Source organism: Zootermopsis nevadensis, unplaced genomic scaffold (assembly GCF_977971745.1).
Source record: "Zootermopsis nevadensis isolate Lab colony 2312 unplaced genomic scaffold, Znev_1.0 Znev_ptg000029l, whole genome shotgun sequence".
Classification (NCBI taxonomy): Eukaryota; Metazoa; Arthropoda; class Insecta; order Blattodea; family Termopsidae; genus Zootermopsis; species Zootermopsis nevadensis.
Genome location: NW_028259161.1, coordinates 10,512,381 through 10,728,734, shown reverse-complemented (window position 1 = coordinate 10,728,734; position 216,354 = coordinate 10,512,381). Strand labels below are relative to the sequence as shown.

General features: G+C 38.0%; 4 protein-coding genes across 13 annotated transcripts; 2 read left to right on the top strand and 2 right to left on the bottom strand.

Moving 5' to 3' along the window:
* The first annotated feature begins 2,834 nt into the window (after nucleotides 1-2,834).
* chn (zinc finger transcriptional factor charlatan) lies at nucleotides 2,835-54,947 on the top strand. 6 transcript variants are annotated; one of them, XM_022069797.2, is made up of 5 exons: nucleotides 2,835-2,968; nucleotides 45,831-47,652; nucleotides 47,953-48,045; nucleotides 49,126-49,861; nucleotides 49,958-54,947. In XM_022069797.2, exons 2-5 carry the CDS (start codon nucleotides 45,944-45,946, stop codon nucleotides 50,657-50,659), a joined length of 3,240 nt encoding a protein of 1,079 aa, XP_021925489.2. In that variant the 5' UTR covers nucleotides 2,835-2,968; nucleotides 45,831-45,943; the 3' UTR covers nucleotides 50,660-54,947. The 6 variants fall into 6 exon arrangements, with proteins under 6 accessions (XP_021925489.2, XP_087214209.1, XP_021925488.2 ...); XM_087358083.1 differs by having other exon boundaries at nucleotides 49,126-54,947; XM_087358085.1 differs by lacking the exon at nucleotides 2,835-2,968 and adding an exon at nucleotides 9,086-9,285 and having other exon boundaries at nucleotides 49,126-54,947.
* Nucleotides 54,948-57,617: 2,670 nt separating this feature from the next.
* On the top strand, nucleotides 57,618-64,807 carry PIG-U (phosphatidylinositol glycan anchor biosynthesis class U). 2 transcript variants are annotated; one of them, XM_022069801.2, is made up of 7 exons: nucleotides 57,618-58,034; nucleotides 58,887-59,086; nucleotides 59,245-59,449; nucleotides 60,951-61,188; nucleotides 61,984-62,255; nucleotides 62,345-62,487; nucleotides 63,077-64,807. In XM_022069801.2, exons 1-7 carry the CDS (start codon nucleotides 57,905-57,907, stop codon nucleotides 63,185-63,187), a joined length of 1,299 nt encoding a protein of 432 aa, XP_021925493.1. In that variant the 5' UTR covers nucleotides 57,618-57,904; the 3' UTR covers nucleotides 63,188-64,807. The 2 variants fall into 2 exon arrangements, with proteins under 2 accessions (XP_021925493.1, XP_021925495.1); XM_022069803.2 differs by having other exon boundaries at nucleotides 57,893-58,034; nucleotides 58,792-59,086.
* On the bottom strand, nucleotides 61,344-76,416 carry LOC110832637 (ribosome biogenesis protein BOP1 homolog). Of its 3 annotated transcripts, XM_022069799.2 has the most exons (14): nucleotides 76,274-76,416; nucleotides 75,107-75,589; nucleotides 74,829-74,980; nucleotides 73,936-74,053; nucleotides 72,000-72,320; nucleotides 71,654-71,821; nucleotides 70,729-70,903; nucleotides 69,818-70,027; nucleotides 68,652-68,755; nucleotides 68,365-68,538; nucleotides 67,290-67,389; nucleotides 66,457-66,652; nucleotides 65,557-65,736; nucleotides 61,344-62,434 (listed from the first exon to the last, which is right to left on the bottom strand). In XM_022069799.2, the coding sequence occupies exons 1-13, from the start codon at nucleotides 76,370-76,372 to the stop codon at nucleotides 65,583-65,585; spliced, it is 2,454 nt and encodes an 817-aa protein (XP_021925491.1). In that variant the 5' UTR covers nucleotides 76,373-76,416; the 3' UTR covers nucleotides 61,344-62,434; nucleotides 65,557-65,582. The 3 variants fall into 3 exon arrangements, with proteins under 3 accessions (XP_021925491.1, XP_021925490.1, XP_021925492.1); XM_022069798.2 differs by lacking the exon at nucleotides 61,344-62,434 and having other exon boundaries at nucleotides 65,456-65,736; XM_022069800.2 differs by lacking the exons at nucleotides 61,344-62,434; nucleotides 76,274-76,416 and adding an exon at nucleotides 75,926-76,185 and having other exon boundaries at nucleotides 65,456-65,736.
* A 3,582-nt stretch (nucleotides 76,417-79,998) lies between these two features.
* LOC110832641 (C-Maf-inducing protein) lies at nucleotides 79,999-216,049 on the bottom strand. 2 transcript variants are annotated; one of them, XM_022069808.2, is made up of 14 exons: nucleotides 213,755-216,049; nucleotides 147,915-148,043; nucleotides 112,516-112,566; nucleotides 106,181-106,252; nucleotides 93,078-93,167; nucleotides 92,204-92,392; nucleotides 90,631-90,734; nucleotides 89,401-89,613; nucleotides 87,981-88,073; nucleotides 87,116-87,272; nucleotides 85,748-86,005; nucleotides 84,018-84,212; nucleotides 83,497-83,602; nucleotides 79,999-82,201 (listed from the first exon to the last, which is right to left on the bottom strand). In XM_022069808.2, exons 1-14 carry the CDS (start codon nucleotides 214,700-214,702, stop codon nucleotides 82,077-82,079), a joined length of 2,730 nt encoding a protein of 909 aa, XP_021925500.1. In that variant the 5' UTR covers nucleotides 214,703-216,049; the 3' UTR covers nucleotides 79,999-82,076. The 2 variants fall into 2 exon arrangements, with proteins under 2 accessions (XP_021925500.1, XP_021925501.1); XM_022069809.2 differs by lacking the exon at nucleotides 147,915-148,043.
* Between the last annotated feature and the right edge of the window lie 305 nt (nucleotides 216,050-216,354).

Sequence of the window (216,354 nt, the reverse complement as noted above, 5' to 3'; positions counted from 1 at the left end):
ATTAAATATGCACACTCGAGCTACGTCCATTTACTGCATATCGGGGTTATAAGCAAAATAACAGAAAATTAAATATCGGTAGAAAATAATTTTAAGCGCGTTCACATCCCTGCGGACTGTTTATTAAAACAGCTCCGGACGTCTGTCAGTTTTTCCGTACATACGAAGAAACACGAGAAGTGATAAACCGATGTTATGTTGATTAAACCTATATCTTACATTGGAGATATTTATGAAATGTTGTAGAGCCATTGGAATGTTAATTTAGATCGGACAATTTTAACGACCACACTGCAGAACAGCAAAAATTATTTTACCTTAATTCATTATAAAAAGAATTATATTCGTCAGCACTACAGCTTATTATATTACCCTCGGTATCCTAGCAGCAAAGTGTTGTAACGTAATGAATTCTAATATTTTTGCCTTTTCCCCTGAATTATACTACGTCGTTCCGATATTGATGCAGTCAATAAAAATAATCAAATTTGCTCTCCTTTGCACCCGACGATTCAAGTCCCACCTCCGTACAACTTTCGTAACACTATTAAATCTGTGAAAAAAATATCCGAAACCCTCTACTTTCATCTGAGGGAAAAATCAGAATAGAAGCAGTTGGCATGGTCGCAGGTACTATGGTGCAAACTGACATTTGCAAAAGTCATAGGTCAAATTCTGGCGAAAGCTATGCGTACATTTCCCAGCTTCTAACGAATTAACTTCATGCTAATGTAGACTACATGAATGTTCTGTCTTTCATTCTGATTATTTCTTGGTTTGTTTAAGGATGTTTTATAAATTGCATGCGTTTTTTGTGTCGAAAAGCAGGATGTACATTACAGTTGGTTTGCGAATAACTTGAAGCGAGTCGTGGCACAGTTTAAGGTCTTATAAAAACATTTCGTGGAGAGACCGAGTAAAAGAATAGAACTGAAGACAGCCGACATCGAGACCGAAATTTGAAATTCGGACACTTCCGAATATGATCCAGGAGTACCAACTGTTAGAAACACGATGTTCTGAGAGTTCGTATAAGACTACTCTTTATCTGATTCCTTGTAATTGCAAAATATTAGAAGTAAAAGTTGTGCACATTAATTACCTCCTATGGTGTGTATTAGTGTGCAAACATGGCCTATTTTTTCGATAAGCACTTTTAAAAAAATTGCAGGCCTATATATCTTTTATTCAACCTATACAACACAAAAGACTGCAAGCAAGCAACAAATTGCTTTTTGCTAAATAAGCCTGAGTTCACAAGAGACTTAGTCACATTACACGGACCTGTTTCATGTCTTGAGACCCCTTCATCAACCATGTGCCTTGCTGGTCACCAGATTACAAAACCCAAAGCGAAACCAGACTTCATATTTTCATGGAAACAATCCAAACGGCAGACCGAATATAAATTCTTCTGACATTTGCATGTCGTATTCCGGTTGAGGGCACTTATAAGTGCGAGCGAGACTCCGAGAGGTAGAGCAACAAGATTAACGAAATTCTACAAAGTCTGTCGTTTCTAAAAGAGTGGATGTTAAAACCCGCGCTACAAAAGGGTTGATACAGAAAAAGAACACAGATCTGTGAAATAAAGACTACCAATAAGGTTGTGCATTTCGTCTGATTTGGCGTCTGAATGCTTTGTTTTGACAGAATTTATGATATGTCAGTGACAAGATGGACCAAATAAAGTCTCTCCCACCTTAATCCAACTTCCACAAGGGAGAGTGTGACGATCGAATCATGTCAGCGTCATCATTAATCCTGCCATTGAGATACTACTACCAGAATATGAAGTTATGTAACTCCAAGGAGCAGGGCCCGTCTTCAGAAACTGACAGTCGCTAACCTGGTAAAAACCTTGCCTATAAATGAACAAAAACGTCCATTATATATTATATAACTCCAATTCCCACACAAAAAAAAATCTGCAAAATCAGGTACGGAAACAGTTCACATCACCGTGACCTAACCTGAACTGGCCTGACTGACCTTACCTAAACTAAACTGACCTTAATAAGCTACCCAAACGTAAACCACTCCCACCCTAACCCAACCCAAACTAACCGAAAGTAATTTAGCCTAACCTACACTAATCTAACCAAACCAAACCTAGCCTAACCTACCATCACCTAATCAGACGTAACCCGACCTCATCTGACCTCGACTGACCTAACCTAACCAAAAATTACCGAATAATGACTAATCAGTCAACCTGATCACACCTCACCTTACCTAACCTTCCCCAACCTAACCTAACTAAACCTAACCTAGCTTCTAATAACCTTACATTATCCAACCACACCTGACGCAGCCTAACCTAATCAAACCAAATCTAACCAACCTAATCGAATCTAAGTGTGTTATTTGCGTTATCAGCCATGCGTGAGTGTTGCAACAGGAAAATCCCTGTTGGGGTTCCCGCATAAAAATGGTCACAAACGAAGCCAATTGGAGATCGTCAGTATTTGTGGAAAGCAGGAAGTTTCCCATACCTGGAATTCCCCATCTGCCACTTCCGTGCACAGGTACACATGTCGGTCTTCAAAAATGTGCCGGTTTCAATCGCCCGATTTGCTGCAATCGATGATATGAAGATTTTCATCAGTCCGTGAGAAGTGTCCTAGCTCTATATCCACTCCAGAAACGTATTCAAAAGAAATAGACGCCATATTTAGTCAAATGTAAAACCCGATAAAATACTCAAGCGACTATGGATTCCAGTGCTTCCATCTAGCAGTAGACGTCGTACCACAAGCGCGAACTCAAAAAACAAACTGGTGCTACTCTCTGGGGACTAATTTAGTAATTACCTGGCCATTCTCATGCGTCTGTCGCGTCAGGTTGGACAATAAGGCGGGATCGCACGGAGAAGGTGCGCATTCACCTAGTATTTATTGTGCTAATAATGAAGACGTGGACACAGGATGGTAGAAAACAGTGAAGTGCAACGAATGAAGATTGTAAGGTATGTTGTTTTCTTTCTTCAAGCAAAGGAATTATATCAAGTTATTGTACTGCGATTTTGACGCTCAGCAATGTCTGACGTAAGGATCAAACCTCCCCCTTCTTATCCACATCACAGCATGCACTCTATGACGTCAAATCGCTCTTCTACAAGACTATACCACACGCTCTTGTGAGAAGCAGTGCCAGTGCATGTGCATCACAATTTGGCTGCACAAATGAAGAGATTCGTATATAGTAATAGTTTGCCTACTTGTATCGCTCTACACAATGGTTTTCTTCAGCTTACTGTATGAGTGTTACAAGCAGAGTGACAGCAAATATTACCTTGTTACAATTACTACACACAAAATAGCATATATGACTTCAGCATTAAGCAACATATGCATTATGAAATGTTGTAAGCAATTAAATATGGTTTCAGTTCATGTATGTTTAAATTTGTGAGTGCTGTAGACAAATGTAAAACTGTAGGACTAACTAACTAGATGGATTACCGAACCCGAAGGTTCATCACCGAATTAACCAAAGCCCTCCACCGGACCCTGTCCTGGGCCAACAAAATCCAGTCTCCTTCAACTCTTATCTCCCATAGATCCCGCCTGACATTATCCTCCCATCTACCTCTAGGTCTCCCCAGCGGTCTCTTCCCCTCAGGCTGTAGGACTATTACAGAAATATAAATGTAAAGTTATTACTGCAACAAATTTATTGAACATACTGCAAGTGTATTTAGAGGGTTTTGATTTACCTGAATAATTTAAATAACTAAAATACCGTTTCAGCCGCTTAATACGCGACAGCAAACAGACTGTGAATTTCGAGTGGGCTGTTCCTCCAGACAAATCTAAAAATGGTTTCTACTAATAATCATTCCTCTTTGTAATAATTCTTAATCAGTTAGCTGGCTCCTAGCTCTACTCTGAGAGAAAGTTTCCTTAAGTATCCAACAAGTTTGCAATATTATTATGACTTATTTGGCTGCGAATGCCTTCGAACAGAATGTAACAGTGGTTTCTGTTGTTTCTGGTTCCATGGCATCAGAATTAAGTTATAACAATTTTAGGCTCTTTCACGGTCCAAATTTATATTTTATAAGAATTTACATTTTTAAAATTTTCGATCACTTCGCATTTTCTATTTTAGAGTAAGAGTAATACAAGAGTATGACATGCCGCTGTTGGTGATCAAATCATTATGTTTGTAATGTGAGCATTTCAATAGTCCCGGAATTTAATTTAGTAGTCATCTAAAAATCACGCAACCCATTCCTGACATATTCTATTTATAAAAATAAATTACATTGAAATCAGAAAAAAGAAAGATATATTTAGCGCAGTAAATGCCCATCGCGTTCAGCGATGCATTCTCTTTTCCTCATGTTTGACACAACTCGATGAAGAGCTTCTGCAGTGACGTTTTAAACACACAGCAGAATCGGAAAATTATCCATGAACTCATTCTGGAAAGTTCAATACGAACGAGTTGCCAGGTAGTGCAAGACAATGAACACTCGTTGCACTTGCGAAAAGACATCCCTGCACGTCAACTGTTGAAATGCAACTGGCGGACTGGCGCGAGCAGGTTACAACACGACGTGACCTGCGTGGGCTCTTGTATATTCACAGCGATATGTGTGACTGTTAATTCAATCGAACTGCACTGAACTGCAGCCATCAATAAATATTTCAATACGGGCTGCGTGACTTATCTATCCTGAATTATTGTACGGCTGGTGGGGAGTGATCGGAGAGTAGTAGTACAGAACATGCCTGCCAGATACAGCTTTTCTGCAGTTCTTAAAATACGCATATCTTACGTGATTAACTTGTTCGCTTGCATCTAAAGATGCATATGTGTGACATTCACTTACATTGTTAGAAGCTGCGATGTCATGCCAGCAGGCAGTGAACTGAATGAAAACCTCTTCTCGCGAGGCACATCTGATGAGCTGCAACAAGAAACTATATTTGTATGTATGTATGTGCGTGCGTGCTTGTAGTTTTGTAGCAGTTTACATACGTTTCAGAAGCCCTCTCTGCCCTAACATCATCAGGGAGATTCTGAAACGTCGGTAAACTGCTACCAGACTACACGGCGCAACAACCCAGAAGACAGACATCTTCAGACTCACCGCCGTGAAAACAAATCATACAACACACAGTATATTTATATATGAATGTCTCAGTAAATTAAATATGTAAGGTGTCCTAAAACATGTATACACAAACTGAATTAATGGAACAAAGACAATTCAAGAAGCTAAACCATTCCATACGTCAGCATTGGTACTTTGTAATTGTTCAAAATGACCACCGTTAGTTTCGTGGCACAGTTGACGGGGGGGGGGGGGGGGGGGGGGATTCCGTATGTGTGTTGACGGAATCTCTGCTTCCCTATACTTGCTAATAACGACAAAAGGATGCATGAAATTTGTATTATGTCACTGGTAAAGAATTTCGTGTATCCAGTGTACGTAACGCATCTGGCCTTGCTATTTTCTCTCCTTGACCCCCACCTCATGGTGCTTAGACGCAGCCACAGCTGGTGATAACAGAGATACAATGCAGAAAATTGTTACATAAATGAGGAAATGGGGAACTCCAAGGATAAGTCACCGCCCTGATGACGGAGACAGTAAACACCTCTAAAACGAGGGTGAACATCTACCAGACTACACGGCGCAATAACGCAGAAGTCATCTGCAACTTTATAATCCATGCTGGCGGTTTAAAGTCGAAAATCGGCATCATATTTATCTTTGCTTACATTACAACATTAGTGCCTCAAGTCAAGTATTTGTAAGCGCGGAGACGAAATGCATCCATGACAATTCCATCATCATTCTTATCACGTGGGTTGTCGAAAGCGTTCTTCGAAAGTCTTGAGGGCGGTATGCAATATAAATTAATCCTACGTTCACATAATTTGTAATGCACTGCGTCTTATGTAGACAGCTGGTCGGCCTAATTCCTACTAGGTACCACCAGCAAAGTTAAATTTAGCCGTACTTGTTAATTTCATAGATAGAAGAACGTAATTTTAATGTTATCAATAGGCCCATTGGATTTGTTGATAATTCTTTCACGAAAATAGCCCGCAGGGACAGATTGTACCTCTCTGTTATAGCTGGAACGATAACAGAATACTTTAATCATACAACGGGAAAATAGCGTATGTTTTGAATTTAATCCAGCTTTTCAGAGAAGATCCATAAAACCAACCTTTGTTATAAAGGTGATTTAGTTCGGAAGTTTCATAACACCGCACACAGTTTTAAGACTGGGAATGAATTTAATGTCGGAAAGGGTGAACTAAATTAATGTAATAAAGTTAAATTTAAATAGGCCTACTAAGATTTGCAACGTACCGATACAGAGTTCATTACCTCGTAACAAAATATTTATTTTCTAAATAAATTCAGCACTTCCAAATACTACCACTGCGCAGAAATGGGCCGACGTTGCAGTCAACTGCTACTTGTTCTGACGCAAGGCAAGCAAACGAAGGCCAGAAACGTAACGCTGTGTCGGAGATCCAATAAATCAAGACACACGATAATAAAGTTGAAAGCATCTCATTCGCGGATTAGATACAGTCCGCCCTCACAAACGTGGAATTTGTGTGGGTGAGGAGAAGGCAAATAAAAACATATCTTCTTCACTTAGACTTTCACACAGCAACATAAACATGTGGACGTATCTAAGATTGTACCTTACCAAGGTTATTTATTCCCGGTCTTTCTTATTTGTCTCATTCTACTATTATTTATTCGTTCTTATTATTATGTAAATATTAAAAAGACCAATGTCGTATTAACGTATACACTCATACATTTGTCATTTGAGACTGAGGAAGTCAGGGGCCACTTAAATGCTAGGTACAATAAATAGTTGACAAACTGCAGGCCAAAAGCTCCCTAGGGGAGGGTAAACAGTTTTCATGATTGGTATTGAGCCTATCCATTTTATGTCAGATTAAATATATTCACTAAGAGAACCCAGACTATGGATTTTTATGACAAAGTGTTCAGGAAGAAAGTTCGACCTACGGGAAATGAACAAAGGAATGGAGAATGTTGCACGATAAAGCGCTTCGTTATTTGACCAGAACGAAGACTCACTGCACTACACTGCACATTCTTCTTGTCTCATCGACATCAATGTCATTACTACAAAGCGCCCGGCATGTTACGTGGGGACACACGCGAGTACAACGCAAGTTTCCCTACAACGGGTGGGTTTGCATTTGTTTCTAAAATGTAACATCTTGGTTCGTGACTACCACTACATCCGTACACACATTTTTTATTACCAATTGCACAAAATTTTGGGTGTCTACAACGGTTCATGAGTATCCTCAATCTAGTCGAAAATGTTTGCCCGATGGTATTAATACTTCCAAATTTAAACATTCCTAAAAATTGGAGTACAATCAATAAAATTTTATTGAGTCCCAAAAATTGCTTGTTTTTAAAAGTTCTGTTACTCCAACCCAAAATATGGTGCTAGAGTACTCAAAATTTCCTACTATGATCACATACAATCATTGAAACTCGCGGTAAAACCCTAAGAAGCACGGATAACAACGAAATATTTAATAATTCAGTTCCTACCTCAAAGAACACAAACAACGTCGCCATCACAAACATGAATGATCGCTGTTTATTCTGAGAAACATATGAAACCCACAAATACACCCTGCGGACAAAACAGTTACTGAATATTAAAGCAGGTGGTGTTTTAGGAGGTTTAGGAGATTAAAGCATGGCGTCTGGATCATTCCTAATGACATTCGGTCCGCCGTGTCCACCTTTCGGTCTGTCTGTCCTGCTATAATAACATCACAGCAGATAGAAGGCTTTTGCTAATTTGGTACTGGGAAACCTTACAATTATCGACAAAATTTAGTTTTCTTACAGAATGGACAGAACTGGTATGATTTAATGTACCTTCAATAACGTAAGTCCTTGATTAAATCCAATCAGCGAGTCCTGTCACGTATTGGAAACTACGGAATACGATCGAGTCACTGATCAATCTTATTTTCTTGGTAAGATTTCAGGTTCTCACGGCATGCTGGGATGCTGCACTGAGTAGGGAGATGATTGAGCCAGTAAGCACTTCTGAAACGTCGGTTAGTTTCTACCATACTACACTGACAGTCTTCTTCAAGTGTATCATGTTTAGCTAAAAGCAGGTGATTAAAGTGTTGACTTCTGAAAGTAAGTGCTATCTAACGACGCTGTTAGCTGCATGTGTTGTATAGCACTGAATGGCATGCTGATAATGAATATTGAACTAGGAAGAATGTTGAAGGAAGCGGCTGTATCTTATTTTACGATACATCTCTGATTATTCGCAGAAGGGCTGAGGAAATCCGCTGAAGTACGGTCAGGCCATGATCTGAATCCGGGATAGCCCGCATGTAAAGAAAGTGTTCTAACCACTGTACGTCAACGGTGCGTTTATTTAAAGGGGCGCAGGTCCGTCTATAAAGTTTTATTCAATTCGATCAATTCTGCCAGCTTAAGAATGATGTTAGGATCGCTTTACTGTTCTTCGCAGAATATGTCCAACGCATTGCCTGGTTTCATGTCTTACGCACTGCCTTTTCCGCAATATCTGGTCTCCCATCAACTTCACCTTAGGGTCTGAAGACCAAAATAGGAAGAGAAGGACAGTATTTCATATTTAAAGAACGTCTACGAAAGTGAGAACGGTATACGTAAACGCATTTTTACTTTCTGCTGGATTACCTGCTGGTAACTTCGAACTTTGCTTCCAAGCGCTCTCTTCTTCTTGAAGATGTCCCGACACGAATGATGATGGTGGGGTTGCTGGAGTTGAGGATTTAGGAGGGTGGTTTTACAAGGAAAGGGTCCAGAAATTGGGGAGTTGGGTTGAGGGGGTGGCTGCGTGAGAAGATGGTATATATATGAGAGCAAGTCGAATGGGAGGTAGTGCAAGGGAAGAGATAATTCCAGGGAATGATTGAAGAGGGTCTGTGGAGGATATAGAAAGCGGGCGTAAGACTGGGGTTGGGGTTTCTCCTTCCAAAGGAGGTGGAGTCGCAGTGCAAGGAAGGCTAGACCGGGGGGGGGGGTGACTGGGTGGTGGATGTGAGAGAGGGTGAACTTACTGCATGCAGCAGGGTTTACGAAGGAAGAACAAATGAGGGGGAGATTCCGAGGAGTAAGCAAGGAAGAAAGAGTCCAGGACAGCGTAGTGGAAGTGGTAGACTGCAGCTGTAGTGTAGTCGAAGATTTAAAAAAATTCATACTGGAGGATAACATCCAACATTGTAACCAACGCGAGGGTAAGTGGAAATCCTCTTGAAGGACAAACGACTGAATAGTAGCGAGGCTGCTGTGCTTAACACTACAGTGTTATGTGTATGTTGTATGCATGGTATCTTGCAGATCGCGAGTGATATCACGTAATTCCTAGATTGACTGTGATGAATTTACATTGGATCAACTTGTGGTACTTGTCATTGGGGTCAATTCCTTATGGTTTTCGACCAGATCTTGGTGGACAAAGGTCCTAGTCACGTCCAAGAATCGACTCCAACTGCAGCACATACCCAAAGCACCCGGTTTCCGTCATTGGGTTGTCAGTTATTTGGAAAAGTAAGTTTTAAGGTGTCCATCCTAGAATTCGCGCAGACCAAAATGAGTGTAGTCTTAGGCCGAACGAACGCTAAGATCATGGGCTCGAATCCTGCTCAGAACTATCGTTTACGCACATTTCACATCATCGTAAATCATAATTCCTCCCATTTCAGGGTCTTGGAAAATGATTCATAGGAGTAGAATGCCCGCATATCTGAATACCTGCTTGATTTGACATTCTGTTAAGACATTCACCGTACTGTGCACAATGGCCGTCAAGCTCGTTTTGGTACTGTACCTGAAAGAAGGTTAACGGACCCCTGTCCACACTATGAAAACGTACAGAGGAAGAGTAAATGCGTACAGTTCACGGCTGTAATCTTGAGACTTGAGGGGTGAGGAAATGGGGTAAAGGAGGAAGGAAGAAATACAGCGTCTGCCTTTAACGCTACGGACTTTCTGTATTCCTTGCAAGTCTCAAGATTACAGTTGTGGACTGTACACATTGTACCTCAGAACTGGATGGAAATGAGTGGGCATTCTCATTCTTCGATCGTTTCCCCACCCCGGAATCCACAGGATAGGAGGATGGGTTGGCCCCAGACCTGCCACGCCACCTAAATAACAGGCATACACAGGAATGTGTATTTTAAAATTGTTTCCACGTGCTGGAACACACCGCGTGCGTCTCAGTTACAAAGATCAATCGATGAGAATTTAAGAGAACAATTGTAATTTGTTCTGAGAACTAAACGAAATCCAAAAATAGACTAAGTTTAATGCCAAGTTACTGACTACTGAAGCATGTTGTATACATTATCAATGTGCCTGAAGGATGTAAAAAACACAATTTAATGAAGAGATAAAACTCTGTATATCCTCAAACCTTTGAAGCCCATCGGTAACAATATGTACCACCTACTTTAAGAATCTATAATCTGAACTTTGTCCACAGAGTGTACCAATGGGTTTCACATGATTCTCTTTGGAGACAGCAATTATTGCCTTAAGCAGTATTAATCAGTTTATCTTTGTAATGGAGTCGGGGTTTTTTCTTTGAGGTACGAACCAGATTATTAAATATTTTACACGAGTCTCGGCTTCAAAGGGTTAACCTCAGCGCCAAATGGAATGCGTTATTACTTCACGCTTAGCTGCCTTCACCCGTGGGAAAAGTCACAGAGCCTGTTCGATGGAAAACTGAATTGGCCCCATTGCTTTTATAGATTTGTTGACGACGAGAAAAATTCCTGACGCCCCTGCAGGGATTAGAACGCGGCAATCCAGTTCGTAGTCAGTGACTTTATTATTCATCACGGCTAGTTCTTAGTCCGATAGCATCTCATAATAGGTGCAGATCCGTATTCTAGATATAAGGAACAGAAAAAGATACAACAGTCAGCATGGTCCTGATAACAAGGAACTACAGTCGGACCTACTGACAAACTAATGGCTAAGAACAAACAATCTGACATCCGCGAATTTGGTTTCAACCCACAATGGTTATGAGCGAACGTAATCAAATCACATGAGTGAAAGGCCTCATAGCCTATATTACCAGCCGGGGAAGTTCCCAAACGCGCGACTCATGTGATGGCCGTTTCTTACATGGGAGAAAGGCATGATCAAGGCTGGTCAAGAAATCGGTAAATTAATACGTTTTGTATGTTTTAATGTCACAGAGACAGTAATTAGTGGGTATTTCCGACTAGTAGCGTCCATAATTTTGTAATATATGTATTACTATGTCGGTTCACTGTGAATACGTTTCCCATCCTTAGCATTCGACGCCATAAACTCCGTGAATCACTCTGAAAAGAATAACCCAAGCGTCCTTGCCGCAGCATTCTTTGAAGATATTTTGTTAAACGAGTGGCTTCCCAGCGGAAGCAAGAAAAAAAACATGTCCCAAATGCTGGTGCCACAGGTAGCAATGAATCCTTCCCCGCTGAATGAGATGGGCAAGGTGCAGACTTGTAGTCCATTTATATCAATGAGTCAATAACTCCCGTTATTCTGTAGGGAAGTGAATGCCAGAGCTTCGTATTTGTATCCACGTTTCAAGTCCACACGGCGTTAAATTCCACAAGACCACAACCGACATCTTCACCGCCGTGAGAACCTCAAATCTCATATAATATAGAATCTTGTTTATAGAACCTTTTGGTTCCAAACATCGAAAGGGGTTAGTCAAAGCTGTAAATTAATGTTCCATTAAGGAAAGGACTGAAATCTGACAGAGTTGGCACTCGTCTGCAAATCATTCATCGGTATATGTTACCCAGCAGGGTACCTAGATGCTGATTTATAAGTTTTTTCTGTCGGTCAGTACCTCTTGTAAAAACAACAAATGTATTCGCACTATAGTGAATTCAGTCACTCATTTAATTCGACAATACAATTAATATGATGTTCTTAAAAAGTCAGGATCCCCAGCATCTTTCACATGAACATTTTACGCCACAGCGATAAATCTAACACGACTGATAAAACGAACTGGAGACATATTTGTGAACTGACACCGTAAAAAGGTAAGATAGAAATGGCATAATACTGGTAATTCCGATGCTGAGGAGCTTTGCGTCTCAACAGTGCATTTTGCAAGGCTTAACCTAACCCAATGCAAGAGTACGGCGTACTTGCACATGCTTTATAAAACCTAAGTGGGCTTATCCTATGTAAAATAGTAAAAACCTGGAACAAAAATAAGGGACTACGACGGAAGTTGAAACCCTCATCCTTAGCAGCCTTCTATAATCATGATACCGAGTGGACGTACAGGCGGATACAAACGTTTCGGAGGGACATACAGCCTCTATCTTCAGGTCATGAAGGAACAACTCGTTTAAACTTGCATTATTTTCCGTTTGTCTCATATGAGAACCAGTTTCTTTCTTTACTTACAAATGCACCACCGCATTTTTAAAAATGCGTGTACTTGGAGTACACACACCTCTCTTTCTTTATTTTGGGCACGTCCTCGGTGGCTTTTATTATTTGGGGTCGCACATGATCAGACTGGAAATTCAGCAGTCACACGTAGCTATCGTTGAGTTACATAACCCACAGCAGTGTGATTTTGAAGGATAACATCCTAGTTTTTTGGCTGAGTTCACAGCAAAGTTACCGGATGACCTCGTTATTTTAACACACTGGCCATGATTTGTCGCGCCAAGAAGCAACTTCTACGTCTGTTTTTTGAAAGAAGGTCCAGAAGCATCTGTAGTATAGTCCTCAACGGATAAGTTCTAGTTGCCGCCGTGAAACGTGCGACGCTATAACAGCCGGTCACTGGACTCTAATTCTAAGGTATCTCAGTCTAATCCACTTCATAATACTCAATCTTTAATATTAGTTTGAACATCCTCCAAAATCGTGTCTCGGTCTGCAAGTATGTTTGCATATAAAAATTGTTTTTGTTTCCTGTTCTTTGCACGTTTAACCTACTGTAGCTTACTTGAGTCAAATGCGCTAAAAGTATCAGAAACAGCATAAATCACCGCTTTTGTGCGGGATCGCGCAGCCTGTATTGCGACCAACATACGACCGCTGGTTGCTTGTACTATTTATTACTTTGGTTAAGGGATCGACGACCGAGTTCGATCTCCATTCACCTTCATTCCCTCAATACACCATAATGGCAAAGGGGCATCTTCATCTGTTGCTATATTATTATTCTCATACCATGTTACAGATAATTTGTCAGTGAGCCAGGTTAGTAGTGGTGGTGGTGGTGGTGGTGGTGGTGGTGGTGGTGGTAGTAGTAGTAGTAATAGTAGCACCACCACCATTTGACATAGCAAGTACTTCCAGCCAGGGGCGTATCTTTCACTCTTTAGTGCATAAATAGCTTTCTGTGACTCATACTTAAAATGAAATGTCGCTTATTCTTTTGAAAATTATTGTTCTTACTACTGCTGCACAGCCGGAGTTCGATTTCCGGCAAGGTACATGCAGTTAAAACCATTCAGGTGACAAACACAGGTAGCTAGCTGACTGCCAGGGGTGACCTTGGTAAAACGACGATCAAGATTAGTAGGCATAATAACAGGATCATCGTCAGCAAATAGCATTAACGCATTGGCCTCTTCTGAGCCTGTTTCGGCTCCAACATTGTTCATAACAATATTTCCTATCCCTTATTTTCAAGCATATCCCTTTAATGTGATCTTCTCATGTCTTAACAAGAGCTTACGTTTATTAATTTTAGTTTTAATTACAATAACCTTACATCTACAAACACACCTACTAAACACACAAGTGTAAATAATTCTGCAGTTTTAATTACTGTGTTGGTCATACAGAAGACGAGAAATACCAATGCACCAAGAAATAATATGTAAATATAAAGATCTTCCAGTGCAGCAACGTATCTGCTACTGCAATGACAATTTTTTAAAAATCTTTCGATATAGTCTTTCCTTAAGTGTCGTCCCTACAATATACGTTTGCTTCAACAGATCCATTCCTCTGTCACGTAAAAATACCAAATGACTCTTCTGTAATATATACCTTTGTTCGTAAAGGAAGATGCCAAAAGGGAACGAGATATAAACACATTATCCCAGGGATTGATGGTCTTAAGTACCTCCTCTTCATCTTCGTCGTTCAAACCCAATTGGATCAGGCGCGACTTCCCGCAATTACCAAACTTCTATCAAGTTAGCACAATGGTGAGCGTGCATTCTTCCCCACTTCAGAACACACCAAAGACCAATTCCTTTCAAACACGGTTAAACAACACCTCGTTTTATAGTACAGAAAAACATAAGACAAATATTAAAGTAAACGAAATCATGTCTTGTTAGGCTATATGCTATAATCACATAACTGAATATGCGATTCAGTTACATAGGCCTATCTTAATACTTGACTATAACTGGAAATCAATGTAAAAGTTATTTAACCACAGAATAATTTATTTAACCCAAGAATACTTTTCTTAATACCAGCCCAAAGGCAAAAGAGAGTCGGTACATCCATAGAAGACATGGAGAGATCGATTTAATACACGCTTATAGTTACCGTCACATATTTACGATGACACGCTGTTTTAACACCTGTTATAATTGTGCTACCTTAAAAATTCTTAAAATTTCATCTTAAAAATTACATTTGGAATCGAACAGGCTATAAAGACTAATCCGTGAAGACGATATTGAGACGTTTCTCATATTCGTACTGAACAATAAGCCTGATAAATTGTGAAACAAAAATTGAAACTATTGCATTACGTTTCGTTCTTCATAAAGGGTGAGTAACTTATATCCCACACTAAAATTTTAAACATAATTGACAGAACAAGTCGAGTTGTCTGTACTGTGAGAAATGGGGGGTTCTCGCAGTGATTTCCAGTAGCAGGTTATACGCCTGACCGATTGTTCTTTTAAAAGATGCACGCGCATGTAGCGCTACTTTATTGGAATAATTAATCGACGTCAGCATCAAATAGATCCTGACAATTACATTCTGCACGCAGATTAACCGCACGATATCGGTGAATTCATAAAATGTAATGAGATTCCTACTGATAAATATAGTTTATTACCACTACTTCTTCGTTACTGGTGGTTTTATTAATGAATGCAAGTTGCCCACTCTCTTACTATAAATATTTAGAAATTAATTAAAACACAAGAACCTTCGTTGTATTGTATGTTTAAAAATGTGCATGCTTCCTAGGAGATGTGTATTATCGCTAAATCATTTTAACTTCAAAGTAGTTGTTCTTTGGCAGCTACAGATGTTTGATGATGCTGTAGGAATTCTTTTGGATATCCCCGAAAAAGATGGAAGAATCAGACCGATATACTTTATTTTCCGTGAGATACTTTTTGTTTATGACGTGAGTAGATCTACATTACTGTGCTGTACTTGTACATGTGGGCCTAATACACATTTTGTATCTCATTGGCCATTACGTTCCCAATCCCATGTAGCTATAGTTAGGAAATGCCGTGTAGAACACTAAAAAGACCTCATTGTGTGATATGATAACGGAAGTTCGTAATTCAATCAATGACCGCTAAAAGACTAAATTCTGGCGAACGCCAAAATTGTTACGCCGTGCATGCATTTTTTAACCCGTTTTTTACTTTCTTCCGGTATTTAATTAATGCAGTGGACAGATTCCGTTGACGGTAGGGCTAAACTGTATTATATGTACAGAGAAAGATGCATAGTCAGACACTTCTCCGTTTATCAGAAGCAATTTTAAGTTGGATTTCATTATTTTTCTCAGGACCGAAGAAATTTGTCAGAAAAGCGGCTTTTCATAACTGACGACGTGAAGTGTGCACCAGACTCTGTGGAGAACGAACAAATATTTTCCTTCCTTTCCATCCGAATACAGAAAAGGCTGTCATGGATTTTACGTCCCATGCAGTTTTAAAATATTCATGTGTAATAACAGCGACAATGATTACGAATTATAGAAACTGTTAACCAGCAAACTCGTTTCGCAATTTGACTCCTCCATCTTTGGAATGCGACTCAGTCACGCTATTCATCCCTTCTAACAGGCACAGGAGAAATTGTACCACAGCTAATTAGTTCGCAAGGAATACAAATATGTATGGTAAATCAACAAGTAGACCTGCTCATAAATCCCACCAAGAAACGGAATCTAGTTATCTATGGTCAGTTCGCTCCTACTCGTTTCATAAGAAAAATTTATAGTACGGCTATCTTTATAAGAAGATTCCAAAGTCTACAACGACATTCGTTGGACCGTTATCACTCGGTCCACGTAGCCATTCAAAAGGAAAAATATTTCTTTTATGGTTTAATCGAGAGCCAAAATATGTCGCTCCATTTAACGTTTAGGATATTGTTACAACTGTGTGTTTAATTAATAACTCAGTGTATCGTGTGCGACGGAAATATTACATATTATCCCGAAATTCCACAACTGGATGCTAGAATATAAAAGTCAAATTGAGGAAGTTCAGAGTCTGGTCCAAGAAAGAAGGAAAAAAAGAGAGACAGTTGCATAATGAAAATCTTCGTAATTTGTTCTCCACCTATCATCTTTGATGTGATTAGATCAAGAAAGATGTGGAAATGAGAAATAAATACAAAATATTAGCCGATAAACCTGAAACAATACTTGTGAAATCTATGAACAGATAGAAGACTATCATAGCTTAAATCTACACCCCCTCCCTCAAAAGCTGACAAGAAAGGCGACAGGTTATGTTAGGATCAAAAGTGAAATTGTAATGTGTCTTTAAGACACGCTCACTACAAACAGCATTCATTTCTGGTCTATTATTAAATTAAAAAGTAAGCAACCGTTCGCGCGTTTGTTCGTCTGTCAAGTAAGAAGAGTATACCTTCTTGCTGTGTTGCCAGGATTTGATTCCGGTCATTGGTAGGGTTTTCTTTTTAACCACATATAGATCGCTCCTGGCCCAGACAGACGTCTACCAAATGGAAATCGCAGTCCATTTCTCTGGGATAAAAACGCCCGCATCGCGAAGCAAACCATTCACTTACACCTATATTGCCTAAACTCACGGAGAGTGTCTTTGTACCCTGTTCGCCTTCATGTCTTTGTGCCGATGTCCAGAGTCGACTTCGGCAAGGTAATTACTGCAGCCAAAGACGTGGCTGTAACTGCAAGTGGTCAGTACCATGTGCGTGTCTCTTTCAAAGGCCCGTTCCAGCCGATTACACATGAACCGGCATTGGAAGCCTAATTACTCGTATGTTGGGACCACCTCGTGGCATCAGCCAGATGACGAGACCTTTGAACCAGCGTAAATCTGTATTACTGACATCACATGTGATCGTGACACAGATGTACCTGTCACATTATCGAAATCAATTTTCCGGCCAATCACGTCATTGTAACAACTTACACCCCGTTTAAGCCATTACTCAAAGTGCGAATTGTTCCTGGAGTAGAACAAACGCGTTTAAATAGTGAATATTCAAACATTCCCGGGCCACCGGCAAAGCGGTTGACAATTATTTTATTCTATGAAAGTTTAACCGGGAATAGCGCAGTTATTAAAGCTACTGGCCCTGCTTACAGAGATTTAATTCTTCGCCACTGGGCTCGCTCTGGGGCATATTCATTATCCTATTCGATAGGCACCTGGACGTTTTTCCAGCGGGTAAAGAGGCCAGAGCGTGAAGAACACATCTATCGAGAGCTGATGTTTAGGTGCTTTACCTCCACGTCGCCTACACGTCTTTACTGCATGGTAATTAGGAAAGGGGAAATTTATCTTTACCATTATGTTGAATGGAGAGCTTCACTGATAAAACAATATATCACAGTAGGAACATCTGATATACTCGACGTTTCGGAGGTTGGCCATACTCCCGTCTAGAGGTGACTGGTTGTCATGAGATTGACATTTTTATTATATAAATTATAGGCCTATATCCTGTAATTATGGAAACTTTACCGTATTTCCCGCCTCTGCAATCATTTTATAAATGGAGAGTGACTGGTTATTCTTATATATATGACTATTAATCACCTATTGTGACTATATAGTGTCAAATGAGATGTGGTAGGATGACCATCGGCTATGGAAGACTCCATATGAATTTGTGAAGGCGAAGGAAGATGAAACACGAGGAACCTAATTATTCATGGTCGGTTGGTCGATCACAGGCAGAACTGGGTATCAATTCGGTGCACCGCTGTCAACCGACTTGGTAAAATGCAACGTGTGTTACGGCTTAGGCCTTGAGGTACTGCCATTCTGCGTCAGCCCAACTAGATGAGTGTGGGCGTTAGAACACGTTTCATTACAGCACCCAGTAGGCGGGATTTCCATTTCGCTGTTGATGATAGAATGATAATGAAGATGGTGACAGACGGAAAAGGAACCTACAGCTTAACATGGAATCCAAACCACGGTTAAGGCCTTGTATTTTTCACTCGGACAGTTTTGACTGTCGGTGGCAAAAGGGAAATATTAGCTGGTCTCAACCCAACATGTTCTCCATGGAAATTATTTGTGTTTTATTTAACGGCGCTAACAGTAGCTCAGACAAAAAATAGTAGAATGATAGGATAAATAAATAATTAACTGGGAAGGAAGAGGTCGGGGGGCTAACGTGCAGTACTACCCCCCCCCCACCCACAAATAAGTTTTATACTTTTATCCTGTGTTACTTGACCGCTGTCGACAGCTATTTTTAATAAAGGGTCAGAAATATAATCAAATTTAATGTTTTATTAAGAATAATGCGATCAGGCAATTTCATTGATCGTGAATTGCATATACAGAAAACTTCCTCTGAAATCCGCGAATTTAAACACGACTTCTCAGGCAAGCTGTGTTACTTACTCACTCAGAACACTTTGGATATTTCAACCCTTCGCTGCGATGACGAACAGACGGGATCAGACCTGAGATGTGGCAACATTCAGGTTGGAATGAGAAGGGGCACATGACTGCAACGAGGGGGCATTCCGTAGGAGTAGAAGGCCACATTTTTTCTAAGTCGGTGGGGGGGTGCATGGGTGGGTGGGTTAGTTGGTTGGTTGGGACGCAAGAAAAAGAAAGAGAGTTGGTTGATTGTCTTGGAAGGTCTGTTCCACTATCCCTGTCTTTTCTTTCTTTTGTCTCATTGTAATCCTCCTTTTACTCCCGAAAGATGAACTTGGTATTGTAGTGTGAAACAAGGAGCAAGTAAATAATTTTCGCAGGTTCGCAAATATGTAGAGTTCATAATATGCATGAAACCTGGCGGATATTGTTTTCAACCAGAATTTTGAAACTTACAAACTACAATATTTTACCGAAATATGTGCCTCAAGAGACTTTCAGATTAAAACGTGCGCTACAATATCTCAACTGGCAGAAGATATCTGTGGAGAGCAACTTAAGAGGAAATGTAGTTAACTGCAGAAGTTTGCATTCAAATGCACTGAAAATAACTGAACAAGCTTAGATGGCTGGACCTCTGCTGTCTGTAATAGAAGGTGGCAGGAAGATTTCCAGAAGTAATTTTGAATCGAAATAGGTCATAGATCTCATTCATACAACCACATATTCGAGAACTCCGTTGAGTATTGCATACGACAGTTATTTCTAATAACCAGTCTACATCGACTTTGTGTAACATAATTAGGCTATTAAGGCAATATGTTTCGGTGTTTTATATAACCATCTTCAGGCCTTAAACTAACTTAACTTATTCTTAAGGCCTGAACACGGTTATACAAACACTGAAATGTGCTTTCTTCATAAAACTAATTTGTTGTACAAAGTTGATGAAAGTGGACTATTAAAAATACAATTGAAGAAGCTTAGTTACAAGGAGCACTGAATATTCAATCTGCCCAACAAATAAGAGGTCTTTATGGCAATCAGTTTCAACCCGTTGATTCTAAATTCATGTCCGATGTCCCTAAGGCAACGTCCTGCGACACTTTTAAAACCAGATGGGGTTCTCGTGTGTTGGCCGTAGAACCTAGTGGTTAGCTGACTCGAACTTGGCCTATCGGCTGATTCTGGTATTTTCGTGTTTCTCTCAGCCGCTTCCTTCATACAGATTTTGGGACGTCTTAAAATACTGATGGAACGTACCAAACGCTAGACTCGAACCCAAACCGAAGCAGCAACTGGATATAGAGTCCCGTTTTTAAATTAAAGACTACCAAAAGGTCTGTAACACAACAAGGGAAGTTCTATCACCACCCGACAATGATTTTGAAGAAATGGTAGAAAAATGTTTGTAGTAACACGACATCTATAGCGTCGATTTTTAAAAGAGAACTCCGAGATGACAGATATAATACATCTGATTAGATGACTGATGAAGAATTGGAACTCTAACAGAAGACTTCATTTTTTCTGGTGATTAAACCAAGAAATATACATGAACGGGAACTGTTGTGCCAAAACAGTCAACACACTTTGTTAAACCTCAAGGGAAGAGGCTACGGGCGACATGAACAACAGGAAGGAGAGTATGGAAACCACGGTACCCGGCTACAAATATGTGAAAATTATATGAACTGGATGAGGATTGATTCAGTACAGGGTTTTCATGAACACAGTGCTGAACCTCGAAGTTAAATACCAAGAATTCTCTGGACGATGTCCAGGGGTGGAGTTCACTCACTCTCCCTTAAGTTTATTTCCTTCATTGTCTTTTTATATCTTAAAAAAATTTAACCTTTACAGCCTAGTGGTAAATTGTACCACCTGCTTTAAAATCTTTAAAAATAATATTGCTTCGTATGGTTCTCTGTGTAAGCAATGATTACTTCCTTAAACAGCGTTAACAAATTGATCTGTGTAGCGGTGAAGTGTTTTCGTTGTGGTAAGGACTGAATTGTTAGCTATTATTAATGCGAGCTTTGGTATTAAATAGTTAAAGTGACATGCGAACATACGAGCAAGAATTTTTGCTCATAACCATCTTCACTGTGGTTCCACTGACAGTCGGACGTTAAAATAAGGTTTGATAGCCACAAGAATAAACTTCATGCGTTTGGGATTGCGTGGCGTAAGACGGAAAGCAAATCTGTGACGAGGCTGGGACAGTGCTCAGGTAAAACCCCTGAGTGTTAGTTTACACCTCCACTGCTCCACTTCCCGGTACAGAGAGCTGAGTAAAAACATCTTCACATTCCGAGTTATTGCTCACAAGAAGATTTTCATGGGGAGGAGCGGAGCTGCGAGTAGAAAATAACGAGATATGGAAACTTCAAGTGCAGGGCCGAGGGACATAGGGATGAAACAATAAGAAGGGGTGGAATAATAACATAAAAAGCTAGACGAGTATAAAAAGCTTGAGATGGTTTTTGAGGAGAACTGGAGTAGGGAGTTCACAAATGCTAGAAGTGCGTCACGAGGTAGGATGAATGCTGGTTGGGAAATACAAACTTCGTAGGAAGAAAATGTTATCATAAGCACTTCTATCCTCGTGCACTTCAGAATTACACGCGTATAGAGCTGTTCCTAGCACAAGAATATGAGGACTTTAACAGAGAAGTGACTGGATCAGTAAGAAGAGTGAGAAGGTTTCGGCCATCTGCACAGTTAGACAATTCGTCGTGATGCTCCTAGCAAACGAAGTTAATACTGGATATTATTTTCTATTGGCTGAGTACATTTCGAATGACGGTAGTCAGAATAACACCGGCGTCTTTTCCTTCTGACTCGAATAGAAATAGTATCGACACATTAATTAGAAACATCGCAGTATGCTGTGAATGCTGCAATTATAATACCACAGCAACCAAAGCTTTAGAATAGGAAATATTGCTTCCATCGACTTAGGTATCCAAATAATATTGTTTCTCGAGTTCTTAAGATTCAGTCGCATAACCAAAATCCATAGTGTTTGACGTAATTTAGTTTGTAAGAAAATTAAATATCTTATTGTCCGAATGTTTATTTAACGTTTATTACGTTTTATGAAATTCAAAGGCATATACAATTTAAAAGACTGTTATTTTCAATAAAAATACTGGCGTCTATATTCTAACGAACCCAGAAATGTAATTTTAAATAAGTTTCTATGCTGCTGAAAGACATCAAACCAGAAGTGAAGACAGACTTTGTTAAAATAGCTGTCTTTCAGTTTTACCAAATAAATGCATTTTTAAGCTCCTGTTCCGCTTGTCTAAGAAAGATGTAATATGAGCAGCGTATGGTTCGTAGCGTAGAAAGCGCTACGGTTAAGATTAGCATTATGTCATTTCATTTTGCAAGATTGTTATTAATTATCAAATTCATATGTATGGCTGTTTATAAAACGGGTAAGCCCTACCTACCTGTGTGCAGATACCGAAATCTTGACTAACACACTGAAATGATAAATATTAAACTGAGCATGCAGTATATATATTGTTGGTGTTAAAAAATATATGCAAATTTTTATGAGTTTTTTTTTTTCGTAACAGAAGAACTACATCCGTCGAGAACGTACCGCTGAACAGTGAGTCCACCCTTTGTGGTTACTTCTGAAGAACACGATTCGCCACTGCATTAACGCACGCCTGATATGAAATGTTTTGTTAGAAACCGACCAGCTGTAGGACATGTACGGCAGACCTGGCCCTCCTGTACGCCAGCATTGATTTCTTTTTGTGCACCCACATATCCACCCCTTTCGCCATTACCCTCACCTACCCTTTGGAAAGGATTCTTCTCTAGAAGGATCAATCCATCTCCCTCCTTTCAGGCGTACAGTTGGGCGATGAAAGGGGAAGGATGAAAATTGAAGAACCAGGAAAAGAACAAAGCTTAAACAACGTCTCTCATATTTTCCTCGTTTTTTTGTGTATAGCATAATAGGATTATGTATGTCGACAAGAAAAAGCTTCGGGTGTAGACTATGCAGTATTGACACACCAAATACAAACTTGCATTTAACAACTTCCTTGTAGGCTACAGCAATGTTTTACTAGAAATTATGCACTCTGACACTCTATTAAAGAATGTACGGAGTTGAAAGGCAAGTGCAATTTCTTTATGTAACTTTGTATAGAACAATTTTACCCTGAGATATGAAAACGCGGATGGTTATCAGAACGACTGGTGATTCGAGAAGGATTGGTTAGGAACATTTCAAGGCTTGAAAGTTTGCGGACGAACCTTGAGGGCTAGCAATAGGATTTCATACAGGAGAATTTGTAACGCATACAAGATGTGCAATTTGTATTTAAAACGGTCGTGATATTTTGCAAAGTGTCTTTGGTTCACTTAACCCAATTTTTCGTATAAATTCTAAACTTCGCGCAACTGAGTTTTGCCTTTCGCGGGGCTACTCAAGAACGCAGCCCAGCGAACAGAGAGGGGATGCCGTACTTCTGTCAGATATGCCTTCTAATACTCATTAAGTAAGCAAAACAATCACGATCTTGGACACAGTAAAAGGCAGAGCGCTTGGTAAGGTCAATTATTTACATAAAACAGAAGCAAAATTCATCTGACACCGTGCAAGTAGCAACCGATACAGCCTGCAATTACTTCGTAATATTGTAGAACGTGTATCCGGTAGGTGCAAGCTACAGTACTATCAAAGAGTATCTACATATTAAAACTCAGTATGTGGGCAGAGTAATTTATTTGTATGTATTAATCTGAGGAAGAAAACGATGGAGCTAATTCCACGTTATTTATTATTTTTCACGTCCGAATACAATAATTTATAACTTGATCGACTTCCACAACGCGTGTTGCACGAAGTGCTGTTAAACGCATGCCTATGTGATCCTTATCTAAATGATAATTTTAAATTAATTTTGTCAGAATTTAAATACTTTGATATCAATAATAAGTAACAGGCCTTAACATGTTGGTCCCAAATTTATAGACATCTTAGAAAATGGAACGGGTTCAAGTCCAGTCGTTCCTACACACAGATAAAACACAAATGTCTGTATAAACGTCAATCTGGTTTCTTCGACCCCGCATATATTTTTTGTAATACTGTATCACACTGTATACTTAAATCATAGTTACCGCTTAAATTACATATTTAGTTTTAAGTGAATAATTAATACAAATAAGACATCAACAGATCTGTGACGACACCTATTGAGTACGTCAAGTTGATAGCAATTTTAATAAACTGCCGTGAAGTATGAATACACTTTTCGTTATTTATAACCCGGACGCCCGCGAGTCGATAACAAAGGATAAATGTGGCACCTGGTCTCGAATAGTTGAGAGCTCCTGTCATAAGGCGAGATATCAGATGGTTAAGTGTCAAAGTTCATACAATAAACACGCCCACAGAGCTCAGTACGTCAGGTTGTCTCAGGCCATCGTTCGGACTGAAGACAATTTCCACTCAAAAATAACATATTGTAGAGTTTATTGTTCGCTCTTTGGAGTGGGACAATTTCTACTCAGAAATAATGTACTCATGTATATTTTATGGATCGTAAATGAACAGAGTTATTCACTTTAAGTTGTGCGTCAGATAACTGTATGGATGATAATTAATGAAAGAGGTACGAGAGGAAATTTTGGACACAAACAGGTACGGCAAAAGTTGCTCTCAATTTCGAGCAATGATCGTTAGTTATGTTACAAAACTTTATATTCAGTGCAATATTAATGACTCGAAATTACACATTCAAATTCGTATCAATCCACTTTTACACGTGCTTCAAATTGACGGAATACAAAATATGTTACAAATGGAATTCGTGCATTTATGAAGTTAGATCCGTACCGTTTCATGTTTACGTTTATCCTCGCATTAGTCACTCTTCGCAAGTTTTTATTTTACAGTGTGCGTACAGAGCCCTGTATGTTATCCGGTCTCGCTGTCATGTTTTGCGCACCCGACAAACATTAATGACAATTCGTTAGAAGAAGAAAATAAAGAAAAACGTTTTACATGTGAGAACAGATTCGCTGTTTTGCAAAGAACAATATGGCTTATAAGTGGCGGAATCAGAATAGGATTCACAAAGAGGTAATAATACATGTAATTGTTAAGTGTAGACAGAAGTAGCTCGAATGTCCATAAGAATAGCAAAGGAGACGAATGAAAACATTTGCATCATTATTATTTTCGGACCAAGAAATCCGATGCCAATCCAAGAACCTGAATTTTATTTCGGAGGGTAATATTGGACGTACTTTTTTACCCGGAAGAATACCATCACCCACACGCCTGTATTGATCGTGTCTATATCACGTGACAGGGCTGTTGCAGTAGCGGTGGTGGATTAATGTAAGCAGTGTCCTGCAGTCTTGGTCACGAGACAGTCAGAGGAGGAGGCTGTACCACGAATCAAAACTGTCAAAAATTAGATTCCAAACTGTACGAGTATGTGCAATAATGTATGGTAACGGAATGGTTAACACGGTCATGACATTCGATTCTTCAGTTATTTTCTAGTGTACTACGATACGACTAATCGATAACATCTCACCACACATCAACGCATGATTATAAATGTGCTCTTCTGCAGGACTGTTACAAATGAGTAAATTCACACTAGGAAATCCAACGACGCAACGCAAATGTAACAGCGCTGTCACGATTAATCAACCGACCGACCCCACCAATCTTAAAATAATAATATTAATAAATCTGTCAGCAGAATGACAACCAATTACCTAATGACGGTAGCGGAGCCAACTTCCGAAACGTGGATGCCTCAAACAATAGACAATACCCAACACAGTTATTGTAATGGATCAGCCACTGTCACAAACCTTTAGAGAATCATATTATTATCTCTTATTCTGCGATATATAACTTCTGCTGTAGAAACAGCGTCGACCTTTAGCATCACAGCCCCAATCCATTATTCATCTCCACTGGATGGAATACAAGCACTTCGAGCACTGTACTACACGTAGGGTGTAGGGTGCAGCTAAGATCTCTTTCTACTTGAGTCATGTTTCATTAATAGGCATGTAGCCGGCAGCCCAAAGGCATCGAGAACTTTCATCCGTCTCCTCGATGTTTTTTGCTCCGTCTTAGTCCTGCGGATTTATTTTTCTTTCGTGTGCCAAGTGCCCAAGCCATCCGAGTTTACGTAAACATTCAAATAATTTAAGGTCATCGGTACTAGAATGCATTTCTCTAAATGAGCTATTCCGTGTATGTGATCTTGAATCTTTGGAAGGGAAAAGAAATTATTTCTGTAGAACAGCATGCCAATCTTTATACGTTTTAACTATGTCACAAAAACGAACTACTGCGCTAAATGTGGCTTCTAGTGTTACAGGCAGTGATACATTGTAGTCCTGTAGGTGGTTACCATTGTTTCGGAACGTATAAGCCACTGAATGTGGAGGCGATACGTTCTCAGAAAGTGTTCTTGCATCATTTATTTTAAAGGAAAATGGAAAATAACAAGCAACGGCGTGAAATATGATTCACTTTAAATCCACACGAAGGTCCATAATAATGCTTTCAAAGGCTCAACATTGGACTCTATCCTGAACCAGTTTAATCTAGTTCACATTTGTACATCCTATTTTTTACATATTTTTAACAGAATCCCCAACCACGTGGGTTTTCAAATAATATTTTATATTCGTTTCCTGCCCTCCACACTCTATAAAACATCTGCAAATGCAGTGCGCCACATATTTTGCCTTCGTTTGCCACAATTCTCGGACAAGTAAATATAAAAATCCTTAAAAAGAGACCAGGGTTCAAGTACCGTCACACTTACACTGTCGATTAAGGAAATAATCTGTTACAACTGTTTATGAAACCTATAAACAAAGAATGTAGTTCCCGATTGTTAAGCAGGTATATTTCCCACAGGGTTTTAAAGGGTTGATAACATTCAGCATGAAAGCATGTCTAATATGGTTGCTAAACGTGAACAAATTAGTAAATTACAATGCTGTTGCTACATTAATATTTGATGAACATAAGAAATTCTGTCATCCGGTAGCCTATGTACTTTAGCGCCGTTATAGTCCAATGAGAAAATATTTTAGAAACCGATGGAACACAACTCCGCCACACAAAATTCCTCCCATTCTTCATACCCAGGGAGAAAACATCCAATCCCCAGGAGACAAGCTTGTGTATATGCCAAATTGCTTCTTCCAATAAGTCATTGTGCCCAACAGCGTCTCGTAATTGGGAAGCTAGGGATTTGTAAACCTTCATTCGTCTTTTGTATTGCTTCTTATGATAGATGCTACTGATAGGTCTACGTAGTCTATGATTGAACGATGGAGATTTGTTTCCTAACAACTAAAATTATTTAAGACTTAATTAGAAATGTGAAAATGAAGACGTTGACAAGTTAATTTAATCTTCTTTTAAAACATTCCCGGTATGCCCATGTAACTGGAAAATATCAGTCTACGTTTCCGTTAAATTTCGCAATGCAAGCTTTGATCCTGCCATCATGGCAGTGGCCTTTAAACAATGTTGCTTGCTGTTTCGGATAATACGGCTACGGATTCGAATCCCGCCCGGAGCGTGGCAGTTATGTACATTACTATATTGCCTTATTAATAACAGCGTCTCAACTAGACAATACATAGAGACATCAACGGCACGATAATTTTTAAGTTTTAATATTATAACAGTGTGGTCATCGATAATATGAAGCACATTTTGTAAGTACATGAATATGTGAAAATTGTATATTTTAAGGTAAAGTTCTAGTTTTGAAATTCAAAAATGGTTGCGTAATATATGTTTTAAACGATTAGTTTTAAGGAAATGTTGTAAGGCATGTCTTGACTTATTAGATGGATAAAGCATTCATTCAATTAATTGTGACAGCCAAGCAGGCAAGTTGGGCATCTTATACTTTCTTTGGTACGCTTAAATAATTTGAGGGCATGACGACGGACTAAAGGAGTTATATACGGACATACATATTTTCTGGATCCTTACAGTACAACTTAAAACAGGTCTTGTAACGTGCTAGTGACGAGTGTATTTTCCCTCTTAAATTCCAAAGTGTAGTTAAATAATATAAAAAATAATGTACAGAATAAATCAATGTAAATTCGAGAGCCGAATTAACGGGCCACCTCAAATTTTTCACATCCTGTCTGACGTATGTTAATAACAAACAAAAGTATTCAAACTTTCTGCGTAATGCACAATTGTGTGGACATTTATGAAGTCACTTTTTTGTCCATGCACGTTTAACAGTGTGACTGTGTGTAAAGACATCAATTGGCGCATTTCTACTCAAGTCGCTGGTTACTTGTTCACAAGGAATTTTTGTAGTCATACGACTGCCACGTATTTCTAGTTTTAAAGTTCTCTCAACCATGGTCAGACTTCAATTAATTATACACGCTTCTCCTACTTTACGAGGGCGGATAGCTGATGTGAAAACGAAAATCGATAACGAAAACCTACTTTAACTGTGCATCGGCATTAGAAATTCCATATTTACTATGCCCATAAGACTTCTAGCGGATTTATTGATTCATAAGGTTGTCTCAGCACCTAAGGTCACGCTATGAAGACACACAGAGGACGTCGAAGCGAAGTTCCTCCACGTATTCTTAACCTGGAAATGCGTAATAGGCCTAATGGGCCCCAGTAAAAGTCTGGACGTCGTGGCAAAGAAAAATACCCCTACTCTGGTTCGGTCTTCCATACTTTATCTTACTGAAGTGTCCAGATACACTTTGTTAATTTGTAGTTTAATTATTATATTGACAATAAATGGGCAGTCATAAAGGCAATATTTCTAGTCAATCGTAAAGCATAGGATTCACAATATAAAGCCTCTCCTACCGTGATGTCAGTTGTTCTTCACACACCGCATTATCACATACAAAGAAGCTCTGTCGACTGAGACATGGCAATGTAACCACTAGACCTATATCTGATGAACATGTAGGTGCTTCTTAATGCAAGAAATTTGACCATGACGGTATACTCGATGCATTTTTGATGTGGATGAAGTAATCACTAAAATACAAGACCCACGCCTGCCAACTTCACAAATTTGTATCTATTATGATCTACCGTATGTGATGAGCATCGTCAAATCCGGCCTTCGGCGTTTTTGGTCACTGCTCTGCGTACACGGGTAAGTGGACATTCGTAACCTATTGGGCCGGTAATATCTCCCCTGCTTTGTGTTATTTCGTTTAATAACTCTAAGACAGCAGCGCAATGTAGCGCCATTGCTGCTGGTAGTGTCGAATGCTCCGATCTGGCTAGTAGTTACTAAAGCACTTCAGCACTGCGGTGTGATTCTTGCGGGGATTTAGTAACACTGCATTTCCGTACGACTAGGATTCGCCAGTTAATAATGGATTATTTGATCCTGTTTAGTCCAACCAAGATCACGCGATGAAGGAAGATGTGTCATACAGAATGTTAAAGAAAGTTTCAGATGACGATTTTTTCATATTGAACCTGTGACACCTCGTACATCTGTTTTGTTTCCCGAATCTGCACGAGAGGGTTCGCGAGTAGTTATCAACTCTCATCGTTTACGGTCAATTGATGTGGGTGTACTTCCACATTCTAAGCCCGACACAGTTGGCTGCATATTTGACAGTATTCATCTAACTGTTCTAACACATAATCTCTTTGCTAATGGATACTGAAGGCTCAATATTGCTAATACGACTCTGTAGGACACGATCTTGAGTAATTTAAATCTCTCGTAGATATTTTATTTTTTGTCTTTAGCGTACTCACTTCACAAAACTTGTCTTTAAAGACGAATCAATTTGCTACACATGTAAAATTTCGATTACATTTCAAAGCATGGGTATTTCGAGTGCCAATGATAACTGCAGCACTGTTTATTGTAGATCCTTCTGTAGAATACAAATATGGTACCGGCCAAATATATAGTTCTTCGGTAAGGGTCTACATCAGGGATTGTCATCCTTTTTGGATAACGGGCAATTAGTAAATGGCTATTATCTACAGTGGGCACCGTATGAATCTACCAAACAAAAATACGCGAATTGAAATAATTATATGACTGTGTTCTTGCAACGTTGACATTTAAAACTGTGAATATTCTAAAATCCTCGTGGGTAACCCCAGTACCCTTTCAAGGGCACATTGCCTACGGGCATAAGGTTGACGATCCCTGGTCTAAGTAATCGCAAAACACAGAAATGATCTAGCTCGCTCTTCATAAATGTGACACCCCGCTATTTGAAACGAACGACAATCCGAAAATAGCATTTAAATAACGATCTTATTTCTGAATTCTGCGTAATCCTCTTTGAAAACAGCAGTTGTCATTCTTCTTGGTTCTACTTCCGTCTTCAGGAGAAAGAAGAGGTCCCCTGGTAGAGCTAGGTCAGGTATGAGACTAGCTCGGTCAGGGGGCTCAACAAATTAGCCTTTTGCCCTCCTTTCACCTGAAGGAGGAGGTATATCCAACTTCCGGAACGCTGTGGTTTGAAAACTCCCAGACGATGCATAAGTCCAAAAAACAACAAAATGTGTTGCACTAACGTCAGAAACCTTCAAACTTCAAGCACTCAAATAAAGATTGCCTTTGGATATGCGTCTCCAGCACTGGGAAACTGTCGGTACAAAGGTAATGAACGGTTTCTTGGAAGCAAGAAAGGCAAATGTGCATGATCGGTCATTGTTTTGCCTAGAGTACTGGGTTCAATAGAAAAACTTGTTCTTCATTCTGTGAAATCTCTATCGAATAATCTGGAATCATTTGAATCTTTTAAATGCGTTATCATTTCACGCCGGATAATTCTGATCGGTCTGACGAAAACACTAAGAGACACGTTCCCCATCTACTTCAAAGAAAGGCTAGCATGCGTGCGTGTGTGGAGGCAGTAAACTCTTTTGAAACTACGGTCAGTAATGTGCCAATATCCGCTGATAATGGAGGCAATACGCTCCTTCAAATGTCGGTCAGTATCCACCAGACTACATGGTACTACAACCAGTAAGACAGCCATCATCTTGCTCTTTGCCGTGAGTAACTCAGGTCTTCTACTATGAGCAGTATTCGAACCTACAACATCAGAAACGAATGTCGACAAAATCGGCTGCTGGAGATCCTGGCACGAACTCTGCATATTCATCAAGACTTCGGAACCGAATATTGCGACTCCTGTGCCGTGAACTTCCCGGACTGCGACCATATCCTGGAAGTGCGGGCAGTCGTCGTTCCCGTCTTCTTCATACATTTGTAAAAGGAAAGGGCTGAGAACCAAGGCTGGGGCTTCACCACCCCCGAGTACGACGACGAGGTTAGATGAGTTGCAACTAGGTGGCAGCAGCGGGGGAAGGGGCACCCAAATGGACAGACTGTGGGGGTGGATGAGGGTGAAGCGAGTTGAGCAGGAAGAGGGTAGTTGAAACAGGAAAGGGGAAAGATGAGTGGGTGGGTGTGGGTGGTATAGGGTGGGCTCAGGGGGGTTGTAGAGGGTATAGTAGGGGTGGATGAACATTTTCTACAGTATTATTGATCTGTGGTGTTGAGGATGAGGGTGGGAGGCAGTTGTAGGACGAGGTGGAAAGGGGGATGAAGGGAGAACGTGAAGAGGGTGGGTAAAACGTCGAATCAATACAAGGGTAAGGCGGGTGGGTGCACCGAGTGGTTTGGGGGGAGGGATTGTGATGATGCCTACTGATGGAAGGGGAAAATCTTCATACACATACTGTACCGGTATGAGTACTGTTACTGCTGACGTCACGCTGAATTTCGATTGGTCGATGACAGGTGCCAGGGGTGGTACTAACAGCACTTATGGCATGTGTTACGTGATCCTAACTGAAGGGCTGTCTTACCCTTTGTTGTTGCCGAATTGCATTCTGAATACACCAGTGTCAAATTTTTACACAGTACTGGATCTAGACTTAGTTGAATCTACCCATTATTTACATGATTAATTTCCGTCATCCGGATAAATTAAACTTCCCACACTCGCTTCACCTCAATTTGAAATCATTCAAACAAACAGTGCAATGGTAAGGCATGTGTCGCACGCATGGGGGAGATAAGAAACGTAGAAATGCAGAATTATAGTCGGAAACCATTGGAGACATATGAAGTTAATATAAACTAAGAAAATCGCGCAGTTAAGTATCGGATTTTTAGTAGGGGAAGAACAAATTAATCGAAATTGGTGGCAGCATCCTGAGAAAACAGCAGTGTGAAACGAAATAAGCGGAGATGAAGTGTGGGCAGAATCAGAGTGGGTGGTTGTGATGTTATAATCAAGTTTCCCCTGAACGGAAAGATCTCTCTGAGAACAGATTCACATACAAATTGAACGAGTGCTGCCGTGACACATGGCACCTTAAAGAAACATGCCGAAGACATGACAGTTTCTCAACACCTGAGTTATAAGACACTGGCACACCCATGAGTTATCTAGTTTGTTTCTGAAATTAATTGCGTTAGTATGTTTATTTACCTATACTTCCCAAAACATTTTTTTACAAAAGCTGAGGCTTTGTGGCAGGACAAAGACAGTAAATTTTGTAATCGTTAAATTTTTCAAAACATGTAAGGCAAATTATAAGGCACAGGCTTAAGAAATTAAGACGAAGGGGTTGTTTCTCAAGCATACAGACTTCTTGTTTTAAAATATATGTCAAATCTAACGGTGACTAACTGATTTTGGAATTAACAAGACATGAGTGTATGCCTGAAGAAGCGTGTCTACACTGCACGACATACACTACTGTCAGAGAAGTTGCCAGTCTGGATGATGAATTTGCAAATAGGTCTACGCCAATTCCGTTCTGTTTGCACAGATTCTGTCATGAATATTTCAAAAGGAACTCGTATTAGTCTTGTGTTTAATTTACACTAACTCTCTGGTAGTTTAACCCGAAGTTCAACGCCGTTAATACCAAATCCAATACGACAGATACTCTGTTAGTTCCTCCAAATCTCAACTTATTTCCTAATGACCCATCTCAATGTTACAGTCCCACTTCCTTCCTGGTATTCAAAGTTACAGCTTTCAAACAGGTTCCCCCAACAAAGTTTTGTATGTACTTCTTGTTTCAGCCTTCCGAGCTACGTGTTCATCTTGTAGCAACATCATTTCTCTACCCTATCAATACTAGACGACTTGTATAAATCATAACTTTCTTAACGTTGTAATACCCTAAATCCTCCAATTACATAATCCTTCATATGTTGAAATATTTTCGGAACACTTGTTCTCTCCGCGAAGTAAGGAATAAAATAACTGCTGTATCATATACATCCTCGGCGGTAAAAGGCATTTTGCTGATTGTGACGCCCCACAATCCAAAACAGTTCTGGGCTCATCCACTTCATATATCAAGTTTTAATTCTGTTTTTTCTTAGCCAAAATGACAGGCTTTGGTGCGAGGCTGGCTTTAGGAAAAAGAGCAACCCTAACTGCGAGGCATCTCGCATTCCGGCATTTCGAATCTCAGCTGATTACCGATTATGTAACTGCAGTTTCCGTGATTTTTCCGTCTTTTATAGCGAATCCGGGGGGGGGGGTCCCCCTTAAAATTTGAACCGCTTTTCTCCCATCTCAGAATCATTCTTACATATTCGACGCTAAATGACTTCTTTAGCTAAAAATCGTTGCTAAACAATCCAATAATAAATCTATAAATGAATATTAGAAGTGGTGTATTGATCGGAAACTGCGCTGTATTGTTACCTGTCAGCGAACAATCAGAATTTGGTGTGCTGAACGTACATGTTCGAGAACAAGTGACAACTGTGGAGGGATCAGAAGAACCCACTGACCATCACAGGAAATGTGCAATATGCATCCACCACGCGATGCCAGGTCATGTTACTGTCCCCACACCTCCGCTTGTTCAAGCAGGTCAAGTTGTAGGCTTATCAATCGAGGGGTTGAATAATTGAACTTACAGCTGCTGTCTGTGAGCCTACTGAAGGCATTGTATCATCTGATTGCCAAGTAATTAATTGACCAAATACAATACAGTACGAGAATGCTTTCCACAGTTTCAGACTGGTGACATGTAATGCACGAGTGATCAAATCCCCTACACCAAATGAAGATAGTACGTTTAAATCGACTGCAATATATCAGAATAGCAACTGTAAAATCTGTGGGACAAATTGATCTAACACCGAAAGATTCGACTACATTAAGGAACTACAGCGAAAATAACCATAATTATTGATATCAACGAAATCTAAATTAAGTATGGACCATTTACCTGCTTCATTCAGAAATTACTACCGTTCGCCAGAAATGGCTCGCATTTTGAATATCCTCAGATCGAAAGTGGGGGGGTTAGCGTTGTCCCTGTTGCTTAACTAAGCACCACGCCATGCAAGCGTAAGGGTGGAAGTACAGCTCCACGCATTCTTAATCTAGGCACTAGACGGAGGTGAGTCCGATGTGCAATGATATTCACGGAAAGATCGTTTCCACAAAATTCGCAGAACAAGTACGAAAAGCTTACTGAATATTGATAATAATTTAAAACCTCTTACTGTTTTCATTCTTCTGTGTGTATTACATAGGTATCTTAAGATTAATACGGCCCGTTTTGTTCATTAATATTAAACAGCATGTTGACACTTCCTACTTACACCACAGACTTCAGTTAGCAGGAATTTCCTAATAAGAATTCATCATCCAAAGAAAATATATTTCGTGGTGCATTCTTAACTCATATATTCATTAATTCTGTAGCCCTAATATTCGATAATTAGAAAAATCTGTTGTGAAATACGATCTGAAGCTTCCACGGCGACTAAGTACAATGATTGCTTCCTTGGATGTAAGCCGTGTAAGGTGGTTTAGTGAAGTGTAAACCACCTTACACGGCTTGCAGCCCAAGAAAAAATCATTATAATCTGCTGTGAAGTTCGGGCTACAAATCGAGTGCCAACTGAATGGGTGTTTTTCAAAAATTGAAGTAAAATTATTGCTCGAGATTTCGTAGTGAGGACGGAGGGAGGGGCGAGAGAGTTCGGGTGTGTTCGGTGCACGATCGATCCTAATGAAAATTTCCAATCGGATTAAATTTCTTTGTCTTTCAGGCTCTCCCATGTAAGATGAAGGAGTGTGATCGCAAATATGGCTAACAGATTTGTTTCTATGACGTAAAGTAAATAGCTTATAACCTACTGCATATTACAGCATCATTTTAAGCATAGCTGCTCGTTTCTCTCTGAAAAATAAGATTCATAAAACTGTAATTTATACCGTCTTGTCTTGTTACTTGAGACTTAGAAGTTCATCTGTGCTGGAAATGTTAAATTATTTTGTATATTTATCAAAGAAATATATGAAATTTTTACTGGAAATATTAATTGCAAAGGAAATTCTGAAGACGGTCAAATAGTAGACCTTGTGCATTCTGAAGATAACCAGTTCGAATTTTGGCCACGTTTCCTGCTGTCCTTAGTTCATTCCGGATTTGTAGAGGACAGGCCTTAGTGTGACAGTTTATGTTCATTCCTACATTTGGTCGTGTGGGTCCAGCCTGAACAACATTAGGAATTAAAACTAACTTGCCGTTGTAAGAAACAAATGTAATGGCAAGGAAAACCTTAATTCACAATATTTTTCTTTAAGACTTAATAACCGTTTCAGAAACATTTACCAGTGGGTAAGATACAAGAAAACAGCCGAAACAAAGAACGAACTACACCCTGTAGAAACAAGGTCTGGAACAGTTATGTGCACGGATCACATACGTCGTTATGTCGAAGATAAACCTGCCAGTGGGTGGATGTCTGAAAGATATTGTTGCTTAGGTCCATAATTGGAGGTCGCTGGTTCAGACCAGCCTCCGCTGAGGAGAAGTGGTAGTGGGTGGATGTGTGGGGTAAAAGTGTGTTACAGTGAACGGGTGAGTAGGTGGCGTCATTTGACTGTTTATGAGTTTTCAAACGAAAGAATCAAAAAATGTGGAAGTGGTGGTATGAAGTTTTGGTGGGGCCAAGGTAATCCAGTGGTAATACTGTAGGCTACTATGAGATCAGCAATCTAGTTGTAGCAGCAGGTGCTGAAGTTTAATTTCTCAACCTATAGTCCTCGATAAAGAGATTCCTGATTTATGAGTGGAGCGCAATGTGTTCAATGTTCGAGCACCTGTCTGTCTTCTCTATATGTTAAATGATAAGAAAACTCGAGTTTGCTGTTTCGATACAAGGGACCCATAAGTCAGGAATCTCTTCATCTAGGACCATAAGTTGAGAAACTCAACTTTAGCGGCTGCTGCTACAACCAGACTACTAATCCCATAGTAGCCTACAGTATTACCACCGGATTACGTTGATTCTTTCGTATAATGCTACTTACAAATACTGTAATATGACATCCCAATAGTTAAGAAAGTAAAAAGTGACCATCTCAACATTATTTTTAAATCACTGATTCTCAATTACGGCCATACTTCGGATATTGCAGAATGTCGTAATTCTGGCATTTCTTTCTGTAGGCCCTGAATAAATTCAGTATATGCATGCTTCCCTAACCAATCAACGACTGAAGCTTATGTTTCCGAACATCCACATCAAAATCTTACTTCAAACTGAATGCGGTCAAGTAGACTTCTTTTACACAAACGCGGTTGCAGAAAAATTTAGTCTGAGAATCGCTGCTGACGTAACTCATGGATAACACGTAGTCCATATATTCACAACGTCTATCATCTCGTCCCCATCAGTGTCACCTTCCTAAGAACCTCCGTTGTTAAGAAACAAGTTCATCTTGCAAGTGGAATATCCAGATCTACACGGTAATTCAAAAGCCCCTGTGCAAGTGACTTGTGACACGCATAAGGGCGAGTGTGTGTGTGTCTTCTGGGCTGTGGCATCGTGTAGTCTGGTAGAAGTTTGCCAACATTTCTATCATGATGATGGAGGCAGCAGGCTATCTGAACAGTTGGTAAACTGCTACCAGACTACAAGGCGCCACAACCCAGAAGACAGACATCTTCGAAGTGTGCTTTGTTCATTTATGCTTTCCAGACAATATTTAATGTTGACTGAGATGTGGAACAAGGAATGGAAGAGGATGCGATCTTGGCTCACTCCACTAAAGCGGGTAACTCACCCTGTAAGTCCATTTGCACATGTGTGCAGCATTAAGTACTAGTTGCGAACGGTGGTTAGTAGCCTATGAGACATTCCGCATTCTCTAATGAACTGGCTATGCGAACATTTACAAAATCTTATTACGGAATCGACAAAGATGTTTTGCAACGACATTAAGAAAATAAAGCTCAATTGCTTGTGGGGAAATTAATCTTAACGGTAGCTTCTGCCGGACATTACTTCACACTATAAATATAATGACTAGCCAAGCGTATTGACACAATTGTGTCATATTTCTATAATACACAACCTAACTTCTTGGGGTAAATTACCTGACTTGTGCAATTTTTCTGTGAAATTTTGAATAATCCTCTTAACAGAATCCTTTCAGCGAAAAGCATACAGAGTTTTCGAAATAAATTGAGAATGATCGCGTCTGCGTATCATACTGTAGAGACCTGTAGGTATTCTGATGCGTATCTCACATCACTAATAGATTACTCATTCGACCTTCCATATTATTAATGAGGTAGTCCGAAAGAAAGAGGAGATAGGGGTGCACAACCCTTCAACACGACAAACAGCTGAAACTGCGTCCAGCACAGGACAGATTTCGAACTGATACGGATTCTGGATCAATCCTAACGTCATCTACAAGGTCCGTCGGAAGGTACAGAAACTAGATTCCTTTGTAGTGGACAGTTTTCTGAGTTTATGTCAAGGATAAAAACCAAAATAGTAAGTTATAAATAATCTGTATTCATCCCCTAGAATGTTTCATTGTTAAGGGCGTTCCTAGAAATAATAAACAAGAATCCTAACAGCCTCCTTGGAGACACCTGCATTGAGCCCCCCCCCCACACACACACACACACACACACACACATACACTCTGTTGCTGTTAACTCCACCTTCATTTCAAGGAGACTCACTCACTGCATCCAAACCTTGATCCGTCCGCCAATTACGACATTAAGTCCTCGATAAATTATTAGGCGAACTGCAGCAGAAGTAATCCTAATTTTAGGGAAAGAAAATTAAGTATGCCCTAACAGTGTCAGTTAGCTATGGAAGTGGAATACGGATACTGCAGAACAGAAACTACAATTTCTTCCTTAGTAAGGGACACTTTATAGGACCACAAAGACATTGGAGAAGTAGGTATTTTCACGCTAATAAACATTAAAACTATTCAACTTAAATATTTCAAGTACAGACCTATATTAAACCAATAAGTACCTAAGGATACTAACTACTTTTAAGTTAAGTTCCTTGTAAAATGTTTTGAATTTATCGAGGTTCTAGTTTTATAAGAAGATAATTAAAACTCCACGGAGGAGAGTTCTTGGTAAGTTAATATTCGCACAGCCAGTCATGAAATTCCCCGCCTTTTATGAAATCCAAACATTAATTATTTGCTCACAACAGCCTGTCACTATTACATGTTCTCAGCTGCATAAATTCAGTTAATAACCTCATTTCTTACTTATATCTAACAAACTAAAGATAAACAAAAATATACAAGATTCAAGCTTACGAAACACTAAAACTGAGGACAGTCAGGAAAAAATGTTTCACCTCTACGAGCTCGTAAATGAGAGGACGAAAGAACTTGCAACAACCTCGGTTTTCAACGCTGTCAGAAACAAGTTATGAACAAAATTATCAGCTCTAAATGTTGTGTAAATGCCATAAGACTATGTAACAAGATGAGAGTTTTCATGTTTCATTTAGCCATCACATAATAAAACGTATTAAACGGAATATAATTTTTAAAGATACTTTCTTCTTGTCCAAAAGATAAATGCCAAGCTGAAGTCCCTACTAATGACTTTTGTAATTAGGTTTTAGAATATACCTCTACCTATGACATGGATTCAGATAATACGGTAACTGTGCCACCAAATAAGTCAGATTTTTTTACAAACTTGAAGTGGTTATCCGAATATTATGGCATTCTTTTGTACACTATTTTAAGAACTGTTTGAACAGTTCGTCTCTTGCGTTATTATTTCGTTCATATCACGTGAGGGCTGTTCGTAGAACGTAATGTCCTGTTTACTTCTCACTTCTCTCCCTTGTATTCGACTTACGAAATCCGCCTAAAATACTGTGAAATCAACACCCAACTCTGGTACTGGTACATATCTGTCAAGGTTTATAACGCGGTCTGCGTCGTATTCACAAAAGTAAAATGTTCAAAACTGCCTTGTATTGTTTTTTGTTGAATCTGTGTTTGAATATGCAAAACATCGAAACCTAGCATCGTAGTTTAGCGGTCACTCCTACTTCGCATTCCAAAGTAACATGTTCGAATCTTGACTGGGGAAATGGTTATCCTGTAGATATTTCATAGTTTCATAACTCTCTATACATCGCAAAATATCCCATCCGGCGAAATATAACGTCAATAGTAGATACAACGTCGTAAAATAAATCATAATTAATAACCAAAATGTGTCTACGAAGGTGGTCAAGTTTATAATATCACCCCAACACATAATTAAAAGCGTTTTACAAACGCCGAACTGAAAACAGCTATTAAACTGCAGTACATCTGAATGCACGAAACAAATAATGGCTACTGTGAAGTTTGAATGACAACCAAGTAGGGGAGAAGGGGGCTAGTTCTTGCAATTTTAAATTACGATTGTTTGTACATTTATTCTTAAAATGTACAAAATTAGCATTTTTGGCTTCAGGTACTACTACTATTCGGCTATATTAATAACACTTTTTCAAAGGCCTATTCATTTTTGTTTCATAACAAAATTTGTTAATTTAAGAGAAGGCGGTTTGTAACAATGTGCCCTGTTATGGTGTTAGTTGTTACAGTGAAGGGGAAAATTGTTGCAACACATTGTATTAGTAAACAGAAGGAACAATTCAGACCTTCATTAAGTAATTAATTCAAACCAATATACCAATTAACAATTAATTACAGAAATTAACTTCAAACATATGAAACATTTTCATCATATATTAGCAGTTTGACTTAACGAGATTCTTCCAGAAGAGACTTCATCAGCTGCTAACTTAAACGTTTCCAAACTTGAATTATCTCTATTAGTCTTCCTTTTGTATGTTCGTACCCTGATGACGGAGGCAGTATGACCTCTGAAACGTTGGTTAACATCGACCAGACTACACAGCGCAACAACCCAGAAGACAGAAATCTTCATACTCATCGCCCTGATGACGGAGACAGTATGACCTCTGAAACGTTGGTTAACATCGACCAGACTACACAGCACAACAACCCAGAAGACAGAAATCTTCATACTAAGAATCGCCCTGATGACGGAGGCAGTATGACCTCCGAAACGTTGGTAAACATCTACCAGACTACACAGCGCAACAACCCAGAAGACAGAAAGCTTCATACTTATCGCCCTGATGACGGAGGCAGTATGACCTCTGAAACGTTGGTTAACATCGACCACACTTCACAGCGCAACAACCCAGAAGACAGAAATCTTCATCGCCCTGATGACGGAGGCAGTATGACCTCTGAAACGTTGGTAAACATCCACCAGACTACACAGCGTAACAACCCAGAAGACAGAAATCTTCATACTCACCGCTGTGAGAACCTCAAATCTTACATAAAATGTAGTCATTTGCCAACACAAGTTATTGCAAAAGATATGGGTCACGCTGATACACTGTAACAAGGTGCCCCTTGTCCAGTGTAACGACTGGCCCCACAGTACGTAATTTTAATTTAACGATCAAATCAGTGTCAATATTCGACTGAAGTGAAGAACGAAGTACATGCATTGCTCTTAATATAAAGAGCTTTATGTAAGAAAATTTTAAGGAACTTGCCTTTATCACACGATCGTGGAAGTGAGTTCAAAGTCAAAAGAAAATTTTAAAAAAAAAACACTTAAATCAACCTAGCTCACGTAATACACAAGCTACAAGTACCATACAACTTGCCCGTGTAACAACTAGCACCCTTCTCCCCTACAGACAATACAGTCGTTCAGTATAATACAGACTTCACTGAAAATGCAAAACTATTCATATTTTCAGAGACATCGGAAGTGTTTCAAACCTGGGAAACAGGGCGAATGCACTCTCTGGCCCCAATCCACCTCCAACTTCATTGGACATTTTGTAAACATCTCTACTTAACTTGAGAAAATCCGAAGGAAGGGCAGATATCATTATCAGTTTGTCTTCCACTTGAGAGTTGTAAAGTTGGATGTTTATGGTCCCTCCGGACATGACTGAAGTTTATTAAAAATTATTATTTTAAAAATTACCGAGAAAACATATACATATATAAACGTCATAGAAGATAATGCCTGAGTTTGTTCACCCCTAGGAGGTGGTGGGTAGACAGATGCGGGTGCTCTGCTTCCATCTTGCTGACGTTAGTTCTTCACACCCACTGTCTACCCACTCCTTTTCTGAATGACACAAAGCTAGTAGTCACATTTTGGCTATGAAACTTTAATACCGTATCGTATTCTTTGAGAGTTTAATTTCTTGGTAAGTTCCGTGTTCACAAGAGCCCGCCACCGGACCGAGTCCTAAGCCACATGAATGCAATCAACGTCCTTCATTTCTGTGTCCCTAAGATCCATTTTAATATTTTCCTCCCTACGGCTGTGTCTTCCAAGTGTCTCTTCCCTTCAGGTTTCTCAACCAAAATTTCATGTACATTTCTCGTCTCTCCCTGCGCGCTATATGCCCCGCTCATCTCATTCACCTTTCCATGATCACCCTAATATTTGGTGAGAGCAGTGCACATTATGGAGCTCTTCATGATGCATCATGATCCATCCTTCTCGTAAAATAATGACAATTAAAAGTTACCCTTCTAAAATTTAGTACATAAAGGTTAAATAATCTGTTTCTCTGAGAATCATATATAACCCGTAAATACAAAATGCAGTCACTGATTCTTAAAGCAGGTGGTACATATAGCTGCAATCAGATTAAACCTAACGGAAAAGAACTGTGATATCTTTCATCGTCGGTCAATTAATTTTGAAGAAATGAGCCACAAAACTTGCAGGTCCACTTGTTATAGGGACAAACGGGGAGAACGAGGATTCGATCCTGTCTTTTGAGCAGTACCCATAGCCACAGTGCACGATTCTCTCTCACTGACAGAACACGAACCCATCAGAATCACTGAACTACAGGCACACAAGTAACCACTGCCACCCACTTTAGGATCATATTTTTTGGGACCCACCCTGTTGTGGGCTCTTCCAACCCAACCTGGCGGTAGCCTAGCAACCGTGAGGGGCAAATCCTCCCCGTTCCCCATCCTCCTACTCAAACCCATCCCACACAAACCTCCAGCTTTTTTACCTCCCATTCTCCTGATGCACGTATATATATGTGTGTGTGTGTGAAGGGGGCGAAGAGAAAGAGGTGGACTGAAGAGAAACGGGAAGCGAGATAGAGGAAGGCGAAGGGTGGAGGGGGGGAAGTGGGGGCGGGGGGGAAGCCGGACTCGGTGGGTCGAACATTCATCCACCAACTTCATAGCAGGTGACATTAGCGTGAGCCGATAACGTTTTCCTAGTGTTGCGGAATTTTCACAAGTTTCATTTTTGGAAAAGAAGAAAAAAGACGGGGTTAGTTTTCAAATATATTGAGTAAAAATAAAACATTCGTAATTATGTTTATCAACGAAGGAAGACGGCCGCAACCATTCAAAATATTTTCACAGGTAAATGAAGCTACATAATTTTAAAATGCATGCTGTCATGACTTTATCTGTTACACTGAATATACTTAAAGTTTAAACCACCCGCGCTGGCTGTATAAAAAACCTAGATACGCATGAGAAGAAATATACGCATGCGCAAAAGCTTCTAAATCGACACTGTACGGAGTACTGCAAAATAACGCGTGGCGTCATATTAACCGAATTCACTCTACATTTTCAAATATTGAAGTAATTTTGTTTATATTTCCAGGTATTCAATCATATCGGGTATTGTTTACAAGAATTTTAGAGCAAATATTACTAAAGCTTAACAGTTCCAGTACAATATTAGGAAGACGTAGAAGATATTTTAAACGGTACATTTAGCCTCAGTTCAGTGATGATGAAAATTAACTGAATTTAAATTATAAGGTGTGTGCTAAATACTATTGTCATGTTATCATGCAGCAAACGCCATCATGAACTGCATGATTTGTGAAATAGGAGCACAGAATTGTATACTACCACTATGATACACGTGCTTAGTCCCACATACATACAATAGCCTACGTCCTTATGGAATTAACACTCAAAGCACAACCGCAATTGAAGTACAAATGCAAACATAAATTCCATTACCAATTACAAGTCTCCGTTAAATTTGATTAGGACGGATAATCCATCTGTTATTTATTAATAACAATCGAGTATAGCCGACGTAACAGATTAACGCAGTCATGTCGGAAACTCTGCCTACCACACACGGCGAACCTTTACAATAATAAGTGCTCAAGTAGTTACGAAACTCATGAGAATGTGTAATAACCGAGTTCCTGCAATCGGACTATGTAGAACGGAGTGGTGGAACTGGCGACCCGCGGGCCACATCCGACCCGATACCATATGAAACCACGCCCGAGAAATTATGTTAATTTGTTCCCAATTGCTACCAGCTCATTTGTTCTCTTTGCGCCGAAGAATTTGAAGAAAAACATCCGTGATTCTTGTCTCGTCTGCTGCTTTACGTAAAAATGGCACACATGCTACTATTTATATTTAAGCATATATTATAGTAATTTTTCATTTCGAAATAAGTGTTGTTAAAGAACTAAGATTGACTTTTAATTTTAAAAATATAGTGTCAGGATGGGCTTTCTAGCCCTTGGGCCCAACAGGAAAACGTCTTGGCTTGAGGGAAGAAAAAATCTGGACTACCCCGGTGTATAAAAACACTTAATTTACAGATTTACTTCAGATACATGCCAATTACCAGATCGGGAATACCACCGATCTATTTCCATTTTCTGACATCTTGAGACCAAGAATCAAAATACATGAAACCGCAAGTATTTTCCAAGACATCTGTGTTTAATGTGGCAATAGCTTTTACTGTCAATTCCATATTCCAATATACAATATAACAATTAAAACACAAACTACCACAGCCACGTTTAAACTCTGAACGCAGCAACCAAGAGCGCGTTGGCTTATCCAACTGGTGTTAGCTACTGGACTTTCTTTTAAAACGGAAGGCAGTTAGTGCTACACTGTTCAAGAATAGTTAAATCAATGTAATTCGTCTAGACGTGGCATCGGTGTGTTAACTTCGAACAGCCAGCCTGTCTCCATCCCACTGCGTTCCATAATTCATCCTGTAAACTAAAAGCACTATTGGCAGTTCCTGAGAGAACTAGTTCTAGAACATGGACTCCCACCTCTTCTTCCATCTCAAACCTGTTTCAGTACTCCCTCGAGGGACAGCTTCGCCGTGCTTTTTCCCTCTCTTCTAAATAATGCCTAACATACAGTCAACCACATCTATTGTGTAATGCCCACCAATAATTCGGTCTTTGGCTGGGTTCCATCACGTCAAAACAGATGGGACACAGCAGAGACGTTTTCTATCAGCTTAAGTTCCGTGTACATACGATATTACAACAGACAGTAATGACGTCTTACAACAAAAGACCTAGGATTAATACTGTATGATATCCGCAGTACCTTATATCGATTTGTTCTGAATATGGTTGAATATTTCTTTCCGAGACCTATACTACCTAACAGATTACTAATAAAATCTTATAAACAAACAATTTGTGCAATGTCACAGAAATTTTTTCGAACAAAATTATTCATTCTGTGAGGTAAAATGTAATGACTGGCAGCGCGACGACGTAAGAAGTGCACGATCTCTGGCCGCTTAAACAAGAGAATCGCGGATTCGAAACCCGCTCGAAGCATGGAATTTTTTAATGTGAAAAAAACCTTACGACTGTTTCATTCCCAAACTAGGAGCTGTACACCTGTAGACCTAGGACCCATATCGGGCTGTAGACTAATAACAATAATTTATTACGAAACAAGTAAACTTTCAGCTAATCGGAAAAAATACATGGGGTGCGCTATGCTGTCACTGACGTCTTATGAGCTGGGCTACTGGGGTTCGATTCCCAGTAAGAAGACAAAATAATAAATAGATACTGGGTGTTATTTTCCCAGAACGTGAAACTATCATCTCCATCAAGGTTAAAAGAACGCGTGGAGCTTTACCTCTATTCCCCACACATATCTTCATGGAGTAGTGCTTAGGCACTGTGGCAACTTTACTCGATGTTTCTTTCACAGGTAATCACGTAGATGAGATAAGTGAAATCTTTCAAATGCCATATCAACAATGTTTAAATCCATCGCAGTCTAAAGTTTTTCAAGTCATCCTACATGCCTGATAAAGTCGCCGTAAATATTTCCAAGATGTGCAGAATATTTTTACGCATTCAGCAGTAACAATTTGTATTTGCTCCCTATAATTTGGTGTTTTCGAGTTGTTTTCAATCATCAGTGGTGTTTTTTCGGAGGAAATGAATAGTTCGGAACATACGCTGCAAACTGAACTCAGTGGGCAATGTAATAATACGATTGGCCTAAACTGTGCAAGGTTTTTGCACAGCCTACTTACTCATTATCACAGAAGAACATGGGCGATATGGGCTAAATGATACTTCATTAGGATATCGATAGTCGCTCGCCTTACAAGTACGTGAATTGCATGTGCACGTCCCGAAAGTCAAACACGGATGTCGTATCACAACATTTCAGGGTTAGGGTTCCCACAGCAGACCGGTTCCTTCCTCAGGTCTTTCCGTATTCTATTTTCTTTCTTACAGGCTCTGACTCAACAGTGACAGACAGCCATTTCGATGCCAGAAGCACGTCGGAGCAGTGGTGAGCGGTACGACAGCCCATCGTATCCAGTTCCTCCGACTGGATACGGTGACCAATGATGGAGGTGGCATTACCCATGGCGGCGGCAGCCAATATGGATTGTTACGAAGACATGTTTAAGGAAATCACGAGGAAACTATACGGAGAAGAAGGGTTGCCGGACACGAACGGGGAAGGGTGTACGGGGGGAGGAAGTAGTAATAGTGGAGGTGGGAGTGAGGGCGGAATAGCGACAAGCATGCGCGCAGCGGCCGCGGCCGCCGCCGTTGCAGCAGCAGGCGTAGGTGTGATGCCAGACTATGAAGGGGAGGGTAATGGTGGTGGGTTCAAACCCGACGATGGGCATCATTCACATGGTGGTGCTTTAACGGCTTTCGGACTGGCGGCATTAATGCAGAACGGTTTCCCCCCGCCTCCGGGGATGTTGAGTGCACATCATTTTCAAGAGGCAAAGTACAGAGGCGGGTCTGCGGGAGTTGGCGGGGGTGGACATCACCATCAACATAACACCACCACCGCTGGCAACAGTAATACGGTGGCCACGGCAGAGGACAAGTGGGTTCCCAGCGAAGAAGTGCTTCAGTGGACCAGCTCCAAGATTGCTAGCTACAACCCGGCCCAGAAACTGTTTCGCTGCTCCGAATGTGAATGTGTGGGTTTCCTATCCCGCGTGGCTGAGCACTGGCTTGGAACCCACGCCAACCTGCGGGTGTTTCAGTGTCCTCAGTGCCCGTATTCGAGTGCCTGGGCGCGCTGCGTGAGAATGCACCTCACTCGCCAGCACAACGTCACGGAGGCACCCGGGGACGGCGTGGCTACCTTGTATAAAGAAAACCCCGTCCTAGAAGAAGTTACAAAATATTTACAGAGGCTGAAGACAAAAGTGGAGACGGCACCTCTGCCAGCCAATAGCAGTAGTGGGGGAAACAACCAGAAACATCAGCAAGATTTCCATCATCAGCCTCCGAGTGGTGGTAGGACCAACACCTCGACCGACAATCAGAGTACAAAGCGTTACTGCTGCACGTACTGCCCGTACGCCACCGATCGGCGTGACCTCTTCACGCGCCACGAGAACATCCACCGCGAGGAGAAACCTTTCCAGTGTTATGTGTGCCAGAAACAGTTCAACCGCGCAGACCACGTCAAGAAACACTTCCTACGCATGCACCGAGATTACCCATACGATCTCAACCGCATACGACGCCAACCACCTAAGAACGCCAGCGGCATGTCTTACTATCACAAATATAATAACAACTCGACTACACCCGGGACCAACAACACGCATCGTCAGCAAGACAACCAAAACAACCACCAAGCAATAATGACACCGCCGATCCACCAAGTTCACCACCACCATAATCTCAACATCCCCGGAGGATTCTCCTCGATTGGCCTGAGAACTGGTACGAATCCTCCACCGATCAGTAAACTCAAAACACAGCCACCTCCCCCACAGCCACAGCAGCACAATCACAACGGCTGCAACGCCAAGTCTCACGGAAGCAAGACGAAGAAGAAGGGTGAAAAGCGTTATTCGTGCTGTTATTGTGCGTGGTCTGGTGTTGATAACTGGTGCCTGAAGCGTCACCTCAATACGCATCTGAAACCATTCGTATGTGTTCTGTGCGACTACAAGGCGGCTCGCTCTGAACGACTCGCAACCCACGTACTCAAAGTGCACAACAAAAGGGCATGTGGCCGGTGTTCCTTCCTAGCAGATGACCAAGCTCAGCTCAGCGTTCATCTCCAAGAGCACCAGTAAGTACCATCTTGCTGGCTGTGCTGACAGTGATCAAAACTTAACCAAACTAACCAACCCTTAAAAAACTGCTGTTAACTGCAAGCCCGTCCGATAACGCACTACACAACACCAACTGTGATTCAGACCTCTGTTTCTGGCTCGCTCGCACTACCGCACTTTGCTGTTATAATGATGCTATTGTTCACTCTTCATCTTCACTCTGCTACCACCTAATGTGTGTGAATTATACATGAAAAACATGACCTGTGTTTCTAACAATCACCCTAACCACAACCCTCCTTTCTCACTGTTCGCAGTCCGTTGGAACATAGAAACAATCGTTCTTCCAACAACGTCCTTCGAAATGTTGGCTTCACAAGCCATCCACCACCAATGCCTGGCTCCTTTGGGTAAGAAAAAGATTACTTCCATTTTCCATAGCTTTTGTCTCAGAAATATTTATGTAATTCCTATTATCCATTAATGTCACTAATGATGGAAATAGCATTAACGTTTTATAGAACGTGTGTCCTAACTTTATACAATTCTCATTTACGTTAGGAAATAAACAACCAAGTTACAGTAATTGAGACAACGGTACGAGTGTTGTGGCCACATTTCTTAGACTTGAATATCTCATTATCTAATGTATTACATGCAAAATGAAATTTCTGGCAACTTCGTCATCATTACAGCCCATATTCTGTTGATAATTACAACTGTGACAAAATGACATTTATTTAATGTTTATTCTAGATGTTGTAGATAAAACTGGGGAAATTATTGGAATCATTGCCCAAAAATTGTTTAATTTAACTGTAGATTCTCAAATTTGATGCTGTGAGAAGAAATAATCTTTACCTACAAGAAACTGAAGAACAGCTATTGGTGAAACACTTTGCCAGCTTTGAATAAGTAATTTTATTCACATTGTTCTCATAATTCTCAAGCTCTAATTGCAATAGCTCAGGCAAACCACAAATGTCCTAGTTCAGTCTTAGAGCAGTCCATGTGGAATTTTCAATTAACAAAGTGGCACTGGGACAGATTTTTCTTCAAGTACTTCTGTTTCCCCCCTGTGAATCATAACTCTACCAAAGTTCCTTACTCACTATATTCACCCTCATCATCTGGGGCTTGTACCATGGGCCCGTTTTAGGCCACAATACCAAAAGACTCAGTCTCACTCTACAGCTATCATAACTTGTGCAAGAGACCAGAATTATTTACTTCTGGACAGACTTTGGGGGAGGAGACTATGTCATTCCAGTATTTTGGTGTTTCTATCACACAGTGAAAACACTTTATGTTATCATTTCTACCTAGTTTAAAGAATTATACGAACCCATGGCTTTAAATAAGATGCCTCAGTACCGTTGCTCCATTACTATAAGATAAGAAGAGGTGAATACAACAGGGATCTAGATGCAGCACTTCCATATGGGCAGAAGTTGTATTAATTGGTTGATGTAGACCCCTGCCTGTTGCAGGAACCAGAATGTTGGCTCCACCAACAATGGCCACAGCCTGGTAAAACGCGAGCATTTCGAGCTGGAGGCAGTCACAGCTAGTGCTGTGCTGCAACAACATGGTCGTCTGGTGCCTCCTCCTATTCTACATGGCCACCAGATCTCTGGAGATGAGCAGTACATGCGGGCAGCGAAGCAACACTATGGTGCTGCACGGCTCTTCCACTACATGGAGGCCTCGGACACATCTGATCCTGAGGAGAATGGGACCGACTACCCAGAGGAGGAAGAAGAGGAGCCACCTCCATTCATCTGCCGTGAGTGTGGCTGTGAATTTGTGGACGATACCTCGCTCGAGACACACAACTACACACATCACCATACCAAACGCCTATTACCTGCGGTGGAGACTACCAGCAGTAGCAATAAGCCCCTGCCGTACCAGTGTAGTGTCTGCGGGTGCAGCTTGGCATCGCAAATGGCCATAATGGAACATATGCGTACCCACACGGGACTTCTGGTCCACTGCCGTGCAGAAAGCTGTGACTTCTCAACGCCTCTAGGCGCTGATGCCCTGCGACAACACGTCGCGACGCTGCACCGGGACGAAGGTGGCTGCTGTATAGCTCGATGTCCCCACTGTGGGTTGGCGTTCGGTAAGGGAGATGCGGTCGAACGCCACCAAGGGCAGCATCATGATGCACTGGATAAGTGTACCTTGTGCGACGCAATCTTCAGGAAACATTTTGCCAGAACGGTAAAAGACAGTGTGAAAAACAATGTATGCAATAACAGGAGATGCAGTAATAGTGGATTGATTGATTCAAATATGAACCATTCTACCTTGCTTCAGAGGGCAGAAGACCACAGCAGTCGTGATGGAACTGCGGGATCGAAACGTTCCAGAAAACAGAGCCAACCAAGGAGAGTTGTTCCAGATGTTCTTGATTCGGAGGCGGAGATCCAAGTCTTGCGCCACCCGGGGTTCCTCAGGAGCCGATTACCAAAGAGAAAATGTTGGACCAGTACTGCAGAAATGTCACAACTCAGGGACAAATATGTCGAACTGCTTCTGGCACGGAAAGGTCTGAGGTGCAATTGGTGTCGGCAGGAAATGTCCACATTTCCTTACCACACTGCAGCCAGTTTGGCATCCCACCAGCTATGGCGACACACCAGGACTAAGTTTCAGTGCGAACATTGTGAGCAATCTTATCGACATCGCTACCAGGTGGTGCTCCATGCTAGCCGGGAACACATCACCATTAAACCATCTTCATCCACGAGGTCATCACCACAGCCACAATCGGCATCATCCGAACCAGTAACAGTGCCTGAACCTTCTTCAAAGGAATCAATACTTTCACCTGTACCTGTACCAACAGAATCTTCATTTTCAAGCATCAATGTACCTGATTTATTAGAAAACCCTAACACACCTGTACATACATCCCCCATCAGACAACCTGAACCCTCTCGTTTGGATGACTCATCCATGCTGAACACACCTCTGGCTGAACCAGTGCCTCTCAAATCCTCCTCCTCACCATCATGAAACATATTCACACCATAGTAGCATTTACAGTCTTCAAACACATTCTTTCTATTGATATGTAATCTGTGTGTATAATAATGCTTTCTTGAGCATTGTAATGTGTGTCATTCATAATAGATAAGTAGATTTTCCAATATTAAATATATTTGCAACAATCCAGAGAATTTGCGCCCATATTCTATTAGTTGACACTTTATCAGTACTTAATGTGTATTTTAAAAAGAACAGCTGCAGAGATAAGTGCACGGTGGATTCACTTATGTGAAACAAAAAACAGAGCCTAAGTTATGCAAGCAATAACTGCCTGTGGGTAAGACTTCTTTCATTTTTATCATTCAACATTCTAATATGAATACGGGTTGATAAATTATCATGCCTGTGACCACTTAAAGGGTAAGAATATCAAGGTAGCATCAGCAACTGTGAACAAGGAATCTTGTGGTATTATCAGCTGATGTGATGGCATAGTCCAGATTTCATCCACAGCAAAAAAAATTGTTCAATACAAGACAGAAATATAGCAAAAGCGTAATTTAAAATAATTTTATAATATTATGGTTACTGAACTTTCTCCATCTAGTATTCTGAACAGAAAAACTGGATGTTCCCATCCTCCATTAAACAGAGGTAATATCAAACAATTGACTGGACTATTGAACTGAGAATGGTAAGACATCCAGTTTCCAAAACACTGTGTTCTGTTCAGAATGCTGGACAAAGCCCAGAAATCCAGTAATATTAATTGTAATATACAATCATCAGAATCCTTCAGAACTAATCTGAATACAAGTTACAAAGCCATTAAGACGCACCCAAGGAGAGGATTGCAGACAAAATTATAAAATGTGGAGTGTAATCTTTGAGGTTGTGAACACATGTAATCTTGCAGATGATTACCAATATCACAAAGAAAGATATCACCTCCATCTTCAGAGTAGAAGATGATTACTGAAAATGGAAATGATATGCCATTCAAAAATGTTGGTTACCTTCTACAAGACTACTTGGTATCAGAACTCAGGTCAAAATCTACATTCTTACAACACTAGAAATTTCAGGAACAATCAGTGCAGAAAACAATGTTAAATTTTCCTTGCACCATTCTAAATCTGAAGCACATTCAAAAAGAAATATTCAATGCCTATATTAAAATTTAAAAAAGTCGAGCTAATGACTACATCACATGCAATCAATTCTTGTTAAAATTTTAGATTCACTTTAATTCCCAATTCAAGTGCATGGTATGTAACTACAACCGCTAATAATGGAATTGCCTAGCAGTAATGTTGAAAGGAACTACATTCTGTATTCCCATTTGAAGTCTGTAAACAATTAATACTGTGACAGTTCTATTCCAGTTTACTGAGAGTCTACCTCTTGAAAAACACATACAGCACATAACCAGTGGTCTCTTTCTGGCTCCTGCATTGCATTAACTGTCGGACCGAAGAACTTATCAAGATCTCTCATTCAGATTATGCATTGCTCTTATTTAATCTTGAAACTACATTGTTTACTATTGAAATCTTTGAGAAGGAGCAAGGTAGAGTCTAATTTCACAGCAGAATTGTCTGTGTCCCAAGAAAGGTGAGTTTCCATACTTAGAGTCCCAGGCATTCAGATTCTGTGTTAACACAGTGACAGTTCAATAGGTTTCAATTTTACTATAATCAATGTAAATGCCTTTCTACTATAAGATCACTTTGTACAACAAGGGATATTGAAAGGGATGGTAAATCCACTTTTTTAATGGAGAATTCTGTAACTGAACAGGTTTTTGTTAACTTTAAAATGCACTTTATATTGAAACATATTGATGAGACAAAATTTGGTTTGTACTGGATATTTTTACTATGGTTTTCCTAGAAACTCTGTTACTTAAAATCATGTATATTCAATAGTCTTGTAAGATACAGGGACTTCAGTGATAATATAATGGTATTTACATCATATTAACCTCTTGAACTGAAGCTCATCTGAGTAATATTTAAGAACTCAGTCCATACCTCAAAGAAAGCACAACATTTCACACTAACAAATATTAACTGGTCAATACTGTTTAAGGGAATTGCAGCTGTATACACCAAGAACCACACAAAACTCATAAATAATAAAATATAGCATTACTGATTTGTAAAGCAGATGGTACACATAGTCACCATGAGACTTTAAAGGGTTAAAGGCATAATACCTTCAAGTGACATGGATGAGTGTGTACAGTCGTTTTTTATCATCTCTTAATGTAAATCTGAAATACATCTGTGTCATATTGTTTTAGACTGTTCTTCCATCATGATGGCAGTCACCATTACTTGGTAGTAGAATGTGAGATGACAAATGCCCCATACCTATTTTACTTATGTATCTGTTCACAATAAACAGACAACACAAACAGTGGCAGAAAAAGTTTAAAAAATTTCCATTTAACATTTAATGACAAAGGGTATTGTATATCATACCAACTTTTTAGAATCTGATTGACTTAAGTTCCAAACTCTGCATATAAATTATTACTTAATGGATTCCACTTTCGTTACACATATTAATATTCATCATTAATTTCTGTGCAAAGAGTGAGTCTGTAATTTGGTGAGATATAGGAATGGGGTCAGTATTATGTAAATATAACTTAAGTTTCAAAATTTCACATGTAATCTTACACAATGATACATTTGTTTTAAAAGAGTGAAAAACTGCTGACCTGACAGTATGTAACTTAAATCTTCTGCAAACTAAAAAGCTTCTCTACCAGCTAAGGTACAAATGATCTGTTATGGTAAATAATTTAGTTGGTATATTACTGATGCAGTAGACAGAAGATGTGGGTTCAAAGTTCACCAAGGTGGCAGTCTTTTCACCCAGTTTAAAATTATAATAGGGTGTATAATTGTTATCTTACCAGACCAGTGTTCCCGAAGTCTCAGAAGAATGCCATTGAATTTTGTTGATGGAAAGAAATGTGTACTGAAAGAAAAAAAGATGTTCAACATTATGTATAGTATTATTAATTAATTGTAACAAATTATTTCTAAAATTGCTTTGTTTTTATTTCCACTTAAGAATGATATGGGAATAAACTCTACTGACAAAAGATACAAGTGTGCACAGCATGTGGCAGACCTGCTACTCTGGGGTCATTACATTTTGTAAACAAAAGTTTAGGACATTGAATATGTACAAAAAAAGTGTTGTTTCATATTCATTCAGTATAAAGTAAAAACAAATCATGCGGATTGGTACTGTTATTGACTGACATGTCTGCTAAATTAATTGTAAACACTGTTACTGTGTTACACCATCAATAAAATGTTTGAAGGGTTTTTTGAGAAAGTCTAAATAAAGGTTAAAAATTTATCATACAGCATTTTCATATTACTTATGGGAAGATGTTTTACTTGCACTGCATTTAAAGTCATCACAGTTTCTAAAACAATGTGAATTAACATTTATCAGATTTTGAGATCTGACACTGTTGAAAACCTTTTTGGACACCTGGTCACTGTAGTTTAGCACAGAAACCCATTATCCCAAACAAAAATTTTACACTTTGTTCAATTCTTAAGTAATTAAGTTTGTGTTCTGGTTGTTCATAAATGCACAAAATAAGATGAGTGAAAATAACTAAACATTTTAAGTTTGGTTGTGCTTTCCACAACATTAAAGTATGATGTTGCATGACTGCCAGCTAACTATATATTCCAAATGACTGTATGTTACCACAGTACACTGCTGAACCATTAAACCCCACAAGTCCAACCATCTTCAGTGCAAACAAGAATGATTTGCTAGCATATTAATACTAAGGATCGAATAACATTGTTCTCTGATCTGGACATATAGGCTATAAATTAAGGCTTGGGCAACAAAAAGAATTTTTGCATGCTTTATCAGTGTCAAATTATTATAACCATATATTCAAATGTCCATCATATATGGAACTGGGTATATTTCCCTGAACTTTTTTTTCTCATAAGAATTTGGTAAATAGGAAGGAGTAATAATAAACTTTGCTCATTCAACCACTGCCAAATTTATGGGCAATCAGTATAATTTCAAATGTAGAGTATAGTAACATGGAAATTTAGAGAAATAAAGAGGTATTCCAATAATATTTGATATTATAAACAGGTCATAAATTATTTAATTTGATTATATTCTACTCAAATTCTGAAATGATCTTCATATGGTACAGCATAATATCTTTACAATACTGACAATGACAAGTGATCTGATGTAAACTGTGCTGTTAAATACTTAAGACAAATTAATAAATTCAAATTAAACCTCATTAATTTTACAAGAACTATGTAATATATTCTGTTCCTACCAGGTTACTCATCATGTATACCTCATTTGTAAGAAAAAATAATATAATGAAGCTGAACATCATTAAATAACCTACAAATCAAGTGACACGGAATATGATTTGTCTGGTCTCTGAATATTTCCAACTATGTATGAGAAGTACATGAGCTGATTATTTGAAAAGCATCAGAGAATTAATGTATGTATATGATTGACTGTATCTGTTTTCAACAATTATTTTTCATAATTCATATTTAAGATTACAACAGAGCTGGACATCCTTATCATATAAATTTCCTGTTTTCCTTTCTTCACATCTTTTAAACTATAAGAATTTTAATTTTACTTAGCACTGGAGATGAAATAAAAAAATGGTGCTGGAGCTTAAAGTTAAAATTCCAGTTCTGACTGCAAAAATTGATTGAACATGACATCACAAATCAACATTAGATTCTACTGCTAGATTCTATTGTTAAAAGCACCTCCTTGATATTTACTACTTGCTTTGTACCATTCTCATGAGACCAATTTACTTGTAACAATTTGACTGATGACATATTTTCATACATTTTTTTATACAGATTCATAAAAAAGTATCAAATGTAATACTGTATTAGTATGATAAGAAGCATTATAAGGCATTTATCAAGACTTTTTAATGTTTCAACAATTGCTACCAAGATTATTATCTAAAATAACTTATAAATGTAATATCATTCTTATATAACTTGGAAATGATGTAAAATGTGCACCTTCCCATAAAATTCCAGTTTTCAATACTTTATTAACATTTGTTGGATAATTTCATTATAGTATATACAAACCTCAATCTAGTTTCCGCTGTTCTTGATGGTATATATTACTGTACTGAAAGTTAAAATGAAACAGAGTTTCCTTGCATTAAGCTACAATTTTGCCTATATGTGTTTTAAGAATATATACCTACAATAATCATGTTATCGAGATGTTTCCATTTTCTTATGGATACTCAACTTTTAAACTGTGTATCCTTAAAAGATTTTTAACTATGAACATTCTATGAGTAGAGCAATATACAGCTGGATTATTTTATATGCATGTTTTATATATAGTATGTTTAATTCATTAATGTTTTTTTGTTGAAAATATTACTTTAACTTGCATTAAATGTGTTTTTTTATAAATACAATAAAGGTATGTTAATTTGAGTACAATGAATGCACTAATTTAGTTATCATCATCATTGGCGCTACAACCCAGGGTGGGTCTTGGCCTGTTCGAGCTTTCATAACAAATGATTTTTACTGGTTGGGTGTGTTTAATTTAGTTAATAACATTGTTAACTTTTTAAAATTTTGCTTGCTTCTCTTGTGTGACTGAATTTCAGTTTGAAATACTTCAATCAAACATTAGTCTTTTTCCACTTCAATTTCTCTTCTAGGGACTTGTTTTTATGTTACTTCACATGAAGGGTGCGTGAATTATTCAAAACTAATCAAATTTACAGAGTTAAACATTAACCTACTACTAATCCCTGGTAGCAGAACCTGCAGGTACAACACCAAAGCCCAATACCAGACTCGATCCTGAGTTGACTATCCATTTACCATCCTTACAGCCCACCTCCTTAAGATCTATCTTGATATATTCCCATCTCCTTCTTGATCTGCCAGTGGTCATTTTCCAGAAGTACTCCCTGCCAAAACTCTTCCCCCACACCTAGATTTCGCTATTTTCACTATGCTAGGTGACCTGTACAATTCATACAGCTCCTTGTTATGTAATATTCTAAATTCCACACTTATTTCACATTAACCAACTACGTCTGTAAAAAAGGCATACATAACGGACAATACCGTAAAGCTGACACTACAGATCTTGTACTTTGCACACAAAACTTAATTTCTTGCAGAATTCAATCTTATAAGTTAAAGTCAACCTGCGTTCGTAATTTCAAAACAATTGTATTGGAACGCGAATTCTTTGAGTAGCAGTTAAGAACGTGATAGAATTATAGAAAATCTATTTACCTTTGAGTCATAATCGGTTATCAGGAAAACTAGATCCGGGAACTACGCCCAAAAATATTTGTCACAATTATCCAACTCTACAATATTTCACTTTTTTAACACACTTCACTGTCTTCAAAATGTTGGTAGTAACTGCAAAAAGTCTGCATAATATACTTTCAAGAGCCAAAGCGAGGGAAAAAAATTGGGGAAACAATTTTAATTTGAACTTCCATGCCCTAATTCCCGCCATAGGAAGAAGTAAAGCACAGATAACCAAGACAGATAATTATGAAGCTATTGTTCACAGAAGATGCATGCCGGACGTTCGAGCTTGTCCACGGGGATAATCTGTACGTGTTAGTAGAAGTACAATGGATGCAGTTATGCAATTGTAGAATGTCGTGGACACAGATTATCACTAAGACAATATTTCGATCATTTGCATTACTGTTGGGCACAAAAAGAATTTTCATCCCGTAAACTTTAACGAGTCATCTATTATGATTGTATGAAACTAATATAAATGCTAGGTACTTTTGTTACAAATTACTATTCTTATATACGTTTAAGAAAATAAAGGTAGTGTGTTGCGTAAAGAACACCTGTGGAACTTTTGTGTAATCCATATAGAAATCCTTTCAATTCTTAAGTTAAATCTGTACTACAAATTAATTATGTTCGGATCAAGTTTGCGTATTTTTTGGTTTTCAAAAGTTGATTTATGAGGATTTTACACACACTCCGTTACCAGCACTGACTCTGCGCTTCCTACAGTGTTTTGTTTGGGTATAGAAATGTAGGAGGGTGTGTGTAATAACAAGAGGATATGATTAGTATATTTTATAACTATATGAAAACTAACCCATTGTAGTAATTACGGCCTTCGAGTGCATTTCTGTCTATTCTTACCCTTACCCTAAGATTTCGTTAACGTATACCGAGACAGCATATGGATAATTTGATGTGTTTGGGATACGCCGTTGCTGGCTACATACGGTATTGGTTACTTAATTCGGATTATAAACAGACCATTGGAGATCGTGTTGAGATTTCATCACCATTAAATTCATGGAGGAAGGGTAATATATATGAATAGAATAAAATTTATTACATTCCATAGAACCTTTGTAGGCCTAATCTATAAATGTAGAACATGGCATAGCACAAATACTTTAACACACATCAGTTACATAGTTATGACAGTAACAGTCAACTACAGTATTATATCAAAAATAATTGTACAAGAAAGCAGAACCACTATTCCTTACATGTATCATGTGTGCAGGATGTTTTGATGCCTGTAGTAGTACACTCATTATTTTCAGATATCCTTTTCACTGTTCTGGTGGGGAAACATGCTTCAAAGATGTTTAAGATGTTTAGGAATGTGTTGAATTTTTAACCTGTATTAAGGCTGTTTAATACTGACTCCCAGTTTTCATTACTTAGATGTGTTATTTAACAGTGACTTCATTTATAAATCTTTGTTTCTTGCAATTATGATAATTGAAGACTGATTCTGTACTGGAAGTTGTGCATCATATTATACCATAAAATTATCTTGATTTCATTCTGAATTTAGAACTGGCTTATTTGCTTTAATGTGAGCATCTTTCAGGTATCTTACCAGTACCTGATTTGCACCTAATCTCTCAGGCAATGAGTTGCACAAGCTTCTCCGTACCCCCTTTGAATTAAGGTGCAGTGCATGTCTGGTAATTGTTTACATATGCATTTGGATAATCTGCATAGGATGTACTTAGTAATTTGAGTAAAATTACATTAATATTGGTTACTATCACCTGGCATCTGTCAATTTGTTTGCTTTTCTTGCAGCATTCAGTAGAAAGCACAACTTAAACTTGATGCATCAATGTGATTACAATTCCTACAGGACAGACTTTACCTTGAAACATATTTTCTTTTCCCAGTAACTGAAGGTGCTTACTTGTACAGTGAAGGAATAAATCCATATCTGGGTGAAAATTTCCACGAAACACCTTTGGGACTTTTTGTATTTCACAAGATGATAAGTAATATACCACAGTTGACAGGTTTCATCTTCATTGTTTGTGATCTAATTACTGCACATGTGTTGTACCATACAGCACAACTTTTCATGAGTGAACTGGTATGTTGATAAAGTTGAATTTAATTTAAAGTTAATTTATAGACGAGTCATACATTATCTTGAAATTGAGAAGTAAAGTGAACTGCATGAATATTTAAATATTTATAATGTGTTAGATTAACATTACATCTTATAATGTTGACCACTTTTGTTTTCAGTTTTCAAGACAAATGAGAGAGAAAGAAAAGTATGCCAAAGATGCAGAAACACTTCTTCTAAAACAATCAGACCTTGTGTTGCCACCAGTTTATGTGGCATCTGCATACTTATTCAACCCATATATCATATTCAGCTGCATTAGTCAGACAACAACAGTATTTGCTAATCTCTGTCTTGCATTTACATTTTTATTAATGATAAAAGGTTTGTTTTAATAGGTTCCTCTGCATTATTTATTTTACCTAAGTTTTTTATTTGTCAGAAAGAGAAGAATTATCTTTTTACTTACTATATACATGAGCTTCATTGGCTTCTCAAAAATTACTCTTCTCTGCGGAGTTAGTTGGTCAAAAATTAATCTTCTTAAATGTGATCTAAAAGCATTTTAGTTCTCACATCTTATTTTAAAATCTCACCTCAGAATATGAAGTAAGATGTAATTCTTTTAAGTCCATACTTGAGGTATCATGTAATGGTGTGTTTCAAAATGTCCAATGCATAATAAACTTAACAGTTTTTCAGACTGTAACTGTAATTTAACACATATTAGGCTGTAATGTCCATGGTGCAATCCTGAAAATTAGATACTGAATAAATAAAGATGTAACAGTAATATTGAATTCATAGTTTTCATTTCATTCCCAGATTTATGGGGAATGCCCCAAATAAAAATATGAGATTGCCAATTGTCCCAGATTTACATAGATGTCTCATTATAACAAAATCTTGGTGGGATTCAGTTTGCTTCCATTTATTTACACTGTAAACAATCAGTTTTAGAGAATTTTGGTTCTGTTGTGTAGTTAATATTCCATTATATCAAGTAAATAACAGTGACAGTCTGCATAATTTTTAGCGCTTGCTTCTAATTAAAAAGGTGTTCTATTCAAATCCTAATCAGGATCACATATCCTTGTAAGACTACCTGTACTTGTCCTTAGTCCCTCACATGAAGTAGGTTCTGGAGCCAGAATAGCAGAGTCAGTAATGAATATAGTACATGCTGGGTGACCAGGGTTTGATATCCAGAACAGCTCTGGGGTCCATCAGCCCCCTATCCAGTGGGTACTGGGTTTTTCTCCTTGGGGATGGAGCAGGTGTGGTATGAAGCTGACCACTTGCTTCCATTTAGTGTAAAGGTTAAGAATATGTGAAATGATACATCCACTCCCCCATATGTCTACTTGACATGGTGCTTAGTTAAGCACCAGGGATAAATTTACCTTTACTGAAGTAGGTTCCTAAAACAAACCATAACTCATTTCATCCCACATATGTCTTCATATTTCATTTGACTGGAAAGTTGGCACAATGTTATTAAAACACTTTTACCTTAAATGATCTGTTTGTAGCAGAAATTTTATATATTTCTACCCATCAGAAGCCTTCTATCATGGATTAGCTTGCACATTTTTTCCAGAACAATCTGATGTAAGCACATGCTGAATTATATTGGTATTAAGAAAATTGTGTAGTCACATCCTGATGTCTAAGCATTGGATATTAATTATTTTATATCATGAATACTCTTTCATCTGTTATTACTGAACCATAAGATTGCATTTAAATTATTTTATATCTAATTTTTTGCTCTCAGAAATTAATTTCATATTACTTCATAAGAGCATATATTATTAACTTACTTAAGCAGATGAACAGTAAAAATCTCCAGTTTTGTATAAATTAACATAATATCTTCTTTTAGGTAAAAGACTTGCTTGCTGCAGTGTATTAGCACTAGCAACACTGCAGTCCTTGTATCCAGTTATACTGCTTGTACCAGCATCAATTTACATTGCCAAAGCAGAAAGCAGACGGTCTCTACGATGTAGTTCCTTCATTCTCACTGCTGTTACATTCATAACAGCTTTACATCTGTTGCTGTATATATCATTAAAGCTGGCTGGTGGCTGGGAATTTCTTCATGCAACTCATGGTTTCATGTATGTACAGAATACAAATAAGACTCCATATTAGTCCTCTTCTGATATGCTATGCTGTCATGATCCATCTCACATCCACTCTGAAGAATTGTGCAGTAATAAGATTAATCAGGATACCGTGTTTCTAATTTCCATGTGCAATCACCAAACTGAACTTTATGGTAAAGTATTTATTTCTCTATCATATTGTGTAATCCTTCAAAATGATCATTTTTATGTATACCACTTGCTTTCACTAAAAGTACCATTGACTGTTGAAACATTACTTTTTGAAAATCTTGTTCCCCTGATTGTCACTTGGACGTGACAGCTTTATAGAAATTGGAAACAAACAAAAAATGTGTATCACACTTTGTGTCATAATTTGCTGTTCAGGAAGGCATGAAAGAATATAATAAAGGTTAACACTGGTTGGAATGTCTCTTAGTTACTGTAAAAGTTCTGGGGTTTCATATATATAATAAAAGTGAGGAGGAGGCTTGTAGTTCCTCCTGAAAGGAAACAGGACAGAATTTGACCTCAATAAACCCATTAAACAGACACATTCTTGAACATTTTCCTTCATAAATCAAATACACACTACTGAATAATCAGTATGTTGATGACAAAACTAAAACCTGTCAGGTAGGTAATACTGTGACTTAGTTTAGTTTTTAAATAGTGCTTCCAATATGAAATGAAAGCATTATTGGCTTCATAGCAGCTGCTACTTATTATGAATACATTGCTTTGGAAGTACCATCTTAGTGATTTAAAATATATGTGAAAATAATTTTTATTAATATTTTGTTTCAGTCTAAATGTTCCAGACTTACAACCCAACGTGGGTTTGTTCTGGTATTTCTTCACGGAGATGTTCGAGAACTTCCGTCTTCTCTTTATATGTGCATTTCAGATCAACGCTACTGTATTATATTTAATTCCTCTCACTCTCCGCTTTCACGGTGAACCCATGTTGCTGGCTACAAGTTTGACAGCCCTCACAGCAATATTTAAGTCATATCCTACCCTTGGAGATGTGGGCTTCTACCTCGCTCTCCTCCCCATGTGGAAGCACCTGTTTAAGTGTGAGTTCAGGTTTGTTTTGAAATATTAGTATGTCACTTGAACTAATTTCTGGGTGCTTTTAGTGGAACGTTTTAATTTCACCTTATAGATATGCAGCAAGGATTTGTTGTTGGCTGTTCCTTCCTTAGTACATCTGTGATGGGTCCAGTTGTATGGCATCTCTGGATTTATTCACGATCTGCAAATGCAAACTTTTACTTTGGGGTTACACTTGCATTTGCAACTGCCCAAGTAAGTATGAGATCCCCTCTCTAGTTTAAAAAAAATGAAAACCCATTCCTAATCTGTATATATACATATATATATATATATATGTAACAAATTGGAAGCACCTGCAGGGTATAGTCCAGGGATTCTTAATATTTTTGTCTTCTTGATTACAATAGGCCATTCCCAAAGTTTCAAACATCACTCCTATCGAATTAAGATGAAATATGATAATTGCATGAGTTATCTAACAGTCATCAGTTTAGCATTAGATGGCACTCAAGCAGTTGTCCATGAGCATGATGAATGTCCCCTAATGGAGGAAGAAGCGGAGTGTGTGCTACTAGTTAGCTAAAAAGTTCTACCAAAGCCTACTAAAAATCTCATTTGTCATGTGTCCCATACTCATGAGTAGCATTTGCAGTTCATGTCTCCCATTGTTTGGTTCGATCTGGTTAAAAAACAATGGCATTTCGTATTGCTTATGAATTGTAATAGCCCTGCCCTGTCTGGTACTTAAATGTGGTATACCTTTACACAAGTGTTAAATGTTTGAAAATTATATGCTTAGGTTCAGTCTAATAAGTACTAAAGCATTGTTTGCTTTTTCCAGATTTTCCTTGTGACAGACATCCTGTTTGCTTACATCAAGCGAGAATTTTCACTTTTCCATGGTTTGCATCGTGAAGTCAATGGAAAGACAACTAAACTAGTGTTAGAATGAGGATGGGACAAGACTGTAAGAATGGAATTATGTGCACATATCTTCCAAAAAACAGGTGTGAAGGTAACAATGTGAACAATGTGTGGACCACATCAGGCAGTAGTCAGTCAAGTTATATGCCTTAGAAGGCATCAGATTCATTCCACAAGTCTGCATTTTTCAAGAGGCAACTAAATTAGGCTTGTTAAAGGATATATGTTGTTATATTTTAAATGAGTAAGCAGCAGGATGCAAAGAAACAAGAAGTGAAGTTGGACTCTTGGCTACTTAATATCACATTTTCTAGACTACAAGATGCATCAGAGAATGAGATGAACCCAAATTTTATGAAAAGTACCAGCTATACCTTCAGACCATAAGACATATTCATTTTTAGGCAGTATTTTCCAGTAAAAAATGTATCTTATACCCCAGAAAATACAATAATTTAATGCTTCAGGGGTGGAGACTGCTTATTTAAAATGAATGTACATTTTTTTAATGTTCATTAAAAATAATGCACTGATAGAACTTTTAATATTTTGTTGTGAAACAGAGAATATAACTATGTGCAATTCAAGAATAGCCTTTATTTTCAGCAGTTGGAAATCAAACCTCATTTTTTCAATAAGTGGATCATTTTTTCTGTTTTGCCATTTAATATTAAACAGATCCCAACTTGAGATATTCTGTTCCCCAGTGAATGCTACAACTATGAAAGAAATTTCATTAAACCCAGCAACTGTTTTTAAACCTCCTGCAGTTAATACCAAAACTGGATACATATTACAAGGTTAACACAGCATAGCAAATTACTGTTCAATGTGTTAATAAATTACTGTGATAATGATAAATTATATTATATATATCCTGTCCCTCAAAAAACAAAACCACCTAAAGAAACAATCATGATACTTCACCACAAAGGACAACATGCATTATTTCATATTTTGTACCACTGACTGAAACTGCTCTTAATAGATTCAGTCCCTAATTGAACGAAAAGTCAATGTTTACACAATGGAACAGAAAGATAAAAAACAATAATTTTGCCTGGTGTTTTGTATGGGCATGAAACTTCATCTCTCAAGTGAAAGGAAGACCCGGTCTTTGAGAATAGGGTGCTGAGGGGAATATTTGGACCAGAAGAGGGATGAAGTGACTGAAGGTTGGAGAAAATGACATAATGAGGAGGTCTTGAATTTGTAAACTTCACCAATTACTAAAATAAGTCAAAAAGGGTGAAATGTCTGGGACATGTAGTGCATAGGGGAGATGAAAAATGCATACAAAATGTAATTTTTGTTGGAAAGCCTGAAGAGAACAGACCATTCAGAAGACTAGGCACAGCTGGAGGATAATATTAAAACAGATCTTATGGAAATACAGTGGGAAGGTGCAGATGAAATTAATCTGGCTCAGGGACCAGTGCTGGGTAATTGTGAACACGGTATTGGACTTCAGATTCCATAAAGACAGGGAATTTATTGACTTACTGAACATAATACCAACTTGTGAAAAGGAATCTTCTTTGTGGAGTGAGTTAGAATTATTACAAGGCCAAGATGATGTTCTATTAGATACACATATTATGTCTTCATTTGAAGTTTTCCTTAAAAATAAACACAGTTCATATTCTCATATTTTTTTCTTCATTCGCATTTGCAGGGTCTGTGTTTTTACCTCTCTTGGGGATTTATGATTGATCTATTTTTTGGACAGTGGTAGAACTCCTTGCATGAGTGATCAGCCCTATCCGCAAGGCTTCTACCTATACAAACACAGAAAGACGCAGACAACCAAAGATGCCTTGAGTGGGACTCGAACCCATGGTCGCAGCAGCCAGGCGCATGAGGTCCATGCCTCAGATCGCGGGACCAATGCAGTCCATATTATCATATATAAATATATTTTGTACAGTGTATTAATGAAGTTTAATTATTATTTAATATTCTCAAATAACAAGTATTAACCCAAAACCAAATTTTACTCAAAGAAAGATGTTTGGAGAAGTATTTACAAGTAGTAATTTTATATCATATGACAGCTGACACCTCAGCTGCATCTAGTGCCAAAGTTAAGAATGTGTGGAACTTTGCCTCCATTACCACATACATCTTCATGGGCTGATGCTTTCAGTGGGTTATGTCTGCAATAAGTCTGAGAATGTGGTGAACAGAATTTGCTGCACAGAAGTGTCATAATTTGATGATTTCTGTGCAACTTTGGTTGTATTATACCACTTAGCACATAAGACTGACACTACCAATGTAATAAAGCAAAAAGAGCTAATAGCCCAAACTGTAATTTATTTTATAGAAGGAATTACAAATTCTTTCACAGAAGGGACAATACCTTAATTAGTATGCAGACCTTCCATTTGTTATTACCTTTTACATTACGTGTCACTATGGTGTCATGTGTAGAGACGTATGGTTTTGTCAGCTCCACTGGAGAAAACCCAAGGTTGTGTTGGGTGGAAAATTACATCAAATATCCCGAAATCATTGTAGGACTCATGGTTGCTTAACCTCTTGAGTGGTACAATCAGTGGGTTCTGAAGAAGATCACTGAAAACAAATAGGAAATATCCAGCACATGTATGATTACTGCAACTCCTTACATCATATTCAGAGCAGAAATTAAATACTGTACATATCACACTTGTTTAAAGTGGGTAGTCATGATAACAAAACTAACACTGTTATTTCTACAGAACTAAAATTTCAAGGGCATTGGCTCTGGTAATGTCAGAAAACAGTGCATTTAAGAGGCACAGCATAGGATAAACTGTGCTGTAAAAAAATTGAACCAACAGTTCTGTAATAACTTGCAGCACACTGTAACCCAGACAAAAGAAAAATAAAGGTTTTTGTATGCAATGTAAGTTAATATAATTTCTCATATTAAACTATGTTTTGCCCACCATTAAAAGAGACCTTGTGTCTACCACACTATGAGAACAACCAAATGATTACATTGAATATATTTCTACACAAGTGCAAACATAAACTTTGCTGGTGTCTGAATCATATTACATAACAACACACTACTCAGCTTGGCAACATGCACAATCAAGAATTAATCTGCAAGAGTGGACTAGGTATCAACATAATTGGTAGCTTGCGCAGTTTCCGGGGTGACTTGTAATGAAGATATAGTAGCTAAGGCAACACTGGAAATTTGCTGTGTGATCATCAAATCTTTTCCTGTAGGATTATGACAGAGGAGGTATCACTGGTATTGCAAGCAGTAAGAACACTTCATCTATGAAAGGACATTTTACTTACTTATAAACCATCCCATGACAAACAATAAGACTACGATCATCTGACCCTGATGCAAACAGTGGGTACTGCCTGTGGTATGCTACTCCTCTCACTGCTGTTCCATGCAGACGCAATGTTTGGTATGGTTTGGTTGAGAGGTCTAGATCAAACCACAACATCTTGCGATCATATGTTCCAACCAAGAGGTTGTCTCCACCTACAAATAAATATTCATCTAATATGACAGTGAATCCAAATCTCTGATCTGCAAAAGCATGTTCTATTTCCAGAATACTAATTGTGCCATATGTTAGGGAAACTCTAATTACCACAGTTAACCACTGTGTTCTGTGCTCTTTTCTACTGAATAAAAAGAGGCCAATCTTTGGCACTGTGGTAACAATTCTGCAGTTTGCTAAAAATGGCAATGTAATTCTAGCTTATGTGCATTTGGAGTTTTGGTAGGTAAAACATTACACTCTCTAGAGTGATTTTAACAGTTTATCTCTGGTACTAGAACAAAGTATTCAAAAATTAACAATATGCAAAACTCAAATCTGAAAGGTTTGCCCTATTAATCTGCATTTTGAATATACACATATGATAAATTTTCTTAAAATAATAATTCATGTTCTATGGCACTCAATTACTGTTCTGCAGTGTAATAGTTATCCAAGTTCTGTACATTTTATCTGCCCATTAGTCCTACAGACCTACATTAAGTTACAGATTAATTTATGGAGAATAAAAATACAATTTCCCAAATGCATTTTTAACAAAAAAAATCGTTATTTATAAAGTTGCTCAATACTGTAGACAAGAATTACAATAAAGAGATATCTTAGAGGAATTACCTGGGTGGATGGCAATAGATGAAATCCACTTAGAATTTGAATGTAACTTTTTCACTAATTCCTGCTTAGCCAAGTCATAGACCCGAACAATCTTCTGTGTCTGCAAAATATGATAAATAAGAACATATTATTATTCCAATTCCTTCTACACTTCTAAAATACAGAAACAAACTAGTTATACACAATGGTTTTGCACAATGATGGTAGGATGCATGTTCAAGATTCCAAAAATAATGACACTTTAACACCAAGAAACATTAATAAAACATTCCAAGCAGTGAATCACATCAATGCAGAAAACCATGAACAAACAAATCACTGAATGGCTTCTTTATTTCTGAAAGTGTTACAAGATAAACTCATACCATGCAGAAAGAAAGGGGGAAGAGCACAAGAAGGTAATGAGACAAGAATATCTTAACATCTGGAACATACCACATCCTCTGGGTTGTAACACTGTGCGCTCTTACAGCATCACAACCCAGAAAACCACAACCAACATACTCACCACAATGAGAACATCAAACCTCAGACAACCATGAAATATTTATATGAACATAAGATAATCACTCTTCTCAAAAATTAAATTTACCATAACAAAAATTAAAGCTGAGCTAGACTGATCTTCCCAGTCACTATTTAATATTGTTCTGAAAAATATACATGCACTGCTTCAGTAACTGGTGATCTATATTAAGACAATTCTTACTTTTTCTGCATACCAAATTAGGAAGAAAATCCCATCTTATATTCAAATAAATACAGTAATTATAAATGGGAATAAAAGGTGTTTCATGTAAGACAAATTATGAAAACAGTGGTTAATACTGTTGTTTCTGCATACAAATGTTACAAATTATTAACACTGCCACTGCAGTAGAAAGGACGCTATTATTTATTCTGAACGTGTACTCCTGGCACACAAATTGTATTGGAGATGGCAAGGCAAGCCTAGAGAAACTGCAACTGTCTCTCAGATCAAGACACACTTAATTAAAATTATATGACATCCTGTGACAAACAGGACAGGTTTGGAATAAAGACAATTTAAAAGTAATGGTGTTATTTTACTTACTGCAACAAAGAAGAATGGGCGTACAGGATGGAACAGAACACACTGCACCAAACCTTTCGATTTGCTGAATGGTACCTGTGATCGTCGCTTTGACAACTGATGAATTACTACTGAGCGATTTTGTCCTTCAGGCATTACAGTAGCAAAATAGTCACCTTTCCCATGCCATGTGACCTAAAGAAAAATGTTAAAATGTACTGTAACAACCTAATATCATGAATTACAATTAACAATCAACACAGTAGACTGATTTATCCCACAATCATTATCATTTTTCTAGAAATTACCTGTCTTACTTCCTTGAAGTGACTGATTATGATACGAATCCCATTCTTCCAGATGTCCTCACTGGCCTGTTCCCACTGTACAGCTGTCTTAACCCTTTCTGACACTGGAAAGAAAGCAACAATATTTTTCTTAACCATTAACTACCACTGAGAGAAAAAGTAAGATGTAAATGGTAATGTTATACTAGTTGATACAAAATCTTAGAGAAACCACGTATCTTTACATGGGAGAACACGGGGAGTATAAAAGAACAGAAAACTAATAGAAAGAACTAAAAAATAACCATTGATAAAGCATACACCAAGCATCAGTATAGTACACATGGATAGTGTAAATTTTTTTTATGTCTAATGTTTAGCATAAATGCACAGAGTATGTACTACATAACACATTTACTTTCATGTAAAAGGAAATACCTGTCTCAAATAGAAACAAGCCTGAAACAAATATGTACAGGTCCTTTAAGATTCTTTTATAAACAGGCTTTACTGCAACACATTATCACTTTGCAGCCAGCATCTAGACCAGTATTAGAAGCTTAAGTACCTAAACAGAGCACATTCCTACTTAAGACATTAATAACTGTTCAGTTCAGTAGGTTAGAAACTGCCATCTTTTATAAAAACGGAAATTTCACTTCCATGTTCACAAGACTGACACCAGATCCTATGCTGAGCCAGATAATTCCAAAGTAACGAAGTTCACTGTTACATTTCATAACATCCTAGTTATGGTGAGGGGCTGTTAGTTCTCCACCCAACCAAAAACCTAATGCAACTAATATTCAGTACATTCACAGCTATACTCCATTCCTGGAGGCTGTCTCCCACATTAAAATCTTGTACGTATTACATGAAAACAAAAGACATATATGCTGAGGTTTCTTGGAAGAGAATAAGAAACTACAGAATAAAGTCTGTACCTTCTTAAGTTACAAGATAATATTTTTTTCCATGTTAGTTAGTTAGTACTAAGGGCCTCTTACTAAGTTTATTAGTAGAATTTTCATAAATAAACAAATAAGAATCATACAAACCAACAAACCATGTCAAGAAATGTGTGTGCATTTTGTAGGAATGAGACTTGGATCACAAAATATACGCATGATGAAGATGAAGCTGCGTTAAGGACGAACATATCAATGACATAAATGTTTAAACCTCACCTACAACATCCTGTTCTGGTGCTTCATCCAGTAATGAGTCTGTCTTAGAACAAATCAAATGGTCCCCTACTCCAGGGTTAACCAACAGAACTTTACGATCTGCTGCAACAGCAATTAGTGACAGAGCCTGATTTGGACACCAACTTACTGACCGCACTATGCCACCTACAGGAATTGTCCGAACACAACGTCCAGTTGATATCTCCCATACTGAAACAACATAACGACTATATAAATACAGTATCATATTTAACCAAATACTGAGTCTTCAATTTATGCGGCAGCGGTCGTGCTTGCATTGCGTGGTCGGCCGGCGCTCTGTTGATGTCGGCTGCTGCATAAACTGAAGACCCGGTATAAGCTGTTTTGCATATAGCGACAAACCTCCACAAATGAAAACCTTCAGGAAAAAATAGTTTTATTACTTGTACATATAAAATTCTTAGATACACACATAATTTATTCATTCCATTTCTTCACAGTGACCTGATTTAGGCCCATCAAATGCTTTTGTTGCAAAATTTGCATACATAATTTTTGTCTTTGCCCACTCTCACTTACTTGCTCCAGAAATATCATAATTCCTGAAAGTCAAGCAATTATTAGTCTCTTTGGTATTCCTGATTACCAGGCTTAATAAATCCACTCATCTGCTTGTCCATGACAAGTGGAAAGAAACCTGATTTTTGACCCCTTGCTTTTATATATATAAACACACATTAAACAGAAAATCTGAAAATTGCATGAATATACCCTTTTGTTAATGTATCAATGATATGTTTTTATGTTGACACAGCAAAGAGATCAAAGGGAAATACAGTTCACTGGCTGTTTGTATTCACCTCTATATGCATGATTTTCCCTGGTTAAGATCTTAAATGTAATATTGAAATATGCAATTAAATCTTTACCTTTAACAGTTAGATCATCAGATCCAGAGACCATATATTGCCCTTTAGGTTCAACAGCTATGGAACGAACCATATCTGTATGACCCTCATAGACCATGGACATAACAGTTGGGAATGGCTGCAGATCCTTGGGGTTTGGCAACTGAGGCAATAAATCCTCAGGTTCAATAGTCAACTGCAAAATCAAAAACAATTAAATAAATTACATATAATAATAACACACTGTAAAGTATGTAATTTCCATCCTGACTGTAGATCCCATTTCAGCATATCAAAGTGAATAAGAGAGAGTTTTGGATATGACCACAATAACACATTTTGATTCCTGATTATCAAGCTGAAATACCTACCAAAACAGAGTACACTTTTATAAGGTCCCAACACACTAATCATTACATGTTTCTAAAGGTGTAACATAACCCCATTTTTAGCCTTAATGATCACAAGTTAATATAATCAAAGACCAAACACATTCAGAGAAAAATGTTTTATGAGACATTACACAGAACATACTGGTAACAAGAAAACAAGACTAGAAACTCAGCTTGTTGCATGGAAAGTGTTCAACAAATAAGTACTAAATCTGAAGGTTTATAACAACGGTGCATCACAATAAACATGGCTATTTTTATGGACATTATTCATCTTGTTTTTTTTAAAAACATGATATTTCAGAAACTGGATCTGTTTCTGTCATCAGGTAAAAGATAGGGAGAGGGGGTTCACTCAGCTGGGCCCCTTAGAACAAGCTCATCTCGATCATGGAGTAGGAACATTTCACCCCTCTTTCTTGCCTGATAATGGAAACAGGTTTAAATTCTAAACCAAAGCAATGGATAATACCCATAAAAGAAAGTGCCATCTGCCATTTCATGTGTGCATAGATGACAGAATGAAAGCAATATCTCATACAGACAGTACAAACCCTCATTTTTCTGGCTCTGGGACACAGGTATAAATCAAGACAACGTTGAAATCTCTCATTGACAAAACGATCATATGCTGGAACTGAACGTAAGGAGTTGTATTTCTGGGGAACAAAGTGAAGTTTCCTCTTCCATGGTGCTGTTCTCAGTTTGTTCCACTCCTTAAGCTGTTTAAACACAGAACACTTCATAAGCGCTATCATTTCTATACCTTATTCAAAACAGCAATAAAATGTAGATAAAACAATGCTTTTACATGAGAAATATGACAAGAAATTGTATTTATGTAGCAAAAGTTTTTTGAAAATACCATATTTACATGGATAATTGTTATATTCTAATTACCTCTCTCTTATCAAAGAGGTATTCAGGTGGAGGGTTATACGACTCAGCATGACCTGGAAGATGACGTTTTGGAGCAGGAATATGGTTTTGAATGCGTCTCATATGCTCCACTCCTTCATCTGTTTGCCACAACATGAAAAATTTAGGTTCGTGACTCTCTTTCTTCTCCTCCTGAGGTTTCATCCAACCCATCTTTATTGCATGTACCATCTTTGCTACCTTCCTTGCCTCAACCCTGCTTGGCAAGAATGATCGTTTGTGATCAGGAACTCGAACAATTGGAGTCTTCATGACTTCTGATGTAAACCATTCTACCCAAGGCTGCCAACACAAACAGAAGTGACACTGTAAATATTAATTTAATCAAAAGGTGAAATACTAGATCTCCTGCCAGTATTCTTCACAGTAAGACATAAACATATAATTATGATTGTGGTTTAAATAGTATACCTAATGCATTTACTTTCCAGCACATACATCATTAAGTAAATGTTTAGCACGCATGTAAGATCATGAGGGTAGCAAAGCACATTATGGCCAAAAACGAGGTTAACAACATTAAAAATCAATCTAATTTCAGTAATATAGAATAAAAAATGTTAATGTCAATATTTCACACTTCTGTATTTCAAGGTTTTTAATGCAACATTTCTATTTTTCTGCAGTTTGCAACTCTACTGCAAAATTGGACATTTGGCACATTTAAATAAATACTTTACTAAGTTAATCATATGTTGGTAAAGTCCTTCAAAATGTGAACAATAATTTTCTGAAGAGTGGGAGTGTAAATTTGTCATCAGAAAAGACAGGTGAGGGCATGATAAAAACCTGTGTACTCCTTAAGGAAGACATCTGAACCTAAGAAAGAAGAAGTAACAAGGACTGAACAAAATTCTAGTTAGAAAACCATGAGAGAAAAGGCTAGCTGGAAGACCGAAGTATATATTCACATGGATCTTGCAGAAAAAGGATATAGAAAAATGAATTAGATGCTTCTAGCTCAGAAGAGTCCAATAACAGGATATGGTGAACATTACAAGCCTTTAAGTTTCATATAAACAGGGAATTTCTTGATCATCTGAGTAACTATCAACTCTTCAAGACTAACACAAACAACAATCATGAAGGAAATATGCAAATATAACATCAGTGGAGAGGCTCCTGCACCAGAGAGAGAGAGAGTGAGTGAATGGAAAGGTGCAACCCAGAGGAAAAGCACATATATTTCCCATTCTTTCCTATTTCTCACACCTCACCAGTTTTGATGTTTATTGACACAGATACAAATCTAATGTTACAAAACTAACAATTTTTTATATATGACAGCATGGGGTCAGAACTTACTGTCCTTTATACTTCATTTAATGTTATCTGAAAACCATCCAAATACAAAGTAGCAGATCCTAATGAGATCCATCTTTTCTCTCATGAACTTCAGAGCTATTTTTGAGAAAATCAACAAAGTTGAATTTGAGCTTCATATAAAATATGGGTTATAATACACTAACATAAAAAAAAACTTGCCTGACAACTTTTAGTATAGATACCATTACCTGATTTTATCAAAATTTGATAGAACATGCAGATCAATGAACTGACCTCTTCATTACACTTTATGCAAAGAATGCCTATATATATGTATTAGGAATTCTTAGTTTATCTTAAGAAAATAGACAGGAAGAATAATACACACAATTATGTGTCCCAAAAATGAGTGAATATCATGCAACTCTGAACCTCAACAAAATAGAGTTGTTTCTTTCAGCAACAACAATGGATACAACATAAAAGTTGTTTGGTGCAACAGAGACCTAAATTTTGTAAACTGAAGTGTGTCTTCATTCAAATTTCAACAAAAATGACAGTGTAATATGAAATGTTCAAGGAAGTAACCAATATTTGCAAGTAAACAAACAGGTATGTTAAAAGCACTCACTGCTGCATCATCAAAGTTTGCATCTGGGATTTTCTGTGCCTGAAGTCGCTGAATTATATCCACATCTGCATCACATAACACAACATCCTGACCAGTCTGGGGATCTCTGACAGTGCGCCTATAACAAAAATTTTGATTACACAAAGGAAGAAATATCAAATAAGATAAACTGCTGAATATAATATGCCAGCACATTTACTGCTAATTCACTTACCTACTGAAATTTATGAAATACCTAAGCATGATAATAAATGTATTGTACTCCTGAAATGTCTACATATCCAAATAAATAGTCTCTCCTAACAATAATAGTTGGGAAAATTTGAGAAGAGGTGGTACTACAAGTGAAGAAGCATATAATTAACTTGGCTGTGCATTCACACAGCAGTCTAGTAGTTTGAATATACCCAGTTCAAATCCCAGCAAGAAAGAAACAAAAATTCACTTCCTCCCAGTAAAAATGATGATACCATTTTAAAAAATCACAACTATTAAAGATTTTAGATTTTTATATCAGTCTTCAACAGTAAGGTTTCATGATGATGAGTATGAAGATGACTGTTTTCTGGGTTGTTGCACTGCATAGTCTGGTAGAAGTTTACCGAAGTTCCAGAAATGCTTGCTGCCTCTGAAATATCCATAAACTTTCACCAGACTACATGGTACAACAACCAAGAAGACAACTATCTTCAATCATCAACACTTTGATATACCACAAAAGTTTGCAGTGAATGCAAACCTTTCTGAATGCATACAAAAACACCATATAATTATACATTTATAATCACTCCATCATCTTGCAATCAAGGCATGACCTCAGCAGTTAATAAAGCATTATTAAGTAGCACATGAAATAAACAAATATACCAATGAGGTAGTTCATTTCTATTTACCAGAAATTAGGATCCTCCATTCTTTTAAGGAAACTGTCAAGTTCATCTTGCTTTAGAGGTTTCATAACTTTCTTGGCATCCCAGTCATATCCTAGATGTGTATAGTCATCATACCAATTCATAGGAATGTTACCTACTGTGCTGCGAATGTCCTAGAACATAAATCATAAAAATGACATTCCATATCTTCTCATTATTTCTGTTAGTATTAGGAATAAAACATAATGTGTTATTTACCCATGCACATATGAAAGACTGCATATATTATTACAACATACCTCTTCATCTGATGAATCACTCTTATATTCATCATCTATTTGTTTAGTTGTTTCATTCTCATCCACCTGCCTTTCCTTGTTAAATATTTTATTTTTACTAGTAATCTGTGAAATGTTGCTTGAATTTTCTGTATTAGACTTCTTAATTTTTGAGGAACAGGTTCGTTTCATTTTGAATAAGAGTTTTAGTTGATCAGACTCTTTCACCTCATCCTCATATGACACCTCACTTCCCTCCAAACCTTCAGCACTTCTCTCTTCCTCCTGATCAATCTCTTCACTACCATATTCACTGTAGTCACTATCAGATTCATAATCTTCATCTTTTGTAGTAGTTTCCTTTCCCAGAGATGAAGCACCACTGTCTTCACTTCCTGATTCCCCTTCAACATCATCATCTTCATCTGACTCATCCAATTCATGGTCATCATCTGCATCAGAGCTATCCTCATCATTTGTTACTGATGAGAGAAAATGTTCGTCCTAACAAAAAAAAATACATCCAAATTATAATAATCACAACATGAAATACCGGTCTTATTTCTGTGTACAAAATTAGTTTTGTTGGAGGGCAAGAATTTGATAAAAAACATTTTTGTATAATGTGCTTTCCAACAAATACACTATACTAAATAATCCTATGTGTTAATATGCTAGTCTTTATTATTCATATCATAAACCAAGATCCAACATCACCAGTAAAATTGCATAAATGGTTATAGACTCCATAAATGAGTTTTTAGCTGTAATCACTCAGGATGCTCATCTTCAGAATACAGTAGCCATGTATACCTATCATCAAATGTGAGGTTTACTTACAGATGCTAGATTTAACATATACTGTTCTAACCTAAAGAATGAGGCCAGTAACCGTTTGCACAATTTTACCATCTTCAGTCTATGGAAAGGTTATGTAAGCACGCTACACATTTTCCTTATTCGACCCTAGTATTTTAAACTTTAACATCTGATATAAAAACAAGCTGTGTGTTAGGAGTTTAAAAGAATGATTTGTGAAGCAAATTATAATTCTTTGGTGGTGCCAATAGATTTCTGATTACGACCGAACCACATGCCAACCAAGCACGAACTTCTGGGCACAGTACACACAAATGAAGAAAAAATACCGTTACAGAACTTTATTATGAATTATTAAATCTTACATACATCACTCGTGTCGTTTAGATTTTCTGGTGTGTCTGAAGTGTTGTCATTTTTAAGTGAAACACTGAATTTTCGTTTAATACCACTTCCGTAGGCAGCCATTTTTCCCACCAAACATGTGCTGCCATAGATTGGTACATTATCTATGGATAACATTGATATTATTGACTGCCACCTACAGCTTCACACAGTCGGTAATACGGTTAACTATTATTCAGCAACCAATCTGCTTTTTCCTGCTCTTTCCCTACTTAAGGAACACCCGAAACCCTGATTTCAGTTGATCTCATTCCACATTTATGGTAAAAGTGAGTGAGCTTGAATGGTATGCAAACTGGTTTACTCATCTATATTCCCTTATACCTTGAAAGTGGAGACAATTCCTTAGTAACAATCACAGTTTCTCCAAAAACTTTAGCATTAAAAAATGTTACCAGAATAAAAACAAAATTCAAAGTGAAATGTACTTAATCAGTGGAAAGAATATAAGTTGGACAGCTGAGGTTAGGAAAAGACACCAACATACTGCAGTCTTTCGTATAATGAACATATTTACTACCTTTACACAACTGAAGATTATTTTTTTGCCCAACAGAAAAGATCAGTAACATTAAGAACTTCATACCATTTGTGTTGTTTATATGGCCATTCCACAGCACAGGGAGCTAGATACCAGCTTCTTATCTCTGAAAGCAAGGGTCAATCTTCGGTGAACAAAGTGCCACAGGAGCAAGTTATTTTTTTTTAAATTTCCCTTGGTAATCAACAATCTACCATTAACTGGTACTAGTCTATCACCATCCCATGAGATGTGCTATAGCCCTAACAAAGGAGAACATTATCATAACATTGGTACTAAGTTGGAGGCATCAGTATCAAAAATAAAACAATAAAGAACACTCTCCTAGATGATAAATACAGTCTGTATTTTATTCTCTCACACATGGATAGCATCAGCCAATGAGCTCAGTCTCACAATGAAACAGAGGTTCTGTACTATTTTATTAAGTGTTCTGTCTTACGACAGGTCCATTGCTCTGCCCAAAAAGAGCTCTCCAGTTGTCCCTATTCTCGGCTTCTCGCTTTAATTCCTGGAACGTCATCTTCTTTCCTTGTTTAAGGTCGTCGGTTAGCTGTATCAATCTTCTTCCTAGTCCTCTCTTTCCTTCAACCTGGCCTTCGATGATATCACGCATTAATCCATTCCTTCTCATAATATGTCCCAGCCAGTTAGCTTTCCTTCGTGTAATCGCCTGCAGAATGCTTCTTTGCTCGTTGACTCTCAATACTTCTTCGTTGGTCACTCGATCCGTCCACCTGATCTTCTCTATTCTTCTCCAACACCATATTTCGAAACTCTCCAGGTATTTCTGTTCCTTCTTCCTGAGTGTCCAAGTCTCTGCTCCATACAGCGCGACACTCCATACGTAACACTTCACTAGTTTCTTCTTCATCTCCAAGCCCAACTTGCTAGTGAGAAGTATCCTCTTCTTGACGAAAGCTGCCTTGGCCATGGCTATCCTTGCTTTTACTTCCTTGGTGCACAGAGCGTCCGTCGTGACTATGCTTCCCAAGTACTTGAAATGCTCCACATTCTCCATCTGTTGGTTTCCAATTACAACGTTCAATGGTTCTGCTCTCGGTGCTATCCTCATTACCTTTGATTTTTCAATGTTGATTTCCATTCCATACTCTCTACCTGTTTCCACTAACTTGTTCATCATGTTCTGTAATTCCTCCTCTTCCTTCGCCAATATTACTAAGTCGTCTGCATACTTTACAGTCTTTATCACTCTGTTCTGTACTATGTAACCATAAAAGAAAAAATACAAGAAACATACTACAAATCTTATGCTGAATGAATCACAATGTACTTATACAGTGTACTGTACAAAGGTGCTTTTAAAGAAAAATTCTTTGATATGCAATTGGATTAATGAAACATGAGTGACTAATTAATAATTTAGCAGCAGAGTGTAGACTGAAGTCAGTGAGAAGTGTCATGTCTGTGTATCAAGAGCAAAACCTTTTTCCCACAAATACTGAGCGGACCCAATTTTATGCAAATCATAATTTGGCTGAATCTGGAGAACATGTTTAACTGGTTTCCAAGTACAGCATGAACATGATGGATTTAAACTAAATATGAGGGCATCAGACTAGTCACACAATCCATATAAATGTTTGGTTTCCTAAACCTGTAGACAGTAATGCCTGTCTTGTTCAGAACAAGGGGAAATTTCTAAAATAACTTATACTTTTTACTAGCTTTTATATTTTACTTTGTGCAAACTGTGTTCTTTTTTATTTGATCTAAAAGTTTGGTATTACACACATTATTTCATGTGTTTCCTTTCTTGTGCATTTCACCTTCTCTCTAAACTGAAATGAACTGCGTTCTAGCAACTGTGTTATTTTAAAACATCAAATATATGCGTCATTCTGCTCACACTGCAAGTGGCACTTCATCCCATCTGAAATAGATGTTCCTTGACAGTTATATTAAATTTAAAACATCCTTAATATTGCTTTTGCTCAGAAATATCTTCTTTTTGTGTTTGAATGAACAAAGGCCAATCTTACTCTTCATAAAATACAAAGTAGACCTGTGACTTTTGCTGTGAAGGGGTTTTATCTGCTAGTATGTATTCATAAAGTAAGTGGGTATTCATAATAGCCATTCTTAAAATGAATACAAACATTTGGTCATCTTGAGCAGCAACCTCAAAAAGCACTTGCAGAAATCTGTACTCTAATGTACTTATAGGGAAATCATTTACCATATGATTCTAGTTTTGAAAATAGGAATAAAAATCACAAAAACAACTGAAAAATATGTAATGTCTACTGTCCCTTGTAGAACCTCTTTTTAACAAAAATAAATACTTTAGAAAAAAAATAACAATGGCATAAGAATCTCAGTTGATTCATCTAACTGAAGATATGGTAGGACATTTTCTGACTAGATAAGCAACTGTTAGCTTCTCAAGAAGGACTCTGTTCCATGGCGTTAGAAAAGAGAATAACATTGTATAAAGTATTTGTTATCTAACATGTATGCGCACAAACATTTTTGTAATTCATTTTATAATATACAACAGACTTACAACCAGACAATTGAAATATGGTGACTATAACATGAATCAAAATCTTTACCAGTAGTTTCTTCAGAGTCCAAATTCTTGTTACAAATATCATAAATTTATATATATCTGACAGAATATATAGTTGCTGCTGCCCATTTCAAAATACAGCATATTTTAATGGTTTTTATATATTACAACACACTATAATGATAATCCACATAGCATGTCAGTTTCCCTAAGGGTAGGGAAAATTTCAGACCTTCCACAAGACAATGGGGTTGTAACATACACAAATGTAAATGACATATATTATTGGCATTTCCTAAGAGGGAATCAAGAAAACAATAAAGAACCCTATTTAGGATAATTTGTATCCACCTCAGAATCAAAATTTCCCATCCAAAACACAAACCAAACTAATGATACCTTGAACACTTAAGAAATCCTATATAATATTATAATGTTAGGAATTTTTTCTCAGAACTTAATTTTTTGAAGAATATTTTGCTCATTGTGTTTATAGCTTTGTATTGTAAACCCTGTCTTAATTCATATGAGCTGTTCATTATTTAAGGTACTTCTCATTCTGTCCTCACAATAATTATTACAACAGATCTTCACACAATTTTAATCAAACATGCGTTCAAGCTTTAAAATAATTTTATTCACTGGTAAGAATTGACAAGACAACAAACAGTCTTCAAGGAAGAGGACATATCTCAGTCCTTCTTTAAGAACATGCATTCAATAAATAAACATTTAAATAATATATCTTCAGTATACACTGTACAGCCTCACATTCAATAGTAATGTTACAATTGTCTATTGGAAATTTAAGTATAGTAATTAATAATAAACATAAGAAAATAGTAATATTCATATACATAAGTATTGTATAATTCATCATTAATACAACTGAAATAAATGTGGCAAAGCTGGACCATATTAAATATAATTTTCATATGTAGTTTATATGATAGCTTTATATAATATAAAATAATGGTACAAAGAAAACAATAATGACTAAAATTACAATTACAAGTATATCATAGAACATCATTTAATAAGTAATACCATGCAACTCATTAAAAACAATGGGATAAAATTGTGGCCATAGTCTTCAAAATTAAGGCTTAAATGCAATTGTATAATAAAGTTTGTAATTTTCAACCATGCTTCCATGAATAAGACTCTTGATACTGTTTGTTAAATAACGGAACAAGATCACACTACATCCCAGTGGAAATTTTTTCAACATTTCACAGTCGTCATTTGCCCTGAATTAAAAGTGCTCGTGGCCAAACACGTAGTACTGTTTTATTACTTTGCTTATAACCCCATTTCCCTAACTCCATGCTGTTTCACAAGCCTTTTATCCTAGAATTTAGTTCTATTCAAATCTGCTTGAATATATTACGAAATTGACTTATATAAATTGAGCACATGTATGCAGGAAAAATGGTACACTAATATAACAAATAACTGCAATATTCACTTAGGTCAATTATCAGCAACATAATAAAACCAAGCAATGGGTGGAAATGTCAAAATTGTGTTTCCTGAATAATTATGTAGTTTACATGATACAAATTAACTTGTTTGGAAATATGTGACTGGTATGCAAAAAGAATTTCAACTAAGAAACAGAAAATAATAGAACTATTAACTCACAAACCCATAAAAAGTTCTTGCTTCCTTTATAGTATGTAAACTGTCCCTTCACTGACGTTATTGATGGTATCTTGTTTAATTTACCATAAAACCACAAACAGTTCTAATCATATAGTCAAAAACTTCTTCCATTAAAATCAAGCACAATTACAAACTTCACACAGGCCTCTTTAGTTTTTCTTCTATTTTCGCCCAACACTGAAAACTAATAAAATTTGAAGAACTGAAACTCAGACAAGTTTGTATGTTGAGGTTTGTCATGTGGTGAAATAGAATCAACAATGTAAATATTCATAAACTGGGCAAACCTACATATTAATCTCCATTTTTATGAGAAATGTAGGATTCTTCAGCAATGTTATATGTAACTGGTAATAGAAAATAAATTTAGAATTTCTATATCAGATTAATCTGAATAAACTATTCTGAAATATACTAAAAGAAACACTTATCCATTCTAAAATTATTTCTATTTGTGGTTTTATGGTTACACACACATCCTTTCAAACAGTAACACTTTGGGCTAGTTTATTAACATTCTGAGATCAACACACCTCATAGCAGAAATACTTCACACAGGAATCAGACATCTCTTCAGCATGTTTTGTGCATTCTGATATTATTCATATTTGGACAGCCGCCTCTGGACAAACGTACATCACAATGTTCATCATGTTCAAAAGTTCCTATGTGATGAATAAATAATTTATCCGTACAAAGATATGTGCCCTTGTAAATCTGGTATTAAGGAGTAACCTAATCATAGTGTTTACACTATTATATTATTATTATATTCAAATTTTAAATGTTATTATCACATGTGCAATTTATCTAGAGAACCACTTGCCTTACAATATGAATGCAGTGTGTTACTGTACTGTAGTTACTTCCTGCTGTCCTCTGGTGTATCAGTGAGATTAAACATACACATGGCATATGCATGAATATCATGAACTTATATCAAAATGTAACCTTACACTAGAATCTTGAACACAGTTTTGTTGCAGTAATAACACAAACTTCTTCGTTTCTGGTGATATTCTTGCAACTTACCATGCTTCTGTATAGCGAACATCAAATTCCTGTAGTGCTGGTAATTTTTGTTTCAGAACTTCAAATGTTTGTGCTGATAATTTGGTGCTGTTCAAGTTTAACTTACGCAGGTTTGTCATGGCTGTAAAAAGAATATTCATTAATATCAACCTCAGCGCTGAATTCTCCACCATCTTCCTGTTTTCTCAGTGCTCACACACAGAAGCATTTAAAACAGAGAAGTAAAGAAATAAGATTAGAGAAAAGTTATTGTAGGGCCAATATTATATTTGTGGTGCCACTTCTGCATAAAAGTGCAATCAAGATACAATGATTTAACCACTATAAAACATTCACACAGTAGTTGTGGCTACAACTGACAATTTATATGACAGTTCATGTGTACAGTTTGAATCCATACTATTGTTTAACTTGCCCCTGCTGCCAAATGCTGGTACAATAACATTCCTCAGCTAAACAATTACTGGTATTTTTAGACTACCTGCACATAAAGTTCCCTCCTAGAATTTTACTACTATTTGTATTTTGCTACCTTCAGCATCATTATGTACTGGTTACTAGAATGTTTTACTATTTGTATGTACTGTTTATTGTTTTTTGTATTTCTCTTTGTGCTGACTCTGTAATTGGTTCCTATAGGTATTGAGTTAGTACATTAAAATATAGAACTGAATTACTATCGCTATAAAAAAGAACTGAACAGAAATTATTATAATAAAGAATTGAACTGAATTATAGCAAAACTCATGAGACTGCGATGGACTGGACAGGTAGCTTGAATGGAAAAGACAGTGGAGAGACTTGTTGGAAGACCAAGGAGATGGGGTAACATTAAGATATATCTTAGGAGATGGGTTTTAAGGATGAGAAATGGATGTAGGTAGCTCACAATTATGTTCAATTGTGATTTTTAGGTGTTCTTTATGCTCAGACATAAAAAAGAATACCTTATGGGCCTGCCCATATTTGTCTGTCACCAACTGTTGTGCAACAATTACTTCGGATTATGCTAGTGAAAACATTACCCACATTTTAACAATGACCTCAGATCACATTAGTGCAACAATGACAGCGATGTGGTGTGAAGAAGACCTTTGATATGTTAATGTACTCAAAACAGCATGCCTTTGAATATTGTTGTTATAAGCACTGTTAAATTTTCAGGTTCTACTATCAGTTGGTTACCTATTTACAAATTGAACAAATTATTTTTCATGATAGTGACTAATTGAAAAAACAAATGACAACATATCAGAAAACTGAATCTTGAAACACACCGTCTTTCTTCTGCTTTGACAATTTCCGAATTTGCCATTGCATGTGAACCCTGAAATGATCAATAACTTATCTCCATACCTCTTCCAGAAAAGGTTCTAATGCCACTGGTTCAGTCACCACAATTTGTGCAATACTTACAAGATAAAGCTGTAATTCCCTTATCAGAAACTGGAGTTTCACACAAATTCAAGACTTGTAGATTATGCAGGTGTTCAGAAATCATCAACAGGCCAGTATCACTAAACTGAAAGCAAATACATATAACTCAGTGGAAAAGCCCACCACTGACAAGAGTCAGAAACAAATCTAATAGGGATGTATAAATGTATTAGTTATATAAAGAGAGAAAGAGCAGAGGAAACTGATACTGAAAGAAATAAATTTAATTGGAATCCAGTAATAGTTTCAGAGATGTAACATGCACATAGTCAGGAACATCCTCATTTGCTTCATACACTCCGCAAAAATATAGCCACAATTATAAAATTCAATAAAATGTACATATAAAAATAGTCCACATCTATCTAACTGTTTCCCAATTTAAAAATCAGCACCTGTTCATGACTTCAGTTCTCGTGCATAAGCTGCATGAACACAGCTTACCCCTAAAAGCCAAAGTTATACAACAAATTCCAGCCATGAAAGCCTGAAGACAGTACCTGTGTAGCCCACAGATTCAGATACTTGAGGGATGGTAACTTTATAAGCTGTTCAGCACAAGCACTTGTCACATGTGTGAAAGCAAGGCTAAGGACTTCAAGGTTGCCGAATGAACCACAACTCAGCAGCCGAGCAATGTCAGCATCCGTTGATCGGCTTGGCAATGTCAACTTTCGAGGTCCTCCTTTTTGTTGCTATAACAGACACATCAACAGGGTAATTTTGGTATAACTACTTTTAGAATTGTAACTGCGTTCTCATTATTCAAACTCACAGATCCTTGAACACCAAACAAATATAATATGTAATAGTCTCTCTTTTTCAGTTAGTAAATGCTTGCTTTTGGTGACTTCATGCAAAATGTGGTTTTTGTTATGATGGAATAGCATATGTAAAATGCCTGAAAATTCTAAGCATAATATGAGAGAGTTGAACTGTCTGAGAAATGGGGAGAAATGGTAATGTTAAACACTTACCATAAGTACATTCCATCTTGTACAGTTAGGCTAATAATTTATACTCAAATTCAACTCAAAACTCGAGAATTTTAATACTGTTCAGTTCAAACTCAACTCAGCTTAAAAACTGTTCACACATCACTTTTATGGAAAAAAATATATAGCCTATTCAGATGTATAAGAAGCAAATAAGCACTGCATTAAAATTTTAGTGCCCAAGGTTTGTGAAGATAGACCACTTGACAGAAAATGTTAAAGGATCTCTTGAGGAAATATATTATGATAATGGAATTAGTTGACTCCAAAGAGTTTAAGGCTGAAATGATGAGCAATCAGTTTCTAAGTCTCCTGAGTTTTGACACACATTTTTCCAAATTCAGCATTTCCCAGGACTTCTGTATGACAAAGGTCTATAGTATTCCAACAAAACAAATCAATATGAATGTAAGTGTTTGAAATACTGATATTTCACAGTTTCAGTTATGCAAAATATCTTGCTTATGAATGTAACCTTCTGTGGTCTGAACAGATTTGATGTTCAACAGCAAAAATAATGGAAACCTCCTCTTCCTTCTCTGGACAACTCAAAGTTAGCTGTCATAACTTCTCACCAACAAAAGTTATATTCCCATGGAAATATACAAAACAATAAAAATGTGTTTTTGTCTCTCTTTGCCATCTTATTGACATACTTCTTCTCTTGGTATGTTCTATATATTGTAATCTGTTAATGTTTAGTCATTCTTCACACTGCAGCATGATCCAGAAAAATCCATCCGTGTCTGTCTGTCTCACAGTTTTAGCAATAATGAGACCAGATGTCCCATTGTTGAACTCACTGTTGAACAATGGTATCCTATAGTACCCATTGTTGTGCAATGACGTTGGATCACATTAATGCAAATGTGACCACAGATGCCACAATCACCTAACACATAAGTGCAACAATGACCTAAGTGGCATACAGAATGGCTTTGGAATTTCAGTTTACTTCAAAAAGTACATATTTTCAATCTCAATTGATGAACAGGAAGGCTAAGATTTTTAACTTAAAAATACCAAGCATTCCACATACTCGATCTGTGCTCAAATTTTGTGTGAATTTGATCATGATTTATTACTGTCATACCTCAAATTGATATGCAAAAGCAGAACTTAGAAGAACTACACAACTGATCTATACACGTTTAGCTCTAACACGTAACTTCTTTCAGCAAACAATTATTAAATTTTGACACCTCATTTGAAACACCTGCAGTATGAATTCTTACCAGTTCACGAAGGTGCAACTGTCTCTGACAGAGAGCTGCATAATTATCGCGACCCGAGGCTGTGCTCTGTAGTGTGGAAACAAGCTGCATTTTCTGATCCTCTTGCTCTATAAGTTCCCACTCCAACATGAGGCAGAGTGCCTCCTGGGCAGCTGAATGACCCCGCAGTGCAAGCAACAGACAAGCTCCAAGCTGTTTCTTTGTCAGCTGTGACAAGAACCACTTGCAGCGACAACAACAATGCAATAGTGTCTTCAGCTGTTGAAAAACAAGGGATGTTATATTCTTCCTGAAGCAATTATACTTCACATGGTTTATTTGCAAGCTATTTTAGGATACTGTAACATCTGAAGATACTGATAAGCTGTTTCTTAGATTGGAGATGGCTGTATTCTAGGTTATTGGACTATGCAGTCTTGTAGAAGTTTACTGATGTTTCGGAGGTGTTGCTGCCTCCATCATCACTCACTGCCCTAATGATGGAAATAGCAAACATCTCTAAAATGTCAGTAAGTCCTACCAGACTATACAGTGAAACAACCCAGAAGACAGTTATCTTCATACTTGCCAGTGACAGAACCTCAAATCTAACTTGTTTCTGAGGCTGTCAAAAAATATTGCTTCATCTGCGGATATTACAATGTACTGAATACGCTAGGAACAAGACCATAACTGGTAAGTGGATAAGGATCTGGAAGGAGACACTAATGACCTGTTTTCTACTTAACCTGGCATTCACCAGCTGCAGAGGTTTCATTCGGTGTTGAACACAATGACAGAACAAATATTATGAAATGGAAAGGATTTGGGAGGAAATGACCATGGTCTGTTTGAAGGTACTCTGTTGACATTCACTGAAAGGGCTGAAGAAAACGTGAAAACCTCACTCTATATAATGGCCAGGACTTGCACTGGGCATATTTGAAACATAAGTCAGAAGCAGCTAACGTACTCAGTCTGTCCACAGTTAAAAAAAAGTAGTCTTCAAGAAGAAAAATAAGTTCAAATTTAAATTTCAGGAACAGGGAATTTTCGCATTTACTTGTAGATATGCAAGATACTTGGCACTCTGGCAAACATTAAAATTGTTTAATTTAAAGAAAATATCCTTTCAGAAGCAGTTTGTAATGAGTAAATTTACATTAGCTTTTCTTAACAAGTAAATACATTTTTCAGTAAAGAAGTGTGTAATATTATTACTGAAATTACTATAAAGTAATATAAATATGTTCTAGACATTTAAAACTTTCCATGTACAAAAGGTTATTCTTCATTAACACTAAACTAAAGTCATACCAGTAACAAAAATATATTCCTAACTGCAAAATAATTTGTTGTTAAAGATGTGGAGTAGCCTAAAATTCTTACCATATATCCCCAGGTTTGACCATCATCAGTACAGACAGGACTTGATGGACAGTAGACATGGAACCAGCCTTCCTTCCCTTTGCGGACAGCCTGCACCATTTGATGTGATGAGCATCTTGCATCAGTTCCAATACACTCGATCACAGGTCGGAAACTCCTGTCGAAACAAAAGCACAGTTAAACATTATCAAACACAAAGAAAACAATAGAAATGGTTCTTGTCCATAGATTTTCACGGCTGGAGTTCAATGTATACCTTCGGTTTTCAGGTAAGAGTGGCTCTCATCTGAAAGCTGTACAATGGTTATATTACTTCATAATCATGTACATAGTGAACTGATCTATTTGTTTCTTCATTTATTTGCAGTTTATTAAATGACTATTTATAGCACTGACTTATAGGATGATTAACATAATTAATCCCAGAACCTCCCAAATACAAAGCAGGAATACTAACCACTCAGCTGCATTGTTCAATTAATGGACTGATACAAACCAAATTTGTTCAAAATGGTGAACAAAAACCTCCCACCAAATATCAAATTTTGTCTAAATCTTTTCAATAAGTTGGAAAATTAAACTTGTGGACAAATTTATGGCAGAGACACATTATTACACCATCAAACATTAATTTTAAGAAATATAATTCAAAAAAATTCATAAAAGGTGTCAATGCTGGTAAAAAATAAATCATTAAATTATTACAAGCATAACATCATAGGGAGTGTTCTGTGTCCTTATGCAGAACATGAAATACATGATACTTAAATATATTACTAATTAGAGAAAAATAATATAGCATGGTGAAATGTGCTTCTTGACTAATACCGCATTCAATTTAAAACTTACATTACTATTGACTTACCTAATGAATGGTTCATGAGCAAGAGCATCAGTAGGAAATGGGATGGGCTGCAGAAGTTGTGCCAATACAGGTCTCCAGTCATCATATTCAGAACTGTAAATTGCAAAAATATAGTGACAAGTCTCTCAAGACCACATACAATTAAACACTGACCAGGAAGGGTGTAGCATGTCACAGATGTCACTAGAAACCTCACATGACAGGATTATGGTACCAGCACATCCATATCTAGATGCACATGACTTGGGATCATGTCCAATGTCAGGCTTTGGTATTAGCAACACTAAACCTTTAGCTTCTACTAACACAGAGTTACTTAAGTTTATTATTTACCCATAAATTCACCATTATCAATATTAAGAAAATAGTTATAGACTACTACTTCAATTAATTACAGAGATTTATAATATTCAGTTTCTATTAGACTCCTTTCCTATTTGATAAACAGAAAGATGTCTCATCAACAATTTAACTGTAATGGAGATAAAAGGAATAGTTTTGTCTTAGCCCTGAAGATGGAAACAGTATTTTTCTTCAAAATACAGCTCTGTCTACAGGTCCAATTGGTGTTATAACCCAGAACCTCAAATCACAATAGTTTTGTTTCATCCCACATCTTGTCGTTATGCACAACATGTTCCCTGGTAAAATAAGATCAGTTTAGGACAATTATGTAAAACAGAAGCAATCAATTACAAATGTAAAGACATGATCATTACCAGATACACAAATAAAAGAAATGTTCCAAAAAATAAAGAGAAGGAGTTGATAATATAACAGTTGAGGTACCTCGTAGGAAATGCATGCAATTACAATGAATAAATGAATCAATCAATCAATCAACCAATAAATCAACAGATGGTAGATGTAGGCAATTGACAGATTTTGCATGCACCATGACCACTTGTGTGCATCCATGTCTGTTAGTTTAGTTCTCTAGCAGTTTTGCACACCAAACAAAGTGCAAAACTTTGCATAGTTCAGCCGTGAGATAGTCGCCTGGTTTCATAAAACTATGAACCCAGATAACGAAATCTTATTTCAGCTAAGGCCACACCATCATACAGAATGTGTGGCATCGGTATTAGCCAGTCCCTATTTGAAATGACCTCCCTTTAAGTAAGTGCTCTGTCACTTGTCCCAGTCGGTTCTTACTATGCCTCATGCACATGCTTGATAATTCAACAGTTGATTTACAACACAGGAAAAAAAATCATGTGTTCTGATTCAGCTTTAGCTTCATTCATGACATTTCCTTTCTAATCAAATTTAGTCACAGAAACACATTTTTTGGTTCATCCTAGACATTTTGTGAAGGAAGGGAAAATCCATAAATAGACATCAAGTAGATTCCATAAAAAATTAGTCACTATAATGCAAAATAAAATGACATTGAAATAACAAACAATTTCATACTCACACAAACAGTAACACTGTAACATAACACTGAAGTTCTTTTTCATGGGTTGTTTCCTCTGTTCCTTCGCTCAAGTCTTTCTCTGAGTTGGGTGTTTCATTTAGTCTTGCTAACATACGCCGCTCCTCAAAGTTGGAAAATATGGCAGCCAGGCACACAGCCACAAGATTTGGCAGAACACGGGGATGTGGGCACCCACTGCCAGGACCATGGACACTGCAGGACAATACCACATGCACAGAAGGGGTGTTTGATATCACATGGTGACATACCAACAATAAACATGATAGGAAAAGGGGTTTAAATTATACAGTGACTGCTCCTGCTGTTACAGGGTTCCTTGGAAATCAGACAGTAGTCAACCCTTACCACTCTCCTTCTTACAGGACAAAGTCAGATCAAGTGATTGTTTCTTATATTTTTAAAGGCTTTGTTTTAACTGTACAGATCATATAGCATCAAATAATATGGGGGAACATTATTTTGAATGGTAGGGAACTGGAAGGAGACAGTCAAGTTCTACTTTAAAGTACTAACCCACCACATACTATAGAGACTGAGGAAAACTAAAGAAATACTCAGTCGGGATAGCCAGAGATTTGAACCATGTGGTGCCCATGTACAACTCTAGAGGAAAGCTGCTGCCCTCAGATAATACTCTCAACAAAACTGTGATGTAGTTCATTCAATTTTATGTTCCAACTAATCTATTGCCAATGGCTATTTTAAGAACTTCATTACGTTTCATAACATTTACTGTACGATGAAATTTACATTAATGATCATAACAAGACATTCTAACAGTTAACATGCCATGTACTACTTGGCCACATAAATTTATCTTTACCTTTTCTGTATCTTACACAATATGACATAGGAATATTAAATGTCATGATCTATGCTTAACAACCTAAAATTGACTTGTCTCATAACATCAGGTCACAATGAATTCAAATTAAACTTATTACAGTTAGCATGGTAACTTCAAACAAATGATTTGGAACAATGCCAGTAATGTTCAATGTTACAACAAATTATCTTACAGGGTATTTTAAACAAAGCAACTAATAGATTTAGAAGAAGAAAGCACCAATATGGGCTTGCATTAATTTGTTCTTGTATAATTTTTTTAATTAAACAATTAATGGAACAGAATCTTTAAGAGATTTTAATCTCCCTTAATTTTAATTGAATACATAAATAAGAAATTATAATAATGAGTATATTTCTTACCTTGAGACAAATTTTTTAATGACAACTTCTCCTGCATTTTGAGAATATAGAGCCCGAATATAATCCTGCACAAAATGTCGCATATGCTGTGATTTACTAAAGTCCTGGAACAACACATACATAACCTGTATTTATGTTTGAGAAATCTGGAAGTGAAAACACTAATGGGACACAGATTATAGTATATATTTCCTTTAAAAATTTACTGTAGCTCTCGTCTTATCTGTGACACTACATGAGTAGAAACTTAACATTATTTTGAATTAAATGCCACATATGTTTGCACCATAAACTATGTTAAGCACAATGACCTAGAAAAATATTTTAAAATTGAATATGTAAGAAGGAGCAAGAAAAATGTATATTGGCGCTAATAATATTCTAAACCATATTTATAAAAAAATGACATTGGTATTTGTTTCCTTTAAAGAAATATCATCCTTGTGTACTCTGCCTCAGATTCAGATGCTGTTTATGTACAGTTTTATTTTATGTGTAATAAATATTTATGAATAATTTTATATTATTGTTAACTGTGTCTGTTGCACTTCACATTGCTTTCATTATTTTGATGGTTGATTTTGTTGGTACTTCTCAGCGTTTGAGAGATACAATTAGCTTCCTTTATTTCAGAGGGGAGCCAGTTTGTGAAATGAAGTACGAAAGTCTGGCTGTATGAATATGGACAGGACACTTGGTGTCCTGGAAGAAGGGCTGGAACTCTAAATACTATAAAGGGTACAAGACTAGAAAGAAAAATAATTGTTTTACATGGAGCTGTGTATTTTAATCTTTGAAGAAAGTAGTTCATGGCATGATAAAGAACTCCAAGCCTGCTACTATCTTTAAGCCAACTCCAAGACACAAAAATGGTGAGAATAGTAATTATTTGAAGAAAACTATAATTTATGGAATCCTCTTGCCAACATCTGACCATAACAAAACAAATAAAACAGGAAAAGTGTTAATGAATGGTCTTATTAGACAGCCTTATTTACTTAAACATGACAGTAATGAATGAAGAACACAATTACAATTTAAGGTATCTTAAATTTCTAGCACAAATGTGTCACTGATTAATAAATTCTAGAACCAAATACATATTTCCTTTTTTAAGATGTTACAACATATAAATATATATCCAGCACGTAATTGCTTAATTCTGAAATATACCATTATCAGAACAATTTCAAATCCAATGGGTACCAGGGTCCTTTCCCAGGAATAAAGCATGGCCGGGGCATGATGCTGACCACTCACCCCCATCTAGTGCTGTGTTCAAGAATGAGTAGGAGCTATACCTCTTCTTCCCCCAAACGCCTACATGGCTTAAAGTGGGACAGCTTTACTTTAAAGCAGTCAGATATTAGTTTTAACAAAGTCCTTTGAAGCTTACTTATTTTACAAAATTACATTCCAATGTGCCAATTTGTCAGTTCAAGGTTATTAGAGTAATTTCATTTCTGTATTAGAATTAAATGTATGTAACCTGAAAATCATTAATATTACCTCTGAACAAAGCATTTTCTAAATGTAATTACTCTGTAAATAGATGATATGAGACTAAACATACCACACTGCGTTTGAGGATTCGATATGCTATAGGAGTCAACTTGTCGGCCACGATGGGAGAGCGAGGATGTAACACACAGTGATTGGAGAAGAAATGGCACATCTCTGGGGTGGGAGGGTTGTTGTCCAGCAGAGGTGCAATCATGGTGATAAGCTCCTCACTGCTGGCCCGACTGGACCACAGGCCCTCCTGTTAACACATTAAGAACATGGCTGAAAACTAATTAACCTTTTGTACTTGGACTACTGAAAAATATTCAAAAATATCTCAGAGTTAGGAGGATGAAACAAAAAGGATCAAATATCTTGAGGCAGTTTAGAATAGTCTCTACTTGCTGTCAGCATGAGTACAGAAGCAGCTTCAGAAATTATATCTGTACTAAATTAACACCAGGACCAATCACATACAAGCAATCTCTCCAATTACAGTACAACTTTCCACTCACGCAACACAATTAATGACGGAGGAACGAAATCATTTCGTTGGTTAAGTGTAAGGAACAGATTGTTCATTCTCATTAAAGTTACATGGAAACAGAATTCGAGGTTCTCACGGCAATGAGTTCGAGGATTGTAGTCTTTGTAGACGGTAGATGTTTACCAACGTTTCAGCATATCATCGTCGTGATGATGGAAATAGGAACGACCTCTGAAACGTCGGTAAACTTCCACCAGACTACAAGGAGCTATAACCCAGAACACAGCCATCTTCGTTACTTAGAAATGTTTCCCAGTTTAGATTTTTAAAAAATATGGACATACAATTTTCTCACAAACGTAACATGTAAAGGCATCGCCTTGGTGTGTTACCCGACATCACACAATCACCCTAATGATTTCCACAGGCAAAATCACCAATTACATTATAAACGTACCTCGACTAGAAGTTCGGAGACAATCTCTATAGGAACATGTGTTACGCATTCATCTTGAAGCGGTGTAGCAGTGGCAAAATCCACGAGACTCTGGAACAGACAGAACACAGTCGTTTAGAGTGCATTATAATGCCACAGCGCGAGTGTAATTCTGACAAGCCCCGTGTAACAGCCTGACAAATGAAACACTGGTTTAATGTCCGTCTGAGCTGTCATAGAACAACTCAAACGATTTATTTCAAGCAATTTCGGTTAACGTAATACTCATACTTCGTGGCCAACGGAAACTGCTGTTGATAAGGTGGTGATGAATTGCGAACTGCATAGGATAGAGAAAAAGAGGTCATGACCTGGTCTGGTATTCACAAGAAATGACAGAGAACTTTTTTTTGGACTGGCGGGGTCGAATTATTATCATCATCACTATCTCAGAATATTATTTACATTTCATGAACACTTCGTTATAATTACAATAAGTATGTTTAACGTCACAATTACAGCGTTTACAACTTGCAAATCCATGTTTTTATAGTACATGGTTCACACGCTACTCACAATAATATTACACTTTTGAGCAGGGATGCTACATGAGGTCAACATTTATTATTGACAGTATAAATAATTCTCTGCAACTATTTTTCTTAATTCTGTAAATCAAGTAGTTTGCATTACTCACTATACGAAAAATGCCAATAACATAATGTAACAAAGCTGAAGCTTCGTACGTTCTTAAATACACATGACAGAAGTTCATCATTACAATATTTTTATGGTGGAACTGGGTAAAGTAAATCTCCCACTGGAACAGATTCAGTAGACACCAACAGATAACTGCGAGACTTGATCGGCTAGGTGCAGAACACTTAATTCAGGGTATTTTCTTCTTTCTGAAGACACATACGATTTATTTTCAATTTTGACATTTTTCTTGTATGTTCATATTCTATTGTTACTCGTTATAAAGGAGTCCATCGTCCACGGATGGCAAGAGACTCAACAGATTTGCATTTCAGGTTATTGGGAAGTTTTTTAACAAATGTTGACATTCACACATATTTATTTAGGGACAATGGTTTTTTACAATAGTACTGTTTATTTACAAATCCAACAAAACCCTGAGTAAAAGGAAAGAACGAACATATTGAGCCACTTTCTTTCAAAGACGAAAAATAATCGAGTTGACCCGCTTTTCTTCGGAGCGTAGGAGGTAGCCGATTTTGCATGCCGTCGTGACAAGGTTTCTGCAAAACGACATGATGAAATGGTGCATATTATAACAAAATATTCACAAATATACCACGTTATTCTGAGAGTGCATCGTGCTCTACAAAAATTATACACAAATTTATATTACATACTAAAGGTTTGTTGCGTGCGTGCGTTTACATAAAAATCAGTAACTTCTTTAAAAGTGCAATATCTTATATTAGCCCTTTGTTAAGAATTATTACGAAACGTGACCTATTATCTGACGAAGAATCAAAAACTGAAAGAGTCTGAAGCCAAAATTATGAGAGAAATGTCTGAATTTACTAAAAATTAATCTAATCTTACTTCGACAACATTCAAGTACCGGATCAGAAATTAAGTACTCAACTGAGGACCGATGGTACGATAATTTGCTGTTGAATAAGGGCTATCGCGCACCTCGTGGGGCGGTGATATATGAGTATGAATTAATGGAATGGAAAGGAATGGTGATTATCAGCAGTGAATAGACGGGGAAATCTAAGAAAAACCTGCTCCAGTAACACTTGGTCCACCACGAATCCCGCTTGAAATCTCCCGAGAATGAACCCGAGTCTCTGCAGTGACAAACCAGGGTCTAGGAGCTTGAGTTATAACACGATCTGAATGTAGTTTAGATAAACTAAATAAAAAATTGAAAAAGTACATACATATATTGAGAGATTTTACAGTACCCAAAAAGTGGGGGACTGAAATAAGCTGGAATATGCTTAGATAGCGCGGACACACAGAAAGAAGTTACATTTTTATGAGGAAACATAGCAGCGAAGGTTAACTTATAATTGCAGGCATGTAATATTAAAATACATCCCAAAGAAACTGTTTGCGGTTGCACGCATTTTCATGATACGGTTTGTATAGATTCCCACTGTTAGAACTGTATCATGGCGATTAATTTTTGGATTCCGTAATACCAGAGTGAGGTAAATAATCAGTTACACTTACAAATAACCACACATGTCGCTTGAACATTTTCATTCCAACAGTTTTGATTTTTAAAATAAGAGGACGCTTAACAAGGCATGATAAACTTTGGGGATGGATTACTGTACTAGAATGTGGCTCCACATTCGGAGATGCCAGAAACTGTGGAAGAGATCGATATATCGCTGTTAAGTGGTGCACACATATATTGAGTTTGTTGGTTGACTTGGCCTGAATCTGAACGCACAGGCAAGTTTATATGGCGTTAAAGCAATATTGACGGTATATATGTCAGGATCAGTTGTACAACAAATTAAATTCCCTTCTCAGGATGCATATATTTCTGTAGGCCTAGCGCACTGCAGTATCAGCAACAAATCCGTCTTAGTAAGTAAAGAGTAATTTTGTGTAACAACTACTTGCAATTACAGTTTCAATACTTTTATGTAAACAATAAATCACCACGTTTCCTTTCGACAGTATGAAAGTAGATTTTCAGTTTCGTTACAAAATCTGTAGATTGAAGATTTCCGTCTTCTGGGTTGTTGCGCTGTGTAGTCTGGTCGATGTTTACCAACGTTTCAGAGGTCATACTGCCTCCATCATCAGGGGGATAAAAACCTCAAATCATATAAATCTGTAGGTTGTCTACATTTCTCTTGTCCTTACCTCGTTCATTCATATTTTGTTTTCTGGAATAGTTTTGTATCTATGTTCGATTTTCTCACGTGTTTCCCGAAACATGTTTAACCATTTGCACCAAAGTTGTCCATTCAAGAATCATTGCAAACAATTCTAGGATGCTAATAGGTTGTAGTACTTTGTACGAAAATTAGGTAATAGCACGGGAAATGAATCAGAAATTAGAATACAGGAAATTTCTTTTACAAAGTCCCTCTTTAAAAAAAATAACGTTACAAATGGAGAGAGGTGGCATTTCCAAAGTATCTCACTCCACGGAGCACAGCCCTTCTTAAAAAGCCAATAATAGCTCAGATAGTCATGAAAATCCCCGCATTATTCTCACTGGTTCCCGTCCGATGTCAGTCGAATCCAGTCCACATTATCGCACACAAACTCTTTTAAAATTCATTTTAATATCATTCTATCATCCACTAACATGTCGTGGACTCTTAGAATTATCACCTATATTCTTTTGCTGAGACATAAGCATGTATTTATTTTTATCCGTATTTACTTCTAAACAGTGTTTCAAAAGACCTTGTGCACTTGTGATAAAGTCACGTGCACAGGCACTTTTGAAACACTGTGTAGTTCGACCTCCTCACTAGCATCCAGTACAAATATCTATGCCTTCGCGTAAGTGACATTTAAGCCCAGTATACGGATATGATGCGATTAAAATGGATCGGTCTCTTAAACGTGGGGGGGGGGGGGGGGGGCAGGTGAGGTGTTTTACCAGAACATCCCTCGACACGTTCTCTGGCGTCTGAGTGGTATGGGCGTGGTCCGACGTCATTATATGTAAGCCAGTTTAATTAATATAGGTTAAGAAAACAAAGACACGCCCCTTCGCTGCTTCGTCCTTCCGCGTCTAGTAAGTTCTGTTCTCTGATATTAGTTTATTATTCATATCGCAGAAATTGGTACTGTTTGGGCATTACCAATGTGTATATAACATGGGCAACACCTTTTAAGTACACAGGTTTAGACTGGCGTCTTAAGGAAGTGACACAATTCATTTTAAGGGCATATAAACCCATGCGAGTTGCGCCCAATAAGGTAGTTATGAAAACAAGGGATATTTGTTTCCCTTCGGCAATGGCACTTTTGCAGCATTATAAAGACAAGGTAGAGCTGCTCCGTTTAGCTTCGTCTTACATTTTTGCTGATGGGTTTATGGCGGAGGGTTGAGACTCTTCGGTGTTGCACTTGGCCGAATTTAAAACACGGTATATACCACCCACGTCGTTCTGTGTGACTTATCGTAACTTTTTCTGCTAAGTTTATTAACAACCACTGTTGTTTATAGGCAATTCTAACTTAATTCTTCTAATATTTATTTATATAATTCTACTAAATAAAAAGTACGATAAATGAAAGTTTTATTGGCATTAAACTTAACTTCTGCAGCAAATATTTTTAGAGTTCCTGCATATACTTAATAAATTAAATGTATTCTTTATTAAAAGTTTCACAACGAGAAGATTACACTACATTTTCATGGACCAAGATTAAAACAATCTCATAATTACTACGCGTTGTTTTCCTGTGCATCTCTACCTGATTCGTAAAGGAGGATCAGTACCAGGTGTCACGACTATAAAAAAAATTAAGCACTCGTTTCTTTAGTGTTCTTGTTATGCTTACGGTCACACAATGAGGGAAAAACATCTAAACTTCCAGACAGCATTTAAAAGATTTAAAACTGCTTCTACAGTACTGATGTACAGTAAGATTTGAGGTTTTCATGGTGGTGAGGATTATAATGTTGCTCTTATGTATTTTAATGTTGTGCAGACTAGTAGGTAAATGCCAACGTTTCGAAGAAACATATTGTTTCCATCTTCATTGCTGAAGTAAAGTCATACTAAAAATTATAGCCTTCTGCCCTCATCGCCAGCGGATCACCCTGATAATGGAGACAAGAAGTACCTCTGAAACATCGGCAAACTTCTACCAGACTACATTACACTACAGTCCAGAAGAGAGCCATCTTCATTCTCGCCGCCCTGAGAACCTCAATCAGGGTGGCCAGCCACTGTGCACGCAGTTAACAGAGCGACCCGAAATATCGTATCTCCTGGGACCAATCAATGCCTTTCCGGTTGGAGATTGTACTTAGGAATAACTGAAATCGATGAACATGTTAACACTTAGCGTGCAAATAAAACAGGATGCATCAGGATTATAAACTGTCGCATCGAAGAAAGAGATCTCAGGTAGAAGAGAAATAATAATGGGGCGGGTTTTGTACGACTACATGTTGATGTACTACTAAGTGCAACCAGTAAAGATTAGAAAGTGTTTATTTCATTACGTTTGATAAAAATCCCTCAACAGTTTATTAGCTGTTGAAATAAATTCTGCAGCACATACATACATTTCATGCTAAAGAAACAATTTAACCTGTCTAATAGAAACGAGTAGGTTACTACCGAAATAATTCATACACATGATTTATTTTGTCCTTTACCCAATGTAGTGACATCACAATGCTTCCGGTAAAAACACAATCACTGTTATTACTCGATACGAATATAAGCAAAGTTTTAATAGCTGCTGTTCTGATATAATTTGTCGATGACGTCAGAGCAAGCAATTCTATCTGCAATGCAGTGAGTTAGCGATTTAATTAACAAGAAAAGGCACTGACTTCGTTAAACAACAGATCCTCAAAGCGGCGGAACACAGCCCTACCAACATCGTATTTAAAGTCTTCTTTTCACAGTGTTTGGCATTATTATCTTCTAATCAAAGTTCATGGACTTCTTAAGTTCATATCATCGATACAGACCATAAAAATGATGCCCGTAAGGTCCCAGCTAATTATGCGCCAATGCGACTTATAGTGCCTAATTAGCATTGACGTAAAGACTGATGAGATGTTAAGAAATGATAAACTGGTATAACAAAGTTATACAATTCACTGGCTACATTTAAGCTACTAACTAGCAATACTACGTGTATGGCACACTCGCTTGTGACATACAAGAATATCTATAAATAACGAATGTATTGATAGTTAATACTGCTAAAAAATTGTATGTTTGCACCACATAAGATTTCTCCACACTTTGACAAAATACAGTGTGACCGTTTTTAAAATTACATAACAACTTGTTGGCCATTCAACTACGGCTGGTTTCCTGTTCCACTACAGCCGTAAACTGACAATATTAAACATTTAAAATTATGTAAGACTTGAGGTTCTCACAGCTGTGAGTATGAAGATTTCCGTCTTCTGGGTTGTTGCGCTGTGTAGTCTGGTTGATGTTAACCAACGTTTCAGAGGTCATACTGCCTCCGTCATCAGGGCGTCATTCATCGCCCTGGTGACGGAGGCAGTATGACCTCTGAAACGTTGGTTAACATCTACCAGACTACACAGCGCAACAACCCAGAAGACGGAAATCTTCATTTAAAATTATGCTGTCAGCTAGTATTTGGTACTGTTCTTATGACGGTTCAGAAATACTGCTACATGTTACTATGTGCAATCTTCAGCATAACATATCGTACTGTAGTCAGGGCAAATTTGTGAGTTCGAGGTCCGTCAGAAGTAAAATGCAAGGGAATCAGAGGGAAGGGAGGGGTAGCAGATAAAGAAGCAGAACTACAGACATCATTTCCCAGCGGCAGTATTTTGTAGCTTGCTGTCTAATTTCCCATGTCGGTAATGTCTTCCGTTTACACAGCATATGTAAGCTAGTGATGCAGGCGAAACGCACATGTTTGCCCCGACTACAGTACATTACCTTACGGTGGTGGAAAGGGGTTACGTCCGTTCGTAGAGTCAAATTATCCAAATTAAACTTAAATCAGAATGAGTCGACGTAATTCAGTGTAGGTTTCCCAAAACCGAGTTTTGCCGATATTGGTCACGTAGGCTCGGTTTGCTGCAAGTCTCCCCCGAAACGCAAGTACGAGACCACTGACAAGATACAAATTCAAGCCCAGTTTCAAATCACGGCAAGAGAAAATGTTGGAAAGCGAGTGTTTAATGCTGCATACTCGAACAACTATCAGGTTTATTTCCATTACCTCTTTTGTTAACAATGAAGAGGCTACCAGTTTCCTGTAGATTATGTCGATAAAATTATGATAAAATCTTCAGTGCTTAGGATTTAAACTAGCAGCTGTTTCAATAGACTAACCAGATTCCACCCCCACCCCCCTAAACTGACTGAATAAATCTAAGTTGGGACAACCCGGACTAGAACCAAGTACCTCCTAAATGTGAGTCAGACACGTTGCTCTCCCAACTTGATCGGAGATACAGCACTGAGTTTGTATTTAGGGGATACTGGGTTTGAACTCTGACTAAGAATTCTAACAAATATGCTTGACCATACCAACATTTGTCTAATTAACAACATTGAGACATTTCAATAAATAGCAAATTAAACATGTCTGTCTGAAAACAACAAAAATTTAACGGGCTTTTATACAGAAGATGTTGTTATGAGTTTTGCCACCATGTAAACTCGTCGGTAGTTGCCAATGTTTCGGAGAAACACACTCTTTCCATCTTGAGTCCTCCAACTTCAGGGTTGAAGACAGTGACAGTATGTTTCTATCAGACGTTCACATTTTCCGACGAGTATACACGCTGGCAAAGCTCAGAACACCACCACCATCCTTACAGGCAGTGAAAACCTCAAATCTGGATTGTGTTCGAAGTTTCTTTCGGAAGCTTACACACAGAATGTCTTCGCTTGTAGTTCTAGTATTCAAGGATCGTTATTTCTCTTCGCAGCATGATGTAGACGTTGAGCAACCGACAGTGAAAGAAAGTAGGCCACGATAATCTTCCCTACATAGCTTACAACTCATAATAGCCAACCATCAACAGGGCAGTCCGTCTTTAACGCCTCAGTGTCGCAGTCTGCTGTAACCTCAATTCCAGCAATAAAGATCGTGAAGTTAAATCGCAAAATGTCACATTTCTCACACTTCGAAGTTAAAATAAAAAACATACAAGTGGGCGCGACCTAGTTCTGCAGAGAAGGGGTTAGAAACTGGGATAATAGGGTAAGGACGTACTGAAAGCCGTAGCAGGAAACACACAGAAAGGCTACGGAGGGATGGACGCCTGAGGCAAAGTGTGCAAGGTTTCACTCACTTCGTGGCTAAGGTCGATAGAGGCGCTTGTGAATCTGCGTCGTAGCTGGAATTTTAAAGAAAACGCTGTCGACGTTAATAAATATTTTATGAGCAGCAAAGTTACAGTTTCAACTGCGAATCTTTTAAACGGAAAGGTTTATTATGTAGGACACAATACATACAGAGTCTATACGGCAAATACACATTTTATTATTGCAGTCATTCTTGCTGAACCATTCAAAACAAGTGGAGTGATCCAAAAACATTAAGTCCATTGTCAGTTTCTTAGCAATTTAATGACAACCAAAATGTAATTTCCCTAGATTTGCTGGTGTTTCTTAAACCGGAAATTATACAATATATTTACGATCCTTTTATGCGAAGAGTACACAAATAAAGTTCCTCGTTATGTAATTTCTTCCATCATCCTGTTAATCCGTTTCTCTGTGGTTCATATATTCTCCATGGCACCTGCGCCATACATGGTCTTCCCTTCGGGTCCCTGGCCCTTAAATCTCCGTATAGTGAAGGATTTCTTTAGTCCACAAATAAATATTCAATACATTTCATACGATAATGTCACTGTAGTTTAAAACGGTACGTGGCAGCTAATTTTACATTTACGAAGTTTCTTGAAATTAAAATTAATTTATAGTGTTCACTAAAAGTCATTTTTGTAGTTTCATGGCGGCATGTTAGAAAAGGCGTATCGTTGTTTCCCTGTTTCATTTCTTAATACTTTTATGTGAATTTAATGTTCCTCCTGAAACTCAAATAAAACGCCCAACGACCACTTACATGGGAGATAATCGTGTATCTACACATGAGTCGTTCCTTTTTGACCAAGAGCGGAAGGATTTTATTATTAACGTCATTCAGACGCACAGAGTAGACATACGAGCAGTATCTAACAGTTGCAAAGAAACGTGATTAATTCTGAAGAAAAAAATTACTTTTCTCTCTGTTGCCATTTATCAATGATTCAAATGCAATTAAAACACTCAAGTTATGAATACTTGGCTGCGTTCAACGCGTGTGATTGAAACTTCATGTAGGAACCCTCACGAAGAAATGAAGCGCAGATAGTATTCTGGGAATTCCTGCTACAGTTCGGGTTCAAAGTCCATTATGGTCTTCTCGTCTGGCACCTGCTGTTTTGGATAGATGCAAAACTTGTTCGCTCACGTTAAAATAAAAGAGCACACATTAAAAAAGTTTGAGGAGGAGGTGCTGAAAAGAATATCTAAACCTGAAAGACAAAACCTAACAGTACTATGCAGAAAACGGCATTCTCAATAACTTCATAATACTTAACCAAATACTATTAGGGTGATTAAACCAAGGATAAGATGGAAGAGAGAGAATATGCATGGGAGAGATGAAACATACACAAAACATTCAGTATGAAATCCTGAAAGGAAGAGACTATTTCTGAGACCTTAGCGTAGATGTAAAAAACGTGTTATAGTAAGTCTTATGGAAATGGTGTGGGATGGTGCGAAATGGATCGAGCTGGCTGAGAATAGGATCCAGTAGAGGGCTCTTGTGAAAATGAACGTTCGAGTATGAAATTTATTTGCCAGCTAAGTGACTAAAAGCTTCTAAAAAGAACCTGCTCCATGGAATTAGATAGCCGAAGGAAGCCAACTCAAGTCGGGCGTGTCTGCAAATGTCCACGTTCTTCTAACCCACAAGACCCATTATTCTCACCAGAACCGTCTATTTCATAGGTTATTTAAGAGTTGTGTATCAATCTCTGGGGGTTTATAGGGCGGAATAACAGATGTAAAGATGGCAGCAACAGCAACCGATTTAAGTAACGTAATGGCAGAAAGCAGCTCTTCAAAGTACGCCAGTTCTGACCACATCACATTAAATGACAGCCAGACGGATAAAATTCGGCAGAGTTAAAGTATTTGGAAAACAGTGTCAGAGTACAGACCTGGTCGCAGTGGAAACGTCCTTTACGGTGCGCCGCTTTCAACGTCGTCTTGTCTCTCGCCCACAGACTCAAGGATCTCTTTAATTAAATTCTCACTTTCACAGAACAGTCTGAAATAGCATGTTGTTTCAACATCACTTTAATTTTTTCTCTTATTTAAATCTAAATTTACATTATGAAGTTCCAGAAACTGGCATCCGTAAAAAAGCTCAGCTATTCTTCTTCAGAAGTAATTAACCTATATCTCCGAGTTCCTCTGTTTTAATTGATATTTGTAGTTTTAACGTCATTTTATTTATGCAAAATCTAGCGTAGGCATCAATCTTATTGCATATTTTTGTCAGTTAGTTATGTCTACAAACAATAAAACGGAGTTTGGTAATCGGGGTTTATTATCAAAGTTATGTTTTCATGACAACGAAAAGATAATGCAGTGATGATGATGGAGTGATGGTGGACAAAATATTATGTGACGAAGACGAATATCTACAAGCTGCTTGCTGATTACTTCAGTGTCGTATAAAAATAGTACCTTCCAGTGCACAATGATAACCCATTTAAAATAATATAATTTCACAGCGCCTTTTGTAGGCACGTTCGCAACCCTGCAGAGCGCTTATTTAATAAATCCGCCCGTTTATTTGTCTGTCAGTACGTATGAAACAACTGGAGAACAGATAAACAAATTTCGATTAAATTTTATATTATAAAATATACCAGAAATTTGTCCAGCCATTCGAATGTTCATTTAGATCGAACATTTTAACGACCACTTTACATACCAGCACAGACAATGTTTTGAGCTAATCTCAGTATAACTACAGACATTTCCCCTTGGTTACCATGGCTGCCTGGAAAGAGGGAGCTGTCAGTAACAACGTCATCACCCAGCCAGACACCCCGCCCACACAAAGGTCACTCACTCGACCAGAATCATCTCATCATCTCCAATGGAAGTTTTTTACAGCAAGAATAGAACGGAAGTTTGTGACAGACGTACGACTCGGTAGGGCCCCTTGAAACCGATTGAAATTTCCAATAGTCTAGATCCAAACTTAGTACTCAAAAAATTTATAAACTGTAATGAATTCTTCAATGTTTTAACACTGAGTTATTTCTAGTAATTGTATATTAGGGTGCAAGTGATTACAAAATATATTAATGGAATTAGTTTGGAAAACACACAATGTCTACATTAATTAATCGCTTCACTGATTCATACATACCGATATATAAGAATCCTAAATTTGAATTTCGGAATCGTTTTTAATTATTTCATGTAGACTTATGAGTATCTGGAGCCGACACTTATTATTCCATGATTAGAATAAAGAAACGTGTACTTTCTATCTTTATCAGGAACTAAACACCGGCTACAAACATTAACAAAACTGTTAAAGTTATAAATCAATTATTTTTTATTCCACTATATCGATCTCGAAATACAAGTACAAACATTTCTTAAACAAGCACTTGTCTCAGTAAACTCTACGCTGTATGGCAGTTTCCCACGTTCAACAACAGGCCATGCTTTTATCTACGTACATTATCAACCACACAACCGTGCCATATCAGAACATTCTCTGCTACAGTCGCCATTTTGCGTCTGTAGTATTTCATGATAAAGCAAACTTGCAAATAACAAAAATGTTTAGTTTAGTAAATACGTTTCAGAAACAAGATTCAGCTGAAAATTTTGGTACAGAGTCACTAGAATGGGCGTTTCATACTCTGTATTTGTCATCATTTGTCATGATAACATATTAACTTAGGACAAATACGGCAACCAATTAAACAACTTCTCATACCCGCGACAGGATACATACTCCGATCATGCGATATTTCTTACATGGTGCATAAAAATATGGCCACAATAAGCATCTAGAAGGAAATAAACTTAAAATAAATAAAACTGTAAATGCTTCCGGAGTATGGGTCGGATGACAGGAAGACGTCGAGTAATAAACTGGAAAGGATGTGGAAGGAAGCGATCATGGCCTAATTTAAGTTACTATCCTGGCATCTGCCTGGAAACCGCGAAAATCCTGTCAGGAGAGCCAGTCTCCGGAACAAAATTTGAACCCGGGATACGAAGCACGAAATCTAACCACTCAGCTACGACGTTCGGTGCTTTGAAATGCTGATATAAAACAGGATCAATAATCGCGATACACATAGTAGTCCTACCAACTGAATATTTTAAATGTTTGGAATGATTTTGTCTTGCACACAATTTCAAGCTTATCTGACACGTGTTCTGTCCTGTTCTTTACAGATTATGACTCGCATGTTGGTGTTGACAAATATCAAGATTTACCATGGTTGAGGTGTTACATAAACCCACTGGAAAGCACAAGTAATAGTAATGTACTATAATGCTGGGTGCGACTAAGTATGCAGAATAGACCATTCTCGTAGATACCATTAACATAATAGCGACAACGCCTTTCAAAATTACGGATGATTATTCTACTATGATATTTCAGTTTTTCGCAGCGGTTAACATACTGATGCTGTTCTTCCGGACTGTGACATCATGTGGATACCAATGTTTCGGAGAAACATGCTGTCTCATTCTCCATCTTTATTTTTCAAATTTCCCAAACCTGGTCAATCCTAACGACTCATCTCATACTGTTTACACCACTGTTCGTGAAAACTCAACACTGTAAATATCTGCCATTTCGTCCCTCCATTAAGGCCATTTCAAGTCTGCACACCGCAGGTAATCCATACATTTCCGTATCATACAGAAGTCTTCGGTTTAAACATGTTCAGTACAACTTTGACGACCGATATTCCAAAGAGAATTTTGGTTATGCAGGTCGGAAATAACCGTAGATGGGAATAAGCCTATAAAATAATAACAAACATCAAATGCAAGACTTAATACTTTCACGGTGCATAAATTTTCGCCCGAGAACAAATTATGTTTTTCTCTAGTGTTCGTAACATAAAGCGTTGTCAGATAGTATTGTATTGTTACGCGATTAACACGACATCGAAAAGGACAAAAAGAACATTCATTTAATTCCTCGACTCGTTTAACGACTTGCATCCCAAGGAACTAAACTTTGGTGACGATGTTATCATATACGTTGTAGCCATCCTGAAGTGACGACGTTTAATTTAATCTAAAAGTTCCTTCTCGTTCGTCTTACACAGATAATAAATCAATATTAAGTGCAAAACATCCACTTACCTTCAGTTCTTTCAGTATTACTTCTGGCCTCGTCGACCGCTTTAGGATGCTGCGGTACTTGAATATGTTTTTCTGAAACGAAAAAGAAACAAATAATATAAATATCTATTTACGGAGTGAATTAAGTCAAAATTACGTCCGACAATTAACAACACATACTTCAACGAGTACACTAGTTTAAGTTAGTAAATAGTGGGTTAATGGTGCTTCAACAACATGGTTATTAGCATTCAAGCTGTAACACGAATGAAGCATTAGAGTCGAATTTTGACTGGGGCACCGACTAACCTGAGATTTTTCGTTGTTTTTCTCTGGACCTCCAAGCAGTTGCTACAATAGTAGCACCTGACCATAAAACGTCCTTGTCACCCTGTTCAGTTCATCACAGTCATCCTCCCATCTCACTTAAAAAGCTTCGATCCTGTCTTGTGTATATTCTTCGTCTTTCCGACCGACTGATGTCGACATATTTCATTATAAATGAAATTGCACAATATTAGAAACAGGATGCCAAGAATCCCTTAATGATTCCATAAAGTTCAATGGAAGTGTGTATCGAAACAAGAGACGTATTTGAAACTAATATTCCAGTAGCCTCTAACGAAATTAATCATTTACATTTTATCTATTTTAGTTTTATAGTTCGCCACTTGATTGTAATGTACTTTAATTCATCACTCTGAAACTATTCAGACGGGAAAATTGCTAACAGTTCCACAGAATATCACAATATATTATTATATTCTGCCTCAGTAAACCTTCCCCCCTCCCAGAAAATTGTGAAAATCGCTGGTTCGGGAATAAGAATTACTGTAAAAATGTCAATTACAGTCTAGGAACGAGATTCACGAATGTTCAGAATGCAAATTAAACGAACTATAAATTCTGAGCTACCTCTAGCTACATATTAAACGTGAGCATTAGAAAAAAAACATTATTCACACAGTCGTTTGCATGTGTGACTCAAGATGATTCCACACCTCTGTGTTTTATGCACGACAGAGCAGGTATGCAACAAAGAATCATTGAGCAAGTCCAAAGTCATTATCATTAATAACGGTTCTCTTCGGTAACTGTGTCCTTCCTTCCTTGCACTTGTACATCGGGCCTGATTACGCCTGAAGTTTAACCTTGCAACTTAAAAGTATTTACACTCCTCTGACACATTACGTGATATATTAATGATAAGATCACAAATTCTAGTTTTGTCTGAAATCTAATCTTTTGATTCACAGGCCTAAATATTATTTACTGAGCAAACAGCATTTTCAATTTACTTACAATAATGCTAGTTCAGAGTTGGTAGTATTATATTGTATGCCAACGAGAAATTATCATCATGGTTAATGTTATTATCAAATAAAGAAAAACAAATTAGTTCTACTTTTCTTTCCTTCTATCAACAAGATGCAACTTTATTTAATGTATCCTGTGAACATATCAATGGTTTAGCAGTATTATGTTTATTCAATCTGGTCTAAGCTTCTGGTTCACACAGATCACAGAGTACTTGCAGGATACTGGCATAATGGACTCAATTATGTGCAGGGCATGTACCTAAGACGAGGAAAATGGTTTCTTTATTAAGTTTCCATTATTTTTCACAGTCTCTTCAGGGGAATACCGAGACATAACCTTGCTAAAGTCTACAATCGCTTCCTTCCACATCTTTTTAAAAACTCATTCAAAAATCGTTCCACAATTCAACGCTGCGTTATGTAGACAACCGACTTAAGTGTTTTGGATAGACCAAGAACTTCCAGAAAATGTGTCTTCTGGGTTGTTTCGCAGTGTGTCTGGGTGATCATCGCCCTAATAATGGAGGAAGCAATTACCTCTGAAACGTCGGTAAACTTCTACCATACTACACGGTGCAACATGCATAACAAGTAATCCTATACTCGACGCCGAGAGAACCTGAAATCTCAAAATAATTTTCGTTGAAACAACAGAGTTAAATAAACTAAAACTCAACCAGACGCGTTTAATAATCGCCACCAAACATTGCTTTTCTTCCGGAAACCGATGGGTTAGACGGAACGTTGGTATTCAATAAACTTGACATTCCCACATAGGCTTATAAAGTACAACTGTTATTCACTAAGAGGTAACATTCGGTTGTTAACGGAAATACAACAAAAAGCCTGTGTAATGTCAATGTACTGTCCGTTCGACGACGAAATAGCAGGGTGTTAATAGAGAACATGAAGGCAAAACAAATAGGAATCCTGAGAACACAAGCAGGAGGTGTAACAATACACATGCTACAGGAAAGGAGGGTGAAAACAGTCGATATTGATTGGACCACCACAGGAAAGCGGCTGGAGAGAATTAAAATGGAGTCGAGCAGGATTAATTTTGGAAAGAGGCAGATAACAATTTCCGGGTTGAATGTCCTGTGATGGTTAACTAACCAACACAATGAAACAGATACATATACTCCTACCAGTAACACTAATAAGCCAACTCTTTTCTGATTGCTTCCGCCATCGAAATCACAGTTACATAAAACAGCTGCTGCTGTTACTACTATCGCCCCTGATTTCAACAGACAATTTCTATTATTGTAAATGTAACATGATAAACGCTGAAAGTGTAAGGGACTCAAAGGCCACACCAAGATGTATCGTCACAGAGGATACACAGTACAATATTTTGCGCTACTTTGCCTGCGATACTTAAATATTAAATTGAGCGGTGAATGTTGAAGGGCTCGCATCCAAAAATGGGTTTTTTACACAACTTAAACACCCAATACACAACCTAACCGAATGACTTCAATTCTGTAGTATAAATCATTCTGACAGTTTAAGAGACTCACAGTTTTAGACCATTAATTTACTTTTTATTTCTGTTATGTTTAAGGATGCTGTCAGCAGCTCGGAGTACAGAAGCTCCAATGATGGAGACAGCAAGGACCTCTGAAACGTCGGTTATCTTCTACCAGACTGCACGGGGCAACAGCCCAGAAGACAACCTTCATCTCTTTGTTCTCTCTTAGACAAAAAATGCGACGATGTGCTGAAAAAAAGATCCAATATGCGCTTCTGGATATCGAAATAAATTGTAAAGTCTTGTTATTTAAAATTAAATTCGGACACTTAAGCACTTTTTGTACTCTGCCCACAAAATTTTGTCGAATAATTACACAGTGTGTGCTTGTAATGCTAACAAGTATTATGCAGAGGGTAATTATACCCAACAGCTAGACGCGTGGAATTAAACATAAGTTTAATCCGTTAATTTGAGCGTGATGCGGTCTGTTCCGTAGCTGTTCACATTCGGTGTAGTCTTTATTTTAATTGTTCCCTCGCCATATTTATGTATTTTCAAGTAGGTAATAGCATAACGTAAAACACCCACTTATACTATATTTATAAATATCTACTATTGGACAAAAAGCTCTTTAAATATTGAGAACCACTGAAAATTCTATAACCTGGAACAGAACAGTTTACTTTACTGGTATTTTCTTTTATTAACATGAAATTTTATTCCTCTTTGTTATTTAAAATAATAACTTGATTTGCTTTCATATGGTGTCTTCTGAAATAAAAAAGTACCCTATACAATAACCAGATTGTGTTAATCAACACACTTCTAAATCAATTTTAGTGGTGGTGAAGAATAATTAAAATTGAACTTAGCATAAATAATATGGCAACTACCAGAAACCCATGACATGAGTTAAGGAAACTTATTTAACCTAAGTTGTAGTAAATACCAACTGTACGAACCTTCCAGTCTCAGCTACAATCTATACAGGTGTTGTTGTTCGCTTATCGTAACGTGTTATAACCACTTACTCTCGGACGATTGCTCACGAAGGTGAAATAAAACATTTTAAGTATTATAGCAAGGATTGGCACATACATACCCAAGGGCGAAAACTGGCGTTCAATGTACAAAATAAACTCGTCCCCGGCGCACCGCTCACGCGTATTGCATCATTCAATCCCATTAATCCGCTAGTACATTATTTTTTCATGGTAATGAATTCTTTCAAGTCTTACACCTCAAGTGTTACGTCGAATGTGTGGGCAGGTGTTGGGACATCCTCTGTATAAGCCACTTATCTCCTCCACCCACACCCATTTTATTTTCTTGCTATCGGGCCTATGAATTCGGCTCTAATGAAACGACAATTCCCGTCGGAAACGAGTCATTCCTTTTGTCATCAAACCACTGAAACCTACCAGAAAACCAATTATAACTTGTTGGGATCCACGTCTCAATGCTATAAGTTTGTATGTGACTGGGTCAAATATATCTGATATATATTTATATATTTTCTTCTTCTTCTTCTTTTCCGGTTTAACAATGTTTGTACATTTTCCGGTACCCTTTACGGGTCCCCAACTTTTTAGTTGGCTTGATCTATGGACATTCGGTAGGACTCCTTGGACGAGGGATCGGCCCGTCGCAAGGCCTCTACCTGTACACAGGACAGCACAACACAGAAAAACATCCATGACTTGAGCGGGGTTCGAACCCACGGTCACCGCGACCAAGCGGTACAAGGCCCACACCTCAGACCGCGCGGCCACTGCGGACCCCTATTTATATATTTTATAAAAGATAATACCCTATTTTACTTCATAGCCTATTGATGCGAATTACAAATTTCTCTAAGATTACAAACGAATAGCAATTCTAACATACAACAAAAAATAGATTAGTCATTATGTATCAATTCGACAGTGGCTATGAAATATGTAACCGATTTTTGATACTCGGCAGCGGAACCCTATAACAACTTTGGAACCAATTCTCATATTCAAGAGTCCTGTAGCCTGTTCCCCAAAGCAGATAATGAAAAGCACATGGCCTTTACAGCAAATTTCTGTCGCTAAGTTACGGGAATGGCTATCACCTTTTAACACACTTCAAGGCCGTAGTATGGCATCTCAGTTCAATACTGACAGACAGCAAACTGGTTTATAACTGTGACCTACATCCTATAATTAACACAGCAGTTGTTAGCTGTTACAATTTTAAACAATAATAGTAAAATAGTACTTGTAGACTTTGCCTCCGTACATCACATAGCTGACCAGATTTTATGTCTGGGATTTAAATTTAATTAACCGCTAACATGAACAGCGTCACCTTCACTACACAACACAGTCTTACTCCAACTCCATGTCTTCACACTCCGTTGCAGTTCTTTATAATCGATAAACAGGCTATTAAAATAATTCTGATCACTCACATCTGTGGTTAGATTAATTACAGTAAAATAAAGAAGTAAAACACTTATCATTTACTAGTCCTAGTGCAATAATGTGACACAGGTTTGCATATTCTGAGTGCCCATCAGACACATAATATTAGTAGAGCGAATCAACACAAACGGCTTAGAAGAAACTTTTCAGGGGGACCGAGTTCTTATGCTAGCAGACATATTCTAACAAAATATTTTAAAATATTGAAACTGAAAAATAAAACCAAATTATTGTATCGGTATTAACTGCAATTTAAATCACGAAAATACTAAGCAAGTCGGTGTTTCGCATAATTCAAAATGAGTATTTCATTTAAAGGAACTTTTCCAAGATTGGTTGTTTAAACGTAGTGGATTTGCTTATAATACTAACTTTTAGTTATAATATTAAAACTTTTAGTATCTGGTTACAGAATACGGAATGGGGGCTAGTTTCATTAAATATACATGTATTATTACTATTTTCTCATTTATAAAAGGGCTCACTACGTTTGTCGTCATACAAATACAATTCAAATACTTTATTTCGTCACATAGTTGCTGCAGAACACGAATAATACATTTGTCCGAGAAGAAGTGCACACATTTTAAACATTTTTATTGAGAAAATAAACAGAGATAGGAGAGAACAGTTTTCACCACATGAAACAGTAACTCAGAAAGATTTTTCCCCAACTTTCTACATTTCACTGCACTTCGACCCGAACTCCCTTTGTTGTTCGCACAATGTCCATCCGGTATTCACATGCCCGAAAAACGTTGCCACACATTTGAGGCGTGATTCCTTCCACAGAATGGAAGATGCGTTTTTTTTTCAAATCTTGAAAACAAGTGACTCGTGTGCGGTACACCTGGTCCTTTGTATACCCCCAAAGGAAGAAATCCACGGGAGTTAAATCCGGCGATCTTGCAGGCCATGCAACGGGCCCACCTCTTCCGATACATCTCGCAGGAAACGTTGTGCGGGGGAAAAAACTTTCTGAGTCACTGTTTCATGTGGTGAAAACTGTACTCTTCTAGCTCTGTTGCTTCTCTTAATAAAAATGTTTAAAACGTGTGCACTCTTTCTCGGACACCTGTACATTCTAGAGGGGTTTCGGTGTTAGCTTACCTTCCAGATGATGGAATGGAACCACTGGTCGCGCGTGTAGGCGTTGTTTGCCTACAACAGAAGAAACACAACCCATGAAGAAGCGCCTTATTGTATCATCCGGTAATGCACTCGAACATACTGCACAAAAAATTGTATTCTGACTGTATGATAGCGCACGTACTGCATTTATAATTATAACAAGACATTCGGCAGCAGAGTTACAAAAATTATTTTCAAACTTTCGTCATTTCTGTTTTTATATGTTCTTTGTAAAAGTTCATAAAAATTAATACACCGGCCTGATAGAAAATTAAAGTAGCCCGGTTTTCCCTTTTTTATTTCGGAAACAGTTTAATAGAATTCGTCAATGAAGATCCAATATAACTTTAAGTTAGCATGAAACTTAAACTGGATATGTTTTGATATATCGTACTATATATTACACGAAATACGAATATATTTGTCTATTACTGGACCTAATATTTGCGGTGTGAAATCTGTAGAGCGAAGAAATTTCAAAATTACTCATTGATCGGTGAGCCGGTAAAAATTCTGACGTGTGAAGACTGAAAATTAAACTGTGACGTGAGTTCCACTAACATGGTATGTACTCCCTTCGTTACTTCGTCGGTCTGCTAATCGAAAGTTCATCTGTGCATATTAATTAACTTTATTAATAAACGGAGAAGATTGGACATCAAACGCCCAACTACGGAACTTCCTTGTAGCAACACAAACTGAAAGCTTCCGTCTGGGTAGGACTACTTCCTCGTGTACCCAGATGAATAAGATTATTACCGAAGAGAATACTGAAAGTTGGGGAAGCTAAGTTGTTAGGCAATTTCTTGCCTGATTCGTGGATCGCTAAACTCAACGTGCCCATATGAAGTGACAGTGAATTGTAAAGTTATAGATATAAAAGTGAACTTGTAGAGATCAAAAACGTATATTAATTACGTCTAACCAAGTCAAACTACGCTCAGAAAAATTGTACAAATGTCACTACTTAACACAGGAAAACAATTCCTTCAATTGCCCTGACTGTAGAAAGTGCCTCAATAAACCACATTATCAAAAACAAAAAATAGTTTGTATATTCATACGATGAGCCTTAAGCATAGGATATCTGGTGTACTTCTATGTAACACTTCGGCCTAATAAATGATATCTGTGTAGTTTAGACCAGTGGTATTCAACCTGGGGTACGTGAAATTAAAAAAAAAATGATAAAAGCTGAATAATCAGGGCCAGATTTAGGGTTAGCCACAGGAGAACCGGACGTAAGGACATTCGATTTGGGAACGCCATCTCTCTCTCCCCCCCCCTTATGCTATTCTTATCTGGGCGGCTAGTTTCATTTTATTCCACATAGTGCTTCGGAACCTGACTGAACACTATTGGGCGGGATTTAAACATATAATTTTTCTTTGCTAAAATACCTTTTTTCCTTTATTAATTTGTATATGATAGGTAATATTTGTTATTTAATAGCTTGATTCTCCTTTTTCTCATTTAAAACTTATTATTTAATACATTATTTTGGATGTAATTTATATAATTTATTTAAATGTAGATTATATACCATGTATAACTTGAATTATACACCAACAACTATGTTGGTACAAAGTTGAAGTGAAATTATATCTGGGGGTACGCGAACAAAAAGGTTGAATACCACTGGTTTTGACCACCAAGATGTGAAAGTTATCTTCCTTCATTAAAATATGTATTTTTATTCACTGTAACAATCACATGACTTGTACGTGAAAATATTCATAACGTTTTGCCTGGCACGTGTGTAATCGCTAACATAACAAATTTATGTAATCATATCTCCTTCTAATGGAATCGCATATAGTTGAAAGCATTTAAATGATCACAGATTCATAAATTCTTCCCAGTACTTCTTACTGTATTACTGAATCACTTAATAAATAAACGCGCAGCCTTCAAGACTCCCCACATCCACTGTGTATCGTGTATCAAACAATAATTCATAGCAGCAGTAAAATAATACACGTCTTCTACGAAAAAATGCAGAAGCTATTTTTCAACGGTCTAGATTCGAAGTGAGGGTAACTGTAAAACTGCGTCAAACCTTCCGACACCAAGATTGTATTACTTTAGATCGAATTCTTCAACTTAATTACATTTCGAAATACTACAAAGTATGTTTATATGGGAGACATGCAAGGATGGTACATGCATTTATTCCAGCTTTGACATTGACTCAATTTTGGAGTAAACGCCTAAATATTACTTGATCTCACGGCAGTGAGGTTGACAATTTTGTTCTTCCGGGTTGTGACGCTGTGCGGACTCGGAGATAGATAACGTGTCTTCAGCCCTGTATGTTTCACCGAAACGTTGGTATATACGTTGAAGTAAACGTATTCTTCAGACGCGATTTTTGCCATTTTATTGCCCTATTATCGTAAATAATTTATTGCTGATAGAAATCTTGTAAGGGGGCAATTAAAATGTGGCCCATTTCTTCTTTATAGGCCTATTATTAAACTGTAACTCTAAACTCAGCCTAACTCACCGGACAACTGCGGCAACTTCTCTGTCTTTATTGTATTGCGTGTAATCTGAACGACATCATCAGGCGCACATCGTACCTGCCTCATCTACCTTTCCAGTGCCCAGCGAAGAGCGTAACCATACGTCAAAACGAAGCCACTTTAGAACGCGCGTGCGTACACGTGCGTACTTGATTATACGTTACGTATTATGCGAAGATGACAATTACACGCATCACAGAAGTTACTGCCACGTGAGGAATGATGTGAATGTTGGATGAAGGAATATTTGTATGTCGTCACATTACACAAAACGTTATTAAAGGCAATGAGTTCACTATTCAGAAATAACTTTGTGTGTTTGCGTTCTACACAGTCTCGCTTTATGTTGAAGTGCTTTTGCATCTATGAGAGTTGAAAAGGAATGCTGTCGCGTACTTGAGCATCGCTTGTGTGTATTTACATAGCTCACATATTATAGCTGGGCGACGCATAAGGGAAATTACGATTGCCTGCATATAGCTCTGAGGTAAAACATCATGCTCATGCAGAAGCTTGAAACCAAAACTTAAAATACCGAACGGTACAATAAATAATAATATTACAATAAAACTTAGAACGATGGCTGTGAGGATATGAAATAAACTGAAGTAAGTGGGATTTCAATTTCTCACGGCGGCGAGTATGTCGATGATAGTCTTCTGGAATCAGGGCGATTTCCCTTACGATGGAGGCGGCAATCAGCTCTGATACGTCGGCCATATTCTACAAGACTACACGGCGTAACATCCCAGAGGGTGAGTTATCTCTTCGCACTGACAAGACTCAAAATTCTGCGTGTGGCCAGAATCCGTTAGTAATCTAAAATAGTAATAAAATCAACTCGAGTTTGTTCGTATGCCCAACCTCAGAAAAAATCAATCTGAGCCACTTATAGGTATAAGTGTAACGGTTAAGCTACACGTAATAACACGGCTCCATGGAGCAGAATTATTTAGAATGTAATAGTACCTTTTTCTAGACAACAAGTTCCCCGCCTTTCATGAAACCTAAAGGTTCATTAGTGCATACAGCCTGCCAACATCGCCATTATTTTATCTCGAATACCCTCTATTTAATTGTGTCTCAGTTAATTTATCGACATGTCAGTTATGCATATGGAAGGAAGCGGCCGTTGCCTATTTAAAGTGTTATTAAAGCATTTATTTCGGAGACTGAGGAAAATCACACGAAACATTAAGACACGAGACAGACCAAGCATCGAATCTACGTCCTCTCAAATACGAAGCAAGAGCGTTAGTCACTAAATCACGACGATCTGTCCGTATTTCCGCAGTATTTACGTCACATCCAGATATAAAACATTAAACAAATGTCGTACGTCAGTGGATGAACGAAAATCGCATTTAAAAACCAAATATAAAACTGTTTTACTTCAACACAAATTGCTTGTGGTTGTAAGTCTCGTCGTATAACTAAATTTCAGCTACATCGACTTAAGCTGACATGTGTGGTTACTACACAGACAATAAAAAAAGCAACGCAAAATGTTAACCCAAAAGATACTAATTATAGTAAATTATCTTACAACAATTACTTTAATAGGCCAAATGCAAGTCTGAATGTAATCCCGTAAATATTATCATTGTTATATAGTGTTATTTAATCACAGAATGTGTATATACCCTGTCAATAATAAAGGAAACATTTATAAATGCCCACACATGTGTTCATAGCTATTTATTATACCAATTTTGAAGAAAGGCATTCTACTGTGTGATATTAATTAAGATAATACTTCCATCTACTTATATACTGATTATGTGTTAAATATAGGCGCATATTTCAGTCTCATGTCCATCATCAGGTGGCACACAATCATGGTAAAAAGTTAAAAATTGAACTGTATAACATTATTTTAAGCTGATACATGCCAATACATTCCTTATGCAATTTGTGCAGTTATGTCTTGAATTTCACTTCAGTGCGCAAAAATTCAAAATATGTGCACAAGGCCCAACTAGAAGCACAACAATGAAATCAAGTTACAGGCGGAGTAGAAACTTGACTCGGGGACGGAAACGAGAAGTGAGCCCTGTGCAGAATTTCAAACCTTTCTGAATACCAGAAGGTAGGGAGATAATATTAAAATGGATTTCATGTAAAGATTGTGAGAGTGTTAAATGCGATGAACTGGCCCAGAACCGTAATACGTGAGACAAGGAATTAGGCGTGTTTAACGTTCGGATTCTATTATCAAGCACTTAGTTTAATTAGGCGATTCTCAGATTTTTCACGACTAATATAAAAGGTAACAACAACAAATGTTGGAGTTTCCTCCTAATCTTCGGATACTTTCTGTAAACCCTGAGTAAGCTCAAAGCATAAATACTTTTACAAAACACATGACAGGAGCGTTATATTCCCGAATGGTATCCACAGAAAATATAATTTAAAACACAATGTGGCGACACCAAATACTTTATTCACAATAACCGGATTCGTTTAACGTTTGACCAACAGAAAAGCAACACTGTGAACATGTCGGATGGAAATGAAATTTTACCGGACATTTTACATCATAGGGCGTCGCCATGTTCCAGCAACCAATATCTTTCCTGGCTGTCTATAAATACACACAATCTCCCGAACTTAATTGCGTCCAGCCCCGCTATGTTCACTCACACTCACACCTCTGTCCTCTCTTTTTGCATCATCCCTCACGACAGTAATCAGTCATCCTGCCAGCTCAGTGGAGTTATTCTCAGATAACTTGTACACAACTTTGCCAGTCATATGAAAGCATTTTCCGTACTACAGATTGTGACCTTCCACCTCCAAATGCAAGACATTCAAACAAAACAAAGAAAGGAGGACATATGAACCATAATGTTATTAAGATAAACGCTAGACAAAGATAAAAATAAAGCTGTTCTAACTTGACTTATGATAATTAAAGTCATGACGAATTCTTAGAACTGGAAAATAATTTATTTTAATGTTAATATATTCAACCCGATCACCCATTTTATGCGTTCCTTGTGCATCACACAAAAAGTACTGTATAACATTTAATTAGTTGCCATGTTAATACCGATTAGCACCTATACTAAAACGTATCGAAAACATTTGTTATCTGCTTCAGTCCAATAAGAAATCCCACTTTACACAGAGATAAATCGAAAATTGCTCCTTACATAAAACAATGGTGTATAAAATATAATCTCATTATATTCAATAATGTTTACTGGCAATGGCTATACTGAAAAAAATACAAGGACAAAGTAATTTATAACCCTACGCAGTATATGTTTAGCTTTATGACAATTTATTTTTTCAGCTTCTCCTCCAAACTGATGCGGTTGATCGTCTGCGAAGACATCATTTTTAGTCGCCGTGAAAGCTTCGAGCTTCTAATAAATGAATATGAAGGCCAATAAGGTGCGTGGAACTGCGAAGAACACATTTCGGAAAATCGTGTTTTCCAAACTGTAGTACTGCTTGTTACTCAGGAGAAAACTCAGACACTGACAGTGCGGAACCACGCAGAAGTCCGATGGCTGGAAATCTGTGGCCAAAAATGTGTCAGTTTAAACGAATTTGTTGAATCAAAGCATTATGCAGAGTTAAATTCTTATATATACTTAAAAGGTCCATATATTCCCTCCATAACGTTTCTCCTCACTGCTGCCAAAGTGAAACCTTGCTTCCTGAGTAACCTCTTCTTATTTAGTGATACCAGTTGATGGTCTCAAAGTAGAAAACCAACCTAGAAATTCTTCCCGCAAACTGTCGAATCGTAGCTTGACACCCTCTGGCGTGTAAATCACTTGAAACTTCATTTGCTCTTGCCAGTGATACTGATGTTACCAACTTGGAACCTACGCCAAGTGTCTGTTCCGCCGTTTCAAGCTGAATGTGACACGATTGCGTCACGCCAGTTCTAACAAAATCAACAAAATTCATAACTATATCATCACTGTACAGCTCTCCTTGCAGTAAAACAGCACGATATTAATTTTACTATTCTGCGGCGACCTTACAACCTGACGCATCGGGACAACAAACAAACCAGTACATGATGTATTTGCATAAACTTCATCGAAAAATTAACAACGGTCACGTTCATGTAGTCGCACTTCGTGCCTCAGCAACATGCAACAACCAACCCAACGTTGCGGCTGAGCCGTCGGCATACTTGCACACAAACTCGAGAACTCTCGGCTCGGTATCAGACTATTTTGACTGAGGTTTTCCTCAATTCCTCCAGAAAAATAAAAGCTAAATTAGACAATCGATACCTTCCAAAGCTCTATACTTTCCAATTCATCATCATTTACCGTCATACTTTCAAATTTTAAGAACCTACGCACTTGTGACAGCGTCGCTAAATAAACCAAGAAACCATACTAGGCCTGTAGGTATCACTTATTTATTTATAATGTATTTAACAACACTTTCAGTAGCTCCGATTACATAGTGCCGGATTATAGGATACTGTATAATGAATTGGAAAGGATGTGGAAGGAAGCGGTCGTGACCTAATTTGATGTACTATCCCGGCATATGCCTGGAGGGACTGAGAAAAACAACGAAACCCTGTCATAGATGTCATCCTCTAAGAAATTTCTGTTAATTCCTAGGCAATCTGCAGTGAACAATACAAAAGCTTTGCAAGTATTAGTGACATTAAAAGGTTAAATCAAACACCCACTCCCTGCTTACAATCCAATTTAAGAATGAAGTACCTAAATTATTTATTCCTCAGTGCGTTTACAGCTTCGAAGGGCGAATGGAAAGACGGTACCAAAGGGACAATGACGAGGGGCGTGGTCGCGACCAGCACAGAGTGCTCTTTCTAATTCGATTTCCACATACTCCTACTGTTCTCGAAGTAATGATTACCGTGGGATTAAAGTACTTTAAGAATTTTGATAAATATCAGTAATTTCAACTGATGTTATAAAACACACAACATAATTTCTAACTGCGGGTCTATACTAAAACTTATAGATAAAACAAAGATAACGGAACACAGTGGATAGATAAGGCATAAGAATACATGGGCATGCAAAGGCAATAACGACCTATTTACAGTTAAACGAGTATTGGTGATAAAGAACAGAATTTAACTTAAATACATAGCTCTCACTGATTACGGAAATAATGTTACGTTTTTAGAGAAAAATGGTATGCCTAGAGGTTCAATATATGCATTACAAGGCACTTACAGGCACAGGCCTATGAGGCAATATATTCTCTGAGATAATAGATGTTAATTTGAAGTCACAGCTTTACTGAATCCTCCAAGATATGTATAAATGTCCGGGAGCTCAATGACCCTAGCCATCATAATCCAGGGCTATAAATTTCTCACAAACAGTGGTGTTTGAATTCTCTTGAAGGAGTTTAACTCTCTCACAAGCTCAGCTGTTATCCGCAGGGACATACGACGAACGTCAACAATGAAACTCTTCACTATAAAAGTAAATTTAATACAATGAAGGATACTGTGTTCTAATCGATCAACATTTAACACCACCTTAGTATGATTTCAGTTTTTATGTTTGCAAAAGAAATCGAAAACCGCCAATTATGTCGCAGATCTATGTCCGTCAATAACAGCGCTGAAACTACTGTACCGATTTTGTTCAAATTAATAGGATAGACCTACACTGAATTTTCTTCAACTACTTTAATTTTCGCTATTTTAGTTTACTTTAAAGGCTACATCACGTACAATCCTAAATTAAAATTTTCGTTTATTATTTTATTTCTTGCACTTTTTTATGAAATTATATATGAATTAGGCCAACGTAATGTTAAATTAGCTTTCACTTACAACCTATGTTTCAGTCATCTGACACATGGAAATAAAACTTGATATTTTATAGTTTATTATATGATTAAAATCATCATCTGTGGCTCCACAACCCAGATATTTGGTAGAACTCCTTGGACGAGTGATCATCCCGTCGCAAGGACAAAATCACGTTCATTGCTGTCACATAATTCCAGGGGCTGATTTACTTCAAGGCTTAAGGTATTAAAAGTTTTAGATTGCAGGTGTTTGAGAATAGGGTGTTGAGGAGGATATTTGGGCCTAACAGAGAAGATGATGGGGTATGGAGAAAGCTGCATAATGATGAGCTTAAAAATTTGTACTCCTCCCCCAATATTTTCAGGGTTATTAAGTCAAGAAGAATGAGATGGGCTGAGAATGTGGCGCGCATGGATGGGGCAAGAGGTGTGCACCGGGTATTGGTCGAGAAGCCTAAACGGAAGAGACCCCTGGGGAGACCTAGACGTAGATGGGACTATAATATAAAGCGGGATCTATGGGAGATAGAAGTTGAAGGAGACTAGATTTTGTTGGCCCAGGTCAAGGTCTGGTGGAGGGCTTTGGTTAATTCGGTGATGAACCTTCGGGTTCCGTAAGCCATCTAGTTAGTTAGTTAGTTATGGGATCCCCAGTTCCTATTTATAACCCAATGTAAGAGTGAAGTAACGTCCAAAAATTTCATTTTAATATCGCCTGAAATAATGTCTAGGTCATGTCTCTTTCCACAGCATTATCCACGCAACATTTTGTGTGTATTTCATATTTCTCTCTCTCATACGCGAACATTCAGTAAGTATATCAGTTACTGGCAACTCAAAAACTGCTATCATCCTTCATACCTTCCGAAACAATACGGAAAATAGCTGTACCCGAAACAGATTAAATGAGTGGGGGACATAGGATAGTACAAATGGCCTACAGGGAATCGAATGAGAGGTCTGACCTCGATATTAATTGCCACTTGGAAGGACAACGATATTGTAGGAAATACTACAATGGATCTTAGAGGAATAGGGTGTGATGCCGTTCATTGACTGGAACTTCTTCACGATCGTGAGCGTTAGTGCTGTTGAATTTTAAGGCTCTGATACCAGAGGGTTTGTTATAAATCAGTCTGCTTTTTCCTCAGTCAAGTCACTTAGGAATGAACAACTGTATTTTCTTCCAAATGCAATTCTTTGGTTATGGTATTATTTGTAACATGAAAATTTGAGGGCGTCATGCTGTCAGTTCCCTACTTGTAGTTTCTCCAAGGTTATTCCTGGCCACAGAATAACGTCAGACATGAAGAGAACTTCAGACCGAGCCAGGACACACGTCATCTGCCTACTGCAAGCAGATTGTAGGAAGGCAATTTGCATGACAGCAATAAGGCTGGCTATGAAAACTGTTGCATTATTATTATCATTATAATATAATTTAACTTTTCGTAAAGAATTAAATACATTTTACTACGTGTCATTTGCTTGATTTACCATGCAGAGGCCGTATCCGTCCGTCTATCCTCCTAACCAATTCCAAAACTACTCCACAGATTCTGCTAACATTTAATATTGGTGGAGGGTAAGTTCGACACTCAAACGTTGCCATGCAAATGGGCGTTTTGTGCAAAAACAATGTCTCCTTTGAGGACACTTTCTCGATAGGTTAAAGTATTTAGACTGGTCGTATATATTCAGTTTAGGATCTCATTCATGTTAATGTATACATTTATTAGTGTTTGCTTGCTACAGGCTCATTTTTGCTGGCAAACATTCTAATAAAGGAACTGAATTATTATTTCTGTTGCTGTTGTTGTTGTTGTTAATCGCGAATTCCACTGGCTAATGTACGCTTCGCATTTCTTATTTTACTCGTTTGTGAATTAACAAACAAGACAACCAGTGCGATGAGACAGTACAAAAGTCTCGTCATAAAATTTAGTTCTAAACTTTTTTTTATGTTGCATGTTGAAAAGTAGTAACATTATAGCAGCGCGAAATGTGACGTTATTTTTGCTATATCCAAATGGAAACCAGCCAGATGTTAGTCCCGTTCGTGTCGCAACATACGTCGGACGGTATGAATTCTAAAATTGGTTGGAAATGGATACGATTCGTTCTCCTGATCATGGGATTTGATCTCCAAAGTTACGCATGCAAATAAATAGCGTTACGCAACTAATTACCTCACCCGAACGGACATGCATGATCAGACACACGTTCCTGTATGTTACCGGCAAACTGAAGTAATCCTCTCAGCTTGCTTCCCAACACGGATGAATGATTTCTTGTCACATGCGATGTCATACACGTAACTATCTTCAGACGGGACCTTATTAGATTAATGCAATAAAGCGAAGTTTCTCCAACCCAAATTAAATTAACAATTACAAAATGTACAAAACAGTGAGAAGTAAACATCATGCATTGCATCAATCAAATAACACTCTTCCAAGAGTTAAAGAATGAACAACATCGACTTTCGGGAATGAGCCCCGTCCAATTTTGAGAATTAACCAACGTCTCCAACTTTAAGATGGTAACTGCAATGTTTATCTAAACGTTAATATAATTATAAACATTCGACGCGGCTCACCTCCGAAACGTAAGAATAAAAAGTTGAAAAATGTCGAATTATGTGAGATTTGAGATTCTGACGGCTGTAAAAATTACTATATTGCTGTTCCGTATTTTTGTTGTGTTATGACGCCGTGTATACAGGAAGTAGATACTGACGCTTCAAAGAAGTATACTGCCTTCAGTCCTGAAGATAGAGATTGCATGTTTGTCCGAAACTCTGGTATCTGCCTACGAGTCTCCACGTCGTCATAACACAGAAGAACATCGCCAATGTCGAATTACATGTTTATAATGGGACGTTCCTCAACTTTATCTCGTCTTCACACTTCTTTGACGGAAGAACTAACATCAACCAGCCAATTAAACTGCATGGAGCACAATATTCCTTGATGACATAATAGTCGCTCAGCTAAACAAGAAATTCCACACCTTTTATAGAAGTTTATTGTTCCAATAGCTTACAACTGATCCCTATTCAGTCACATGAATCCAGTCCACACTCACCCACCCAATCCCCTGGAGTTCAGATTTTAATGTTATCCTCCCACCTACTCTCAGGTCTCCCAAGTGGTTCCTTTCCTCCAGTGTTCAGACAAAGAATGTGCACGCATTCACGATGGACGAACATTGTAACATACACAGATGTTCCTGAAAATTCAGAACATCGATCCATCCTTCCCTTCAACAAATATAACAAAATAAAATGCTAAGGATTCGTTACAATTTAACTGGGCACCTTACTACTTCTCGGCTTGTATTATTACATTTAAAAGTGTTCTGATGTAAATACGAACTTCATAATCATTCGCAGAATTCTTCGTATTTACCGTTCAAACACGATGCAATCTGAAATTGTCACAATTTTAGACTTCCAAGTTACGCAGACTGATAATATCTTTACTTCAACTGCCAAGAAAGTCCCGTTGGCACTTCGCTTTTGCATAGACGCGTCAAGATTCCTCACGCAAAGCTTTACGATATTCAGCTGTCTCTCGTGTACAACGAAAATGGAACTGACCAACTTCATGAAGTAAAGCCCAGCTCGTCAAGATTTCCCTCGCCTTTTCTTCAACCGAAGGTCCATTCGCTGGTTCATTGACCTCATCCTGTACCAGGAAAATCCTATCCACATTTTCACATCCTATTTCGTGAATGATTTTAATATAACTTCACATTAATATATATAATATAATATAACATCAATCTGTTATGATGCTCAAGGAAACAATCCCTGTTTACAGCGAGAATCATACAAGACCCTTACATACAGAACGCAGAATTAGCGACTGCTAAAGCAGGTGGTATATATAGCATCACCGGGCTTTATTAAAATCACTTTAAGAATAACACGATCTATTCATTAATAGAGAGTAACAGACATAAGGACAGGGGTACGCTAATTTGCAATGCTTGATCATGGAACACGTCTAAAAGTGGTAATCGCACGTGTCTAATTACTGATGCAGAGCGGAGTGTCCTGTCACGTATGTTGTGTGCATTGCCATTCAGAGTGCATTGCTGTATATCAGCTTAACCAATCAGATCGACAGAGTACAGGTCTTAATTAAATACAGAGATAGCATGTGTTCAAGAGAGCTGAGAAAGAGAAGCCGTGGAACCAATCCAGGCTACACTATCAGACATTTATTCAGTAGCAGTTTTTCGCACGCATCCATATCTCTATCTTGCAACAAGGATTTACACTGGATGGTATAGAACGACATAAAACACTCATCTCTGAAGATGGAAAGAGTATGTTCCTCCGAAACGTTGGTATCTACTTACAAGTCCACACGGAGTTAGTGCCCAGAAGACCAACATCGACATGTGACCGCCGTGAGAACGTACAATCTCCTACATTCTTACCTTATTTAAATACACTTATTCAATTACGTGGAATGACGTCAAAAGGGAGGTAGACTGTAAATAATGTACGATGTAGAAGAAAAGTAGAACTGATAAAACTCAGAAATAGCAGGCCTCCTGGTCTGGAATAAAAACCGAGACATCCCGAATAAGACGCAGAAATGCTCAAAAATCAACTGCAAAGTCAGATAATCTACAAATCGTCTTCTTTTGAACGAATGGACCAGAGTATAAATTTTATGTTGTCCTTGCTGAGCTTTTTACGAGTGTATTTTAGCTTCGCGGCATGAATTTCGATGTTTTTCAGGTATGACGATCGTTATCGTCTGTTCATTTGTCTATGCCAGTCCAAATTAATTCTGAAGGTAGTAAAACTCAAAAAGAAAGACTCACTAACAGGCCGCTTGTTCGGAAGATATGATCTCGGGCGGTTTACCGTTTGACTTGACTGACATGTCCTAGTAGGATATGAGGGCGTGGCCTGCATTAATTTGGCTTAGGACAAGGGTCGCTGCCGTGCTCTTGTGGATATGGCAATGAACCTTCGTGTTCAATAAAAGGAGGCGAATTTCTCGACTAGTTGACAGCTAGCTAGCTTCTTGAGAGGGAAGTAGCCACTAAGGTATGCCAAAGAATTACGTAAGACACGCAGAAATCATGGCTTTGGTTGGCAAGGTACAACCCACGAGTTTCTGAAGAATTTCGATCGATGAAGGAAGTTATCATCAATTAAATTATAAATGTGTATGAATTAATTAATGCGAAGATATCACCTGAAATACATGAACAACCCATTACCACTTCTACACATGTGTCAGAATACAATGAAGCGTGAATCAAGTCTTAACCCCTGCAAGACGACACCGTGATTGTCATTGGTGGAGCGTGGATTTTTCAAAAGTGTTATTCAAATCCCGAAGCCTAGAAAGGAGTGCTGAGAATGCTAACAATGAAGTATATACATCGTGCTTCGTCTTCTATGACGCACAAGTCACAACACGGCACACGCGAACAACAAAGGTTACATAAAATCACGAGAAATGTGATAGCTCGCTACGTCATAAACCAGCACGCAAGCAACTTGCATGTTAACAGTCAGGGTTTGGCTAACATCTTAGCTTGGAAGGTCGTCCAGTCCCTCCTCCCCTCAAGCCAACACTATATCGAGTATCTTGTAATTGAGCCTACGCGAACAGACTGCGAACGCAAGCTTGAACGAACTGGTTAACAACGTCTGTGATGGGCTGGTTGCAGCTGGCTAACGATGAATTTTATCTGATAAGATTTGCTGTGTCCCAGTGTATGAAGTATCAATGAATAATGAAGAACGCAAGTTTTTTATTTTTCGTTTTACACAGTGTATGTCGGGCGCTCCAACCCCTGGTGATCGTGTCTTGCACGGAAGCGAATTGCTGCAAGCAACTCCACTTGTACGACTGGAAGAGATGGAGAAAGGGAATTTTACCACGCGCTATTGTTTTACTGTCCAACTAGAATGCGGCTCACAGTCTCCGTCGAAACTGCGTCTGTTTCTTATCTGTGTAAGGCGTCTGTTTGTCCCCAGTGTCACCACAGTGTAAATTCGCTCTTTAGTTTTAATCTAGAGACGCACCAGCTAATGTTTATTGAAGCTGAAACTCCAACAGAATAGCTATCAACGAGTTGAAACCACTTAACGCTTTACAGACTGGCGACTCACAATTGGTACGTCTTCTTAACAGAATTCCTATCCAGCATTAACATTTTAACATTAAACAACACTGATTCTCAAACGCCCTTGTAAGACTTCATTTTTTATTTACTACAGTTCCTAACATTGTTCTATCTGGTTAGATAATTCAAGAACAATTAGGGCACATTTGCAAAGAAACATCCAGCGTAAAAATATAGAACACTGCGTTTTTACAATCCGCTTTCAGAGACACAAACTATTAAGCTTACAATCAACAGAATATAGCTGGTATTCGCTCTAACAAACGGATTCCTATAGGCTTATGTGGGATATGATACCCCCATCCTCAGTTTAATGTAGCATTCACAGACTAGAACCTATTTTATAAGAGGAGTTTGGTCTTAACTCAGTGGTGCATACGGTCTCAAGCGAGGAAACAAACCTCGCGTATGGAATATGTTATCATCAGTAACATGAAACAAATCTCATACTAAAGCTTGTATAAGTTTAAAAACAGACTTACTTGTTACGTAAATGATGATAGGTAAGGGCCACAGTGTACTGATATGCAGACAAAACAGGAAAATACAGTATAAGAAATGTGAATGCATCGATTTTGAAAGAACCACACTCTGAACTGATCATAATCAGTTTGTGACATTTACTGTAAGATATCCTATTTTCATATTCCTCAAAAAATAAATACAAATCTGGATAAAACATTAGTCTTTAGGGCAGTGGTTACCACACCATCATCAAGTCATCGGAATCCTGATCAAATCGTTAAATGCTTCATGGAGCTTGCCGAAAAGAGATATATGAAAGCAAATTCTTATGTGCCATGATACTCTAAGGAAAATTTACAGAATTAAAAACAATGGCAGCAGCTGTTCTGAGGCAGTTACAAACCTGCTGGTTTTGTATTTAATCGCATATGAAGGCCAGTAGTTCATTACAGCGACGATTTCGTTTGGAAGAAGAATGATTTGTGAAACACCGCGTAGAACATTAGGTGTACAGGAACGGGACAGATGAAATGGGTGTGCAGACGGACAGAACACAAGGAAGAAAGTTTTGGAGAAAGTATTTCAGATGGAGTTCACCTATTTTTATTTTCATAGTAAGATTTCGCGAACAGGTGTTACATGCCTTGTCTATCTGGAGACATCTCTATTTATTTATTAGAATTTTTATTCTAAGTTTTTTATTGAATGATATAAATTAATAATGAATTTGAAAGAACTGTGGCGGGGAGCGATTGTGGGCAATTTAAGGTACTATCCCGGCATTTAACTTGGGGGGGGGGGGGGGTGTGCTGGGGTGCTGAGTAAAACCACAAAATTCTCAGTCACGATAATCGGTCTCCAGGGAAAGATCTGAACTTCCCAACCTCCAATACAAAACAGAAACACTTACCGACTCGGCCGCGACATTTTGTCTGAAGAAATTTCAGCTAGGAGCAAGCGACACGTAAGCTTCACGACACGCATCTGTAGGCCGAGGGTCAAGTACGTCTCTTGATATCAGTGCCAGGCATTTGGGGTACAAAGGGAAAATGTTTATGGTCTCGAAGTTTCTGGCACATTCTGTGGACTGCAGTCAACGAGATCGATACACTCCAGACATCTCCCAAAGCTACAATTTACAGCAAGGTCACATATCTTTCAGGGATCTTTCTTGTTTCAATTGTTTTGACCTTCGTGTTATAAAATGCTCGGTGTTGGTGGGGAAATATCACACGTCTTCCAAAATCAAACTTCCTGTCCAGTAGTTCCTGTTAAGTAGTCATGAAAGTATACTGACCCATTTACCGACACTTTAATTACGTTATATTCACGCAGATTTCACTGTTCAATTACCCGTAGATAATTATGGTTAAATGAAAATTGGAAGGACTGCATTGGCAAAAAGTTAAAACCAAAATAAAAACGGAACGTTTTATATTAATTCCAAGGAACGATGTCCTTTTTAAAAATGTTAGTATTCGCTCAGGTAGTTAAGATATTTCCCCCATTTTATTGAACCAGAAGGTTCATTATTGTCTTCACAAGAGCTCGCTACTGCATTCTATCCTGAATAAGACGAATCCAATCCATATCTTTACTCTCTATATCTTCACGATCCACTTCAATATTATCCTCCAATACGTGCACAGATCTTCCTTGTGGTCTCGTGTCATCAACTTTCCCGAATAAATACTGTACAGTTCTGTGTATGCTATATGCCCTGCCCAACTCATCCACGTCGACTTAATCTCCCTAGTAATATCGGGTGAAAAGTACGAATTATGAAACTCCTCACTGCGAAATGTTTTCCATCCACAAATTATTTTCCTTCTCTTAGGTTGAATATTATTCTCGGCACTCTTCTGAAATTCCTCTTTTTTTCAGGATGAGAGAGTAAGTTTCAGACCCATGTTATTTCGTACAGATCCACATTTCGACATAACTGCTACAATTAAACCCCGCAGAGACCTAATTTCGAACCAAAGAATCTGTGATATGACACTGATGGTTTGCTTTCCCCTGTCGATCGCCATTCTACTGATGATCCACCACCTACGAGACGTGTCAGTCGGTACCTACACTGCAACCATGGGTTCTTCGGGATCTTCATTTCTGACACGAAACATTTGTGGACGCGAAACGTACTGACTACATTTAAACCTGCTGCAGATATATGGTACGTACAACAGGAAAAGCAAACTGACATCTGTCGTTCTTGTTTCTTCTTCAAACTTCATAAAACTAGTGTGGATACAAATACAATTAAAATAAAAAAAAACAATTTTGAGACACAGTTAAAACGATTGAATCCACGTCTCAAATACACAAGCTGTAACAATTTCAGTTAGTTTAACGTCCAAAGGAATACCATTACACTCACAGCTTACCTACTCAGACTCTCCAACCACTAATAACACTATCATAAAATCAAAGTCAATGCCAATATTACGAGGAGCAGAATTTGCAATACACCGCAGGAGGTCGAATCAAACAAAGCAAGCAATCTTGTAACAGCAGGGATATTGGAGATTGTTTCCGCAATGACCTTTCAAACCGTTTGTTCAACAACAGCTTTATCCCGTTGTCTTCCACAAATGCCGGCTATTCATGGTTGTTCTGACACGACACATGTTTGTCTTAACGAATTTCCCAGCTTCCTTGACCTTTACAAACACACACTTTGATGGCCAGCCAATACGGGGAGGGAGGGGAGGGAGGGGAAGCGGAGGCGTCTTCCCTTCCCCTCTCACTATGATGTAGCCCGTGCTCGGAGATATTTTACGTCCAGTATTATGTATGCGCCAACGAAATCGTAATCAAACCAGCTGCAAACAGCCCTCTCATCAAGCTCACGTCCACTCGATTCTTAAAATCAGTTTTAATTGTGGATAAGCTTTTGATATGCACATTTAAAGTTCATTACCGTGTCTGAGAGAGCGTAAACGCCATATAAAGTGGCAATAAAAGTGTATCATCATAAGTAGGATTTGATACGGTAAATCAGATTACTGATTTCAGTGTTCTCTTAGGGGAAAACATAGCACGTGCAAACGAAAATTTTATAGAGTCATCAATCAGAGGAAATACTAACTTGATAGCCGGAAAATGTGATTTTATATTGGCTACATAATGGTTTCCTGTAAATCTGTATTTTTGTACAAATAATTTTACGGCTTTCCACCACAAATTTTAACATCTGTTTCCTGTTTGCAAGAAAACTCCCACTCTTACACCGTTACAAGGTCAGATGGTTAATAATAATAATTGACGTTTATTTCAAGAAACAAAATTTATCCATGAACATTATGTGAGAGAAAAATGCCGAGTTACTTAACGTTAAAGCGAGCAGTACAAATAGTTACCACTGTTAAAAATGAACCAGACAGATGGACAGAAACATTTCTTTCCTTCGAGTTACTGCATTGAAAAGAGAGTATTCTGGTGTTTTTAGTATTTCATTTCTCTTTTCGTCATACGTAGGCAAGTTTGGTTCGGTTTGACATTTTATGCGCGAGCAGTTTTATGAAATTCACACAAACAGTCTATTATATTCGACTATAGATACCCATTGAACACCACAGCCAAGTCAGAACAGAGGACTGAAGGCTACTACTCTATATTTAGGAAACGTGAAAACCTTTTACTCTCAACTTACTACACAGCACTAGGTAATGACAGGTATCTGCCATAAAAGACGACTGTTGTCTAAATACTTTAGCTTCAATTTCTATTAAACATAAAGGTTGTGTCAATATTGTGTTACAGTGTTAATAAATTTTCTGCTGTATTGTTGTAAAGGATAATGGACATCCTGACTACACGGACACTCTCGGTCGGTATTTTTATTATCCCTTCAACAACTGAAACGCATATTAACTTTATTTAACATTCACTAACGTTGTATTTTGCCCACTTAGTGTATTTATGGATCTCGTATGATTCTCTGAATAAAGAGCAATTACGTCATTGAACAACGTTAATCAATTCTTTACTTTAACGTGCAAACTCAACAGCTACAGGAGCCAATCACAGAGTCAGCACAAAATAAAAAAAATTAATACAAGAACAAGAACACAACGCTGGTAAACTTCCACCAGACTACACGGCGCTACAACCCAGAAGAGTTTTCTTCGGACTCACAGCAGCGAAAAACTCAAATCCTAATTAGGAAATGCAATTGGCGTTTACTCGTATGGCTGTTTGACTGGAAGGGCTCAAAGGAACATGCAGGGGTACGTTTCGGACGTACTACCCCAGCATTGCCCGACAAAAACAGGGAAGTACCATGAATACCTCAGTCAAAATGGTAGGGTTCGAAACTGCGGCCAACCGAAAACGAAGCACAAGAACTTACCACTACACCAGGACGGTACATACGGTTCGTTGGCAGACATAGATAAGGACTGTAACAAGTCTCCAAACAATGAATCGTAAAAACTGTAACATGTTAAAAAAAAAGAATGACACAATCTAGCCATCCCTCATCGGTGCCCTATTCAAACTGGCTTTGGGGCATGTGAAATCAACTGACACCTTCTTACGTCATATCAATGATCGATAAAGAATACAGAGCAGGAGACCAAGGCGATTCACTGCGACACTATCAGCATTACGGCTCCATGCATCCATTCTTCTTCATTTACAATGTATCTGATAAGAGGATCGCATTTACGTCAGAGTTGAGAAGATAATGACTTTCATTGCGCCGCGCCATTCACAAACGCCTACTTCTTACACAGAGCAACCGTTGGCCTACCTGAATAAAATCACGAGCAACATACAATCACGTTCGCTCTCGTTTTAGTATTCGGGATGGCATCGTTAATTTAATCGCGTTTTACAGTAACACGTTTATACAAAATCCAGGTATTATTGAGTCAATCCTATTTATTCAAAAATTTAAGGCATTTCCAAGCGACTTGCTACTTATTATAGACATTGCAAGTTAAACTGTTGATTGACTCAAATTACAAATTAAACAATCTGCAATTTCCTAATATCACTGTCGAAAGGTATTGGCAAATTAGGAAGGAAGCCGTTTCTCGCCACGATACGAGTAGTTCACGGGATTTTTCCTTCTATGGTCTTGAACTTTTAACGGTCGGGCAATTTCCTTCACACAAAATATTCCTTGAACTGGCTTACAGCTGTTTAGTAATTCCTCGCAGAGAATTATTTAGCGAACTCGTTCCCGTATAAAAGAGAATTTATTAGAAAGGTTGAACGCAATAAATGTGAGCAGATGTTACTTGTTTGGCGATATAAACTGGTCCTAAATTAGTAGTCTGATGTTTATATCTCGGCAAGAGAGTTGAAATTTTCGCTTCAAAACGTCTCAAGCTTTTCGGAGACGCGAAGCTTCATTCTCTTTCCTTTTGTGCCAAATCCTGAACAAACGAAGATGTACCTCCACGCCAATCTATATGTTGCATGGTATCTGTCTATAATGAATAAATGCTTTCACTTTTAACTAATTTAATTTTCATAGCACTCCATATTTCTGCATAAATTTGGCATGCAGATGGCAACACATTATTAACTGTTTAGAGGATGTTAATGCGTCATACCTCATAATCATACCTCCAGGTTATCAAGGTTTATGTAAACATCTCAGACACCATTATGAATTAGTATTATTGATAACGTTAGCATTTATCGGGGCAATGTTTCATGATTATAAGTTCCCCTGTTTCCTTCTTGCTGTCTCTTGCAAATGTTTTCCCTTCTGACGTACAATAACATGTGTCCCAGCTACTACACGTTCTTCGCACACATAATTTAATTTTTAGTCAAATTTTAAAAAAAAACTTCAAAGGTAATATAAAGCAGTGTTCAGTTGCCAAACATTTAGGCCTATAAATAAAATGATTAATTAATAATATAGGTAATTATGAAAACAGATCAATACATTTATTAGTATAAACGACAATAACACCAATTAACTCGCAAATAATTATTTTAATGAAGCGATTGCAATCGAGTGTCTTCCAAAGTTAACACACACATACAAGACATAAGAAAATACTTCTTGTTCACCACTTTTCCTTCCGCTATTTCGTCCTCTGTAATTTCAATACTCTTATGGAAACTATTAAATATCTGATAACAATATCAGGTGATTGTCTTGCAATATTTCACATCTTTTCGCTTCAAATTAAACGTGATTTTTGATATAATTACAAGACAGGAAAGCTGCTGCAGATAAACGCGAACTTTTTATAATTAAAATTTGTCTGTTCAAGGGCCATGACACCGAAAAGGGGACTGTTCTCCTAAGCATCTCCAGGCTACTAACCACCATTCATCTTAAATCTGTCATCATATAATAGGCATTGTCCGTCAGGCTTGTCAATAACAGCGAAACGAAAAAAAAAATTAAGATCGAAAATGTTGGCTCTGGCAGCAAGAAATGCAAATAAGGCTGTGGTGGCGCCTGTGATGGGGTGTGGCTTCAGTCACCGTGAATGTTTTTGTTTTGTTTTTTCCCATAATTTAAATTCCCTTAAACAAATTTAGACTGCACAAAGGATTACAGTACCAGAGTTATGCATCTTTCAAAGATCTATCACCATACGTAATTGCTTGACACTATATTATTATTAAGTGGCGCTTGTGTTGATCCCATCTCACATGTTTGCACGTTTTACATGTCGATACTGTCAAATGTAGGAAATTAAAAAGTACGATTTTACGGTAGCCCCAATAGCATAACGCCCATTTTAAATTTAATCAAAATTCGTCTAGTGATTTTCCAGTTGAATCATAGACACACAGATATGGTCAACCCTACCCGCGTTCATCTTGTTCACATCACGCAAAGAACGCATAAAAATTAATGAATTCAACAACAATGAGAAAATTATAATAAAATACATTTATCCTAAAGAAAATAACAATAATATACTGAATGTCCGGATTTGGAATACCACATAAATTTGTTGGGAACTTATTTGGAAAACGATCAACTGGGAGATCGGAAGTTTTACAAGAAGAAGGGAAGCTTCTACTAAAATGTGTCTTTAAGAAATAGGGTATAGCCTAAGGTTCTAAAAACACTGACAACTGAATAACTGAACAGTGTAACTTAGAGCTCTGATATAGCAGCGTTGAACCACATAGTTTTATTGCCAGAGTTATCATCATTATCATCAGCATCATGTACTTTATGGAGGACGTCTACGACGTGTTACAGCTTCTTGTCTCTTCTTTGGAACCAGAATGAAGGGTGACAAAGTACTCTACAAGAACTGCCATGAACCTAACACGCATGTTTTTTTATGTTCTATTAAAGGCTTTACGTACAATCTGACAGATCGCCTTGGATGTGTGTTAGGTTGTATCAGAAAATCTATCCTCTCAAGCAAAGATTTCCCATCTCTAGCAAAATGATACAAACACCGGTTTGTCGAGTGTGCTGGACTTGAATTAAAGAACTGACACATGTTCATGCAGCTAAGTACGACTGTTCTATGGCACTTGGTGCAAAACTGAAATACAATTCACGCTGTAGTGCAACTACAGCTGTAATTTAAACGGGTATGCCTTCTAACTCTGTGTAACATTCCGTCATGCAAAACAGCTGTTATCTCAGTTAATAAATGAATTGAATTGAATAATGCCGTACGAACAGGACACACGACGGAAATTTTGTTAAACTTATCCTGATGAAACGACCGCTTAAGGTTGATTTCCAAATGAGAAAAGCGCAATATTAGACACGCCTATGTTCCTAGTTCTACACTATTCCTTTGACACAACCACCCGGAATTTTACATTTTCACAGCTATCAAGACGCTAACACTTGGTCTTTTTTCACTAAATTCATTTGGTGCCGAGATTAAGAATAAGTGGCGCTATACTTTCATTCCCCTATACATCTGCATGATGTGGTGCTTTGTTAAGCATCAAGGGCAAGTTTACCTTACCTTGTTCATGTCTGTAAGTTTTCATGCATACGAGCGTATATGCAAATACATACAATACATTATATTACAAGCACACAGTTCTGTAGCCGTGAAATGTGACCCTTTTCGTGAATTTTTAAGCGACTGTGATATCTTACTCATCGCCCTCATGACGGAAGCAGCAAGCAGTTCTGAAATGTCAGCAAACCTCTATCAGACTGCACGGTGCAACATCCCAGAAGATAACCATCTTCATCTTGTTCAGATCAGCCTAAACTTCACTGAGAGCAAATTAAACTAAAGAAGGATCGGAACTCAACTGCAAGGCTGATGCTGATGCAGCAGCCGTGTTAAAAATTTTCGCTGTGCAATCTGCGATGCTCCATCGACCGATGGGGTATGTACAGCCGAATATAGCCATCGCCAACTTGAAGGAATGCAATAGCTAACACATTCTGCATATGAATACGATACATTTGGAGTTAACTTCCGTTCTCATTTTGTGATGCGTACTACACAAACAAACCGAATACGAATTAATGTAGCTTTGCATACGGTGAATGAGTTCAGCTATTCTTAATTTAGGTTATACTCAGTAGCGTACAAATGTTAGGGTGACTTACACTGACTTGTGGTTCGTTCGATTTAATTATTGTTGTTATACATCTTTAAATAACAGAAACAAACTGAGGTAGGCTAAGTTATTATAACGAAACTTATTTTATCAGACTTTATATACCTGTGTTATTTAAATTCCAATTTCATAAACTCGGATACTTGAAACTGTGTCGAATAGACAAGAACAAAATATTCTTATACTATTAATATAACTATTCTGTGCATGTTCAAAACTGTCCAATCTCTGTGAAAAGGATTCGTTCACACACAATACAGGAAGTTTTTACAGGATTGACGTACAATGTTTCTAAATCAATATATTCAAGGCAAAAAAATACACAAACATTTTCCCATTTTTTCCACGTAATCAAACAGGAAAGACAAGATCAAACGAGACAGGAAACCTTTTTTGGAACAATAACGGAACCATGTGGGTCTTATTGACCGGAAATCTAGTCTGTGACAGGAAGAGACAGAACTAATCCAATAGATATGTGGTTGTGAGGTTAGCATCAGGGAAGTGACTAGAACAGGAGTAGGGGCAATATAACTTGTAGGAGCATAAACCCCTGATCTGAAAAACTGTCAGGACTACATTTCATTACATCCTTCCATCTGTACGAAAAGAACATAGGTGTTAGAAAACATTCAGCTTCATATGTGGACTGCGGAATAACACATTAATGAAACGTATCACTACGAAAGTTAAACATTCCCGAATGTACGAATGAAAGATTTGAATGATTTTTTAGATTTTGACATTCTTTCTGAAAATTATGGAAAGATATGCCACAAAATTGTATATTCTATTCGTCAATCTGAGACCCTCCCTATTTATCCAAATATACAAAACATATACTTCGGCATTTAAAATTCTGTGTTATAACGTATTATTACATAAGCCGTAAACTTCGGAAAGCCGAAGAGAGAGTGCGCACAAGTTCAACATAACGGAAAACAAATTATTCAGTTAAAGGCTAAACGTAATAGTGCGTGACTAATTTGTTCTTACAACAAACCATGCTATCTTACCATAATATCAAATATGTTTCACAATAGTTTGTTTCCTCTGTGCAAAAGCGCACACTAATTCAGTAATTTTGTTGCAATGGCGGCATTATTAGTAGGTCTGAGTAAAGTTTGTACTTTGATTATATCGTTCAAAGGTTCAGAATCTTTCAAATTACATAATAAAAACATGAGATAAAATAATAGTAGAAACCATCCTGTTGTTTAAAGTCAACAAAATTTGATTTTGTCATGCTGTGTACATAAAGTAACAGGATTTTATTTCATTTTGGGTTTTCTGAAAAACAATAAAGCCTATATACGCGTATCTGACATAACGACAACCCAAACAGTTCCCTATGAGATTTCAGGCTCTTACTATGGCCATCGCCCTCATGATAGACGAAACAAGCACTTCTGAAACGTCGGTAAATTTATGCCAGACTACACAGCACAACAAATCATAAGTCAGTCAGTCAGTCGTCTTCATCCATCTTCCTGATCCAGTAAAATCCTAATGCCGGAGTAAATGGTACGAACGTTAATTTAACGGTCATGTGCATTAAACAGGAAATTGTGGAATGAAATCCGATTGTGTTTCGAGAGAGCAGTGTCAGCACAATGGCGAATACGTGTAGTTGACGTCTAACTCAACAGGGTCCAAACATCCACATTTGTTAATCGCAACAGGATATCACAGGAATACGGCATTCAGAAATAGATGTATAGTGGAGAACGGTGGAGCACGTCTGTATTAAAGCTATCTTTACAAGCACAACAAAACGCCCACCGCGGCTTTCATTGGCTTTGGATGTGCAGTTTGTCTTTTCATTCAAATTTCATAAACTGTATAAATGGCATTTCCAGAAGGGTATGGGAAATCCTCTTTACAAAACATGGGAGAACTCGACATTTGTGTTCTGATGACGTTTTTATTGGCTTCATTATTTAAGCCAAGGGAAGACAATCCATTCCTAATTAACGTATTATTACCCACTTGACAATCGTATTAACCTAGTGTTCAAAGGTGCCATACCCTGTTATCCTCTGAAGTTAAAACATCGTCCTCAATCAGACAATTCCTTTGTATGGATCACTCATCAGATGCAGATGTAAGATAGGTAATGAGTTGCATGTAGACCCAGTATCACAATAATATGAAGTCCATTGTTGCTAGGAACCCCACAATTTTCAGCCTGAGAAAGACGATGGATTGGGCATGTAGCCGGAAGATGAAACAAGAAAGACATGTACATTTTTTTAAATGTTGGAAACTAATGTTCGTGAAATGGGTGTTTGTTGCTCGTCTGCAACCCTTCATATAATGATAGCGGTCAATATACATTGTCATAAGCTGGAGAAATTCGTAACTAGTTCTGAAAAGCGTTTACTAAGTTCCAGAAGAGTGGTACATACAAACAGGCTTAAATGAGTAATTTCATAAAACCTATTGTGGGAAACGAGACCAAATATGTTACACAAATAACTGAACAGAACACATGATGAAGCCACAGAGAAATGGAATAAACATACTGCATCTGGACTCGACCTTGATCAAATTTCTGCTCCAATCGTACAACGAGCGCTCTCTTTTCATCTCATGACGCTGTTCCCTGGGGCGGTGAAGGAAAAGCAATTAAGTGACGTCAGAACGAATAGTAGGGAGAATCAAAGCACTGAGACAAGAGAAAGGGTCGCTCCTAGGACTGGTCCAGAATGCAGTATCCAGTGGTGGATAACCGAATGCAGCATTTTAGAATTCGTTCAAGCTGTCTGAATCTATAAAGTCAAGTAGACTGATACGACTTCGGTCGATACATACAGAGGACTGAAATTCATACTTCATTACTAGAAAGGGACACAATAACCAACTGAAAATCGTCGTAGTGTCTGAACTGTCCAAAGCATGAACCAGTGGCGATTTTGTTCTGCGTCTTTTGAACGAAATACAAGAAACGAAAAATGTAAAAGGGTTTAAATGAAAAGTTGTGCTGTCTACACTAGCAGTCAAAAGGTAGGATGTCCCAGATGCTTAACTACACACCACGCCACGTAGGCGTATGGTAAATGAAAATCCGACGGGCAATGAATAATTTTAAGCACGAAATAAGACTTTTTATTTTTCATGTCTTAGTGTTAGCCAGGCGAGCACGGTTAACTTGAACGTCCTGCCCTGATTATGACCACCGTTGGTTATCACGGAGTCTTACCGACAACACTAACAAAATCGTCGAAAAATTACATATTTCTCCTACGAGTCTAGACAACACTGCTAACAGGGTAGGCCATCACTTGACGACGGCAAACAAGCCAGTCGAGCTGCTCCACGTCCGTGTCCGTAGCAGTATGCGTCCTGCAAAATTGTTTCCGTACTTGATAAATCGATCATTTTTTCTTCTAACTTGCTGCCTTTATTTGGAAACCCAGAGTTACGTCCCACACGTGACCTACTCCTTAATGTCCCCTGCCGTTACTACAATACAAACTGCCAGGAAATCGGTAGACTCACGCACACTGGGCAACGGAACTGCAAACTACTCGAGCGCGTAGGACGCGTTTCTTAGCGACACTACAGCCAGCTCAGCATTGCTAGGAAGAGGCCTTAAGAAAACGTTTATACAAAAACAGAAAAACATGATCATTTTATCCTTGAATGACGAAGCTCACCAAAACAATATTTAAAATTCAAAAACTTAATAACCACCTCCAAACGTAACGTAAATTTCTTTGCCACCGGTAATGCTGGAACCTGTATGATGGTGTCAAAACTACTTGTAGCAAATATGAAAATGCTATATAACAGCATGTAAAGATACACACCAATCACAATAATATGCAGACAAGTTTTGGCGCAATGGCAACCTGGCGCCCAGAATTTGTGCAGATTTGCATATCCTTTTTTTCGCCAAAACTTGGGGGGTTCAACTCAACTGACTGTTCGCAAACTTCATTACGGAACCTTTAATTTCACCATTTAAATTTACTAATCTTACAAACGAGTCGACAAAACTTATTCACGCACTTACGTTACATGCTTACGGACGGATGAATATGGTTTCACTAATACGTCTGATAATCCGACCGAACATGACGTTCGAAAAACGTCAGTTATCGTAATAAAATTCTGTCTTAACAAAACAATTATTCTGGATACAATATTACGAAATACCCTGTCCACCCCTTTCACTGCAAAACACTACAGGCCTTTAAATTCGTAATGTTCTTTGACAAATCGAGGATACGACTATGCAGTGCATTACTGCAATAAAACAGAAGCAAACACATTTTCATTTATTCGGATAATCACCGCCGAAATCAATCAAAATTCAACTCCCCTGTTGTCCCATTATTCCAACTGATCGGTATTCCACCTGCAGGTAGATAAACGACGAAGCCGAGTTGCACAAAACACTTTTTACTAGATGTGCGTAAAAGCTGAAGTAGCCAGAACCACGGGATAAATTAAGCTGAGTCAACTGGAAATGCTGAACGTGTATTTGTGGAAGAACGTCAAAGCACGCGCTATATTGGCGACATGAGACGCGCGGTTTTGAAGCCAGTGACACAGAATCACACAACATCAATGAAACCGACAGCTTTACGATGATAGGTTTTGATAAATGGTCGGCGATTTCAATTCTCCGTGACCAACAAACCATCCATTTTCCTCAAAGTACTTTACCCTTTGAACTTATTGTGGCCAGGGTGGTTTAAATATTCACTCAACTGTGAAATGCGCTGGATGTTCTTCAGATACATTAAGCGGCGGTTTTCAAGGGCCCGCAAAGCTTTAGAGTTATAAAGGCATATTTGGTTCCGCAATTGACTTTATCGGATGAAGGAGCCCATTCAACACACGTTAACACTGATTTTTTATCGCCAGTCACAATCGATGCTGTCTGCTGTAGATTCCTTCCAAACAAGACAGTGACTGGAAGGAAGAAAATAAATATCCAGAATAAATTAATTACCGGTTTCTCAACGCGCATACGAGGATTCGCTTCCAATACAGTCCATACAAGATATGTGACGGACTACGTGGCACTCAAACAGATTTTTCTCGGAGTCTTGTTTCCCCCTGTCTCGTATAATCCATCTGGAGCGACGGACAATGGGCCAGTTAGCGGCCGCACGTTCACACAGACAAAGCCTCAACTTACTTTCAGAACATAAGAAATGTGTAACAAATAACAAATTTATTAATTTGCGTAGAGGATAATCGAAAGGGAAATTTGTGTACTTTTGTGTGATATAAATGGACTTGTAAGGTTTGAGGTTTTCACAGCGGTGAGTATGAAGATTTCTGTCTTCTGGGTTGTTGCGCCGTGTAGTATGGTCGATCAGACTACACAGCGCCAACAACCCAGAAGACAGAAATCTTCATAAATGGACTTCATGTCATTTGTTAGATCTCCTTCTGGACGAAATAAAAATAAATATACCTAATGTAGGTTATATGGCTAAAATTTGCCCAAAAAATAACGGATTAATTTGTTAAACATTACTTTTGATAAACTCGAAGAATTACTAATGCACTTACATAACATGGACAAGCCTGAACAGATTTACAATGCTGATGGAAAAGGACGCTGGTTACGTCTTAATGAAGAGCCCAAGGTACAGGGATAAAATAGCTCACAATGTTGAACATAAGCATAGGGGAGAATATTTCAATAATTTAATGTGAAAATGCAATGGGAACTGGAGCACCATACTTCATATGCCTTGATTCTCTGCTTTTATATTTAAATTTACATGTTCTTCAGAAGAAAGATTTTGGTTGGTCATACTATCAGCACTGTGCAGGTAACGTGGCTAAAAGCAAACCTTTCAGAAAATAATTATTTCCTAGTGCCCTTGATAAAAGACAACATTTTTAATGTATATAGATGAGTCATATAATGGATGCATATATAGCGATTCTTGAAAAACCTTTTTAATATAATAAAGAATCAGATGAGCTTAGCACATTATCGTCAACTAGCATGTATCTATTTTAAGTGGCCTCTTCCTTTCAACTCTTCAGACTAAAAATTCGAGGCTCAGTGCAATATTTTTTATATATATATTTTTTCTATTTTTCTACCGTAAGGAAGTGGACGGCTTTCCGCCCAAGCTAAGGGAACATCATTTGTCAGTTGTCCGTGACTGCAAATTCATGGACCCCGTTTATACTAACAATCGCTTAGATCTAGTCAATGTTAAGATTTATACGTTTGCTGCAAGAATGATAAAACTACCTTCACGAAAAAAGAACTAACATGTATGTAGTCCCATTAGCTGACATGCGCTGTAGGAGTGACTAGGGAGGAAGTGGCCCTGCCCTAGTTTAGGAAGATCATCCACTGTTTACCTAATCGACTCGCTGAAGCCATCAAATTATGTTTACGAAGTTAGCTGAGTGATACAAAGCATGGATCTATGGAATGGAAGAAAAATAGCAAACCCATTAATTCAGCTGATAATGAATTTGGACGGCGAAACTGGATCACACTCAAGACAGAGCGTGCGCAGCTTGTGTTATATTTTTGCGGAAGTTCTTAGATTAAATGTCTGAAATGGGTTCAATATTCTGGTAACCTCATTTTGCCTCCAGCCATGTTCATCACGTGCATATCGTAAGCTTGATGAAACAGAACATTTTGGCCTTATTTCCACAAGTCGTGTGTGTTTATACGCTGTATACATTAGAGAAAAGTTATCTGAAACACATCGGAGAGCGAAGTCAACACACAAACAAATCTTGACGTAGGTACTTGCCGCTTCCTTTCCATTGGTATCAAAACAGTTCATAGTGACCGAAGATTTATGAACAGCTATTTTAGTACGTTTGACAAACTGAATTTTAAATCAGCAAAAATTTTCATACACTGTTCAGCCACACATCCAAGATGAGGCGACTCATGGCACCGTTTCTTCCACAGTAACATTACTGTAGAAATATTCACTGGCATACATAATTCCATTTCAGGTACTTCAGAATGTTGAAGTAGCTTACGATTTAAGCCATAAAATTAATCATATCAAAATTCTACTTCTTTCGAGTTCAAAATCATGTCTACATAACTTTTCCGACGTCGTCTGCTACATGCCTACGTTAGCAAATCATGTTAAACTGGGTTAATTTCTTTATATTCACTTTATTAAGCAGTGGTAGAATGATAATGACAATAGATTACCGAAGAACTGGAAAAAAAACCTGTCCCAGTGCCACTTTGTCCACCACAAATCCCGCATGGTCTGCCCTGGATGCGAAGTCGGGCCTCAGCGGTGAAACGCCGGCCATTATACGGCCTATTCGGTTAATTTACGAAGTTCTCTCGCCTTCTGAGGTTATACAGCGTCAAATGGCATGTGGTAATATGAACAATGAATCAGAACAGATGTAGGATGAGGCTGTCTTATGCTGCTGAAGATAAGCTGATATCACACTATTAGCCTGGAAGGACTGATACCGATGACCGACCGAGATTCGAGCTGGGTACCTGGCGAATTCGAGTAAGAAGCTAAACCTCGTCAACCTAAGTTAACATGACCCGATTATTATACGTTGTTTGCACTAAGTGCATAGTATAATGCCATTATGGACATACAGTATCTGTTAATCTGTCGGCATGGTTCACCTTCTATTTAGACAATGTTTTTGGGTATTACACTAAAAGCTGTGTGGGTAATTTAACTTTTATGTGTCCTTCACGCTCTAGCGCGTCCATGTCGCGTTTTTCGCAACAACGGGATTCACGGTTTCCTATTGTTTCACGACAATGGTACACAGACTGGCATCAGTGCAAGAATGACCCAAGACTCATTAGTGACCTCTGAAAGCGTTAGTGCGAAAATGAACTAAGTGACGCGGCGTGAAAAAATCTGGAATGTTAGTGTACTCCACAGAGTACACTTTTCAAAACTTGTTTGTTCCTACTTCGTGTAAAACAGAACTCTTAGCTTTATTTTCTCAATGGATGGCTCGTTATACATAAACATAGGATTACGCAATATAAAATTGATATCTTGTCAACATATACGACTATTAACTGAAATATTTTGTATACACTCAATGTTTAATGAAATATAAAAACAACAATTTCTGACCTGTGCAGTTTTATACCTATAGCCATTGATTTCTACCTCTACTTTAGAAAAGGCCTTCATAAAGGTCAAATAAAACGACTGGAATTGAATTACGTTAATTTATTGGGCAAAAATATAAATATGTACGTAATATAAATACGCACTCAGATGGAAAACAAAGGTGGTCTGTCGGAGGCCAGTAAAGGAGGTTAGATTGCAAGGAAATAACAAACGTACCCTCACCCAAACAGGTTCGTTTGGTACGAGTATTAACATTTTGCTCAATTCGGTTTGTTTCATAATAAAATTGTGGGCAGACAATTTCAGAAACTAAGAATGTAAGCTGAGAACTTCTCTTAAATAACAAGACTAGAATCAAAACTCTATTTTCTAAATACTTTTCGTAGTGAAACTGTGCATAAAAATTGAATCTGTTGCATGTCTCCATTAAGGAAACCTATCGTAACATCCTGGGAAAGCGTATTCCGTACCAGAAATCTTGCAAAGAACGAAAAATAATTGAATGCTAATAAGAAATAGATCGGTTAAAACATCAAACACTTTTCTTCTTTAGAAGCTTGACAAAGGTAGAGCTAAACTGTTAGGCGATGAAATTTTAAGTAAATTCACATGTGTAATATAAGAAAAGTAACATATGATTCGATCTTGAAAGGAAAGTTTAAGCGCATTCAGAAACGTTCTGTGTAACATGAGGATCTCCCAACACATCTAGATGCATCCTTTATGAGACAGGCCCCATCTTTCATGAGAGTAAAAGAAGAGAATTTTTCTATGAGCATTCTACCCACTAACTTTGTCCTCCCCAGTGCATAAAACGGTTTCGCAAAGGACCTCAACCGGTGTTCCATTCTATGAATCCCCAACGCAATGAGTTCCTCCATTAAAATAAAGCGAAGTCCTCATTTCACTTGCAAAGTAAAACGTTACATGTATATGGATTGAAGAATGATACTGACGCAAGTCGATTCCACGAACTGGGGACTTTCGAGGAACCTCACCAAGAGCCAAACAAAAAGCGATGAGACATAAAACTGACCCCAGTCTCTTCTGAGAGGTTGTTGATCCCTTACTATTCAGGATATTCTATATGCGACAACTGGATTCATGTTAAGTCAATAATTGCAAATGTAATGACGGCAAGAAACATCACGTTAAACTTGTCTGATATAACCTCTAAGAGAATCTGTAATTTGCAACTTTATCCCGAAAAATAAAGCAATTATGAAAATGCTAATGATTTTAAATAAGAACGGCTTTTAAATAACTTCAATCTATGTCCGTACCTCACATCGGAGTCATCTAATTTTATCTTAAAGTATTTCATGAATGCGTTTCGTTTTACGATCTTCCTTATAAGAACATTAAGGCGTAGAGAAGACACACAACTAGCGCCCCCACGACAGCCACCTACTACTAATGTAATCAATAAGACGTCACTTTATTACACCCACATTCAAAATTTATAACACTCTACAATAAGAAATAAAGTGGCTATGGTTTTAATGATGATCACTATGAAAATAAAACTAATGAAAACCTTCAAGAAAAGTCTTTCCTCTGTAGGAAAGCAGGTTGGATTATCATACCAGCTTCTAAACTACCTTCTACAAGACCAAAATAGCTTCCAGAGAGTGCATACAAACGTTTTCGCCAGTTTTGCTTCCAAAGTGCTGACCAACTGATTAGTGATACGGAGGGACGGGGGCGTATAGGTTAATGTTCATGTCTTGTAACTAGAATGCAGGACAAGATCTATTAACAACAGCAAATAAATCATTTACAAATTTGGCAAAGTTCAAGTACGGTAACTGAACAACGCTAATAAATAAAATCATTTTCATGATAAAATTAGAGCAGACTAAATTTGGCAAATGCATGATACCATCAGTTCAGAATATTTACCTTCCCGTGTAGTATCTTCAATATTAAAACATACAATAATACTGCCGTTTTATACGTTAAAGAAACTAGATACCTTACTCTAAGGAATATATATTGTGTTTAGAATTTCTGGCCTACCTATTCCCTTAAGTGAATGTCTAAGACTATACGACAGAAAATAGGAGCAGCTGAATAAAACACGCAACCTTCCCTTCAATTTTCCATCCTATGCCCTATGATCCATGCTTTCACCTGTTGAAATACCGCTGATATGATCTGAATGAGCAGTCTCCACATTTGTCTTTTTTCAATGGAGTAAGATTATGTCTCTGCAGAACTGAGCCCGCTACTGGTCTACTTTTCATCCCCCAGATTATACGATGTCTGAAGCAAAAATAACGAGACTGGTGTTGTAACTCTTTTCAACTGTGATCGCCCTAGAAATAGTTCCCATCGGAGCTGACACACAGCTGCTTAAGATGTTGCCACTGTTGAAAGCAGAGCTGTAGATCATTTTCTGTAAGGCTCGTATATTCTCCTTCTCCACCACAAATCCCACATAGACTACAGTAGGAATGAACCCAGGCCTCCGCGGTAAGATGCCGGTGACTAACTGCATGAGCTATGCCACGGCACAGTCTTCATATTATACAAAGTTTTTACAAAACGGCAATCATTAAACACGAAACCTTTACGCAGCCCGTTGTCATATTTAAAGAAAATAATTTTAATGCAGTGCCTCTTGTTTCAACAAATGAGGCACTGGGAACAGAGACACGTAAGTCTGTTCTTGGCAAAATGCTAGTACCTAACCTTGTTTGAAAAACACGGGGCCGCCTCATCATTTCACCAGAATGGTTCAGTCTCCTGCACTTCACTCAGAGTATCTGCTGGTGTATGTATCATTCCGCTTAAAACATCCAAAGATATTTAAGTATTGATGGCTTCGCTTTGGACTGTGATTCATACTACGAATTCTTCGTTTCAAGCTCGTAATGACACTCACGGAGTAATAAAAAATATTGCTCCAGACTGAACTCGCTCCCCTAAATCTCAAGTGTCGATACTGCAGAACTGTATACAATAAACACAAATTTGTCAATATGTTTCGCAATTGTTATGTTTTACCAGGTATGTGCCTTTTTAAAGCACTTTTTCAAAATTCTATTTAAACCAGGAAACATTTTGAAATTAGAAAAATACTTGTAAATAACGTTCAGAATATCGCACTATATTTTTTCGCCTTTCATATATTTATGCCGCATTCCGTCGAAAAACATATATTATGAAAATCGTTACATCTTCCAGTACAAGGAATCGATCTACACTGGTTTAAAAATCTCAGTACCGGTCTGCGATTACAGAAATTTGTAAAAAAAACTGCATTACACTACAGCACGCCTCAAAGACGCCAGATTAAATTTAAGTCTTAAGGTGATCTTTTCGCAGCCTTTAAGTTTCAGTTTTCGGAAATTACAGTCGCCAGGAAATATAAATCGATAACAAAAATTAATTTCAACGAGTTTTCCCCAGAATTCCCTTTAATTCTGGGTACCTGTATCCTTCAGGGGGGGTCCCCAGTGGCCGCGCGGTCTGAGGTGTGGGCCTTGTGCCGCTTGGTCGCTGGGACCGTGGTTTCGAATCCCACTCAAGCCATGGATGTCTGTCCGCGTTTTTCTGTGTTGTGCTGTCCTCTGTACAGGTAAAGGCCTTGCGACGGGCCGATCCCTCGTCCAAGGAGTCCTACCGAATGTCTATAGGTAAAGCCAACCAAAAGTTGGGACCCGCAGTGCTTAGGCACTTGAAGAACGGGTTGTTCCCAGTATCCCAGTATCCTTCAGAGGCCAACATTTTAAACTCAGTGCACCCCAAAGGCCTTTAAAGAATCTCAAATTACACATTAACTCCAAGTTACAGCAGTTATGTGTACTTATGTCGTTCTCACCTGCAGCAGCAGAGAGCCGTCCGAGACGACGATGCGGATGCAGAAATTGTAGCCCACATCCCAGCGGGCCACCACATACACCTCCTCCATGAATGAATACGGGACTGACGTGTACATGAAGCCGGTGGGCTGAAACAAGAGTCCCTTGTCAAGATTAATTCTGTATCAGCTGACTTAAAGTCCGAGGGAAGGTCTGTCAATCCAATCCCAGACGTATTTTTTGCGTTTTCATGCTGGCCTTAATTTTATATCAAAACCAAGCACTGTATACAAAATGTTCCGAAAAATATGTATAAGCACAATATTAATATTCCGTATTATAATGTGTGTACATCTTTTTGGGGGGCATTCTGTATTCAATATACATCACAGAAAGGAGTGTCAACCATCGCTTAACATCACCATTACCACACTGACATAGGTAAAGTTGTCTCTGGTTTTAACTAAGCACCACACCATGCAGACGTATGAGGAAATTGAGGAATAGCGTCACACATTTGTATCTTTCTTCCGGGGTTAAGCGGTTGGAACGTGAAATTGACTATTCACACCATCGAGTGCCGAAGTTAATAATACGTGGAGCTGCATCTGCACTACCCCATACACTGACATAGGCCATTGTGAAATCATTAGCTCAACAGTTATTAAATCTGTATGCCAAGATCATTGAATCGAATCCTGCATAAGGCTGCTTACATGTTTCCAGGAAATACCTGAAAGTACGTCACAGCTGCCACCTACAGAATTCTTTGTAGTTTAAACATCGGTTTGTCTTGAAATCATTACCCACACTCGTAAGCTCGGTGACCTCATCAAACAAGAGAACTCGAAAAATACAAAGTACACATGTATACATCGCTAATACTCTCACGTCATTTCTTACAAACAGATAGTGTTACGAGGTGGAACGGCATTTACCTAAGCCATCATGTTATATAAATAAAAGGAGGATATCGTAATCGCGATTACTTATTTAACGACGACCCCAAAATGAACGCGCAGTGAAAGGTTTTCTCACTGAATCACATTTTCCATCATCAATGCTTGTCAAATGCTAAGCGGGAATAATTTTTTAAACCTTCTACGTCGCTTCGCATCCATTCCTCTCGCCAGAAGAGTTAACCTACTCTGTTGGGTCGATTGGATGCAGCTAATCACTGCCACCAGGAATATATAATCTAAGCTATTGAAAGCGTCGTTAAATAAACCATGTGTATATTTTTAAAAGCAGTCATGCATTTCAAGTTCATTCACCAGTTTGAGAAACCGAGTTTACACGACAGAATTTAAATTTTACGTTATGTAAAGTAATTATCTCTCTTGCGTCAGTCTTCTGTTTTTCAGACAGACGTCTTTCAATTATCCTAACAAGTCTAATTGTCACTCTATTACCATAGCTACTTCAAGTCTCCATCTAGGAAGCCTTACGAAAAGCTGGCAATCCAGTTTCTTCATATATACGCCAAAAACAATCAGTTTCAATCAATTAATCGTCCTCTGGGCCATTTGCAATGATAATAAAGAAAACGCACAGATTACTTCGTTAACGTCTAAACTAATAATTATCTGTAATTTACATATAACACTTTCTTGCTAAAAGTCTAGACGTATTAAATGTTCTATTACAGAAAAGTTTCTTCTGCATTGTTACTTTTTAAAATATTATCACAAGTTCATAACATACAAAATGGTTATAGTCCAGTATCCCCATCGAACACACTAAATGAACATACTTCGAGACCTTGACAATCTACCCGTTTTTGTCAAAACGAACTAAAATATGGCTCTTGTATAAAACAATCAACAATCTGCGCATAAAATTTTAATTTAATTTTAGGTCCCAAGTTTTCTTTCTCCTCACTGAAATAATTAACAATAAACGATTTAAACTCTCGAGTCGCTTTGCTATTCCACGATAACAATAGAAAAACAAGTGAATTAGCAGAATTAATTCAAGAGATGTTTTCAACGTTAAGAGCATACAGGAGACGGAATTATTAGTTTGTGTCTAAAATCTTCCTCCGTTACTCTTTTAATATCTGTTGTGTTTTTCCTTTGTTCTTCCTAAAGATCGCATTCTTCATGTTTGTGTCCTGAGAAAGAAAAACAGTTCGCTAAAAAAGGAGAACGTCGAAACAAACTCGGGGCAATTCAAAACAGGAACTATAACAGAGTTGCAGAAAGCGCTGGTAAAAATCAACTGCTATGGAGAACCATTTTTCATAACAGCATCCGGAATGTTTCCTCAGCGTAACAGTTTCGATGAGGTCTCTCGTGTTTCTTAGTTTTACTTTTTTAGATGTTATGAAGGCAACGGACCACTGCATTCGCTAAAAATAAGATTCTCGGGAATATACGCGTCTCCACAAATCCTCATGAAGTCAGATTTGGTTTTACAAAAAGAAATGTCAAGTGCCTGTAATTTATTATGTTTAAAAGATAAGTTATGCAGGCTATAAACGCAGTAACATTTCAGAATCAGCCCAACTGCGCCGTTTTATTTACAACAGTGCGTTCACTGATTAAGCACTTGCCGGCTTCCAGCAGGAATTTATATAAAAAAGCAAAACTTTATTGTTTTTATAGAGTGACAGTTGACTCGTATCAGGAAATCCTCGTAGCGCTTGGCAGACAGTTCCAGCCGCGAGATGTAAAGTGACAGTTGCGTTCAACTTTATCAGTGAACGCTCTGTACTTCTGGCATCTAAATAATACCACTGTTCTCGTGAAACGATGAAGTGAACTACTTGAGCTATAGAATTCCACGATTACAATTCACTCCGCCTCCCCCGCATCATCGTCACCCGCACATCATCAGTACTCCACCCGCGAATCAAACGCAGTGATTGTACAAAAGTAAAGCACTAAAGCAAATGGGATCTTAGGCACTGTTTCTTACGTAGTGACAAACGCATAAGAGGGGGCAATGGATGAAAGAACCCGGATACTTTTTATAAGAACTAACGCCAGACGAACGCAATACAAACAACATAATGGTAAAAGTTCTTGAATAGATATCGGACAGCTGGTCCTGCAGTACGTGTAGAATAAATGCTAGAAATATAATGCACCATTGTTCTCATGCAAATGACAACTGAAAGCGCCGATGTTGTAGTGTGACAACTAAATAATGCCCTACACTGCCTGCACTTCCCAGTGAACTACGTGCCTTAAAGGAAAGTGGACTATTATTTTTATAGTATACATTAAATTTATTTGTCGTCACGAAACGACAGAATCGGCATCATTTGAATACATCTAAAGTCACTCAGTCAATAAATAAATGACAGCAGCAAGTTTTATCTAATCCGTATACTTGTCCTTGCTATACGCGCGTACTCGTGTTACAAACAAAATACTATCGGATACAAGTTTAAGTCGTCGTATCAACTGAATATTGTCGGGTGAATATATGGATTTATGTCTCAGTAATGAAATGCAGACAATGAGTTTGAGAATGTTCTAAGAAGCGCATTTTAGCGTACTGTATTTTCTTTGGGGTACGGACTGAATCTTAAAACATTATTTACATAACTTTTGGCTTCAAAGGGTTATAAACATTTCAGACTATATCCGATTGCCAGATTTATCGACCTCCTAATAACGGCAATGCTGAAATTTTAGAACGCAAAATACAGACGTATGTTAAATTCAAAAATAAAACTGAAAACTGGAAATATCTGTGATTCATTATCAATAATCTCGCTGGAAAAATAATTTGTCTTGTTAAAGAGAAAAAATTATTTTAATCTTTGGAGAAGCATCCCCCCACCGGATAAGATCCTGTTTAGGCACTTAAATTGTTAAATCAGTGTATTAATTTTGAAACTCTCTTCCGAAATAATAATGAAGGCTCGTTCCGGTTTGGTTTATGAAACGCGACTGCAAAGCAGGGTAGTCATCGATTAATATTCTGTGCGACGGAGTTCACCGAGTTGTTACACGTGCACCGTAACCGCAAAGGTGAAAGTCCACTTTCGACTGCAGTACTAAGCACAGCAAGCGATGAGCGTGTTATACTTACTACCTCCTGTCCCCTCCAGCCCCTCTGCAAGAAGTCAATTTAAATAACGCAGACAGTACGCAGAGTGGATGGTATGGAACTGAAAAGAGACGTTCGTAACAATTCCGAGTGGGTTTAACTCTCATAATAAGGAATAAAAGAAGTGATCCCCAAAATACCATCTTTCTCCAAAGCTTAACGTTCTATCAGCAGCGCTGAAAGTCCCATTCTGATAGAATTTCGAAACAATGCTTTCTAATTGTGTAGAGAACCATCAGATTATGCACAATGTATAAGAAAGGGCACAGAAAGTTTCGAGATATAATCATATGAAACCGACGCGCCGTCATCTGCAGAATACAAAACTTAAAATTCCACAGACCTAACTTTTAATTAAGTTCTGGTCTTGAGCTGTTATAGTACAATGTTATCCCCCTTGATTTGAATTCTGTATTGTACAGGTTTATTGGCACTTTACAGACTTACATGTATGATCTTACGACAGAACATAAAATGTGCATACAAACAATACACTACACGGTATGCAAGGTTTTAAGATTATGACAGAACAATTTTCATGCTTGAATACGCAGCATAATGCTTGAACAGGTCTCAAAATTGTTCTTCCATTATCTCATTGGCCTTCTTCCATCTCTCCACCTGTCTTCTTATCTCGTCCTACTTACGCAATATTTTTACTTTAAAAACGGTAGACGAATATCCAAGAATTCTCCCCCACTAAATATCACTTCATAGCAATCATGTATTCGAGAGTATTTCTCAATTTTAACTTTTCTTCTTGATGTTAAAATTATTAAGCAAGACAGAGGTTAAAGCTACGGGAACGTGAAGCTGGCTACTTAACTCTATCTAGTGTCAGGATTAAAAATATCTGCAGTGTACTTCTTCATGACATGACATGACATGACATGCTGCTTAATTGCGTTCATAAACGTGCCTGTATCATACTGATACGCAGAAGAAGTTCGATATCAGAATTTTCGCATGAGCGGTATTTTCCATTTCTCATCCACCATTATAAAGTGTGAAGTGGAAAGCCTACAGCATCGGGTTTCTCAGACTTTGACCATTTTTTAAGTTTTAAATGAAAGCACAACCTTTCGGTAGCTGAATTTTCTTCCGTCTTCAGGTAAAAAGGACAGAAACCCTAGTTCTTGGACCTCCTGAACGACCTAGCCTCAGACCTTGAGACTGTGTTTTATTTAAAATTGTATACGATACACAAAGTCCAAGAATTTTTTTAAATGATATAACGCACTAACGACAGAAACCTTCAGACTTATCTATGATATCACATTTAAATATTCGACAAGTAACATTAACATAATTAATTTAATGAAAAACTGGATTGAAAATTGGATATCCGTATTCCATAATATAAAATTACGGGCATGTAGTAAGTACAGGTGATATAAGAATTGGATACAAATTTTTGGTCGAAACCCTGAAGGAAAGAGACCATTCGGAAAACCTAGAAGTATATGGGATAACAGAGGCTACTATTGAGATATATTTCAAAGAATTAGTGTGCGAGGTTGTGGACTAGATTAATCTGGATAAAGATAGGGAACTGTGTCTGACTCTTACGATGACGGTAATTAACCTTTGGGACCCACAAAATTCGAGGAAATTCTTTGATATGCGACAGACTTAAAGGTTCTCAATTAGTCCGTTGTAATAGTTTTCAATCCCTTACTGTAAATGTTTAGTTATCGAATCTAAAAGTTATTTACCTCACCATATTTACGATTCTATAAGAGGTCTGAGGTAAAATTGTCGATGTTGGTTTTCTGATTAGTAACACCGTGCGGAATTGCAAGTATCAACATTTCAGAGGAACACGGTCTGCATCTTCATGTGTTTACGCGCACTGACTCAATAACCTAAGACGGCTGTCTTAGGATCTGTAGCACCGTGTAGTCTGGTAGAAGTTTACCTTCTGTCAGACTGGTAAATTTCCACCAGACTACACGGTGCTACTACCCAGTAGACAGCCGTGAAAACCTCAAATCCTAGTACAGTAAGGACTCTCGGACATAACAGCCGTCCTTGTATGGCAACTTCCTCTCATATACGAAAACCAGAGCCATTACCACTGACATCGTTGAACAGTGACTAGGCCTACTTTTAAATAAAACAGGATGTTCTAATTTGGAGTACACACAGCCCACTTTCCAATCGGACAATACGATAAAATACTTTGCACTCTTGCTTTGCATTCCTGAGGTTCAACGTTCAAATCTCCGCCCGGAGACCGGCTATTCTGGCTAAGATTTTTGTGCTTTCTCCACATACTTCAGAATTCATAATTATAAGTTATACAATCTGAGCTACTGAAAACGTCGTTAAATAAAAAATAAATAAAATAATCACACGGTAATTTCGAATGAGGTCTCTGAAAATTTGAACATCTCATTCACCTGGATGAACATTTACGAAAGTGCACCTGTTCCTAAAAAGTTATCAACATTACACATATAACAGTGTGTTCTTAATTGAAATTCTGTATTTGACGTCCATTATTTTGAAAATAAAAAGTCGTATTGAAGAAAATGTAAAACTTCTGCGTGGCAGATATACACATATTGCAAATAATATATGGAATGTATAGTTGGTTTTCCTTCTACCGCAAGTTAGTGACGTAGACAAAATGCACAAATTCGCCCCGACAACAGTATAGACCTCTGTGCTAAATTTCTTCGATATTGGCTAAACAGCTTAAGATAAAAAGTGATGAATGGAACGATCTCCCGACATTCACTTCATGCAAATAACGCATAAAGAATTCAAGCAGTAACATTAAATAATCATGGTATTTTATGAATTCTGTTTCACAAAGACTTCTGTCATAAATCTCCTCACTTTATTATCCTCAATCGTCATGTTTTATACCTCCATAACCTCCGCAGTTTATCAAACATCCACATTAAATTACAAAAGAAATTCCTTAAATCCATTCATGTTTCTCACTGCTTAAACCCAAACACCCAACCTATAAACTATAAATTTAAAATACATGTGTACTTGCATACATTACAAGCTGTTCCAATACGTATCCTACTAATAAAACGTTCCAAGAGCTCATGCTATGACCCTTATTTACTTGTGCAGAAAACATAACACTGCACTACAACACAGTAAGGTTTCTGGAAATACGTCAGTATGAAGCAAAAATAATTTAATCACTGCAAAAGACTCGGTGATACTCAATTATCACACGTCTTTTCACACTTAAAACTTATTCTATACAAGCTGTGACTTCGTTTGAAAGACCAAGGGAAAATTAATTTATAAATAGTCTCCATAAACATAAACAAATAAAAGGCTGAGGGTCCAATAGATTTTCAACAGACAAGAATTGTACGGTGAAGACAAGCGTCTACATGGCGTATAGTGGGACACCTTTACTTTTTTTTACTTTTACCTGCTTCAGAACCATGTCTTAGGGCCTATCACTTTTGCCATGTTCACGCGTACCCCTGCAGGCCTAAATTGTATGGAATAAATTTTTGTTAAATTTAATAATCATGTTTCTTAATTAAATATGTCACCAAACACAATTTTATCCTAACTAACATGAACTGCTACAATAGAAAACGGTAGCATACACTCCATATATTATAAGTAATATTTGCATAACTACCATACATTTTCTTTAACACGACTTGATATTTTCAAGATAATGAATCTCAAACACATAATTTTAATTAAGATCACAGTAGGTTATATACAAAATATCTCTCTGTAAACACATTTGCCAAACGGTTTATCACAGTCATCGGAAATCCAGCCGCCGAATATTTTGAACTTATGCAACAAATAGCCAGAGCCAATGTTAACGCCCAAGACTGTAAATATGAAAATATAAGAACGTCTTGTGCGATTGTGACGTCAATGTAATAGTAACATGTGGAATGTTCTTGTTTATTGTGTCTTAGGGCACTCACCACAGCTTCCAGGGCGTCAATGTAGGTTAATAACCTCTTGACGTCACGCGCACAGAAATTTATGCTACCGTCATCACAAAGCTTCTAAGAATAGGGGAGCAAAAACCGATTAAATCCAACGTGAAAATTAAGATCGCTCTCTGTACAAACAAGGCAAGGTAACGGATAATGTGATCAGTATGCTTTCCACATCAGAAGAAGGCTAAATCCTCCTGAAGATGTACGCTGCCAAGAACCATGGCTCGCTTTCAGCTTGGTTTATGTGAGATGTGGTGAACAAAACTTAATTTGGGTTCGTTTAGCGTTGTTCACCTGTTTTCCGATTCAGCCGTTCGTCGGTGTTGATCACTTTAAACGGGGGGAAAAACGAATAACCCCAGATGCTATCGTGCTCTTAAATAATGAAACTGGTCAATTCTGACAAGAAGCAAATAAAACTATGTGGTAGCAAAACCCGGAGATTCGACCAGTCAATATCGAAATCCGTCACAGGACATGATCCTGAGACTGTTCCATCGCCATCCCTCCTTCAAAGTCTATCTCGCCCAGATGCAACTACATCTCATCTCGGTCTTCCAAACGGACTATTCTCCTAATTCCTGGACAAAATTTTGTACGCATTTCGCCCACCCCAAATATATATCCAGCCCACTCAGTGCAATTTAACAATGTAGCATTAACCTCCCGTCTTCGCGCAGTTGTTCCAATCAGTCTCTTCCCTTCAGTTTTTCCGGATAAAATGAAAACTGCGTTTCTCATTTCCCCATCTATCTCATGCGTGCTATATGCCACGGGTCTGCGGACCACCAGCTGAAAAATAGTAGTGCGGTCAACTGGAAATGACTGGGGAGCAACGAATTGTATCTCGTCATCAGGCTAAAGGACAGGTGGAAACGAGTGGAAGTCTTGGGATAGTCGATACCCTGACCAAGTACCGAACCAGACGGAGGCTGGAATAGACGTGCTGACGGTCTGCTAACTTATCCGGTGTGACTGGTTGTTGTACGAGGGTGGAGAGGGAGGGATGGGCATGGTTCAGAGCGGGCATTTGGAAGCTGAGAGGGATGAGGGGGGGCATGGATGGAAAAATATGCCCTTTATGTGGGGCGACAGAAAGCGAGATTCACATACTATTAAAGTGTACGGAAACCGGGAGGTGGAGGGAACAGCTCCTGAGGAACAAGTGGTTCACCGTTGGTGAAGAGTTGGCCTTCAAGAAAATTTTAAGCACTACGAATGACACGGAGGTCAGGGATGTAGGGAAATTTCTGTACAAAGTAAGATGTAAAAGACAGGTCAAAATTAGGAATTTAAAACTGCCACTGGGGTAATAGGCACGAGAACAATACGAAAGAGTTGTGTAAATAGTATTAGGGATTAAGGAATAGTCATGTAGAGTAGCATTAGTGAATAGTTGTAGTAAGCAGTAGTGCTAATAGTGCTACGTATGTAAGGACTGTGGCCGTGAAAACTTGGTGTTAGGCGGCCACAGATCTCTGTATATAGTTCTAAACCAAATACATTATTATTATTATTATCCGGTGTGAGGTATTAAAATGGATGAAAATGGGCAAGAGAAGGCACTTCTTTTAGCGTTCAGACAGCCAGGAGTTTATCACGTGTACACGCAGATGAACAATGATCCACAGCCAGGAATTTGAGAACACAGAACGAAATGTAAGCAGTATAATCGTGTTAACTACTTTATTGACCTTGCCTTCTATATTTTCAGAAAGAAGTACTTGATGTTAAAAGTGAAGAACACGTCAACTTAATCTCAAAGTGACTTCGTAAAATTTATGTTTCTGTGGAGATAATTTGCAGCGTGGTGGTCATTTTAGGAAATCAGATAACACTGAGGTTACAGCATCGCCAATATTTGATACTACGTCCTTCCACTTCAGAGACTCTCTGCACAGCTTCGGTGGAGATTATAGACCAATGTGGGCGTATCAAATGTGCGGCTGTTGGGTATGCCGTTGGCACTTCTCGCTTTAATGGAAACGTAGTTGAACACTGGATTTTTACGCTGAGTTGGAGTACGCCCTCATCTCAAGCAAGCCGTTACTAGGAATACTGGACAGATCTTAGGCTTGTTACGGCAGTATTTCTTTGATACTCAGGAAGAAGGGCTAACGTCAAACGTAATCTGTATCGACTGAGCACTTCTTACCGAACACCAAAGAAATATAAAAAGCTCAGTAAAGCACTCCTTAAGATGTATAGTCACCATATCTAAGTTCAATAAATGTAATTTAATGAGTTTGTAAGTTTATTTAACAACGATGTGTCAACTATTGAAATTATACCAAGTAGACAGAAAATCAAATTTATACAATCAGACAAAAAGTATATTTTGAAATTTACTTCGGTCTTCATGCACCGTTACAGCTGATTCAATATGTCGAAAAACTTGTTACGGCCAATGAATTTAATATGGTGGATGAGTAACCAAACGCCCATACTTATAGATATAATACATACGCAGCAAGACACATAGAGAAACTCGTGTTTCGACCCCATCTCAAAATTATGCAATTGCAAAGAAATTCGTACCTCATTCATAAACATGTCAAACATTCAACCTCAGACACATGGCTTTTATTTTCATCCTCTACAGAAACGTGTCTGACAGGAATCGATAGGCAAGGGAGCGTCATGCAGACCATCGATTTACGATGCCCCACACGGATTCGTCACTGAGTGGGAAGTTGCATCGTTCCGGAATTTACGACGTTTTAATTTCACTTGCCTCTCATTCTGTCAAGTTTCAAATTCTAAGAAAGTGGCCCACGCATGAACTGCTCCAAGTCCAATCTGCTGAAGACAGAAGATTATCTTCGGTTGAGGAAGTTGTCAGTTACTACGGCCTTATTAAAACTCTAAATGGTTTTCATCTAATAAATAATGTTTCTCCTGTAACCAACTTTGCAGTGACGCAACAGCAGGTACCTAGGGAAACCAAGCCGTCCGTCTTGAAAGCCAATGAAATCCAATCTAAGGTAATTTAGCACGAAGTACGCTGGCCCTTGTTAATGTTAGCGTTCATTAGTCGATCGAACGCCGAGCTGCATATTATAAGCAATAAAGTTATTCCAGAGATGAAGCTTTTAACTTGGCCGAGTGTATGATACTGCGCTGCTTAGCAAAGGCATGACGCTGTCCATCCGACTCAAACATCAGAGTTGTGTCCTTCGCTGGATCGTTTTTCGAGCAATGCAGAATTATATAAAACAATGCATATACTGGTATTATGCGATATGTATATTTTGTGATAAAATTTAATGTAAAATTGGAACATAGTGAATGTATTCCTTATTCTCGACTCCCTGGCTGCTTATAATAGTGTATTCGCCGAGAACTAGACACGTCAACGTCATTGCCATCACTAAAAACCCTGTTTTTACACCATGACAGTTTTAAGCCCACATTGACCCAGTTCATATCCCTCACTTAAGACCCGTATTATTACTATCCCCCAATCTACGTCTCGGTCTCACCAGTTAACTCTTTTAAGGATGAAGATGACCAATTTTTTGGGATGCTGCGCTCTGGTGATTGAAACAGTAGTGCCTCAGAAACGTCGGTAAACTTCTACCAAAATACAGGGCGCAACATCCCAGAATAAAGACATAATCATGCTCGCCGCTGTGGGAACCTTAAACCTCAGCTCTTTCAACGATGTTCTCAATCCAAATTTAATACACATTCTTTTCTCCTTCATCGCAATCTCTTAACATAACCAGAGGAAACAATACCAGCAAACGCGCCAGCAAATCTACCATTACATTCATATTCTTCTATAAATCTCTCCCCCCTACCCGCGCACAAAATTTAATAAAAATATCCATTATTCTGAGAGGTAAAACACGAACATGACCTCAGCATGACACGTTCATTAAATTCAAAGAGTGCAAAGACCGCACAAAACATTAATCCAAAACGCAGAAAACCTCTCTGCGAATTTGTAACTTGATATTTCCTTCTGGTAATAATCCATAAAACACGTTTCATCACGTTCTATTCAGTTTAATTGTTATTTTAAGCCACCATTTGTATGCTCTTCCTCAATTTCTAAACTCCTTTCGCCACGTTATTATCCTTGAATAATTAAACAGAAATATAAACCCGCTGCAATGATACAAGAACAAACATTTCATTCCTCCAGTGAGTTTCGGATCTAGACGTTTTATGATCTACTGAGAATTACGGTTTCCATTTAATTGCAAGAATACATCTGGCGGCAGGTTATTTAAAGTATCCTACATACATTTACAGCCTCTTTCTGTACAACAAACTTATAGTTTCACAGATGACGTTAATAATAACTACTAATAGGTAATAAACAAGCCACGCCTCATTCTGTTCTCACAACTTAATTAATACATTTTTCAAATAACTTCTGATTAACTAATCTCCTTAATGAGAATCTATAAGTCATTCAACTAGCCACAAAATCTTTTGTTTACACGAAAGTTCACAGCAGACCATCAACTGGACTCTTCAACTAACTCTACGGAGCAGAATTCTCCTACATTTGGGAGGAATCAGGGTTCAGACGCCGTGAAACGTTTTTAATTCAATTTACATTTTTAAAGAAATTGTATAAATTGTGTACGTTCAATGTCATTTGTAATGCCAATGCTGCAATAAATCATATTATTTTTCAATACATAAAAGGTTCATTCCCTTGAACTCTGACATTTTTTCTTACATTTTGCAGATGGTCAAGTTAAATTATTTTCCTTTTTGTGATTATAATGTTCCTTGTCAGATAACTAAATGTCGGCAACAAAACTACGAACACGAAATAACAAATATTCAAGCAGACTGCTTTCCGTTGACAGTTCATTACAGATAATTCTACGTCAATATTCCCCCTGGATTCTCGGAACCAGAGACATTTTACGGTCACGTACATTTGCGTTTGATCCAAACTCCCTCGTGCACAGATTCCATTGTATTCTATTATGAATAACACCTGAATCGTCACCTCGTGTTTCCAATGGAAACACTGATGACTGTACCACCTTCACGGATTTCAAAGTCAGTGTAACACGTTCCCTCTCTGCATGTATAGTTCCGCCACGCGATGAAAGGAAGATAAGTAATGACGTCACAGAGCAGAATTCTCATTCCTATTACAGAGGGTCTGCTCCGCTACAGCTATAGCATGTTCAAATAAATTGCCGGATACTTTTCATCAGGCTGTGAATGGACAGGGGAAGACGCCTGTAGATCGCGCAGAAAGTATATATGGACAGAGAGGCGACAAACTAAAAGGTCGCTTCTTTCTGAATACTAATTGGTAGCATTATAAAATTCAATTTACCCGTGCCTCATTTGTAGAAGGTACCTTGACATCTGACATTCAGCAGCTTTGACGTACATACATTACAGTAAGATCATAGGACACTTTTCAAATAAATGCGAGAAAGGAAATAACTTCAGTACCGGTAAAAATAATTCTGTAATGTTGGTGCCTGTAGATAAACAAAGAAAGGCAAGAACCGTCTAGCTTTTCCGGTCCTCAATCCATTTCAGAGAAATATTCTAATTCTAGTTGATCGTTCCTTTTTTCAGTTCCTCTTCGAATACACTGGAATAGTACGCTGCCCTAAAACAGGGCACGACCACTTCCTCTCATATCTTAACTCGCATTTCGTAAGTATGAAATTTCTCATTTGACGTCGCATGATCTGGGCAGCCGACACAGTGGCGTTAAATACACCAAGAAACATAAAAATATGAGGCTCTCCTAATGAATGGAAAATAACTACATGTTTTAACTGTAAATGTAAAAAATATTCGCTTTCAAAAAAGATACGTCTTAACTGATTAATTCTTGTGTTAATAGAGCTGCTATTTCGACGATATTAAGGGGGTCGATTGTCATTCCAGCATGGCTATTTCTTGCGTTATGATTGGCGACATCTTCCAGACAGCTGAGAATAGTCCTCATGGTGAGATTTTTCCGAGCGCCCCAATAATCGAGGAACAAAAGCCACAGAACTTCAACGCGTTCCATGCAATACAGAGATAATTTCCAACATCTGCTGTAATCGGGGATAGTTTTAGTTTAGGTTTGTCGGTTCCGCTATAGTACGAATCTCCGCCGAACCCATAACGGGAGGAACGTCCCACTCTTCCGCAAGAAAGGTTCACTGATTAGCGAGGACACTGAAAAATATATCGCTGTGTTAATTATATATGCAGCCGTAAAAACCCGACAATGAGTGATGGTTCTCAAGCTTCGTAGTTAGGAGCAGCTAACGACAGGGAAATGCAAGAAACTAAAATGCTACAAAATATTACACAGGACCTCGAGCGTACTGTTTTGAACACTGTAATGGGCCTTCAGGTTCCATAAAAGGTAATGAGGTTCTTGAATAATTGAATGATTATCAGCTTCTCAAGGACTCAGCTTCCTGGAGTTAGATACCGAGAACGGATCTGCATTCGCCTAGACTCAATGAAGACAGCCAAGCTTTGAATGGAAAACCTCCCGAATACGGACAGTAGGTTTTATTACCATAAACCTACCAAAAACCTCCTCGGTAAGTTCAATTCACATTCTTACAAGCTGTTTCTTTAGGATCATTTTAATAATAACCTCCCATGTACGTTATGGTTTAAAATGAATTTCTCGTAGAATGCCTCTCGTCCACACTACATGTTCAGTCTAGACAATGCTACTTTATTTATCCACGCCAACTATACTATTCTGGAATTAAAACAAGACGATGTGATGGGCCGTACTGTTTCGAAGACAGCAAAGATTGCTATGTGGCAAGAGAGAAAACCGTAGACCGTCAGACAGATTTTGTTCTATCATTGCTTTCACGATTAATATATAATTTATACCATATTACATTCAAGTTGTTTCGCTTTTGTGGCGTTTTAATGTGTTTTAAAATAGAAGACCTACGACACAAACTGAATATTTGGCACAGAATAACTGGCGACGTGCTTTTTTAAGGTATTCAAGTATTTCAAATAAGACGCGAGAAATTTAACGGAACTCCACGGTGCTGCCAAATCGCAAGTTATGTCAAATCAAAAAGGGTGATTATAAAGAAATGGCAAAGACATGCAAATATCACTGAAATCCTCCGTCGAAACAACCAAGGATTCTACCCTGGATATTCACAACATGAAGCATAAGTACTAATCGCTACACAGTGACGTTCGGTCAAGTCGCACAGAACTGATGCTGGCTGTGTGCAAAATAAACTAATGGTGCCTCGACAACAAAGCCTCATTGTGAGTTCGGCGACAAAAGAGGTGAAAACGTTATATGAACGCTGCATTGAATAATATTTCGTTCTTCTTTGTCAAACTTTAAGACTTCTTTACACTTAATTTCATTAACTGTTTGTTTCCCAGAAAACTTTAACATAAACTAGTCCGCCAGATGACGGGTAAGACAACAGCAGCTCTTTAAGAACTCTTTCCTCGTGGAAATAAGCTGTGATAAATATGCTTACAAAGCGACATCTTCAAGTGAAGACTTAATCCTTGAAATTCCTTTTGTCATCTGTAGGCTTTGTGTAGTTCTTCACACTTCTCTTGTCGTCTCTTAAGCCTTGACTCTCCTCCAGTTCACTCACTTTCATACTTAATTTCTGATCTGCTTCTCAGTCATGTAGATTCACTTCATCAGTGAAGAGCGAAGAGGTTATGAAGAAAATCAATTTTATGTACTGACAAATTGAAGTCCGACCAACGAAAGTGAAAACAAAAGCAGGGATGAGTGAAGGACTGAGAAGGTTGTTGTCCTTGCAAGGACTCTACCTACCACCAAAGGAATCGAAGTTCCAGTGTAACTCACTGCAAGAACAATAAGGTCCAATACAATGTTTCATTTCAAATTCGGAAGTATTTGATTTCAGTCACGACCAGAGCACTTGTTTTCACGAGTTTTTTTCAAATAATTTTCACAGTCCTTCTATTAAAATTACGGAACAGTACTTCGAAATATTTTGAAATTTCTTATTCTTGCGTTCCTTAAACTTCACTGTTCACAGTATCCAAACATTTCAACTCTTCTTGGATAACTTCCACCGCTCGCACAGTAACCAATGGGTCCAGAAGTTCTACATTTCTTAATGGTAGGTTTATACCACGATATTTTCACTAAATTCGTTCGGGAACTCTTCGAGTGACACATCATCAGACACGGGGTCGGAAAGTCTAAACTACTCCAGGACTTGACTTTGATTTACAATATACCAATTTCTGTTTAACGAAAAGGATATATTTCTTGAACACAAAAATCAGTTGGACGAAAATAAATTTCCAATTAATTTAAAAGCCACGTAATCTGACGTACAGACAACTGAAATAACACACACATTTGCCTATAAATAATGACTGCTTGAAAAATTAAATCGTCCTACCTGCAATTACGAATCTAAGAGTCAGATAATCAACCAATGTGTAGCATTTTATGACATCCGAAAGTTCATTATCGTGTTCAATGGAACCCCACTACCGGGCTCCTTCCTGAGTCGTGTTATCCAGTGCACACCTCGCTTTCTATTTCTTTAACATAGTCTACAAAAGAAAAATTACATAAGCCTAAACGTAAAGATATTTCCTCATTCACCGTTCTGACAACGTCTGAGTCAGGTTCATCTATGTCAGAATATATGAGCATCCAAACCGAAATAAGGAAGAGGGAATCTGATGTAATGAAGAGGTGCTCATTGAAATTCTGTGAAATTCAAGTGCAGTCGAAATTCGTTTCAGAATCGCAGGGTAGTTCTTATTACACAAGAGTGAAAAAGTGTAGTGATTACTTGCAACATAAGCACATTTATAAGAGACCAATGACGCCTTTACCGACGGAAGACTTTGAAACGACTAATGTTTTCGAGTGCGTTTCAACGATGGTTGGAGAAGTTTCAGCGATGGGTGGAGAAACTGCATCCATACAAAAATATAAATCGAAGCAGACGTCTAAAAGGGTCACAGCTTGAGTCATGTATGTTAGAAGGGCAATACTTACAATGTAATGGCACGAGTTTAACGTCTAAATGTGGAAACTAAATAATCTAATCTAAATTAGAGATCGATAATACAGATCGACGTGACGTAACCTAATCTAACCTAGACTTACCTGAACCCATTATAAATCAGGGATACAGAAAACTAGGTTAACTAACGATGATAAGCACACTGATGCAAATGCGCATGCGAAGGAAGAAAGGAAAATGCGAACATCGAGGCCGCCTAGGCATCAATTAATGCTTTGCCGAACGGAGAAGCCGAAACCACATAATTTGGAACTAGCTACTGACGCAGATGCCTGTACCTCCGCAGGCGTAAAGTATGCTAGCAGGACAACGTTGACCAGTCAGGAGTTCACGACTTATTAAAAAAAAAAAAAGAACTCAAATTCAATTTAAAAGCACAATATTTAAAGCTATGATACGTTAGTGACGAGCCTAATATAATGCTACACGTCACATGTGTGGAGGAAAATGGCACAAAGACTTTCTGCTTAGCTAACTGCATGCTTAACTGATCTACAGTAATCTTCATTTCTGTACTGAAAATGGAACAAATATGTTCCTCCGAAACGTTGGCGATCATTCACAAGTCTATACAGCATCATAATCCAAACGGCCATGATCCTGAATGTTATACTCGGAACAGAAATTACAACCTCTCGACTGCAGGCAGGAATGTTTGGCGACCAGGTGCTGTTTCTCTGCGTAGATCAAAACAAAATGCAGAAGAGAAACGGCACAGAAAACAGAGCACAAAAAATCGCATACCTGCTCACACACCCTGGCAGATGTGACGCCAGCAATTGTCCATCAGGGTCAACTCTGACGTCAGTAAACAGGCCCCACGCGGTGTGAATGAAGCAAGTGTTGCAGTCATTGTTCATATTCACCACCGACCAGAAACCTAAGCCTGGTGAACACGGGTTGAGACACAAGTCAGGATTTCAAGCACTTGAAATCGGCAAATAAAACAAGAAATGACGGGTGTGTGTAGAGTTCTGAAGTAAAACATTTCTCAGTTTAGAGTAGTTCTGATGGAAGGAATTGTTTTGATCAGTTGCATTGTAGGAAATTGTGTTGCTCTCAAATTTCGTAAAAGGAAATGGAGAAACGTTTGGGCGAGGAGTTAGTTACGCAGACGAAATGCGTTAGGAGCATCTAATAAACTTTGTTAAAACTGAAAGATGAAAATCATACATAATTCCATATCAACAGTTTTCATTATTGCTTCGTCGTTCCAATGAGCCATCTCCAAAAAGCCAAACTGAAGCAGATACAAATAAAGCACTCTCTGTATGTTCGTATCTCGACTCTCGAAATCCAACACTGCTGAATTATAAAAACTCAAACGAGAAGTATCGTGATCGCTTACCTACACTGTCCACACAAAGCAGGAAGAAAACGGCAGAAATGTCAAATTATTTCTCGACCCGTTTACAATAATCTCTCCATGCTTTAAAACGTTCCCCGGATGGGATATGATATCTGTGTTCGTGTAAGTTAAAACCCAGCTTTTTCGAAAGAAATTTAGATGGTATTTCATTCTCTTCGCCAGGACTGGCTCTGATACTCTCTTAGCATCTTATGCAATGGATGCCGGGAAATATTTCTATGGTGATAGAACGGCCAGTGCGTGATCCTGACCACTCATCACCATTTCGTACGGAGGTCTGCAATCACTGAACTTTAATACCACTCTCTTATACACCTTCGCAGCGTGCTGCATTGTACAGGAGAGATACATCTTACAAACATACAATTAATATCTCAATTATTCACCAAGTCCGAATCATATTTCAGACACAATTCACAATTTACACGACGCAACGAAGCACGTACTTTTCCAGTGCAGTGTGCCATGTACTAAAATTTTTACATAATTTTGACATCAATTTATTTGAACGTAAAGAACGGTTCTTTCCTATTTTTAGCTTCTTTTCAATCGTTCCGGAGCGTATTCTCTATAGACCTGCTATAAATAGAGCTTCGGCAGTAAAAGTTCAATAACGTCAGAATCCCCCCCATCTTATTAGGTTTCTACTATGGAAATAGCAAAGCTGTATTCTTATACGTAGGTAGCCTGTCACACCATTATGACGTATTGGGAGCAACCAAGAAAAGCTCCGAATTCTGTTAGACAGAAATGAGTGGTCGTACATAAGATAATGATATCTGAGGTTTTCAGGACGGTGAAAAATTCTAATGTGGTCTTCTGGTTAGTGAGGCAGTGTAGTCTTGTAAGGTGCCGTCAGCGTTTCGGAGAAAATTCTGCTCTGAAGATGGAGGGGATGTTCCTTCGAACTAGTTATATTACGTTGGATTATGTAGGGTTCTGACGATGGTATAATATAGTCCAAAAACCAAGTAACTCCGACTAGGTAAATTAAGTTAAATGGATGATTTGCGTGACTTTTCATTAATTAGCTTTCGTCGAGTCAAATGTTCGTGCAACACTCTTCAGGTTTTATATGTACAATTATATATTTCGCGTTTATATTTTTTTTACAACAGTGGTTATATAAAATGCTGTAATCAGGTCACATTAAAATATAAATGTTACATGAAGTTCTTTTGTAAGGTTGCACTTTATGAGTAGACCACCCTCTTATTTATCGATGTAACAAAATTCAGAATATCCTATATTATGCAAGTCCAGACAATGGTTGGATTCTCTTTGTTTTCCTCACGCGGAGCAAATACAGATTGCTCGTAAAATAGGCTACGATCATCTAACCCCTCTCTGATCCTAAATATTTCTGGTTTTACGATCGCAGCTTACGTATTGGCGTTAAACGACTAGTATTACACTTTATGATGCGTCAGAGTTTGGTGCACGTCAGCCACTTAAAATTCTAAAATACATCTCGTGCTAGAATAATTATTCACTAAACGTACGCTGAAGTATAGTGCAAATAACATAACTATAAATAATTTATGCTCTTTATAATACATTATAACATATTTTCCATAAAATGTATTACGTGTGCTAAGCTCTCCATAAGCAGCTTAAGAAAATCTCTCTTTCATCTTCACTGTATTAAGGTAATTAAATTCAAGGTACAAGATCGTCGTTAAGCAGATGGTAGTTAGGCGGCTATACAGCTTCATAAGAAATGTATGTAACGGAAGGTTATGCAGCCAAAACATCTATCCTCAGCCAGTTTCCATTACGAACTTGTTTTTCTTTAAAAAGACATATGATACGATACGACACAGAGGCTTTAATAACACGTCTGCCTTGAAAATATCGAAAACAACACGCATGAACCATAGGAATTTTAGACAAAACAGTAGGGTTTAATTTCTGAGGTTCATATAATTGAATTTTGGGTTAGGGTGAGTTATGAAAGGCTAGTGTAGGTTTGGCAAGGCAATGTTTAATAAGACAAAAATGGGCTAGGCTGGGAAGCAAGGAACGCATGTTAAAACTACGAATTACACCTTTGCAGTTTAGTTTGAAATGTGTGGAATGACAGATGGCGTGGAAGCAGTGTGTAAATAGACAGCGTTCCTAGTAATGAAAACTACGTAGGCTGTATATCACAACGAACGAACAAAAAACACTTAAACAGGGTTGAACATTTCATTGTCTGAGCTTTGAGTTGAGTCATGTTAAAAGCTTCTGCGCAGACATATGTCACGGTGACAACTTTCGGGATATGATGTGAAGCTTTCACGGCGGCTTTCATTAATAAAGTCTTCTAGGGCTATCAGCCCGAGAAGACTTTATTAACTTTCGGAATGTCTGTGACAGATACTGAAATCATCTTGAACACTTGGGTGCCACCAGATCTGCTTCTTCAGAGAGGCTGTGAGCAAATGGAAATGAGCATGGCCAACGTGCTTCTGCAGTGGATACAGATTTCCATTCGGCCGGCAGAGAATAGAAATTCTACCCATGACATGGATTTGTTTTAATTCGTCCTACATATGAACAACAAGTTAAGATGTTCTACCAGTCTCCAAACATTCATGACTTACAGGTAAAAACGTGTTCATCCCAGAGATGTTATTCCTTAAGCTAGAAGGTGATCATTAACCCAAATCCGTTGCGATGTTTACTCTTCGTCAAAATTAACCTCGTTTTCGCTTTAATGCCATATTCTGGCATCTGATAAGCTGTACTCTTTTTAATCCAACTATGCAGTTTTAAGATATTCAGTGCCAATCACGAATATTATCGTCTTGTAATTAAATCGGTAGGAATGTCTGCTATAAGAATACCATTAATAAAGAATGCTGATGTCGCTGTTTTATAGACTTTATTCTACTTACTGAAGGACCGTAAACGAATATATCTTTGGAGATACACTAATTTTAAAAATATGTATCTAACTAATATATTTAATTTCATATGTAATTATGAAAAACTGGACACTGTATCATTTGTTACAACCAATCAAATTTCATTAGACATCTATCCTGATATTGCTAATTTGCAATTTAAAGGAAACAGATAACCATCAGATAAGCTACCGGTTCTATCGCTGTTACAAGTTACAGCGGGCTTACGCACCTCAGTTTGCAGGGTTTGCGTCTAGACAGTAGTTTAGAATCCTCAGCCAGACCTATTTCACTACAGTAAAGATTTAAACAAACAATGGGACCCTTCACGCTCAGTCCCATGGACAAACTTTTCTTTAGTGAAACTGTCGTGGGTGGGTGTGGTGGATGATCTGCACACATTTCTTGATGAGAAACGTTGAGACCATGCCCCACCATTCCTAAAAACCACGGAGTAATTTTAGAGTTATGAAAGAACGCAAACCAGTTTAAGACAAAAATGGCCCAGAAAGTACGAAGCATTACATTATGTTTCCAAGAGCATTAGACCGAAGCCTCATTTTCTGTTAAAAATAAACAAAAATCAGTTTAATAAATTGTGCTAAGCCCCTCGTGTACCGCATGTGCTGACGTGAGGTTCTGTCGGTAAATGTTACACGCATCACACTTCAAACAGCTAATGATTTGTTCAATGTTGAATGTTCAAACTACCAAAGGCTTGCTGAGACTGCAGGTTCTCATGGCGTCAAGTATGAAGATCAATGTCTTGTGGGATGTTGCTGCCTTCATCATAAGTGATCGCCCTGATAATGGAGGCTCCGAAACGTCAGTTAACGTCTACCAGACTACGTGGCGCAACATCCCAGAAGACAGTCATTTTCAATACCAAAGTCTCACACTCCTACCTCTTCACATTCAACTGAATTATGCCCACAGTAAATACAAGGATTCTCTAAATACTTTCTCTGGGCACACTAATCGCAGCAAAAAGGCGGATAAAGTGCGATATGTGGCGCGTGCAGTCCAGGACGGCTCGATCGCTAAGAACGCGGATTCAAATCCCGCTCCAGGAATGAACGAGCTCGTTTTCCTGATTTCTCCAAATTTAGTATACAGCAACCATCATGGCCGGTTACTTTGTCTCAAGTCGTCAGAACTGCACTGCTTATAATCCATTGTCACATACAACAAACCAGAAGTTTCAATTAAACTTCAAATTCATGCGATTGCTATTAGCAGCATATCCTACAATCAGGACACGGTGTCCGACTCCTCGTTTGTACCAACTAGGAGCGGCTAGGTTGAGTCGAGGTTTTCTAACGCCTTTCTTCTATCTCGTTACAACAAGCGACTGTGGCCTTTAAAAGCAGTTGCGTGGGTGCACACAAATCCTTTCTTGTAGCTTGAAGCCGCGGTGCCTAAAGTGATGACTTTTTAAGGCCAGGAATAAGGACTATAAAAGAACCGGTATATCAGGGACTTTTTAATCAAGAAACAAGTAAAGAGCAGTGTACGCAATATAAAAATAATCTTTCACCCCGAACATGCAAAAGAGGTGACTAAATCTGTTCTCTTTGAAGCAAGTAACAGAGTTCCTGACGATTTATTTTCTCTACGATATTTCTCTTCTGAACAGTAGCCTTCAAGACGCATTTTATTTACAACCCCTGCTAGCACATCATTTATTCTCCACACACTGAGCTCATATGCTTACAATTCACGTATCTGCTCATGATCAGGCAACTCACTTCAACGCCAGCTGTCTTACCGATCGTTTACATCAATCCTCTTTGGCGAGCATTATAAAAACTGAAAAAAAAGTGAAAGACAAAGAGATGTCTAACCGCCGACCGTCGCGGTAAACATTCCTCTTTCGTATTCGGTGCATTCCGGGCTCAAATATCGACAAAGAAACTCGAATCATCGCAGTTATACTCACTCCTTCCACGCAAAGACTGGGATAATGCAACAAATAAAAATGCATTCCACTGAGGTAAACAAATTCACAAAGAACGCATTTCTAAAACACGTGTAGTCTACTCCAAATTGGATTGCAGCTTTCCACATTTGTGCTCGCATACAACAGAAATGGCACGGGGTCCCGACGCTCGGTCTCAGTGCGGTTACAACGAAGGAGTCAGCCGAAATGCGATGCACTGCCAGTCCGAAACATGGCCTTGAAATAATCCTTAACCACCTCATAAACATTAATCACCACAATTTCTAACACCTTAGAGTGGGCGGGAACACGAAATGGTTTTGACCTCGCCTGTGGGATGAGAAAAGAAACTGGTTAAATAAAATTCGTTGTAGTTCATAACACAGTTTGAGCTAACTTCGCTTTCGGATGCTGCAAACTCATTTACAACGTGTGGCACTTGTTTGCTTATCTTTAATTGAAGACGTCTTTATTGCTGCACGAACCGGAACTGTACTACGTCACTGGTAACGTCTCAAGTACCCATTCTTTTTATCGTTTACATTGCAAAATGTGTTTATCTTTCTACACCTGCATGTATTTGTCTCTTTTCATCAAATATTTCACAATTCATGTAACCAGAGCAGCGACTGCTACCTATTTATTCAATAAAACTCCCTCGCCGTTATTCATGAACAGCAACGCAAATCTGAGAGTCTATTATTCATTTTCTCACTTTATTATTAAAATAGATAACTTGCACTATTGTTTCCAACGACAGGTATCTTTTAATTACGCATGTAAATATTTTTTCGGTCAAGAATGAACAACATTTCAAATTCCTGTAAAATTCCGTTTATCACTACAACTGAAAGGACTAGAAATCAGATTCGTACCACGTTAGATGTTCTATCAAATGCTACAAAGCGGAGCAAATTTCTACGACTGCTAACATATGAAAACATTATTCAGCCATAAAATGTTACATAACATAATTTGCCAATGTCCACAAATATACGATTAGCGGCAACAACCTACCGTAAAAATAATAATTTACGTGCCAGACAGTAATTCACTATGAAAAATTCAACATGATTAACTACAACGGTTTACGAGTTACAGCCATCAATGTCAAGAAAAATCCATTCTTCCTAATGGCTGTCATATTGTTTGTAGTTTCCGGCGAAATTGAACAGACGCTAACAATTTTTAAAAGTTCCACCATCACATCAAATTTATTTTAATCTAAGTAATATGAGCGACCTATTTCACACTCCTCTGTAACAACAAGCTCCCTGGAATCTGAGGTGTATTTGTTTCTCTCAATTCAGCTCGAACTTGACAATGAAACGCAAAATTACAATCTCAATTCCACGTTTCATGGACTTTATTTAATCCGCAATATAATTATAATTTGATGGTATTAAATTGCATATATGTGTTAATGCAAGTCCCCAAAACAATTAACTTGGACCTGCAGTGTATATCTGAAAGCGAGGAACAGTTCAAAGTTTAAAATTTGAACTGACCAGACGCATGAACGTAAGTTATATGAACAGTTCGTCTAGAGTTACTATTCTGGCGCTTTTGCTATTATTGCCTCTAGATCTAGCAATCACAATCATGATTAACGATCTCGAAAACTGAAATGCACGGGATAAAGTGCACTGGGTATTAAGTGCGTTTCACTTTCTCTGTAATTTTAGTTCGAAATAATTTTCGCTCCTATAAATATTTAGTGGGTAACGCTCCAGAGGCTCACAGAAACAGAAGTAACCTTCATATCAGTTAGTGTTAACAGATATCAACCAAAACTGAAATATGTCGACATATTTTATTAAAACTCCCGATATCATATTTCCTGAACAACCATTCAGCAAGTCCAAAGTCCTCACACGCGAACAGACGAAGAGACTGGCATAGCAAAATAAACGGGTACATTTATTTGCAACTTTTCGTTACGAACACATCTAAAAACTAGGTTTCTTGTTTGTATTTTAAGGCAGTAACTGGACATGCATAGTTGTAATAGAAAACAGTCGACGAGGTAGAGCTATAAATATAACGTAAAAGTAAAGTAAAGTAAAGTTTGTCCCGCTACGTGCAATATAGGCGCTTGGGGTGAGTGGAGGTATAGCCCCTCTCTTTCTTGTCCTCGGCACTAGATGGGGGTGAGTGGTCAGCATCACGCCCCGGCCAGCTTTACCCCCGGGAAAGGACCCCGGTACCCATTGTAGAGGAGGCTGGGTGGGCCCCAGAGCCGGTCTGGATGCAGAGGACATAGGAAAAATCCTCTGCCCCCCCCCCCCCCGCCGGGGATCGAACCCCGGTGTCCAGCCCGTAGCTAGTCACTATACTGACTGAGCTATCCCAGCTCATTATAAATATAACGTAGGCCTAAATATTTTACGACCTCATGGATAATATAGTACACCAATTCAACACCTCTCTACACACTTCCACCCCGAAACACACTTCACGATGAATACTGGCAACAAGGCAAAGAAGTTAATTACATATATACAGGTAAATAGAATCATAATCAGTCGCATTCCTGTGACTTGGCGAAAGGGCAGTAATGCGTTACAAAAGAGTATGAACCTACAAAACACGATATTCTGGTGCAAGCCAACAAAATACTCAGGGAGAAGTTAGCCCAATTCAAGATTTACGAACCATGGTGGATCACAGCAGTAGCCCATTTGCCTGCAGAGTTCCTGGAAGTGGATACTCAGGAACCAGTGTTTTCAGAGATGACTATCGAGGAATTGTGTAACTGAAGATGAATGAGAAAGGTGTAACCAACAGAGAGAGAAAATGATGATCCAAGAGTTGGTGGAAAAATTACTTCAAAGAGGGCTCAAATGTGTTTTGCAAAAAAATACCTACGAATTTCAAAGTTAATTCGGTTAAGAACGGCAGAACTCTGGGAACTTCCATTCGAACAACGACGAGAAAAAAAAAATTTCAAACACATATTTCCGTTCTTGTAAGACTTCAAACTTTAACAGGGCATGTGTACACTACCTCTATCTCAGAAACGTTGGTTTGTAATTCAACATTGATACGGCTGAAAGCCTGGGAGTAATTTATAACAATAATGTGTATTTTGTACAAAAAACTACACATTACAGTAAAATATGACTACTGTATAAGATAGTATGCACACGCGTTCCACAATTTTGCCTCTCTTTTACCCTTAGATCCTGACTAAACTTCGGATATCATCAGACAAGTTAGCACATAAAGAAATAAAAATACGTCAACACAAGGGAAACATTTGCAATTTATCGCCACTTCCGCTTTAACGACGTTCATATTTAGGTTGCTGCGTAATTCAAGCCTGCCTTTAAATAACTTCCTCCCTCCATTCCATCTCCATTTGTTCCAATCAGAATTTGGTGATAAAATACATCCGGAAAGAAAGCCAAGTACATGAAAACACAAAGATTAAATGTTTCGATATAACATACACGGTTCTGGTACTGAAAACAACTTCAGTTTCTAAATTCAATTCACTTGTGCTACAAGAGAGTAACAATCATAAATGTAAATTATTAATTTGCATTTATAACGGTTACTCTCTCATATTATAAAAACGCGCCTGTTACATTTTATGATCTTCGTAAATATCTGTAACGCACAAGAAATGAAATCTCTAAGCACCGTTTTATTTTTAGCAAAAATAGTTTTAAAGATCAACATCAAAGAACTTGAACAGAAATTTTTAAACTTCTGCCAAATGAATTACCAGGAATCACTGCATTTTCATTATGTGGGATAAACCCTATTTCCTAACCGGATATTAAGTTTGGCAATCAAACCAAAGTGTTCACTTACGTGTCTGTATGGTGTAAGCATAACCAGAAATTAAATGTCACGCGGAAGGGACACCACTTACCTGAAACAAGGAGAAACAAACCATTGCTACAAAAAAACTAAAACAGGAAGTTGAATAAGCAGTACACTTACCAACGGTCGTATGTATAGTCTCGGTTCTCGCGCCCTTTCTTTGCTTATTTCTGGACAGATAAAGTCGCTTGCTTTGCAGTTCTCCTCTTATGGTAAACGTTGTATCCTATCTCGGCCTCCGATCACAATTCTTATGTTTGTGTATGTTCTACTACCGACGCTGTCAATAGCTCAGAATCTACAGGGCCGAATGGTAGGAAGATTAATGAATATGAAAAGATGCGGAAGGAGGCGGTGGCCACCCAATCTGAGGAACTATTCCCGCATTTTCCTAGAAGGGCTGAGGAAAACGAGGAAATCCTTTCAGGACAGCCGGTGTCCGGGTAGTGAGCTAAGTGCCCGGGACCTCTGAAGTATGGAGCAGGAGTTCCAACCACTTGGGCGTGACACTGGGTTCGAGGAGAAATGCAGTGGCTAAACGTCTAATACAGTAATATGTTAGAATTGCAGGCACTAATAATAAATCTCTCAAAATACAGGTGAGATACGAAGATCTCACGACGACAATATGAACTGCGTCACTGACAGTCATCTTACCTGCACCTGAAGTCTCCATTGTAAAGGTAGATTCATGTATATAAAAGCCAGATTTCATTATGACAAATAGATTTTCGAACACAAAACAATATCAGTTCCTCACTATATGCGCATCATTCCAGCTGCTGATACGTAATATGCTTGAAGCGTTTGTAAGCAATAAAAGGGAAATCACAACGCGAGAGAAGCTGGACCTAACGGTATACTGCATTCATACAATTGCTTTTCAAGGGAGATATATGTAACAATATGTAATGACGATAACTTGCAAACGCATGGGTATAATCTGAATACAATTACGCAACTGCCAAAGGGTCATTCAGTGAACATATCTGCCTATGTTCTCTTTACAATGCTGTAAAGGGTACAACGGAGACAGCATCAATGTATTTATTGCAAAAGATGTCGGTCAGAGTAATACCTGTTCTCATTTAGTAACACATATGTGCTTCTGACTCAGTCATTTTACTGACAGGGTGCATGAAAGAACTGAACAGACAATGGCGTTTTGGAGTAAAAAAGAGACGTCACCACGTCAAGAATTAAAATTAGGGCTTAGATAACAGGAACGTTCTTTACGCGTTTTGCACACAGTACATAAAAAGTAAAACATTTTGCGAAGGATCATCTAATGTATACTTGATATAACGGTTAGTTAGTTCTGCGTTTTGTTTGCATGAAGAATTTGTAATTCGATTTTAGTCTATAAACAGTGCGTGCATGGCACAAAACCGAGCCTCTGGGAAAGAAATTTAATCTCGATATCAGTCACATTTTGTAGGAGATTCACAACCGCACGAATCGAATTACTGCGCGTTATATAACAAATAGCACAACTGCAATAAATCATCTTGTGGCATGCGGACTGCATGACAGATCACTGCCCCGCAGAACATCAATTTGAGCACGTTTCATTGGGCTGAAATGACGTCACAGAATTTTAATCTGCTTCAACCCGATACTGGTACTGTAGCTTCTCATAAACCAGGGCTCCCTCGACTTCATATAGCAGGATGACGTAAATGGTGAATTCGGACGGGCATGACGTATTTTAATATAGGATCTACTATCCCAGCAGTTTCCTGGACGGGCTTAAGAAAACTAGGAAAGAATTAACCAAGAACGGCTTGCCTCCGGGTTGAGATTCGAGTCAGGAACCTCTCAAATAAGACTGAGATTGCTAACCACTTAAAAATTACATTTGGTTGCACCGGATTTTACCACCCACGGTAACCAGTCTAATTAGCCACTGATTCTTTCAAAAGTCGTGACTTGGCTAACAAGGGCACTCAAATAAATTAACCACCACCATCGTCATCATTATTAACCACCTAGAACCGCACAGCTCCTCTTTGTATTTTCATTTCGTATAAATCCTCTTTAAACGCGCGATACTTAATTCCTTGAAGTGTATAATACAGGATTTTAGTTATTTCTATCAAGTACAGCTCCCCGAGCTCTTCGTTATCCCTTACCTCTTAAAGGTCCTAGCCCTTACCAAACCCCGTTTTATCAACGGCGGATTAAGTAAATAACGGGATCCTCGTGTCCAACGCAATAAATGTTGTCTGTAATTTAGCCTTTCTTGTTGTCCTTGCAATGGAGATCTTAAGCCGATGGTAAACTAAACGATACAGTGGATGAGAGTTGAGACTCTCACGCGACGAAAATGTCTAAGTTTGTCTTCTGGTTTATAACGCAGTACGAACTTGTAGGTAGAGAGAAACTGTCTCCATTTTCAGTAGACCTGAATAACATTAATAGTTAGACTGCAAGTTAATTACTATTTTCCGTGCATTATTCTGCTGCTACTGTTGTTTTAATATTACACATTACGACAACATTGGTAACTGTTAAGATATCACACATTTTCTCCTAAAAATTATAAGTTTAGGTTATTTTAAACTTAACTAAAAAATTTGGTGTGGTCTGTTTGAGGCGTTGACCATAGCGAATAACCCTTGCAGGTTAGAAGACTTAACCCAGTAAACAAGCGATCAGTCAGTTTGTCCTGGGAACTCGAAATTATGAAACGCATTTAGCCACAGGAATGTCAGTAGTCACTGTACGAACACATCAGATCCGCCTCTCTCATGGACTGCGCAATGCCTTCCTACCTTCCTAACAGACGTCATTCCGCTCGTAACATCCCCGTTACTGCCTGTCGTAATGTAATTACTTTGCATACTATTCCCTTCTACGAAATGTATATGTCTCTTCACTACATACCACGTCAGTAGCTACGTGTGACAATCAATAAATGGTACGAATTTGGTTACGCCCGTCAGTAGAACTGAGAAACACAATGGTTGATCCGCGTCACACAGTTTGCCTTCTCATCAACAATTTTTATAACTTCAGTTTGTTTCCTAAATACTCTAAACCAGTAGGACTACCGGGTATAAATTTTTATGTCGAATTTATTACACGGATTCACTAAGAATCCATGTTCTTGGAGTAAATATTTGTCCCCTCAGTAAAGAAAGCGAGGAAAAACACTTCCTTGTCACCCAGAACAATGGGCACAAAATTTATTCTTATATGGAAGTCGTTTAGTATTCCAAACATGCATGGCATGAATCTAGGTCATATCTTCTAACTTAGGGACGAATTCGTAATTTTCATAGTCACTACTGGCAAATTCCAGGAGGTAATTTTAAAAAGAAATTTCTTTCAGCGTTTCTCCCAATTTATCATCCATAATAATATTACAGTTTATCATTCGAGAGTAAAGAATCTCTTTCGTTACCATTTGCCAACTCTATGGGATGTGATGTTGAATCTATTTTAAAGTTTTAACTTATCGACTCTTAATATGAATTAGAACTAAAAGAGAATTTGAAAAATCTTTACAATGTGTTCCGAAAAAAACCGCCGTCTGTTCGGAAAAAACATCATATTTGTAAACAAGGTTTGTCGTTGATAACAGTTAACAAATCAACAAAACTTAATGTGCTTACAGATAAAAATTTGAATTAAATCGCACGAGATATACAAGCATCACAACTGACCTGTCAAACTTACGTCTGTGTAACTGACTCCATAAAGCATTCCCTCTTCAGAAGCTAATAACAATTTTAGCTATTCACCGTTTTTTACGGAACACTCAGTTCCATAAACGCATTCACAACAGCCCACCACAAGCCCCTACCCTGAACCAGAAGAAATCCACACCCTCAAACCTTATTCCTTAAGCTCCGTTTTAATAGTATCCTCCCGTTTACTCCGGCCTATAAACTTTATACATTTATTTTAGATGAAATATTGTTGTTATAACAGTAAACTGTTTTAAACATTTCATTTAGCCTTTTCTATTTAATAATTTCGATGTTCCTGGCAAAATCACAAATAATAACACGGTTTGTTCACTATAAAGTATTTTCAACCGATACATCAAACTGCTCAATAAGGCCTTCTTAAAGCGGCTCAGAGAAAATCGAGGAGTTATAATACTTCCTTATATACTTCTTATTTTTCTATTTTTATCCGTAGATCAGGATCTTGATTCGAAGCCATCCTTCGTTATCACCTAAACTTCACACAGGAGTGGAGTACGCTATACTCCCAATACAGCACACTCACAAATTAATAAATCATAACGCAATGATGTGTACACAATTATTATATTAGACTTTATAAAGTGGACTGCGTGATGACGTACAATGTGTATGACGACACGTGGCCATAATTAGTGATTTGCCGGAAACACTAACCGAAATACGTGCTGTAAATAATGCATGTGATAAAAAGAAACACAAGTACGTCATATCCGGTACTATATTACTCAGTTAAACAGATATATGACGAATTGCAGGTTTCAATAAAGCTCACACATCAACGGTAACAAAGTTGCATCGAGATTTTTATTTTATTTTCGTCCCACACTGTTGCTAAATGGAGACGATTATGAATATTAATAAACAAATAAAATAATAAGAAAACAAAATAAATTAATATAAAATACTTGTCTCAAAACCATATGGATGAGATCATTTTGAAAGCGAAATGAAATAGGGAGGATAATTTTAGACCAAACGTGGGAGAAACAAACTGTGAAGAATGTGAATTGGATTACGAATTCAGGTCAGGTGACTCCAGAAGGGAAACAGCAAATGCCCACAATGACAAAATAAAATTCAGCTCCGAAATTAAATTCAGTGAATATACACATTAGGTGAAGTAAGTGAACGTTACAGTCTAATACCGGATTCGTGAGGAACATCACAATAATATGAAGGTATCCTTGGTAAAGAGCGTCCGATTTATCGGAGGTCAGTGCACTGCAGTGCCGACGGATTTCCCGTCTGAAGAGGAAACAATCCCCAATATATTTCGAGAGGCAGCTGAGCTATAAACATTTCACCCGATGAGGTATCAAGCTCTCATGAGGATGAGTATGAAGATCACTATACGACGCAACTTCCCAGAAGACACCCAACCGTTAAATTCACCCGGATGGTTCATTTCGACTTTCCAGAAACAGCCGCATCGACTGTTTACGGTTCTCTAACGTTTCGGTAATCACTTGTAGCTGCCATCTTTGGGGTGAATGTGCGGAGGGTGAAGACGGTTCATGAAATATACAGGTTTAGCAGTGGGAGTTGAGTAGGATGTAATGGGCGAGCAGAGGAATGGGAACAGGTGATGAAAACGTTTTAGCGACCACGTTATAAGGGAACCAGATTACATATTAAATTCCTGCCGCTAAAACCTACGTAGGTTGATTCACTCGATACAAAATTCTAAATATTTTCATCATGCGAATAACATTTTAACTCCCTTTGTTATTAGTGACGAATACAAACAGTGGATCTCTGATTAATTCGCAGAGTAAATTACACGCCTGAATCCCTTAATGTCTGATCACACGAGTAGAAATATTGTCTTTCTACATGGACTTCGCCCTATTAGCTCAGTCATTACGAGAGCTGTGTCTACTTCCAACAACAAAACAAAAGTCCGACTTCCTGGCTTCAATGATAAACAGACCTGATATCACGGTAGCACAAAGTTTCGGAACATTAATTGGTCATATGCTGCGAAAATCTTCGTTATTATCGAAGCATCGCTCTTCGACGCCGGCGAGCGATAATTTACTCACAGGTTGGCGGGTTTACGCAGTAACAAATATTCACTACGTATAACGTAAAATGAGTATTAATTCTTAACATACAGACTATCAAATCTATTAATGGAAACATTTTAAAACGAGTAGTTACTGTTCTCCAACAGGTGGCAAAAAGAATTGAAGACAACTGCGGCCAGAATCATAACGGGGAATTAAATCACGAATACTTCAATTACAACGAGACGTGCCGGTGTTACAACTGCCGCGCTTGGGAACGATCCATTAGGCCTATGTTACAGTAAAATGGTTTACATAGCTTGGCCATTATGGACCCATGTTATATTCCCACTCTTAATGGGTGCACTGGAACTTGACAGTTTACACCATTGGCATATGCCATAGCATGTTTGCCATTAAACAGGCTTTTCCCCACTCAGTGTTTCATTTATTAATCTAAAGCGTTTATTTTCAACTAAACATGCTTCTGCTATAAGTGGTGATTGTATAAAGCTATCCAGAAATTTTAATCACATCGCTTATTTCGTCGGAGAGGTACGGCCTATAGTAAAATAGGTTAATGAAATCTAACCTCCAAGAATATACTTTCACTGTTGTGCCTATAAATGAAGTACCGATTAAGAGGCGTAAACAGTACCGAATGACAGAGAGGTTAAACGAATATCCAGACCAGGCACATTTTCTGTCGATATAAAAATTAATTATAAATAACAGACAAATGTACCCCTGAGAGTGACAGTAAATAAATTCGTACCGTTTACGAATAAAACCTGTCTGCTGTCTTGATACAGAAGGCTGTGCGTGTAAGTCGAGTACCAATCTGCAGTCTCTGTGAAACTTCGTCTACGAAAGTGCAGCCTCTAACCGCCCACCGTCCGTCCCCAGATGATACATGAGCGAACATGGAGCAGCGGAGGAATAATACGAGGTGCGATCGGAAAGTTTCAAGACTGCGCATATATATATATATATATATATATATATATATATATATATATATAAAAACCGTACACTTATCTCAGGTATTGAATTCATCCATCACCCTCGAAGTAGTTCCCCTGGGAGTGAACACAACGATCCCAGCGCCGCTGCCAAGCCTGGAAGCATCCCTGGAAATCTTCCTTTGTCAGCCTGTCAAGCACCATCTGCGATTCTGCCTGAATCTCTTCTATCGTCTCAAATCTCCTTCCCTTTAGCTGAATTTTCATCTTTGGGAAGAGGAAGAAGTCACACGGAGCTAAATCCGGCGAATAACGAGGGTGCGGGATGACGGCCATGGTGTTTGAGGCCAAAAACTGCCGAACTTTGAGGGCGGTGTGCTCTGGCGCGTTGTCATGATGCGTCGCATGTGGAGTTCTTCCTTTAGAATCAGCTTACAGGTCCCATAGCCTATCCCAACAATGTCGCACAAGTCGTTGATGGTACGACGTCGATCTTCGTGAATGGCCTGCCGAATCTTCGTAACTTTTTCGGGCGTTGTGCTCGAAGATGGTCGTCCAGAACGCTCGTCATCATCGACAGAGGTTCGGTCATTTTTAAAACGTGAATGCCACACAAAAGTTTGTGTTCGACCCATTGCGGACTCCCCAAATGCTTGCTTTAGCATTTCATAGGTTTCCGTAGCCGTTTTGGTGAGTCTTTGGCAAAATTTGATTTGTTCATGAAAATCCGCCATTCCGAAATCGCAGGAGGGTCGGTGTAATGCACTACAAAACGCCTGTTACTAAGAAACAAATGCTAATTCGATGATGCCGGCTGGCACACTGATTGACTATGAATGTAGGCCGCACCCCCTAGCGGCAGAAGCTCGTACTACATCCGGTTCGCCCTCTATTGACACAGTCTTGAAACTTTCCGATCGCACCTCGTACTGACAGGGAAAAATCAAAGGACTGGGAAAAGAACCTGTCCAAGTGCTACTTGGTGCCCACAAATTCTACATGGACAATTATAAAAGTGAAACTGGCCTCCGCGATGAGAAACCGGCGACTGACCGCCTGACCTACCACATGGGCTCCATATCTTTATTTGCTCATTATTCATTGTTTGTTTTTTCTAATTTATGCGATCCTATATAATCTACGCAAATGAAACAGTCATTAAATAACCTTGCAAATAGTACATTTATTTACCAGAACAAAAAGAAAGCTCTCGGTAGTCTGGAAACATCAGACACGTATTTCGAGATGCGTTTCATAGAGTTAATGCAAGACATTACGTATATTTGCACAGTACATATACTCTTCCCGCAGGATGGTTAATGGTCGCTACAAATATTTGTACATTCAGACATGACTTAATCAGTAAACTATTTAAAGTATGGTGGAAAGTTGTAAGTAGAGTATAACCTCATCATCATCGGCTCTACAGCCCTGTGTGGGCCACGGCCTTCTTCAAAAGCCTCCATTCTTCGTTCATTCACAGACAATCGTTTTCCAGTCCGCCGTGAATGAGTCCATCCGGCAGTTGCTTCATCTGATTTCGTAACAAGTTGCTTTTTACAGAGTGGGGTTGACAGCCCCTGGAGGCCAGACCTCCGTATTTACAGCCCCTGGAGGTAGGGTGACCCAGTTATACCCCCAGGCACTGGGTAGCTCGGTTACCGCGGGGTGCCACTCCCCGTACCCACTGATGTGGGTCCCTGAGGGGAGAATATAACCTACTGTTAACTAATTTCTGAATGGTATTATTCTGAAATAGACCACAGTCGCATTATCTTACCATCTTCGACGCTATATAATCTTTACAACTGAACCAGTATCGTTGAACAATTTAAACTCAGTTATTTTTAATTATGTAATAACTGCATATGCTCAATGGATTACAGAGAGAAGCTCTAAACCCCCAAGTAACTTACTTGCCTTATACATGCAGTGTTTATGCCCGAAACTCATAATGTGTATCTTCAAGTTTCTAGTTGACTGGCAGATCGTATACATTCACATTATGTAAGCCTGTTTTCTGCTTTAACCTGTGTCGAACAAACAGTTACAAACACTATATGGGGCGCGGTCTCAGTTACCTTAACCGCCTTCCTCTTGTACGAAACGTCACTCAATGTGTGAAAGGTTTAACATGACATTAGTACAGTAATCCTACTCTGTTTTGTGACACCACTGCTATCTGCTACTCCCATATATGTTTTGTCTATAACGAATGTGCTAGCTCACATCACACAAGGATCCCTGAGTCAAAAATTCGCCAGTTGGTCTTCTGCAAAAAGTTGAAACACGTCGGTCACGTTACAGACGTCAAAAAAAGCGTTTAGACATGGAATTTTTGAGTATTTCATATTCGTCTTTTTATAGCTTAAATTTATGGTCGGCTAAAAACAGGAATAAGGTCAATTAAATCTGAAAGTTGGTTCAGATGGACACTGATGGCAGTCGTCTGGATTGTAGTGACATGTCGTCTGGTAGAAGATTACCAACGTTTCAGAAACCCTCGCTGCCTCCATCAACAAGGTCCTGAAACGTAGCTAATGTTCTACCTGACTACACGGCGCTAAAACCCTGAACAGTCATCTTCTTACTCACTGCATCGAAGTCCTCAAATCGTTCTTGAACATATCCACAATTATAATTTAATTTAAAAACGATGTTTCTGAGACTGAGGACGAAGAGAGACTCCATTCTCCAAAACGCCGTTTTTAAAAAAGTTGGACTATGGATAACGTCAACAAGCGTGAAATTTTAATGAATAATATATGTTTATGCGATAAAGGGATGTCGGTTTTGATAGTAAATAAAGTCAAAACTGTTTTTACTTCTTTACATATACTCTTACTGATGATAGGTACTAAAGGTTCCGATAGGGTTTTCAACAGAACAAAAAACCAACAAAACTGATCATATGAATATTCCACTAGTGGGACTTAAACGTCCCGCCGGTTTATAAATGGTTATAAAGCCGCGGCTCTCATGGATAAAACGTGTTGTGCTTGTATAAATCTTTATACGGCTCTCCAAAATACAAAAAGGACCTCATGTACAGGATATATGAGATAATTTAATTACTAAATTTACATAATTACATTAGGTTACATTAATAAGAATGAGTCTGTAGAAGCCTTGTCGTTTTATGTCCATGCGTATTTATAATTTTTACTTACTTAATTAAAGATAGTGTTATTTTTTAACATTTCAATTCTTTGGATTTCTCTCATGGGTATTTCAGATTTATGAAAATCACTGTCTCATACCATTCACAACTCTTGAGGCGTATTGACAAACAGATAAGATTTATGATAAAAAGAAAGTTTGTAGAACTCACACTATGAAACCGAAATTATTTTATGATATGACCTTGTGACCTGGGCCTCAGAAAATTTAATTGCTTATTGTACAATTAATAAATTTACTAGGATAACTTTATACTGATCTCAAAATTATGTCGTTTACAATCTAAATAAATAATCCGTGTATTAACCTAACACAGGTGGCACACATTATGATCTTCTGCATTAAAATTTGATTCCTAAAAACGATGAAAAAATAAATTCTGTAATTTTCTAAAGGTCTTTTATACATACTCTCATACTTCCACCTGCCGCATAGAGTTATATTTTCGTACTATCTGTCGTGGGCCACATAACTGAGTTTAACGGGTTGCGTGTTTTACAGGCATGAATAAAGCTCATTGTATTGCATGGCTTATCAAACACATCTGCTCTCAGAACAGATAAGAAACGTTAATTTTATTATTGTTTAGAACAAAATCATCACCTAAAAAGCCGGAGGTTGTAACATATCGTGGTACTAAAAGACATACTTCTAGAGATGCTTGGCCAATCGCGTAGCTACTGCTAAAATTTTCCGGCACACCTTTGAGAGAATTTCGTAACGAAAAATAACCCACGATTCCTGTCGTGGTTCTGAAGTAGACAAGTTTACGTGTAGGATCGCCATTATTTCAAATAAATTCAATTCCGCTGGGACATCATCGGTGTCTATCGACCAGTAAAGTTTCTACTTTGCTCGAAGTCATAAATTATTTTTAAACGTGCTCTGAATAATAACTTAGTAACAACAAATGCGCCTGCCATAACTCTTACGCCATAATACGCCACCAACTTTGTCACATGGGCCGAAGTTAATTTCACACAGCCATCTTTTAAAGCTACTTATGACAGGTTTCTATAATTCTAATGGAATTAGGCCTACATCTTTATTGCACGACCTGTGTCACACGCCACAGCACAGTTTTCCCACCTGTTTCAGTAAAAACCTGTTCAGCTACTAAAGAATTGACGTAAATGGTGACAGAATTGCATTATGATCTGCCATGACTCACTAGCAGTGCTGTGGAACAGTATCAGCTTTTAGCAGTACTAAGAACACGGTGTGACGGAACGGTTCTTCAAAAGCTGCTCAGGTGGTAATTAAGTGTGACACCTTTAAGCGCAGGCTAGGCTGACAGCTCACTCCCAAGTATCGTAGTCATCAAGCCGGCATGGCATTACGTCAGATATAAACTTCTTGCGCAAAATACACTTGAATTTAACACGTCCTCAGATCTTGACCTGATTCAGCTTTTCGTTTCTCCTTAACTTCAGGCAAACTCCACAGACGTTTGAACACGCAGAAAAAATGAAAAGCAAAAGAAAAACACGCTCTCAACTAGTGAACAGGAAGCAAGGCAATATCCAAAACCCGCAAAACTTTGCAGGTGAACATTTCACGGAAGTAAGTAAAAGTTACGTTTTTGTAAATTTTAACAAAATAATCACACAGAAGATTGCGTGTGTGTGTGTGTGTGTGCGTGTGTGTATATACGAGGTGCGATCAGAAAGTTTCAAGACTGTGTCAATAGAGGGCGAACCGGATGTAGTACGAGCTTCTGCCGCTAATGGGTTGGGCCTACATTCATAGTGAATCAGTGTGCCAGCCGGCATCATCGAATTAGCATTTGTTTCTTAGTTACGGGCGTTTTGGTAGTGCATTACACCGACCCTCCTGCGATTTCGGAATGGCGTGTGCATCAAATTTTGCCAAAGACTCGCCAAAACGGCTACGGAAACCAATGAAATGCTAAAGCAAGCATCTGCATAAACTTTTGTGTGGCATTCACGTTTTAGAAATGGCCGAACCTCTGTCGATGATGACGAGCGTTCTGGACGACCATCTTCGAGCACAACGCCCGAAAATATTACGAAGATTCGACAGGCCATTCACGAAGATCGACGTCGTACCATCAACGACTTGTGCGACATTGTTGGGATAGGCTATGGGACCTGTCAGCTGATTCTAAAGGAAGAACTCCACATGCGACGCATCGCAGCCAAGTTTGTGCCAAGGCTCCTGTCTGAGGACCAGAAGCAGAATCGACTTCTCGTTTATCAGGAGCTCAAAGATCTTGCAAGAACCGACCCCAACTTCCTTTCTAAGGTTTCCTCTTCCCAAAGATCAAAATTCAGCTAAAGGGAAGGAGATTTGAGACGATAGAAGAGATTTAGGCAGAATCGCAGATGGTGCTTGACAGGCTGACAAAGAAAGATTTCCAGGGATGCTTCCAGGCTTGGCAGCGGCGCTGGGATCGTTGTGTTCACTCCCAGGGGAACTACTTCGAGGGTGATGGATGAATGTAATACCTGAGATAAGTGTACGGGGTTTTTATAGGCGCAGTCTTGAAACTTTCTGATCGCACTTGGACTTGCGGTCCACAAGCTTCCTGATTCCGTCAAAATGTTTTCGGTGGGGGTCTGAAGTCATTCTTTCTCCGTGCTGCATGTCCTTATTGGATAATTTTCCGTCTAACGCACTTGCCATGAAAGCTTTCAATCTTCTTAAAGTTTCTTTTTTCCATAAATTTCTTATTATTCTATTCCGTTTCGTTTGCATATTATGATTGATCACATAAGATTCCAACTTCCTTATCCCCGTTCCGTCCTGTCCTTCACACTGATTCCAGATTCATATCCACATGAGCAAATTCTTCTGGATAACAAGGAATAAACTGAAATGGTATCTGTAAGCGGAAGATGAAGTTTATTAACACACAGTACAGATGATTTCAGAGTATTTCCTCAACGTTGGTATTATGATATAGGTATATTTTACGTTTTACTCTTTTTATAATGCGCAACAGTCAGCTATTGCACCTATGAACAGCATAATTAGGTTAATAAGTCGCTGTTACAAATAAAACACAATATGACCACACCCTCTCGATTCATTACAGTTCCTAAAGGCTTCATTATATCGCCATGCATCTAGAATAAAATTATCGTCAAAGTGAAATGGGTCGACTTAAGTCTTATAACAGCCATTTCTATGATGAGCCTTAGATACATCAGATATCCGCTACAGTTCAAACGGGCACGTAAGTTATCATTCCTATGTTATTGCTCAAAGGTTTCTGTGAAAATTATAAAATTAATGAATTAAATGTCTGACCTAAATAATATTTCCCGCGTACTTGATGACCGCACCGAACAGCGAAATGGAGACATATCCTTAATTACAGGAACTGGGTGAAGGCCGAGAAATTTGTGTTATAAACACCTTGCCGAGCAATGCTGTACACCGCCTTGCATACAGTGACCTTAATTAACACTGCACGATTCAACACAAGATGGGAGCTTCTTTAGTCTTCCGGCAGCCAATGAGTCTCAGTCATACAGTACGCTTACCTTAAATCTGATTTTACAATCAGAAACAGAAAATTTGCCAACACAAACTTCGTGGACCATTACAGGTGATTTCGAGAAGATGCCTCTCACAATAAACTAACACGTCTTAATTCCTGCATAAAAATGACAGCCTGTATTTTTCCCCACATGGAAATGTGTCAATGTGGTCAATCTTTATATGGAAAAAGGGCAAAAAATTCCCTCAAACCCCGTCGCGAGTGTAATCAGTCATGTATTCTAAATCTAGTTTGTATTAGCAATCCTGGATAAGACATGATGATGTTGGTCTTTTACGTAGTAACGCCATGTAGACTTGAAGGTAGGTACCAACGTTTCGGGAGAAGAACATTATCGTCCATATGCATTTTGTAGCCTTCTATTCACGGAATGATAAGACTAGTTTCAGTGACTTACGGTCACTATCTGTCGGTCATAAAATATTCGTAAGATTCCCACCCACTTGCAACCATAATACTATTACTAAATTAATCATCGTTGTGGCATTATGAAAGTGTGTGGTTTGTACAGTGTAACAAAGCTACACCAGCGACAAACTGCGAAATTGTAAATTGTATAATTCCAGGTTTTTCAGCTAATACAGAAATGAAACAATAATTAAACGTCTCTCGAAAGACGTTACGAACGTAAACTTCCAGAACACATGTTCAAAACTTTAAAACATCAATTAATCCAATTACAAAGGAAAATTGCTACTACTGGAATATCTATTTTGTGCACCACTACTAGGGATTCAAAACAAAGAAACGGACAGGCCCATAATTATTTTACCTTTAATACACACGTATGAAACATTCACTGAGCAAGAATTTCTGTGTGATCACTAAGCCTCTAATGGTGAAGCTGGACTAAATTAGCTCCACACCTCCCCCCCCCCCAATTACATCTTTAATGATTTACTTCGCAAAAATAAAATATTCTGTCTTTCTTTTACCATTACAGACCCTAAGGCAACACTTATTGCGGACTTTATGCATTGATCTACAGCATTTTTAAGAATTAAGAACGAAATTATAACAGTGGATCATAGCCTGTAAATCAACCGCTATCATTCCTCTCTTACTAACAAGTTAGGGACTCTATAACATGTTATAAAATATGTGACGAAATATACTTTAACTTTTTTCATTCCGATGCCTTTCTAAAAGGCGAAATACAAAAGGGACAATTATAAAGTATTTTGTTATGGGATGACCGGTCATTGGCAATCATCATTAGCGCGATCTGTATCAGTCCAGGATTTTACTGCGATGTTGTTTACAAACTCGATTCCAGGATGCACTGCGAAACGACATTACACGCATTAGCTGCAGCGTTATTGCACATTGCGAACACAATACACGCAATCCTGAGGCAAATAAGAACGTCGAACCAAGAACCCCATACACTCTCAAAAGTAACAGGCCTATAAAGTACAACTTAATTCCGTAAGTGACGATATCATGAAAGTTCCGAAAACAACTACATGCTATAAGAATAGCATATTACATTTGTGCAAGATTTCCAGTAAAATACATCACAGTTGGAAGGAATAATATACAAATAGAAAGGCTTGCGCCGTATGTGTAATATTCAATCGGCAAAATAGCACAACACTTTCAGACAGGCTATGTTTCTAATGTATCATCAAAACAAACTTTTGCATAAATAGTAACTGAACATCAAACGGCACTTCAGTTATCGTCATCTAACGAAAAAGGGAACACGCCTTATAGATTTTATGCAGTCGCCCTGTCTTCACTGAAAATGGGCTAAACGTTGCAAATTTTTATAACATAGCCACACAGCTCTTTAAAACCTACATTAAATGTTTTTCCAACTCGGAAGTTCGCATGGCCACCGTGTCGATACTGTTGATTAGTTACAAGCTAGTGACATCTCCAATGCATCAAGTTTAACGTACAATCTATCAAAATTGATCAAATTAATAGTGGGAGAAAAACACAAACAGAGGCACGATGGCACCATACGCATCACTTTCGTTGTCGCTAAACAAGTCTTTTTGTTTCATAACCAAGATGTCTTAGAAAATTCACGACTCTGTCTAGGCATCAAATAATGTCTATGTGAATTCTTTCAATTGGCAAGTCCTGTAAAATTTAGTAGGCCCAGAGTGACGTGCGAGGACAGCAGAGGCTGTTAGTTCTGTAATAAATTTAATACCAGAATTCACCTGCATGAAATTGCATCGATAACACCAAACAGGATAGTTGAATTTTGGTGGGGCTCAAGTCTGTACTATTCAACTAGCTCAGTAACCATGTCACAGACTGTTTCTTTACAGTTCCTTTCTTATTAATGCTTCTTAATTCGTTATACATAACAATATAAAACAGACTAGTGGTGCAGTAGTAACCTTTCACGAAATCATCACCAGTGACTATACATTGCATACTTGGTTCTTGGCTTCATGAAACCGAAACGCGTTTGGAAAGTAAATAAATAGCCAACAATTGTAAATGAAACTGTGATAAAGGCGGTTAGTTTATTCAACTTTCGTACTACAGCACTATAAGCTGTGAAGGGTTTTAAGTCACAACGGTGGTGTGGTTAACTGCTTAATTAATAAAGATGGGTTATGTTAGGGCGCTACTTCAACTGTCGAAGACTGATGTATCAAATGAGACGATGAATATGAATTACGAAGTGGGTCTTGACATATTTTAGGGTATAGTCCCAGATTCCTTTGAAGAAAGTGAAGAAATTATTCAGAATCTGAACCAGAATATGCGGTTTTCTCTTAATTACTGGAGCACAACTCAGAAGTGCCTACTTCCGAAATAACAACTAGCTACATTCTGAGAATATCCTACGTGGCTTATCTTGTACTGGAGCCATTTCAAGCTGGTTGTTCAAAATCATGGCACTGCTTATTTCAAATTCGTAACTGAATTCATTGCGGACTCTTATAATCACGATAATAAACTTACGGGTTTCACTGTGTACCAATGCAACGTCCTTACAAGAGGCCAAGAAGGGAAAAAACACGTAACAACTACACGAAACTAGCTAAGCGATTATTAACGTCTCAACTCTATTCCACTTAAGTTCCGTCATTCGCAGAATAGCTTTTATTTAAATACTGAACCACTGCGGTAAACGAAATGATGTAAGACACACTTATTCTGTTTTCTTAATGGAGAAAAAACTGAAAGACGTTCCACGAAAACAAAATAGGTACGTCGGATGTTTGTTTAGTTGCGGATACTTAGCTACTGCAAACATCTTTGTGCAATGAACGAAACTGATCTCTAATTAAGAAAACAACCCCCTCTCAGTCCCCTACATTCACAACACCACCCACACTTGTTTCGTGATACGTAGTCTTCCTATTGGAAAACAGAAGTGGTCGAAGTTTTCTTTTGTAATTCTATCATTCTTTGGAGTAGTTCTATTGCCAGTTTCAAAAGAAAATTTTCTAGACTTGGATATTGAAAGGAACTAGACACATCGTGTACACAACCTATCTCAGAGACAGGTTCTTCAACGATCCTCTTCTGTGCTGGAAAGATTAGCCGTGTAGTGGTAAGTATATGTCTAGGTCTCCCCAGCGGTCTCTTCCCCTCAGGCTTCTCGACCAATACCCGGTGCACACCTCTTGCCTCATCCATGCGCGCCACATTCCCCGTCCATCTCATTCTTCTTGACTTAATAACCCTGACAATATTGGGAGAGGAGTACACATTTTAAGACCGAGTCTTATCAGGATCGTTAAATCAAGGTTAGGATGAACTTGGCACACGGAAAGCAAGAACCGCATAAGAATTTTCGGAAAAGTTCACTCAGAAAACCAATAAAACGTGATATATGATAACATTAAAATACGTCCTAGGATGTGGGGGTAGGAGGTGGATGAAACTGACTTAGTATAATGTCTTTGGTAATAGCAATGTTCAATGTTCGGGTTCCGTTACCACAGCGTTAGTTAAACATAAGATATGACTTGACTGATGATATGGCCAGATGATAACAAATTTTGTTCTGAGGAAGGTTCTAAAGCTGATGACTGTGAACTATTTGATGGTGCTCGCATGGACGGACTGAGAAATTCACGAAACTACTAAGTAGAGTCAGTCGACGCCAGGTAGGTAGGCAACTTACTACATCACATTCAGATGTGGGAATTATGGAAACTATGAAAACAGTACGAACTAACGTAACGTGGAAACGAGAATCCCGAATAGGCAATGAACATTCTCTTATTTATTGATTTAATTTATTTGCGTCTTATTTAACAACGCTGTCATGAGCAGCAATAAATGAAACTCATGAACAAATAGAGAACATTACAAGAGAAATAGGGTTATAAATTAATGTAGACAAAACAGTTTACATGAATACATCCAAGAGAAAATTAAGAAATAAAGAAAACAGGGAAATCTCTATTGACTCTGAAGAAAACAGAGAATGTAATGAATTTAAATATTTAGTTGTAATAGTTACATGGGATAATTACTGTAGTAAAGACATAAAAGCCAAAACAATCTAAATTTCATATTTATATTACAATAATTAAACCAATAGTGATGCATGGTTGTGAAGCATGGGCCATGACTGAGCAAATGAAACATAAACTAAAACGACGTGAGAGGAAAATCATGAGGAAGATTTATGGTCCTACTAAAGACCAAAATGGATGGAGAATCCGCAGTAATTTGGAAATTGAGAAATTGTACAACAAACCAAATATTGTAACTTTAATAAAAGTCAGAAGACTAGAATGGGCAGGTCACTTAATTAGAATGGAGAACACCAGGACTGTGAAGAAAATCTTTATGGGAAAACCAGATGGGAGAAGAGATAGAGGGCGGTCCAGGCTGGTTGGATTGTGTCGAGAAGGATTTGGAGGAGTTAGGAGTACGGAAATGGAGGAAGAGAGCTGAAGATAGGGCCGAATGGGCTATCATACTGAAGGAGGCACTGGCTAAACTTTAAGAGCTGTATGCCCAAGAAGAAGAAGAAGAATAAATCAGTAGCTCAGACCATATAGCGTCGAATGATGTGATTAAAAACGGACTGAATGGGACGTGAAAGGAAGCGGTCGTTGCTTAATGTACGATATTAGCATGACACATGCCTGGACGGACTGAGAATAACCATGGACAATATCGGTCGGGAGAGCCGGTCTTCGGACCGACATTTTAACCCAGAACCTCCTGAATGCGGAACAGGAGTGCTAATCACTTGACCTCCACGTCCAGTAATACACTCTTAAACGAATATGTAGAAGGGAGCAAATAAAACAATTAAATGCAAATTACAGCGGAGTGCGGAAGGAAGCAATAACTGTTTCCTTCCACTCTTACTGGACTACCTGAAGAATTACCGGAAGCAAAGCCAGTCTCAGGATTAAATCGTTCTTTTCAGGACATGACTAATGCAGACGCCACGCATGCTTGAGCGAAGCAAAAGTATCCTTGCTATCTTTACACCATAATAATCAGACTCAGAAATCCAGAGCAAGAGGAGATATCATTGAAGTGAAAATAATTAAGAATGGACTTGATCAGTGTGTGACAGAGAATTGTCCACAAATACAACCACCACAACAACCATCGCCATTGTCACAACCATAATAATAAATACATCACATACAAAACGAGCATGTTCCAAATCACGAAGCCATGAAGGCGGTCATCGTCAAGCTCGTTCGTTTTACTCCCGGGTAAAGATATCCTGGGTCTCAATGATAGGAAATGGTTGGAATGCAGACAGCCCAGCCCATAGCACAGGCTTGCTATCTATCCTGGCTTACACAAATGGTAAAAATGCTCAAATAACCGACAAAAAGAAGGGAAGTTTGAGAGGAAGGCAGAGAAACGACGGAAACTATAGTACAGATAGCTGGTGTACGAAGCCGTAAAGAACTCATGCTACTTGCATGCTCAAACATTTACGAAGGTAACATCTGCATGTTCTATAGATTATTCGTAGTAATCTTAAGCATTTAGTTCTAGTTGGATTCTGTAGGGTTCTGACGGTCGTATGATAAAGTCGGAATTACTGGGTTTTGGGACTTCTCCATAGTCCAAGGTTAAAATGCACAAGACGTTTCGAAAACAGGATCCGTCTCGTCTTCAGGTGTATGGGTAAGGGGCACCTACTCTGTTGGGTCCGATAGAAAGAGCTAGTCTCAATCACTGGTACAAAAACCCAGTAACTCCGATCATTTTATTATATATTAGCAAATGCACGCAACCGCAGACTCAACAGCAGTACTTTAAGTAACTTGCTAAATCATGATTCAAGTCGAGGTCGCTGATATTTTAAATGGCTGTCTTTGCTTCCTCTATCTATACTAACACAGAACTTCAAAATGGGACACAAATTCATTTTTCTCTTCACTCATCACTATTCAAGCTGCATTCCATCGTGTCATATGTGCAGAATATAAACAACAGAGAGAAACAGTGACAAAAACTCTCCAGGTGCATGCATGTGTAAACAGTTTCATTTCTTTATTGATTATAATTTCTGATGCTTGTGTTTTAGTTTCCAAAATCAATTTTAATACACTCAGTTTAATAGTATTCCTGCGATTCTGCTTCAACTTTAAATTACGATTTGCTTTACTTGAACGCGTCTGGGGAAGCAGTAACTTGAAACAAGAGGATGGCCAGTCAACAAGGAAAACCTATCATCCGTTTTAACTTCAAACGACACTAAACACAACTGTCAATATTTCAAATTCCCATTTCGGACAAAAAGCCCTTCCATTTCAAGGCGGTAGGAAATTTTGTACGTGTGTGTCTAAATTTTAATGGAGTGCAGGTCTACCAGAAACTCTTCAAGTACTGTCCATATTATCCGAGTATTTAAAAGCTGAACATAACACAGCGGCCTAGTTGTAAAATTTATCCGTTCAACCCAACATTCCGATGTCAAAATCTAGATAGTTGGTTCCATGTGCTACTACTGACGCGTACAGAACAAGTCTCGGATTTACACCAACCTCTATCCATAATAAGCAGGCAATTATACACTTTTACAGACTTAACAGTAGTTATACAACACGTTTTATACTACAGTACTGAAATCTAAAGTCCCTCTTTCGTAAACGCTCACAGCCTGTCATTCAGTTAACAAATGAAGATAACATTCACTGTAAGCTCTCGGATAGCAGCCGCCTTGTATATGCAATTACTAGCACAAAGGAATTCCATAAAATGAGTGTTTGCGTCATGTTGTATATGCTGGAATAAGTTGCAACCAACACCATTGCATTTCAAATGTATTCAGTCGTAATTTTCATAAAATATGTTTGAAACTTTCAGCTTTTAACAGATGCTTATAGAAATACAATTCTAATCATAGTCAACACTCGCTGAGTCTTATGACATCTGTAACCTGGTTGTTTTCCTTCTGACGTCGAAACTCATTTAAATAACATTAATAGATTCAATTCGTACCACAGGGAAAACACCATACTTCATCATCATACGGTTCGACTGGTAAATGCTAATCAAGGAAACAATCGCTCTTTATTCAGATAATCATATAAAACACGTAAGTACATACCTTGGGCAAAATGCAGTGTTATGTTTTTTTAAAGAAAGTGGTAAATATACCACTGGGCTTTAAATAGTTGAAAAATAATAAAACAATGTATAAATGACTCCACGATTGCAAATGCCCAAAATATGAAAACATATTATTAAACCTCCGTCGAATACACTTCAATTCTCAGAAGTATCCGTAATGGATAAACCGCTATCACAACAAATAAAATGTTCTGCATGCGCACGAGATTATCTAAGCGATCTGTCGGAAAAGAATACTCCTACGTACTATATGCACAGCTTAATATATTCAGACCGCTAGAAAATAGCAACTCATACACAACACCAAACCTTCGAATTACCGAATGGGACAAAAAAGTGGTAACGCAACTCACGTTTAGCAGGATGCCGGATCGAAATCCGAACGAAACAGCGATATTCGGCCTTCCGTTCGAAATGTTTTACGGCTTATCTTTATGAAAATTTACAAAGCCTCTGTAATATAAACGACAAGCAACAAACTCAGCTCTAGGGAGAAGATCAAGAAGAAATTAATTAGTCGAAAAGCGAGTAGAACACAAGGAATCATTAATATTACCGGACTTGATGAGCTGGCATTTATTAGGACGCTTCTTCACCTGCGTTTGTTTTTACATGGGGTTTAGAATCAACAACCCTAGGCCGATGACGCCAGCTCACTGCTCCAAGGCACAATATCTCACTGAACACAGCTCCGTAGAAAAGAACGAGTCTTTTTTTAAAACTCCATGATCGTAAAATAAGAAAAACTAACATGTGTCTTGCTTGCTTACGAGTATCCGATTTTCTAAACGTACAGTGACTGTAGCAAATGGCAGGGGTCACCAAACCCTATGTCTCTGCAGGCACCTTAGTAGCCTCGGAAGGGTTTTTGGGTGTCCGCGAGAATTTTAGAATGTTTATAAGGAGTTCCGCATGTTTTAATTTTAACTTCTCAACAAGATGTCACACACTCGCGATGAAACTATTGAGGAATTTGGTAGAGCAGATGCGAGAACACAGTCGTAATTTAATTATTAAATTCGGGTTCCTTTCGATGCATGTGTACGGTGCCCGCTATAAATTATAAGCTTCTCGTAGAACCCGTCACTGGAAAAGGCTACAACTGAGTAATTGGAACTAGGCCAAATTATCTGTAATGAAATAATCTAATTTTCTCACCAAGGTAATGAACGGGACTCAGTTAACGCGCTTAGAAGCCTACTTCGAGAAGTGGATAACCCAAGAATTTTAAACCCATTTTGAAAATATTACCAAGGATGGAAGGAAACAGTAATTTCCCGATCGAGAACAGATGTCTTATTCATCTTCTTGAAAAGATGCTGAAAAACAGAAGCGAACGAGAAGGGCAAATGGAGGGCATACAAGATATCAAATACAGAACAGGGAGGAGTAACGGTACAAATATACAGGAAGAGAGAAGATATAGATACGGATAAAACTATTCCCATGCTTCAGCACTGCGGACCTCAACACCAGATGGAAGTGAGCACTCACCTTCAGGCTCAGATCGCTTTACCCGCTTCTGAGTGGGTACAGATACCATAGCCAGGGTCTCGGCGTGGTGGCGAAGAGAAAAACCCCTATCCCTGCCAAGAATACAATCCGGATCAGTAGAAACAGGTGAAGAAATTAAATAAAAGTCCAGAAATATAGCTGTCCAAATATGAGAAGAATAAACTGACGACGATTATTACAAAGACTACACAACAGAATGTTAAAAGTGAAAAAGAGAGAGAGAGCAGTAGAGTAAAGCAATAATTACATAACAAAGAATGAAGGAATTAAAGAAAAGAACAGACAGGAATCATATGATGAAACAGAAGGAGTAATATAGGATTGCAGGAAGTAAAATGGGTTGAATAAAGACGAATTTCACAAAAGACTTGCGCGAAATATATCTAAAACTCAATTACATGTTTTAAGATCCTTTTAGAATGTAACTTCGACTTTCATAAGATAATTAATATTTTAGAAAAACTACATCTTCTTCCCGCAAAATTTAAACAATCTGTTTTAAAAGTACTGAAATGTTACTGAAGAACTGTGGGAGCTTGAACACGGCTGTTTCCGTGAGACAACCTTATTTAGTAGCATAACCTTAATCGGAAAACTCGTTTAAACGTCTGGAGGCCAGCGATTATTAACACATTAAACCAACACTCTATACAACGAAGACAACTTACAAGATTCCTAAAGAGTTAAAGCGGGCAAGTAAAATTCGGAGCCCTCTTCGATGTTTTATGTGGTCCGAATAAGTCTTGAATTAAACACGATATGCGGTCCAAAATGTCCCGAATGTAACAAATTTTAAGTTTTAAATTCATGCCAAACAGTTGTTTGTGCACTGTTGTTCTATATTTCAATTAAATTAAGTGGTAATGTGTTTCAATGAAATAAGTACATGCGTGTGCGTGTGCTTGTGGGGAAACATAGGGACGAAAAATATATTCTAAGCTTAAGCTTGGAATCAGTAAAAGTAGACGGTTATAATTTTTCCCACCCACGTGCTGGCCCCCACAAGTCACCTCCTTTTTAAGCAGCGCTTAGTAGACCCTGATTTTGAGATGCATGGTTCAAAGAATAATTTATTATTCACTCAGCCAAACAGGACATAAAACGGCCAATCTACAACTTCTCTACTTTCTCAAATTAATGTACATAGTTGTGATGTCTTATTCCTGTTCATAGTTGTGTCAATAAAAAGAGTTGGAGGTAAAGCCCGCTTTATAGCATTCACATTGCTGGCAGCAATTCCGACAGATAACGCATGAGAACCATTTTGCATTATGGAAGTACGCCAACTCTCAAAATCCAGTTAACGTGGAGGATTTTAGAGACGACCTCTACATATAAATTATCGCAGCTTACTATAATAATTATTAACAATTGCTAATTTCGTTTCCTATTATACATTCATAACCACTGTGGCTCAATTAGTGTATCCGCAAACTTAAGATAAAAGCACCAATGTTAAAATAATTTTAACACAAAATCACGGTTTCTAAACAGAGAAGACCTCCAACTGCTGTAACACAAACAACAGTAATTGAAGTCTTAAACAGCCCTAATTATAAATAGGCCTATCAAAATAAAATCACTGAATGTGAAGAGAATTGCGTGTATAAAGAAAAGCGTTTACATTTCTGCCCTAGATATGAAGGCATTTGGTTGATTAGAAATATCAAATCTTCTTCCAGCACCACATGGAATTACACCCAAAACGACTCCAAGATCAATGGTGGATAAGCGCCTGTTTTATTTTACTTTTAAAATATCTGAGCTTTTCGCGGCAGTGAGGAAGATAATGTCTACGGTCCTGAAGAACAAAGTTCAGACTTTATGTTTCTTCGAAATATTGGCATCTACCTACTAGTCTACACGGCACCAAAACCGAGAACAAATTCTTTGAATATTCTTCGTGAAGCATGATGGGATTGTCTTTCAGGGCTGCTATTACAGTAATCGGAAGTAATCAACGTTTGATCGTCTGTAACGAGACGTGCGGAAAAAATTATAAATGCTCGCTATTATGGACAGTGGGGGGGAAAAACCAAGCCCCAGCTAATGACAGCTCGTTGGAGGTTTTGTTTATAATAAGACAACAGTGTACAGGCGTTTCAAAAGTCTCGCAGCCTGTCACGCACTTCACCAGTCTATTCTTTGATGCATATGAAGTACGTTTAAAATGGTGACATTCAGCATTCACGCCCCAATCAAGTTACGATGCACGCGTTCTGAGATTCTCCGTACACTTTCTGCACTGAATTAAGTAAAATCAGATATAAGTATCCTTGTAAGCACCTGGTCATGAAGTACAAGAGGCTCTCTATTCACTTCACGAATGGTGAGAGGCAAATAGTTAATCAACTTCACGCTCCGGCCATCTTCATCCCCGTTGCAAACAGTGAGACGGTTCGATACAGCACTGAAGAGGAAAATTTCAACGCTCCTACCGGGAAATGAACCTTGATCACTCGAACGAAAGCCACTCGATTAACGCATTTAAATGTCACCGCCCACTCCTGTTCCGTACATCTTTAATTAAAATTTTCAAAATCACGATTGTGCACTTGGTTCATTTTCTTGAAATTACTTTTATGTTATGTAATAATGTGAACCGACTAACACACAGTCAGTAATCCGGCGACAAAACGTTCCCTACATACGACTGTGATAAACCGCACTTTCAGCTGAGAATCGACTCGAAATAATTACAGTCTGTAACATTCAATTCGCTGTGCACGAAAAAAAAAAAAGAATTGCACAAGAGCGAATATTGTGCAAAGAGACAGGCTATAAGTACTCTTATATTAGCATCGTGAGATAAGAGGATGATAGCATTAACGCGACCTTGCGCCATTTAATAAGGATTTTAAAAATATTCCTATATGTCAGGTGAATTATAATTAGATATGAATCTCTCAAAACCCAAGTCGATAAAATTAAATCTATTAAAAGGTTGACAGCTTGAGTCTGTGATCACAGTTTGTACTCGTTCTTCTTAAAAGTTTTATCACATACCTTCATGCTAACTTGCTACTGGATTTAAATATAATATAATATAATATAATATAAAAAAGTAAAGTATAAACTCTAACATAACATTCAAATCATCATTCTTATAGTAAGCTACCATATAAGCAGTTATATTAGGCCGACGTTTATTTTTAGCTTCAGAAAATGCTGATTCTGTTCATCCTGGTACGCTATGACAGAACAAATTATTAAAATTCCCAAAGCCTGCTCATTGATTGTAGTATATATTTTAACATCTATTTGAGACGGAAGTAGAAAAATGGGCTGGCCAGCAGCCTACGTCTATCGTAATGAGCTCATTGTCTATGTATTTTCTCTCTTAATTAAAGTGGGAACTGACGTAGGCAGCATGAGATTCGACTAAAATGCGTATTCATAAAGTTCACTCTTAAAGCAGAAATTTCACTTCGTTACTCAATTCGCAATTACATTTCGGAAATTTCAAGACATATACTGCAATGTGCTTTTAATAACATCGAACAAACACACTCCGCATCTTTACGTTGGCAGTCCGTCTACACAGAAATTCTTGATTACAGTGTCGATGTCTATTAAGAATCAACTACATGTTACGACCTTAAATGGCCATCTTCAGGTGGTTCTCTCGAAAGCCCTCTACACAGAATCCCACGGCCGCTCATTGGGTTTCTCTTGTCATTCCAGGAGAATGCCATAACAATATTTAGGTCACGGCTATTTTATTCCGTCTCCTTCCAGATTTATCATCCACACTCATCCTAACATAAATCATTCGACGCTCCAAAACTTTTGTAGGTGATGAAGCGTCAATCAATCACTCCGGAACAGATCAAAGCGGCCGTGTATGGAAGACTGCCATCAAAAGAAAGTGCAGTCTGCATCGATTTTAATGTTACCTTGTCAGTTCCTTGCATTTAAGATTATAATTTCAGACCGCCTAGACCAACGAGGCTCAATTGTGGCCACCAGTTATTTTCATGACTAACAGGCTACAAAAACGGGTAAATAGGACACTAATCAACTTCCAGTCATGGGGGGGGAACTCTTTTCATTCTCCACAGACTGAATAAGTAAAAGTCTTTTTACATATCCTATGACTGACGCTCCTTGTGATTTTATTTTTATAATCTACATCAAACGTCATTCAAAACAGAATGCTGCCAAGTCCTCATTTTTCTTCCTCGTCATGAAGCAGCCACGGCAAATCATTTTGTTCATGATGCAACGAAGACAAATTGGCGTTCGAACCGCTGTTCTGTACGGTAAAATTAAGTGGTGGCAGTCACAATCTTCAAAGCGTTGCGCTGGCGAGCTGGATACCGTACAATGGAAGTTCAAATTACTTAAATCAGTTTTTTCCAAACTTTTCAACATTTCCATGCCCCTTTCGAGTCCTCGGTTTTACCAGTGTAACACATTCCCCAGTGACGTCACGATCAGTTACCTCGCAAGCGATCGAATCACATTATGATTTGGCAGTATGTACGAACTAAAAAAAAATGCTATGAAGAAAACTAAAAACTGTACAGAAACTGACAACCATTGTCAGTATTACTGAATTTGTTATATTTGCTTTATATCAGAAGTAATCTGACAGCAGACAGAACTCTGGGACAATTTCTAATATTTTTTTTAGCCGCGCACCTCTTGAAATCCTTTGGAGTATCACACTTAAGAAACAATTACTTGAATAATTTATAAAATATTTATGAAGCTGTTCATCTGTCATAGAAATAGAGACAGTTACAACTCAAAAACCTCCATAATGATGATACGAACAAGGTCGTTGACGAAAAAGGTTCGCAGGAATCAATGGAAGGACGTTCTTTAGAAGATAACAGAACATGACAAATGGTGATTGTTAAACAGAATATGTTGACACAAATTATACATAGAATAAAGAATAATTAGCCCTATCGAACTTCACAAAAATATTCCCTTCTAGAATGCACCTGATTGGCTATAGGTGAACAGTTTTCCCCATAACGATCCTTTACCAATAGTCCTTTATTTCCAATAACGTTACCCCCACCATTTGCCGTGTAATCATTAACATGTTGAAATTCAAGATCTTCGAGGTATTTGAAGTCTGTTGTGTGCACGTATCAATACAAATAAGTGACGGATCTCCTATGCACCGAAATACGTCACAGATAAAACCAGTTTTTGTACAACCGGAAAATTATCTATTGTTAGCATTATTTAGCAGCAAACAGCCACAAATTGGCAATCATTTTCAGAAGCGTGCACCTGGTATTGCGGTTAGCGTCTCCGACTGACTGAACCGAACTCAACTTTACTGTTTAGTTATGCAAATACAAACCACAAATACCTGTTACAGGATATAACGTGGAGAATTTCACCACGTTTACCACCGCGTTCAGAATACTTGATTTTCTCTCCTGCTATCACCCCACCCCCTAAAAGAAAGAGAAATAATTCTAATTTCCTAGTAACTGACGTATTTTACCTTTGCACTACTATACAAGTGCATTCTACCTCGAATTCTACAATGACTGAAAAAATAAACCTTTATCAACTGCGGGGCATTCTCAAAATTCGACAAAAGCGTTCTGTAAATAGCATTAGTATCTATGAAAGAATATAGAATATGGTCACAGAGGGTACAAAAGTCAAAAGGATTGTCCCGTACGCCAAACCACAGGGAAGTGACAGTGAGCATGGTATTATAGAAAAATTAAGTGTCCACATGGCTTGAAATGGTTATAAATCATTGTATCATCATAAAACGTTGTACGAGAGTGGCATAATATTAATTTCTCTACTTCAAGACTAAACCTGACACCAAGCCTCGGCTGAATGCCTTTTCGCAGTTCCTCTGAAGAAGCAATGAGCAGATACAGGCCGGATGCGACTGTTGTGATGTCTCGCGACAGAAACCCAGAATATTATGTAACTGTCATCTTCTGGAATGTTGTACCGTGTTACCTGGTAGATATTCAAGACCGACGTTTCAGAGGAGCTCACTGCTACGACATTCATTAAACCACATCTGAAATAGCTGCCACGCGATTTTCTCATAACGACCTGTAAATAGGTACAGTAACCGACAAGAGTGGAAAAGCGGCATATCAAACTTGAACACATCTTCCAGCTGCAAAATTTGCGACCTGCACACTTCGTTCGTTCTGATGTTAATTTATTTTTGACACGGTGACTAACACAAGACAAGTGAATTACCCAACAGAGTTGGCCCATTTTAAATCTAATAGACTATGAATGAACTACGTGATGGGAATAATTTTTTTCCAATGACCAACATCGTTTCATATCTACATATATATATATATATATATATATATATATATATATATATATATATACGTATATATACACCATTTTGTATATCGTTGTGTGTTTTACTTCGTTCAAGCACAACCATCAAATTACAATTACCAGCGTCACGGTCGGTAAAAGCCCAAGGCAAAAAGCGGAGAATGTTTTGACTAGCTGAGCAACTATTAGCTTTTAAAAAGGACTCTGCTCCATGGAGCTCGTTGGTTTAGGTATAACATAACTTCTAAAGATATATTATTTGTGATTTCTCAACAGATTTATTCTAGGAAATTTTCAATTAACTTCTCGCTCGCCCTTTTGACGTTGCGTCCCTCTGTTCCTTCACATTCTTCATCCTCTGTCCTCACCCTTAGCCTTGAAACGTACAACCTTCAACATACCACTTTACTCCCCTTAAAACAATAAACAAATACTTAACGACATAACATTTACTTCTATGACGCAGCGTTACTGAAACAGCAACGGTAAGCTACAAAATTCTCCCACTGCAACGACGCAGAATATTTACACGTACTGTGAACCGAATAATTCCTATTCAAATAAGATAATCTGTCTTCACAGTGCTGCAAACTTTTCCAACTACAAAAATGTGCAGTTTCAAGCAACAGAAAACGATTCCAAGTATCTAAGAAGATTGTCTGGGCCAATCTAATTTGTACTATTGAAACTGAAATTCAAAATGCTCCCAACTTTCAACTTCGTGAAAAACAAGTGTTACCTACTGTTTACCTATAAACTAGAAAATAATTGTCAGAAGGCAGGATGAGCTCGGGATCGCGGTTTCGAATTTCACTCAAGGCACGGGCGTTTGCAAAATATTTCCTGTGTCGTCAGAGGCCTCGTGATGGTCTGATCTTCCATCCAAGAAATTCTACAGTCTAAGTAAGGGTTCAGAATATATCTGCAATAGAGCGCGCAACTGCTCGAAATCAACATTTCCACTACTACAGACTAAACAAGTGTTTCTGATTTCTTTCAACCAGAACTCAGGAACAGCAGACGACATAGGACGCACACCACAGACACAACAAAACAACGCTACATAAACAAGACTCAATGAGACGTGCTTATAATGAAGATAAAACCCTGTTGTCACTAAGCTAACCGCATTACACACTGCACAAAATAACTTCCTTCTTATATTTCGTTAAACATTAACCACAAAGAAAAATTCTTAAATAAATTCGAATATCTTAAGATCTATATTTTATATATCCACTATTTATATAATGAACCGTTTTTTAGGTAAATGAGACGTTCAATTTGGGCTTCATATAAAGCAAGGATTATCGAAGTTGGGTCAGCTGTAGACGGACAAATACATTCTACTCTGCTTGAGTTCACTCTGTGCAAAGAACGTAGGCAATGAAAAGGTCTAGCGCCTTCCTTGATCATCCAAAAATATACTACGCTGACGATTTTTGCAAAAAAAAAAAAAAAAAAACAACAACAACACACACACACGCGGTTAATTCGGGTTATCTCAAGACAATAATCGTTACAATTACACAAACAATTTTTCCAGTACGATTACATTTTACATAAAAATCATATCAATAAATTTATTTCTGTAGTTATGTTCCAAACGTAAAATAAAAATATTATTATTTGGCCATATTTTCATAAAAAAAATAATCACGAAAAGGGTTAAAAACATGTCGCAAGTCTGAAACTACAAATTCATCAATCTTTAAGTACTTACACAATAACTTGTATGATAAGTGTGATACAGTCTCTCCCCTTCTCAAAAGCACCCTAGTTTAAATGGCATTTATTAACTATACTTCCTTTTCGGAAAATTCTATGTAACGACACGTCCATCTTGCGGATCTACAAATAATGTCTGCTGCTTTTTAAAATGTGTCAACAGAGAGATCATGCGTAATTCCACGAATTAGAAAAAATCCATTTCTGGTTCGCAACAAATTACACGGTCGAACTGCTAATTATGCTTTACGTCACTCACTGTACGAGAAGAACGTAGTCTGTTTTAGCCAGGGCTGTGGAGTCGGAGTCGGTAAAAAATGTACGGACTCCGACCTCGATATAAAATCTTAAGAACAACTTCTATACCGTGTGAGCCGCCGGCGGCCTCACGCTAGGAAGATTCAACGACGCGTTGAGCCACATGGTGTGGGATTAATGCTTTGTAACTTTGGCTCTGGTACCTTAAGAATACAAACTCTAGAAATCAACCGATTTCTGCAATAACCATTTCGACGTATATTTAAATATAGGTTAGAAGTCTAAAAAGTAGGCTGATGATTCATGTGGTGATGATGAAATTTCTTATGGTGTCATTTACCATTTTAGTAGGTTTAGCCTTATTGATACATATTGAGCTTTAATGAAGGAGTCGAAGTCGAAGTCGAAGTCGGAGTCGAAGCCGGAGCCGGAGATTTTAGTACCGACTCTACAGCCCTCGTTTTAGCGCTTAACAATTACGACGCACATAAACAATTCATGTCAATATTTGTTCAAAAGACACAAACCCATTTCTAGTTGTTACCATCAGCTTCACTGCATGCTTACTATCCGATGGCCTGCACACCAACTATATATCAAGATTTCGCTATTCTTACTCAAAGTGACAAATGACTGTCTTGGGATTCACGATGGTATAAGAAAAGAACGAAATAATGTAGAAAGCAATGCCATGTCTGATTTCTTCGTGCTGCCGTTCACCCCATAGTTATTTCATCACAAAACACTTCCTATAAAAATACACGCAGAATCAAAATCAAGGTGTCTCTTCACTATCGTAAAAGAACTTTTCTGACTCTACAGATTTCACAGTCGCAGGCGGAATCCGATTTATGGACTACCATAGTCATACAAACCTTATTAATCAACACCAAAGAGAAAACAGTATATGGTGGTGACGTCACAAACATAATGTTAGCATGGGAATCTGTATTACTTCATCGCCTGTCAAATTATCTCCAGTATCTATTTCGCCTTAGCCCTTACAATATATTACGTCTAAAAACATTAAATTAAATCATGCGTCTGATTCAGACACTGCAATATTATTTGATCGATTTTACAATTCTCGGTTTGTATAGAACAGAACACCTATCTGGGGAAAGGAGACAAAAATGAGATACTTCTATAAAAATTCGAAATCTTGAAAAGTTGCAGATAATGAAGGACGCCATACTTGTTTCCAATTTTTTATATGTTTAGTAAAGGGCGATCTGAACCGGCCTGCAGCAAGTAGGTTTCGCGTGCCAACAGCTGTCCATAAAAAATAGCTTACGTCAATGTATATTAATGGGAATTACATGTAGTGTAAATTAGACGACCTTAAATGATCCAAATTACTGAGCACACGATGTACAGAGTCCACCATGTATGCAGAGACGAAGCGGATTGTCTCTATTGAAAAAAACCAAACTGCTCTTTTTCAAAAGTTTATTGACACAAAAGACCTCTGAAGTAGAAACAGTATCATTCCATAACCCAGCAATAAGCCAATTTACTCGTAAATTCGAAGAATCATTTCCCGAAACCGACTGTGTAAACTGATAAAACATCCCAGCACTTACAGATACCTAACATGGCCATTCGGCATCGAATTATAAATATTGGCATAAAGGAAATAAAACACAAGGTTTCAAACTACGAAATTTTCCAATATTCGTAAGCAGCGATCCTTCGAGTTATGTAACGCAATTTAGTACTCTGCCAAGGTAAATGGCGTTGCTGACTTGTCATTTATAACTTCGTAGAATAAACAGAAATTGCTAGGAATATTTTAAGCAGTAAACATGAGCCTCCCGCACAGAGTAGCCAATCACCAGACTCTCATCCAGAACATCCCAAGAAAGACTGCAGTGTCTGACGGGCGAATACCGCTTTACTGAAGGCAAGAGACCACTTGAAATCCTACGTAAAAATTATAACATAATATTGAAACGGATCTTTAAGAATAGGGTGTAACAGTGTGAAATGGATTAAGCTGACTCAGAAGAGGATGGTACAATGGCGTTCGGGTTCCATAAAAGACGAAGAATTTTCTGATAGTCATGAGGTTTTTAAAAAGAGGACGCTGCTCTGTGAGGTTACAGAAACATGTACTTGTTCTTTCTGTTAGGTGACGCGAACGCCAAACAGAAAAATATCAGATCTGTACATAGAAAAATACAAATTACATACGTAACCCAATACATGATGATGATTATGATGACAGTAGACGACGACGACGACGACAACGATAATAATAAATTATACAGAGTAACACGGTCGCACGCATTCAAACAATTTCAAGTCGTCTTTAGTTATATCTCTGTCTCCACAAAGTTTGTGAGATGAAAGTCTCGGTTGCCCTGAGATCTTTTTATTACTGATGTCTGTTATTACAGACATAGTATAGAGCAGGCCTATATCTACGGAAGTAATGTTTATAATTCCTTCGAACGTCTTTACGAAAAACTTACAATAACATATCTTTAGGCCTTAATTATATAATTCGGCACCACGAATGTGGAGCTCGACATGAGGTCTTTCAATCAGTGCTGCTGATATGATTCAATGAAAACAGGCTTCGCCCGAGTTAGTGAAAGACGAAAGCTAATAGCTTGTTAGATGCCGCCTAAGAGCAAACTCTGTTTGCGGAATTTTAATTATGTGTGAGGGTTCTGGCTGTGATCCGACTTGACGGAATTGCAGTGAGGCCTGGATAGCCACTCTATATCCTGCTACAGTTGTAATTAATTTCCTCACAAATCACTCATGGTTCATTTCTAAAACTTCCTTTAACAAAAGCTTCTCCAGTCTTCTGTAAATAACACAGCACCTGACATACTTCATAACTGACAGGAATAGACCACGATCATGGAGAAAAAATCCAGAGTACATTAACTGCATGTCGGATTTTGAATGTCTCGGACTCGAATCTCGGATCGATGATCGGCCATCATGGTTTTACTCAGTCCCTTCTGGAAAATTCTGGAATGGTGCCTTAAAATACGTCAAGGCCGTTTCTTGCCACATACATCCTCATTTATCATTCACAAAATATCTCACATTCGATTCTATATAATCAATGTAGCTGAAAAGTCGTTTTCAAAAAAACAATAATCTTTGTACACCAACATCCTGTCCAGTTAAGAGAAGTGTGTTACAGCAATACCAGTGGCTTTTATTTTGAATGACACATAATCTACTGCCAAGACCATACAAAAAAGCATTACTTATGTTTCATCTTCCTTGTAAAATATAATGGCCCGCGTCAACATGCCCTATTATAACCAAAACTATCGTGATTGATCGAATTTTAGAGCAAGCAGTCTGACAAAAACAGGAATCTGGAGAGATTCCGAAGGGCCTTATCTCCAATCCTTCAGAAACCACACAAATGACATTACGACCGATGCCCACTCTTTAAAACCCACTTGGGATGGAGATATTTGCTTTCCTATGTGTTGCACTGGAAGAAGCTCCTGCAGATATCCATCGGCGCGTCGAAAGTTCACTATCTTAAATGAAATCTGAAGCTGAACAGCCGAAATTAAAAGCTAAAGAACAACTAAATAAAGGGATCTAGACCTAAGTGCAGATAATTAAAACTAGATTATGTACAGCTTGTAATGTCGTTTTGTACCGTTGGAATAATCTGTTATCTTCGCGAACATAACTCTAAGTGTATTGAAAGTCTATCCGGATCAAAGACAATTAAATGAGAAAAATTTAGAACATTACATACTAATGAATTTCATTTCAATTATATTAAACTCAAAACTGAAAGGCTAAAATTAGCCCTTTAAAGCCTCAATGGTAAATAAATGTACCAGCTACTTTAACAATCAGTAATTCTCCATTTTTTACTTATGTGTTTCGTATGATTCTCCGTGTAAACAATGATTATTTCCTTCAAGAACATTAACCGCAAGATTTTTGTAATAGAGAAGTGTTGTATTCTCTTTACGGTACGGACTGAGTTCTTAATATTTAGACTAGCTTCAGCTTCAAAGTGTTCAAGGAAGTGGGTTAGTATGGGTTAAGTACGTAAACTATTGAGTGGAAATGCACATAAGCGTGTACCATTCTACCGGAAAAATCTTTTCGAATCACACTACTTGGATCAAAGGTAGATTAATGTTAGATTACGATTAATTTTAGGGAACAGAACGTGGCGAAGTACACTGAAATGAACTCAAGAGTAGGTCGGATGTATGGATACTATTGCCAAAGTGTCGTTTCTTCGCCTTCCTTTAAATCGGGATGTTGGTTAAATGTTTACTGCATTCTCAGCAGTAAATACTAATTTGTCACATGTGGCTTATACAATACAAATGCAGTTATCAGGCATGGTTTGCGGTTTTGTGTCTTTAAACTCTTCTCATAAATAAATGTCAAGTGTTATTTAATATATGGCAAAGGATAAAACCTTCACAGGATGGAGTCAAGCAACAAATTACACCTCTGCGTGCAAGCGAATAACAAGTCAAGGTCTGTTTATTATCGCCAACGTTTAAAATCCTAGCAAAAAATATTGCGGGGCGAATTAAGGTTACTATCGGGCCGAAATAAAACGCAAGGAATTTGGGTGATTTATTAAACGCAGCCTAGTGACGCACGATGTGGGAAGACCAAGACCAAGAAAGGTTTAAACTCCTACCAATTTCGACCGCTGTAACTTCCAAAATACCTTGCCAACTTTATTTTTACCTACTTCATTAAAAATAATACATATTTTAGAAGGACGATAAAAACCTGGATATCTTTAATTCTCCTTCAGAAACGAACAGAAGAGCTTTCAAAGTACAACTTCGGCGTTCGGGGATAAGCCGCATCGAATGTTGCATCCAAAATGCCCAACCATTACATATTCATGCTAACTACAACGTTTAACAAAACATTGGATAATTTTCTACATTTGACGTGGCTTATCCCTGAAAGCTGAAGTTGTATATTCGGCGAAACCGTTTGAAAAGGCGTCAGTGCTTTTAAGTTGCGACAGACTTGGTCCACATGATAGTCACCCTGTGACTGTGTTGAGCAAGACACGCGAAAAAACTTTTTTTCGGAGAGTAGACTGATGCATGTAGATCAGAACAGGGACCGATGGTGGGCTGTTGTGAACACGGTATGAACCTTCGGGTCCCATAAAAGACGGGAAACGTTTTGACTAGCTCCGGTTAAGTAGAGTCTTTCATGAGAAGCCGATAATCCTCGACTGATCAACAAATCCCCCCCTCCTTTTACCGTGTTTACAATAGCTTGCTAATATATCATATACTGAATCCATCCCACACCCTCAAACCAAATTTTTACATTAATTTTAATATTATCCTTCAGTTTACAGCTGAGTCTCCAAAGTTCTGTTTTCCCTCACATATTCCGCCTTACCCTATCCAACTGCTACGTCCTCTCTCTTACGTCCCAACATTCACCTCAGCCCTCTGCTCTCAGCGCCCTCGATATGTATCCTTCTGTTACACGGACACCGAGTTTCACACACGGTAGGAGTGAAATAATAGTTTTAAAAATGTTAATAGTCACGTTACTTGGCAGCAGACGGCAAGAAAAAAAAAGCATGTTGTTTCGGTACAGATGTCTTCTTAATTGCATGTATATCGGAGGCAAAAACGAAGAACAAAAATCTGAATTTTGAGAGTTCTTAATTATATAAACATTTAAATGAGTAGGCCTACAGTTTTCAGAAACTAGCCCGAAAATGTAATATACTGTACGTATGTTTTGGCATAAACAGAGGCATATTTCAGCCCAAATCGTCCAGGCCTATATTCTAAAAGCATGGAGATCTGAACTCGGCCAGGCGTATCTTCGTTGCAAATGTACAACACTTCTAGTACGGCGTTCATATCTGTCAGATGGAACAACTTTAGTATCCATGCTGTTTGCTGTCATGAGCTGTCTAGAACAGAAATAACTGAGCGCTATTAATAGAATTATAATGTTATTTTGATGACGTGAACATTGCATATTTCTATCATGGCCTGCTTTTTTTAATATTTTGTTTGTAAATACGTTCCATTTGCTACATAAAACTCTTCTAATTGCTGTGATCTAATAGGCTTATTTTACACGACCCAGAACCCAGAAAAGAAGCATCCAAGGACGAGGTTCACCAATAATGCTCGCCCCGTAAAACGAGAAATGTAAAGAAAATTGTGATCGAAGGACCACAGGACAAGTAGAAATGAGGAGGACCGTGGTTGTTGGCGTTTTTCCTGGCGCTGACTGAAATAGTTTTATACCAAGGACACTGAGTGAACACATAATGGGGAAGTCACGTATTCTATCAAACTGCACGCCATTATAAACGCCTTTAAATTTCTCAAAAGTGGATCCAAACATAATCTGAAACTTCTTTCCACAATCTGCCTACATTTGAACTGACTTCCCTGGACAATTCATCTATTTTGTAAATTTACTCTCTTTCCATTGTTTCGGTGGGTTTATGACTTACAGTAGATCTATTGTATAAGCTGTTAATTTCAGTTTATTTACCAGTGCTATCCTGTAAACTGCTATCTGTTGAACTGAAACTGTTAAGCCACTTATTTATCCGGCTCACACATTTTTTGAACTGTTGTCACGGTAGATTTATGAGTTCAACAAGTGAAGTAATTAGTACCATGGATTGATTTATGTACAGACCTACGTTATAATGCATACTAGCCCTACGAACAAATAATCAGCTGGATTCAGAAAGCTTCCCATATTACTAGCCTACTTAATAAGCTTCCGAACGAAGAATAAATATAATTTGGTTTTAAGCATGAGCACCATGTCCTCAGCCTCCATTGCCGGTAACCCTGAGGAATAATAATTTTAATTTAGTGTTTCTTTAAGCTATGGTGAGAAACTGAAGAAAATGCTTGTGAAACTGAGTCGGAAAGGTCATTTGACTAACAATGTTAAAACACCTGATTAAACTTTCGTGTATATAAATAGAATAATGTGGATGCACTTCTGAAGATAATGTCTGGAAGGACATATTTGAAATCATATAAGTATTCGTCAACCACTTGTAAAATACAGCAGAGAGACTAAAATAAGAATTTTAAACACGTATTCAGAAAAAAAATACTGAAATTCCTGAGTAAATTAATGCTCACAAAACCGTTGAAAATATTACTACTTACACGAAATATGAAATTGAAGGACTCAGACGAGGAGTAAGAGGATGACTAAGGAAACACGGAGAAAATATATAGAGGCCAGTAGTTATCTAACCCATGGACACGAGAGGATAGATTCATTACAAGAAGTGTTCACCTTCCTAATTAATAATATGACATATTAACGTCTTGTTTATTTACTGCATGTGTCCATAGTGTTATCTAGAGCGTGTTTGTTTTGCTTTCAAGCTTGTTCTATTTATTATTGTATCCTAAGCCGTGTTCTATCCCGTTGCATGTGCGACGCTTTTACCCCGTTTTTCACACAGACTGTCCCGAAAAGATGGATACACATGCTCTCAATCGACCCTCCGCCATTCTGCGTATCTGAATCATGTGAAAAGATACTACAGTGCCATCTGTTAAGTGTACACCAAATTAGGTTCCCCTCGTAAACACAACATATGAAGATCAATAACAAGGTTAATATTCCGTATTATACTGAGTATAAATCTTTTTGAGACATCCTGTTTTTGTTTGTTTGATTTTTCCACCTTTGTCGTGGCTGCGTTATTTTTGCCAACCTTCACGTTAATACTCTTTCTTGTCGGTCACAAGTGCGAACACTACTTACAACTCTTCAGTTTGTATTTACGGGTTTCATATTATTCTTTATGTAAACAATGATTATTTATTTATTGTAATGATTATTTCCTTAAACAAGATAGACCAGCTAATCTGTTTTCCTTGTGCTACGGACAAAATTATTAAATATTATTTAGACAATCTTTGGTTGTAACGGGTTAAGTAACTATACTATTTGGTTTGGTGTAGCTTGCCTTTGGCAGTGGTAGCGTCTGTTTCATTGTATGAAACGTTTTCTTATGTCAAACATGCCTTAACATATAAATAGCACAGAGATAACAGTGTTCTGTATTGCTCACCGTTTTCGAGGAGATGCAGGAATCGTTGAGATAAAGATGGTGCGACTCCCATCGCCTCAGGAACTTGGAACTGAGGATTTTACTGACGACAGTGCGCGTGTGGTTCAAGTAACACACTTGTATATCCCCTTCATGCAAAGGTTTGAACCTGGGACCTGAACCCATGGCGGGTAATGTTCCTCCACTGCCGAGATATATTGGTAAAGAAGTGGTCTGCAGTAGAGAAGTCGGTAAAGTAGTTTGCTGCACTGGTGCTATAGTGGTCACTACGGTAGGAGATATTGGCGAGGGCACCACACTGTCCGATAGAGCAAAGCTGCTCCCACTACTACTGGTGCTGGATGATGACTCCACGGAACTCTGTCGTATAGATGAAGCTGGTGAAATTGATAATGATGATAAAGGTGGGGCCACTGTTGACGTGTTTTCGGATGAACTGGAGGTAGAACCACTTATAGATAATTGACTGTGGTGATTCGTGTTCTTGCTATTGTTTTGATACGGGCGATTGGTTCCAATAGCCACATCTGGTTCTGTTTTATTCACTACTAAATTCATGGGTAGGGCTGTTGGCGGTGCACTACTACCAATGTGTCTGTTCAAACTGCTGATTCTAGAATTATTTGTACTACTATTTGAACTTGTGCTTACGTCATCACAGTTCCTCGTACTATCAGACATAGGCTGACAAACACCTGTCACACACCAGGAATTCCTTTTACCTTTCTTCCACCGACTGGAAGACTGTACTTTCCGAACATCCGTCCCCACATCTTCTTGGAGAGGACATGATTCATCGTCCTTGGTGTTATCATTGTTGTTTGTTGCGCTTTCCACCGTGACGACCGCTGTGGGAAGGTCTCCAGTTCCCGTAGTGTCGGTCGTCGATGCCGGTGCCTGAAACTGGCTCCGGTCTCGGCGACCGAACGGGCTTGAGAAGCAGAACATTAATGCTGTGCACGACGACACTTTGACTGCCTGTTTTAAACCCGTGGTTACAAGAGAAATAAATTATGAACACGAGACAGCACTTGAACAAGTGCCAAATCACGGTCTTTCCAAAACAAAATTGAGAGAATTTAATACAACCTTCCTGCGTTCAAATCGCAAAAGTAATTTCAAATCTCATCCGTTTGACAAATTCAGTGTCCACTGATTAAGTCGTCAAACTGGGTATCTAGGAACACGAATACACTAGTCCGTTCGTACCACCCGTGTAAACCCACACGCTTAGACACACACACACACGCTGACCAAGAAACGTATCATACGCCAGAGTAAACCACGACTGCATGATATGCGGAGGAGAGAGGAGATGGACAAATAATCTTATCTTGCAACTACGCTGTGGGCAGTATTTCAGACTTCGTTCACTTGTAGCAGCTGCATTACGAATTCAGTTACAAACGATTTCTTTGTGAATTTCAAACCATTCAGTAACGTAAACACAATTAAGAATGTCCAATTTTGTTTTAACGGCTAGATTATCACTCGATATATTAAGACACTGTTTATAGGCTCGTTGGTACACAAATATTTAAAAAATATTCATCGTTAATTCCTGTTCTGTTTACAGTTCACAGCGAAATGCATACCCTAGTATTTCTTATCACACTTATGCTATCTGAAAGTAGGTTTGACCACAGAGGGCATAATTTCATCCTTGTTCATCCCACTGAATTGAATGAAACAGTAATCATCGATCAGCTCATCGTATCTTTAAGTTACTGAAATGGATAAACATGAATGTTACAACACCGGCTATATAAAATAATGTTTTGCACACCTTACAAATATAAATTCATTGGTTGGGTTTGTTTATTTTCTGTTGTTCAACATCACAATTACAGTCGATTCACTTTGTTCACTCTCGAAGTAACTTTGCATGCTATATTGTATAATGATAACTGACATGCATCATGTGTGTCTGTAGCAAAATGTATGACAGCAGAATTCTTCGCACTTAATTTATTAAATCACGGGGTTAACTTAAACCGGAGATTAATCGCATTTTCCGATTGTCCTATATATTTTTTGTTGTAACACAGAGCACTGCACTCTTGTCGATAACGTACGGGGGCGGGAGATGAAAAAAGGGGAATGTGATAACAAAGAAAGGCAAGCAGCTACTAATTGGACTTGCTAGACTGGCACACGCCTAACAGCACAGCCCAACAGTCCAGTACCAACCAAGGACCGCCGAAACATAACCAGCGGATAACAGAGCCGTCTTACATTAATACACGCTTCCCAACCTCCAATGTCACAAACAAAAAAGAAAACTTGCACGCACACATCTGCACAGATCGATATAGCACATACTGTTGTCGACAATTCTATCGATTACGATGCAATCGATGTTACTTTGTCGATCTATGGTATGTACACTCTCATGCTTCTACGCTGATCGATTGCAACTGTTTCAATATTACACGCCAGACAGCGGTAGTTGACTGCCTTGCAACAAATAAATTGGAATGTACTAAAAACAAATTTTTATACATGATTATAACTTACAGAAATTTCGAATGTTTAAATAGTTTTTCAGTTTGATATAAGTAGCTTATTTAATCTCAGGTCTTCCATCTCCTTCCAATTTA

What these genes read in the sequence shown, in the direction of transcription:
- chn (XM_087358083.1), top strand. Translation starts at nt 45,944, where the DNA reads ATGATGGAGGTGGCATTACCCATGGCGGCGGCAGCCAATATGGATTGT. An exon ending in GTTCATCTCCAAGAGCACCA is followed by an intron (nt 47,653 to 47,952) that starts GTAAGTACCATC and finishes CACTGTTCGCAG; the next exon opens with TCCGTTGGAACATAGAAACA. An exon ending in CCAATGCCTGGCTCCTTTGG is followed by an intron (nt 48,046 to 49,125) that starts GTAAGAAAAAGA and finishes TGCCTGTTGCAG; the next exon opens with GAACCAGAATGTTGGCTCCA.
- PIG-U (XM_022069801.2), top strand. Translation starts at nt 57,905, where the DNA reads ATGGATAATTTGATGTGTTTGGGATACGCCGTTGCTGGCTACATACGG. An exon ending in ATTAAATTCATGGAGGAAGG is followed by an intron (nt 58,035 to 58,886) that starts GTAATATATATG and finishes TTCTTTTCCCAG; the next exon opens with TAACTGAAGGTGCTTACTTG. An exon ending in TTGCATTTGCAACTGCCCAA is followed by an intron (nt 62,488 to 63,076) that starts GTAAGTATGAGA and finishes TGCTTTTTCCAG; the next exon opens with ATTTTCCTTGTGACAGACAT.
- LOC110832637 (XM_022069799.2), bottom strand. Translation starts at nt 76,372, where the DNA reads ATGGCTGCCTACGGAAGTGGTATTAAACGAAAATTCAGTGTTTCACTT. An exon ending in TGATGATCTAACTGTTAAAG is followed by an intron (nt 70,028 to 70,728) that starts GTAAAGATTTAA and finishes ATGTTGTTTCAG; the next exon opens with TATGGGAGATATCAACTGGA. An exon ending in ATCTATTGCCATCCACCCAG is followed by an intron (nt 66,653 to 67,289) that starts GTAATTCCTCTA and finishes ATTTATTTGTAG; the next exon opens with GTGGAGACAACCTCTTGGTT.
- LOC110832641 (XM_022069808.2), bottom strand. Translation starts at nt 214,702, where the DNA reads ATGTTCTGCTTCTCAAGCCCGTTCGGTCGCCGAGACCGGAGCCAGTTT. An exon ending in ACGGCTCTCTGCTGCTGCAG is followed by an intron (nt 112,567 to 147,914) that starts GTGAGAACGACA and finishes CTTCTGTTGTAG; the next exon opens with GCAAACAACGCCTACACGCG. An exon ending in TAATACTGAAAGAACTGAAG is followed by an intron (nt 93,168 to 106,180) that starts GTAAGTGGATGT and finishes TGTCTGTTCCAG; the next exon opens with AGTCTCGTGGATTTTGCCAC.